The 288,358-nt window shown below is 42.1% G+C and overlaps 7 protein-coding genes across 12 annotated transcripts; 3 read left to right on the forward strand and 4 right to left on the reverse strand.

Moving 5' to 3' along the window:
- Positions 1 to 28,357: 28,357 nt before the first annotated feature.
- Positions 28,358 to 81,034, reverse strand: cnbd1 (cyclic nucleotide binding domain containing 1). Of its 2 annotated transcripts, none has more exons than XM_029626656.2 (13): positions 80,901 to 81,034; positions 80,484 to 80,562; positions 80,093 to 80,209; positions 76,566 to 76,685; positions 50,817 to 50,962; positions 48,331 to 48,428; positions 46,595 to 46,732; positions 46,231 to 46,363; positions 35,326 to 35,432; positions 34,900 to 35,050; positions 34,703 to 34,770; positions 34,465 to 34,524; positions 28,358 to 29,571 (listed from the first exon to the last, which is right to left on the reverse strand). In XM_029626656.2, the coding sequence occupies exons 1-13, from the start codon at positions 80,932 to 80,934 to the stop codon at positions 29,350 to 29,352; spliced, it is 1,473 nt and encodes a 490-aa protein (XP_029482516.2). In that variant the 5' UTR covers positions 80,935 to 81,034; the 3' UTR covers positions 28,358 to 29,349. The 2 variants fall into 2 exon arrangements, with proteins under 2 accessions (XP_029482516.2, XP_029482515.2); XM_029626655.2 differs by having other exon boundaries at positions 35,314 to 35,432.
- A 6,168-nt stretch (positions 81,035 to 87,202) lies between these two features.
- Positions 87,203 to 118,456, forward strand: LOC115105080 (cyclic nucleotide-gated cation channel beta-3-like). The gene is made up of 18 exons (XM_029626657.2): positions 87,203 to 87,554; positions 88,200 to 88,257; positions 88,961 to 89,132; positions 96,893 to 97,053; positions 97,316 to 97,618; positions 97,866 to 98,074; positions 98,590 to 98,640; positions 98,812 to 98,898; positions 99,167 to 99,231; positions 101,166 to 101,288; positions 102,062 to 102,203; positions 109,378 to 109,537; positions 109,965 to 110,062; positions 112,546 to 112,629; positions 116,718 to 116,836; positions 117,143 to 117,295; positions 117,593 to 117,737; positions 117,907 to 118,456. Exons 1-18 carry the CDS (start codon positions 87,366 to 87,368, stop codon positions 117,931 to 117,933), a joined length of 2,346 nt encoding a protein of 781 aa, XP_029482517.2. The 5' UTR covers positions 87,203 to 87,365; the 3' UTR covers positions 117,934 to 118,456.
- Positions 118,457 to 119,032: 576 nt separating this feature from the next.
- Positions 119,033 to 152,468, forward strand: LOC115104517 (cyclic nucleotide-gated cation channel beta-3-like). Its single transcript, XM_065007115.1, has 18 exons — positions 119,033 to 119,444; positions 121,149 to 121,227; positions 122,870 to 123,017; positions 133,065 to 133,225; positions 133,512 to 133,823; positions 138,951 to 139,159; positions 139,550 to 139,600; positions 139,850 to 139,936; positions 140,211 to 140,275; positions 142,285 to 142,407; positions 142,731 to 142,872; positions 143,132 to 143,291; positions 143,476 to 143,573; positions 143,688 to 143,771; positions 149,714 to 149,832; positions 150,209 to 150,361; positions 150,530 to 150,680; positions 152,101 to 152,468. Exons 1-18 carry the CDS (start codon positions 119,316 to 119,318, stop codon positions 152,134 to 152,136), a joined length of 2,307 nt encoding a protein of 768 aa, XP_064863187.1. The 5' UTR covers positions 119,033 to 119,315; the 3' UTR covers positions 152,137 to 152,468.
- Positions 152,469 to 152,644: 176 nt separating this feature from the next.
- cpne3 (copine III) lies at positions 152,645 to 182,555 on the reverse strand. 3 transcript variants are annotated; one of them, XM_029626660.2, is made up of 16 exons: positions 181,706 to 181,814; positions 179,590 to 179,730; positions 179,100 to 179,279; positions 175,429 to 175,503; positions 175,271 to 175,342; positions 174,993 to 175,073; positions 173,714 to 173,803; positions 166,500 to 166,598; positions 166,273 to 166,419; positions 165,924 to 166,057; positions 165,338 to 165,392; positions 156,435 to 156,486; positions 156,211 to 156,344; positions 155,788 to 156,024; positions 155,229 to 155,398; positions 154,728 to 154,818 (listed from the first exon to the last, which is right to left on the reverse strand). In XM_029626660.2, the coding sequence occupies exons 2-15, from the start codon at positions 179,719 to 179,721 to the stop codon at positions 155,261 to 155,263; spliced, it is 1,626 nt and encodes a 541-aa protein (XP_029482520.1). In that variant the 5' UTR covers positions 179,722 to 179,730; positions 181,706 to 181,814; the 3' UTR covers positions 154,728 to 154,818; positions 155,229 to 155,260. The 3 variants fall into 3 exon arrangements, with proteins under 3 accessions (XP_029482519.1, XP_029482518.1, XP_029482520.1); XM_029626659.2 differs by lacking the exons at positions 155,229 to 155,398; positions 181,706 to 181,814 and adding an exon at positions 182,464 to 182,555 and having other exon boundaries at positions 152,645 to 154,818; XM_029626658.2 differs by lacking the exon at positions 155,229 to 155,398 and having other exon boundaries at positions 152,645 to 154,818; positions 181,706 to 181,813.
- On the forward strand, positions 182,535 to 190,527 carry rmdn1 (regulator of microtubule dynamics 1). Its single transcript, XM_029626661.2, has 10 exons — positions 182,535 to 182,666; positions 183,616 to 183,721; positions 183,921 to 184,008; positions 184,423 to 184,582; positions 185,358 to 185,447; positions 185,543 to 185,598; positions 187,500 to 187,587; positions 188,929 to 188,959; positions 189,559 to 189,692; positions 190,266 to 190,527. Exons 1-10 carry the CDS (start codon positions 182,535 to 182,537, stop codon positions 190,308 to 190,310), a joined length of 930 nt encoding a protein of 309 aa, XP_029482521.1. The 3' UTR covers positions 190,311 to 190,527.
- An 8,966-nt stretch (positions 190,528 to 199,493) lies between these two features.
- On the reverse strand, positions 199,494 to 256,059 carry LOC115105084 (NEDD4-like E3 ubiquitin-protein ligase WWP1). 3 transcript variants are annotated; one of them, XM_029626663.2, is made up of 24 exons: positions 255,751 to 256,059; positions 241,502 to 241,666; positions 241,219 to 241,278; positions 236,498 to 236,727; positions 227,820 to 227,944; positions 227,362 to 227,502; positions 227,157 to 227,220; positions 222,952 to 223,151; positions 218,442 to 218,808; positions 218,233 to 218,328; positions 217,847 to 218,021; positions 213,422 to 213,476; positions 209,237 to 209,321; positions 208,852 to 208,980; positions 208,457 to 208,529; positions 208,265 to 208,336; positions 207,872 to 207,960; positions 207,497 to 207,656; positions 207,260 to 207,393; positions 204,931 to 205,071; positions 204,319 to 204,544; positions 203,259 to 203,355; positions 202,973 to 203,045; positions 199,494 to 202,804 (listed from the first exon to the last, which is right to left on the reverse strand). In XM_029626663.2, the coding sequence occupies exons 4-24, from the start codon at positions 236,704 to 236,706 to the stop codon at positions 202,705 to 202,707; spliced, it is 2,811 nt and encodes a 936-aa protein (XP_029482523.1). In that variant the 5' UTR covers positions 236,707 to 236,727; positions 241,219 to 241,278; positions 241,502 to 241,666; positions 255,751 to 256,059; the 3' UTR covers positions 199,494 to 202,704. The 3 variants fall into 3 exon arrangements, with proteins under 3 accessions (XP_029482523.1, XP_029482524.1, XP_029482522.1); XM_029626664.2 differs by lacking the exon at positions 255,751 to 256,059 and adding an exon at positions 242,268 to 244,888; XM_029626662.2 differs by lacking the exon at positions 241,502 to 241,666.
- Positions 256,060 to 273,992: 17,933 nt separating this feature from the next.
- LOC115104596 (agouti-signaling protein-like) lies at positions 273,993 to 287,948 on the reverse strand. The gene is made up of 3 exons (XM_029625955.2): positions 287,659 to 287,948; positions 281,395 to 281,471; positions 273,993 to 276,299 (listed from the first exon to the last, which is right to left on the reverse strand). Exons 1-3 carry the CDS (start codon positions 287,801 to 287,803, stop codon positions 276,141 to 276,143), a joined length of 381 nt encoding a protein of 126 aa, XP_029481815.1. The 5' UTR covers positions 287,804 to 287,948; the 3' UTR covers positions 273,993 to 276,140.
- Between the last annotated feature and the right edge of the window lie 410 nt (positions 287,949 to 288,358).

The raw sequence follows: 288,358 nt of genomic DNA on the forward strand, positions 1-288,358 counted from the left end.
ATGTAAATGAGGTATTTCATTTTTTTAAACATTTCTAAATGTTTTCGCTTCGTCATTATGGGGTATTGTGTGTAGATTGATGAGGAAAAAATAAATTTAATCAATTTTAGAATAAGGCTGTAACGTAAAAACATGGAAAAAGTCAAGGAGTCTGAATCATTTCAGAATGCACAGTATCTAGGAGGTAGGGGGTGACATTCAGACACAGCAGGAGAATGTCTAGTAGTCATTTCTGATGTTGTTTCTCTCATTCAGGGAAAATGGAAGGATACCAAATCTCAGTTGCTGCTGGCTATTTGCTGTTGCTGCCTCTTTGGTCCATGCAGGAATACAGGTCATAACCATAACATTAGCGCTTAAGTGTTATGATGTTCTGAGAAGGGCTAATGGTTAATGGGTAGTTAATGACTATGGGTGTGAGAGGGGTTGTGAGGTGTGGAGGAGTGTGGGGTTCTGGAATGCTAAGCAGTTCCATTCGAGAACATGTGACAGTACATGACTATGATATAATGGGGGGCAAGATGGGATTGTACTGGGGGCTGAGGGTGCTGTGTGTGCCCCTCGCTTTGGCTATGATGGAACTGACATATCTAACCTCTCTAGGGAGAGTTCCATAATTACTTATTCATCATAGAGCTCCTTCCTCTGCTTAAGAGGCCGGATCAGGTTACCTCTCCAACAGGTGCAAGCAACGATATTCCCCAACTCTTCTGAGAGAGACAGACTGTTGACGGTTTCAAAGAGAAAGATACAGAGCAATACTGGGTCTGGGAGACTAATAGAAAAGATAGGGAAAATCCAAACTGAAGACTTAAATGCAAAAATATAAATGAGTTATTAGGGCATACATATTAGGCTGGGACATCACACTTTACAATCAGTGGAGGATGCTGAGGGGAGGATAGTTTATAATGATGAGTGAATGCAATGGTATCAAAAACATCTGCTGGATACCATTCCAGTCATTCCACTCCAGCCATTATTATGAACCGTTCTAACATGTATAAGTGTAACATGTATAAGTGTAACTAGCGTGAATAGAGAAAATAATTTTATGTTTCCCTCTGTCTGCCTGTCCCTCCCTCCCTCCCTCTTAATCTGTAAATTAAACTGTCAGTAGCAGTCAGTCTTTAGCGTCAGCAGTGTCGTGCGGCACTGCTGTGTCCTTGCGGAAATCAACGCTAAGATAATCAAGCTGTGCAGGTCAGGGGGAGCGGTAGGAGCAGAGGCAGGAAGTTGTGTTTATAGGCCGCTTAGGAGCCCAAATCTGATTGGCTCTTGTCTCCATGGACTCTTCCGCTCATCAGCCAGACTTTATGCACACACACACACACACACACACACACACACACACACACACACACACACACACACAGGGGCGGATAGTCCATCTGGCAATTCTGACAAATGCCAGATGTGCTTGACCATTTTTTGTTGTTGTGTGAGCTGGTCGAAATTGACACACACACGTTTTCTATACGGTGAGGGGAAAAAGTATTTGATCCCCTGCTGATTTCGTACGTTTGCCCACTGACAAAGAAATTATCAGTCTATAATTTTATTGGTAGGTTTATTTGAACAGTGAGAGACAGAATAACAACAAAAAATCCGGAAAAACACATGTCAAAAATGCAATTGCGGGACAAACACAGCTTTGGAAACTTCTTCCTTTGTCCCTGTAGAAAAGAGGTGGGTCTCAAATTTCTGTAGATATACGTTTCATTTGTCAACTGTCAATATTCAGCTCAATAGCAATTATTTTACAATCAAGATATTTTAAATGGCTCTGACATACAGATCTAGGATCTTAATTTGACCAGTTATTCACAGCAGGAAAATAATCCTGCAGCAACAGGAAACTGTATTACAGTGTGGATTATAATTCATGGAAATGTTTGTAGGGGTTGATACATTTTCAGTTAGGACAGATCAAGTATGAGCATTTTAAGTGGAAATTGCAAGCTTTAGAAGTATTTTTACACCTTGAAAATACTACACGTTTGCATTTCCTGCTGTGCATGTAATGTCCCGCAACAATAGGGTGATCAAGCAACTATAGTCTAATTGTCAACGCAAAATATATATATATATATACCCTGCTCATAAAAATAAAGGGAACACTTAAACAACACAATGTAACTCCAAGTCAATCACACTTCTGTGAAATCAAACTGTCCACTTAGAAAGCAACACTGATTGACAATAAATTTCACATGCTGTTGTGCAAATGGAATAGACAACTGGTGGAAATTATAGGCAATTAGCAAGACACCCCCAACAAAGGAGTGGTTCTGCAGGTGGTGACCACAGACCATTTCTCAGTTCCTATGCTTCCTGGCTGATGTTTTGGTCACGTTTGAATGCTGGCAGTGCTTTCACTCTAGTGGTAGCATGAGACGGAGTCAACAACCCACACAAGTGGCTCAGGTAGTGCAGCTCATCCAGGATGGCACATCAATGCGAGCTGTGGCAAGAAGGTTTGCTGTGTCTGTCAGCGTAGTGTCCAGAGCATGGAGGTGCTACCAGGAGACAGGCCAGTACATCAGGAGATGTGGAGGAGGCCGTAGGAGGGCAACAACCCAGCAGCAGGACCGCTACCTCCGCCTTTGTGCAAGGAGTAACAGGAGGAGCACTGCCAGAGCCCTGCAAAATGACCTCCAGCAGGCCACAAATGTGCATGTGTCTGCTCAAACGGTCAGAAACAGACTCCATGAGGGTGGTATGAGGGCCCGACGTCCACAGGTGGGGGTTGTGCTTACAGCCCAACACCGTGCAGGACGTTTGGCATTTGCCAGAGAACACCAAGATTGGCAAATTCGCCACTGGCGCCCTGTGCTCTTCACAGATGAAAGCAGGTTCACACTGAGCATATGTGACAGACGTGACAGTCTGGAGACACCGTGGAGAATGTTCTGCTGCCTGCAACATCCTCCAGCATGACCGGTTTGGTGGGGGGGGGTCAGTCATGATGTGGGGTGGCATTTCTTTTGGGGGCCGCACAGTCCTCCATGTGCTCGCCAGAGGTAGCCTGACTGCCATTAGGTACCTAGATGAGATCCTCAGACCCCTAGTGAGACCATATGATGGTGCGGTTGGCCCTGGGTTCCTCCTAATGCAAGACAATGCTAGACAGATGGTGCTGTACTGCAGCACCAGCTGTGCCACCAGAGACCCTGGGTTCGCGCCCAGGCTCTGTTGTAACCGGCCGCGACCGGGAGGTCCGTGGGGCAAAGCGACAATTGGCCTAGCGTCGTCCGGGTTAGGGTTTGGCCGGTAGGGATATCCTTGTCTCATCGCGCACCAGCGACTCCTGTGGCGGGCCGGGCACAGTGCACGTAACAGACACACAGTGCACGCTAACCAAGGTTGCCAGGTGCACAGTGTTTCCTCCGACACATTGGTGCGGCTGGCTTCCGGGTTGGATGCACGCTGTGTTAAGAAGCAGTGCGGCTTGGTTGGGTTGTGTATCGGAGGACGCATGACTTTCGACCTTCATCTCTCCCAAGCCCGTACAGGAGTTGTAGCGATGACAAAAGATAGTAGCTACTAACAATTGGATACCACGAAATTGAAGAGAAAAAGGGTCTAACATTTAAAAAAATAAAATTTAAAAAAAGAAGTAACCTAAAAAGTGTAAACACCGATTCTTCAAATGATGACAGCTTTGCACACTCTTGGCATTCTCTCAACCAGCTTCATGAGGTAGTCACCTGAAATGAATTTCAATTAACAGGTGCTCCTTGTTAATTTATGGAATTTCTTTCCTTCATAGAAACGACAGTCCATCATTACTTTAAGACATAAAGGTCAGTCAATCCGGTAAATTAAGAACTTTAAACCTTTCTTCCCAGAAACCATCAAGCTCTATGATGAAACTGGCTCGCATGAGGACTGCCACAGGAAATGAAGACACAGAGTTACCTCTGCTGCAGAGGATAAGTTCATTAGAGTTAACTGCACCTCAGATTGCAGCCGAAATAAATGCTTCACAGAGTTCAAGTAACAGACACATCTCACCATCAACTGTTCAGAGGAAACTATGTAAATCAGGCCTTCATGGTTGAATTACTGCAAATTAACCAGTATTAAAGGACCAATAAGAAGAAGAGTCTTGCTTGGGCCAAGAAACACGAGCAATGGACATTAGGTGGGAATCTGTCCTTTGGTCTGAAGAGTCCAAATTTGGGATGTTTGGTTCCACCCTCTTTGTTGTTGTGAGATGCAGAGTAGGTGAACGGATGATCTCTGCATGTGTGGTTCCCACCGTGAAGCATGGAGGATGAGGTGTGATGGTGTGGGGGTGCTTTGCTCATGACACTGTCTGTGGTTTATTTTGAATTCAAGGCACACTTAATTAACCAGCATGGCTACACAGCATTCTGCAGCGATACGCAATCTCATCTGGTTTGCACTTAGTGGGACTATCATTTGTTTTCAACAGGAAAATGACCCAAAACACACATCCAGGCTGTGTAAGGGCTATTTGACCATGAAGGAGAGTGATGGTGCTGCATCAGATGACCTGCACTCTACAACCATCAATTGAGAAGGTTTAGGATGAGTTGGACTGCAGAGTGAAGGAAAAACAGTCTAGTGCTCAGCATATGTGGGAACTCCTTCAAGACTGTTGCAAAAGCATTCCAGGTGAAGCCGGTTGAGAGAATGTGTGCAAAGCTGTCATCAAGGCTACTTTGAAGAATCTCAAATATAAAATATATTTTGATTTGTTTATTGGTTTATTGGTTACTACATGATTCCATGTTTTATTTCATAGTTTTGATGTTTTCACTATTATTCTACAATGTAGAAAATAGTAAAAATAAAGAAAAATCCTTGCATGAGTACATGTGTCCAAACTTTTGTCTGGTACTGTACAGTATATATAATTTGTTGCCCTACGTTATATCTATGTCCTCAGTTTGATTTTGCTAATGCACTGTTATGGCAGCTTCCTTAGTTTGTGGCTATATGTTAAGTCCATTCCCCTGAAGCTTTATGTTGTGTGCCTAATGTTTCCTTTTTGTATTTCCCTTCCAGACCAGCACATCCTAAAACACATCCTTCCTAAAAACCACCACATTCTATCTCCATGGCCTTACAAGCCACAACTCGTAACCATCCTTCCTCACCTTCCTCTGTTCCTTCCTGTGTGTGTGTGTGAAACTGGATTCCTTCTCCATATCCTCATTTGCATTCTGATCGAAGCTCAGGGGTTGGGTTAAATGCGGAAGACACATTTCAGCTGAATACATTCAGCTGGACAACTGACTAGGTATTCCCCTTTCTATTTCCCTTTCCATGGTGGCAGCAACAGTCCTGAACCTAGCTTGCAGTCCGTCCTTTCTTCAAGTCTATTTATTATACTTAATAAAGCACTGACTTTATAAGATGAATACTCAAAGTCATGGGCTGGTGCTACCAACTAAAAGTCAGTGACAGTGGAATGTTAGTCTGTCAGTCCAGTAATGGTAATTAACACCTAGGATAGGTTTTGATTCTGGGGAACACATATGACAGGGCAGGCACATATTCAACAGTGTTGTAGCCTAAGTTTTATAACATGAGGCTTAAAGGGTAGGTAGCATAAACGTAACATATGGATTTGCATTAGTATATGCATAAAAAGTCCCAATGCAAAGTTACACCTCACTTTTATATTTAGAGTTATTTTATAAAACTGATCAGAACCCCGAAGTAATGTCGGGAAAACCACATGGGGTGTAATGTAATATGGAGGACCCGGCAAGCCAGCCTACTCTCTATGATTTCAACTCCAACAAATCAAAAGAAATCAGCCAAGACCTCAGAAGTGTTTTTTTAAACCACCACGAATCTGGTTCATCCTTGGGTGCAATTTCCAAACGCCTGAAGGTACCACAATCACCTGTACAAACAATAGTATGCAGGTATAAATACCATGGGACCACACAGCCGCCATACCGCTCAGGAAGGAGACGCGTTCTGTCTCCTAGAGATGAACGTACTTTGGTGTGAAAACGGTAAATCAATCCCAGAACAGGTACAAAAGTATCTATATCTACAGTAAAATGAGTCCTCTATCGACATAACCTGAACGGCCGCTCAGCAAGGAAGAAGCCACTTCTCCAAAACCGCCATAAAAGATCATACTTTTTGAAGAAATTACCTCTGGTCTGATGAAACAAAAATAGAACTGTTTGGCCATAATGGCCAACTTTATGTTTGGAGGAAAAAGTGGGAGCCTTGCAAGCCAAATAATACCATCCCAACCATGAAGCACAGGGGTGGCAGCATCATGTTGTGGGGGTGCTTTGCTGCAGGAGTGACTGGTGCACTTCACAAAATAGATGGCATCATGAGGGAGGGAAATTATGTGGATATATTGAAGCAACATCTCAAGACATCAGTCAGGAAGTTAAAGCTTGGTTGGGTCTTCCAAATGGACAATGACCCCAAGAATGATTCCAAAGTTGGCAAGATGGCTTAAGGACCACACAGTCAGGGTATCAAAAAAGAAGCTCACCAGCCAGCTAATGTTAGCTATTTAGCCAACAAACATTAGCTCTTAGCCTAGCAAGCCTAGCAAACCAGCATGGCTATGGTCGGCACGCTAAAGCCCAACTACTGGAGTCCAGTTAGAACACAACTAACAAATAACCACAAATGAAAAGAGCAAAGACTTACAGATTGTCGGCTGGAGGCTAATCCAATTGCTATAGCGGAAAATCCAAAGTAGATTGCAGATGTCAGTCAGTTAGCATGCTAGCACTACGACAAGTTGCTTTTTGAGTTTTTCTGATGTAGGCTGAAAAGTTGACAAAACAAAACGGAGAACAGACAAGGTACCGCCGTTAGAGAAAGCAGGTATGATTTTTTTCCGTTTTGAGCCCATGGCAAGAAGGCACCAGAGCCTGCAGTGCTCTTTGACCACACTGCTGTTACTTTGGTGATTCAAAATCATGCTTCCTACCCTTTAAGCAGACAGACAGACAGACAGACAGACAGACAGACAGACAGACAGACAGACGTGGGCTGGTGTGGATCAAATTTCAGAGACAAATTCTTGTCCCAGTCCACACCTGCCTACACACACACAGCCAGATTTTTATGTAGAAATCACTCTTGCCTCACCTCGTTAATAGGACTGGGGCTAATTGCTAATTACCGATTCCTAACGAAGGAACGGAGTGCGTACAGCAGGAAGGAGCTGATGAATCAGAGGTGTGTCAAACGAACGCCCCTGAACGCACCCCTGAATCACCCGAATAATTTCTAAATTAGCCAAGACTAAAGAGAGATACACTCACTCAAAGGCATGCTGTGCACCATGAAAATGGGAAGATTATATGGGAAAATAGAGAAAGAAATACCTGTCGAAAAAATGATATAATGTAGACGCTAACCTTTCAAGAACTATTACCTTTTCAGTTTGACTGTTCATTATCTTTTGGAAGTTAATCTGAATAGGTTAGCGCCCTATATGTTTTTTATTTAACAGTGTTGCTTTAAACCAAGGAAACCAACTATGGTTGGTGAGGTGCATAGAGTTGCATAGAAAGAGGGCACATCTTTCTAATAAACTCTATGGCTATGTCTCATTTATCTCTCCTTCCTCCCAATGTGTGCTTTTGTTTATTTCCCTTCACTGATATGAAAGTAATTGACATAAATATGGTGGAAACCCACACTAGCTCAGACCTCCACCAAGCCAATTCTTTCAGATTTGTGGGAAGTGGTGAATGAGTGCACACTTCAGGAGAAAGGAGACATTATTGGGATGAACCCCTTGATTTAAACCAAAGATGGTTGATAAATGAAGAGTTCACTCAGGCTTTTTACTATAGCAAAAAAATGGTCAGTTCCTTTCTGCTTAACGGGGTGGCACTCCTATAAAGATCAATGCGATAGCATCTGGGTCTGGTATATTTAGTTCATTGACTTTAATTGAAACACAAATAACCAGAAAAAAACTGCGAGGGGGGTGTCTCGCTTCCTCTACCGTCTCTGTTTCAAATGCTATCTTCCATCCATTGGCACTTCCTGTTACTGACACTTGTTGCCTCAATGAAGGAAGGACTAAATTACTAACCTTGAGAAGCAAAATGCAAATGAAGGAAATCACTCTTCCTGTTGTTAATTCCTGTTTATTTAACATTCAAGCTTTCTCCTGTTGGCTTGCAGCTAGGTAATTTCCTGTAAGTCACAGCGATATGGATTTACATTGCAAATCACATAGCTTTCCTTTGTTCTACCCCACAACAGGCACTCAAAAGATGGGCAGATCATAAAACAGCATGCGCTCTCCAAGTATGATGTGAGAGTCATCGATTCTTACAGTACATTCCGGAAAATATATATATTTTTCTCTCATAATAAATTTGTCATGATAATGAAAGCCCTGAGTGGGCTATACCAAAAGAGCATACCCTGATCTCTGGAATGCAAGGCAGTTAGCCATACAAGTACACTGTTCAGTACACCTCTCCTCTTTCAATCAACTATACGCTCACACAGCGCACACACACACACACACACACACACACACACACACACACACACACACACACACACACACTAACACAGACTAACACCCACCCAAATGGGGACATCAGTTCTTAGTGGGGCCATTGCACAGCAGCCTCATCAGGCAGAGTGCCACACAGTGCAGATGAATACGTCTCCATGGACATTCACAGGAGCCCAGGGGCTGTTAGGGGATTTATTGGCAATGACAGTAATGAACTGACTCAGCATTCAACTCATGTCTTGCCCGAGACGTCCTCAGAGTGTTTGTAACACTCACGCGCATGCGCACACACACACTGAACGTTTGATGACAAACAATGTCCGAACAAGCAAACATTGAATGTGAAAAGCATACTGTTCTCTATCACCAGCAAATCACACATTCCATAGGTAAACCTATATTCATTCCACTAATTATTTCACAAGCTTCTCTTTCCTTTCCCCTATCCCAATTCCACTTACATGGTGTGCATCCCAAATGGCACCATATTCCCTTTTTACTGCACTTTAGGGCTCTGGAAACAAAGTAGTGCACTGTCGAGTAGACAGAATATGTTGCCATTTGGGAGACACCCACCTTTCCTTTACCTCTCCTGATTCCATTCAAATAGCCAGCCTACTCTGGTGAAATAACTGTCTTCATCATGTAGAAATATGGTCCCAGACAATAGAGTAGAGCTGCAGCTTAGAGAGACTCTGGGGGGACCAGGGTGAGAGTACTGCAGCTGTCGTCTAAACAATGATAAATGGAGGAATGACAGGTTTAGATTGTTTTTCTTTGTTTTCCTAGGCCCTGCCACATCAACATCAATTGTCCCCCTGAGCAACGTGATCATAATCCCTTTAATGCCTCAATCTCCATCAACTTCAGTAGGAAAAGAAGGGAGGAGGGACGAGAAACGAGGAGGAATTCCCCTGCCGACCAGCTCCTCCTTCTCCTCCATATGGCTCCTCTCCTCGCCACAACTCCCTGGGTCTCCCCCATCCCATCCTGATGTCATCCCTCCCTCTCCCTTCCTCTCATCTTTGTATTATTTGTTCCACCACGCGCTCAATTGATGTTCTAACCCGCCTAAACGATGAAAATCATGAGCCAACATCTCTCTCTCTCTCTTCCCATCTTAAACCTTTCTAGTTTCCAAAAGCACCACGGTGGAAGAAAAGATGTCATCGATTCGTAACTCAGTGAACGGTGGGTCACAGGAGACAGGAAATGGTCCCGATTGACCTCTCAGAGGGAGCCAGAGAGACAGTAAAAGTCATCTGTGTTTGTATACACGGCAGAAGGCAGACCTTGTGTACACAGCCGTGGAGTGCACCAATAATGTTTTCCAAAGGAGATGATACTGTTTTTCTTTTTGCGGTGTCCCTCAGAGACTTCGTTTTGCTGAATTAACAGAAACCAGAGCGGATATGTATTGTTACTGCCAGCGTTAAAGGTCAACGCCATTTTGGAAAGTGTGACAATTGAGACTGTCAGACAGAGGGACCGACGGAAGCTTGGACAGTCATGTAAAATGACGAGTGAAACTTTCCATTAGGCCAGCCCACAACCCATTGTGTTTCAGCTCAGATTGTTGCCCTGGATACGTTTATTTACCCTTTACTGCGTCATTGGTCTGTGTGGTTCGTGTGGAACAAGAAAACTGGGGAAACGTGATTGAAAGTCAATACATAGAATGAGAGCCATTGATCAATGTAGATGGTGACAGTGGGAATCCAGACGGAGCCTGACAACACAAGCCCATTTAATTGTAATGTGTAAAGCCAAGGTATTGAATCTCCTTCTACAGACATCAATACTGGATGGTCCCTACAGGATCAAATGGCCTGCACTGACAATCAGCTTACTCCTGCAATAGACTAATACCACTGAAACAGACTAATACCACTGAAATGAAGGTTTACAATCTCACAGCTGACTGTTACCATTTAATAGGAAGGTTCAATTGCAGGGGACTGTCTACACAAACATGTCAGCTGGACATTAACAGATCCTTCATCTCAATAGAATGTTTGTAATTGTTTATGGAAGTAGGTCTTGGGCGCATGCAATGTGTATCCGGGACAAAGTTACACAAATAAAAGTACGCTCAACAGGAAATGGCAGGAGGTCAAACCGATTTCCAACGTGAAGGAAATGGGATAAACCAATTGAGTAGTGTCCATCTTCCATTTCACCCACCATCTGCTTGTGTTTCGTAGAAGTCATGTGATGATCTACCGTGAGGACCTACAGAATGGTGGAGGTAGAGCTCATATACGTGATTACCTGTTGGTGTCTTGGGCTCAAAGATAAAGCAACAACTAACTGGAAAGTTTGGGAAATTCCCTGATGTGACAGCGTGTGCCGAGGAAGGACACAAGGTTGACTGTTGTTTCAGGCCTACAGTATCACCATAGAAACATTATAACATTGGTCAAGGAGACGCAGTAGATATCAGCTATAACAACATGGTTAACACACAAAGGGGAGGATGGCTTTGGATCCCAAGCAAGCAGTGAGTCTGAACCACCCACGGTGATTCGTCAAGCCTGTCAGTGGGTCCTTGTGAATGTCTTCAATGACAGATCCATCCACCCAAAGACAATCTCCCCCACTGTCTGTCCTGTCTGTGGAGCCGGTTCATATTTCCAGGAGCCCTCAATTCCCCTAAACTGACATCAAAGAAGAGGAGAGAGGCTAGGTCTGGAGGCCACATTTCATTACAGATGGGAGTAAAGGGAGCTGGTGAGAACTAAGAGCTGATTCTCCTCACTGAATATGCATCGCAAATAGCATCCTATTCCACATATAGTACACTACTTTTGACCAGGGCCCATATGACTCTGATCAAAAGTAGTGCACTAAAGAAGGAATAGGGTGCCATTTGGTACGTAAGAGCAGAGCGGTTGGCTGGTTGGCTGAGTTACAACGTTCCTTCCTGCATCTCCCTGAATGGGCCTCCCTTATTGGTCTAATAGTCTTAAAATGAGCAGGTGCTGAAGGATCCCGGTGATTAATAGATCATTCTGAGGAGAGATGAATAAGGGGGCGACCATGAAAACAAGACATCTTATTCAGTGAACTTGCCTTTGTCAAAGCCATTACATTATATGGCCATTTTACAACCCAAGGCAAAGGTGAGGGGTAATGGTCAAACTACTATGACTTTAGATTTGGTCTGAGAATAAGATTCCCAAGTTAGGTCTAATACTCACACATACAGTGATACTTTGTCCCATAAAACACAACGCAACACAACACACTTCACCTCGAATTGAGCATGCCCCCACCCCCGTCCCCCCCGCCTCCTCTGGTCCATCTGGTGTGGGAGCGCCAGCTCCTGTCACTAGTGGCCGTCTGAAGCCTCCTCAGAAAGCCCGGCCAGATGTATCCCATTATATGGACATGGTTCCACAAAAATTGTCTTTCATGGCGGCAGACATCACGGTGAAGTCGAGCTGCCTGGTCTGCGCTGAGACGGCGCAGCACAACCGCCCACCCCACACACACAAACACCAGCTGGTGCACATTTAACAGTCCATTGGGTCCTGATGCGCACCATGAACCCCAACGCTGTCGAAACACTATGATGGAACATTGGGTATCAAAGAGACAGACAGAGAAGGACACTCATCTCCTTCTCCTCTTCTTCCTCCGTCTCCTCTTCGGTGTCTGCCCCCTGTACGGGGACAGGAAATGAAAGGGGAGGGGGAACACTTTGACATTTGGCAACTGGAAAATAGGATGAAGAGAGTTTGTATCGACTAACCTTGGAGCCATTTCAACATTTTTGCAGCGCCTATATGTCTTCATGACTGCTGCCTTGGAAAATAACCTAATTTACAAACAAATAAACACATTTGAATAGCAGAGGCGTAGACCAAGACTTTGTATGTTGTAAGATATAAATCCCTGCTTAGCTTTATGGAGAGCCAACAACACATTAAAACACTCATTAACTGTTCAGATGCAATATGGCAGTGAACTGAACATGGGCTCTATTTCAATGGGAACACAGGCTCTATGTCCATGCTACCATTCTACTTACACTGCACTACTGTATTTGTCACACATTGTATGCTAGTATGGATGTTGAAAGTACAGGGAATAAAAAATACCCTGTATGCATCCTAAATGACACTCTATTCCCTATATGGGCCCCTATGGGCCCTGGTCAAAAGTAGTGCACTATAAAGAGAAAATGGTGTCATTTGGGATGCAAACCCTGTCCATTTTGTTATATTTCTCTTTTTATCTTCTCCGAGAATTAATGTTCACCTCTTCCACAGACGTCCTATAAAAAGCAGCGGTGTAATGTTGTGGAACCAACAAAGCTTTCCCATGCTACTTGTGCATCACACAGTATTGTCTGGTCAATCTACCATTGCTTCAGACTGGCAGGAGAATTTATCACACAGATAAAGTTAGCCAGCGGCTGAAAGTAAACAGGGGGACAACAAAGCATTTCTCCTTTCTCTCTCTCTGCGCTCTTTCTTTCCCTCTCCCTTTCATAAAGTAGTAGGTAAACTACAAACTACAAAACCTGGCTGCATTTAACACCAACAACCTGGTGGGAGATCTCTCACTTCCTTTCTTTTAGAGGAAGGCTACAAAACCTGGCTGCATTTAGCACTTAGTAACCTGCTGGCTATATACCACCCAATTTAGCTGAAGATGTGTTACTGATGCATAAAAAAGTGAGAAATCCACAGCGCTAAGGAGATGGTGAAAGATGCAGCGCCATGTGGGCCAGGAAATAGCATAGCTGGCAATAAAAAAAGTTGAAAATACAAAAAAAACACAACTTTTTACGGCATCACATTAAAATGATAGGACATCTTATAAAATACAATTTGTATCCCATTGAGGGTGATTTTTATTTCTTGCCAGATGTGTAAGGAGTTAGGACTGTTACTATTAGCTGCAGGGGTATCGCCCATGCAGCTCTCTACTAAGGCCAAACATGAGCTCAGCTATAGAGGTTCTGGATGCATCCCAAATTGCACCCTACTCCATATGTAGTGCATTACTGTTGACTAGGGCCTGGGTCTCTGGTCAAATTAGTGCACTAAATAGGGAAAAGGGTGCCATTTGGGACGCAACCTCTGAGGAGAATTAGGGTGGAGGGGAGAAGGATGTTCTGGCTGGCTGCTGTGACCCAGAGGGAGAACAATCTGGAACAGTAACAGGTGTTTAATGTTGTTTTACCAACAAGGCCTCCCAACACCACTCCTTCCTTCCGCCAAGCTGCCAACTCCCCTCCACCTCCCTGATAGATAATGTCCCTTTCTTCCATCTGTAATACAATGAGAAAATTGACTAGCTGTATCCTGTTCCAATCCCCTTATTCCCTCCTCTCATTATTCAACTAATTACAGTCACATAATTCACTGGTTCTTCCTTTTCTAACACGTTTGACTAAGCATTAAACTATCAGCAGAAGGGAGGTTTTACACTGACAGAATGATGAACATTTGTTTGGAGTAAAAAGACATTTGGATAGATTTGATGGATAAGAGCAGTAGCGCAGTTCTCCCATCAAAGTTAAGGAAAAAGCTTTGTCTAAATAGCCTAAGACTGAGATTAGCGCTTGAAGTAATTGTGTGTGTGTGTGTGTACGTATGTGCATGAGTGTGTATGTGTTGAAGTATGCAACTGTAACCGCCGAGTATATACAGGTATATACAATGCATTCGGAAAGTATTCAGACCCCCTGACTTTTTCCATATTTTGTTATTTTACAGCCTTATTCAAAAAAAAGGATTAAGTAGTGTTTTCCTCTCATTAATCTACACACAATACCGCATAATGACAAAGCAAAAACTGTTTTTTAGCAATGTTTGCACATTTATATACATTTAAGTCCAGCCAGAGGCCGGATTTAAACCTAATCGAACATCTCTTCAGAAACCTGAAAATAGCTGTGCAGCAATGCTCCCTATCCAACCTGACAGAGCTTGAGAGGATCTACAGAGAAGAATGGGAGAAACTCCCAAATACAGGTCTGCCAAGCTTGTAGCATCATACCCAAGAAGACTCAAGGCTGTAATTGCTGCCAAAATGTGGAAAAAGTCAAGGGGTCATAATACCTGCCAAATGCACTGTGAATGAAACCTACAACTATTACCACTACCCTTTTCAAATCATGTCTATCTTTATTTCCCAAACACAATTCAACACAATCACAATCGCTTTTGGTCTTTTAATAATGTTAAGCATCTTTTAGCACAGGCTTAACCACTAACAAACACTTTTAACATAAGCCGGGCCCTGTTGTTACTTTATATCCCAATCCCAGTGATAATGCCTTGCATTACGCCTGGGAAGAAAACACTTCAATTTGCTCATCTTGCCATTGGCTCAACTTTTTTAAATTTTTTTAAATTTTATTTCATTTATTTCACCTTTATTTAACCAGGTAGGCTAGTTGAGAACAGGTTCTCATTTGCAACTGCGACCTGGCCAAGATAAAGCATAGCAGAGTGAACAGACAACACAGAGTTACACATGGAGTAAACAATTAACAAGTCAATAACACAGTAGAGAAAAAAAAAAAAAAAAAAAAAAACTTACTCCTTAGCCCACACAGCTACAATGATGCACTTTCATGCTAGGTTGAGGGACCTCATATTGAAGCTTATAGAGACCCCAACTGATGTATAGAACAATCTTAAACATATCTACTTATACAAGAATCATGAAACGTATAACACAATAAATGCATTTGACTTGGTGAAAATCTGTTTTTTTGGACCTAACTTGCTTACCAGCATCAACCCTACACTAGGGTTTCTACTGGGTTGTGTGCCAGCATCAGAGTGTGCAGCTGAACACTTGGTGTGTTGCTTTTGAGGAAAACATAATCAATCTTCATTAAATATAAATACTGAACATGTTTTTGCATGGATTCCGCGACGCGGTTAGCTTTAACCAGCCAGGACCGCTATTTCTTATCCCGTAATCCAATTTAACAAACAGGTTGAAGCCTGCTTGACAGAGCCACTAACCTTAGCTAGCTAACTAGCTAAGCTGTTAGCCATCAAGCTAACGAAGTTAGTCCCCGATGAGTTTTGCAATGGAACCCTCTTTGTCTGGAGAAGAAAATGAACAGTTCCAGCGCTGTAGGAGCTGTATCTACTACACTTTGTTTCGGGACAATCTGGATTACTTAGAGTTCCAATGCGGCAATTGTTTGCTTGCCGAGGATAATATAATTGAAGTTGCTTCCTTGATCAAGCATGTCGCCAGCCTAAGTAAGAAACTGGGGAAAACGCAGAGTTGAATGTTTACCTTTTCCACGCCAGTTGCTGGAGGGCGTTCGTTCTTGTTGGATTGTCGTTTGTCTTTGTCCGACTGATTGGTGTTGACTGGAGTTTGTTCGCCAGAGGAGCCATCTCCTGCCTCTCCTCCCCATCTGATTGTGGAGTCGAAGGAGCACAGCAAGAGGAGTATGCAACTCAACGATGGTTGCATGTCACGAGCCGTGGAAGCCGAAGATAGCGGCCTTCCGCAAAGTAGGCTATACTCCCAACGAGAGGCCTGGAGCTGATACAAACAACAAATAGTTTCGACGCCCAGGAGCCTGATCTTCCGAGACCTTTGTCCTTGCGGGTACCTGTATCTGCGGCCGGTGTGTCTATACCTTCCCCTACGATTCCGAAGTCGACGTTGGCAACCTTCTGTCCCTGTTTTGGATCGAGCTGTTCTTTTCCATCTGTCAAAGGCCTGCACTTGACGCCGGCAGCTACAGGTTCAAGTTATCCTGCCTCTCGCCCGTCCTTAAAGGATTCTCCGGATCTTGTGAAGTGGGGAGTGGGCAGATTTTCCTCGTTCTTCTTGTCAGCCATGATTTTGGGCAGCTCCATGGTAAGAAATGTGACTGTTCCTGGTGCAAAAACAATGTCCTATCCCGGAGCTTGAGTAAATTACATTACTAAACTGCTCCTGAATGTTTTACGCCAGGACATGGAAAGCGATTCTATCATAGTCCATGTGGATTTTATTGAAATTATGAAGGGCAGCTCTGAACAGTTGAAACTGGATGTTAACCTCTTCAACCTATGGGGGCGCTATGTCATTATTGGATAAAAAGACGTGCCCGTTTTAAGCTCAATATTTTGTCACAAAAAGATGCTCGACTATGCATATAATTGGCAGCTTTGGAAAGAAAACACTCTGACGTTTTCAAAACTGCAAAGATATTATCTGTGAGTGCCACGGAACTCATGCTACAGGCGAAACCAAGAGGAAACTCAAACAGGAAATGAGCAGAATTTTTGAAGCTCTGTTTTTCTATCGTCTCCTTATATGGCTGTGAATGTGCCGTGAATGAGCTCATGCTCTCTGCCGTTTTTCCAAGATAGCATTGTGACGTATTTGTAGGCATATCATTGGAAGATTGACCATAAGAGACTACATTTACCAGGGGTCCGCCCGGTGTCCTGTGTCGAAATTATTGCGTAATCTCTAGGTCCATGTGCGTTCCATTTCTTCAGAAGAGAAAGTCACCTGCCACGAAGGATTTATCATCGATAGATATGTGAAAAACACCTTGGGGATTGATTCTAAACATCGTTTGCCATGTTTCTGTCGATATTATGGAGTTAATTTGGAAAAAAGTTAGCGTTTTAATGACTTAACATTTTATTTTTATTTTTTTATTTTTTTTGTTCTTACCCAAACGTGATGAAGAAAACTGAGCGATTTGTCAACACAAATAATATTTTTGTAAAAACGGAACATTTGCTATCTAACTGAGAGTCTCCTCATTGAAAACATCTGAAGTTCTTCAAAGGTAAATGATTTTATTTGAATGTTTTTCTGGTTTTTGTGAAAATGTTGCTTGCTGAATGTCAGGCATAATACTATGCTAGGCTATCAATAGTGTTACACAAATGCTTGTTTTGCAATGGTTGAGAAGCATATTTTTGAAAATCTGAGATGACAGTGTTGTTAACAAAAGGCTAAGCTTGAGAGCAAATAGATTTATTTCATTTCATTTGCGATTTTCATGAATGTTAACGTTGCGTTATGCTAATGAGCTTGCGGATAGATTTACACAATCCTGGATACAGGTTTCTTTCGTAGCTAAATGTGACGCAGAAAACGGAGCGATTTGTCCTAAACAAATAATCTTTTTGTAAAAACTGAACATTTGCTATCTAACTGAGAGTCTCATTGAAAACATCTGAAGTTCTTCAAAGGTAAATTATTTTATTTGAATGTTTTTCTGTTTTTTGTGAAAATGTTGCTTGCTGAATGTCAGGCATAATACTATGCTAGGCTATCAATAGTGTTACACAAATGCTTGTTTTGCAATGGTTGAGAAGCATATTTTGAAAATCTGAGATAACAGTGTTGTTAACAAAAATCTAAGCTTGAGAGCTAGCATATTTATTTCATTTCATTTGCGATTTTCATGAATAGTTAACGTTGCGTTATGCTAATGAGCTTGCGGATAGATTTACACAATCCTGGATCCGGGATGGCTCGTCGCAACAGGTTAAAGAGCTGATTCTCTTCGAGACACTAATAAAAGACCCATCATATCTGTCCCTGTGGCCTCTCTGAATCATGGCATTGAACACTTTAGCAGGATTCTTTCTCTTCACAATTGGCTACATGATTTTTGCAGCTCAATGTGTGTAACTTTTGTTGACAATTTTGAAACCTTTTGAAGACAATGCACGTTTTATAAAGAGGATGTTCCTGGATCCATTCATAGCATTATAAGGCTGCATTGAGACAATAACTTATCAATGACCCAAGCCCAGATCAGTTAATCCTTACCATTGTGTCGATGAGTTGTCGTAAATATACATTATAACAGAGGCGTTGGTGGACACAATGTAAGTAACCTAATTTATGTCCCTCTAACTGCCCTGAATGCCGCTGCTGATCCAACATTTATTGTATGCAGTAATCATGTGCCTATGAACCAGAGTTATTCTGTTAGCAATGAGGCATTGTGCCCTAGTAGGAAGTCTACTGTGTGCAGCTAACCCTGCACTAACATAAATAACATGAGCATGTCTACTTCTGCCAAGCTTCCCAGTAAAGCAACGAAACAATCAAGCATCCCAGAAAAGTGCAAAAATAGCCCACGTTAACATATGTAGCTTAAGAAGCAAGGTTCATGGAATTAATAACTTGCTAGTAACAGATGACATTCACATAGTATCTCTGAAATGTACTTAGATAATAGCTTTGATGATACAGTGGTAGCAATACATGGTTATAACATTTACAGAAGAACAGAAATGCCAATAGCGGAGATGTTGCTGTTTATATTCAGAACCGCATTCCTGTAAAGCTTAGAGAGGATCTCATGTTAAATACTGTTGAAGTAATATGGCTACAGGTTCATCTGCTTCACCTAAAGCCCATTCTTGTGGGAAGCTGCTATAGACCAGCAAGTGCTGACAGTCAGTATCTGGATAATGTGTGAAATGCTTATCAACAGTGAGGTATATTTTATGGGTGATTTAAATATTGACTGGCTTTCATTAAGCTATCCACTCAAGAAAAAGCTTCAAACTGTAACCAGTGCCTGCAACCCGGTTCAGGTTATCAGTCAGCCTACCAGGGTAGTTACAAACAGCACAGCAATTAAATGATGAACATGTATTAATCAGATCTTTATGAATGCTGGAGAAATTAGCTTGAAAGCAGTATTCAGATCCATCCGATGTAGTGATCACAATATATATTAGCCATATCTATGAAAACCAAAGTTCCAAAGGCTGGGCCTAATATAGTGTATAGGTCATACAATAAGTTTTATTGTGATATTTGTTGGTATGTGGTGTGTAATGAGGAGCAACCAGACAGTGCATTTGAGACATTTATGAAATTGCTTATTCCTGTTACTAATAAGAATGCACCCATTAAGAAAATGACTGTAAAAACTGTTAAATCCCTGTGGATTGATGAGGAATTGAAAAATGGAATGGTTGAGAGGGATGAGGATAAAGGAATGGCAAATAAGTCTGGCTGCACAACCGATTGGAAAACTTACTGCAAATTGAGAAATTGTGACTAAACTGAGTAAAAAGAAGAAACTATACCATGAAACAAAGATAAATTATATAAAGAATGATAGCAAAAAGCTTTGAGGAACCTTAAATTAAATGTTGGGCAAAAAGGCAAACTCAGCTCCATCATCCATTCAATCAGATGGCTCATTCATCACAAAACACACTGATATTGTCAATTACCTTAATGATTTCTTCATTGGCAAGATTAGCACACTTAGGCATGACATACCAGCAACAAACACTGACACTACACATCCAAGTATAACTGATCAAATGATGAAATACCAATATTGTAATTTCGAATTCCGTAAAGTGAGTGTGGAAGAGTTGACATTTTTTGTTGTTGTCTATCAACAATGACAAGCCACCGGGGTCTGACAACTTACTGTGGATAATAGCAGACGATATTGCCACTCCTATTTGCCATATCTTCAATTTAAGCCTACTAAAAAGTGTGTGCCCTCAGGCCTGGAGGGAAGCAAAAGTAAATCCGCTACCTAAGAATAGTAAAGCCCCCTCTTCTGGCTCAAGTAGCTGACCAATCAGCCTGTTACCAACCCTTAGTAAGCTTTTGGAAAGAATTGTGTTTGACCAAATACAATGCTATTTTACAGTAAACTAATTGACAACAGACTTTCAGGACACTTATAGGGAAGGACATTCAACAAGCACAGTACTTACACAAATGACTGATGATCGGCTGAGAGAAAATGATGATAAAAAGATTGTGGGGGCTGTTTAGTTTGACTTCAGTGCAGCTTTTTACATTATCGATCATAGTCTGCTGCTGGAAAAACATATATGTTATGGCTTTACACCCTCTGCTAAATTGTGGATAAAGAGTTACCTGTCTAACAGAACACAACGGGTGTTCTTTAATGGAAGCCTCTCCAAAATAATCCAGGTAGAATCAGGAATTCCTCAGGGCAGCTGTCTAGGCTAATGGGGATTCCTACTAAATACAAAATACAAATACCACTTTTTCCATGTGGTTTCTTTCTTCACAGACTCCATGAAATGATGACCTCTTCCTAAATATTTTGGTCAAATTATTAATTTTGTGTATGGTTTCCTAGAAACAAGGGCAGCTCAACTTATCCCTTTTGTTCAACTTACCCCATTCTCCCCTACTTAGAATCTCCCACCTTAACTGAGGCAATATAAAACAATCATATTCACATAATTCACCTTTATGATGCCTGGCAACAAGAATGCATTCAATTTGTTGCGATTATTTTCCTACTTCCGGCCCATTCAAAAATAAGCAAAACATTGCTAAATATGAATTACATTTGTAAAAACTCTGAAATAATGTTAAGAAAAATTACTGAAAAAAAATATTACAAACAGCTAGCTAGCTAACCCATCCAGTGAAATTGTATGAGAATGCTAATACTATAAAAGGTCGGCATTCCGAGTGTTTATACTTCATGAAAATAATATACCTCGTGAAAACAAACGTTTCAATTTTTTCTTTTAAATTCTATCCAACTTATTTAATTCTTAATAGTCTAAGCTGACATATGCAATTGTTTTAAGAAGGTCATACCATGGATCATTTAGAAATTTGATTTTAAATTTTAGGACCCCTTTAGGTATCCCAATTTTTAAAATAAAATATTGAATTTGGCTTTTTACTACTATAGCCATAGAAACATGTTGAATAATACATTCATAAATGCAGAGGCGCAACATTAGTTTTAGAAGTGGGGGAGGGCAATACTTGTGTTTTTCTTTTGTTTCTTGACAGATAAACACACCAAAACCGCCTAACTGACCACTCGGAGACGTCCACATGGTCGGAATGCACACCTTTGCCTCATTTTGTATCACGTTCCAATGATAAAACTAGTGGGGACAAAATTTCTGTTTGTGTGTGTGGGGGGGGGGGGGGTGGGGGGGGGCGTGCCAACTATTCTAAAGTGGGGTCATATTGTCAAATTAGTTTGTTGGGCGCTACAGGCCAAAGTTGGCACATCAGCGTTACCGACGTCAGACGAGTCCTGTCGGGCTTGTGTGGGTCGTAGAGCAAAACGGAGAACACCATCATGTCCGTGAGACTCTTCCCCTTTCTATAGAGTGATCATGTTCGTTTTTGTGAGAAGACTGATTTTCGTGAAGTTTCCTGGTTTGACAAACAGCCACTTTTTTTTACCCCTTTTTCTCCCCAATTTCGTGGTATCCAATTGTTTGTAGCTACTATCTTGTCTCATCGCTACAACTCCCATACGGGCTCGGGAGAGACGAAGGTTGAAAGTCATGCGTCCTCCGATACCCAACCAAGCCGCACTGCTTCTTAACACAGCGCGCATCCAACCCGGTAGCCAGCCGCACCAATGTGTCTGAGGAAACACCGTGCACTGCGCCCGGCCCGCCACAGGAGTCGCTGGTGCGCGATGAGACAAGGATATCCCTACTGGCCAAACCCTCCCTAACCCGGGTGACGCTAGGCCAATTGTGCGTCGCCCCACAGACCTCCCGGTCGCGGCCGGTTATGACAGAGCCTGGGCGCGAACCAAGAGTCATCTGCAGTACAGCGCCCTTAACCACCGCGCCACCCGGGAGGCCAGCTCTGCCACTTTCAACAGCAGATGCGGAAGGACTACATAGGCGGATGCGGTGCCCATGCAAAATGTATTTTATTTTATTATGTTACTTAGATTGATGCACCGGTGCATCAATAGACAATTAATAGTTTTGACAAACGTAATTCATATTAACAATGTTTTGCTTGTTTGTGAATGGGAGAAAGGAGGAAAGCAATCATGTTCGATCAGGAAATGGCTCAAGTGGGCGGGGCATCATGAAGTGAATAAGTAAAGTTGTACCTGGTTGACATTGGGATACAGAATCCACTTGAAGAAAACTCTGAATTAGGTCAGAGATATCAAAACACCTCCCCCTCCTCTGATGGAGTGTTTAACGTTCCCTGAGGTCTAACTTAAGATCCCTCAATGTCATTTCCCCATATGGCTAATGACATCATAAATAATGAGTAACCAGACCACTACATATATATATGAGAGAGAGAGAGATGCATCTTCATGACGGTAGACTGCATGGAGATGACAGTATAACCAATGTGGTGTCCAGGCCAGAGGGGGCCAGAGAAATGAACCACGCTCGCCCTTTATATTGTAGATAATGATAAGAAACGACAATGCAGACAGTCATAAAATCAGTGAGTAAATGAATCCCTGTTCTGAGTATTAATATGGTAGTTTGTAGCTGGCAACAGTTAGATAGAGTAAATATTGGTTTATAAAAGACAAGATTGGATATTGGTTTATAAAAGACAAGATTGGATAGTAGTGTATGTGTCAAAGGATGACATAAGCTTCTTTAATCGATTCTTTAAAAAAAAAGAGTGAAACACCTAAGAACTGTCGAGGCAAGGTGTGAGATGTGTCACTGTACGCTGCGGCACCATAGGCTCCCGTTTGGTTTTGACAACGCGCCTGACAGAATGCAATTTGGTTTATTGTAGTTTTCTTGCCACCTAATCAAGCCACAATACAAATGGGTTTTCTTTTACCTGACACGTAATCTGCTTGAAATGCTTCTTCTTGACAATGAAGTAATGTCCTGAGCTGTGCAGTGTAGTATAAATTAATAAGGTACCTTCTATAAGACAGAGGACACAGCGGGAGACAGAATCATTCCACTGACCACTGCTCTGAGGCTAGTATGGCTTCCACCTCTTAAGAATTCAATGAAAAGTGTTGTTTTTTCATTATATTTTAGGATTAGTGCTTAGGGCTGTAATCAGTGGTATGACGATATCTGTCTGCCTGCATAATGTCCAACTCGGCAACGCTAAATTATTGTTGAATATGAATCATCATAACTCCAAAAACAATAGTGAAGCAAGTAGCCTATTTTAGGCATATAGGAATATTTAGGCCAGTTTAAATGCCAAATGTGATGCCATGCAATCCATCATTTGGATCACTGTCTATAATCTAAAACTACTGGAGCTGACGACAGAGGGCCTCTCTCTCTGACCTTTCTGCTCTGGGATCCAAATGGAGATAGATGTACTGTAGGAGAAGGAATGATGCAGATCAAGCTTTTCTCAGACTCAATTTCACACACGTCTCATTTGCTTAAGCCCCCAGAAGCTCTCCACCATCCATCAACAATTGAGATGAAAACAGGTTTCAATGATATGACATCCATTTACTTATTCTATTGTGAAGTCAGAGGAAGGGGGTGCACATGTTGAGAACTCTCTTTCAGCAAAGTGGTGCAGTTTACAGGGGTGTATTAACTGTGCCAAAACCAACAGACTCTTCAGAGAAGCTTTAACCTCAGACAGTGTGACTGGGAGGACTGGAACCCAATGTGGTTGCAAAATGACACCCTATTCTCTATGTAGTGCACTACTTTTGTCCAGAGCCCTATGGGAGCTGGTCAAAAGTAGTGCACTATATTTAAGACACAACCAGTGACTCCTGGGCATGGATACAGACTACAAACTCACCACTACCGGAGGAGGATCAAACTGGAGCGTGGTCTGAAGATACCACAGTGTGACCACAAAACATTACAGTATTAGGCTACACCAACTAATAGGCACTTTTTCTAAAAATAACTCTTTACTTTGATGATGTCATCGCAATTAGGGCTGCCCAATTCTGGTAACTCCTAAAATTCCCAGGTTACCAGAAATCCTGGTTAGAAGATTCCTGGAGTAAGGAGGGAATAAACTGGGAATCCAGGGATTCTCCAACAGGGATTTCTGTAAAAGTTATCCCAATTTTCCAGCCTTAATCTCTGATGTCTAATGACAACCATCTTTGTTATATGTCAGATGACTCTCACCAAGTTGAATGAGTGATTACCATAGAAGTTGTGAGGAAAATGTTTTAATAGTATTCCATTCACTGTTAAGAGCGATCCATACTGCATTACACGGGCAACAGACAATAGTGGCTCCTTTGAATAATTTCTGCTTAGACTATGAATTTGTATGCAATCATTCATCTTTTACATCATCAGAACCAAATTGAAATGTAAATAAAACACATTAAGCACAGCCAAAAATCATATCCATCTCTTTCCTTGAAAGTGCTCTAAACCAGAAATACACTAAAGCATTTGACTCCCGTCTGGAAGGAGTCACCACACCAAACGGCTGTATTTGTTGGTTTGGACGACTGAACAGGCGACGCTGCTTCCTACCATATGGTTCCACTTTCCAACAGAGCCAATGCCCTAAAGGCTACCCACTTTTTTTGTTTTGGACTTTCTTCCTTTCTCAACTGTACATTCTCGATTTAGAAACAGATTTAATAGAACCCAGTGTGAGTCTCAACTGGCACCATATTCCCTACATAGTGCACTACTTTTAGCCCAGATCCCTATGGGCTATAGGGAATAGGGGGCCATTTAGGATGCCACCCCAGACTCACTTGACCTCCCCCATCTGGTACAGGCAACAGTTAAGTGTGTGTTCTAACCGCCATTGTTTGTATGTCTACACTTCTTTTATATAATAGGTGTAATATGCAGGAGTATCTCTGTTCACAAATTAAAGCTCTAATGCAGGTGTTTTAATGTCAATATCAAATCATTTATGGATAACAATAATTATGTATCTTACTTTGATTGTTTTCAATTAACATTGTCAAAAAGAAACAAAAACAAGTTGTTAGCTAAATGCCATTTCTCAAGCAAGATTTTTGCTAGGACTGTCTGGGAGTGGTCTGAAAGAGGGGTCTAATTGGAGGAGCCTAATGGGAGGGACCCCTCCTGTCTCAGCCTCCAGTATTTATGCTGCAGTAGTTTGTGTCGGGGGGCTAGGGTCAGTTTGTTATATCTGGAGTACTTCTCCTGTCCTATTCGGTGTCTTGTGTGAATTTAAGTGTGCTTTCTCTAATTCTCTCTTTCTTTCTCCCTCTCGGAGGACCTGAGCCCTAGGACCATGCCCCAGGACTACCTGACATGATGACTCCTTGCTGTCCCCAGTCCATCTGGCCGTGCTGCTGCTCCAGTTTCAACTGTTCTGCCTTATTATTTTTCGACCATGCTGGTCATTTATGAACATTTGAACATCTTGGCCATGTTCTGTTATAATCTCCACCCGGCACAGCCAGAAGAGGACTGGCCACCCCACATAGCCTGGTTCCTCTCTAGGTTTCTTCCTAGGTTTTGGCCTTTCTAGGGAGTTTTACCTAGCCACCGTGCTTCTACACCTGCATTGTTTGCTGTTTGGGGTTTTAGGCTGGGTTTCTGTACAGCACTTTGAGATATCAGCTGATGTACGAAGGGCTATATAAATAAATTTGATTTGAGGGATGTGTAACCTGAAAACTAGCTGTTATTAGCAGAGAGTTGAGAAAACTCTGTTATTTGTGTATTAACTTATACTGCCTGGCTGTTCTGAGGGCAAAAGGGGGGACTAGTGGTGCAACTCAATATTAGGAAGGTGTTCCTGATGTTTGATATACTCAGTGTATATAAAACATAGGGAAATCATGTTTTTGACTGCACTGCCCTTTTAACAAAAGAATATACTTATTCTGAAAAACTCAAACTGAATCAAGTTTGTTCTGACGAAATGTACTCTTTTGTACATCAACCTGACTCAAACCTGCCTTTGCCTTTAATGCCACAGCGTTGAGGTACACAAAATAGATGCATCACATTAAAAAGACTGTTCAAGACATGCATTAACCAACATCACAACATTGTCTTACACCAGATAGCGCATTGACTTTGCGTCGTGTTGGAGTGACGCCACCTGTCAGAAGACAATAACATCACCGATACCAATCTAATCTATGATAGGAAATGAATTTGAGGTGCCTGCTTCTGAGGGGATGTGGAGCATGTCCCATATGGTTTAACTAGCTACCTCTCAGCCTGTGTCCCAAATGGCAACATATTCCCTATGCACTATCCCATGGACCCTGGTCAAAAGTAGTGCACCGTATAGGAAATAGGGTGCAACTTGGGACGCAGCCTCTGTCTGCCGATGTAGGAAACAATGAGAAGGGCATCCTTATTTCCCCTGGGGTTGGTCCTCTGTGACACTGCATTGACAACAGACAGAGACATAGTAGAGCTAAATGGAAACCACGAGATATGGAAGAGAGATCCCATTGAGATGTGAGATGTAGGTTACAGAGACACAGACAACACAACACTACATAGCAGACATCAGGCCTGAACATGAGTCATGACCCAGTTCGCTTAGTGTAACCTTGTGTTATGAAAGTGTGTGTGTGTGGGTGGAAGAGAATTAATGTCCACATACAGTACGGAAGATTTGCCTTCAACTAAACAATATCTGACATTCTCCCATGCACTTAGGGTATATCTGGAACCATGACAAGTCTTGACACTACTTTATATAAAACAGGAATGGAAAATTATCAAAATACTTGAAGATCCGATAGCTAGACAAACAATTTGCCATCTAACAACCAGGAAACATGGATTTCGAATTCCCAGCCAAAGAGCACAAATAAGCCCCCTGCATTTTATGGGGGGGGACAAATCAGTTGCTATTTGTTTCGTTTTGCTATAGAACAACTTGAGTGCTTTTTCCTACTCGGGGACACACAGCAGAGAGAGCCATGATAGATTATGCCCCCAACTTCAGGGGTTAGAGTTCATTATGAAGAAGACAAAACTCTGTGCCAAGATAATTGGCTGTGTTTATCTATTACGGTTTCCTTTCTCAGAGTAGAGAAACAATGGTTGATGTCAATAGGTGCAGATCCACTGACACGTCCAGGCAGACAACTCCCATACAGTATGTGTGATGTGTATATCCTTGGGAAGAGCTCCAGCCTCTCTACTGCTTAATAAACAAGAAATTAACAGGTCAGCAGCAGCTATGATGGATCACCTTGACAGGCCCAAGACAGTGGGTGTCTCCCAAATGGCACCCTATTCCCTAGTACAATACGTTTGAACAGGGCCATAAGGGTTCTATTTAAAAGTAGTGCACTATATAAGGAATAGGGTGCCATTTAGGTCTATCCCATGTTCCATATAGCCTGCACTGTGTTTATTATAACATGTTGTATGAAATCCCAGGGGAAATAAATGCCAGGAGAATTAAATTCCCAAAGACAGGTAAATAAATGCAGAGTGTAATTGAACAAGATATGCACCAGTCATTTTTGGAATAATCATCTGATCTGAGCAATCAATTATCTGACCAGTATTCTGTTATTTTACAGATAAGAGGAGGCTTAATGAAAACTCCACAATGTGTGGCTATTACCATTTTTTATATACACTTGTGGTGAAATGTCCTGGAGTCCAGTAAAGTGTTGTGTGGGATAGCATGTCCTGTTGTGAGGTCATGGGAAGTGAATGGGATATTTCAGGCTTCATCACCTCGTTTCCTAGTAACACCCCCTACCGTGACTGTGTCACACCACACCTAGGTGACACCTCTCCTCTCGCCTTGGAGATACATGCAACACCTCTCCTCTAGCCTTGGACTACGTTCTCACGGGGCCTTGTCCAAACAAAGGAAACAGCTTTGTCATTTCCCCCTGCACCTTGAGGGAAAACATCTCACCTCACCAACCTAACCTGCCAAACATTGTATTGAAAGCAGCTCTTGGACTGTGTGAAATGACCGTGCGTGTGTGGACAAAACCACGTGAAAGCATAATTAATCTTACTTGTGTCAATGTTAAGGGTTAAGAGCTTCACTCATCTTGGGAATTAGCTATTTGTTTGAGTTTCTGAAATCTCTGCTAACATGAAGGAACACTTTTGGCGGGGATAAAAGGTGAAGATTAACCAATGAATAGAGCACAAATTGCTAAATGTATCTCTATGCAAGTAAAATTTCCATAACACACACGCACAAAAACATTTAATCAAATTAGGCTTATGCAGACGAGGAGATGCTACAATATTTGCTACAATAAAACCATACCATTTACCACAGCTCGTTTCAAGCCCATTCTCATCTCAAATCATTCTCCAGACTGAGGGACAATTTCAGTAGGTCATTTCAGTACAGAACTGTCATCTGAGGAGAAAACAAAAATATATACAAAGAAGCAATAAAGAGGTATTTTCCTTAGGGAATGTGGAACAAACAGTCTCGGTCAAGGTCAGTTGCGGTCTGTCAAATCTAAACAAACACCGTGTATTTTAAGGTCTGTGTTTCTGTTTCCATACAGATCCCAGCAATCTAAAAAGTCTGTGTCTCGACCCAAATATTTAGACATAAAACTAATTATACGGTCAAGTGTCATTTCAGTTTCTCTATGATACGGTTCAGCATTGTCTCTTTCATAAAGAATTGTTTTCCGTTCTCTACAGTATTCACAGTATCTGCGCAACAAGATGTTTTGTTGGGCTCTATATGTCATTGCGGACTTGTTGCCTGTCTTGCCCAACACGGTTTCACACAAGTATAAGATCCAATGTGTTGGGGGTGTATGCTTATGGTGGGTTGTTTTGGGCTGGGTCAGGCTCTGTATTTGCCCACGTAGGACATGTCTGGTTACGTTATACTAAGTGGGTGAAAGACAACATGATGTGTCACTGTCCTCAAGAGTTCCTCTGGCCCTGGCAGGGATATAGGAAGCACTGCAGTGAAAGCTGCTAGCTGATTGACAATAACTGCCTCTTATTGCAAAGGCTTTGAGTGAGAGTGAAAGCTGGGGAGAATAACAGTTTATTTTCTTTGACGCTATATTAGTGTACATCTGGAGTGGCCACTGTACGTTGAGTCCAAAGATACAGGCAGAGAACGAAAGTGTATGTGGCGGGATATTGGAGGGTGTGGTGTCAGAAGTTGGATTGGAGCATGGGACTGGAGTTATACTTTTAAACAGCAAATTAGGGTTTGGCAATGTCAGTTCCTGTGTTTTCTTGCGTTGTTGTTGTAACATCTGGAGTCAAAGCAGGCAGTATACGCTGGGGTGTTTGTGTGTGTGCTGTGTTTATTGGATGGGGGTTGCTCTTGTCCACAGATCTTCTTCCACCTCCCCTAGTGAAGGTCCACTTCCCGTCCCCCTGCTGGATCCCGTTGTAGAGCAGGGCATCAGACAACACTCTCTTCTGTGGAGGAAATAAGAGACAAAACATGACATTAAAATACACACTTATGGTGAGCATTACAGGATGTCACACTGCATTGCAGTACAGAGGCGGCATGCCCATAAGGGGCACAGGGGTACGTGCTCCCTCAGAATTGTCCAGTAAAAAAACGATATTATAATATTAGAAATTGTAATTACACATTTGTTTTCCTTTTGTAATACTACTAGCGACTTTAGCAATTTTAGGAAGTTGGCATTAGCTAGCCCAGATGGTTTCCCAATTTCCCAACCTTATAAATAGCTACCAAGAAGCCATTTCAGGCAATCAATCTAGTTAGAGTAGCTAGCTTGTCTATCTTAGCTGACATGCCTGCTGGCAAGGTTGTAGACAATCAATAACTAAATGTACAAATAACACTCAAATTCCTTTGAACCTTTAACCCAGATTTTTAGCAGAGAAGCATATTTTGATTCTTTAAGAAAATAACCACCAGTCAGAAGGAGAGAGCTCAAGAGGTATGCTTTAATATGCAGAAAAATCGACAGAAAAACTTTTTTATTTATTTTATTTTTTACAAAGAATTAAGCATAATGAATATGGCTGTAGATAGCAGGAAAAGACTATTTCACGTGTTTGAAAAATGCTAAATTCTCCAACTTCCGGATGGGGAGCCTAGCGCCACTACGGACCACCCTTCAACCATCCTCACATACTTTGTGCCTCCTCAGATTTATTAGGTGCATGATGCCCCTGCCAGTATATCACACTGTATGCCCAGTGCTAAAGATCAGAAGCACCAATCAATGGAGCGTTATTACATTGGTCTTTGGCACCCCACACTACCTGGGTCTGATTATAGGAAACAGATAACCAATTATACAGTACCAGTCAAAAGTTTGGACACACCGATTCATTCAAGAGTTTTTCTTTATTTTTTACTATTTTCTACCTTGTAGAATAATAGTGAGGACATCAAAACTATGAAATAACACATATGGAATCATGTAGTAACCAAAACAAGTGTTAAACAAATCACCATATATTTTATATCAGAGATTCTTCAAAGGAGCCACACTTTGCCTTGATGACAGCTTTGCATGCTCTCAACCAGCTTCACCTGGAATGCTTTTCCAACAGTCTTGAAGGAGTTCCCACATATGCTGAGCACTTGTTGGCTGCTTTTCCTTCACTCTGTGATTCAACTCATCCCAAACCATTTCAGTTGGGTTGAGGTCGGGTGATTGTGGTGGCCAGGTCATCTGATGCAGCACTCCATCACTCTCCTTCTTGGTCAAATAGCCCTTACACAGCCTGGAGGTGTGTTGGGTCATTGTCCTGTTGAAAAACAAATGATAGTCCCACTAAGCGCAAACCAGATGGGATGGCGTATCGCTGCAAAATGCTGTGATAGCCATGCTGGTTAAGTGTGCATTGAATTTTAAATAAATCTCCCCCCCCACACACACACACCTCCTCCTCCATGCTTCATTGGAGATCATCCGTTCACCTACCCTGCGTCTCACAAAGACACAGAGGTTGGAACCAAAAATCTTGAATTTGGACTCAGACCACAGGACAGATTTCCACCGGACTAATGTCCATTGCTCGTGTTTCTTGGCCCAAGCAGGTCTCTTCATCTCGTCCTTTCGTTGTGGTTTCTTTGCAGCAATTCGACCTTGAAGGCCTGATTCACGCAGTCTCCTCTGAACAGTTGATGCTGAGATGTGGCTGTTACTTGAACTCTGTGAAGCTTTTATTTGGGCTGCAGTCTAAACAGATGTGTGTGAGCACACAAATCACAGATCAATATCCATTTGTTTATGAACACACATTTTCAAAGGGCAATCATGTTTAAAGTTTGCAATGATTAAAGTGAATGCATTCGGTCTGTGGATGAATTTTGTCTTTCCGACGCGTTTTCTCTTGCTCGACACACGCCACACACACACACACACGCTCTCCCACTATATAGCACTGGTTATAAGTGAAGCATACAACACAATCAGCATCATCCTTCATATCAGTGTGGCTAAGATGTAACATCAGGACCATTTTAATATTCCTATGTAGAATTTTATCTTGCCCAAACACTCTCTTGCAAACTGGTGCTCTGTATTCAGTCTGGTCAGATATTGATTGGTTCAATTCAGATGGTTCTGTCTGAGAAATTAATTCATGCAGTTCCTCAGTATGAAACAATCACATAACGGTTAGGACTTGTTATTTTGGTGAATGTAAAGAATTTCTTGAACAAAAGGCTTTGCTCATTATTATTTTCCTATTAGACAATCATGTATTTGTTAGGATTTTTTCTTTTGTGTGGATTGAGTGATATTTTGAGGGACTCAAAACCTTTAATAAGAAAATGTAAATCGGGCACATTCTGAAAGGAAAAGCTGATGAACATTTTGTCGTTGTCTGGTGAAATTTCTAAGTCATTTATTTTTTGAGTGATCCGTCCATATTCTCAAGGGCATGACACTTGCAAACATGGTAGTGTACCACAAGACTGTTTAGCGATCTGAGCCAAAAACTGGGCATTAGCTCCGGGGACTAATAGAAGTCTTCAGGTCTCAAGCAAGGTTACTCATCAAGTGAGCATTGTTCACTATCTTTGTTACGTAGGAGTACAGCGTTTCAAACGCTGTCTGTTTGTGACTCGGGGAGCTAATTCAAGTCATTAGGTCTCAGACAAGGTTACACAAGTAAGGAATAATAGTCACTGTCTGTCTGTTTGCGGTTTTTTTCCCCACCACACCCACATTCATGGAGATGTCTGTCGTAACAGTGACCAGAGACTAAAAAAACCAGGAAGACACAGAACCTCTTCTCCAACCCATATTTAGAACCTACCGTCTGACGTAAAACTCCACCGCCCAAAATTACACACACTCAGCCTAGATTACTGAGCATAACATAGGAATAACACATCATTTATAGGTGATTCACCCTTGTCCCAATACTTTGGAAACTCTTAACTCCTAAATCTATTTAAAAGGCAAAAAGGAGTTCCGATGTTTGGCTAAAAAAGGGCTGTTGCGTCAGAAACGTGAACACTCGCAGTCCTATCAATCATAGCCACTCTGGGTTCTCCATGTGAGAGCATAAACAAACAAATCTGTCCTTATTCTGGAGCTGAAAAATAAAGCCTGACAGCAAACAAACGCTGTGACTGTTGTCATTCGTCAGCTCAACAGTAAGATTAGCAATCAAACAGGCATAATAACTGCCCGTCTCCATCAAAGAGAGACTAGACATGTAAACAGTCGTTTTTCCAGCTCTGTGCTCCTGCTACAGATCGTAAATGATCTAACACCATTTAGCGATGGCAGATGGAAAATGCCATCAGCTGTAGCAAGAACGAAAGGTTTCAATAGACACATATCCTTTGTTTCTGTTTAGGTTCATCAGTGTCCATTTGTCAGACTGTGTAATTGCGATAAACAAGCATGACATACAAGCAAGCACTGACACTGGAGCTTTAAATGTCTTTTAAATGTTAAATGGCATGAACCACAGTTCAAAAGGCACTTAACATGAGAAGGAGACGTATCTGGCTCCATGCAGAGAGAGGCTGCATTAACCTGATGGATTGTATAGATAACTCCCATGATCTTGGAAATACAGCAGAAGCAGATCTGGGATCAGGAAAAGGCTGCATATAAGAGAGAAGCTACAGTGGTGCTACAGAGGCCTCCCTGTAGAACAACGGGCCGATTCATACCAGTGCAGAACAGCTGACCATATACTGTACAACAACATGCTGTTTGAAACAACTAGCTACAGCTGTCTGTTTTAGTCTCTATGTGTTAGCTAGGATGACAACACCCAACAACCTGCCCCCACTGAGCTCTATGTCACTATCAGAACACTGTTCATGACAATTGATTGTTACGGTAACGGTTTGCTTTGTGAGGCTTTCATCGGTCAAGATCCTCCTCTCTCATTGGCCGTGGGACACTGCATGTCGGTTCCCACCACACCCCAACAGGCCGGGACTCCCGAACTCCAACGCCTCCTGTCTGTTCAGCCGAGAAAGCTTGGCAGTGAGACCCAGATCCAGACCACACACTAAACCAAACCAAACCATGACAGAGGCAGACAGCTGGGGCTGATGATCACTTTAGCCTCCTGACAGACAAACTGTATAGTGTTCCTGACAAAATGCACAAAGAGACCCTTTCTATTGGCCTACAACCCAGAGCTACATGGGAAGGGTCTGAAAGGTTATATTCCTGTGAAACAAGCAGCCAGAGAAAGGGAGGTTGGCCGGCCTGTCCGTCTGTCTTTATTACGTGGGAGATACACAAGCTGTAGCTGTAGAAAGGTACCTCAGAGAGGACTGCACTGGACCAGTTAGCCAGCGTCCATAATGAATTTCCTTCCAAGTAAGGATTTTGCCATGGCAATAACAGAGCAGAGCTACACAGTGGTGTAATCATCTATGGGAAACTGGCACGCATACCCGCATACACAAGCGAACATGCGCAAATACACACACACACACACACACACACACAGTTGGTTGAGAACAAAGGCAGACATTGGCACTCAGGCCTGGGAATTAGTTAGGGCTGGCTGCATGGCTGCTGATTCTCAGAAGAAACGTTGTGTTTGTGTTCTGGGTTTGGACAAGGCACAGGGATTATAACGTACTGTGCTGGGTATTCCATAAGAGCCTAAAACAGAGAGAGACCCTTTTCACACTACTGAGCCGACCCGTACTGTGCTGGCTTGTTATTTTCTATTCACATTGTCCTTCACTGCACAGGTCCAGAAACTATGGCGGATGCATAATCAGGCCAGTGTTGTACAGCTCTGTAATGTGAAAAGGCTTAGTAGAATTTAAAGGCTCATTAGTGAGAAAAGGAAAGACAGTAACAATATGCTTTACTGACGTATACACTACACCTTTATGTGGTCCCACTCCTTGTGCCGCTCTTGTCTGATGTATTCCTTGTTAATCTCTTCCTGGAATAAGACAGGGACAAGTCATACAGAACCAAGCGGTCAACAGTATTCTAGGTGAATGCAACAGAATATTATTCACTATTCGAACCAGTGCTTTTCCACTTGTTCCATAACATCAGGGTAAAGGGAAAGGGTGAATAATGTAAGGTTAATATGTTGGACAAATTGACTGCAGTACCTGACTCAACTTCCCGTAAGTCGGCTGTGCTGTTTGTAACATCAGTGCCGATGTCACTGAATCAAGTCCTAAGCAAAATATGAACATAAATCAAATTAACGCACAGTAATGAACTCAGTTTTTATTTCCTTTCAAACATCCAACAGTTTAAGAGATTGTATAGGCTACCAGATATGATATAAGAGCATGTGACTAACCTTTCAGAGCATCTGGTTGGATGATCCCTACTTGCACCTCTGTCGCCGTGACGATGCTGCAGGGGGAGGGCTGATCAAGCAGGATGCTCACCTCACCGAACGATTCCATTGGTCCGAGCTTCCCCACGACAACAAACTTTATCCTGCTGCCCTGGAAACCAACAACCAATGAAGGAAAAATAGCCAAGGCCCAATCATTATCACAAATGACATGTTCCTGGAATTGATATTCCCATTTCCCGGTATAAAATGTAACACAATTATGATAATCAGTCTTAACCATGTAATTAATATTCAAATCAAGTCCTGCTCTTTCACTCCTTGATTTAGATGAAGTGGTTTTTAATCAAACAGGGAACATGCAGCAGCCTGGAGGAAGGCCTACTGTTACAGTGTGTGTGTGTGTGTACGCACGCAGACCGACACCTTCTCCTGTGGGGTCCTCATCAGCGAGTTAATGTCCTGGAGGATGTTACACTCCCCCTCTCGGATGTAGGCCACAAAGGGACACACCTTACCTTCCTTCGCCAGTACTACAGAAAGAAGAGAGAAGGAAAATGAGGAGGAAATAGGGAAATAAGTTCTCTACCTGCATGCCTACTCATTTCAGGTCAAGTAATGTTCTTCTGCTTCTTCGGGTCAGAGTGTGGGCTCCTTTATCATAGGATGGATGAGGTTATCAACCAGCATACAGTACGTGAGAAGTGTGGGTCGGTGTGTGGAACATCGACCTTGTAAGTATGTTCTGTACTCAAATCAAAATGTTATTCATCACATGCTTTCAAAACAGGTGTAGACTAACAGTGGAATTTTACTTACGGCCCTTCCCAACAATGCAGAGAGAAAAATTGAAGAATTATAACATGGGGAATAAATACACACTGAGTGATGATAACTTGGCTATATGCACGGGGTATGTACCGAGTTGATGTGCAGTGGTATAAGGTAATTAAGGTAGATAAACACATATAGGTAGGGATAAAGTGACTAGGCAACAGGATAGATAATAAACAATAGCAGCAGCGTATGTGAGGAGTCAAAAGAGTTGGTGCAAAAAGGGTCAATGCAGATAGTTAAATAGTTAACCAACTAGCTACCCAGACAAACTAATTAGCATCATTACGGTTTGGGAGTATAAGCTGTCCAGAGTCCTGTTGGTTCCAGACTTGGTGCATCAGACGAAGGCCCTAAAAATAAATCAGACTCCAGCCAACCATCATAGACTGTTCTCTCTGCTACCGCACTGCAATTAGTAGCAGAGAGAGCAGTCTTTTAGGGCCTTCTTCTGACACCGCCTGGTATAGAGGTCCTGGATTGCAGGGAGCTCGGCCCCAGTTAGATACTGGGCTGTACTCACTACCCTCTGTGGTGCCGTGCAGTCAGATGCCAAGCAGTTGCCATACCAAGAAGTAATGCAGCCAGTCAAGATTCTCTCAATGGTGCACACTAACACAGTCAAGATGCTCTCCCAGCCTCCTGAGGGAGAAGAGGTATTGTTGTACCTTTTCACGACTGTGTTAGTGTGTGTGAACCGTGATAATTCCTTAGTGATGTGGACACCAAGGAATTTGAAGCTCTCAACCCTCTCAACTACAGCCCTGTTGATGTGGATGGGGGCGTGCTCTGCCTTTCATTTCCTGTAGTCCACGATCAGCTCCTTTGTCTTGCTGATGTTGAGGGAGAGGTTGTTGTCCTGGCACCAGGTCACTGACCACCTATAGGGAGGCGGTCTCATCATCGTCGGTGATCAGGCCAACCACCGTTGTGTCGTTAGCAAACTTAATGATGCTGCTGGAGTCGTTTGTGGCCATGCAGTCTTGGGTGAACAGGAAGTACAGGAGGGGTCTAAGCACGCATCCCTGAGGGGCCCCTGTGTTGAGGGTAAGTGTGGCAGATGTGTTGTTGCTTACCCTCATTACCTGGGGGAGGCCCGTCAGTAAATTCAGGATCCAGTTGCAGAGGGAGGTGTTTAGTCCCGGGGTCCAGAGCTTAGTGATGAGCTTGGAAGACACTATGATGTTGAACGCTGAGCTGTAGTCAATGAACAGCTTTCTCAAAAAGGTGTTCCTTTTGTCCAGGTGTGAATGGGTAGTGTGGAGTGCAAGAGAGATTGCATCATCTGTGGATCTGTTGGGGCGGTATGCGAATTTGGGTGGGTCCAGGGTGTCTGGGATGATGGTGTTGATGTAAGCCATGACCAGCCTTTCAAAGCAGTGCTACGGGGCGATATTCATCCCCCTCCTCTCCTTTGTAACTATTCCCCAGGTTGCTGCTGTAAAGGAGAATGTGTTCTCAGTCAACTTACCTCCTAAAATAATGGTTAAATAAAAAATGTAGACAGGTTACCTTGGCATTCTTGGGCACAAGGACTGTTGCGGTCTGCTAGAAACATGTAGGTATTGCAGACAATCAGGCAGAGGTTGAAAATGTCATTGAAGACACTTGCCAGCTGGTCCTGGTAACCTGCCTTGCCTTGCGGCCTTGTAAATGTTAACCTGTTTAAAGGTCTTACCCACATTGGCTACGGAGATCTCACAGTCGTCTGGAACAGCTAGTGCTCTCATGCATGGTTCAGTGTTGCTTGCCTCAAAGCAAGAATAGAAGGCATTTAGCCCGTCTGTCAGGCTCGTGCCACTGGGAAGCAACTGGGTTTCTCTTTGTAATCAATGATAGTTTGCAAGCCTGCCACATCCAACGAGTGTCAGAACCAATTTAGTAGGATTCGATCTTAGTTCTGTATTGACTGTTTGATGGCTTGTCGGTGTTCGTAGCGGGATTTCTTATACAGTTGAAGTCAGAAGTTTACATACACTTAGGTTGGAGTCATTAAAACTCGTTATTAACCACTCCACAAACTATAGTTTTGGCAAGTCAGTTAGGACATCTACTTTGTGCACGACACAAGTAATTTTACCATCAATTATTTTCAGACCGATTATTTAACTTATAATTCACTGTATCACAATAACAGTGGGTCAGAAGTTTACACTAAGTTGACTGTGCCTTTAAACAGCTTGGAAAATTCCAGAAAATTATGTCATGGCTACAGAAGCTTCTGAGTGGCTAATTGATATAATTTGAGCCAATTGGAGGTGTACCTGTGGATGTATTTAAAGGCCTACCTTCAAACTCAGTGCCTCTTTGCTTGACATCATGGGAAAATCAAGAGAAATCAGCCAAGACCTCAGAAAAAATGGTATACTTACACAAGTGTGGTTCATTCTTGAGAGCAATTTCCAAACGCCTAAACGTACCACGTTCATCTGTACAAACAATAGTCTGCAAGTATAAACACCATGGGACCACACAGCCGCTCAGGAAGGAGAGGCGTTCTGTCTCCTAGAGCTGAACGTACTTTGGTGCGAGAAGTGCAAATCAATCCCAGAACAACAGCAAAAGACCTTGTGAAGATACTGGAGAAAACAGGTACTAAAGTATCTATATCCACAGTGAAAAGAGTCCTCTATCGACATAACCTGAAAGGCCGCTCAGCAAGGAAGAAGCCACTGCTCCAAAACCACCATAAAAAATCCAGACTACGGTTTGCAACTGCACATGAAGACAAATATCGTACTTTTTGGAGAAATTACCTCTGGTCTGATGAAACAAAAATAGAAATGTTTGGCCATAATGGCCATTGTTATGTATGGAGGAAAAAGGGGGAGGCTTGCAAGCAGAAGAACACTGTCCCAACCGTGAAGCACGGGGGGTGGCAGCATCATGTTGTGGGGTTGCTTTGCTGCAGGAGGGACTGGTGCACTTCACAAAATAGATGGCACCATGAGGGAGGGAAATTATGTGGATGTATTGAAGCAACATCTCAAGACATCAGTCAGGAAGTTAAAGCTTGGACACAAATGGGTCTTCCAAATGTACAATGACCCCAAGCATACTTCCAAAGTTGTGGCAAAATGGCTTAAGGACAACAAAGTCAAGGTATTGGAGTGGCCATCACAAAGCCCTGACCTCAATCCTATAGAACATTTGTGGGCAGAACTGAAAAAGCTCGTGCAAGCAAGGAGGCCTACAAACCTGACTCAGTTACACCAGATCTGTCAGGAGGAATGGGCCAAAATTCACCCAACTTATATTGGGAAGCTTGTGGGAGGCTACCTGAAATATTTGACCCAAGTTAAACAATTTAAAGGCAATGCTACCAAATACTAATTGAGTGTATGTAAACTTCTGACCCACTGGGAATGTGATGAAATAAATAAAAAGCTGAAATAAATAATTCTCTCTACATTTCACATTCTTAAAATAAGGTGGTGATCCTAACTGACCTAAGACAGGGCATTTGTAATAGGATTAAATGTCAGGAGTTGTGAAAAACTGAGTTTAAATGTATTTGGCTGAGGTGTATGTAAACTTCCGACTTCAAATGTAAGTGTCCGGATTAGTGACCTGCTCCTTGAAAGCGGAAGCTCTAGCTTTTAGCTCAGTGAGGATGTTGCCTGTAATCCATGGATTCTGGTTAGGATATGTACATACGGTAACTGTGGGGACGATGCACTTATTAATGAGGCCGGTGACTAATGTGGTTAAACTCTTCAACGTTATCGGATGAATCCTGGACATGTTTCCAGTCTGTGCTAGCGAAACGGTTCTGTAGCTTAGCTTCCGCTTCATCAGACCACTTCCGTAATTAGGGTGTCACTGGTACTTCCTGTTTAAGTTTTTGCTTGTAAGCAGGAATCAGGAGGATAGAGGATCAGATTTGCCAAACAGAGAGTGAGGGAGAGCTTTGTATGTGTTTTTGTGTGTGGAGTAGAGGTAATCTAGAGCTTTGTATGTGTCTCTCTGTGTGGAGTAAAGGTGATCTAGATTTTTGTATGAGTTTCTGTGTGTGGAGTAGAGGTGATCTAGAGTTGTGTATGTGTCTCTGTGTGTGGAGTAGAGGTGATCTAGAGTTGTGTATGTGTCTCTGTGTGTGGAGTAGAGGTGATCTAGAGTTGTCTATGTGTCTCTGTGTGTGGAATAGAGGTGATCTAGAGTTGTGTATGTGTCTCTGTGTGTGGAGTAGAGGTGATCTAGAGTTGTGTATGAGTCTCTGTGTGTGGAGTAGAGGTGATTTAGAGTTGTGTATGTGTCTCTGTGTGTGGAGTAGAGGTGATCTAGAGTCGTGTATGTGTCTCTGTGTGTGGAGTAGAGGTGGTCTAGAGTCGTGTATGTGTCTCTGTGTGTGGAGTAGAGGTGATCTATAGTTGTGTATGTGTCTCTGTGTGTGAAGTAGAGGTGATCTAGAGTTGTGTCGTCTCTGGTTTCACCGGCCACAAGGAGCGCCACCTCTGGATGGGCATTTTATTTGTTTGTTTATGGCCCTTTTCAGCTCGTTGAGTGCGGCCTTAGCTCCCTCAAGTAAACAGACATCTACGTAAGGTCTGCAGCTTATCATGAGGTATTCTAACTCAGGCGAGTAAAACCTTGAGACTTCCTTAGCATTAGAGATTGCTCACCAGCTGTAGTTAACAAAGAGACACACACCTCCCTCTTAACCTTACTTGAAGCTGTACTCCATGTGTCTATTCATCGCCTCGAACACTCTTGGGTTACTGCGCACGCACACACAAACACACACACTGTCATTGACACTGACCCAACTCCAGCCACTTTAATAATGGGAATTGATGGGAAACTATGTAAATATATCACTAGCCACTTTAAACAATGCTACCTTATATAATGTTACTTACCCTACATTATTCATCTCATATGCATACGTATATACTGTACTCTACATCATCGACTGCATCCTTATGTAATACATGTATCACTAGCCACTTTAACTATGCCACTTTGTTTACTTTGTCTACATACTCATCTCATATGTATATACTGTACTCGATACCATCTACTGTATGCTGCTCTGTACCATCACTCATTCATATATCCTTATGTACATATTCTTTATCCCCTTACACTGTGTATAAGACAGTAGTTTTGGAATTGTTAGTTAGATTACTTGTTGGTTATCACTGCATTGTCGGAACTAGAAGCACAAGCATTTCGCTACTCTCGCATTAACATCTGCTAACCATGTGTATGTGACAAATACATTTGATTTGATTTGACATCCTACTAACCCCCACAGCAACACCCAATCCACGGCTTCTTTGACTAATGCATCACAACCGACAAAATATACCAAAAGTATTGTGAAAAAAAAGTAGGCTACACTGTAAATAACAGAAGAAGTCATCTTGTTTTAGCAAGAGGCCCCAAAGTCTGGGCTGGAGGATTATTTTGTCATGTGACAAATCGTTGGTTTGTGTGCATTGGGAGGTGAGCATTATATTGATTCACGGCCCTCTAGCCTTTAACGGCTAGGAGAAACACGGTATATTAGTGCTGACAGGTGTTTTTAAACGCTATCTCTATGTAGGGGAAAGTTGGACAAACGGGGCCCATTTGTTATGTGTGCTGACAGTACGGGAGGGCCCAGCCTCACATACAGTGGTAGACATCACTGGGGGAGCCATGGTGTGTGTGTGTGTGTCATTCTCGGGCCTAATTTCATCCCGGCCTATTCCAATGAAACGCTTGGCAGCTTTTATTTAAGACCTCAGAACCTCAAGATCCCCTTTGACCTTTCTCACTCACTCAGGCCCCAGAATAATCAAACCGTTAACAGGGCCTCACCTGGGAAATTACCCAGTAGGATCCCCTGGACTGTGTCTGTCTGTTCCAACTCTCTGTCAAAGACTGCGTTCCAAATATCACACTATACCCTAGTGCACTACTTTTGACCAGGACACATAGGGCTCTGGTCAAAAATAGTACACTTTATAGGGAACAGGGTGTAATTTCTAACACAGTCATAGTCAATGTTCCCTCCAGAACAGGCTGGGGCCAAGGTTCACTCAAACTGCCGTCACATATTAAGTGAGAGGGCTGTTTTCCCCTGGCGATCAGGTTAATTTAGTGGCCATGTCTGTATTGTTATCCTTTTTCACATAGAAAATGAAAAATGGGCAATGTGCAGGGTATTTAGGATAAACTGCTAGATGGCAGGGTTAGTGTGAGGTTGTCTTTGGTATGATTTCCCCATACATCAGAGTGCATTGGTTGTGCTTACTATATCTCCAAGCATACAGCATCTACCGTGAAATGAAAACATCAAGCGTGCAGTCCATTATCTTTCCTGGAGCTGATAGTACCTCTTGACTGACAAGCCATATCGTCTCTAGCCTCCCCGTCCTCTCCCCTTAACGTTTAAGTTGCTGCCTGACAGACTTTTGATTGTCACAGAACTAATGGGTAGTTAATGCCAGTGTTTTTACTGGTGTGATGGGAGACAGCCAAACCCTCTCTCCTCTCCTCTGTGTGTGCATGTGCATTCATGCGCCAGACAGAGAAAGATTCGGAAGGGAGTTTTGTCCAAACACTGTGGTAGACCTCATTCACTGTATATAGGGACGGAGGGAGGAAATCCAAATAGGGGTTGAATTAGCCACTCTAATAGGGCCCTAATAGTCAGTTATTAGTCTGTTTGAGGCCCTCGTCTACAGTAATGAGCTCTCTGAAACAATAATCAGCCAATGATGGATAGTAGAGCCTTGCCACAGTTTGGAGAAGGGGAGGAGGGTGAGGTGGTTGAAGAAGGGGTGAGAAGGGCACAAAGATGACAGCTGAGAATTATTAAGAAGAGGAAATGCCTACAACCGAAGGAAAGGGACATTTTCTAAATGAACCGTTTTATTTTCTATTACCAGTATATGTTGAAATTGTCTTGGCTTCACCAGATTCCAGGAAGGGGAAAAGCATACTTATCTGCTTGTGATCAACCACTACTCTACCTGTCGGCCTCGGAGGCATTCGACGTACGTCATAAGGCAGAGCGGTCATATTCAATTAAGTGTAACAGGATACCTCGCTGAAGATGTATGCGAGTCTGTAAGACTAAGGCATGGTGAATCACTCAACTCTTTACAATAACCCGAAAACATGTGTTTCATTCATGCCATGCACCACTATGAAAATATCCATCAGGAACTTAACACACAAAGCGTAATGTAATCCATCTCTTGCTTGGATTAAGATACCGGCTGGATGTTTGATCCCCGTGAACAATCAATGTAAAACAGTCTGCCAGACTATGTGCAGTGTGTGTGTGTGAGTGTGTGTGTGTGTTTGTACGCGCCCGCGTGTGTTAGAGGACTACATTCCAGAGGAGAGCTCTTGGACAAGCATGACCGTCTGGGATGGGGACACAGTATTCCCATACAGACAGCCTTGTCTATTGGACGTTCTGAAAAAGCCTTGCGTGGGAAAACGCCTTGGTCTCCAGCCAGACTGCTGTTTCTGTTGTGTTGGAGCCAGAAGGGAAACGAATGTACCCTTTTTACACTACCGAGCCAAGCCAGGTTACGCAACTACAGTTCCTTAGTTGCTTGAACCATGTTGGAAAGGACAATGTGAAACGCATAGTAATGTAAAAAGGGTACTGGATGGACCAGAGCCAGCCTGGAGAGCTGTTGGCGCTGTTAAAGCAACCAGCCAGCCAGTCGGCCAATCAGTCAGCCGGCCAGCCAGCCTGTCCAACACATTCACTGTGACTGAGGTCATCTCATATAGACAAAGGATCCGTATGTGGAAACTTGAAGCAGCTACTGTAGGACAGTGGTGACATGAAGTGTTAACACCAGAGTTAGACACACACCCCTCTGAGATGAAGAGTCACCCTGCAGTGGTGAGGTCATAGCCTTCTGTAACACTGCCTTTCTCCACTGACTTGTACATCTCACCTATAGTAATTGAGGTGGCCCCAAATGTCATGGCCCGGCCTAAGCTCCAGAGTTATTGTCTGTTCCGACAGTAGTTGAATGTCTCTATGGTGGCATCAGCAGATAACAGTCTTCATTCTGCTCTCACAAACCTTTACATGAAACACTATCCCTCTCAAAGCCACTGAAGCATCAACATGGAGCCAATCAAGGTGATCAAGTAGCCTGTTGGGGATTGAGAGACAGGCTTAGGCGTCCGTATAGGTTAACATGGCAGGCAGGTAAGCCAGATGGTTATGGTATCCTCGCCATGTCACAGGCCAAAGTACAGAGAGACAAATGGGGATATTGTTATAGGGTTGAATTACAAATGACACCCTATTCCCTATATAGTGCACTACCTTTGACCAAAGCCCTATGGGTAGTAGTTCACTAAATAGGTAATAAGGTGCCATTTGGGAGGCAGACTAGGCCTCTGATGATAGGCAGCAGCATGTAAACAAGTCATTCATCTGTACAAACCTCAGGACAGGAGTCCTGCCCTCTAGGCAGACCGTTCATCTATCCAGGATACATAAACCCAGATACAGCCGGCTGGCTAGCTTCAGCTTCCCCACTGGGCAAATAGAGCTAGAGATCGTCCCTATAGCAATCAACAAACGGCACACACAGCACACACCACTCGCTCGACTTATTCCAGCCTGCGATGAGATCCTATCGTTTGACAGTATGATACTATCCTATACCCTACCCTTACCCCCCAACCAACATATCCAATCACTAGCGGATGCACGTATGCACACCCACCATTTCTTCAGTCTTTCACTTTCCCTCTGATATAGGTAATGTATCATTGCATTCGGATGAAGGGGATGAAGAGGAAAATGGGGATGGAGAGAGTATGGTCTCCTGTTGGAGGGAGCTATAGGAAGGCCCTGGCTCGCTCTCTCCTTAAAAGACAAGAAGGTGAGAGAAGAGGGAGGGGATCAGTGATGATGACATGCGCTAAAAGTAGTGGAAAAGACAAGGTTCTGAGTTAAGTGTTTGATATAAAACATTTTGTACGGTGCCTTTAGCCTCACTGCGTAACGTCTCCATTCAACGTTCACCATATGCTCTCCTGTCGCCTCGACTACATCTAAAGATGGAATAGGGATAGGTAGAGGCTCGAGAGAAGGAAGAGAGAGAGACAGAGAGAGAGAGAGAGGAAGAAGTAGAGGATGGATCTAATTTGTTGGGGGACTGTGCATCTGTCTCTGTCCGTTAGTCACGCAATATCTCAGACAACATTTTGACTAAACTTGGGTGAATGATGCGTCTTGTCATGGAGATCTGGCATTTACTGATTGGCCAGATGGTGGAGCTATAACAGGAGATTGAAAACGCAAACTTTAAAAGGTCACGCCCCTCACCCCATTTGACCTAGTCATGAAATGTGGTACATAGGTCCCTGTTCTCACAAAGAACACATTTCCCTCAAGGACCCATAAGGTCCACCATGATTGATTTTCTTCCATTTAAAATGTTTGGCAAAACGCTACTTTTCTGGCCCCGAATGACCAATCTGTACGAAACTTCATATGTGACATCTATGGACAAAGGTCTCTCAATGCAATTTTTTCCAGACTACTACGCTAAACAATTTCGCCGACATTGACGAATACATATTCAAGCAGGCGTGCTCTAGCACATTAATAAATAGAAATTAGTCAAGGATATTCGTATTGTAACAAAATGTGGCACACATGTTGCAAACACTATCATCTCTCAACATGTGCAAGAATATTAATATTGACCACCCGGTGGCGCTATAACGGGCAATTGTTTATATCTCTTGATCTGTTTGACTCAGAGTGATGAAATTGGTGAATGATGCGTTTGCCATAGTGATCCGACATTGACAAAATGACATTGACTGGCCCAAGAGGGCGCTACAGGAATCAACTGTTGGTACACGATATCTCAGACGCCACTGGCCCATTTTTGACGAAATCATTCGTGGGGGACGACATGTTTACTGTCGCCTTGCTTGTGTTTGTTTGCTTGGCAGACGGCACAAACTAGGGCGGGGAAGTTAATGCATAAGCCCGTTCATGTCGCTTTGATGATGTATTGAAGTTGTTAAGATCTAGTGGTATACTACAGTAACCTCGGTTTCATATGCAACCATCTGCGTCTAGATCTAAGTCTGTCTTGTTTTCAATGAAGCATACGGTGTCTGTACCTAATTACTGACAAAATAAAGATGTAATAAAAAAAACTGCCACACATTACAAAGACTTATTTCATACATGATGTATCATATTTTCCCAGATAAAAACAAACAAAAAAGGGATTTAATTGAACTCATACAGAGATGAATGTGTGGAAAAGAGAACAAATATGATTCATTACAGGAACACACAGCCTAACTCCCATTGCACTACGGAATTACCATGTACTACCATGATTCGAATAAGGTAGTAGTACAGTATTACCATGATCGGCTGACTGTGAGGCGAGTATTAGCGTGATTGGCTCACTGAGGGTATTACTGTACCATGATTGGGTGACAGAAACGGGTTTACAGTAATTGGCTGACTCAGGGGAGGTTATTACTGAACTGTACCGTGTTTGGCTGGTAAGTTCTTCATCTGGATGAGGTTGGCAAGCCTATCGATGGAGAGCTTGGGCCACTGCAGGTAGAAGTGACAACCCTGGATCAGAGATTCCTTCAGAGCATAGTTCTGGGCCAAGATCTCCTACAACAAGAGACACACAGCACAATACAGATTCAAGACAGTGGGCAAGGACACATGTCTTAGTGTAAAAATAAAGTTGAAAACATTGAGGGCATGTCTAAAGACATTGAAACATGTGGAAGTATAAGTAACTTGTATTTGTGGTTGATTAATACAGTCGCATATGCTGGTATGCATATAAATCAGGTACGTAAGCATATTCATTTTGGATAGTAAATGTAGCTCCTTCACCTTCTTCAGCTTGGCGTAGCCTGAGTGGGAGATTTTCAGGATCTCGCAGGGTTCCTGTGTTAATGTACACTGGATGGTGATGCCTGCCTCAGTACCTGCACGAGATTCAAACGATCCAAAGCTGCCACCCACACCTATCTGAAACACGCAATCAATCACTCAATCAACCAACAAATCAATCAACTAACCAAAACTGTGAAAAGACCTTAAAGCTTAACCCTTGTGTTGTCTTAAGAGTAAAAAATGACCCGCCACTATGTTTAATAGCAGAGAAAAACACCTTAAATTATATTTTTTCAACTTGACATTTGATGAGTGACCCCAACATTACAAAAAGTGAAACATCGCCTTTGTTCACATTTCCATGAAAGCTGTACACCACCAGGGCACAAAGATTGTCTTAGGGTCATTTTTGGCAGTTATAAAATAACTTACACACCATAAAAATCACAAAGATACACACACACACACAATGAGAGATTGAACTCAGCTTGGCCCCTGGTCATCTTCCATAACATTATTGATGTGTCCTCATACAATGCCTTCATGATATGGAACAAGATCAACCCTACCTGGATGCCTGATAAGCAGAACAAGAGGAGGGTGTTCCTGGAGCAGCTGTAAAAGGCACTTGTAACCCCACACATTCAAAGAAGGGAGTGCCTCCCCCACACAGCAGCCTCTGCAGCGCTTGTGAAAGCTGTTTAGGGGGCTGAATCTTGTCCTGATCCACCTGAGGCTGCAGCTGGGGCAGGCAAGAGGAGGAGATTCCAATTCTGCCCCCCAAAGAAGGACTGTAAAACAAATACTATGTGCTGCACATGTGAGAAATACATCAGCAAAGTCCATGCACACACACTTGCATACTGTCCTACATGTGCTAATTATAGTTGATTGATTTGTGTTCTTCACGTTTTTGTTTTGTATCTATTATCTTATTTTATTCTTATTTATTGTTGTTGTTTATACACCTTGTGGGTGGGGGCAATGGTTAAAAAAATGGGAAGAGACTAGTATTTTGTAGTTGAATTCCTCATTGTACAGTATATAAAAATATATCACTATGTACCCAAAAAAGTTCAAGACCGTTAATATTTCCCTTCAATAAAATGCATTCAAAACTACTTGCTTCACATTTCTGCTACTTTCTTTGGCTATATAAGTGCTATCTCTTGCTAAAAAAACATATGTTTACACCTATGTAGTACCTTTAGCAATAATAATAATAATAATAAGTGATAAAACCATTATGACAGGTGTTGTAATAAAACGAGTGGTGTCCACTGATTAAATGCAGTCTTTCTGCATCGTGAAGAGGGAAAACACAGATATTCACAAAGTTTGTGATGAACGACAGGTTGTTTCTTCATGCAAAATAGATTTGGGGTTTAAAATTCAATTAAGCTGCTTTATTTTAGGGGTTTAGTGAAGGTGGGTAATTTTTTACCCTTAGGACAAGGAAGGAGTATACCGAATGTTAAGACTACACAAGGGTTAAAGAATCCTTAATGGTGAAACAGCCACATTCCATTGCGAGATTACAACAGAGAAGTCACTGCAAACGACGAACACGGTTCTTTCCGCTTTTACCATGCTGCACGATGCTCCTCAGCTCGGCAACAAAAACAATAACAATGGTGGTTTGGGTGGCCAGTGTCGCCGTTTCCCCCTACAGCAGATACCATCTTTAACACTCCGGAGTAACATTGTGGCAGTGCCATGGTGTGGTTGCTTACCACTGAGCCCTTTGGATCAACAGCCTCCTTGGATCTTTCTTGAGTGTACGGAGCTACTGAACCTTTCAGGATGAGGTAGAATCCATTGTGTCCAAATACTGCAGGAGGAAAGGGATGTTAAAGTGTTCAAATGAAATACAAACTTTAAAAAGTAAAGAAATGCCTCTGTCCATCACAGAAGAACATCACAGAATCTGCCTGCATCCCAAATAGCACCGTATTCTCTATATAGTGCACTACTTTAGACCAGTACACTATAGTAGACAGAAAAAACTCTCTCACAGCAAAACAATTATCCCAAATGCACCGGTCTCATCTTTTCAGAACGTTTCAAATAGCTTATCACATCACAAGTCTCAGACATTAAACCATGCCATCATATTTTATATTTGAGATTCTTCACAGTAGCCACCCTTTGCCTTGGTGACAGCTTTGCAAACTCTTGGCATTCTCTCAACCAGCTTCATGAGGTAGTCACCTGGAATGCATTTCAATTAACCGGTGTGCCTTGTTAAACGTTTATTGGTGGAATTTCTTTCCTTCTTAATGCGTTTGAGTCAATCAGTTGTGTTCTGACAAAGTAGGGGTGGTATACAAAAGATAGCCCTATTTGGTAAAAGACCTGGTCCATATTATGGTAAGAACAGCTCAAATCAGCCAAGAGAAACAACAGTCCATCATTACTTTAAGACATGAAGGTCAGTCAATCCGGAAAATGTCAAGAACTTTGAAAGTTTCTTCAAGTGCAGTCGCAAAAACCATCAAGCGCTGTGATGAAACTGTCTCTCATGAGGACCGCCACAGGAAAGGAAGACCCAGAGTTACCTCTGCTGCAGAGGATAGGTTCATTAGAGTTACCAGCCTCAGAAATTGCAGTCCAAATAATTGCTTCACAGAGTTCAAGTAACAGACATCTCTACATCAACTGTTCAGAGGACAGTTGATGTGTGAATCAGGCCTTTGTGGTCAAAATGCTGCAAAGAATCCACTACTAAAGAACACCAATAAGAAGATAATATATTTAGAATTCAAGGCACATTTAACCACTCTTAACCAGCATGGCTACCAAAGCATTCTGCAGTGATAAACCATCCCATCTTGTTTGCGCTTAAAAATAAAGAAAAACCCTGGAATGAGTAGGTGTGTCCAAACTTTTGACTGGTACTGTATATATATATATATATATTGATCTCTGCTTATGTACACACTATATATATATATATATATATATATATATATATATATATATATATATATATAGTGTGTATAGTGTGTACATAGTGTGTACATAAACAGAGATCAATTTATTTAAAGTATTCATTTCCCTCTCTAGAATATAGAGTACTTCTCTCCCCTCATCAAAATCTACAAAAATATCAGCCTCCCGACTCAAGCTCCTGGGAAAGGTAACAGAAAAGCAATATCCAACCACCAAATCAAACATAACAGGAGAGGGGATTGAGTCTAAGCATTCCGTTGATAGTGCTGCCTGCCTCTATGGATGACAGTCATTTCAGAAGCCAAACCAGCTCGCAGAGTTTCATATACAAGCAGCTTCTATATTTCCCTGTGGTGCTCTGCTGCATATCTCACCACCACTTGTAGATGTTCTATCTCAGTGAGTAGCTAGAGGGGTTTCAATCTGCCCAAATCGGTGCACGCACACACGGTGTACGCGCACAGATGAGGGATGAATGATGAAAAGAAACGGACACAGATAAAACTGCTCGTGAAACCAGTCAGGCCTCACAGAAGGGAAGCAAAAAGACTCCATTTCAGTACTGTATGTTCACAGTCAGATGCACTGTGGGCAGGGGTGTGAAGGGAGCGATGTACTTCTTGGGGTGAAGGGGTGTGTTTTGGGGTGAGGCTGAAGGGTGTTTGTATGCGTGTGTGCGCATGCACATGATGCATAATGTATAACCGTGTGTGTGTGTATCAGCTTAGGCATGCGTGATGAGAGTTTATTGTTTGTCTATCCCCACCAGCCTCCGCCAGTGAAATGTGATAGATAGAACAGCCTAGAAGCACGTGTGATGTACTCAGATTACTGTTGAATAGCATGAATAATAGATGGTGAATTTGGGATGATTGAGGTCTACAGCGCTGGAATAGTGCTGTCTCAATCAATAACATCACCGCATGCACAGCCCTCTAGTACTTCTTAAGACAAACAGTAGCTATAACATTGACTGTGAACACTCTGACAGACAGCATCTCCTGTTAAAGACCATGGGAATGGACTAGAATGAATACCTGAGAACAAAATCAAGGCCTTATAAAAACCTGTATGAGTATTTCTCTGTGTTTGTGTGAGAAAACGCTCTAAATAAGGCTGTGTTCTTATGCATTTATGTGCCAACGCAGTATTCAGGAAAATGCAGGGAGTTTTCCAAAGACAAAATGATATATTGCCAATGCTATGCTAGAGCATGTTTAAGTTTACAATGCAAGAAGAATATGGTGTGTGTGTGTGTGGGACTCACTGATCTGTGCCCTATCCCAGGTCTCTATGATGGCGATGGTGCTGATCTGCTGTAACTCATGTCTGGAGAGGTGGGCTGTCAGACACGGGAACACCTTCAGCATCTTATGGATAGAATGGTGCTCCAACTGGGACCGCTCTATAGGGCTGACAGACAGACAGACAGACAGACAGACAGACAGACAGACAGACAGACAGACAGACAGACAGACAGACAGACAGACAGACAGACAAAGAAAACAACATTTTTCAAAACTCCCCCAAAAAATGATTTTGCACGTGCATGGGAGCACGGACGTGCACACGTGCGCATTAATTGATGATGATCGCTGGGTATTTCTCTATTAATTTGGAGAGATGATGATGACCGGGCAATTAGGATACAGACGTGTCAGATTGGAATTGGATTAAGGTCTGGGCTTTGACTAGGCCATTTCAAGACATTTAAATGTTTCCCCTTAAACCACTTGAGTGTTGCTTTAGCAGTATGCTTAGAGTCATTGTCCTGCTGGAAGGTGAACCTCTGTCCCAGTCTCAAATCTCTGGAAGACAAACAGGTTTCCCTCAAGAATTTTCCTGTATTTAGCACCATCCATCATTCCTTCAATTCTGACCAGTTTCCCAGTTCCTGCCGATGAAAAACATCCCCACAGCATGATGCTGCCACCACCATTCTTCACTATGGGGATGGGGTTTTCGGGGTGATGAGAGGTGTTGGGTTTGCGCCAGACATAGCGTTTTCCTTGATGGCCAAAAAGCTACATTTTAGTTTCATCTGACCAGAGGACCTTCTTCCAAATGTTTGGGGAGTCTGCCACATGCCTTTTGGCGAACACCAAACCTGTTTGGCTTTTTTTCTGGCCACTCTTCTATAAAGCCCAGCTCTGTGGAGTGTACAGCTTTAAGTGGTCCTATGGACAGATAACCCTGAAAAGCTCCACAGCGGAGATTGGAGTATCTTTGGTCTCTTTGTTGCCTCTCTGATTAATGCCCTCCTTGCCTGGTCAATGAGTTTTGGTGGTCGGCCTCTCTGGTCAGGTTTGTTGTGTTGCCATATTCTTTCCCTTTTTCAATAATGGATTTAATGGAGCTCCGTGGGATGTTCAAAGTTTCGGATATTTTTTTATAACCTAACCCTGATCTGTTCTTCTCCACAACTTTGTCCCTGACCTGTTTGGAGAGCTCCTTGATCTTCATGGTGTCGCTTGCTGGTGGTGCCCCTTGGTGTTGCAGACTCTATATACTGAGATCACGTGACAGATCATGTGACACTTAAATTGCACATAGGTGGACTTTATTTAGCAAATTATGTGACTTATGAAGGTAATTGGTTGCACCAGATCTAGATTTAGGGGCTTCACAGCAAAAGGGGGTGAATACATATGCACGCACCACTTTTCAGTTTAAAAAAAAAAATGTTTTTTTTTTGAAATAAGTAATTTTTTTCTAGTAGAAAGAAGAGGAAGGGAAGCACTACTAAGGTACATAATAGTCAATTTTGGTAGACAGAAGGTGCTCTTTGGTAAAAGGGGTGAATTGGTAATCTAAAAGAAAGGAGGACCAAGGCACTCTATATAATTCATTAAAATTATTTTATTTGTATGGCGTGTTCAATAGAAACAAAGTTTTAGGGCTATTAGGGCTAAATGGAAAAGCTGTTCAAAAGAGGACATGTATTATTTCTTTGTACTCCCTGACGAAGGCCATGCAGCCGAAACGAGTCAGATTTGTAACACTTTGTTTCTATTGAACATGCCATACAAATAAAGGCATTTTAATGAATTATATGAAGTGTGCCTTGGTCCTCCTTTCTTTTTGAATATTTCTTTTTCATTTCACTTCACCAATTTGGACTATTTTGTGTATGTCCATTACATGAAATCCAAATAAAAATACATTTAAATTACAGATTGTAATTCAACAAAATAGGAAAAACGGCAAGTGGGATGAATACTTTTGCAAGGCACTGTATATGGGGCGGCAGGTAGCCTAGTGGTTAGAGTGTTGGGCCTGTAACAGAAAGGTTGCTGCATCGAATCCCCGAGCTGACAAGGTAAAAATCTGTCATTCTGCCCCCTGGTAGGCCGTCATTGTAAATAAGAATTTGTTCTTAACTGACTTGTCTACTTAATTAAATACAGGTTAAATCATTTTTATTTTTAATTTTTACGTTTAAATATTGTGGTCAGAGAGAGACGGCATGAGTGTGCATAGGAGAGCAGCAGGTAAAATAAAAAAAGAAACTGTTCCCTCATCTCAGATTCAAGGCAGTCACAACTGAGACGGCCCGCTTTGAGAGAGGAGGCCCGGGAAGGAAGCGACTTCACCCTCACTCTCCAGAAGGCAATGTTAAGATGGGTGCTATTGTGGTGTCTCCCTACCATGGTTCACATATACTATGAGTCAGACTGTCTGAACTATGGAGAAACACACAACCTATTGAACGGCCAATGCACAAAAGTATCAAAACATTCAGACGGAGACTTCTGACACCAGTCACTCATCTCTAGCCATACCTGAACTAGAACAATGTGAGATTCTTATTGTTATCAGTTAAGTTCTTAAAACACTCATCTTCACGACAGTTATAGAACACGTCTAAGATCTGAATTAGGTCCCTTTAGTGCTTAAAAAAGACAAACGTGACAAGCCAGCCAGTCACCTGCTTGCATGTAAAATGGGACTAGACAATCATTCGCGCCATATCCGTCCTAACGGGTCAGAGGTCATCTCCTTATCCATCCATTAAAATGGGGCAATCTGCGATTGACACATGATATATACCCTTTGATTCTTGAAGAATATAACTTTTATACATGCTTCATGAGCTCACGTCAACTGTCGTTCTCTATCAGAACCCAAAATATAAACTTGTTTTATTCCAATGCAAACAATCTACATCTAAACGAACACTGTATATAGCCTCAAAACATAGTTAAAACTATCATTTTAAAATCATGGATGGCAAGTCCTTGTATCCATAGCGGTCTATGCATTTGAGAGTGGTTACAATTTTCCAGCCCCGTTCCTCAGCTTTTTACTAAAACAGAGGCGGGTGATGGCTTTCTTATTGTTTGAAACTGCATGCAGATTGCTGCTTTAAGTTTTCAAACTGTATAGAAATTGTTCTAAATTTGTCACTGGGAATTCATTGTTCTTGACCTTTTAAAACGCCTTTTAAATGTGTACATGATACTGCGACGACTTTTCCCATAAAGTCAGTGGTGTAACCCACCCAGCATCCCGAGGGAGTATCCTCTTTGATAGTAACGCGTGACTTATGCTGAGCTCTGGTTAATATCGCAGCAGGCTATTTCAAGGTTCAGCAGGGACGAGCTAATAATTCTAAACACATCACATCTAAATCAATGCATATGCACAAACTGTACAGCGTACACTCAGTATACACTAAGCCCATGGGAAATATCAAGGAACTATGGGCATCTGTATTCCATTTCCTTACCATATAATGATTGCTATAGCAGCTGTGTAGGGGGAAAATATAAATTAATATGGGCGGGGTAGTGGTACTATCTATTCTGTCATTGGGAGAAAGGGGAGAGACTTGCAAGCAAATTACGCTTTGCATGTCGAAGCGGTGCAGCGCTACATTCAACCTCTGACTGTCTTTACAACATCCCTATAGATGGGATGACCTAGTGTCTGTGTAGGTGGAAGTGGTTCAGTGATCTACACTTGTGTGATGCCTTGTCTGAGACTTGAAAACTACTGGCATACAGATGTGGTCAAATATATTGGCACCCTTGTAAGATTCACTTTTTCTTCTAAAATAAGTTGAAATTGAAAACACTGAAATTGAGAAATGTCAAAGCAAAACAATGGCCTTGACTAAATTATTACAAATTATTATTATTAAAAATAATTTAGTTGTTGGCAATGATTCTCATTTACTGTGCAATTTGACCTCTGGTAAGTTGCAGGTGCCTACAGGGTAAAAAATAGCCATTCAACCAGTTTTGAAAAGAAAAAACAGAACATTCTGCTCCATTGCAAGAGTTCCAATATATTTGACATCTGTAAAAATCTTACCCTCTCTTCCACATCAGCCTTTGAGAGTACATACAGCACCCCTCCACCCTGCCTTCTCACTTCCTGGTACCCTTTCCGTGCCCCCAACATGACCTTTGACCCAGAGTTATGCACTTCCTGCTTGCTTGACGCTGCATCATCAGACACATCTGAGGTTGGACGTTGGAATGCTTTGGTGTCTGAAATGTGTATACCACTGCCTTCCTTCCACATAATTATCCAGATAAGTCCTTCTAGAGCATCCCACAGCATTTGATTACATATCTTAATTGTTAGCTCGTAGTGATGTCCTTGGAAATTCTAGGGCCACATTTACTACATGTTTACAGTATAGACATTACATCAGTCATTTTTCCCTTTCAACTTAATCCCTTCTAAAAAAAACATCAGTCCCTTAAATTGCAATGGTCCTCAGTCATATTCAGGAAAAATAGATTAATTAAACAGTTAACTTGATTTACAACGTAATAGCTTATAAGATATATAATGTATAATCAAAAGGTTGAACTATGAGGGTCACTTTGGTAATGTAAACATTTTTACACCACCAATTCCAAGACTTCCAGTTGACATTTCCATACGCTGGTATTAATCATAAATTCCCCAATGATAATAGTAATTGCTATCGCTAATCCCTTTCCATAAGTTTCTAATTAACTGGATGAAGGTTTATCATTGGAAGGACAGGGAAAGACTCATTTGTGTGAATAAGTCATTTCTGCAAACGTGAAGGATTTGTAGCCTCTAACACATACACAAGGTTCTTTCTCCCACTCTCTCTCACAAACACACAGTGAGGAGCTGAGCAGACAGAAAGTGGTGGTTGTGTAAACAGAGTGGCAGATTAATTTGCAGGGTGCGGGGCTGAGGCAGTGTGTGTGTGTGTGTGTGTGCGCCGAAGGGGGCTGCTGGCTACGCTGTACTAACCGTGGTGCTTAGAGGAGCTGAGAGAAGAGATCCTGTAGAGGACACACCAGAGGGTTTGTGGCTCAGAGAACAGCATGGGGGATTGAGAGGGAGAGAGATGCTCAGCTCAGTTTAGTTCAGGCCTGGAGGGATGCTGACACAGTCCATCCGCTTGCTCCACTCCTGACTCGCATTCTCTTTTTTCAATCTATCTAGCATTTGCGTCAAGCATTGGATCAAGCCGAATCAATAATGATGCAATAATTTCCATGATGATGTAGAATTTCCATTCAAATTATGTTAACTGATGTGGCTCATTCAATGGAATGTATTTCTTGTAATGTCAGTTGAGTTCAATCAACAAATCACAGCACATTTTTAGCTCATATTTTACTTCCTGCTTTGCTATGGGTACACTCGCAATGGCCGCCTGTCTGCTCATTATGCCATCATTGACTTGAATCGGAATGACGTTTCTAGTCACAATATTTATATTGCAGCACGTGGAAAAGAGGAGAAAATATGTGTAAAAAAACAAAAACATTGGAACGGTTATTACGGTGACCGCAGTCCTTTCACTGGCCAATTACTGTCATCCAAAATTCCATGACCGTCACAGCCCTACTAAGCAGCACATTTCAAATTTCTCACGCTTTATACTAAATTAAAATAGAAAAACACAAATCGCCTACAACAGAGGTACTCAACTACTTTGAGAATGTACGGTCACACAAATTTCCTAAGTGGCAAAGGTCCGGATGGATATTGTCAGTGACTCACCAAAATCAAATGAGGGACCCCTGGTGGTCGAGTGCCTGGGCACGTAAATCTAGACATATTAACTACACGAATTAGATAGGTAAATTGAACTAACCAGCAATATGGCTAACATGGGCTAGTAATTGATCAACTGGACATGTCTGACAGGTTATAAATAGCTTGAGGGTCTGTCAGTGAATGACATGAGAGGAAAACTGCCCATGCACTTCCAAATGGTGAAATTGCACCTTGTGCATGTGCATTCTTGTGCATTCTGCTACTACAACCATCAACAGCAGCAAGTTGAAAGCCCAACGGAGCATTGAACTTGCGGTCCGCCAGTTGAGTATGGCTGGTCTACAAGGTCTTATCAGGACAAACGTTATTACCAAAGTTCAGGAAGCTCAGGAGAGAAGAGACCCTGGCCTGCACTCTCCTTGGCTTACAGGCTTTTAAAGTGTCATCACCATCGAGAGCTTTTAGACAAGACAAAAGTCCTATCAGATCGGTTTCAACACTGGACCCTTGCTTTTAGGAGAGGAGAGGCAGCAAACGCTATTTTTCTTCTCACAAATAACTGTAATCAGCCTTATCTACAGCCTCCTACAGCCTGCTCCGGCCGCTCCATCACCATCTTATCGCCCCACCAAATGCCTTCCTTTCCTCTCACCTATCACCAAAGGACGCTGGGGGAAAATTGCCCCTAAAGCGGACCCAGCCAGTGACATAAATCACAGGGAGAGAAGAGCTTGATAAGAGCTATCTGTCTGGAAGTTAGAGCCACAAGGCACTTTTCTTCAGATGGCCGGCCAGGGCAAAAAAAGAAAAAAATGCTGGTTAGGCTAGCCAACTTTTAATTCAAATTCAAAGTCCACTTTGAAGATAACAGGGGGGGGGACCTTCGAGGTAATCAATTTAAATCAGGAAGACTCAAATCACAGCTCCAATGGCCTCTGTCTCTGTTTCTTTTTTTCTTTTAATCTTTTCAACTGCACTTTTTCTGAAAATGGGAAAGAAAATTATAGATGGGGGGGGGAATTGGGCGCCCTTGTCTTTGACTGAGCATTCACTTCCCATAGGAGAGGGGACGTAGAAAGGCAATGTCTTGGGGACCACAGTGATAAGATTTGTGTTATACAGCAGTTTAGACCTTTATCAGAGATGGCTGATGCCTGCGGCCTGTGCAGAGCAAGGAAACCAATCAATCTTTGGTTGGAGGGGAGAAGACAAGAGAGCCTTGAACCTTTCTGCCACTGTCTAATTCATTCTGAGGGGGAAACAAAGAGCCTTTGTGAACACATATAGATCACATATACTCTATTAATGTTCACACACATATGTAGCAGATAGGGATCTGTCCAACTCACTCCTCAGCCTGAAGTGTCGCCCCTTGCACAATTATCCTTTACAATGGTGCTGTGACCCGGATCTGCACTTGCGCTCAGCTCAACCGCTGGGGTCGCCTTGGAGTGAATTTGGGGTGTGAATGTAGAAGACGGGGATCTCTGAAACTCACTCAGTGAGTGTCGACCCTTACGCAATTATAAATGGCCTTTTCCAATATCCTGATGGGTTGGAAAACTTCACGAGGGTGGTCACGTGTGTTTGCGAGGCAAAGGTCCTGAGTCTCTGTATGAGCCAAATCAGGGGGAAGCGGTACTCGCTAAGCAAGCAGCATGACATCCTTTACACATCGTAGGGGTGTAACGGTACATGTATTCATACCGGGGACCACTCTTTGGTTCACACTGTGAACCCGAATGACTACAGAGATATATAAAAAATGAAAACAATAGGCTGGTGGAGGATTTGGACACCCTTGTCGAGTAAATTTGAGGTGAAAAAACATTTTGGGCTATTTCCGTTAAAACAACTAGAGCCTATGCCCACGTTGTAATATAAATTCAAATCTTAATTGCCGCATTTCAAACTGCCCTTTTGTGAGGCGCAGCCAGGAACTAGTTCTGTACGATGGCGAGTGGTGGGGTCGATAAATCAGGAGAATTCTCCATCGTTTAAATCTTCAGTTTGGCTACATTTAGTCTTTCCAGTAGATGACAATGGCAAATGGACAGAGAGAGCATGTCGCCACTGCTCAACGAGAATACCCTACGTACCCGACGTCGACCCAGTATTCCTACCACCGGAGCAAGACCGAAAGGCAAAAAAACAACACAACTTCGTCTCCTCTCTGCATTCAAGCAACCCATCAAAGTTGATTCTGACAGGGCCAAAGAAATTACAAGAGCGTAATCGCTCCTCTTTCACCAAAGCTGCCAAACTAACCCTGATTCAGAGGACCATCTTACCCATGCTAGATTACGGAGACGTAATCAAAGATCGTACTTTTTGGAGAAATTTCCTCTGGTCTGATAGAACTGTTTGGCCACAATGCCCATCGTTATGCTTGGAGGAAAAAGGGGGAGGATTGCAAGCCGAAGAACACCATCCCAACCGTGAAGCACAGGGGTGGCAGCATCATGTTGTGGGGGTGCTTTGCTGCAGGAGGGTACATGTGCACTCCACAAAATAGATGGCATCATGAGGCAGGAAAATTATGTGGATATATTGGAGCAACATCTCAAGACATCAGTCAGGAAGTTAACCTTTCTAGCGCAGGGGTTCCGCCTCGACAACATGTCGCTGAAAAGGCAGTGGGCGAAATTCAAAAATATTTTTCTAGAAATATGTAACTTTCACACATTAACAAGTCCAATACAGCAAATGTATTGTTAATCTACCCATCGTGTCCGATTTCAAAAGTGCTTTACAGCGAAAGCACCACATATGATTATGTTAGGTCATAGCCAAGTCGAAGAAACACACAGCCATTTTTCCAGAAAAAGATAGGAGTCACAAAAAGCAGAACTGTAGATCAAATTAATCACTAACCCTTGATGATCTTCATCAGATGACACTCATAGGACATCATGTTACACAATACATGTATGTTTTGTTCGATAATGTGTATATTTATATCCAAAAATATAAGTTTACATTGGCGCCTTACGTGCAGTAATGTTTTGATTCCAATACATCCAGTGATTTTGCAGAAATACTCATAATAAACATTGATAAAAGATACAAGTGTTATTCACAGAATTAAAGATAGACTTCTCCTTCATGCCCACCGCTGTATCATTAAAAAAAAAAACTTTACGGAAAAAGCATAATCTGAGAACGGTGCTCAGATCCCAAAACAGACAGAGGAATATCCGCCATTTTGGAGTCAACAAAGTTAGAAACAACACCATAAATATTCACTTACCTTGATGATCTTCATCAGAAGGCACTCCCAGGAATCCCAGGTCGACAATAAATGACTGACTTGTTCCATAAAATTCCATGAAGTCCATCATTTATGTCCAAATAGCCACTTGTTGTTAGCGTGTTCAGCCCAGTAATCCATCTTCATGAAGCGCAGCAGGTACTTCATCCAGACAAAAACTCGGAAAGTTCCGAAACATGTCAAACGATGTATGGAATCAATCTTTAGGATGTTTTAAACATAAAACATAAAACATCAATAATGTTCCAACCGGAGAATTCCTTTGTCTTCAGAAAAGCACTGGAACGAGAGGTAACTCTGTCGGGAGCGTGCGTCATGAGACCAAGGCACTCTGCCGGACCACTGACTCAAAGAGGTCTCATGAGCCCCTCCTTTATAGTAGAATCCTCATTCAAGTTTCTAAAGACGGTTGACATCTAGTGGAAGCCGTAGGAAGTGCAACTTTATCCATATCTCAATGTGTATTCGGTTGGCCAAGCTTTGAAAAACTACAAACCTCAGATGTCCCACTTCCTGGTTGGATTTTTCTCAGGTTTTCGCCTGCCATATGAGTTCTGTTATACTCCCAGACCTCATTCAAACAGTTTTAGAAAGTTCAGAGTGTTTTCTATCCAATACTAATAATACTATGCATATATTAGCATCTGGGACAGAGTAGGAGGCAGTTCACTCTGGGCATGTTATTCATCCAAAAGTGAAAATGCTGCCACCTATCCCAAAAAGGTTCAAACTTGCTGGGTCTTCCAAATGGACAATGACCCCAAGCATACTTCCAAAGTTGTGGCAAAATGGCTTAAGGACAACAAAGTCAAGGTATTGGAGTAGCTATCACAAAGCCCTGACCTCAATCCTATAGAGAATTTGTGGGCAGAAATGGAAATACGTGTACGAGCAAGAAATAAAAGCTGAAATAAATCACTCTCTCTACTATTATTCTGACATTTCAGTCTTAAAATAAAGTGGTGATCCTAACTGACATAAGACAGGGAATTTTTACTAGGATTAATTAACTGAGTTTAAATGTATTTGGCTAAGGTGTATGTAAACTTCCGACTTCAACTGTACATATTGATATCACGCGCATATTGCACTTTATTTTAGTGTTGAGTAATCGTGTGTTTTCATTTGTTATAGTAAATACAAAGTGTTAGGATTCCTGATTGTGCTCTCAACAGGTATTATAGGACTCGTGATCATATATGGAATTAGGAACACCAACGCTTTGTATTTTCTTAACAAACATTAACTACAGTAACTGTCGGAATGTAACTGTCCTGCTGTACCGAAATATGACCCCAAAAGCGCAAAACCGTGGGTTTGGTGAAGCGTCACAGCTCTAACACATAGACTCTAAAATGAGCCAGACACAGAAATCGTAATAGTCACAAGTGAACCATTTTCATCAAGGTAATATCATATCATTAAGAAATGTTCTGTATTGCATCAGCCACTGATAGTCCTGCTAAAGCTCAGCAGTATGGCTGGAACCACAGACACCAGCTAGCTAGGCCTTGGCAGGGTAGACGTGGCAGTGGAGATAGAGGTTAATTGTCCACCATCACCCAGTTTGGAGAGCATCCCGCCAGCCAAGCCATCTAACACTGGACGTGATTAAATACCCTGTCTCCTGTTATTGTTTACACTCCTGGGGGAAAGAAGGGGGGGGGGCATTCAGAAGAGGAAGAAGTCATCCTTTTTTGTGGGTTTCCCCCCAAACCCAACCCAACAGCAGCTGTCATAGAGAGACAGCTGTCAGAGAGAGAGAGAGATGGAACTGACTGGAGGCCAGGGCAGACAGCTGGATCTGAGGTCATGTCCCTCTGTGTGCCAGAAAGAGTCTTGACAACGACAAAAAAAACACAGATTAGAAAACTATTATAACTCAGTTTAAATCAGATTCCCAGGCCAATATGTGTGTCATCAAATCTGGGGGACGGTTTTCTGGACCGCAGTCAGCTGGGAGAGAGGGAGTAGAAGTAAAACTGGGCACCTTGCAACAACGAATGCAGAAATAGAGATATTTTGCAATACGTGACAGACCGAAAAAGACAGATTGTATATTCTCCAAAAATATTGCTTAATCCCCCCTCTACTGAAAACGCCAATCAGATACGTGTCCTGCTGATTTGAGTGGACTGCAATAACACAGCTTCAACAAAGCACTAGAGAGTTCCATGGCAGAGCCCAATAGGTGAGGCAAGAGTGGCTGTTGCTCAGTTTTGTTTACATTTCAGCAATATCCATAACTGATCTTAATCTTGATCATACAGTAATCGACACTCACACCGACGAGACGTAACATGAGAGTTCTTCTGTTTAGCTTGGGGACAGGAGCGACTGAGACCTCTAGCTGTTTGAGTTATCTGCTGACTGGGGTAAAAACCTCTAAAAGTCTAAGCCTTTGGGGGGTTGAGGGTTCTACTAAGCTGACATATGAAATTGTTTAAAGATGGTCATACCATGGATCATTTAGCTATTTCATTTAGAATTTTAGGACCCCTGTTATAAAAAGTACACTTTATATTCAAAAGTATGTGGACACCCTTTCAAATTTGTGGATTCGGCTATTTCAGTTACACCCATTGCTGACAGATGTATAAATCACTGGAGTGATGAATCACACTTGACCATCTGGCAGTCCAACAGACGGATCTAGGTTTGGCAGATGCCAGGAGAACACTACCTGCCCCAATGCATAGTGCCAACTGTAAAGACTGGTGGAGGAGGAATAATGGTCTGGGACAGTTTTTCATGGTTCAGGCTAGGCCCAATTAGTTCCACTGAAGGGAAATCTTAACGCTACAGCACACAATGACATTCTAGACAATTCTGTGCTTCCAACTTTGTGGCAACAGTTTGGGGAAGGCCCATTCCTGTTTCGGTATGACAATGCCCCCGTACACAAAGCGAGATCCGTACAGAAATGGTTTGTCAAGATAGGTGTGGAAGAACTTGACTGGTCTGCACACAGGCCTGACCTCAACCGCATCAAGCACCTTTGGGATGAATTGGAACGCCGACTGCGAGCCAGGCCTAATCGCCCAACATCATTGCCCGACCTCACTAATGCTCTTGTGGCTGAATGGAAGCAAGTCCCCCCAGCAATGTTCCAACATCTAGCGGAAAGCCTTCCCAGAAGATTGGACGTTGTTATAGTAGCAAAGGGGCACCAACTCCATATTAATAACCATGATTTTGGAATGATATGTTTTGACGAGCAGGTGTCCACATACTTTTGGTCATGTAGTGTATTTGATAAAATACTGAATTTGGCCTTTACTAAAATATCCCATAGAAACACATTGAATAATACATTATTAAATGGTTAAAAAAAAGACAGTCAAAACATAAATCATAAGGAATAAGGTTTTGAAGTGTCTGTCCTAAATCTGGGAGATATACGAAAGCTCATATTAGTTTGTAGCCTAAACGGGTCGGACGCTACAGACAGAAGTTCGCACATCAGCGGTACCAACTTCAGACAAGTCCTGTAGCTCAGCCGCCTTCCAGCGCAGATGCGGAAGGCCGACATAGGCGGATGCAGCCCATGCAAAAAACAGATATCTCTAGCATAAACTGACTGATTCTGATTTCTTTATTATGTTACATTGATTGGCGCACGGGTGCATCAATAGACTTAAGGATTATGAATTAAATGGAAACTCAGAGAGACAGGACCAACAAACCATCTCAACGTGGCCAGTCATCCCAGACCTGTCTGTCTCCAGTTTGACTTCTCCCCCTACTTTTTTTCCACAACCTAATGTACTCCCTTCTCTTCTCACATAGTTGGATGGTGTAGTGACTAGTCTCTCCATAGACAGACAGCTGGTGAAGAGTTCCCGCACTTGCAATCTGAAATGACGCTCTACCTCCTTTGACCTTCCACTGTGTCAGGAAAATACATTTACCATAGGGTGACTCACTCACACCACAGACCAGACAGGAACTTTCCCGTTTCTCTCCAACGACTCCCCTCCCCTCGCCTGTGTTGATGTTTCCACAACAAGATGGACGCCTGTTTGATATTTATGTTCCTAAGTCTTTTTTCGTGGCCGGCGGATTGTCAGACAGATTGGATGGAAAAAAGAGCAGAGAGTAATCTACAGGGACAGGGTATTTCAAGTCTTTCCTACACTGTAGTTATAGATGGGAGATGGTTTTATCACCAGTGGTGGTGGGAGTGTGGTCCAGGCACCTGTCTAATACCAGAGAGTGATGAACAGAGCCAGTAGAGGTAATCACTTAATAATTCATGCAGAGGCAAGCATAGTGTTGGCATGCTGGCACACATGCACACCCGTGAGTACACCCCTATATACAATAATAGAATATATGCCATTTCAATGCCACTTTTATAGTGTACACATTTTACATATGGATGGTCCAGGGAATCGAACTCACTACCCTGGCGTTACAAGTGCCATGCTCTACCAACTGAGCTATAAATGACCACTTCTCACTCTGTTACTCTAAACACATGTGGTGAATCCTTATGACTACTGCATATAACAGCCTGGTCATCCATAACACCACACATGGCAAACTACTGTTCTGTAGCCATGCTAGATCTCACATGGAGTGAAACATCGACATGGGGTCTGCTGCATGAGATGACGCATCGTTAGACTGCTGGCGTCAAACCTTCCGACTACATCCAATCCATCTGCTCAGTATTTGCAATGTAAATGACACTTCTGCATCCCAAATGGAACACTATTGCCTATATAATGCACTACTTTTGACCAGAGCCATAGTCAAAACACGTGCAATAAATAAGGAAAAGGGTAGTATTTGGTACACACACACTGGCTGTACTGTATAAAACATGTTGCAGCCGTCAGCTTTGATTAATTTTGCGTACAAACCACATTAAGATCTGGATATTAAACAGACATAATGGTTAAGCCATTTACTCATGAGGCATAGACATCATGCGGTCCCACCCAGAAACACAAGCCTGCTGCCTACAGTTCTTGGGCCACATTCAATCTTTGAAATATTCTTTGCAATGATATTCTCAATATATACAGTGCATTCGGAAAGTATTCAGACCCTTGACTTGTTCACATTTTGTTACATTACAACCTTATTCTAAAATGTATTTTTTCCCCCTCATCAATCTACACACAATACCCCATAATGACAAAGCAAAAACAGGTTTTAAGACATTTTTACAAATGTATTCAAGATATATAACTGAAATATCACATATACATAGTTTGGGATCTGGCTAGGCCACTCAAGGACATTCAGAAACTTGTCCCGAAGCCACTCCTGCGTTATCTTGGCTGTGTGCTTAGGGTTGTTGTCCTGATGGAACCGTTCTGGAGCAGGTTCTCATCAAGGACCTCTCTGTACTTTGCTCCGTTCATCTTTCCCTCGATCCTGACTAATCTCCCAGTGACTGCCGCTGAAGAACATTCCCACAGCATGATGCTGCCACCACCATGCTGTTGCCACCACCACGCTTCACCGTAGGGATCGTGCCAGGTTTACTCCAGACGTGATGCTTGGCATTCAGGCCAAAAAGTTAAATCTTGGTTTCATCAGGCCTGATTGGTGGAGTGCTGCAAAGATGGTTGTCCTTCTGGAAGGTTCTCCCATCTCAACAGAGGAACTCTGGAGCTCTGTCAGAGTGACCATCAGGTTCTTGGTCACCTCCCTGACCAAGGCCCTTCTCCCCCGATTACTCAGTTTGGCCGGGAGGCCAGCTCTAGGGAGAGCTGGTGGTTCCAAACTTCTTCCATTTAAGAATGATGGAAGCCACTGTGTTCTAGGGGACCTTCAATGCTGCATACATTTTTGTTGTACCTTTACCCAGATCTGTGCCTCAACACAATCCTGTCTTGGAGCTCTACGGACAATTCCTTCAACCTCATGGCTTGGTTTTTGCCATGACATGCACTGTGGGACATTATATAGGCAGGTGTGTATGGTAAATTGAATTTACCATAGGTGGATTCCAATCAAGTTGTAGAAATATCTCAATGGAAACAGGATGCACTTGAGCTCAATTTCAAGTCTCATAGCAAAGGATCGGAAATACTTATGTAGTAAGGCATTTCAGTTTTCGCTTTGTCATTATGATGTATTGTGTGTAGATTGATGAGGATTTTTTGTTGTATTTAATACAAATTTAGAATAAGACTAACGTAACAAAATGTGGAAAAGGGGGTTAATTAGTGGAATTTCTTTCCTTTTTAATGTGTTTGTGACAAGGTTGGGGTGATATACAGAAGATAGTCCTATCTGGTAAAAGACCAAGTCCATATTATGGTAAGAACAGCTCAAATAAGCAGAGAAATGACAGTCCATCATTAATTTAAGACAAAGGTCAGTCAAGCCGTACAATTTCAAGACCCAACTTCATGAGGTAGTCACCTGGAATGGTTTTCCAACAGTCTTGAAGGAATTCCCACATATGCTGAGCACTGGCTGCTGAGCATTGGCTCCTTTTCCTTCACTCTGCGGTCCAACTCATCCCAAACCATCTCATTGGGTTGAGGACGGGGGATTCTCCTTCTTGGTCAAATAGCCCTTACACAGCCTGGAGGTGTGTTTTGTGTCACTGTCCTGTTGAAAAACAAATGATAGTCCCACTAAGGGCAAACCAGATGAGATTTGATTAGGATATTTTTTAGTCCTGATTTGGACTAATCTTCCAAGAGTCCTTAAACATTAAAATACAATTTATAATACGATCACATTTTCACATATAACACTTACAAAGAGACATAATACACTGACATATTCACCAGATAAATACTATAACAGTCTAAAAAGATAGATTGATTCTTCATCGACCATAGTCCAGCACAACTTTCCTATGTATTATATTTAAATGGTTTTAAAGTATTGTTTGAATTTATATATTGAGAGGTTTCTGGTTTGCGCAGATAAATTATTCTATTTCTTTATTGCTCCAAATCGAAATGTTCTTTGACAATTTCTCTTTTTTGTATGGACAATCTATTCCAAGTATTTACTGAATGTCTGTCTCTTACCAACTGAATACTGTTGTGAATAGAGTTAGGCCATTTTAAATGGTGTATATTATGAAATAAAATAAGCATGTGTTTTTCAATTATCTTGTCGATTGATGACCAACCAAGAGCATTGAGCATGACTACAACAGAAGAACCATATCTCCACCTTGAAACATTCCTTGCTGCTTTGTTCTGTTCAATATGCAGCCTCCAAATTTCACTAGCTGATGCATTTCCCCAGACTATGAAATAACACAGAACAGGAGTTCACCTGACTCTCAATAAATGCTTGGGTTATTTGCTTAAGAAATTTTTTTCCGGTAAATATTTAGCTATCCTTCTGATCATGGCATGCAGTTGTAATACTTTTATTTACATAGATGATTTATTTGATACGACCATGATAATCAGTTGTCTAGCTGCACTCCCTGTAGTTTGGTTTCTGCCACTTCCTGAATTTGTACTCCCCCCATACTTGTATCCATTGCTGTGTTGGCCTTTTCCTGGTGGAACAGACCAACATAACTTTGGTTTTCTTGGTGTTTAAAACAAGTTTGTTCCGACAAACACACTCACTGATATTTTCCAAATCTACTTGTAGAGCTTGCTGTACCTGTTGAACTGATTGTCTTGCTGTATAAATTGTAGTATGGCGTATCGCTGCAGAATGCTGTGGTAGCCATGCTGGTTAAGTGTGCCTTGAATTCTAAATAAATCACAGACAGTGTCACCAGCAAAGCACCCCCATATCATCACACCTCCTCCTCCATGCTTCACGGTGGGAACCACACATGCAGAGATCGATCATCCGTTCACCTACTCTGCGTCTCACAAAGACACGGTGGTTGTAATTTGGACTCATCAAATCAAAGGGCAGATTTCCACCGATCCAATGTCCTTTGCTCGTGTTTCTTGGCCCAAGCAAGTCTCTTCTTCTTATTGGTGTTCTTTAGTAGTGGTTTCTTTGCAGCAATTTGGCCATGAAGGCCTGAGTCGCACAGTCTCTTCTAAACAGTTGATGTTGAGATGTGTCTGTTACTTGAACTCTGTGAGGTGCAATCGGAGGTGCAGTTGATTGCCGATATCTGAGGCTGGTAACTCTGAATGAACTTACCCTCTGTCTTCCTTTCCTGTGGCAATCCTCATGAGAGCCAGTTTCATCATAGCGCTTAATGGTTTTTGCGACTGCACAAAGTTCTTGACATTTTCCGGTTTGACCTTCATATCTTAAAGTAATGATGGACTGTCGTTTGTCTTTGCATATTTAAGCGGTTCTTGCCGTAATATGGACTTGGTATTTTACCAAATAGAGCTTTCTTCTGTATACCATCCCTACCTTGTGACAAACACAACTGATTGGCTCAAACACTTTAAAAGGGAAAGAAATTCCACAAATGAACTTTTAATAAGGCACACCTGTTAATTGAGATGCATTCCAGGTGACGACCACATGAAGCTGGTTGAAAGAATGCCAAGAGTGTGTAAAGCTGTCATCAAGACAAAGGGTGGCTCTCAAATATAAAATATGTTTTGATTTGATGAACACTTTTTTGTTACACATGATTCCATAATGTGTTATTTCATAGTTTGGATGTCTTCACTATTATACTACAATGTAGATAACAGTAAAAAATAAAGAAAAACCCTGGAATGAAAAATGAAGAGACCACTGCAAAATGATCCGTTTCTCTGGTTTTACTATTTATTGGTATGTGTTTGGGTAAAATGAACATATTTGTTTTATTCTATAAACTACTGACCACATTTCTCCCAAATTACAAATAGAAATATTGTCATTTAGAGCATTTATTTGCAAAAAATTACAACTGGTCAAAATAACAAAAAAGGTGCAGTGTTGTCAGACCGAGAATAACGCAAAGAAAACAAGTTCATTTTAAAACAACATAATACTAAATGTTTGAACTTAGGAAGAGTTCAGAAATGAATATTTGGTGGAATAGCCCTGATTTTCAATCCCAGATTTCATGCGTCTTGTCCTGCTCTCCACCAGTCTTTCACATTGATGTTGGGTGACTTTATGCCACTCCTGGCACATCATTTCAAGCAACTCGGTTTTGTTTGATGGCTTGAGACCATCCATCTCCCCTTTGATCACATTCCAGAGGTTTTCAATGGGGTTCAGGTCTAGAAAAACCAGTCTCAATGTCAACAGTGAAGAGTCTAAAGATGTCCAGTTTTATTGCTTCTTTACAACAGTTTTCAGCTGTGCTAACATAATTACAAACAGGTTTTCTAATGATCAATTCATTTTATGTTATTTTAATGGACAAAAAATAGCTTTTTTCAAAAACATGGACATTTCTAAGTGACCACAAACGTTTGAACGGTAGTGTGTGTGTATACACACACACACACACATATATATATATACATATATATATATATATATATGGTGGTTGTTTTGCCTACTTTAGTTGAATACACTTCAAATGAAGTCACTCTAGATAAGAGCCCCAAAAATGTAATGTCGATCTTAGTTCTCTAGTAAAACCCTGAGAAGACTTGATTTGTCTGGGCTGCATGTGATGGTTTTACCTGTGGTTTTAGACATTGACATCACGATAGTCGTCACAGACACATTGTCTGATAAATACCTCTGAAGCATTCAGCCATACAAGTTTGCATCCTTGAAACAGATCCCCACAGCATTGTATATCCACTTTAGCTTGGAGTAAGACACCCTGTTATCACCCTCCATAAAGATGAAGAAATATATATATATATATAATATTTTTTTGATATATACACACACACATACACACAGATTTACTGTAAGAGGTAATATTGGATAATGGTGTCTGCCAAATAGATGGATAATGATAATAGATGGGTTTCAGAGCACCAGCCCATCAGTGGAGGAGGATGAATCAGGCAAATTAATAGCTGAAGGCATACAGCAACATTGATTTGCTGTGTTCTGAGAGTATATCACATAGAGGTAGATTCTAGGTCTGTCTGGCTCTTCTCCCTCTCTCTGTGTCTATTGTATTTGACTCATCTTTTGAAATAGATTGAAAAAGCCTAAATGTGCAGACAGACCGTATACTGAATGGTCTGATTATCTTGCAGTCTCTCTCCCATCACTACCTCATAATGAGATGCTTATATCTGGGCTCCAGTGTTACAAGATTTTCTTGGATTTCTGGTTTGTGTTGTCATTGTGCTATTGATATAAATCCTTCAAGGTACAATAATCTAGTCACAACGCACACACACCATTCTAGAGTTGCAAAGAGAGGGTATATTACTGGTACCTTTTGAAGTTTAGAGGTAAACTACCAGGTTTTGGGGGAAATATTATCGCATGACATCTAGTGGCCTTTTGGGTACGTCTGTAATAATCTCTGGGCCTCTGTGTTGCCTTATCACAGGTAAAATATAAAATAATCAAATAAGACACTGGGAAAGCTGTAAAACATTATGCTAAATGTAAACCATCAACTTAGTGAATACTATTGTGTTTAATATGAGGGTTTCAGCATGAAATCTCCTTTATATTTTTTTTTACACACTTATTTATTTTACTGTGTCAATTTCTTTGTTTTAAAAGTGTTGGTGCTAAACTGGTGGCAGTTGTGAAAAAAGTTGATAGTTTGGAGAATTGTAGAGCTTTTTGAAAATAATGCCAAATCTCTCTTGAACCATATGGTCTATCCACTAGAAACTCATGGACAATATGGACACAAAAAAATAATACTATACTTAAATACATGACCAAAGACACAATAGATTGCCTGTTAATTACCGAAAGTTCCTGTAACTTTGGTAAATTACCAGTAGGTTTTGCAACCCTACACCAGTCACAACACACGTGTAAATAAAGACATACACACAGCACAATAAATCTTTGCCCACAACCTGGTTGGATTGGACTACAGACAAGACAGACAGACAAAAGAAAAGTAGGTAGGTTACACCATTTTCCCCAAACCAACCCATAGCGGCATCCCGTAGCTGAGGAAGCTCCCAACACTAGAACGGTTGGAAAGAGGAAATCCTTTCGGAATGGAAAGCATAGAGGAGTGGAGTGGGACAGGACAGAGCAGAGCAGGGCGCTGATTCATAAAGAAAAATAAATACATGAAATAAAACAAAAACAGAGTGAAAGTGCAGACAAAGCAGGTTGTGCGGGCCAGTTTCCTTCATAAAACAAGCCTATTTCTTCCTGCTGGCCAGAGCATCAGAGGCCCCCTTCTCCCTCGGACCATTACCCAGAAGCACCGGCGCTGAGGCCGTCGGCCTGGGTTGTCCATCGAGGCACGGGTGGGAAGGGGCAGGGTGGTTGCAAGGTACACACACACACTTCCTGCTCCCAGTGCTAGCACACAGACTTTGAAGAGACGTGTGTGTGTGTGTGTGTGTGTGTGTGTGTGTGTGTGTGTGTGTGTGTGTGTGTGTGTGTGTGTGTGTGTGTGTGGTCTTGTTCTTCTATCCTCGTGAGGACCTGAAATCCCCAAGTGTCCCCACAAGGTTAGGAAAACAAGGAAAAGTCTCCCTCGTGGGGACATTTTCCACATCCCCATGAGGACAAAGGCTATTTTAGGCAAAACAGGATTTTGAATTGAAAGACATTTTAGGTCCCCACGAGGATAAAAGAACGAGTATGTGTGTCAGCACAGAATGTAGAAATCACACTGTGTGTGCAATACACATTCAGTGCCTTTAACTCCCATTTATCTGTTCATGACATGTTCAAAACAAAAGTGTGAATCTATTTTCAAAAGATCAATAGGAAGCACAACATGCACCCTTTCACTGATGCCAATTTTCTTTTGCTATTTCAACAAGACTGTTTAGTTATTTCTCTCTGAAGAGACTTGTGTAATACCGTAACTGGACTACAGACAGATTATTCCCTTAACTCTATTTTGAGTATAAATATTTCACTGGCAGAGAACTACAATAACTGCACTTGTTAGAATAGATTAAAACTAGGCCTGACCCTCAACACAGGGGCCCCTCAGGGGTGCGTGCTTAGTACCCTCCTGTACTCCCTGTTCACCCAGGACTGCATGGCTATGCACATCTCCAACGCCATTATTAAGTTTGCTGACGACACAACGGTGGTAGGCCTGACCACCAATGACAATAAGACAGCTTATAGGAAGGAGGTCAGTGACCTGGCAGTGTGGTTCCCTCAACATCAGCAAGACAATGGAGCTGATGGTGGACAAAAGGAAATGGAGGCCCCCATCCACATCAACAGGGCTGTAGTGGAGCGTGTGAGGAGCTTCAAGTTCCTCGGTGTCCCCATCACTAAAGAATTAACATGGTCCACACACACCAGCACAGTTGTGAAGAAGGCACGACAACACCTCTTCCCCTTCTGGGGGCTGAAAAGATTTGGCCTGGGACCGGGCTCCCTGCCATCCAGGACCTCTATACCAAGTGGTGTCAGAGGAAGGCCCTAAAAATTGTCAAAGACTCCAGCCACCCAAGTCATAGACTGTTCTCCCTGCTACCGCACGGCAAGCAGTACCGATGCACCAAATCTGGAACCAACAGGACCCTGAATAGGACCCTGAACAGTTAAATAGTTAACCAAATAGATACCCGGACTATCTTCATTGACCCCCCTTGGCACTAACTCTTGACTCGTCACATACTGTTTATTATCTATCCTGTTGTCTAGTCACTACCTATGATACATATTTACCTCGTACCCTTGTCATTATCGTTATTCATTGTATATTTATTCCTCGTGTTATTACCTCTTATTTAAAAAAAAAAAATCTGCGTTGTTGGGAAGGGCCCTTAAGTAAGCACTTCACAGTTAGTCTACACCTGTTGTTTTACCAAGCACATGACATCCACAGCCTAGATATGAAGATACCCCAGCCTAGTGCAAACAGTTTAAAGAGAGGAAGTGAAAAACTAGGGAAGCAGCGAGGAAAGCAGGGCAGGAGCCTAGGGCCAAAACAGTGCAGGCAGGGCTGCATAGTCAGTCAGACCAGGCATATGGATGGGAGGGAAAGAATGGTGCTATCTGTAGTTCCATCTGTGTAGGCCAGGTGGAAGAGAGGAGAGAGAGATACCTTTCATTAACCTTGACCTTCCTCCTGTTGTTGCTGATGCTGACACAATGACCTCAGATCAGAAGATAAGCCGATGGTAAAACAACACACTGACAGAGCTTTAAAGTAGGAATAATACAGTAGCTTAATACTGCACAAAGGTTGGTGCAGTTAGTTTTGTCTCTGATTGCTTCAGACAATGGATATTTTGAGGCAGGTGGGTAACATGGGTTTTGTACAAAACCCTGCCAAACCTGTGTGGCGCTTTTTCGGATTCAGAGCAATTCTGGGAGCCTTACTGCAGTAATATAAAATGCTTTCTCTAAATCCTTTGTCTTTATATAACAGAGCACTGTGTCAGGAACATAGAGAAGACATGAGTTGGGGTCAATTCCATTTCAATTAGTCAATTCAGAAAGAAAACCAAATTCAAATTTCAAATGTTCCTAATTGAAAGCATTCAATGGAATTGGAATTTCAGTGTACTTTCTGAATTGACTCATTTAAATGGTATTGACCCCAACGCTGATGTAATGTTTGAATATCGAGTCGGTGATGACACTGAGGGGCTTCGTTCTAATAGTACTTCACACACCTACTGTACAACACATTATATCCCAATGATCCCCTCAATGAAATACTACAGCACTCTGAGGCCTCTCTCTCTCTGCACAGGTCCTGTCCTGTCCAACACTACCAGAGAAAGAGAAGCTAAAAACACCACATAATAATGCAACTTTGTAAAAACCCACTGCCTCGATGAAAAGGAAAAAACACTAGGAATGTCAATGAATCCATTCTACACAGGCAGGCTGGAAACAGACACCCCAAATAGAAACATGTCGGCCAGGAGGATGTTGCTACCTTATCTCACCAGAGGGACGTCCATCTCGGCATCTGAAATTGCACCGTATTCGCTATAGGAAGAAAGTACTGCACTACAGAGTCCTCAGAAAGTATTCACACCCCCTTGACTTTTTACCACATTTTGTTGTGTTACAAAGTGAGACTAAAATTAATTTCTTTGCCATTTTTTGTCTACAATCTATACAAAATACTCTGTAATGTCAAAGTGGAAGAAAAAATGCTAACATTTGTAATTTTTAAAATATATATTAAATATAAAACACTAATATATCTTGTAGAAAGAGGAGGGAGGGAAGCGCTACTAAGGTACACAATAGTACATTTTGGTAGATAGAAGGTGCTCTTTGGTAAAAGGGGTAAATTGGTCATCAAAAAGAAAGGAGGACCAAGGCACTCTTCATATAATTAATTCAAATGCCTTCACTCTTATATGAAGAGTGCCTTGGTCCTCCTTTCTTTTTGATGACTAATATATCTTGATTAGATAAGTATTCATCCCCTAGTCCTGGGTTAATACATGTTAGAAATACTTTTGGCAGTGATTAAAGAGTTTTTCTGGAGAAGTCTCTAAGAGCTTTTTCACACTTGGATTGAGCAACATTTTCCCATTATTCTTTTCAAAATTCTTCAAGCTCTGTCAAATTGATCACCCAAACATTTTCAGGTCTTGCCATATATTTTCAAGCAGATTTAGTGTCAAAACTGTAATTCAGCCACTCAGGAACATTCACTGTTTTCTTGGTAAGCAACTCCAGTGTAGATTTGGACTTGCGTTTTAGGTTATTGTCCTGCTGACAGGTGAATTCATCTCCCATTGTCTGGTGAAAATAACCAGGTTTTCCTCTAGGATATTGCCTGTGCTTAGCTCCACTCTTTTTTAAAATCATGAGTACAAGCATACCCATAACATGATGCAGCCACATCAATACTTCAAAATATGAAGAGTGGTACTCAGTAATGTGTTATATTGAATTTGCCCCAAATATACTATTTTGTATTCAGGATAAAAACGTAATTGCTTTGCCAATTTTTTTGTGCAGTTTTACTTTAGTGCCTTGTTGCAAACAGGATGCATGTTTTGGAATATTTTTATTCTGTACAGGCTTCCTTTTTTCTCTGTCAATTAGGTTAGAATTGTGGAGTAATTACAATGTTATTGATCCATCCTCAGTTTTCTCCTATCACAACCATTAAACTCTGTTTTAAAGTCACCATTGGCCTCATGGTGACTGAGTTAGGAAGGACAAATGTATTTTTGTAGAGACTGGGTGTATTGACACACCATCCAAAGTGTAATTAATAACTTCACCATGCTCAAAGGGATATTCAAGGTATGTTTTATTTTATTTTTACCCATCTACCAACAGGTGTTTGAAATTCACTGCTCAACTGAGAGACCTTATGTGTGGGGTAAAGAGATGAGGTAGTCGTACAAAAAATACTATTGTTATACATAGTAAATTGCCTGGACTCAGTCTATATGACTTGTTAAGCAAATATTACTCCTGAACTTATTTAGGCTTGCCATAACAAATGGGCTGATTACTTAGAGTAGACTCAAGACATTTCAGCTTTTCATTGTTTATTTATTTATAAATATTTCTAAAAACATTTCCACTTTGACATTATGGATTATTATGTGTAGATAAGTGACACAAAATCTCAATTTAATCCATTTTAAACTCAGGCTGTAACACAACAAAATGTGGGGAAAGTAAAGGGGTGTGAATACTTTCTGAAAGCACTGCATGTTGGGATTAGGGTGCCATTTCAGACACAGCCTTTGTCACGATATGGCCAGGGAGGGCCAAATAAACTCACTTACTGAACATGCTGGTCTGGGATAATCTCACAGTGATTAACCATGATAGCAGGGAAATCAAAACATGAAGGCAAAAGGGCATACATAAACTGTCTGTCCCATCCAAATGAATCAAGGCTACAAGGAGCTTTGATGATTACAAGGAGGTCTGGGGCTGGTATAGTGATTTGGTTCGTTTACTTTGAGACAGTTCCATGTGTAGTAGAGGCACCAAATGCTATTGATTTGACATTCTTAATATGTCATGCTGCTGAAGTTGTTGTTGTAGAACTCAGGGCTCTGACCCAAATGGCACCCTATTCCCTACAATGTGCACTACTTTTGACCAGAGCCATATGGACCCCAGTCAAAAAGTGCACTGTATAGGGAAAAGGAATATGGTGCCATTTGGGACGCAGCCAGAATGATCCTCGACTGCATCTGGCTAATTCTAATGAAAACAGTACTTCATCATCCGTTGGCCAGCCAAGGGGGGAAATGTGAAGAAGGAGCGCAGCGCAGCACATGTTCAGAAAATTTGATGATGAGACAGTTACAAAGGGAATACACTGCCCCCTTCTGGTTTTGGAGAGAAGTGCAATATTCACAGCATTGTTTGTCTATGACTCAACCAGAGATACTGTACTGTACAGTACAAACCTGAATTCATTTAAGCTACAGAAGTTATGTGCAGGGATATTATACAGTAATATCTACTACTTCAAGGTAATACCACGTTTTTTTAAAGATGCAACGAACGCATGCAATAATATATCGTGGACAGGAGTTCTGTTCTTGCACTTAAATGTGCATACATCACAGTATATACTCTTTACTTCAATATAACTAGAGTTGCGTTCAACAAGGGAAATAATTTGCTGACGTTGGCTAACATATTCAAATCGTTCCAACTGAAATTGTCACTCTGGCAACATGGTCGCTGCAAACAATCCTTTATTGAACTCACCTCAGTATTAGATCATGATTTATCTCGCCCACCAGCTGGTAGATCAGGACATGGCTTTATCACCATGACAGACAATTCTCTACTCACAACTTTTTGAGAGCTTTGATCATTTGGTTGATGAGTGTCTCTTGAGTCTGTCTCCCGTGACCTTGGTTCCTGTTCACTTCCTGGCTCTCACTGGCCTTCAGCTTCTCAGGGCCGGGAGCGCTGGTGGGAACAATGACAACAATTATTTTTTACCCCCCTTTTCTCCCCAAATTGCGATCTTCTCTCATCGCTGCAACTCCTCCTTATTTTACCTTTATTTAACTAGGCAAGACAGTTAAGAACTTAAGAACAAATTCTTATTTTCAATGACGGCCCAGGTTAACTGCCTTGTTCAGGGTCAGATCGACAGATTTTTACCTTGTCAGCTCAGGGATTCGATCTTGCAACCTGTCGGTTACTAGTCCTACGCTCTAACCACTAGGCTACCTGAGTCATGCGATGAAGGTCGATGTGTTCTCCGAAACATGACCCGCCAAACCACGATCCTTAACACCCACCCACTTAACCTGGACGCCAGCAGCACCAATGTGTAGGAGGAAACACATTTCAACTGACGACACTTAAGTCCTCTCAGGGGAAAACGTCACATTGAGCAGGTTTACTTTCTGTCAACCAGAGAAAGAGACCCCACTGACAAACTCACTTCATTGAACTAGGTTAAGTTAATCATAGTGGCATGTCCTATGTAGACTAATCCTATTAACAGTGCTTGACTTGGGCAGGAGCTCACCGGAGCTGAGTACCAGCACCTACCATGTTTTGCTGCTTGAGCTCCTGTTCCTCTTCTATAATATTAGATAAAAGTATTGTGCAGCTCCTGCACCTACAAACCGTTCAAAAGTTTGGGGTCACTTAGAAATGTCCTTGTTTTCCTTGAAAACATACATGAAATGAGTTGCAAAATGAATAGGAAATATAGTCAAGACGTTGACAAGGTTATAAATAATGATTTTTAATTTAATTAAGTGTCCTTCAAACGTTGCTTTCGTCAAAGAATCCTCCATTTGCAGCAATTACAGCCTTGCAGACCTTTGACATTCTAGTTGTCAATTTGTTGAGGTAATCTGAAGAGATTTAACCCCATGCTTCCTGAAGCACCTCCCACAACTTGGATTGGCTTGATGTGCACTTCTTACGTACCATACGGTCAAGCTGCTCCCACAACAGCTCAATAGGGTTGAGATCCGGTGACTGTGCTGGCTCTCCCTTACTGCTTCGGTGACTGCTTCTTCCCGAAATAGTTCTTGCATAGTCAGGAGCTGTACTTTGGGTCATTGTCCTGTTGTAGGAGGAAATTGGCTCCAATTAAGCGCCGTCCACAGGGTATGGCATGGCGTTGAAAAATGGAATGATAGCCTTCCTTCTTCAAGATCCATTTTACCCTGTACAAATCTCCCACTTTTACCACCAAAGCACCCCCAGACCATCACATTGCCTCCACCATACTTGACAGATGGCATCAAGCACTCCTTCAGCATCTTTTCTGCGTCTCACGAAAGTTCTTCTTTGTGATCGGAACACCTAAAAACTTAGAATAGTCTGTCCATAACACTTTTCAACAATCGTCCTCTGTCCCGTGTCTGTGTTCTTTTGCCTATCTTTTCTTTTTATTGGCCAGTCTGAGATATGGCTTTTTGTGGCAACTCTGCCTAGAAGGCCAGCATCCCGGAGTCGCTGAGACTGGTGTTTTGTGGGTACTATTTAATGAAGCTGCCAGTTGAGGACTTGTGAGGTGTCTGTTTCTCAAACTAGACACTCTAATGTACTTGTCCTCTTGCTCAGTTGTGCACTGAGGCCTCCCACTCCTCTTTCTATTCTGGTTAGAACCCGTTTGCGCTGTTCTGTGAAGGGATCTTCAGTTTCTTGACAATTTCTCATAGCCTTCATTTCTCAGAACAAGAATAGACTGACGGGTTTCAAAGGAAAGTTCTTTGTTTCTGGCCATTTTGAGCCTGTAATCGAACCCACAAATGCTGATGCTCCAGATACTCAACTAGTCTAAAGAAGGCCAGTTTTATTGCTTCTTTAACAGTTTTAAGCTGTGCTAACATAATTGCAAAAGCATTTTCTAATGATCAATTAGTCTTTTAAAATGATAAACTTGGATTAGCTAACACAACGTACCATTGGAACACAGGAGTGATGGTTGCTGATAATGGGCCTCTGTACGCCTATGTAGATATTCCATTAGAAATCAGCCATTTCCAGCTACAATAGTCATTTACAACATTAACAATGTCTACACTGTATTTCTGATCAATTTGATGTTATTTTAATGCACAAGAAATGTGCTTTTCTTTCAAAAACAAGGACATTTTGAAGTGACCCCAAACTTTTGAACGGTAGTGTAAATATAAAGAATATTGGCACCCAAAATGAGTACCGGCACCGGCATTCTCATGGCAAGGCCTTTTCAAGCGGCCTAACCCCGACTGAGAGCGGATCTATATTCACGGCAATTAAAGCTGTGACTCATATGTCACTGCCCACCAGAACAGTAATTTCTACAGTAGCTGAAAGTAGTGCTTCCTTTCTTTCCATTGTAACACATGATGTATTACTCAATGCATCTGTCTCTCTGTGAGTGGGTTTGTTGTTGTGTTGTCAAACCCTGTTTGATTGACAGGTTTCACTATTGTGCGTCACTCCACTCCAGGGCACTTAGTAAAAACAGCCCACGCTGCTTTTCACTTGTTTACCTTTTTTTTCTTGCTTAAACGTTTGTCAAAGTTAAAGTAAAATGTTATGAATATATATTTTTTTATATTGTTCTTCTTCCACTATGGAGAGGTCTATTTCTTAAACGTTCTGTGAATTCATTACAGTGCAAAGCAAGATCTACATGCACTTAGCTTTCTGGCTTAGGGAGTGAGTGAGAGCTTTGGTGAAAAGGTCCGCAGCTCGAACTCTGAGCTTAATCAGTTTAATGGATGAGATGGAGAGATCTAATGACCGCCCTCCTTGCATCAGTAAACATTGGAAAGGTATAAAATAGTGGTGCGTCTGCACTCTTCACCCCCTCGCCTCTCTCTCTCCATTTGGTTATTTACTAGATGGAGAAACAATTTCTTTTTTTAACTGGATGCTACTGAAAGCATCCCCCTCTACTTAGGTTCATAAACATGTAGCCTCATAAGACGTGGAAAACCTCAATCATTTCTTGCGACACTAGTCTGGCTTTGAAAACAATTAGCTACGAACATCTGCTGGTATCTAGAAAAAGCACAGTGCACAGAAAGGCAGTCATCCCATTTTCTTCCACACAAACTTCTATGGGCGGTTTTCCAGACACGGATTAAGCCTAGTCTTGGACTAAAAACTATTTCCGATGAAGATTTCCCATTGAATTTGTCTTTTAGTCCAGGACTAGGCTTAATCTGTGTCCGGGAAACCACTCCTACTGTTAAATTGACCAATTTCTTATGTTAACTCTTTATTTAAAATAATGATCCGTGAGAACTGTATGCTGCTATCTGGCTGTCCGTGATTCATTTATAAAAGTAGTCTACCCAGAAGAGGACATCGGTTTTGCATAGGGTGTTGTTGTCTAGCTGTAAGATACTTACACTTTGCTATCTGTCTGGAAAGGGTTCCGGGCAACCATTTTCTTTGGCAGGAGAAATATATTTCGATAGGAGGTCATGAAATCGTTATGGGCCTCTTCAGTTGATCGGTATCTGTTGCTGTAAAAACAAGTTTATTAAAGGAGTAAAACACCCAACTGATTAAATGTGATGATGTGATTTAGAGTGCAAGAGCTATTCTGAATCATGATGAATTTTTTTTAAAGTGCCCATGGTAGCCTACGATATTGATATTGTAGGCATCTGTTGGTATTTTAGAAACCACCACATTAAATACAGGTCTCCGATGTACACTGTCACTGACTGATATGAATAAACTGAAACTGAAAGAAGCTTAACTCATAAAAGGTGGAGTAGAGAGTCATATGCCTACCTGTCTCTGAGTCTAAGCCCGTGGATTCTGCACAAAGCCTTCAAATTAGTGTAATCTATCCCCAGGATTTTCTGATCATCTGATGAGAGACATGAATAGAGGTTGGCGTAATAAATGTGACACTCAATAAATCAACAGCAACTTCACTTGGCAGGCAGTTGATCCATTTTTTTGTAGTTAGCTCCGAAAATATTTCTTAGAAGGTCAAACTTTTTTTTTCAAGGTCACCACCACATTGTTGTAGGAATCACGTGATGCTACACCTACAGTAAGTAGCTAACTAGCTACAAAGTGTAATTTTTGTGCGCACAATGTATCAACATGATACCTCTATGAAGTTAGCTGCCGATGCTAGCATGATAGCTAACTACTGCAACATTTTTTCTCTTTTGACCACCTGAAAGAAGCAAAACATACCCTTGCGCTGCAAACTAGAGGGATGAAGCTGCATTTCACTCGGGATAAAATAATATAATTGGGGTAAAGAAAAGAAAGAAAACAAAATAACAAAATACCCCTGACAACCCACAGCCCAGTGTCCCCCAAGCTTTGAAAAGATACTACTGACATTTGTTTGGCTAGTTTCCTCTCGCCATGGTAACACCCTCACAGGTTGGAACAGCCTGGTCTAAGACTAGACGTAACATAGTAAACGGAAATTGGGTATTATTATGATATGTAACGTTTGGTATGGTTACATAAGACAGATGGTTACTTAAGGCAACCCAAAGGTTGCAAGTTGGAATATCATCACGGACAACTTTAGCATTTTAGGTAATTAGCTACTTTGCAACTACGTAGCATGTTAGCTAACTCTTCCCCTAAACCTAACCTTAACTCTTTTAGATAATCCTTCCCCAAGCCATAACCATTTCAGCTAACCCTTCTCATAACCATTTAACATAACTCCTAAACTTAACCCTAATCATTGACCCTAACCTCCTAGCTAACGTTAGCTACGTAGCTAGAATTTGTAACATGTCATACATTTTGAATATTAAAATAAAATAAAATTGTATTTGTCACATGCGCCGAATACAATAGGTGTAGACCTTACAGTGAAATGCTAACTTACAAACCCTTAACCAACAATGCTTTGAAAAAGTGTTCACTAAAAAATTTAAAATAAAAGTAACAAATAATTAAACAGCAGCAGTAAAATAACAATAGCAAGGCTATATACAGGGGTACCGGTACAGAATCAATGTGCGGGGGCACCGGTTAGTCAAGGTCAAGGTAATTGAGGTAATATGTACATGTTGTACATGTAGGTAGAGTCAAAGTGACTATGCGTAGATAATAAACAGAGAATAGCAGCAGCGTAAAAGAGGGGTCTGGGTAGCCCTTTGATTAGCTGTTCAGGAGTCTTATAGCTTTGGGGTAGAAGCTGTTAAGAAGTATTTTGGACCTAGACTTGGCACTCCGGTACCGCTTGCCGTGCGGTAGCAGAGAGAATAGTCTATGACTAGGGTGGCTGGAGTCTTTGAACATTTTTAGGACCTTCCTTTGGCACCGCCTGGTATAGAGTTCCTGGATGGCAGGAAGCTTAGCCCCAGTGAAGTACTGGGCCGTACACACTACCCTCTGTAGTGCCTTGCGGTCAGAGGCCGAGCAGTTTCAATACCAGGCAGTGATGCAACCAGTCAGCTCTCGGTGGTGCAGCTGTAGAACCTTTTGAAGTCTCCTGAGGGGGAATAGGCTTTGTTGTGCCCTCTTCACGACTGTCTTAATATGTTTGGACCATGATAGTTTGTTGGTGATGTGGACACCAAGGAACTTGAAGCTCTCAAAGTGCCCCACTGCAGCCCTGCCGATGAGAATTAGGGTGTGCTCGGTCCTCCTTTTCCTGTAGTCCACAATTATCTCCTTTGTCTTGGTCACATTGAGGGAGAGGTTGTTCTCCTGGCACCACACGGCCAGGTCTCTCACCTCTTCCCTATATGCTGTCTCATCATTGTTGGTGACCCTGTTATGTCATCAGAAAAATGTATGATGGTGTTGGAGTCGTACCTGGCCATGCAGTCATGAGTGAACAGGGAGTACAGGAAGGGACTGAGCACACACCCATGAGGGGCCCCCATGTTGAGGATGTGTTGTCACCTACCCTTACCACCTGGGGGGCGGCCCATCAGGAGGTCCAGGATCCAGTTACAGAGGGAGGTGTTTAGTCCCAGGTTCCTTAGCTTAGTGATGAGCTTTGAGGGCACTATGGTGTTGAATGCTGAACTGTAGTCAATAAATAGCATTCTCACATAGGTGTTCATTTTGTCCCGGTGGGAAAGGGCAGTGTTGAGTGCAATAGAGATTGCATCATCTGTGGTTCTGTTGGTGCGGTATGCAAATTAGAGTGGGTCTAGGGTTCTGGGAAAATGGTGTTGATGTGAGCCATGACCAGCCTTTCAAAGCACTTCATGGCTACATGAAGACTACGGGTCAGTAGTCATTTAGGCAGGTTACCTTAGTGTTCTTTGGCATAGGGACTATGGTGGTCGGCATGAAACATGTTGGTATTACAGACTCAGTCAGGGACAGGTTGAAAATGTCAGTGAAGACACTTGCCAGTTGGTCAGTGCATGCTCGGAGTACACGTCCTGGTAATCTGTCTGACCCTACGGCCCTGTGAATGTTGACCTGTTTAAAGGTTTTACTTACATCGGCTACGGAGTGCGTGATCCCAAAGTCGCCCGGAACAGCTGATACTCGCATGCATGCTTCGGTATTACTTGCCTTGAAGCGAGCATAGAGGTAATTTGGCTCGTCTGGTAGTTTCATGTCACTGGGCAGCTCGCGGCTGTGCTTCCCTTTGTCGTCTGTAAAAGTTTGCAAGCCCTGCCAGATCCGACGAGCATCGGAGCCGGTGTAGTACGATGATTCAATCTTAGTCCTGTATTGCCGCTTTGTCTGTTTGATGGTTCGTCGGAGGGCATAGCGGGATTTCTAATACGCTTCCGGGTTAGAGTCCCGCTCCTTTAGCTAAGTGCAGATATTGCCTGTGATCCATAGCTTCTGGTTGGGGTACGTACGGTCACTGTGTGGACGATGTCATCGATGCACTTATTGATGAAGCCATTGAGGAGTGGTGTACTCCTCAATGGCATCGGAAGTGCCCCGGAACATATTCCAGTCTGTGCTAGCAAAACAGTCCTGTAGCTTAGCATCTGCTTCATCTGACCACTTTCTTATTGACCGAGTCACTGGTGCTTCCTGCTAGTTAGTTTTTGCTTGTAAGCAGGAATCAGGAGGATATAATTATGGTTAGATTTGTCAAATGGAGGGTGAGGGAGAGCTTTGTACAAGTCTCTGTGTGTGGAGTATTTGTATTTATTATGGATCCCTATGGATCCCTAATTAAGTCAGTTATACAATTTTAAAAATATTACAATACATTCATTACAGATTTCAGAACACACTAAGTGTGTGCCCTCAGGCCCATACTCCACTACCACATATCTACAATGCAAAATCCATGTGTACATGTGTGTGTATAGTGTGCATGTGTCTGTGCCTATGTTTGTATTACTTCACAGTTCCCGTTGTTCCATAAGGTGTATTTTTACCTGCTTTTAAAATCTGATTCTACTGCTTGCATCAGTTTCCTGATGTGGAATAGAGTTCCATGTATTCATGGCTCTATGTAGCACTGTGCGCCTCCCATAGTGTGTTCTGGACTTGGGGACTTTGAAGAGACCTCTGGTGGCATGTCTTGTGGGGTATGCATGGGTGTCCGAGCTGTGTGCTAGTATTTTAAACAGACAGCTCGGTAACTACAACTTGTCAACATCTATTATAAAAACAATTAATGAGGAAGTCAATCTGTTCCACTTTGAGCCATGAGAGATTGACGTGCATGTCATTAATGTTAGCTCTCTGTGTACTTTTGAGGGCCAGCCGTGCTGCCCTGTTCTGAGCCAACTGCAGTTTTACAAGTTCCTCTTTGTGGCACCTGACCACACAACTGAACAGTAGTCTAGGTGCGACAAAACCAGGGCCTGTAGGACCTGGCTTGTTGATAGTGTTGCTAAGAAGGCAAAGCAGCGCTTTATTGTGGACAAACTTCTCCCCATCTTAGCTACTGTTGTATCAATATGTTTTGACCATGACAGTTTACAATCCAGGATAACTCCAAGCAGTTTAGTCACCTCAACTTGCTCAATTTCCACATTATTCATTAGAAAATGTAGTTGAGGTTTAGGGTTTAGTGAATGATTTGTCCCAAATACAATGCTTATAGTTTTGGAAATATTTAGGACTACTTCCTTGCTACCCATTCCGAAACTAACTGCAGCTATTTGTAAGTGTTACAGTCATTTCAGTTGCTGTAGTAGCTGATGTGTATAGTGTTGAATCATCCGCGTACATAGACACACTCACTGTCTTACCCAAAGCCAGTGGCATGTCGTTAGTAAAGATAGGCCCCTTGCTTTTTTCTAAACAGCTACCCTGGGGAATTCCTGCTTCTACCTGGATTATGTTTAAGAGGCTTTCATTAAAGAACACACACTGTGTTCTGTTAGACAAGTAACTCTTCATCCACATTATAGCAGGGGGTGTAAAGCCATAACATATACGTTTTTCCAGCAGGACAGTATGATCGATAATGTCAAAAGCTGCACTGAAGTCTAACAAGACAGCTCCCACAATAATTTTGTTTGTTTTTCCCTCTGGTTGCACATTTAACATGCTGGTAGAAATAAGGTAAAACGGATTTGAGTTTCCCTGCATTAAAGTCCCTGGCCACTAGGAGCACCGCCTCTGGATGAGTGTTTTCCTGTTTGCTTATGGCCGTATACAGCTCATTGAGTGCGGTCTTAGTGTCAGCATCAGTTTGTGGTGGTATATAGACAGCTTAAAAAAATACAGATGTAAACTCTCTTGGTAAATAGTGTGGTCTACAGCTTATGATGAGATACTCTACCTCAGGTGAGCAAAACCTAGAGACTTCCTTAAATTTTGTGCAGCAGCTGCTGTTTATAAATATACATAGACCGCCACCCCTTGTCTTACCAGAGGCCGCTGTTCTATCCTGCCGAAAAAGCATAAACCCGCCAGCTGTATGTTATTCATGTCGTTGTTCAGCCACGACTTGGTGAAACATAAGATAACACAGTTTTTAATGTCCCGTTGGTAGGATATATACATGATCGTAGTTTGTCTATTTTATTTTAGATTGATTGTACATTTGCTAATAGGACCGAAGGTAAAGGTAGATTACCCTCTCGGTGACGGATCCTTACAAGGTACCCGGACCTTCGTTTACAATAAGTCCGTCTCTTTCTCCTGAGAATGACTTGGATGAGGGCCTTTGTCGGGCGCCTGAAGTAAATCTTTCCCGTCTGTCTCGTTGAAGAAAAAGTATTCCTCCAGTATGGGGTGAGTAATCACTGTCCTGTTATCTAGAAGCTCTTTTTCGGTCATAAGACACGGTGGCGGAAACATTATGTACAAAATAAGTTACAAATATCTCGAAAAAACATACACAATAGCACAATTGGTTACAGGATAGTAAAACGGCATCCATCTCCATCAGCGCCACTATTCCTATGTTGGATGTCAACAAATTAATACATACCATACGAAACGTACCCTATCATACTAAAAGTAGTCTCTCGGATTTACATACAGAATAATATGAAATGCTCTGAGACCAAGTTGCAGCGAACCTTAGGTATTTTTCTTAAAACTGCATTGTTGGTTAAGGGCTTGTAAGTAAGCATTTCACTGTAAGGTCTACAGCTGTTGTATTTGGTGCACAAATACAGTTTGATTTGATTTGACCTCAGCAGTATTTTATGGCAGGTTCTTAGTTCTGGAACCAAACAGTGCATCACAATTCAGTTGAGATGCTTGAACATGGAAGAAAACCCCGCATCCCTTCTAAAACTAAATGCAAAACAATGGCACATTTTATAATAGGCCTACTAAAGTAGCTTACACTACACTACATTACACAATTGGGGGCATACTGTTGGCAGTAACTTGGTTTGAACTTTAAAAGATTTCTTCACTGTAGCATGTTGTATTTGTTTACCTGCGTCACATTCACCTAGGAGACACTAAAGTAATCCCCCAATTGGCAAGTATAGCTTGTGGCTTGTGTGGTTTAATTAAGTAAGTGATATCTAAGTTTATGGGCCAATTGACGCACCGAGCTCCAGTATGCCTGTCTGCCAGTTCTTTATTTACTCTACTGAATGCCTGCCTGGCTGTGGACTATGTAATTGATGGTTCACAAGAAGAATGGACATTATCATAGCTGTGGGAAGTAGGGGTGCTGAGGGTGCTGCAGCACGCCCTGAAAAAAATCAGAATTATTAAAAAATACAAAAATTCACTAAAAGTATTGCACTGGGCGTTTACTAGTCATTTATTAGTGGGTCAATATAGCAGTTCGTAGCGTGGTCGCAAAACAAATTCTGCATATATCATATCGTAGCCAATAGATGTAGGCATAATAACTTAACCTCTGATGAAATACTCTGGGACAACTTCTTGAGTCTGGCAGATAGTCTGTATTGTACTTTCAGTGTTCAGAGATTATCCTGATTCCCACCCCCACCTCGGTGGTGACTTACAAAGCCAATTTGTTCTCATTATGATAGCTAGCAATGGACTTACACACCCTGCCAGGCCGGCCCCTAAAGTGGGGGCTGCTTGCCTCAGAGGAGGTTATTAGTGTTCTGTATTAGTGGGTCTAACAGCATCAGAGGCCTAATTCTATCAGAGGTCCGCAGGTTATGGGGACAGCAACCTAGAGGACTGTATAGCTGAGCATGACATAGAGAGACAGAGAGAGAAGAGAACAGAAGGGAAAGGCTTGGAGGGGAACTCACTACCACCACCTCTGTCCACAGCTGAGTCTGTTAGCTACCCAGCTATACAGCCATGTTTGGCAAATTGAAGAGGATGTTTATCCCCCAACCCCCAGCAGCCCCGGTCTCTGCTCCAGCCCCGGCCTCTGCCTCAGCCGCGGCCTCTGCCCCAGCCGCGGTCTCTTCCCCAACCGCGGCCCCTGCCCCAGCCGCGGCCCCTATTCCAGCCCCGGCCACAGACCCAGCTCCTGCACCTGCTAAGGTAAGATACCACTGGTTCATCCCAATACTGTAGCAGCATTAGGCTAATACACTGTGTTATGTGCAGCATACTAACAACATATTGTAGGCTAGTGTAGCTGAATGATTATCCCTGTCCAATGATGTTTGGACAAAGTAATGCTTATGTTAATAATGGTTATCACAAAAGACATTTGTGCACTATTTTTTTTATCCTGTCTTTTTCATTTCTGTTTTCTCGTCACATTTTGTAAGGACCAACAATGTCTAACATTCAGAAACATCAAGCAACTTCATTTTGCATTATCACGTTTTTGCTATGAGATTTGCACTCTGGATTCCAACGCTTTACTTGTAGCAATCAATTCTTCTCCATTCTCCATGTGTTTCTATTCTTCAGGCAAAATAACTATTGAATCATGATTGTTGTTTTTTTTCTTTCATTTGTCCCATATCAGTTGTTCATTACTTAAAGGCACATTCAAATTCATTGCATTATGATTAGACCTTCATTTGAAACTGTCTATCACGAGTAGTGTTTTGTTGCTGAATGGTAGATCTACTCCCTCTGTTGGAAAGTGTCTCCGAAATTAAAATGTCCTCTAATCACAATGACTTGAATAATGAAGATGAGAGTTTGACTTTGAGGCAATGTTACTCATCTCAGCAGGAACATAAGCCTGCAGATAAAGAAAATGGGGCCAAGAAAGAGGATAAACCAGCAGGTAAAGAGTCTTGACTGTTGGCTCATTCCTGCTGCTTCTCATTGCTTAGAGCTAGCTCCTGAATGTTTTGGATCGTGTTTATGCTTGATTAAATATAGTTTGAGCTTTTCTACTGTCCCTGTAAGGCAAGCTGTTACTGACAAGGTACAAGTAAACAAAAACACAACTTATTTCAAAATGTTGGCTGTTGTCCTGTATGTTTTACTTTACTGTGAGGCTGAGGTGCGGGCATGTCTTGGCTGGTTAGCTATTGTAGTTGGATATAGACAGCTCAACTGTCTGCTTATACTTTAAGTGGAGCAGCGAGGTGAGCAAGAAGTTAAAGCTATGCAGGTCAATGGTCACATTGGTTCATCTGCATTAATGCATTAGCGTCCAGTCTGTTACTGTAGCAGATGGCCAAGATTCACAAGACTGGTTACAGAGAAGCTCCCCCCCTCCCCCCTCCCCCATGTCCCCCATCTCCTTTCTGTTGTGACCATGCAGGAAACTACTTAGGAAGCTCCTCACAAAGGCTCATACACCCCAACATTTCATGTCTAGATGTTTCTGTGGCAGATTAAATAGTTGATAGTTATTTTATGGATTTCTCTTATTAAATAAAGACAACAGAATGCCTCTTAGACCTGGTATATATTGTTTGTTTCTCTGGTTTTTCCTTGTACACCTTGATTGAAACTGCCATCCCCGCCGGTCTTCGCAGAGCCTGCACATAACCCAGCCCCGGCCTCAGCCACTTCCCCAGCATCAGCTGCGGCTCCAGCTGCAGCCCCAGCCACTACCCCAGCCCCGGCCACTGCCCCAGCATCTGCTGCGGCTCCAGCTGCAGCCCCAGCCGCTACCCCAGCCAACCCTGGCCAGGAGGAAGCAGAGGGGTAAGTGCAGTACCTTGTGTTCATTCTACATTAGTCTCTCCCGACACTTATAGCTGGAGATTTGGTTATGGCTTTGGTAACTCTCCATAGAAGGCTCTCTTCAACTTCCAACACTGGCACTTACAGGACGTATAGTAAATATTGAAAACACCCTTAAGGAGAAGAGTGTGAGTGAAAGTAACCTACTCACCTTTTCTTGAACCACACAATGGGAGGTTGACCGAATTTGAACCCCTTCCAAAGTGGCCACCTCCCAAGAGATCTTAACACCAAATCAGTATCAAATTAATAATCTAATCAAGGCTGACACAGAGAGTGGAGAAGATCTCTCAGTCCGTGTGAGACAAACACAGGCGTGATCTACAGGATCTATATCCCACAGCAAAGAAACATGCAGATTAAAGGAGAGAGAGAGGAGCTGAAACGAGATAAGAAGATTAGCTGATCGAAGCTCACTGGAGCTGCTTACGGTTAGCGAGGCTATGAAACAAAAAAAATGAAAACAAATCCAGTATTAACGTCATGGTGATCCCTTTAGCCAAGGGGATTCCTTTAGTCATGGTGATCCCTTTAGTCATGTTGATGCAACTGCAGTTTGACAGTTCGTCAGTAGCTGAACAAGTTCATTTGTAGTTCTAGCCTACACTGTGTGATGACTGAGTGTGTTTTTGCAGAAAATTAAGGCCTATATAAAAATAGATATGGAACACTTGGCTACAGGGGCAGTAGAAAAGTATGAATAGAGTTAAGGTAAAAATAAATAATAATAATACCATGGCTTTGCACACCAATATTGCTTGTTAAAGGGTAATCCACTCAAAAACTATTTTTTGGTATTTCTTTCATTATACCACTGTTCAGTCCTAAAATGTTTTGCATGTCAGCAGTCAAGTTTTCAAGAAATTGGACTTTCAATAAGCATGTGGCGGTGACATTTGGTTCTTGAAAGTCCAATATCTTGAAAACTTGACTGCTGACACACAAAACATGTTGGGACTGTATCAACAGTGGACAAAGGAAAAATAACCAAATATCAGTTTTGGGTGTCATTTCACTTTAAAGCCAAACCCAAAATGTTGCATTTTATACTGATCAAAAATATAAAAACACAACAAGAGATCGCTATGTGCACAGGTAAGTTCAGGGATATTGTCTCTGCGTATTGAAACAGGTCAGATCAGGGATATTGCCTCTGCGTATTGAAACAGGTCAGATCAGGGAAATTGTCTCTGTGAATTGAAACAGGTCAAATCAGGGATATTGTCTCTGCGTAATGAAACAGGTTGGTATTGTGGTGAAATGGAAGAGGAAAGACTATATAATTATTGTGACCTCGAAGAAATAGAGAATGAAATACATTTTTATCCTCTATTGCCCTTTCTACCATGATATACACTTGCTCTTATTCCAGAAAGCACACAAGATAAACCCTGGCATTATGTGGCGTCTACCATATGAATCTTCTCTTTGTGTCAGACTGGGTTCAAGTGACTTCTGTTTCTTTTTTCTGTATTTATTGGTCTGTATATGGTATGTATGTATATACAGTGGGGAGAACAATTATGTGATACACTGCCAATTTTGCAGGTTTTCCTACTTACAAAGCATGTAGAGGTCTGTAATTTTTATCATAGGTACACTTCAACTGTGAGAGACGGAATCTAAAAGAAAAATCCAGAAAATCACATTGTATGATTTTTAAGTAATTAATTAGCATTTTATTGCATGACATAAGTATTTGATCACCTACCAACCAGTAAGAATTCCGGCTCTCACAGACCTGTTAGTTTTTCTTTAAGAAGCCCTCCTGTTCTCCACTCATTACCTGTATTAACTGCACCTGTTTGAACTCGTTACCTGTATAAAAGACAATTGTCCACACACTGAATCAAACAGACTACAACCTCTCCACAATGGCCAAGACCAGAGAGCTGTGTAAGGACATCAGGGTTAAAATTGTAGACCTGCACAAGGCTGGGATGGGCTACAGGACAATAGGCAAGCAGCTTGGTGAGAAAGCAACAACTGTTGGCGCAATTATTAGAAAATGGAAGAAGTTCAAGATGACGGTCAATCACCCTCGGTCTGGGGCTCCATGCAAGATCTCACCTCGTGGGGCATCAATGATCATGAGGAAGGTGAGGGATCAGCCCAGAACTACACGGCAGGACCTGGTCAATGACCTGAAGAGAGCTGGGACCACAGTCTCAAAGAAAACCATTAGTAACACACTACGCCGTCATGGATTAAAATCCTGCAGCGCATGCAAGGTCCCCCTGCTCAAGCCAGCGCATGTCCAGGCCCGTCTGAAGTTTGCCAATGACCATCTGGATGATCCAGAGGAGGAATGGGAGAAGGTCATGTGGTCTGATGAGACAAAAATAGAGCTTTTTGGTCTAAACTCCACTCGCCGTGTTTGGAGGAAGAAGAAGGATGAGTACAACCCCAAGAACATCATCCCTACCGTGAAGCATGGAGGTGGAAACATCATTCTTTGGGGATGCTTTCCTGCAAAGGGGACAGGACGACTGCACCGTATTGAGGGGAGGATGGATGGGGCCATGTATCGCAAGATCTTGGCCAACAACCTCCTTCCCTCAGTAAGAGCATTGAAGATGGGTCGTGGCTGGGTCTTACAGCATGACAACAACCCGAAACACACAGCCAGGGCAACTAAGGAGTGGCTCCGTAAGAAGCATCTCAAGGTCCTGGAGTGGCCTAGCCAGTCTCCAGACCTGAACCCAATATAACATCTTTGGAGGGAGAAAAAGAAAGTCTATATTGCCCAGCGACAGCCCCGAAACCTGAAGGATCTGGAGAAGGTCTGTATGGAGGAGTGGGCCAAAATCCCTGCTGCAGTGTGTGCAAACCTGGTCAAGAACTACAGGAAACGTATGATCTCTGTAATTGCAAACAAAGGTTTCTGTACCAATTATTAAGTTCTGCTTTTCTGATGTATCAAATACTTATGTCATGCAATATAATGCAAATGAATTACTTAAAAATCATACATGTGATTTTCTGGATTTTTGATTTAGATTCCGTCTCTCATAGTTGAAGTGTACCTATGATAAAAATTACAGACCTCTACATGCTTTGTAAGTAGGAAAACCTGCAAATATTGGCAGTGTATCAAATACTTGTTCTCCCCTAAAAAAATATTTAGTCAGACACCAAATGTGCAATTTCTCCCACTTAAAAATATGAGAGAGGCCTGTAATTTTCATCATAGGTACACTTCAACTAAAAAATCCAGAAAATCACATTGTAGCATTTTTTATGAATTTATTTGCAAATTATGGTGGAAAATAAGTATTTGGTCAATAACAAAAGTTTATCTCAATACTTTGTTATATACCCTTTGTTGGCAATGACAGAGGTCAAACGTTTTCTGTAAGTCTTCACAAGGTTTTCACACACTGTTGCTGGTATTTTGGCCCATTCCTCCATGCAGATCTCATCTAGAGCAGTGATGTTTTGGGGCTGTTGCTGGGCAACACAGACTTTCAACTCCTTCCAAAGATTTTCTATGGGGTTGAGATCTGGAGACTGACTAGGCCACTCCAGGACCTTGAAATGCTTCTTACAAAGCCACTCCTTCGGTGTGTTTGGGATCATTGTCATGCTGAAAGACCCAACCACGTTTCATCTTCAATGCCCTTGCTGATGGAAGGAGGTTTTCACTCAAAATCTCACGATACATGGCCCCATTCATTATTTCCTTTACACGGATCAGTTGTCCTGGTCCCTTTGCAGAAAAACAGCCCCAAAGCATGATGTTTCCACCCCCATGCTTCACAGTAGGTATGGATGCAACTCAGCATTCTTTGTCCTCCAAACACGACGAGTTGAGTTTTTACCAAAAAGTTATATTTTGGTTTCATCTGAACATATGGCATTCTCCCAATATTCTTCTGGATCATCCAAATGCTCTCTAGCAAACTTCAGACGGGCCTGGACATGTACTGGCTTAAGCAGGGGGACACATCTGACACTGCAGGATTTGAGTCCCTGGCAGCGTAGTGTGTTACTGATGGTAGGCTTTGTTACTTTGGTCCCAGCTATCTGCAGGTCATTCACTAGGTCCCCCCGTGTGGTTCTGGGATTTTTGCTCACCGTTCTTGTGATCATTTTGACCCCACGGGGTGAGATCTTGCGTGGAGCCCCCAGATCGAGGGAGATTATCAGTGTTCTTGTATGTCTTCCATTTCCTAATAATTGCTCCCACAGTTGATTTCTTCAAACCAAGCTGCTTACCTATTGCAGATTCAGTCTTCCCAGCCTGGTGCAGGTCTACAATTTTGTTTCTGGTGTCCTTTGACAGCTCTTTGGACTTGGCCATAGTGGAGTTTGGAGTGTGACTGTTTGAGGTTGTGGACAGGTGTCTTTTATAACAAGTTCAAACAGGTGCCATTAATACAGGTAACGAGTGGAGGACAGAGGAGCCTCTTAAAGAAGAAGTTACAGGTCTGTGAGAGCCAGAAATCTTGCTTGTTTGTAGGTGACCAAATACTTATTTTCCACCATAAATTGCAAATAAATTCATTAAAAATCCTACAATGTGATATTCTGGATTTTTTCCCCCTCATTTTGTCTGTCATAGTTGAAGTGTACCTATGATGAAAATTACAGGCCTCTCTCATCTTTTTAAGTGGGAGAACTTGCACAATTGGTGGCTGACTAAATACTTTTTTGCCCCACTGTATGTATGTATGTATGTATGTACTGTATGTATATTATTGTACTGCTCTAGGGATGTAGTTATTGTTTGGATAACCTTATTTACTATTATGTATTGATGTATTGTATTTTTCTGTAATGCAGCGAATGCCAGGAGGAAATATTATCATTTAATTCCCATAGTGAATCATTGTAATGTTTGTTCATGTGTCAATTAATCCCTTAAGGGATGGGTTGCCAATTGTTGATTTGACACGAAAATAAAATGTCCTTCATTTATTCATTCATGCAACAATTCCAGCCGCACCAATGTGTCGGAGGAAACACCTTACACCTGGCGACCGTGTCAGCGTGCACTGTGCCCGGCCCGCCACAGGAGTTGCTAGTGCGCGATGAGACAAGGATATCCCTGCCGGCTAAACCCTTCCTAACCCGGACGACGCTGGGCCAATTGTGTGCCGCCCCATAGGCCTCCCGGTCGCGGCCGGCTGCTACAGAGCCTGGGCTCGAACCCAGAATCTCTAGTGGCACAGTTAGCACTGCGATGCAGTGCCTTAGACCACTGTGCCACTCGGGAGGCCCAGAACTGGCACATTTTCAACTTCTAGGAATTATGTACAGATCCTTGTGACATGGGGCTGTGCATTATCATGTTGAAACATGAGGTGATGGTTGCAGATGAATGGCATGATAATGGGCCTCGGCATCTCATCACGATATCTCTGTACATTCAAATTGCCATCAATATAATGCCATTGTGTTTGTTGTCCGTAGCTTATACCTGCCCATACCCTAACCCAGGGGTGGGCAACCTTTTGGCTCAATGGCTACATTGAGTTTTTGAAACCAAGTGAAGGGAGACGTACTATATGCGTGACAAAACATGTGAAGCCTTTATTCATTTGCAAATTGACACAGAACTACTAGTGTACTGTAGGTGTACAAATGCTTGCAGAACAATTATACCCTTGCACCATCACTACCCTTGTTTTTAGTGAACAGATTTCACAACATTTATATAATTTATAACTACAAAGACACAGTCAAAAACACATACAGATCCTGCATCTCTACCCTTGTAAAGTACAATCTTAGTCACAATATGCAAACTTAAAAATGGATATACTGTACATTTCATGACTGGAGACATGCAACATGTAATAGCAGATGTGTAAAAAAAAAAAACGAATTTCAAATTTGAGTGAAACATTTGGTAAGGACATCCGTTTCATTTGGAATGGTCTGTTTTTTAAAGCATATTAAGGCACAATTCTTATCTCCACCGTGAGCCATATTTACAGTTATCCAATCACCTCAGCCCAAATCTGACTGATTAGTTATTACCTGTATCCAAGTGCATTGCTGGATCATTCTCACTGCATAACCATCACCATGAAAAAGCGTAATCCTTGCCTACCCCGGTCACGGTTATTCAAGTCTTAAGTATGAACAATGGGTCTGGTCACCTCTCTTGGCATTGGCATCAAAGTCTGGTGTCATCATTGATGTCGAGATTCTCAGAACAGCTGACAAGTGGTCATTTGTTCAATTTGACCTGTGACGGGATTTGTTGAAATTCATGACCGAGAACATTTGTTCACACACATATGTGGACCTGAATGAAACAAGCCTCCTTAGGGCGTGTTTCATATTGTTGCCGTTTTGTAGCCCTACCTCCAAAACACTGTCACGTTGGATGTCGATGAGCTCCAATTGTGTGTCTGGTGGTGCTTTCTCACTGTCGAAAGACAGGGGGCATGAAACATGCTTCAGCTCAGTCTCAGTCTTGGTGAAGTCTGAGAAGCGGTGGAGAAACTCAGCATGCAGGTCGATCAAAGTGCTACTGTATGTCTCAGTGCGGCCCTGCGATGTGGGCTGTTCAGTACGGCCAGTGTCGGAAAATGAGCAAGAGACCGGCTGCTCATTTGTCCGGAGTACAACATAAGCATTGAATGCTTTCACGTCGGAATACAGTTCATGCACAAAAACACAATTTGCCTGCAGTTCCACATTTAGATTGTTCAGGTGCCCAAATATGTCCACGCCGAAAGCAAAGTCGCCCAGCCAGTCTGTGTCTTTCAACTCGGACAAGTTGTCAGGAATATACCCATCTCCTCTGTTGAATCTTGTTATGTTCATACAAATATTTACACATTTTAAGTTTGCTGAAAATAAATGCAGTTGACAGTGAGAGGACGTTTCTTTTTTTTTGCTGAGTTTTATATATATATATATATATATTCTTTAGAATATTTCTTCCACTTTGACAGAGTATTTTGTGTAAATCATTGACAAAAAAAACGACTTAAATCCATTTTAATCCCACTTTGTAACACAACAAAATGTGGAAAATGTCAAGGGGTGTGAATACTTCCTGAAGTCGCTGTCATTTAGAATGTTTACAAAAATAAAGCAATGTCATTGTTCTCATATTACTCTGTAGGCTACTGAACTATTCAAAGCTTCATCCGACATATCACCATACTGTACATCTGCCTGTAGTTATTGAAATCAACCTGCAGGGGGGGTTTGTTTGTTGTTATATAGTGGCGGAGACAACTGCAGGCAAGGTTCTGACAGATTGGTGGCAAGGACACGCACAGGAAACACCCACATCAAACCACACCCCCAAGCCAACTCATGGTAGGCACAGGTTGAACAATGAGATCAGTTAATAACATCTTTTGCTTCTGTCATGGCCATCAGCATTTCTTGAGGAGCAAGCCAAAAAAGGCCAAATCAGCAGGTGCAGTTCCCTTTTAAAGCATGGGTGTAATGTGGTATTTTTTCCAGCAGAGGGGACACTTTATTCGTTTATAGTGTTTCACCAACATATACAGTTGAAATTGAGCAAAACTGAGATAATGTCTGAGGTCCCAGATCTGTTTGTGCTCTGGCATGAGTTGGCACAAAATGACTGCCACTCAAAACAAAAACTTGAGACAGTGTTGACACAGTTAACTCCCTGAAAGAGCTGTATTTTTAAATAATTCTGCAATAAGGGCAATGTAATCGGGGTCTTATTCTGTGAATCAGTAATGGTGAAACTCACTGTCAAGTGATTTTATTTTCCTTTCCAGAGAAGAAGTTCCCCCTCCTCCACCACCTCCTATAGTGGTAAATAGGTACTCTGATGATCAGCTCCGGGTCATAGTGAAGAGGATGAGAGAGAGAACAGAAATATACAGAGAGAAGCTCATGGACCCACACGCATCCTCACCTGAATTCAGCCCTCCAGTCAGTAAGTTTCCACACTCAAGGTAGTCATAAGAAATAAAGTGGATTCATTGGGAGTCATAAGGGATTCATAAGAGTCATAAGGGATTCAAATACACAGAGGATACACATATTTAGTTTGTTCTTTATTTAGTTGTACCCTGATAACCTGTTAGATATTTGACACAAAACGGTGCTGAAGCTATCTGACTCCTTAGCTATATTTGTGACTATGGGTTATCATAGGATGTAACTTTGTAATGTTTGAATCCTTTATTCTACTCAAGCTCCCATTTATCGAAAAAAGGATTATGAAATATTAATGAACGAGAGGCTAATAAAAGAAGAGCAAGATAGGATAAAGAAAGAAGGGGAAGACTTACAAAAGAAAGAGGCGGCAGAGAAGAAAAAGCAGGAGATGGCGGAGAAGAAAGCGGCAGAGCAAAAAGCGAAAGATGAAGCAAAAGCATTGGAGCCTGTGGTCAAACCAACTGTCGGCCAGGAAGTTGCTGCCTTCCTTGACAGGAGGCTAAAACCCATCGAGGATGCGATGGACTCAGTGCTGCCATCCACCATAGATCCATTCTCAGGTATGCCAACTCTGCTGCTGCTCTGGTAAACTGCTAAGCAACATCTACTGAAATTGTTTTGTAAATAATTGGCCATGCAATACGATGATGTATTGCATGTATGTTACTTTTCAGTGTTTAATGCAGTCATTTTTACATTGATTCATTATGTATCTCACTCTGTCCCCCTCTCTTGTTCTCTCTCTCTCTCCCCCTCCCTCCTCTCTCTCTCTCCTCATACGTTCTCCCTTTCCTCCTCTCTCTGTAGATCGCGCGTACATCGCGTGGCTCACTCTGGTGACTCTGGCCTTCAACTACAACACCTGGTTCATGACGGCTCGTCTGTGTTTCCCCTACCACACCCCAGAGTGGATCCCTTACTGGATAACCATGGACCTTGTGGCTGATTTCATCTATCTCATTGACTCAATCTTCTTCCAGGCCCGCAAGCAGTTCGTCAAAGGAGGGGACGTCGTTGTAAGTCCCTCAGCTCTCCCTCTTTCTCCAGAGGAAGTAGGGCTCCTACTGTCCTTAAACTATGAGGGCATTTTGTGAGTGTTACAGTTTGAACACTTGTGAACAATTAAATATGAAAAATAAAATGGCCAAGATGACAATTCCAGCTCAATTTAAGCATACCTGCATTGCATACGTTTTGCAGTGGGGTATAAATGTCAGTCTTCTCCCGTAGTCCAATGACATCTCATAATTATATGTTAATAAGGTGTTTAGAAAGACCAGATAGACTTCCCCTTCACAGGTAGACCCTTTCAGTCTTCTCCCGTAGTCCAATGACATCTCATAATTATATGTTAATAAGGTGTTTAGAAAGACCAGATAGACTTCCCCTTCACAGGTAGACCCTTTCAGTGTTCCGGTATTCAAAATGAGACTTGTGTGCAGTGGACTGGCAGTAGTTGTGTAAACAGGTATTCTACATTAACATTGCTAAGGTAGATGTGATTTCATCTTTTTAATGTTCTGTCTTTCAGAAAGACAGGATTATAACCAAAGCGTACTACAGAAACTCTGAGAGATTTAAGGTACTTCAAAGATGTAATTGTTTGTTATATAAACTGCAGATAATTTTTCATGGCTTTAACACAAACATCTAACATTTATGTATTTGATTAAAAAACGTTTTTTTCTGTATGTCTTCAAGGCAGGGGCTTCAGAGTTACCACCTACTGTAAATTATTTGTCTCTTTTCTCAGATGGACATGATAGCAATGGCACCCATAGACTTGCTATGCTTCCATTTCGGGTACAAATCCATCTTCAGATTCAATCGAATGATAAAGGTAAAGCATTGTCTGTTATGGTCAACTTATGCAAACTCATCTTATGCTGAAACAAGCATGACTCAACTGTTAACACTGATTCTACTGTTTTATGTTTGCTACTTTTTGATTTTATTTGACAATTTAACTATTTAAAATGCTTAAAATGTACAACAGATACATATACCAAATCCATTCGAGGATAAAACACAATAACGTAAAAAGACTTTCATTGCGGTCCTCTTTTTTTATGCTACTTTTGGGGTGTTGATTTTGAGGTCTTCTTTAGGTGGACACATTCTTTGAGTTCAGTGATCGTCTGGAGAGCCTCATGTCCAAGGCCTACATTTGGAGGTGTGTCACTAACTTTACAACTTACGTATGCCTATGTTTTGCCTAGAATCAATCCTTTATACTGTACCAACTCCAAATATAATGAAATCCGACATGACTGTCAATCAAACAACCAATCAATCAAATACAGTACATTTCTATATTCATTTTTACAGCAACATTTACAGTACCAGTCAAAAGTTTGGACACAACTACTCATTCAAGGGTTTATCTTTGTCTTTACTATTTTCTACATTGTAGAATAATAGTGAAGACATCAAAACTATTAAATAGTTTATATAAAATAGTGTTATATAAAATATATTTTGATTTGTTTTTTGAGGTTCTTCAAAGTAGACAACCTTTGCCTTGATGGCAGCTCTGCACACTCTTGGAATTCTCTCAACCAGCGTCATGAGGTAGTCACCTGGAATGCATTTCAATTAACATGTGTGGCTCTTCAAGTGCAATCGCAAAACCATCAAGCGCTATGATGAAACTGGCTCTCATGAGAACCGCCATAGGAAAGGAAGACCCAGAGTTACCTCTACTACAGAGGATAAGTTCATTAGAGTTAACTGCACCTCAGATTGCAGCCCAAATAAATGCTTCAGAGTTCAAGTAACAGACACATCTCAACATCCACTGTTCAGAGGAGACTGCGTGAATCAGGCCTTCCTGGTTGCCAAGAAACACAAGCAATGGACATTAGACTGGTGGAAATCTGTCCCTTGGTCTGATGAGTCCAAATTTTTGGTTCCAACTGCCTTGTATTTTTGAGACGCAGAGTTGGTGAATGGATGATCTCTGCATGTGTGGTTCTCACCGTGAAGCATGGAGGAGAAGGTGTGATGGTGTGGGAGTGCTTTGCTAGTGACACTGTCAGTGATTTATTTAGAATTCAAAGCACACTTAACCAGCATGGCTTCCACAGCATTCTGCAGTGATACACCATCGCATCTGGTTTGCGCTTAGTGGGATTATCATTTGTTTTTCAACAGGACAAGGACCCAACACACTTCTAAGCTATGTAAGGGCTATTTTTCCAAGAAGGAGAGTGATGGAGTGCTGCATCAGCTGACCTGGCCTCCACAATCACCCAACCTCGACCCAATTGAGATGGTTTGGGATGAGTTGGACCGCGGAGTGAAGGAAAAGCAGTCAACAACTGCTCAGCATATGTGGGTACTCCTTCAAGACCGTTGGAAAAACATTCCTCATGAAGCCGGTTGAGAGAATGCCTAGAGTGTGCAAAGCTGTCATCAAGGCAAAGGGAAAAACTAAAATATAACATACACTACCGTTCAAAAGTTTGGGGTCACTTAGAAATGTCCTTGTTTTTGAAAGAAAAGCATTTTTTTGTCATTCAAAATTGATCAGAAATACAGTGTAGACATTGTTAAAGTTGTAATCAGCACAACATTTTTCAGCTGTGCTAACATAATTTATTTATTAATGATCAATAAGCCTTTTAAAATGATCAACTTGGATTAGCTAACAACATGCCGTTGGAACAAAGGAGTGATGGTTGCTGATAATGGGCCTCTACACCTATATAGATATTTAATTAAAAATCAGCCGCTTCCAGCTACAGTACAGTACAATAGTCATTTACAACATTAACAATGTCTACACTGTATTTCTGATCAATTTGATGTTATTTAAAATGGACAGAAAATGTTATTTTCTTTCAAAAACAAGAAAATAACATATTTTCTTTCAAAAACATTTCTAAGTGACCTCAAACTATTGAATGGTGGTGTATATTTTCATTTGTTTAACCCTATTTTGGTTACTACATGATACCACACGTGTTCATAGTTGAAGTCTTCACTGTTATTCTACAATGTAAAAATAGTACAAATAAAGAAAAACCCTTGAATGAGTAGGTGTGTTCTAACTTTTGACTAGTACTGTATCTTGAAGTGCTATACCCTTGCTTGCTGTGTTACAAGAGTGGTCCGCACCATTGGCTACCTGCTCTTCATGCTCCACCTCAATGCCTGCGCCTACTACGTGGCCTCGGCCTACCAGGGCATCGGCAAGACCACATGGGTCTACACTGGCAAAGGCAGCGCGTATGTACATTACACCAACTCAATTGTATATCTCCCGTTGTCAGTGCACACCTATGCAGAGCTCAAGTTATTGTTCAATTTTAGTTACTGCATGACCGTATCTCCTGTATAACATTAGTCATTTGCGGCTTGTTCATTTGTCATGTACTTATGCACTGTATATCCATGTCAATATTGTAAGGAAGTACTGTTCTAAAGCCATGCATGTTACATGTAGTTGATTATATATATACATAATTTAGACATACAGGACTATGTATACATTTTTTCTCTATTTGGACTGCCTTATGTGTTTTTTTTTTTTTTAGTTACCTGAGCAGTTTCTTCTATGCGGAGAAATCCCTGCTGATGATAGCAGAGTTGCCATTTCCCGACACCTTATTCGGACAGTTGTTTCAGATGGCCAACTATTTTTTCGGCGCCTTCTTTTTGTCCATCTTTCTTGGCCAGGTAGTCCTCTAAGTGTGCTTGATTTTTGTCACATTTTTGTCTTTTATTTTGTTTTGGTGTTTGACAATTTCCTTTTTTCTACAATTCTTGATTTTCTTTGGTGCAGTTTTTCTCTTAAAAAAAAATTTCCCCCCCAAAACATTTTGAACACTTTTCCCATCTCAGGTCATAACCTTTGATCCAGTGCCAGGGAGGTCAAAAACACACAACCAAATGACCTAGCTACTGCGGAGCAGAGAGACTAGCACCCCTCCTAACGCCACCCCCTCTCCACACACAGATACCTGTCTAATACCTGTCTAATACCCCACTCCTCTCTACAGGTACTTGCGTTGTTACTATTACGCAGTCCGCAGTCTGATCAACATCGGTGGTCTTCCAGAGCCCCACACAGTCTTTGAGATTACCTTTCAGTTGACAAACTTTTTCGTGGGTGTCTTCGTGTTCTCCAGTTTGATTGGACAGGTAACAGGAAGAGACATAGTCAGATAGATCTCCCATTGGCTTTCCCATCTAGGCTCTAGAGCTCCTATTGACATAATCAAAGCCCCCCATTACCCCGATTCATCTGGAAACCTTAACCTTAGCAGTGTTTCTTACATCACAACCTAGTCTCTGTCTTTGTCATAGCATAGATGTCATAGAGAATAACTGGGTGGGCGGTTCTCTTTCAATTATTAGTTTCAGCAGGTTTTTCAGTTCTCATCTTCTGTGTTGGGTGACTTTACCGAAAGGAATGTTTTCACTTCGGGTAAGAACAAGCTACTGAGACTTGGCTAGCTTAGCTGCAAGGCTTAGCTAACCTGGCAAGCTCGCTGCAAGTCTAGCTATCTTTTTTTAGGTCGAGAGACATGCTTTTGTTCGTCGCAAGTCCAACAAAGCACTAGCTTCCTTTGGCTAACATTGTGCTTACTAGCTAAGTTGCTAGCACATGAGGCGAATGGAATTGTAGCTACGTTCACATTGTTAAATGATTAGCTTTCTCCGGCTAGTACTGTGCTAACTAGCCAGGCTATTAGCCCACGTGGTGAACGCTAGTTTAGTTTCACTTTATTCTCGGATTAGCTATTTTTTTGGCACCATGGAGCCTGCCAGGCCCGGCCACTGCCCCAGCACATCTATGTCCATGCAGTTTAACCATATCATGCTGTCTGCCTGGGTCCTGAACCCATGGGGGTGGCAGTGCAGAGAGGGACTGGAACGACGGGAGGAAACTCCCCTCTCGAACTGTTCCAGGCAAGCAACTCCTCTCATCCATCCCAGCTGGTGTGACGGAAGCCAAACGTAACTAGGACAAACCCTTGACCGACAAGTTCCAAACCTGACTTTTTTCCAACCGGTGGTCGAGCCCTCACTGGTCAACCACCTCAACCCCAGTGCCTCGTCACTGAAAGGCACATGGTAAGATGGACACATTTTTTGCATTTATCTGCCAAAAGTTTACGAGTTCTGTACAAGCATTGAATGCTTGCCTACCAATCCGATATGATGCTGGAGATGCATCATCTTTTAGCAAGTCTAACCCAGACTTTTGGGATGAGATCTGTGTCGTCACAGACCTCTACCTCAGATCCTCCAGAGGCACCATTCAAGGCTGTGGCTGTGCCATGAGCCTTGCAGTGGTGGGGTGGAGAGCCTTGTGGCTCAACTTGTCCAGCCTGTTGGACAAAGCGAAAGCACATTTCCTTGACCCTCCTGTCAAGCCAGCCCACAGACCTGGGAACTGTGGCTACCCGGCCTACCCTCCCCGAGCCAAGGCTTCACGGCAGGGAGAGGGCAATTAGCTGAATCCCCCAGCAACGCAGCAGAGACCGAACCCACAATTCTGGTCCCCGAACAGGGGTTGACAGTGGGGAAAATCAAGGACCCACCCAGCTGATTTTTTTCCCTATATGGGGGAAGGGGTACACCCCCTGCAGCAGAGAGGGGCAGCCAGCAGTTCACCTCTGTGCTCCTGGAACCCATGTCCTTGCATTCGCTCTCAAGGAAGACGAGGGGAATCCACTCTACCTCTGAATGCCCTCTCTGACACGACTCCCCCGACTCTCGTTCAAGCAGCTGGGGCAGGACAACAAATTGGCAGTCGCGACCAACCACTGTCCCTATGTTCCATTGTGTCAACACTGCCCTTGTCAATAAAAAAGTATCTGCTGTATCCAGGTGTCATACCAAGGACATAGAGCAAAAATTGTGAGAGTCTACTGACCTGTGGCCTACTCGCCACAAGAGCAGGGAACTGGCGCGCATGCGCAGTCCAGCCCTGGGTCTGGTCCATGGTGACAAAGGGGTACAGACTGCAGTGTCATGTCTTTGGCATCATTAAACTAAAGACTTATTTATCAAATAACTCTGTACTTATTATTACGCGATTAAACTGATTAATCATGTAACTGTAATTAACTAGGAAGTCGGGGCACCAAGGAAAATATTCAGATTATAAAGTTATAATTTTCCTACTATAACTTTCAGATATTAATATCTGATCACTTAGTCTTCTGATTAATGAATTCTTCTTTACCTCACGTTAGTCTCATTCCAAACGTCGTAAATGGTTGGTTATCTGCACAAACCCTGTCTTCACTATGTCATCCATACATCAATTGTCTTAAATCATTTATTTACTAACTAAGTAATTCACAGAAATGCATAACCAAACAGTAGATAGTTACAAGGAAATGATAACGGAGTTTCCCTAGTGGGCTAAACCGGCATCGCGGCTTGGTGTACAAAAGGGGAAGTGGGGGTCAACTGAGATGAGACACTGGAAAGTTGATCATTATAACAATTGAAATGCTAATCCTTTGCACATGAACGCTCACTGATTCGGAAACAATTGCAATCAATATATATATATATATTTACATTCAGTGTGTCGTCGGGATCTCTGTTGAAAAGTTTGTTTCTGTTGGAGAGTTTGTCCACTCTCTCTCTCTCTGTCGTGGTTAGAATGGATAGTTCAGAGTGACATTCATTCATGTTGTTATAGAATAGATGTTTCGGCGGTTGTCGGTCTTCGCGTTCAATGATACCGAATTCCTAGCTGCAGACTAGTAATTAATATCAAATACTTGTTCGTATACTGTCGGTATCGATAGTCTAAGAGTTTAACCACGTGGTATAGTTAAAAGATTCAGCCATCTACTCAAACCTTATGTTTATGGTCTCCTCTCAAACCTTGGCCCTCTCGTTATCGAGGTAAGCTGGTCTGCAACCTTTGGTCTGTTGAGAAATTCTCACGGTGGGGGTTTTATTCGGAAGAGCAGTAAGGGGCCTGTCCCAGGACGCCAGACCATAACTGTGCTCATGGGCGGTCCTCTGATTTAGTTAAACTCCAAAGGGAATTTGAGTTTCCTTCATTAAACAGTCCAAAATCATATTACACAATTTCACAAACAGTATCATCCTCACTCATTCATCTTATACAACAATTAGATGTAAGCCTCATATCTGAGGCTATTGTATAAACAGCGTTATGGTAATGTGGCCTTATTGTCTCCCATGAGTTTCACAAAATTGTACCAAACGGACCAGTTCGTAGCTGGATTCTTCGCCGATCTTTTATACCTTCTCCAGAACATAAATGTTGTTCGGACCTCAAGTTCTGTGAGGTGGAAGAAATTATTTTGTTCCCTCTATGAAAACTCTCTCTCTATACTGTGGCCATGAGGAGATAATCTCCTCCAGGAATTTACAACCTGAGGTCGCAGCAGCCTGAATGTAGGAGACAGAGAGAGGGGGATTGTGCTCGCTGTACCCAAAGAGGGCAACGCCATGACAGCAGTTTGCTATGAGACCACCCGTTTTCAACTGCATTTTGGAATCAGTGGTGATTGGCGACTCCTGTCTATTAAGCAAAGAGGCTATCAGGGCAATATCTGCAGCAGAGAGCCACCTCGGCTTCTACTCCCAGTACTTCCTGCTTCCCAAAAAAGGTGGAGGGGTAAACCACATTCTGGACCTACGGGGCCTCAACAGCTATCTGAAAATGTTCACGTTCCCATATGTTTACATTCAACATTCTGTCTTGGTTCACATTTTCACATAAGCATCCTGCCAGCACACAGGAGGTTTCTAAGGTTTAGGAGCCACTTATTTTCAGCATAAGCTCAGTCAGAGTGAGGAAAGAAGGCTCATCCCTCATCTTGGTAGCCCCTCGATGGCCAGGCAAGCTTCGGGTAGCGGAGATCATTCTCCTGCTGTACGACGAGCCCTGGCAACTCCCGTTATGCAGGGATCTTTTGACCCAAGCGAACTGAGAGATTTTCCACCCTCACCTAGAAACCATGGCCCGCTGCGCCTGGCCCGTGACAGGTTAAATTTGGATGTGACAGGCCTGCAGCTTGGAGTCATTGAGACTATTCAGAGTGCCAGGGCCCCTTCTACATGACAAGTGGTGCCTTTTTGAGAAGTGGTGTGACCAAAAACAGATCATTCCTTAAAAAATTATCTGTATCCAAGGTTTTATGCTTTTTTTGCAGTACCTTATTGACAGTGGGTAGGCATTCCCCACTGTTAATGTCTATCTAGCTGCTATCTCGGCCTGTCATATAGGTTTTAACAATAACAGTGGGAAAACACCCCTCGTTACTGTTTCATGAAGGAGCAGTCCACTTACCTCCAGTATCAAAGCCTTTGCTCCATCTTTTGGCTATTTCACGGCAGCCTTTTGAGCCGCTGGAAAGCGTTGACTGGTTTACTGGTCGCCTTTATGTCCGCAAAGTGAGTGAGTGAGCTGCATGCACTATCAGCTCACTATTCGTGTCTACAGTTTGCCCCGGGCTTTTCCAAGGTTTCTTTGTTGCCCAACCTCGTCTTTTGCCTAAGGTCAGCGACCTTGGCTTTCCACCCGCCACCCTTCACTTCTACGGAAGAAGAGCATATCCATCATTTGTGTCCAGTACGTACATTACGTGTATACTTGGATAGAACAAGAGCTTTGCACAAAAGCGACCAACTCTTTGTGTTCTGGGCACCTCCTTGCAAGGAGGCCCCTCTCTTGTCAACGGTTATCACATTGGATTGTGGAAGCTATTATATTGGCCTAAAATAGCAAGGGCTTACAGCCTGCAGAGAGTCTGAGGGCTCACTCCAGAGGTATGTTTACCTCTTGGGAACTGTTCAAGGCATCTCCTTACAGGAGATTTGCGATGTGGCTTGTTGGGTAACCCCTCATACTTTTATGAGGTTCTACCAGTTAGACATCATTGTACCTTCTTTGGCACATATTGTCCTCAGTGTCGTGGCCTTTGAGGGTTGATATGTTGAGACTACCTGGCTTTGGAGAGCATGCTTGCGATACGGGCGTTGGCCAAAATCCTACATGTGAGATATGTGGGATTTTTGAAAGAGAACTCAAGGTTACTTTCGTAACCCCGGTTCTCTAATATTATGAGTGAGATATCTCACCGCATTCCCCTACTCGCAAGAGTGTGAGGAAGTTCGGAATGCTTGAAAATGACTAGAGGGCGGGCGAGTTGCTCCTTATTGTGAGGGGAGGGGCTCACCTCAATTGCCACTCGACCTGTCTGTCTCCAACAAATGTGTGCAATTGGTTCTTTGAGCTTCTGAGATTCAGGTCAATCCCATATGTGAGATATCTCACTCATTATATCAGAGAACTGGGGTTACGAAAGTAACTCAGTTTCCTGGATACAGATTAAGCCTAGTCCTTGACTAAAAAGCATCTCACTGGAGAATCGCTGTTGAAGGTGCCGTTTAGTCCACGATTAGACTCAAACTGTTTAAGTGAACAAAAGAAGATGTTTGATGATAGCGTTATTTCCCTGGCCCATAGCCACCTCAGTCTCCGGACTCTGATCTATCCAGACGGATATAGATATAAACTCAGCAAAAAAAGAAATGTCCTCTCACTGTCAATTACTTTAATTTTCAGCAAACTTAACATGTGTAAATATTTGTATGAACATAACAAGATTCAACAACTGAGACATAAACTGAACAAGTTCCACAGACATGTGACTAACATAAATGGTATAATGTGTCCCTGAACAAAGGGGGAGTCAAAATCAAAAGTAACGGTCAGCATCTGGTGTGGCCACCAGCTACATTTAGTACTGCAGTGCATCTCCTCCTCATGGACTGCACCAGATTTGCCAGTTCTTGTTACCCCACTTTTCCACCAAGGCACCTGCAAGTTCCCAGACATTTCTGGGGGGAATGGCCCTAGCCCTCACTCTCCGATCCAACAGGTCCCAGACGTGCTCAATGGGATTGAGATCCGGGCTCGTCGCTGGCCATGGCAGAACACTGATATTCTTATCCTGCAGGAAATCACACACAGAACGAGCAGTATCGCTGGTGGCATTGTCATGCTGGAGGGTCATGTCAGGATGAGCCTGCAGTTAGGATACCACATGAGGGAGGAGGATGTCTTCCCTGTAACGCACAGCGTTGAGATTGCCTGCATTGACAACAAGCTCAGTCCGATGATGCTATGACACACCGCCCCAGACCATGACAGACCCTCCACCTCCAAATCGATCCCGCTCCAGAGTACAGGCCTCGGTGTAACGCTCATTCCTTTGACGATGAATGCGAATCCTGACCATCACCCCTGGTGAAACAAAATCATGACTCGTCAGTGAAGGGCACTTTTTGCCAGTCCTGTTTGGTCCAGCGATGGTGGGTTTGTGACCATAGGTAACGTCGTTGCCGGTGATGTCTGGTGAGGACCTGCCTTTACAACAGGCCTACAAGCCCTCAGTCCAGCCTCTCTCAGCCTATTGAGGACAGTCTGAGCACTGATGGAGGGATTGTGCATTGCTGGTGTAGCTCGTGCAGTTGTTATTGCCATCCTGTAAATGTCCGGCAGGTGTGATGTTCGGATGTACCGATCCTGTGCAGGTGTTGTTACACGTGGTCTGCCACTGCAAGGACGATCAGCTGTCCGTCCTGTCTCCCTGTAGTGCTGTCTTAGGCATCTCACAGTACGGACATTGCAATTTATTGCCCTGGCCACTGCAGTCCTCATGCCTCCTTGCAGCATGCCTAAGGCACGTTCACGCAGATGATAGGGACCCTGGGCATTTTTCTTTTGGTGTTTTTCAGTCAGTAGAAAGGCCTCTTTAGTGTCCTAAGTTCTCATAACTGTGACCTTAATTGCCTACTGTCTGTAAGCTGTTGTGTCTTAACAACAGTTCCACAGGTGCATGTTCATTAATTGTTTAAGGTTCATTGGACAAGCATGAGAAACAGTGTTAAACCTTTACAATGAAGATCTGTGAAGTTATTTGGATTTTTACAAATTATCTTTGAAAAACAGGGTCCTGAAAAAGGGACGTTTCTTTTTTTGCTGAGTTTAGTAGATTATAAACCTGTAGAAATGCAGGTAAGTAGTCAGGTGGTGGATTGGTAATGAATCAAATATGATTTTATCCTACTGACCAGCCTCACTGACCTATATTTAGCTTGGAATTCCTGTGACATGTTTATTTGATATATTGTAAATGTCACTTATTACATTTGTTTCAAGTTGGTGTGCGCGCGGGGGTGGGGGGTTTGTAAAAAAAAAAAGATTTACGTGTAATTTTGCTGACAACCAACTTGTAACAAATGGATCTATGAATATAAGTTGAACTTGAGCTCAGTTGACTTATGTGTCTAATATGATCCATTCCAGATGAGAGATGTCATTGGGGCAGCCACCACAGGCCAGACCTACTTTCGTTCCTCCATGGACAACACTGTGTATTATATGGTGTCAAATAACATCCCCAAACTGTGCCAGAACAGAATACGCACCTGGTACAACTACACCTGGGACGCACAGGGCATGCTGGGTAAGGAAACTCTCAGGTGCGTCTCAAGTGGCACTCTATTCCCTATTTGAGACGCAACCTCAATATTTTACTTCAAGCATTAAAGGTAGACTCTACAAAATGACGTTGCCAGGAGCAGCACCAGAAACAGTGAGATGAGGGAGATGCAACACTTCGCTCTCCCACAGTCACACACAGTATCTGTGCATGTGCACGGGTTTGCTTCACACGGTGTACAGCGTGGTATAACAGTGGAGAAGTTGAGCCTCGCGCTTCAACACTCTTGGTTGTCCCAGAAATTGACCCACTATGCTGTTTACTTTCTGCATCTACATCATATCGCCGAGTCTACCTTTAACAGAGGCTCAGGTCTAAGTGAATACGAGTTCTGTTCGATAAGACATCCGTAATTACCTGTGTATGTATGGTTCTTCTTGCCTGCCTTTAGATGAGTCTGAGCTGCTGGAGCAGATGCCTCTCGTCATGAGGACAGCCATTGCTGTTGACATCAACCTGGCTACCTTCCAGAAAATTGATCTATTTAAGGTACACACGAAAGCATGTATGCAAGCACACTAGTGGTGCGTGAGTCGGCTATGCGATAAAGTGAAAATCTGAGGCCCTAACCCGACCCTAACCTGCTAATATAGAACATGCGCTATAGGCTACAGTCAGAGACTGCAGAATGATTTTTTAAAAGGGGGTGCAGGATTGTTTTGGTCCTGATTTAGATATGTTTCGGTTTATAATTTCCAATATTTTTTTGTAGGCTATTTGTTAGTCAACTTGTCTATAGTTAGATACATGTAGCTTTTCTTTTGACCTTATATGTTGCCCTAGAAGACTAAATAAACCCTTGCTCACCAGAATAATATCAATAATCGATACAATGAATGATTCAGTGTCTATTGTAGTGTTAGTGTAGTGTTGACATCGATAAAGTTATCTCTGTCATCTCTGCTTCTTTCGCGGAGCAAATACGTTTAGGGACCTGTGATAAAATGCAATACATTTTTTGACTGGAAATATGTTCTGTGCAAAATTTCCAAATGACAAATATTTGACCAGTTGTAAGGACATAGAAAGCTGTAAAAACGACCCAACATGTTTCTGGTAATATTTCAGGTTTGATTGGATGCATATTTTATGTGGTTGAAATACTATCAGCTTTTATGATGCTGATAAAGATCGCACCTCTACAGACAGTATCTAACTGCGAGTTCACATTCTCTCAAGATGGTGAAAGAAAGAAATCACTCCACTCCTGTTCCCAAGTCAACATTTACCCTACATTTGGTGTATAATTTTAATACAAGACATACTTAATTCTTCAGTAGTTAATATTAAGGCTGTGTGAGAGGTTATAGACCTACAGTCAGTGTGCAGATTTCAGTTTCCATTTAGACCATCTGAACAGTAGGCTACGGTTCCCTTGATGTGCCATAGGCCTATTTGAAGCTACCAGCTCTCACAGTCTCACTTCAGAATTAGACGTTCATCCATGTTTCTCTCAACTGTCACATTTCAAAGTTGTTCCAAACATCAAATTTCCAAGTGTTTAAGGTTAAGTTTAGACATTAACTCTGAATGTTTAAGGTTAGGGTTAAGTTCAGGCATTAACTCCAAATTCTTAAGGTTAGGCATTAACTTTGAATGGTTAAGGTTTGGGATAGGCTTAAAACTCAAGTGTAAAAATCAACTTTCTATCGCTGGATTCAAACGTGCAACATTTGGAATCCGAGGCAAATACTTACGCCCATCTGCCATCCCCATCTGCCACCACCTACTTGAACGTAACAGCTCTCGCTGTTGCCCCTAGTGGCCGGTATCCACGTCATCTCCTGACATACTCCGAAATGGATGTACGTAGAATACTGACTTGTATCACTGGTGACCAGGCTGATTTTAAGTCCCCATCTTGTTATTGTCGATTTTATATATAGCACCTCACAATCATCACAAATAACACTTCTATCATCCTCTTTTACCACTTCACCAAATCTTTCCCAAACATTACTTTTTTGGCCCTCTCTTCTCTTTGTTTTCAACACTCCATTTTGCAGCTTTTCACTTATTGAATTAAACTATGACATTTTCGTTTTTGCCTCTGTGGATTGATATGTATTTGTTCTGCCTGTTCCCAAAAGCATTGGGCGTGTAGTGTATTTGGCTCATGTACAGTACAGTTAGGCCTTAGAATGAGCGCCTCATGTCCACCAGATACATCATACACTTTGCATTCAGTTGGAAGTCATTCATTGTCAATGGAGCAGACTGCAACACTATGTTAGGGGTGCCGCGGTGCTATGTTAGGGGTGCCGTGGTGCGTTCTGTGTACCACGTGTTCAATATTTTCAGCTCATTCGTTGCTTTACCATGCGGTGGTACAAACAGAAGTGCAAACACAGACTCCAAACAGCTAGCTTTTAGCAAGATGAAAAGCAAAGCACATAGGTCAAGTACTGAAAATGCGGGCTAGCAAAACAAACAAAATGCATCTGGTGGACATCAAGCATTAGGCTTACACACTAATGCCAGATAGCCTATATTAATTAAAGGAAAACCTAAATATAGCCTATAGACATAAATTGCACAAGAATTATACATTTATGGGTTTTTTAAGGTATTGTTTTCTCTTTATTCAAACCGCCCGGCTGCAACCCACCCGCCCTTCATCCATACAATATTTCATGACCCTAAACCCGCCAGGATATGAGTCAACCCGCGCATCACTAACACGCACACACACACTTACAAAAAGCACAGACAAACATTACTTAAAGGAAAACTCCACCCAAAAACTATATTTCGGTATTTGTTTCATTAGGCCATTGTTGATATAGGCCCCAAATATTTTGCATGTCAGCGATCAAATTTTCAAGATATATAACTTTCAAAGTACAGAAATACAGCCAGTATGATGCATTTTGCATCATATCTTGAATGTTCCTTTAATCAACCTCACAGAAATGTGTACATGTAATACCTTGTGATGCTTTAGTCTATGATGTTGAATTGTATTTCCTCAGGGTTGTGATAACCAGATGTTGGTAGACATGTTGCTGAGGCTTAAGTCTATTATATATCTACCTGGGGACTTTGTGGTGCAGAAGGTGAGTTTGTGTGTGAGTGTGTTTTATTGACTACCTTCTCTATCTGCTGCTGCCGAAGCACTTCCTTGACCATGTCAAACATAATCCTGTCATCGCTGGAGGTGAAATTACATAGAGGGAGAGAGATAAACAAAAAAGGGGTGATAGAGAGAGACGCAGTCATGGAATTAGCTGTTTCATGTAGTCTATAAAGGAACTGTTAAATGCGGTCGTCCGCATAGGGTAATATTGGTAAAGACATGCAGTATACTCAGCTTTTTAAAATCATCTATATGTGTGTATATTTGGTTCCCCATAGGGAGATAATGTTAAAAGAGATGTACAGTGCCTTCGGAAAGTATTCATACCCCTTGATTTATTCCACTATTATTGCACACAGAGTGAATCCATGCAACTTACTATGTGACAATTGTCATAACTCTCCTGTGACGATCTGAAGGATCGGGTTACAGGGGGGTCCGCTCTACAGCATGCTCTCTCTCAAAGAGGGGGAGAGCGGAAAGTAGACTGTTTTATGGTCGGTCATAAAATACGCTGTCCCTATGCTCTGTAGTGTTCGAGGTTGGAATGTAAACTATGGAACACAGAGAGACCCTTGGCCATCAAAAGATTGAATAATGATGTTTCTATTTTTGAGAATGTGGGAATGGTCCGTGGACACTTAAGGGACAGTCATGTCGAGTGTGTTTCATTTGGTGATCTCATGAAGGACAGGAAACACACATAACTGTATCTCTTAAAGTGTACAGTCCCCACGTTGGAATGGCTACACTTCTACAGGCCACGTAGACGATGCAGCTGTAGATTTGGCTACACGGCTGGAAATGGTTCAACTCTGAGACTATCGATCACTACAGAATTTCCTAGACGTGTATAATTACTAGTCTGAAGCGAGAAATTACAGTTGAAGTCGGACGTTTACATACACTTAGGTTGGAGTCATTATAACTCGTTTTTCAACCACTCCACAAATTTCTTGTTAACAAACTATAGTTTTGGCAAGTCGGTTAGGACAGCTACTTTGTGCATGACACAAGTAATTTTTCCAACAATTGTTTACAGACAGACTATTTCACTTATAATTCACTGTATCACAATTCCAGTGGGTCAGAAGTTTACATACACTAAGTTGACTGTGCCTTGAAACAGCTTGGAACATTCCAGAAAATGATATCATGGCTTTAGAAGCTTCTGATAGGCTAATTGACATCATTTGAGTCAATTGGAGGTGTACCTGTGGATGTATTTCAAGGCCTACCTTCAAACTCAGTGCCTCTTTGAATGACATAATGGGAAAATCTAAAGAAATCAGCCAAGACCTCAGAAAAAAAATTGTAGACCTACCTTCAAGCAATTTCCAAATGCCTGAAGGTACCACGTTCATCTGTACAAACAATAGTACACAAGTATAAACACCATGGGACCACGCAGCCGTCATACCGCTCAGGAAGGAGACTCGTTCTGTCTCCTAGAGATGAACGTACTTTGGTGCGAAAAGTGCTTATCAATTCCAGAACAACAGCAAAGGACCTTGTGAAGATACTGGAGGAAACAGGTATAAAAGTATCTATATTCACAGTAAAACGAGTCCTGAAAGGGCACTCAGCAAGGAAGAAGCCACATCTCCAAAACTGCCATAAAAAAGCCAGACTACGGTTTGCAACTGCACATGGGGACAAAGATCGTACTTTTTGGAGAAATGTCCTCTGGTCTGATGAAACAAAAATAGAACTGTTTGGCCATAATGACCATCGTTATGTTTGTAGGAGAAAGGGGGATGCTTGCAAGCCGAAGAACACCATCCCAACTGTGAAGCACAGGGGTGGCAGCATCATGTTGTGGGGGTGCTTTGCTGCAGGAGGGACTGGTGCACTTCACAAAATAGATGGCATCATGAGGGACTAAAATTATGTGGATATATTGAAGTCTTCCCTAGCATACTTCCAAAGTTGTGGCAAAATGGCTTAAGGACAACACAGTCAAGGTTTTGGAGTGGCCATCACAAAGCCCTGACCTCAATCCTATAGAAAATGTGTGGGCAGAACTGAAAAAGCGTGTGCGAGCAAAGAGGCCTACAAACCTGACTCAGTTACACCAGCTCTGTCAGGAGGAATGGGCCAAAATTCATCCAACTTATTGTGGGAAGCTTGTGGGAGGCTACCTGAAAAGTTTGACCCAAGTTAAGCAATTTAAAGGCAATGCTACCAAATACTAATTCACTGTATGTAAACTTCTGACCACTGGGAATGTGATGAAAGAAAGAAATGCTCAAATAAATCATTCTCTTTACTATTATTCTGAGATTTGACATTCTTAAAATAAAGTGGTGACCTACTGACCTAAGACTAAAACTTGGATTAGAAGTCAGGAATTGTGAAAAACGGAGTTGAAATGTATTTGGCTAAGGTGTATGTAAACTTCCGACTTCAACTGTACGTAAGTCTAGTACGAGAATACTGACAACCGCGAAACTATATATTCTATGCAACGACCAACGGTAGGCCTGACGTATCCATTATAACAGACACTATCCAGAGCTGCGGAGAAAGCTACAACCACAAAGAACATTGTGACTTCTGGGGAAGTTAACCAGAGACTCTCTGATGAACTGACTCTCCAGCAGACGGACCGGTGATTCCAACAGAGAAGACAGCAACGGCATACGGGCGTAAATATATACATTGCAATTATTCTCGAAAAAGGTGCAAAGGATTATCATTTCAATTAATATAATTATAGACTGTGTATAGTGAATCCATTTTTCCTTGCCTTTCTCAGTCCCCACCCCTTTCCTTTGTCTACCAAGCCGTCATATCGGCTTCGTCCGCTAGAGACTTTGTCTTTGTATCATGTAGTAACCCAAATATCAACTGTTTGTTTGTTATCTAATTCTGTGTGATTATTTAGTTAGTTAGTGAATAAATAAATATGCCAATTTGTATATCGCTGATTCATGATTTAGGCTAGGGTTCGTGCAGGTCTCCAAGGGTTTGCGACGTTCAGTAATGAGTACTGATGAGGTAATAATAATTCATTAACAGAAGACTGTAATTGATCAGATTTTAAAATATCTTAAGAGTTATATTGTGTAAATTATAACTCTGTAAATCACCATTTTCCATGGTGCCCCGCCTTCCTAGTTAATTAATGTTTGCATGATTATTTCAGTCACGTAATAATTAAACCTAGAGAACTGATTTGATATAAATAAGTCTTCACATTTAATGATTGCCCAGACACAACACAATTTTACTCCTGGACTTATTTAGGCTTGTCATAACGAAGAGGTTGAATGCTTATTGACTCAAAACCATTCAGCTTTTCATTTTTTATTCATTTGTTAAAAATTCCACTTTGACATTATGGGGGTATTGCCAGGGACACAAAATCTAAATGTAATCTATTTTAAATTCAGCCTGTAACTGTTAGAGGAATTCTAAATTCCTATATGTTTTGTAGCCAAAACCAAATTCACACTCTATGTATTTCATAATAAGTTGTAAATTTATCATTTTGCATGAAGTTCAGCATTTATTCTTGATGAGTACTGACCCAAAATACAAAGAACATTACATTTTAAAGAGAGAACATAAAATGACGTCATCAGTTTCTCACACTCTCTCCGATCCACACAATAGCGCAGTGTCTTCAGGTCTGGAGATTGTCTTCTACTCCCCTCATAAAACAAACATTCCAATCTGTCTAAAAGATATACTCTTCTCCACTAATGGAACATCAAACAAACATTTTTATCTGTCTAAAGAGATATGCCATCCCTCTCCCTTAAACCCGCAAGGTACAGACAATTCATTCGTTTTAACTACATTTTCAGTCCTAGTTTAACCAAAAACCCATACATTTCATACCACAACATAATAGTATTAAAATGAATGGTTCTAATTGAAATGTATACATAATTAATCATTTCAACTATAATTTCCTCCAACAGTAACACAACAAAATGTGGAAAAAGTCAAGGGGTGTGAATCATTTCTGAAGGCACTGTACATAATGGGGTGTGAATACTTTCTGAAGGCACTGTACATCTATAGCATGACAGTTTTCTATCTAACTATCTTATCCCGTAGGGAGATATTGGTAAAGAGATGTACATAATCAAGTCTGGAGCAGTACAGGTGGTTGGTGGACCAGATAACTCCATCGTGTTCGTTACACTGAAGGCCGGCTGTGTGTTTGGAGAAATCAGGTACAGAACAGAGCTCTACTGTGAACATGAAACAATGGGCTGCATCTGAAATGGCACACTATTTCCTACAGTGCACTATTTGACCAGGGCCCATATAATAAGGCTCTGTTAAGTAATCCTCTATGCACTCTAATCAAAAGTAGTGCACTATCGGCCTCCCGGGTGGCAGTGGTTAAGGGCGCTGTACTGCAAGTTGTGCACTATGTAGGAAATAGGCTGCCATTTCGGAAGCAGACATGGTGTAGCCTACACCAAGACGCTTGTTGTGAGTTTATATTATACAATTGGAGTGTTTTTCTTCAACAGTCTGTTGCAATCGTCTAAAGATGGCGGGAACAGGAGGACAGCTAATGTCAAAGCTCACGGCTTTGCTAACCTGTCCGTCCTGGAAAAGAAGGATCTCTTTGAAATTCTGGTCCACTACCCAATGGCTCAGAAGGTTCTAGCCAGGAAAGGAAAGTAAGAGAGGAGACTGGCTGTATTATTGGTACTGCATTGGATTAGTTCCTAGTTTTAATCTAAGATAATTAGTTAGTAGTAGTAGTCTCTTGTAGGGGAAACATTTAAAATACTAAAGAATACTGCTTCCCTGCTAACCTTTATCAATACAAATATGTATTTGGATAATCCATCTATACGGTAATAGCTCATCAAACTCTATTTATAGTTTATTGAGCTATAGATGGACTATTCAAATAAAATGTTGTCATGTAATGGAGATATACCTGACTCCTTTTTGACTCATTATTTTCCAAGGAAACTGATGAAGGCTAAGGGTCCAGCTGCTGCTAAGGCTGTTGAAGATAAAAAGAAAGGACTGGCGCTGTTCGGACCCAAACCCCCCACTCCTAAAATGCTGCGTGTCTTTGGGGGCAGCAAAGGCTTTTTGGAGAAACTCAAGGTAAGAAACATCCCTTACTCTCACTTTGACCCGTTGTTAACAACAGGCATGTACCGTATATGTTCAGTTTACAGTTGATAATGTACAAGGCAACTATTATAAATACTGTTAGTGGCTCGAGCTGGTTTGTAATCTACTGTACTGTGTTGTGGTTTTCTTTCTCTTGTAGCATGCCACTCAAAACCATAAAGATTGAGAATATCATCGTATCGTCTGCATCGTTTCTCATATGTATTACTTTTGTGGTGAATTTACAGTGCATTATTGTTCAATCCCCTCTTTACTCACAGCTAAATGAACAGTATGTGAGTGTGTGTACAGAACACTATTTTGAGGGATTTGTGTAAGAGGGATACAACTACCCTCTCGCATACTATCCTTTAGAATTGTTTAATCTTTCAAAAACTTTATTAAGATGTGCAATAATTAAAGAAAAGACAAAGTGATCATTTTTCATTTCATATCAATTATAAATTATATTTCAGGTTTAGAAACTGTTATTTTTGTGACCAATCACGATTTGTATTTGCCAATACACAACTCATGTAGTTTGTGGTGACAGTTATGGATGCAGTGCCAATCAAAGGATTTATTTTTCCGTGTAACGGGTGAGTAACAGTTTAGCTACGAAACAAGCTACTTAAGTGACATTTAATACGATCTGTCTGCTTTGTAAGATACACATTTACCTAAATAAATAAATTCTCATTTACTAACAACTGCATCAGTTCCATAGTATCATATTCTTCTTCATGATCTATTGTGTGTTGTGTTGAATAGTAGTTGAATGTGAAAGCAAGCCAACCATGGAGATCTCAGTCCAATAATCCCCTTATCCAGGGTGGGACATTGTGAAGTCTTAGCTAGGAAAGGGGCGGGACATTGTGATGTTTAATTAAGTAAGTGGGCTCCTCTCTGTATCTGTCCCCAGCTTTAACACACAGTAGCCAGTGAAGCTAAGAATAACCCAAATACTATATTCACTTTAACATAGCTGAGTTTAGCCCCTACCTAAGAGTCACAGTGCAATTCTTCTGTTGCTACGTTACTATTGTGTATTAAGAAATGTACCTGAATCTGGTGTTAAACTTATTTGAAGTTTGTTGATCAACTCTTGGACTTCTCTGATTGATCAATTCATTGATTTGAATTCATTGTCAATTATCCAAACCTACTGTCATGATTGCTGCAGCCATGGACAAGAAACAAAATGGCCTCCTACGGTAGAGTTGCTGCTCATTCAACACCTTTGAGTAGAGTACTTTTACCAAACAGTCCAACGTCACAGGAAGAGTGTTGGAGACGTGAAGCAGCCATAGGTGGCAGTGATAGCTGCTCTTTGTTGACCCATCCCATAGGAAGAGTGGAGAAGTGTGAAGAGCAGAGGGGGAGTTCCTATGAAGGAATTCATGGAACTGGAGATTAATTACCTGAGGCAGGCTGTCGCTCCGATTGTCAGGCATTCAGGGTTAGACAGTTAGTTAGATAGAGGAGAGAGTCTAAGGATCAGATCTGTTACCCTGGATAGGCTCGCCGGGTTCTCTGTTGCTCACACTGCCCACTAGCCAAACAACCACCATGTTTGGCAAGCTCAAAGCACTGTTCTCGGTGCCCGAGCCACCTCCGAAGTCGGATGCCACTGCTGCTCCTGCCACGGATCCTGCCCCCGCACCAGCTCCTGCTCCTGCCCCAGCACCTCCAGCAAAGGTAAGGCATCGCCTCTCTTTCCTAAACACTACAGCGGGATATATCATTGAAAGTGTTTTCCGGCAGGATGAATACTTAGACATAGGGGTAGAAATGTATTCATTTTTAGAGCGGTTGAATAAACACTGCCTATATTATTACCACTGATTATATAGATATTGTGGGACTTTAGTATACTGACTGGCTGTTATTGATGTATGTAAATGTTGTTTAGGATTGTTTCTGAATGTCTTAAACTGTACACAGGATTAAATGGCCCTAAAGATGTAATATAATATGGTTGGCATATATACAGTCAACATACGGTTTGACTAATTAACCTTATCCCATGACAAATTGCTCGAAACAGTATTTTGTCTTTATATTTTATAATGCTTGCTGTTTACCAAGAAAGTGGTGGGGCATCCAGTCTGCTGTTGTTTGAATCCCAGATGGCCCCTTTAAAGTGGACAAAATGTCATGTTCTAAATTAATATTAGATTCAACAGTATCTCTCAGTGATTCTGACACTGGCCAGTGACTCATGAGATGGTGAGATGGACTGGACAGCAAACCATGTCAGCTGAGTCAGTCGGATTAGGGAAAGCCTCAGGTTGAAACAGGCTGGACTCTGAAGCATTGAAACCAAGCTATCTCAAATACCTCCTATCAACAGTATAGCATAGCACTAGGGTTGAGAAGCACTTATAGCCTGGGTTTCAGGCTGAGTAATTGGCCTTTGTAGAGGAGAAGAAGTTGTCAACCAACATGAGATGAGGTGTAACCAAACATCATAATGGCGTTTAGAAGGAATATGTGTGACTCTTGCTCACAATTAAATTATTGATTATTTATCGAGTTAAAGTTCAAATTGTAACGTTTCGGCCGTCAGTGGCCTGAGTAATTGGCCTCAGTCTGGAAAGACTCTTATAGAAAGTGTTTGTTATTGAAGAGGAGGAGGGAATTCATGTATGAAAGACACCGAGAGGATTTTCACTGATTTAATTATTGGATCATCCTTTTCTTAGGATATGATTAAAGATGTTTGTTAATAAGACAAAAACCATTAATCTATCATAGACTCCAAAGTAAGAAAATGCTCACTTTGGAGTTAGACAGATGTACTGTCTACAAGCCATGAGTTTTCATACACTTTATTTCCAACATGGATTCTGCCCCCGTCCCTCCAAGTGCATCCTGGGCATTGAATGAAGAACCCAAGCCCTCCGAAAAATAATAGTTTGATTTTGTGAGATGGGATACACTTAATTGTTTCCACAGCATCATACTTATGAGTACTGGCATACCGGACACCCCCGCACACCTCGCAAGGTGGGAGGGCCCACAAGCTCTGGGGGCCCATGCGCCTGTCATCGATGACTATTTTTTTTGTTGTAATAAATCATTTTGACAGTAACCCACCAAAAAGTAATTCATGAACCTTTTTAATTTCCATATGTACTAGAAAGGTAAGTGTTTCTTTCTTGAGCTTCAAGAATATGACTGGTCAAAAAGCCTCAGACCTTAAAAAATAAAAATTGAACTGTGTCACTTCGGTGCTATTGGGCACCTGTCTTCATGTCTCATTGGACCATATCTAAGAGTAGGAGTGCTGATCTAGGATCAGTTTAGCCTTTTCAGGTAATAATGAATAAAAGGGGAAATCTGATCCTAGATCAGCATTACTCTAAGTCTGTTGGTGAATATGGGCTGTTGTTTTCCCAGGAAGAGGAGAAGCCTGCAGAGAAAAAGGATGAGGAGAAGAAAGAGGAAGAACCTAAGAAGGAGGAGGCTAAACCAGCAGGTAAGTTTGTTTGTTTTCATCTAGCATTTTCTCTTGCTTCTATATGCTATTGAACTTGCTCAGTTTGTGTCATATAATACTCAAACACAAGGGGACAGAATTAAGACTTTTCATTGTTGGCGTTTTGGCTGTGGCATACCCTCTGGCACACACCCAGAAATGTTGCAGCCACAACATTAACGAAGTCTCATTCTACCCTCTTGTCTATGGATTTCCTGGAACTCCAGGAGATGTATGTTAACTGTGATCTCTGCTTTATTTTACCCAACAGTACTATATATAACAATGGGCTGGGTTTCAAGTAAAGAACAAAAACAAAGCAGAAGTTGAAGGTTTCTGGCAAAAAAAACGTATGTTTGATTTGGGATCCAGTTGAGTTTATTTTTGCGTAACTAACAGAGTATATTGCAAACAAAACATTTTTTGTTGATTACATTATTCCAAAAATACTTTTTCTTACATTGGGAATCTGGCAGACCTCTACATTTGATTTAACAAGGCCCAAACTCCCAAAGTGATTGTGACATGTGAAGCTTTGGCTCCCTGATTCTTCAATATCCTCCCTTTCTCTCAGGCTCTCATTCAAAGATAGTAACTTACTACTTACTACATTTTACTCCATCATATCATTCAATTATTTTATTTAGTAACAACTAAATTTGATTCCATTATATAATTAAATTGGTTTGTTTATCATATCATTCCAGTTAACTATTTCAATGCTGAGGTGAAAGATAAGCTAATGTTTGATCTACCTGTGTTGTTGAGACATGAGTGCTGGTTTGGGAAGTAGGACACACATGACAGCCTGCTCCCTAGTCCATCTGTCTGTTCCTATACACCAGCAGCAGAAACAACACATGTCCACTCCCTCGGCACCTTTTCTCTTTCACTAATCCACATCTCAGAGACACACACTGACACTCAGTGCATTCTAGAACAACAAATGCTTCATTTATGATAGCTTTTTGTGTGTAATGGCAGTAAGCAATTCCATTACTTTCAGATGTTGTCATGTTGTTTTTCCCCTAAGTAATATATATTGAATATACAAACCATGCTCTTTCCATGACATAGACTGCCCAGGTGAAAGCTACGATCCCATATTGATGTCACTTGTTAAATCCACTTCAATCAGTGTAGATGAAGAGGAGGGGCAGGTTAAAGAAGGATATTTAACCTGAGACAATTGAGACATGGATTGTGTATGTGTGCCATTCAGAGGGTGAATGGGACAGACAAAATATTTACATTCCTTTGAACGGGGTATGATAGTAGGTGCCAGGCGCACTTGTTTGAGTGTGTCAAGAACTGCAACCCTGCTGGGTTTTTCACGCTCAACAGTTTCCCGTGTGTATCAAGAATGGTCCACCACCCGATAGGACATCCAGCCAACTTGACACAACTTTGGGATGCATTGGAGTCAACATGGGCCAGCATCCCTGTGGAACGCTTTGGACACCTTGTAGAGTCCATGCCCCAAAGCATTAAGGCTGTTCTGAGGGCAAAAAGGGATGCAACTCAATAATAGGAAGGTGTTCCTAATGTTTGGTATACTCAGTGTATGGTCTTAAGTTTCAGTCTCTACTCACGTTCTACACTGATCCACTTGCTCATATTATCTTTTGTACACTACCCATAGATCCTGCCCCAGCTCCAACCCCTGCCCCAGCCCCAGCCCCTGCCCCAGCCCCTGCCCCAGCCCCGGCCGCTGCCCCAGCCCCTGCCCCGGCCGCTGCCCCAGCACCTGTACCTGCAGAAGGGGACAAACCCGCTGATGGGGCTGAAGGGTAAGAACATGAATAACACCTGGCTGTGAAACTGTCTATGGGCTATTAGTTCAGCCAGTACACCCCACAGGAACTGCCAAATAGGGGTAGTAGGACATAACAAAGTTGTTAAAGAGATAGGGGAGAACATGGGGAGTGAGAGAGAGTTCATACTGGGGCTGTTCATCTACTGAGATAAGATGTGTTAATAATAATCTCGTTTTATTTGACACGTGCCGAATACAACGTGTAAAAAGCTTATACATGTGTTGTCCGTACACAGCACAGTAACATGTAGACTAGTCTCTTCCCACAACTGCAGTGACTGTGGCTTGTGGGAAGACAATAGTCTACATGTTTACAGTACTAAGGACAACATAAGCAAGATTACAAATAGACTGTTAGTGTGGTGTAGGCCTATATTGTGTCTGCAGGCAGCTGCTTAGCGATGGCTTGATGTTTTCCCTCCTCACTACAGAATGACTTGCAGCTTGTGACTCCCAAAGTAGCTGAATAAGATTATGGGATTATAGGTATTTGTGACTTAAGGAGGTCAGGGGATGGGTGGCGGTAGTTCACGTGTAAGTTTTATTTTAAAAGGGTTTCTTTGCTTTCTCTCTGTACTCTAGCTAATTTCTGACTTCAAGGAAGTAGGCTAACTTTTACAGTGGAATAGTCGCTGGTCTTGATTGAGAGAACTTCTATTCTGTATTTGGCTTCTGTAAAGACTGATTTCACATACAGTGTGTGTGACTTGTGCTGAAATCCTATTTCCTTGTTGAGGTACAGCCAAGTAAAAACAGAACGGAAATCCCACCTGCTTCTATTTCTGGCTATACAGAGTAGTAAGCTCCATACCTCTTAATGTGTGTGTGTGTGTTTTCTTAAATGCTTCATCTGGTATAGAATTCGTATAAGATGCTAGTGGGAAATATCTTTAAGCACAGTGCAGAGAAACGAGAACCATTCCTGCAGTGGAATTATTTATTTGATTTGATTTGACTGACCAAAGTGCCCTCTAGTGGCCTCATGGGTGGAATGTCAATAATATTTTTCATAATTTCATAATTAATAAACAGTATTTCAAAGAATATGCTGAAAATCAGCTGTTTCTATGTCAAACGGTTTTGTTATTTTTCAGTCTTCTGTGATGAATATAAAAGTGTAATATTGGGATGCAAACTCAACATAGAATACATTACAATTCTATATCTGACATGGTACAACCATGTATGTGATGTGTATACTTTTATTTTAAAGTAGAATAAATATGATGTGTGAACCTGATTTAGCCCACTGCAGTAAATTAAAAAAGAGACAGATAAAATATGAATACCAGTCCAATACAGCATCTTCTCAGAGTATATTAGGGATATACAGTACAGATGGAAAGTATTCTTAGTTTCCTGGCACACCTGGCAATTACTTTGTAACCAACTAATCACTAGCACCAGGATTACCTCCAGTGCGCCTGGAGAGAGCACGAGAGAGAGAGAGACGGCGATTATATTTGTTCCTAGTACTAAGATGGCAGGTGGGTGGTATGCTGCTGTGCTGAGTATGACTCAATAGGTCCCCATGGACAACACAGACATGGTGGTCCCACTGTGTTTACACAGGCAGCTCAATTCTGATCTTTTGCCGAATTATTGGCGATCTGATTGGTCAAAAGACCAATTAGTTGCAAAAGATCAGAATTGGGCAGACTTTGTAAACACAACCATAATGATTGCGAGGAGTTCTGTGAATGTAGCGAATGCAGCTCTGTACACCCAGGATCAAATCTAGGCCCTATCTAATACCATACTGGCGGGCCGGGTTTCCCGACTTAATTTGGCCCAGGGGTGGTTTTATTTGGCCCCCCAAGTTTTCTGTGGGAAAAAAAATCATATATTCTGTACCAGTCAAAAGTTTGGACACACCTACTCATTCCAGGGTTCTTCTTTATTTTTTTTACTATTTTCTACATTGTAGAATAATAGTGAAGACATCAAAACTATTAAATAAAACATATGGAATCATGTAGTAACCAAAAAAGTGTTAAACAAATCAAAATATATTTTATATTTGAGATTCTTCAAAGTATCCACCCTTTGTCTTGATGACAGCTCAAAGCAAATCAAATCAAATTGTATTGGTCACATACACGTGGTTAGCAGATAATGCGAGTGTAGTGAAATGCTTGTGCTTCTAGTTCCGACAGTGCAGTAGTATCTAACAAGTAATCAAACAAATGCACAACAACTACCATTATACACACAAATCTAAATGAATAAGAATATGTACATATAAATACAGTTGAAGTCAAAAGTTTACATACACTTAGGTTGGAGTCATTAAAACTTGTTTTTCAACCACTCCACAAATGTCTTGCTAACAAACTATAGTTTTGGCAAGTCAGTTTGGACATCTACGTTGTGCATGATACAAGTAATTTTTGTTTACAGACAGATTATTGTTTACAGACAGATTATTTCACTTATAATTCACTGTATCACAATTCCAGTGGGTCATAAGTTTGCATACACTAAGTTGACTGTGCCTTTAAACAGCTTGGGAAAATTATGTCATGGCTATAGAAGCTTCTGATTGGCTAATTGACATAATTTAAGTCAATTGGAGGTGTACCTGTGGATGTATTTCAAGGCCAACCTTCAAACTCAGTGCCTCTTTGCTTAACATCATGGGAAAAAATATATATATATCAGTCAAAAAATTGTAGACCTCCACATGACCATCCTTGGGAGCAATTTCCAATCGCCTGATGGTACCACGTTCAGCTGTACAAACAATAGTACGCAAGCATAAACACCATGGGACCACGCAGCCGTCATACCTTTCAGGAAGGAGACGCGTTCTGTCTCCTAGAGATGAACGTACTTTGGTGCGAAAAGTGCAAATCAATCCCAGAACAACAGCAAAGGACCTTGTGAAGATGCTGGAGGAAACCGGTACAGTATCTCTATATCCACAGTAAAACGAATCCTATATCAACATAACCTGAAAGGCCGCTCAGCAAGGAAGAAGCCATTGCTCCAAAACCGTCATAAAAAAGCCAGACTACGGTTTGCAACTGTACATGGGGACAAAGATCATACTTTTGGAGAAATGTCCTCTGGTCTGATGAAACAAAAATAGAACTGTTTGGCCATAATGAGCATCTTTATGTTTGGAGGAAAAAGGGGGAGGCTTGCAAGCCGAGGAACACCATCCCAACCATGAAGCACGGGGGTGGCAGCATCATGTTGTGGGGGTGCTTTGCTGCAGGAGGGACTGGTGCACTTCACAAAATAGATGGCTTCATGAGATAGGAAAATTATGTGGATATATTGAAGCAACATCTCAAGACATCAGTTAAAACTTGGACGCAAATGGGTCTTCCAAATGGAAAATGGCCCCAAGCATATTTCCAAAGTTGTGGCAAAATGGCTTAAGGACAATAAAGTCATGGTATTGGAGTGGCCATCACAAAGCCCTGACCTCAATCCTATAGAGCATATGTGGGCAGAACTGAAAAAGCGTGTGCGAGCAAGGAGGCCTACAAACCTGACTCAGTTACACCAGCTCTGTCAGGAGGAATGGGCCAAAATTCACCCAACGTTTTGTGGGAAGCTTGTAGAAAGCTACCCGAAATGTTTGACCCAAGTTAAACAATTTAAAGGCAATGCTAACAAATACTAATTGAGTGTATGTAAACTTCTGACCCACTGGGAATGTGATGTAAGAATTCAAAGCTGAAATAAATCATTCTCTCTACTATTATTCTGACATTTCACATTCTTCAATAAAAGTGGTGATCCTAACTGACCTAAGACGGGGAATTTTTACTCGGATTAAATGTCAGAAATTGTGAAAAACTGAGTTTAAATGTATTTGGCTAAGGTGTATGTAAACTTCTGACTTCAACTGTATATTGATGGCTGTTTGGCATAGGCAAGATGCAATAGATGGTATAAAATACAGTTTATACCTATGGGATGCGTAATGTAGGATATGTAGACATTATTAAAGTGGCATTATTTAAAGTGACTAGTGATACCTATATTAAATCCATTTATTAAATCTATTAAAGTGGCCAGATATTTGAGTCTCTATGTTAGCAGCGGCCACTCTGTTAGTGATGGCTGTTTAACTGTCTGATGGCCTTGAGAGCTGTTTTCAGTCTCTCGGTACCAGCTTTGATGCACCTGTACTGACCTCGCCTTCTGGATGATAACGGAGTGAACAGGCAGTAGCTGGTTGTTGTCCTTGATGATCTTTTTGGCCTTCCTGTGACATCGGGTGCTGTAGGTGCCCTGGAGGGCAGGTAGTTTGCCCCCGGGGATGCGTTGTGCATCTGGAGAGCCTTGCGGGTCTGGGCAGAGCAGTTGCCATACCAGGCGGTGATACAGCCCGACATCTGTAACATTTGTGAGGGTTTTATGTGACAAGACTAATTTCTTCAGCCTCTTAAGAGGCACTGTTGCGCCTTCTTCTCCACGCTGTCTGTGTGGGTGTTTGTTCAGTTTGTCCGTGATGTGTACGCCAAGGAACTTAAAACTTTCCACCTTCTGCACTACTGTCCCGTCGATGTGGATGGGGGGACGCTCCCTCTGCTGTTACCTGCAGTCCACGATCATCTCCTTTGTTTTGTTGCTGTTGAGTGAGAGGTTATTCTCCTGACACCACACTCCGAAGGCCCTCACCTCCTTCTTGTAGGCCATATCGTCGTTGTTGGTAATCAAGCCTACCACTGTGGTGTCATCTGCAAACTTGACGATTGAGTTGGAGGCAGGGTCGAAAGCCCAGGACCCAGTTGCACAGGGCGGGGTCGAGTTAGAGTTAGAGTAGTAATGGTCCAGAATGCTACCAACTTGTCACGCATTCGATATGTAGATAGAATTTAGGAAGCCTTGTTCTCAGATTAGGTTTGTTAAAATCCGCAGCTACAATAAATGCAGCCTCAGGGTATATGTTTCCAATTTAAATATAGTCCAGGGAAGTACTTTCAGGGCCGTAAAGGTATCTGCTTGGAGGGGGGTATACACGGCTGTGACTATAATCGAAGAGAATTCTCTTGGTATACAATGCAGTCGGCATTTGATTGTAAGGAATTCTGGGGTCAGGTGAACAATAGGACTTGAGTTCCTGTATGTTGTTATGATTGCACCATGAGTCGCTAATCATAAGGCATACACCCCTGCCCTTCTTCTTACCAGAGAGGTGTTGTTTCTGTCGGCGCAATGCGTGAAGAAACCGGGTGGCAGAACCGACTCACAACATATCCCAAGTGAGCCATGTTTCTGTGAAACAGAGAATGTTACAATCTCTGATGTCCCTCTGGAAGGCAACTCGTGCCCTAATTTCGTCCACCTTATTGTCTAGAGATTGGACATTGGCGAGTAATATGCTCGGAAGCGGTGGATGGTGTGCTCGCCTTCTAAGTCTGACCAGTAGGCCGCTCATTCTGCTTCTCCTGCGGCGACAGCGTTGTTTTGGGTCGGCCTTTGGGATAAGATCCCATGTCCATGGTGGAGGTCCAAACAAAGTATCTGCTTCGGGAAAGTCGTATTCCTGGTCATAATGTTGGTCAAATGACATCGCTTTTGTATCCAGTAGTTCTTCCCAGCTGTATGTAATGACACGTGAGATTTTCTGGGCTAACAATGTAAGAAATAAGGACCTGAAGTGAGGCAACCATCTCTGTCGGCACCATCTAGCTTTTCACACTCTTGGCATTCTCTCAACCAGCTTCATGAGGTAGTCACCTGGAATGCATTTCAATTAACAGGTGTGCCTTGTTCATAGTTAATTTGTGGAATTTCTTTCCTTCTTAATGCGTCTGAGCCAATCAATTATGTTGTGGCTAGGAATGGGTGGTATACAGAGGATAGCCCTATTTGGTAAAAGTACAAGTCAATATTATGGCAAGAACAGCTGAAATAAGCAAAGAGAAACGACAGTCCATTATTACTTTAAAACATGAAGGTCAGTCAATCAGAAAAATGCCAGGAACTTTAAAAGTTTCTTCAACTGCAGTCACAAAAACCATCAAGCGCTATGATGAAACTGGCTCTCATGAGGACCACCACAGGAAGGAAAGACCCAGAGTTACCTCTGCTGCAGAAGATAAATTCATTAGAGTCAACTGCACGTCAGATTGCAGCCCAAATAAATGCTTCACAGAGTTCAAGTAACAGACACATCTCAACATAAACTGTTCAGAGGATACTGGGGGTGAATAGGAGGGTGAATAGTTATGCATGCTCAAGTTTTCAGTTCTATTGTCTTATTTCTTGTTTGTTTCACACCCAAAAATATTTTGCATCTTCAAAGTGGTAGGCATGTTGTGTAAATCAAATGATACAAACTCCCCAATATCATTTACATTTACATTTAAGTCATTTAGCAGACGCTCTTATCCAGAGCAACTTACAAATTGGTGCGTTCACCTTAAGACATCCAGTGGAACAGCCACTTTACAATAGTGCATCTAAATCTTTTAAGGGGGGGGGGTGAGAAGGATTACTTTATCCTATCCTAGGTATTCCTGAAAGAGGTGGGGTTTCAGGTGTCTCCGGAAGGTGGTGATTGACTCCGCTGTCCTGGCGTCGTGAGGGAGTTTGTTCCACCATTGGGGGGCCAGAGCAGCGAACAGTTTTGACTGGGCTGCGCGGGAACTGTAAATCCTCAGTGGTAGGGAGGCGAGCAGGCCAGAGGTGGATGAACGCAGTGCCCTTGTTTGGGTGTAGGGCCTGATCAGAGCCTGGAGGTACTGAGGTGCCGTTCCCCTCACAGCTCCGTAGGCAAGCACCATGGTCTTGTAGCGGATGCGAGCTTCAACTGGAAGCCAGTGGAGAGAGCGGAGGAGCGGGGTGACGTGAGAGAACTTGGGAAGGTTGAACACCAGACGGGCTGCGGCGTTCTGGATGAGTTGTAGGGGTTTAATGGCACAGGCAGGGAGCCCAGCCAACAGCGAGTTGCAGTAATCCAGATGGGAGATGACAAGTGCCTGGATTAGGACCTGCGCTGCTTCCTGTGTGAGGCAGGGTCGTACTCTGCGGATGTTGTAGAGCATGAACCTACAGGAACGGGCCACCGCCTTGATGTTAGTTGAGAACGACAGGGTGTTGTCCAGGATCACGCCAAGGTTCTTAGCGCTCTGGGAGGAGGACACAATGGAGTTGTCAACCGTAATGGCGAGATCATGGAACGGGCAGTCCTTCCCCGGGAGGAAGAGCAGCTCCGTCTTGCCGAGGTTCAGCTTGAGGTGGTGATCCGTCATCCACACTGATATGTCTGCCAGACATGCAGAGATGCGATTCGCCACCTGGTCATCAGAAGGGGAAAGGAGAAGATTAATTGTGTGTCGTCTGCATAGCAATGATAGGAGAGACCATGTGAGGTTATGACAGAGCCAAGTGACTTGGTGTATAGCGAGAATAGGAGAGGGCCTAGAACAGAGCCCTGGGGGACACCAGTGGTGAGAGCGCGTGGTGAGGAGACAGATTCTCGCCACGCCACCTGGTAGGAGCGACCTGTCAGGTAGGACGCAATCCAGCGTGGGCCGCGCCGGAGATGCCCAACTCGGAGAGGGTGGAGAGGGAGAATCTGATGGTTCACAGTATCGAAGGCAGCCGATAGGTCTAGAAGGATGAGAGCAGAGGAGAGAGAGTTAGCTTTAGCAGTGCGGAGCGCCTCCGTGATACAGAGAAGAGCAGTCTCAGTTGAATGACTAGTCTTGAAACCTGACTGATTTGGTTCAAGAAGGTCATTCTGAGAGAGATAGCGGGAGAGCTGGCCAAGGACGGCACGTTCAAGAGTTTTGGAGAGAAAAGAAAGAAGGGATACTGGTCTGTAGTTGTTGACATCGGAGGGATCGAGTGTAGGTTTTTTCAGAAGGGGTGCAACTCTCGCTCTCTTGAAGACGGAAGGGACGTAGCCAGCGGTCAGGGATGAGTTGATTATATCCATTTTAATTCCAGGTTGTACGGCAACAAAATAGGAAAAATGCCAAGGAATGAATACTTTCGCAAGCCACTGTATATATACACTACCGTTAAAATGTTTGGGGTCACTTAGAAATGTCAGTGACTCCGGGATGCTGGCCTTCTAGGCAGAGTTGCAAAGAAAAGGTAATATCTGACTGGCCAATAAAAGAAAAGATTAAAATGGGCAAAAGGACAGACACTGGACAGAGGAACTCTGCCTAGAAGGCCAGCATCCCGGAGTCGCCTCTTCACTGTTGACGTTGAGACTGGTGTTTTGCGGGTACCATTTAATGAAGCTGCCAGTTGAGGACTTGTGAGGCGTCTGTTTCTCAAACTAGACACTCAAATGTACTTGTCCTCTTGCTCAGTTTGGCACCGGGGCCTCCCACTCCTCTTTCTATTCTGTTTAGAGCCCGTTTGCGCTGTTCTGTGAAGGGAGTTGTACACAGTGTCGTATGAGATCTTCAGTTTCTTGGCAATTTCTCACATGGAATAGCCTTCATTTCTCAGAACAAGAATAGACTGACGATTTTGAGCCTGTAATCGAACCCACAAATGCTGATGCTCCAGATACTCAACTCGTCTAAAGAAGGCCAGTTTTATTGCTTCTTTAATCAAAACAACAGTTTTCAGCTGTGCTAACATAATTGCAAAAGGGTTTTCTAATGATCAATTAGCCTTCTAAAATCATAAACTTGGATTAGCTAACACAACGTGCCATTGTAACACAGGAGTGATGGTTGCTGATAATGGGCTTCTGTACACCTATGTAGATTTTGCATAAAAATGAGTCATTTCCAGCTACTATAGTTGTTTACAACATTAACCATGTCTACACTGTAAAACAAGGTTGTCCACTATCGACATATTATTTTGGCCATCAAAATGTTAGCTATTAAACTCAGATCCAACAATAATATCAAGGGGTTAGAAATCCAGGGCTTAAAAACAAAGGTGTCATTGTACACTGATGATTCATGTTTTCTTTTAAATCCACAACTTGGATCCCTACACAGTCTCATAGAGGTATAGAGATCGAGATACTTTTTCTAACCTCTCTGGATTACAACCAAATTAATTATTAAGTGTACTATATTACGTATTGGATCGCAAACAAATACAACTTTTACATTACAGTGTAGTTTACCAATAAAATGGTCTAATGGTGATGTGGACATGATTAAATATTAATGCTTTAGACCTCTCACTAAAGCCTTCAGTTATACAAAAGTTATACTTCAATCCAAACTGGTTCTCTAGCAAATTAATAAGAATGTCTCATCCCGTGTACAAGAATGGCCTTTTTCCCTTTATTCGGATTACAACCTCTCACTTTCAGTTATTTGAAAAGGAAATAATCTCCCAAATATCACTGTTTTTAAAACAAGCCATAGAAAGTTGGTTGCAATTTCAATTTAATTTACCAGAAAAAAACTGAACAAATAATGCAACTCAAACATACTAATAGATATTAAAACTTTTTTTTTTTTAATTAAAAAGTATAATCTTTGTAAATTATATCATAAATACTGTAAGACTGATTGATTTATGTCACACATGCAGCTAACAAAAATATATGGAAATGTGTGCTCTACCCAAAATTACAACCAACTAATTGCAGCATTACTGCAAAAAAATTAGGGGAGGGGTGGTAGGGTTAGAAAGTAATAAAGGAAAATATATATATCTTTTAAGACGTGTGTGTGTGTGTGTACGTATATATATGGATTCTTGGATTTGATGCCTTCTTGGATTGCACTTCTAATGTAACTCATTTAAGTTAATATATATATATTTTTTTACATTGTTTGCAAACTGATATGTGACACGCATTAATGCAAAAATAACATGTAGAACAGGCAACAAAAAATATATATATATTTTTTTTGACCGGTCACCACTGTACTGATGTAATCAGTAGCCCGCCAAAAAAATCTCAGCACCTGGTCCGGACTGCCCTTACGTGCAATATCTATTTAAGGAACATGCCATAACATTCATCCTCCTTTTATTTGAACACAAATCATGTTCTTCTTCTGATTATTTGAATTAATTTAGAACCCTGTTAAGCAATTTGTCCTCTTGTCTCTTGATGCAGTGAAGAGCAGCCCCCTCCTCCACCTCCGCCGGTTGTGTACAGCAGGTATGCAGATGACACACTCCGGGAAGTTGTCAAACGGCTAAGAGACCGGACAAATACCTACAAAGAGATTGCCATTGACCCCTATGCTACCACACCTGAAATCACCCCCCCTATCAGTAAGTGGACCTACTGTAAACAGATGTTGTTGTGTCAATCAGTCAGTCAGTCAATCAATCAATCACTTTCGTTTTTGATTAGTTAGAGTTGTCTAATAAGGAACCGTATATGTATCATACTGTATGTATAATATATTATACTTCAATACATATCGACCATGTTAAAATTTAGAAGGCCTGATATTCTCAATGATGAAGCCCAAATGTTAGACTATATAATTATAAACTCCTCTGCTATTCCATACCACTCATATCATTCATAATGGTTTCTGCCTGTTTTCTACAGCCCCGGTCTTGAGGAAACCAGACTACCTGAGGAAGAAGGAGGCAGAGAGGATAAAAGCAGAGGACGATGCAATAAAAAAAGCAGAAGCAGACGCGATAAAGGCAGTAGAGATGGCAAAGAAAAAGGAGGAGAAAGCGAAGGCAGATGCGGAGAAGAAGGAGGCAGAGCGGCTAAAGAAACAGGAGGAGGAGCAGGCAGCTAGAGATGCATCCATTTGTCCCATGATCAGCTTTTCCTTCATTGACACTATGCTCCAACCAGTTGAAGACGCCATGGACGCCGTGCTTGGTAACACCATAGATCCATTCACAGGTAGTGCTCAGTTACATACTAAAGTACACCTACACACTACACTACAGCTACACACTAGGTAGGCAGCTAGCGGTGAAGAGTGCTGGGCCAGTAACCGAAAGGTTGCTGGTTTGAATCTTCGAGCCGACTAGGTGAAAAATCTTTCGATATGCCTTTGATCAAGGCACTTATCCCTAATTGCTCTGGATAAGTGCATTTGCTAAATGACAAAAAATGAACAGCTTCATAATACAGTTACAGTGCATTCACAAGGTATTCAGACCCCTTGACTTTTTACACATTTTGTTACGTGCCTGGTCTCCAGACGTGACACTTGGCATTCAGGCCAAAGAGTTTAATCTTGTTTCTCATGGTCTGAGAGTCCTTTAGGTGCCTTTTGGCAAACTCCAAGCGGATGCTCATCTGCCTTTTAACTTCTTATGGCTGTAGAGGCAGTATTGAGTAGCTTGGATGAAAGGTGTCCAGAGGTGCCCAGAGTAAATGGTCTGCTCCTCATTCCCAGTTGCTAATATATGCATATTATTATTAGTATTGGATAAAAAACACTAAAACTGTTTGAATGATGTCTGTGAGTATAACAGAACTCATTCCAAAAATATTCCACATGATATCGACCTGCGTTCCATTGCTCCTCTACACACAAAGGAATTCTCAGTTTGGAACTTTAAGATTTATGATAAAATCATCCTGAAGATTGATTCTATACTTAGTTTGAAATGTTTCTAAGACCTGTAATATAACTTTTTGAAGTTTTTGTCCGAAGTTATGGGGGACCTGCACAAGCGTTTGGATTTGTATACCTAAGCCCTAACAAAAGTAGCTACTTGGACATAAATAATGGTCATTATTGAACAAATCAAGCATTTATTGTGGAACTGCGATTCCTGGGAGTGCATTCTGATGAAGATCATCAAAGGTAAGGGAATATTTATAGTGTAATTTCTGATGACTCCAAGATGGCGGAAAATTTTATTTGTTTTCTGAGCGCCGTAATTTTTTTTTTAAATCTGACACTGCGGTTGCATTAAGTAGAGGTATATCTATATTTCCATGTCTAACACTTGAATTTATCAACATTTATAATGAGTATTTATGTAATGATGTGGCTCTCTGCAATATCACCGGGTGTTTTTGGAACTAGTGAACGTAACGCGCCAATGTAAACTCAGATTTTTTTTATATAAATATGAACTTTATCAAACAAAACATACATGTATTGTGTAACATGAAGTCCTATGAGTGTCATCTGATGAACATCATCAAAGGTTAGTGATTAATTTGATCTCTATTTGTGGTTTTTGTGACTCCTCTCTTTGGCTGGAAAAATGGCTGTGTTTTTCTGTGGCTTGGTGGTGACCTAACATAATCGTTTGTGGTGCTTTCGCTGTAAAGCCTATTTGAAATCGGACACTGTGGTGGGATTAACAACAAGATTATCTTTAAAACGGTATAAGATACATGTATGTTTGAGGAATTTTAATGATGAGATTTCTGTTTTGAATTTGGCGCTCTGCACTTTCACTGGCTGTTGTCATATCGATCCCGTTAACGGCAACCCTACCATAAAGGCCTGATTGGTGGAGTGCTGCAGAGATGGTTGTCTTTCTGAAATGTTCTGCCAATCTCTGTCAGAGTGACCATCGGGTTCTTGGTCACCTCCCTGACAAAGGCCCTTCTTCATCGATTGCTCAGTTTGGCCGGGAGCCAGCTCAAGGAAGAGTCTCGGTGGTTCCAAACTTCTTCCCTTTAAGAATGAGAGAGGGCACTGTGTTCTTGGGGACCTTCAATGCTGCAAAAATGTTTTGGTACCCTTCCCCAGATCTGTGCCTCGACACAATCTTGTCCCGGAGCTCTACGGACAATTCCTTCAACCTCATGGCTTGGTTTTTGCTCTGACATGCACTGTCAACTGTGGGACCTTATATAGACAGGGGTGTGCCTTTCCAAATCATGTCCAATCAAGTGAATTTACCACAGGTGGACTCCAATCAAGTTGTAGGAACATCTCAAGGATGATCAGTGGCAAAGGGTCTCATAGCAAAGGGTCTGAATACTTATGTAAATAAGGTATTTCAGTTTATTTTATTCTATATATTTGCAAACATTTTGAAAAACCTGTTTTCGCTTTGTCATTATGGGGTATTGTGTGTAGATTATGAAGAAAACAATTAATTTAATCCATTTTAGAACAAGGCTGTAACGTAACAACATTTGAAAAAAGTGATGGGGTCAGAATACTTTACGAATGCACTGTAGAGTTCACATGTTAGCATCACCTTTTCACCATTGCAGATTCAGATGTAACATTTGCAGTTTCACATGGGAAAAACATTTACATGTGAAAGCCTTTCAGATGTGAAAATCAAACTCTGACATGTGGAATTGCATTTTCACATGCAAAAACTTTCAATGTGGAAATCAAACTCTCCCTTTGTTGAAATTTTGCATCCCATGGAGTCACATTTATTTCACAAGATTATGTTTTCCCATGTGTAGTTTCATGGTTTCACATGTTGATTTCACATGTTATCATGGAAATGAATGTGTTTTTTCTGTAAGGTTAGCTACACACTACACTACAGCTACAACTGCACACTACACTACAGCTACACACTACAGCTGCACACTACACTACAGCTACACACTACAATACAGCTGTAGACTACACTACAGTTACACACTACACTACAGCTACACTACACTACAGCTACACTACAGCTATACACTACACTCAGGGTTGGGTAGGTTACTTTCTATATGTAATCTGTTACAGTAAAATTGTAATCAGTAATGTAGCTTTTGGATTGCCCAAACTCAGTCATGTAATCTGATTACATTCCATTACTTTTAGATTACTTTCCCCTTAAGAGGCATTAGAAGAAAAACAAAATGTATGTTATCAATTGAACGACATCTATTGCAGGATAAATCAATGTTAAAGTTTACATAGCTGGACATACATGAATGTTACATTTTACTTTATGGGTTTGTTATGTAGACTTCTTCTAACCCATTGCTTTCTACTACATATAATAATACGATTACATTATATCACACTACAGCTAAATACCACTAAACTCTACAGCTGTACACTACAGCTACATACTACACTACAGCTACATACCACACAACTCTACAGCTGCACACTTCACTACAGCTACACACTACACTACAGCCACATACTACATCTCAGCTACACACTTCATTAGAGCTACACACCACATTAGAGCTACACACCACATTAGAGCTACACACTACATCTCAGATACACACTACACTACAGCTATACACTTCAAAACAGCTGCACACAACACTACAGCTACACACAACACTACAGCTACACACTTCACTACAGCTGCACACAACACTTCAGCTACACACAACACTACAGCTACACACAACACTACAGCAGTACACTACAGTTACGCACTACAGCTGCACACTTCACTACAGCTACACACTACACTACAGTTACACACTACAGTTGCACACTACAGCTGCACACTTCACAACAGCTATACACTACAGTTACACACTACAGCTGCACACTTCACAACAGCTATACACTACAGTTACACACTACAGCTACACAATTCACTACAGCTACACACTGCACTACAGTTACACACTGCACTACAGTTACACACTAAAGTTACACACTACAGCTACACACTACAGCTAAAGTTACACACTACACTACAGTTACACACTACAGCTATACACTACAGCTACACACTACAGCTAAAGTTACACACTACACTACAGCTGCACACTACACTACAGCTACACACTACAGTTACACCCTTCACTACAGCTACACACTACAGCTAAAGTTACACACTACAGTTGCACACTGCACTAAAACTACACACTACACTACAGCTACACACTACACTACAGCTACACATAACACTACAGCTACACACAACACAACAGCTGCGCACAACAGCTGCACACTACAGCTGCACACTACACAACAGCTACACACCACACTACAGTTACACACTACAGCTAAAGTTACACACTACAGTTGCACACTGCACTAAAGCTACACACTACAGCTACACACAACACAACAGCTGCACACTACAGCTGCACACTACACAACAGCTACACACTACACTACAGCTACACACTACACTGCACTACAGCTACACACTACACTTCACCGCAGCTACACACTACAGCTATACACTGCACTACAGCTACACACTGCACTACAGTTACACTACAGCGACACATTACACCTACATGCTACACTAAAGTTACACACTACACTTACACACTACAGTTACACACTGCACTACAGCTACACACAACACTTACACACTACAGCTACACACTGCACTACAGCTACACATTACACCTACACACTACACTAAAGTTACACACTACACTTATACACTACACTTACACTACACTAATGTTACACACTACAGCTTCACACTACACTGCAGTTACACACTACACTTACACTACACTAATGTTACACACTACATTACAGTTACACACAACACTTACACACTACAGCTACACATTACACACTACACTAAAGTTACACACTACACTTACACTACACTAATGTTACACACTACAGCTTCACACTACACTGCAGTTACACACTACAGCTACACACTACACTAGCTACACACTACAAAACACCACAGCTGTGCACTGCAGCTACACACTAAAGCCTCACAATGCACTACAGCTACACACTACATTACAGCTACACTACAGCTACACACTGCACTACAGCAACACACTGCACTACAGTTACACACTACACTACAGCTACACACTACACTACAGCTACACACAACACTACAGTAGTACACTACAGCTGCACATTACGCTACAGCTACACACTACACTACACTACAGCTACACACAACACTACAGTAGTACACTACAGCTGCACATTACGCTACAGCTACACACTACACTACAGCTACACACTACACTACAGTAGTACACTACAGCTGCACATTACGCTACAGCTACACACTACACTACAGCTACACACTACACTACAGGAGGAGGTATGGACTACACAGTGTATTTCGGCTTCTTTAACATTTGTTCATTCATTTTCTTTCTCTGTATCTGTTTTTCTCTCTCCTCTAGATCGCAAGTATATTGCTTGGATAACAATTGTAAGTTTGGCATTCAACTACAACGCTTGGTTTACACCGGTTCGTTTGGTCTTTCCCATCCACACTCCAGTGTCCGTTCCTTTCTGGATATTTGCTGACATTCTTGCAGACAGTGTCAATGTCATAGATATCGTCCTCTGGCAACCCCGACTGCAGTTTGTGAAAGGAGGAGACATTATTGTAAGTCATTCTAAATATCACTAGAGAGATGAAGGTCTTGATATTGCGTGTGTGTGTGTGTGTGTGAGAGAGAGTGGAGGCCGCTGAGGAGAGAACGGCTCATAATAATGGCTGGAATGCAGTACGATGGAACGGTATCAAACTCATGAAAACCATGTTTTTTTTTTATACCATTCAATTTATTCCATTCCAGCCATTATTATGAGCCGTTCTCCAATCAGCAGCATCCGCTGGTGTGTTTGTGTGTGTTTCTGCATCTGTGTTCATACACACAAGTTTGTGTGTGTGCAAGTGCGCATGTACTTCTAACATATGTTCTATTATTAGGCAACAATTCCACCGTAATGTAGAGAAACATGCAGGTAGATAAGACTTCATGTTATATTTCAGAAAGACCGGACTGTGACGAAGCTACATTATCGAGAGATTTCGAGGTTTAACGTGAGCTCTTATTTAATCATTTCTCACTTTCACCTTGTTGGTGGTGTTCACTCTGCGTATATTATACTATACAGAGATACACACAGTGCAACATTGTTCATTCCACTTCGAGGCATGATTCAAGTAACATATCACACATGTTGATGTAGAAATATCCAGACCATGTACTGTACTGTAGATACGTTGTACTTGTTTCAAGTTGAGTGTATTATTTCCACCTAATATTATATTTTCTTTCTGTTGGGGCAGTTGGATATGATTAGCATCATCCCATTCGAACTGCTCGGTATCCCGTTTGGATTCTCTGCTTTATACAGACTCAACCGTCTACTGAGGGTAGAGACTGCAGTCATCTTTATCACCAAACATGATATGTTTCATTCTTCATCTTTTATTACATTTGATTAAATTGCTATATATTACATTAGACTAGAGGGTGACATTAGATAGTGTTTGGGGAACAACGTGCATGCACATCTATGAAGCTTTGACGTACGCTGACTCTGTTTACAAATATAATGATGCATATCTGATGATAGATGCAATTTGTTTCCTTTTGTTCTCTCATGACATTTACTGTACCAATGTTTTTCTGGCTTTCGTTCCACAGATAGACATGTTTTTCGAGTTCAGCGATCGGCTTGAGAGTATCATGGCCAAGGCTTACATCTGGAGGTATTCTCATCAAACATACACCGTCACATCCAAAATTACTGGCACTCTCAATAAAGAATACTGTATAAAATATTTTATGAATATTGTATGCAAAAAAAGGGAAATATATATTTTATTCTAATACAATTGCTCAGGGGAAAATATAAGATGGGTGTCAAAATTATTGAAACTTTGCAAGGATAACGGCACTTAGCTTTTTCCTATAATGTTTTATGATATTGAAGAACACACAATTTTGTACCATTGTTTTTGTACCTGCAACCTCTCTCTGAAAAATAAAATGACAAAGCTGAGTAAAAAGTTGGTCACAAACAAAAAAAGATTGGCACCCCTAATGATTGTCCCCATTGTCCCCATGCTTCCCACCCCGCCTACCTGATTAAGGGGACACAGTGGACAGTCAGGAGTTGCGGTCAATTTCATCATAAAATGTTTAGTTGGTTGTAAATACAGTCTGTGAACAAACTTAAAATGTATAAATTGTCTGTATAAAATGTATAAAGTCATATTTTTCCATATTCTGTTCCAGTTAAAGCGTGGTTCAGATTGAATTAGATCTGTGGCTAGCTCAGAATATGAGCTTTCCAAAAGTTGTTTATATATTATAGAGTTCAGTCCTTTCAGGAGCACAGATAATTTATTTATAAATCCCATCTTTGGAGATTCCTCGTAGTTGCGTTTCCAAGGGACTCCATAGGCCAATATAGCTGACATAACTTGTAAATATATACTGATCAAATATAAAGTGTTGAGCCTATGTTTCATGAGCTGAAATAAAATATCCCAGAAATGTTCCATACACGCAAAAAGCTTATTTCTCAAAAGTGTTGTGTACACATTTGTTTACACTGTTAGTGAGCATTTCTCCTTTGCCAAGATAATCCATCCACCTGACAGGTGTGGCATATCAAGAAGCTGACTAAACAGCATGATGATTACACAGGTGCACCTTCTGCTGGGGGCAGTAAAAGGACACTAAAATGTGCAGTTTTGTAAAACACAATGCCACAGATGTCTAAAATAGGAGGGAGCATGCAATTGGCATGCTGACTGCAGGAGTGTCCACCAGAGCGGTTGCCGGAGAATTTAATATTCATTTCCATAAGCCTCCTCCAACGTTGTTTTAGAGATTTTGGCAGTACGTCAAACTGGCCTCACAACTGCAGACCACTTGTAACCACGCCAGCCCAGGACTTCCACATCCGGCAGCTTCACCTGCGGGATCATCTGAGACCAGCTACACGGACAGCTGATGAAACTGAGTAGTATTTCTGTTTGTAATAAAGCCCTTTTGTGGGGGAAAAACTAATTGTGATTGGCTGGGCCTGGTTTCCCAGTGGGTGGGCCTGGCTCTCAACTGGCAGGCCTATATAAAAAGGAGTTACCCAGTAATGTGTATGTATCTTTCAAATCTTGGAATGTTCTCAAACCATCACTGTCCATGATATTGGTAAGGGTATGGACTCCACATTTGGAACAATGGGGGGGAATGCAAAAGACCACCCTCCAGATTGCAAGCCAATATTGGAGTATGGGCATGCCATTTTGAAGTCCAGTTACATTGCTTTAAAATGTGGCACCAAATGGAAATTGTGTGAGCAGTAATAGGACCAAAGTGTAGTTTACACTCTTAATGGATATATCAGTGAAGACCACCTGTTCCAGGGCAATAGGAGACACCAGGGGGCAGTATAATCATTTCTAAACCAATTCAGGATGGGGTAAAATGCTAGCGCCTGGAAATACATTTTAAAGTTTGGTACGGATATTCCTCCTCCTTGACATCTTCATCAAGGGTGCGAATAATTTCAGATGTGACTTTTTTAAAAATCTATAGAATGGAGGTGTCTGCTATGTGGCATGGTCTAGTTAGATGTGTGATGAATGATGGTAATACATGATGAAAATGATGATACAGGATGAATGGAGGATGCTAGAATACTGTAGCTTTAGCAGAGCCGCAACAGAAACCCGTTATCTAAGACTTCTTCTTCCCTGCGTTTATTCAGAGTTGGTCGCACTACTGGGTACTTGCTGTACATGCTCCATCTCAATGCCTGTTTCTACTATGTGGCGTCAGTGTACCTTGGCATCGGCACCTCCAAATGGGTCTACGATGGAGATGGAACCGCGTACGTATTTTATTGTGTAGAGTATATAGGGTTTCAGATTTGCCAGGTTTTCCAGAAATCCTGGTAAGAGGACTCCAGCTGTCCTGCTTATTCTCTCCTGATTTGGGGAATATTCCAACTGGGACTTCTGGTAAAACCTGGGGATTTTGAGGAAATTAACAGAATTTTGCATCCTGAGGAGTAAAATGTTCCATACTTCTAATATAGTCTCTTGTCTCCGAGACTTCTGTTACAGCTTATCAATATGTAGTTTTCCCTAAACCAGTGTCTCCATTGCCTTCACTGTGGATTAGGGGTTTGAGTAACCGTCTTCCTTCCCACAGGTACCTGCGTTGTTATTACTTCGCTGTTCGTAGTCTGATCAACATTGGGGGTCTTCCTGAGCCTGGCACTGTGTTTGAGATCTGTTTCCAGATGACCAACTTCTTTACTGGTGTCTTTGTGTTCTCCAGTTTGATTGGACAGGTACAGTATCACTATTCTAAAGACACGCAGAATGCAATCCAGGCAAGAGGCAGCCATCCTCTTGTAACAATTATGATTGTGGTAAATTCCATTTCAATTCAGGAAGTCAACTGACATTGCAAATCAAATTTCTTTTAAATGAGGAAATGGACTAAAATGTCATTCTGGAATTGACTAGATTGAAATGGAATTGACCCCAACACTGGTTTGTTGTGTGGTCCTGGCTTGAAAGTATTTTTATTGGTTTCTTCTGGTACAGATGAGAGATGTCATCGGGGCTGCCACGCAGGGCCAGACATATTTCCGGGCCTCCATGGACGGCTGTGTGGAATACATGAACACTTTCACCATCCCCGACTTGGTGCAGAACAGAGTACGCACCTGGTACAACTACACCTGGGACGCCCAGGGAATGCTGGGTAAGCAATAAATAATAGTGGGGAATAAATTCATCTAGACTCCATGCTGTCATAATTGTGCTGTAAATAATGTTAAAATGTCATTTTATGGCAAATCATCAATTAACATGGTGTACATTTACTCTGTAGTAATGTCTTGAAAAAATGTTTCTTCCTCTTACATCTCTCCCTACTCTCTCTCCAGACGAGTCTGTACTGCTGGAGCAGATGCCTCTTGTAATGAGAACAGCCATTGGTGTGGATGTAAACTTTGCCACCTTTGATAAAATTGCTCTTTTTCAGGTAAATATAGGTGGAAATGAACATGTCATTATGCCAACGGGCAACTAACAGCCCACCTGCATCACCCTCTGAACGTTGGCTAAATGTTATCTGACTGTTTTCTCCATTCCCAAGGGCTGTGATAAGCAGATGTTGGTAGACATGTTGCTGAGGCTCAAGTCTATTATATATCTACCTGGGGACTTTGTGGTGAAGAAGGTGAGTGTATGGGATTGTCACTGTTGCATAATATACTCAATATGTATTTTCTTCATACACTTGGAGGTTGGTGGCATGTTAATTGGGGAGGATGGGCTCATGGTAATGGCTGGAGCGGAATGGGTGGAACGGTATGAAATACATCAAACGCATGGTTTCCATGTGTTTGATGTCATTCCATTCGCTCCATTCCAGCCATTATTATGAGCCGTTCTCCACTCAGCAGCCTCCACTGACTTGGATTTGAGTCTTTTTCAAAACAATACAGCGAAAAAAGCAACAGAAACAATGAAACTGAAGAATAAATAAAAGCAAACAGAAGATGCCATCCAATACATACCGAATAATATATAAAGTATAGAGAGTTGTATTGTTAACAAGATATTAGTTAATCAGGTCTTCCTGATTTGTGAATATCCATTTGTCCCAGTTACTTTCAAATAGAGGTTTTTGGAGTCTTAAAGCATATGTCAAGCTTTCCATATTAAAGATTTCTTTGATTATACTTTGCCATTCTTAACATTTTGGGCTTCTACTTTATACCAGTTCCTGGTAATGGCTTTTCTAATTGCAGCAAGGATAACTTTTATCAGGTATCTGTCACTGCCCATCACATTCTCTGGAACATTACAGTTCTAGGGACTTCATATACTAGGACATCTTTTAACACCGAACACACATAATCCCAAAAACAATGACATCTTCTGACATTCCCCAAAACAATGGGTGTGGTTAGCATCCACATGGTCCCACAGCCGCCAGCATGGCTGTTGTATGCCTAGCTGTTGACTTTTCATTCTAGGAGTGATTTTTAAAAAAGGCACATTTTTTTTCCAACAAAACTCTCTCCATGTTCTTGAGTTTGTAGAAGTACATTGAGTACTACATCTATTGTCCCAGTCTTCCTCTGAGATGTCTATATTCAGTTCCTTTTCTCAATTTTACTTTAATATAAAGAGTTGAGTCTTTTCTAGAGGCTATCTGGCCATGACAAAGTAAATAGATTATCTTCGACATTGCCTGATTTGTATGCATTTCAAATCACATGGTTAGCCATATTTGGTTTGGTATTGAAGAATACATTTCTCTCTTTTTAGAAATAGTCCCTTAACTGTAAGTTTCTGAAGAAATCTTGGTTTTCCATGCTATATTTCTCTTTTTAAATTCTGAAAACCTAAGAATTCTCCATCTTCTACAATGTTACAAAGTTCTGTAATGCCTCTCAGGCCATTCCTTATTTTTTTTAAAATCATAGATACCTGGTTTAAATTTTGGATCAAAACGCAAACCATTTCAACATTCCTGTTAATGTCCCAAATGTGTCTTTATCCCCAGCTACAGACTGGATTGGGCGACCTTGAACGGAAGCCTCAATATCTTTCCATATAGCACTGTATTGTGTCACACCAACACACTATTGTTTGCAAGCTCATCAGCAATTGGGCAACAATTACTAGCATAGGTCTACTGATATTTTGGTATGTAACAATTGCTTGGAATTGATAATTTACTTATGAAGCTTGCATTTGGATTTAAAAAAAATAATTACACAACATGACCAAAAGTATGTGGACACCTGCTCGTCTCATTACAAAATTAATATGGAGTTGGTCCCCCCTTTGCTGCTATAACTGCCTCCACTCTTCTGGGATGGTTTTCCACTAGATGTTGGAACAGTGCTGCGGGGACTTTCTTCCATTCAGCCACTAGAGCATTAGTGAGGTCAGGCACAGATGTTGGGCGATTAGGCAGTCAGCGTTCCAATTCATCCCAAAGGTGTTCGATGGGGTTGAGGTCAAGGCTCTGTGCATGCCAGTTAAGTTCTTCCACACTGACCTCGACAATCCATTTCTGTATGGACCTCACTTTGTGCATAGGGGCATTGTAATGATGAAACAGGAAAGGGCCTTCCCCAAACTGTTGCCACAAAGTTGGAAGCACAAAATTGTCTAGAATGTCATTGTAAGCTGTAGTGTTAAAATTTACCCCATGCCAGAACCATGAAAAATAGCCCCAGACTATTATTCCTCTTCCACCAAACTTTACAGTTGGCATTATGCATTTGTTTTCCTGGCATCTGCCAAACACATTAGTCAGTCAGACTGCCAGATGGTGAAGTGTGATTCATCACCCCAGAGACCACGTTTCCACTGCTCCAGAGTCTAATGGTGGCACGCTTTACACCACTCCAGCCTATGCTTGGCATTGCGCATGCTGATCTTAGGCTTGCGTACGGCTGCTCGGCCATGGAAACCAATTTCATGAAGCTCCTGAAAAACAGTTCATGTGCTGATGTTGCTTCCAGAGGCAGTTTAGAACTTGGTGGTGAATATTGCAACCGATTTTTACGCGCTATGCGCTTCAACACTCGGCTGTCCCGTTCTATGAGTTTGTGTGGCCTACCACTTTAAGGCTGAGACATTGTTGCTCCCAGACTTTCCACTTCACAATAACAGCACTTCCAGTTTACCGGGGCAGCTCTAGCAGGGCAGAAATTTGACAAACTGACTTGTTGGAAAGGTGGCATCCTATGACAGTGCCACACTGAAAGTCACTGAGCTCTTCAGTAAGGCCATTCTACTTCCAATGTTTGTCTATGGAGACTGCATGGCTTTGTGCTCGATTTTATGCAACGGGTGTGGCTGAAATAGCTCAATCCACTAATTTGAATGGGTGTCCACATACTTTTGTATATATAGTGTATTACTGTGGCGAAGACGTACCATAGGCTCTTAACTTGCGCTCTCCAAACTACCGCCAGTGGAGAGTGCTTTTTTTCTTGTTGAAATGCTTGCTCTCACACATTTAAAATGCATAGGCCGGCCCCATGTGGTAAATCTATATTCCATCTCATACTACAATAACTGCTGGCGTTTCATCATTCCATCCCGTACAGTTTATTGCAACACAGACATTTCTGTTTGATAGGCCTACGATACATTGTTATGTAGCCAACCATTTCTTACCCTCAGTGGGCACAATGTTTATTCTGCACATGAATGTTCACAAGACTCATGGAGGTAGAAGTTCTGTTTATTAAATTCCATGTTTTAGTTTTCTTTGTTCATATTTCCCGGGTTATGTCAGAGTTCTGTGTCCTATGTCTCTGTCATTCTGGTTGTGCGTAATAAGAGCGTGTAATAGGCTATGTGGACTGCACTCCACACGTTGGAGTCGTTGAATAAGATCAAATGATTGTTTCGTATATGCATGATGTTGGAATATCATTAATAATCAGTGCTCGACTTGGGCAGTCCCTCTTCAGAGCGGAGTACGGCGACCTCAAATGTTCTACTGCTTGAACTCCTGTTCCTCTTATAGAATATTAGCTCAAAAGAATTGTGGAGCTCCTGAACCTAAATATAAACAGTACTGGCACCCAACATAAGTACCTGCACCTATTTCAGCCCTGATAATAATAATTTAGTCTGATTAAGACTTAATATACCAATGTAACAATGGATGTGGAAATGGCCTTTTACATTGCAGAACCAGTTTATTGGTTGTAATTGCCAATTGGATAATTGAATGGTCCTGGGGTCCCTATTTTACAATTACATAATTAAAATGTGTGTTAGACAAAGTAATGAAAAGGGCTGTCTGGCAGACTCAAATTGACAAAACGTTGTAGTTGAACAAGTCCTTGCATGTATAGATTTTTTTTTAGAGGCTTGCTCTTAGAATGCACAACTTGGACTTGACTTGAGTCTAAACCCATTCTACTTGGGACTCGATTTTAGACTCAGACCTTGTGACTTGTTTGTGACTTGGCGTCAACATGGGCATCCCTGTGGAACGCTTTCGACACCTTGTCCATGCCCTGATGGCATATTCTTCCAGAATGTTCATTAGTTTTGGGAAGCAAGTGTTAGGGTCAGTCAATTTTATGCTCTTTTCCTCTGATGCTAATAGCTTGAAAATCATAATTTTGCTTTATCACTCTGCGCAATGTACAAGGCTCAGGTGAGGTGCAACATCCCTGACGTGTGCCACGTTGTAAAGTTATTTTATTTGTCAGATGGCCATTCCCTTTAATGACAAATGTTTTTAAAACATTGGATTGCGTCCTTTTTAAAGCCAAATCTCTCTAAAACTTGATATAAGTAAAATTAACGCTAAATGCCTTTTCTGCATCTAAATGGACCAATAAGTGCATTCTCTTAATCTTATTTATGATATGTAGTTATCTTTGGTTTGACGGCCTCTAATAGACCCAGTTTGGCCCAACTCAATTTGATCCGATAAAGGTTTCAAGTCTCTTGGTAATAACCGAGGTGTATAGCTTATAGTCATAATTCAAAATCGAGATTGGCCTATAATTACTGATATGTTCTTTGTCTTTACCCTCTTTTGGTAAGACAGTTATGATGGCTTCCTTCCATGAGGGAGGGGCTTTTCCTTTTTAAAGGTCCAATGCAATGAGGATAAAAGTCAATATGTAATTTCAGAGCATCCACAACGTCACCCTGTGATTTTAAACTAAACTCAGCAAAAAAAGAAACATCTCTTTTTCAGGACCCTGTCTTTCAAAGATGATTCATAAAAATCCAAATAACTTCCCAAACCTTAATTATAAAGGGTTAAAAACACATTTTTCCCATGCTTGTTCAATGAACCATAAACAATTAATGAACATGCACCTGTGGAACATTCGTTAAGACACTAACAGCTTACAGACAGTAGGCAATTAAGGTCACAGTTATGAAAACATAGGACACTAAAGAGGCCTTTCTACTGACTCTGAAAAACACATAAAAGAAAGATTCCCAGGGTCCCTGCTCATCTGCGTGAATGTGCCTTAGGCATGCTGCAAGGAGGCATGAGGACTGCAGATGTGGCCAGGGCAATAAATTGCAATGGAAGTACTGTGAGACACCTAAGACAGCACTACATGGAGACAGGATGGACAGCTGATCGTCCTCGCAGTGGCAGACCACGTGTAACAACACGTGGGACAGGTACAGGTACACAGCTGCGGGACAGGTACAGGATGGCAACATCCACTGCCCGAGTTACACCAGGAACGGACAATCCCTCCATCAGTGCTCAGACTGTCCGTAATAGGCTGAGAAAGGCTGGACTGAGGGCTTGTAGGCCTGTTGTAAGGCAGGTCCTCACCAGACACCTCCGGCAACAACGTCGCCTATGGGCACAAACCCACCGTTGCTGGAACAGACAGGATTGGCAAAAAATGCTCTTCACTGACGAGTTGCGGTTTTGTCTCACCAGGGGTGATGGTCGGATTTTGAGGTGGAGAGTCCGTCATGGTCTGGGGCAGTGTGTCACAGCATCATCAGACTGAGCTTGTTGTCATTGCAGGAAATCTCAAAGCTGTGCGTTACAGGGAAGACATCCTCCTCCCTCATGTGGTACCCTTCCTGCAGGCTCATCCTGACATGACCCTCCAGCATGACAATGCCACCAGCCATACTGCTCGTTCTGTGTGTGATTTCCTGCAAGACAGGAATGTCAGTGTTCCTCCATGGCCAGCGGAGAGCCCGGATCTCAATCCCATTGAGTACGTCTGGGACCTGTTGGATCGGAGGGTGAGGGCTAGGGCCATTCCCCCCAGAAATGTCCGGGAACTTGCAGATGCCTTGGTGAAAGAGTGGGGTAACATATCACAGCAAGAACTGGAAAATCTGGTGCAGTCCATGAGGAGGAGATCCACTGCAGTACTTAATGCAGCTGGTGGCCACACCAGATACTGACTGTTACTTTGGATTTTGATCCCCCCTATGTTCAGGGACACATTATTCCATTTATGTTAGGCATGTCTGTGAAACTTGTTCAGTTTATGTCTCAGTTGTGAATCTTATGTTCAGACAAATATTTACACAAGTTTGCTGAAAATAAACGCAGTTGACAGTGAGAGGACGCTTCTTTTTTTGGTGAGTTTACATTTTCCAATCTGTGTTCTGTTTGATTGTTTTCTTCTGTAGGGTGACATTGGTAAAGAGATGTACATCATAAAGGGTGGAGAGGTGCAGGTTGTTGGTGGACCAGATAACTCCATTGTGTTTGTGACGCTGAAGGCCGGCTGTGTGTTTGGAGAAATCAGGTATTATCATTATCATTACACTACAAATATTCCAATGTAAAAATATTAACCTCCAGTAGAAGAGCTTCCCACTGGGCAAAAACTGGTTGAATCAAAGTTAGTTTCCAAGTCATTTCAACCCAAAGAATCTGTGATTGACCTTGAATAGAAGAAAACTGATAAAAAAAAAAAACTGATTATATTTTAAAAAAATAGTCAATGTAAGGGAATATATATTTTTTTTCTTCGACAAATTCACATTAGTTGACAAGACAAACAAATCAAAATCAGATGTTGAACTGTTGTCTGTGCCCAGTGGGTTACTATTACAGATGAATTTCTAAGTGTGAGTGTTGGTCGAGGATCTTCAGAGCTCTGAATCGGTGCTCTTCCTCAGTCTGCTACAGTCTGCCAAAGATGGCGGGAACAGAAGGACTGCTAACGTAAAAGCTCATGGCTTTGTCAACCTTTTTGTCCTGGATAAGAAAGACCTGGTTGACATCTTGGTCCACTACCCAAATTCCCAGAGAGTGCTGGCCAAGAAAGGAAGGTAAGTTCTTTGCGTGAGCTAGTTAATGTATGAGACCTATACTAAGAATGAGCAAAGTTAGACTTACCAGAATTAAATCAAGTTCTGTGTGTTTTTAATCAACCGCTCTGCAAGATTGTGATCGTTGTGTCTCTAAGATTGTTGACTGTTGTGAGTCTGCTCTGAAAGGAAACTGATGAAGGCGAAGGGTCCAGCTGGTGCTAAGGGTGAGGTTGACAAGACGAAAGGAATGGCGCTGTTTGGACCCAAACCCCCCACTCCTAAAATGGCGCGCATCTTTGGAGGCTTTGGCAAAGGAGGCTTCTTGGAGAAACTCAAGGTACAGTTCAGCTACAGCTCCCTTTACATTAGTATTACGCACTACGACAGAGCACCCACATTACACATGGCATAGCACCCACTGACAAGCTATAGCTCGACATTGCAGCATGCCCATGTTGTCGACCAGACTGTGTTCAATATTGAGGGCATGCACCCCAAGTTGAGCACTGTTACCGGGATACAGTGCTGTGAAAAAGTATTAGCCCCCTTTCTAATTTAGCATATTTTTGATATTGAATGTTATCAGATCTTCAACTAAAACATAACATTAGATAAAGGGAACCTGAGTGAACAAATAACACACTTATTTCATAAACAAAGTTATGCTACACTTAATTCCCCTGTGTGAAAAAAGTCATCCTTACACTCACTAACTGGCTGGGCCACCTTTACCGGCAATGACTCCAACCAAATGCTTCCTGTAGTTGTTGATCAGTCTCTCACGTTGTTGTGGAGGAATTCTGACACTCTTCCATGTAGAATTGCTTTAATTCAGCAACGTGGGTTTAGGCATGAACTGCTCGTTTCAAGTCCACCACAACATCTCAATTGGGATTAGGTTTGGACTTTGACTAGGCCATTCCAAAACATCAAATTTGTTGCTTTTTAACCATTTTCATGTAGACTTTTTTTGTTTTACGGCCTGACATTCTCCTGTAGAATTCTCGGATATAGAAGGAACCATGAATTCTGCTCTGTTAGGCAAGTCGTCCAGGTCCTGAGGCAACGAAGCATCACACAACACCAGCATGCCTGACCGTTGGTATAAAAGGTTCTTCCTGTGGAATGCAGTGTTTGGTTTTCGCCAGGCATAATGGGACCAATCCGTCTGTGAGCCGAAGCGCAGCTGGATCATGCAGCAAGACAATGATCCAAAACACACAATCAAGTCTACATGAAAATGTCTAAAAAACAACAAATGTGAAGTTTTGGAATGGCCTAGTCAAAGTCCAAACCTAATCCCAATTGAGATGTTGTGACAGGACTTGAAAACCACATGTTGCTGAGGTACAGCATTTCTGCATGCAAGATTGGGCCAAAATCCCTCCACAGGAAGCATTTGGTTGCAGTGATTGCAGTTAAAGGTGGCACAACCAGTTAAGTGTAAGGGTGCAATTACTTTTTCAGACAGGGGAATTGGGTGATGCCTAACTTTGTTAATAAAATAGGTATCCATTTTCTTGTTATTTGTAAACTCCGGTTCCCTTTAATATTAGGTTTTTGTTGAAGATCTGATAACATCCAGTATAAAGAAATAGAGAAAATCAGAAAGGGGACAAATACCTTTTCACGGCACTGTAGATGCGATCTGGCTTAGGTGATCAACTCTTAGATCTCATACAGTATTTGATTTATAAGGATAAAGGCTACCTACAGTAGAAATATCTGACTGAGGTTCATGTTTTCTTTCTTTCCAGGCTGCACAAGCAAAGGAGCAGCAGCAGGGGAAGTAAAAGAGTGGAGGGTGAGACATCTGATCCTTTACTTGGATCTGCCATCTTTGTTTATATTCCTCTACTACACTGGAGTGTATTCATTAGTACACACCGCAGCAAAACGTTTAGCAATGTGTTAGAAATATTTTTGTTTGGATTGATCTCAGAACCCAGAACCAAATTTTGCGTGCGTTGTTGACAATTTATTATGCTTGGATTAGTCAGTGAGTTCTGATCTCTGTGCTTTTAGCCAATATGATGGAGAATACCAGCATGTTAAACTTTGTACACTGTAAATAGTACTTTTCATAAAACTATTAAAATGTTTACTACAACTACAGTGTCTTATCTTTTTCATTTCAGTTAACATCAGATATTTTTTTGAGCTGATCTGACTGGTCAAAAGACCAATTAATGAAATTAAGAATTGAGCTGCCTGTGTAAACGCAACCGTAGAATCCTATGGAATCAATGTAACATTAAAAAAACAAACTTTTTTTCCCACTGAAGAAAGATGAGACACACATTGTGGTAGATAAACAACGTTTACTTGTGATCATCATACAATATTAGAAATATGCTAGATTCCTTTGGGGGAAAAACAGCTATAAATGGCACAAGGCACACGTAAGGCCAGAGAGGGTGTGGTATATGGCTACGGGCTGCTCTTATGCACGACGCAACTAATCAGAACAGTAAAAAGTACTTTTTTTGTCATACCCATGGTATGGAACCATTTGATTCTGTTACTTACTATACTGTAGTAGTATCTATAATATAAGGCCCTCAATTTATAGGAACCCATAAACAAATTATGAATGACAAAATAACTAATACAGTTGAAGTTCCAGTTTAAACCTGATCAATTATCAGTGGGGAAGGAGAAGTTAAAGTAAATTGTTTATCAATATTAACACAAAATGTATGCTAAAGCTGACATTTACATAATGAATATGGTCATAATTCAATTATTTATGCTCAAATGGAATAGGAACTCTGCAAGCTAGTCCATAAAGTGTCTCTGCAAGCATAATTGGCACAAGAGGAAGAAAAACGAGCGCTCTATAGCGACTCAATAAACAAACATCAAGAAATCAGCATTATTCTGGAGTGGAACGATTAATACACTATGAATGTCATTCACTCAAAAGCTGCATTCACAACACAATATCCAATTTGCTAAGCTGTCAGTTTAAAAACCATCACTTAAAAAGAAGCATGAATTTAGCCTGTTTGAATAAACTAAATTTACCTCAAAATTATTTTGAGGACTGAAATTACTGTAGATACAATGCTACTCACAGCTGGAAAACTAATCTATACTGAGCATTAAACTTAGTAAAAATATACAAATGTGCCAAACTATAAAAAAAACATCTGATGAAGCAAGGTTTATAGTGAAATAGGGTGGCAGATAGCCTAACGGTTAAGCGCGTTGGGCCAGTAACTGTAAGGTTACTGGTTCGAATCCCAAGCTGACTAAGTGAAAAATATGTTGTTGAGCAAGGCACTTATCCAGAGCAACTTACAGGAGCAATTATGGTTAAGTGTCTACTAAAAAAGGCAAAACAGTATAAAATAGGAGAAACTAAGAAGCATTAGGCTACTTAAAAAAGATTGCCATTGCCTAGTGAGTCTACACGACCCTTCCACAGTTGTCACATTTGACATCTTTAAAAGGGATTTCATTAGATGTTTTTTCATACTGATCTAAACAGCCTGCTCCACATTTTCAAATTGAATGAAGTAAAGAAAATTGTCAAAATGAATTACAAAAATGTATGTCTTTTTACACCCCAGAGTTAATATTTGGTGGAAGCACCTTTGGCAGCAATTAAAGTAGTGATGGGGCAGTAATTGATAGTTACATGTCATGATATTATATCGATACTTTGACAAGTATTGATTTGTAAAAAAAAAAAAAAAAAATAGTTTGGCTCGTCGGCTGTTCCTGCGCAAAAATGCCAGTATTTTTCATCCTATAGCGTGTTCTCCATCTTTTTAAATAGTAAGCCAACACTTTCCTTTCCATGACTGATAAAAAAAAAGAATTATCATGCGTTCAGCAGACATATAGTGAGCAATATGTTTGGAACATCAAATCGCAATATATATCGGAGGAAGAAATACAATTTAATCCCTTTTTAGATTTAGTTTTAAGGCAGCAAAATGTGACAAGTGTGCAAGGGATGTGTAGACTTTCACTAGACACTGTGCATATGGGTATATGTACACATGCTTCTGGGACTGGCCTACTGACGGAGATTGGGAACAAGCCAGACTGGACCAATGTTGGTTGCTGTAAGTACACATGCAGTGTTTTGTAGAATTTCCTCCTAAAAAACTTCCATCCTGCTCAATTCAACCTGACACATGCTAGTTAGTAATGGCTAGAGCTTTGTATACCTGTCATGATCCCTTTGACACAATGATATATAGCAGAGAGTGCTTATGGTAGCTACTGAGATGAGCGACTGTCTACTCGTCTTCGATCAGGTGGGGATGGGTTGGTACTGGGGTTTGTTCCTCTCCTGGGCACTAGGAGGTCAGGGTGGGCATGTCTGCGGTAGCTGGCGGTGTAGGGACGGGGGCAGGGGGAGTGTCAGTGTTTGGAGGACTCAGCTTGTTCATGTTGAAGTAGGTGACCACCTGACCAGGGACTTCAGCCAACACAGACTGGGCCAGAGCTTCTTTAGGAGACTGGAGATGGAAAGAAAAGAGGGGGGAATGGAGAAAATAAAGAGACAATTAAGGAAAATGCAGAGAGAGGCAAAAAACATTTGAGAAAATGAGTATCTATTTGTGACAACTGATCATATAGGGCAGGCATTTTCACAATGATTAAATACCAGGCTGACAATACAGGCGTGAGCAGAACAATGCATTGAATAGGACTACTTTCATTCAAGTCCCTTGTACTTTCATTTTCATACAAAATAACCAATGACAACAATAGGGCTGGGTGAGCCCTGCAAGCAGCCATGCTCTACAATTATTCTAAGCTAGCTAGTAGCTAGGACAGGCGTACCATGGAAGCAAGCACACAGGCAGGGGTTGGGTTGAAGAAGCCAATGGGGAGTAGCTGAAGCATTTGGGGGATGTATCCCTACATTTCTACGAAGTACTGGGCTGAGGCTGGGACTCATAGGGCTGAGGCTGATGGGGCTGAGGGCTGGGACTCAGGGTCATGGGGAGGCTTCAGTTTGTGTATACTGAAGTAGGACACCACTTGTCCAGGCAACTCTGCCAGTACGCTTTGAGCAAGAGCTTCCCTGGGTGCCTGAAACAAGATGAGAAGGTACAGTAACAATGCTGGGTGGGAGAGGCTCTAAGGGTTGGGGGGGGAATAGTTGAAGTGATGCAGATTTCAGCAATTGAGGATCCATGATGATTGGAAAGGAGATGTTTTTGATAATTTGAGGTGGTTAATCATATGCTGGGTGGCCTTAAAGCAGGCAGTTAGTCAGTACACAGGAGACTACACCCACAGACCTAGAATGAGCAGAACAGGATTCACACTCAAGTCAATGATGCCATAATTGTGGTTATTTTTCTATGGTATCAACACCTCAGTCATCCTATAAACAACGTTGTAGAAACATATGGATACCATCATCCAAGCTTTTCCAGAGAGCAGAGCAGCTTTAAGCAGCATGACGATCTACTCACGTTCTGGAACTGTCTGAAGGGGACAAACTGGACTATGTCCCGTGCAGCAGTCTCTCCCGTTGGCGCTCTGAGCCGCCCGTCGTCACCGTCCAGGAACTCCATGGCGGTGAAGTCGGCCCCGCCCACACCGATGATGATAATGGACATGGGCAGACGGGAGGCATTAACGATGGCGGAGCGTGTCTGGTCCAGATCCGTGATCACGCCGTCCGTTATGATCAGGAGGACAAAGTATTGCTATAAGGAGGGAGGAGAAGAGGATGAGGAGTATGAATTAGGCTATTTGAGGTTGGAATCAACAATACATGTTGTTTGAAGTACAGTAGACCAACATAGCTACTGTAGTAGGTCAAAGCTGTGTGCTGGAAAACCTTACAGTACAGACAGAGGCAGTACAGTATGTAGCATACTGTAGCTACTCACAGAGGCAGTTTTCTGCTGGGTAGCCTGCATAGCGAAGCGGGCAACATGGTTGATGATGGGAGAGAAGTTAGTGGGACCGTAGAGCTTCACCTGGGGAAGACACACTCTGTAGGCCTCAACTACACCCTCGATACCTGTAGACGCACACACAAACTGTGAAAAACTCCCAAACCCTATATTACCATATTATAACTGTTTCCTTCAAAAACTGTCTGCACACATACCTGCACAGAATGGATTTGCAGGGTTGAAATTGAGAGGGAACTCATGAGAAACCTGTAAAACACAATACATCCAGAACAATTTAATGAGAATTTCTGATAGAAATAATACTTGTAGACCCAAATGGGTCCCGATTGAAATGTTCAGCTTATAAAGGCTCCATAAAGCCTTTATAAAATACCACATAAGTGTTAATCTATAACTGTATGTCATGCATTATAAAAGGTTTAAGAAATGTGGCACAACCACTGTCAAATATGACAAACCTATGCTTTATAAAAAGGTGGCATAAGCACCACTTAAAAAAGGCCTTATATATACAGTTGAAGTCAGAAGTTAACAAACACCTTAGCCAAATACATTTAAACTCAGTTTTTCACAATTCCTGACATTTAATCCTAGTAATAATTCCCTGTCTTAGGTCAGTTAGGATCACCACCTTATTTTAAGTAGAGAATAATAGTAGATCATTATTTATTTCAGATTTTATTTATTTCATCACATTCCCAGTGGGTCAGAAGTATACATACAGTCAATTAGTATTTGTTAGCATTGCCTTTAAATGATTTAACTTGGGTCAAACATTTTGGGTAGCGTTCTACAAGCTTCCCACAATAAGGTCAGGTGAATTTTGGCCCATTCCTCCTAACAGAGCTGGTGTAGGCCTCCATGCTCGCACACACCTTTTCAGTTCTGCCCACATATTTTCTATAGGATTGAGGTCAGGGCTTTGTGATGGCCACTCCAACACCTAGACTTTGTTGTCTTTAAGCCATTTTGCCACAAATTGGAAGTATGCTTGTGGTCATTGTCCATTTGGAAGACACATTTGCGACCAAGCTTTAACTTCCTGCCTGACTGATGTCTTGAGATGTTGCTTCAGTATATCCACATCATTTTCCTGCCTCATGATGCCATCTACAGTGGGGCAAAAAAGTATTGAGTCAGCCACCAATTGTGCAAGTTCTCCCACTTAAAAAGATGAGGCCTGTAATTTTCATCATAGGTACACTTCAACTATGACAGACAAAATGAGAAAGAAAATCCAGAAAATCACATTGTAGGAATTTTTATGAATTTATTTGCAAATTATGGTGGAAAATAAGTATTTGGTCACCTACAAACAAGCAAGATTTCTGGCTCTCACAGACCTGTAACTTCTTCTTTAAGAGGCTCCTCTGTCCTCCACTCGTTAACTTGTTATCAGTTTAAAAGACACCTGTCCACAACCTTAAACAGTCACACTCCAAACTCCACTATGGCCAAGACCAAAGAGCTGTCAAAGGACACCAGAAACAAAATTGTAGACCTGCACCAGGCTGGGAAGACTGAATCTGCAATAGGTAAGCAGCTTGGTTTGAAGAAATCAACTGTGGGAGCAATTATTAGGAAATGGAAGACATACAATAATCTCCCTCGATCTGGGGCTCCAAGCAAAATCTCACCCCGTGGGGTCAAAATGATCACAAGTACGGTGAGCTAAAATCACAGAACCACACTGGGGGACCTAGTGAATGACCTGCAGAGAGATGGGACCAAAGTAACAACACACTACGCCGCCAGGGACTCAAATCCTGCAGTGCCAGACGTGTCCCCCTGCTTAAGCCAGTACATGTCCAGGCCCGTCTGAAGTTTGCTAGAGAGCATTTGGATGATCCAGAAGAAGATTGGGAGAATGCCATATGGTCAGATGAAACCAAAATATAACTTTTTGGTAAAAACTCAACTCGTCGTGTTGAGGACAAAGAATGCCGAGTTGCATCCAAAGAACACCATACCTACTGTGAAGCATGGGGGTGGAAACATCATGCTTTGGGGCTGTTTTTCTGCAAAGGGACCAGGACGACTGATCCGTGTAAAGGAAAGAATGAATGGGGCCATGTATCGTGAGATTTTGAGTGAAAACCTCCTTCCATCAGCAAGGACATTGAAGATGAAACGTGGCTGGGTCTTTCAGCATGACAATGATCCCAAACACACCGCCCGGGCAACGAAGGAGTGGCTTTGTAAGAAGCATTTCAAGGTCCTGGAGTGGCCTAGCCAGTCTCCAGATCTCAACCCCATAGAAAATCTTTGGAGGGAGTTGAAAGTCCGTGTTGCCCAGCAACAGCCCCAAAACATCACTGCTCTAGAGGAGATCTGCATGGAGGAATGGGCCAAAATACCAGCAACAGTGTGTGAAAACCTTGTGAAGACTTACAGAAAACGTTTGACCTCTGTCATTGCCAACAAAGGGTATATAACAAAGTATTGAGATCATCTTTTTTTATTGACCAAATACTTATTTATTTTCCACCATAATTTGCAAATAAATTCATAAAAAAATCCTACAATGTGATTTTCTGGATTTTTTTCTCCTCATTGTGTCTGTCATAGTTGAAGTGTACCTATGATGAAAATTACAGGCCTCATCTTTTTAAGTGGGAGAACATGCACAATTGGTAGCTGACTAAATACTTTTTTGCCCCACTATTTTGTGAAGTGCACCAGTCCCTCCTGCAGAAAAGCACCCCCACAACATGATGTTGCCACCCCTGTGCTTCACGGTTGGGATGGTGTTCTTCGGCTTGCAACCTCCCTCTTTTTCCGCCAAACAGTTCTATTTCTTCCCCCCATCAGACCAGAGGACATTTCTCCAAAAAGTATGATCTTTGTCCCCATGTGCAGTTGCAAACCGTAGTCTGGCTTTTTTATGGAGGTTTTGGAGCAGTGGCTTCTTCCTTGCTGAGCGGCCTTTCAGGTTATGTCGATAAAGGACTCGTTTTACTGTGGATATAGATACTTTTGTACCCGTTTCCTCCAGCATCTTCACAAGGTCCTTTGCTGTTGTTCTAGGATTGATTTGCACTTTTCCCACCAAAGTACGTTCATCTCTAGGAGACAGAATGCGTCTCCTTCCTGAGCGGTATGACGGCTGTGTGGTCCCATGGTGTTTATATTATTGTTTGTACAGATGAACGTACAGATGAACGTGGTACCTTCAGGCATTTGGAAATTGATCCCAAGGATGAACCAGACTTGTGGAGGTCTACAATTTATTTTCTAAGGTCTTGGCTGATGTCTTTTGAAATTTCCCATGATGTCAAGCAAAGAGGCACTGAGTTTGAAGGTAGGCCTTTAAATACATCCACAGGAACACCTCCAATTGACTCAAACGATGTCAATTAGCCTATCAGAAGCTTCTAAAGCCATGACATAAATTCCTGGAACTTTCCAAGCTGTTTCAAGGCAGTCAACTTAGTGTAGTGTATGTAAACTTCTGACCAACTGGAATTGTAATACAGTGAATTATAAGTGAAATAATCTGTCTCTAAACAATTGTTGGAAAATTACTTGTGTCATGCACAAAGTAGCTGTCCTAACCGACTTGCCAAAACTATAGTTTGTTAACAAGAAATTTGTGGAGTGGTTGAAAAACAAGTTTTAATGACTCCAATCTAAGTGTAAGTAAACTTCCGACTTCAACTGTATGTGATTCGGCCACCAATGGAAATGGGTGGAGTAAAAGACCAGCAACACTCCGTATTATTCAGAGCCCCATGAAATCACATCATATATGCATTCTACAGACCCTACTGAGCATTCCCTAAAATACCTATACTGCTGCACCGAGAATGGTTCTTGCTCTAAGCAAATATGTATTCCATATACAGTGATTCGCATTGTGTGCATTTACTTGACCATGGAACAGGTTTTAAAAGCCAGATTGAATTCAAATGTCACTTAAATATGAACAAATATGAATCATTGTTCATTTGTAGACATATATCATGAATGGTGGGGACATTTATTTGGAACATTTCTGAAAATCCATGATCAGGCAGTACTTTTTTAGTGTTGCTGACGAGACGCTGATCGGGTGATGAGTTCGCAAAACAAATGCCACTGGACAGCGAAAAACAAGTTAAGCTTTATTTTTTTAACATTTAAATTAGTTTGTACTGAGGTAGTTAAGTGTCGAGTTAAATTACATACTGTAGCTAGCTCAGTCGTTGTTTCAAATAATGTCGGTGACATCACAGCAGTTAGATTAAATTTAGCTAGCTAGCAGGCTCAGATAAATACAAATCCCCTTGATAGAGACATGTCACATCATGAGATTTGTAAATTAAAGAAGTATAATATACTTCTTATAGTATAACATAATAATATGAATTGGAGTTTCCCAATCTTCCCCTTATCCAGATGCTGTGACAAAGGCATTTCCTAACAGACCTACTAACTTTCTATGATGTTACTTTAAGGTAGGAACCAACATGCAGTACCTCCAGCAGGAAGAGCGGCAAGAACCATTCGTCCGCCAGCTCAGGGACAAGCTACACTATTCACAGCCCCGTGTAATATTTAATGTAATTGCATTGCTGAACTTTTTGAAACTTAATGTATTTGTATTGTTTCAAAAATGTACAAATAAAATGTATGGTTTAAATATGTCTAGTGATTTTTGTTTCAGCTGTTAGTGATAATTCCCTAAGTGTTAATACATTTGTGTATAAATCATTAAGCCTTTATGTATGTGTTATGAATGACCATAGGTGTCTGACCTTAATAGTTAATGACTTGTTTCAGGAAACTAGGCGTATGTCGCACATCACTACTAAACAGGAACATGGAACTTTCATGTGCCTTAATAACAAATGTGTATGCCATCTGTAAATAGAAATAAAATTGTTATAATACAAGCCTAGTTGGTTTAGCCACAGAAAGAGTCAGGAACCTTCCCAATAGCCATTATTGGCTGGACATGATGAGTTCAGATTGGTCTGCCATGTGGCACACTTCTCTGTAACATGAGCTGCTCAGGTAATCCTTTCTAAGGTGGCTTTTATGAAAGAAGAACTGCAAAAGTGTTGCTAATGCTCTCCACTTTCTGGAAGACAGAGTTTTGAAATCAGTGGCCAGTGGAAGCAGAGTATGATAGCTAAGGAGATGGAAAAAATTCAGCCGTTTGATTGCAAATATGCGGAGGGAGTCGAAATGAGAACACACAGAAGGCTGTTGTATAAAACACGTGTCTCTGGACTATATCTTCAAACTAAGGGCAACCATGGCATCTGTGACAGAGAGGGAGAAGCATTCATCAATGTATACTGGTAAGAGTCTCACAAGCAACATTTTCTGATATAAGTTTCTAATTTTGTCAAAGTAATTTTCATTGCAAGGTAAAGCATACTGTTAGCTAGCTAGCTAACATTAAACCTAGTTGGTTCGCTTTAGCTACCTGCAGATTCATGCATGGTAGTAACGTTATGAGTTGGGATTAAACAAAAGACTCCATTATGCAAGTAACCATTTCACTGTACCGTTTACACCTTCTGTATCCTGTGCATGTGACAAATACACTTTGATTTTACTTGATATGTGTGTTTACCAGAGACGGTAATGTGAAGAACAACATGACCTGCACCAAAGTCGAATTAGGATATAACGTTAGGCAAACAAGACAGTGTCCAAGTTCAAAAATGATCCAGTAGAATGCCCTGCTTTTATTTCATCGCACTCACAACTATAAGCTATTATCGGTAATTAGCTCGCCATTAACTTGTAAATAATGATCTTATTGTGAGTTTATTTTCTGTAATAATGAATACAAATTAGCTAAAGTTAAGACATTGTAAGCTATGATATGGTCATTATTTGAATTGGCTAGCCAGCGAACTTAATTTTAGCTAGCTAACAAGCAAGAAACAAACCAAAACATTGGTTAGAAAGTTGCATGGTTTGCTAGATTGACATATACTAAATACATTTTTAAACAGATGGATTTGTTGTTAAAATACACTACGCTATTTTGGACTAACAGGCTGCTGATGTCATGCAGCCTGTCGTTTTTGTGTTTATACTTTTTCATAATGAAAATAGAATGTTCATGATGTCACTGTGACAACTGTCGATAGACGTAGTATAAACCAGCCTTTAGTCTTGAAATCTTTGGTTGCTTAGTACCGTACTCACTCTGTTTCGCACATGGCCTCACATGTGAATCCTTTAAAGAGATGGGTGGGGCTAAAGCTTAAGAGGGTGTGAACAATGCTGAATGGGTGTAGACAAAATCTCTCCAGCAGGTGTACCAAAACATTCAAGGGCTATTTTCTCAAAAGTGGGTTTACAAGTTTTTCAATTTTCAAAGTAGAATTAATTTCCCATTGTTCCTCAACTGTAGTGTATGATATACCATTTTCTAGCTCTGAGTTTCTACTTTTATCCCATGTAAAAAAAACACGAGGGTCATGATACAAGAAATGTATGTATGTGTTATAAAATTACCAAATGGATCTGACTTTAAATTAAGTATAGTGTCATGCGATAGTCTTTATGGATGTCTTATGAATGACCGAAGGTGTCTCACTTCAAACTAAGTATTACAGGACACTACATAAAGTGTCATTAAATAAGTTATTAACATTCTGCTGATTTATGAAGGTTCTCACGATCCACAGGTTACTGTAGGGAAAAGCTTGTGTGTGTATGTGTCAGAACCAAGATGATTTGGAATAGTCCAACCTGAGACTAACGCACCAAGTATTCCTCTTATGTTCCCATGTTGGGAGTCCAGGCCTCGATTACAACCTGTTACAATGGTGCCAACATTTTGTGGCTCATCTTTCAGCAAGGGGAAATGGGTGAATGTGTCAAAGACTTGACTGGGCACAGCACCACGCGGTATGGCTTGTTTTTGTTGTGTGCGTGTTCGTTTACTGAGGAACATGTAACTTGGTTCCAGAAAAAATACATTTTCAATTTCTTTAGGTTGGGGGGCTTTCATCAAGGTAAGAGTTTCTTGGTGTAACGTCCTCCCCAGACGATTGCACACACAGCACATATAAGCCTGGGACATCAACCATTCAAAGTTGGCCTTAGTGGGAGTGACCATAGAATTCTAAGGGAGTGACCTTACTGAGTAAAGTATTTGTCATTGTCACTATTTAACGCAGTCAAAAAGTCATAATTATTGCTAATCCCTGCCCATCCATCTTCTTAAAATGTGATTTTAAACCTAACCCTAACTAATGAAGGCCAAGTTTGGTGCGTTGGGCCACCAGACCTTCCAGGCATTTGGGCAGAAGTGTCTGGGAATGAGATTAGGTGTAATGTGACAGGACATCACTTCAGAGCGTATGCCATCCTTCATCACAACATGCAACCTTTTATAAAACATGTGCTTACATCATATTTGACAGTGGGTTATGTCACATTCGACATGGGTATTTACGCCACATGACAGATGCTTTCTAACACATGTAGTGCTTATAAAGGCATTAGGGCTTTATGAAGCCTTTAAAAACTGAACGTCATTTAATGCAGGATCGCGATGTTCACAATCTCAGAAACCCATAACTAAAATCTTGCCTAATAGATTGGTGAGAAGGTAGAGCTCCACGGACCCTTTGTGTCTGGAATTAATTTAGCCTTTCATTTTAGTCATTGAGTGCTGTAGAGTTTTTTCTTGTGTCAATAAACTTGTGACATTCCTGGATTACTCATTGCATTAATAAAGTCTGATTTAAATAAACAAATACAATTGTTTAAACAAAATTAAGGGTTAAAGATTGTGAATATCTGGCTGTGTTGGCAAAATCACTAAATAGTCAAGCGGGGAGAGGCTGACAGTTGTCACAGTTCTAAGACCAATCAGAAATGTCCAGCTAACCCTACGCTAATGACAACATTGGATATCAAAACTGAACTTGGATCTGCGTTAAGTAGCAATGATATCCTTCTCCACTGTCATTTTACGACGGCTATCTCAAACCAGTCATGACTATTCAACAAAAAAAAATCACTTTCTTTCCAGCAAATTTCTTAGTTACATGGTAGGGTTGGACGATATTCCGTATATGCCATATACCAGGGTATTTGGGAAAAGCCATGGGATGGTTTTTCAACAAAATGTAATATTTGTGGCTACTTTTTAAAGTTAATCCCTGCTGTCAACTTGTGCAATACGTTAGGAGATAAAGCAGACTGCGTTCTTCATTTCAATGGTTACATCTTACATTATGAAGCTTACCATAGTTCCCTAGAACAGCTGAGCCAGTCAGGTGTTTGTAAATATCACAATGGGAGAAAGTGGGAGCTGGTGAGTCCATAGAGTTCTATATCTACCGGCGAGTCCCTGTTATGCAGTGCAGGAGGTGACGAAGTTATACTTGCATGCAATTCACTACTAAATGTTTGCCATCAGATATCGTATAATGTCTTTCTGCCAGAAGTCAGAGCTCTGGATGCCATTTTTTCCCTGAGCTTCCTACTAGTGGTTTTTACTCCTTCGTCCTCTTCTCTGCTCTGTGTACACATGCTACTCTTCCTTAAAAAAGCATGCATCACAACTTTGTTAATTTGCACAATTTCGCTCATAAAATGTCCACACTCACCAAAAATGACATTCGTTAGCAACTAGCTTGTTTGACTTTGTGGATTTGCAATTAGTTTGTTCGTTTTCGCTCATTAGCATTTAGCTAACAGTGGCGGCCAAATGTGATTTTGCTATTAGTTTGTGATAGGGTTTTCTTGCATTATCCTGTTACATGCATCTGTCCACAAGAGATGATGAAATGATGTTCACCATATTCATTCTACTTTTCACATTCTTCCACTGCAAATCTACCATTCCAGTGTTTTACTTGCTATTTTGTATTTACTTTGCCACCATGGCCTTTTTTTTGCCTTTACCTCCCTTATCTCACCTCATTTGCTCACATCGTATATAGACTTGTTTATACTGTATTATTGACTGTATGTTTGTTTTACTCCATGTGTAACTCTGTGTTGTTGTATGTGTCGAACTGCTTTGCTTTGTCTTGGCCAGGTCGCAATTGTAAATGAGAACTTGTTCTCAACTTGCCTACCTGGTTAAATAAAGGTGAAATAAAATAAATAAATAAATATGAAAATCCATATTTACCTGCCAGGTAGGTGGGATCTGTGCTCCAAAGCCAAAGGCAGGGAACATTTTGTCACTGCAGGGAACATTTCAGTCAGACACTTCCCTATCATTCAAAGTCGCTCTGGATAAGAGCGTCTGCTAAATGACTTAAATGTAAATGTAATGTAAATGTAAAACAATGATACAACCACAATGGAAACTAAGAGGCAGGATCGTATCCTCACACCTCGTCTATGGAAACCACCTCAGTCTAACTAAAGAGCTAACTTGCATCAGCACATTCCATCATTAAACATGAAAATCACACACACACACACACACACACACACACACACACACACACACACACACACACTATCCTAATCATTAACATTCACACAAACAACTATTGCCTAAGGTTAACAGAATGCAAAGCCAGATAAAGGGCAAGAATGGTATTTTTGCATCCAACAGTTCTAGGGGCAGGCAGTTCAAGCAAAAGCATACAGCACCATTGCATTTACATGGGGAAAAATAAATAATTCAGCATATTATGGGTGTGAGTTTCCCCAGACACTGCACCATATATAATGTAGCATATGGGGAGTAGTACAGGTCAGATTACCTGTCGTAGTCTTGGATCACCATGCCAACGGACCAGATGGCAGACAGGTATTCATTGACCCCTTGTGGACTGATGTAGTGGAGAGACTGGGGAGACTTGGGGTCACCGTTTGACCCTGTGAAGTCAATACCCACCTACAGATGAGAGGGAGACAGTGAGACAAGGCTTATTGTGGTGGCAGTTTAAATTCAATGAACTTTATTCAATACATTTTTGCTGGCAGGCATAGGACACAAATTGAAAGACAATGAATAATAAAAACAGACAGTGTGATGTACAACACAGAAAAACTCTGCATGAAAGGGCCATTTCTCTGCTAGAGGTCATTTAGAGAGAAATCTTTACTCACAGTGAAGTTGATCTGGCAACCTCCCATGATGTAGTCCAGGAAGGTATACTCCTTCACCACCTGACACAGCTTCACACTCACCACACCAGAGTTTTTGTATCCCTTCTTCTTCTGTTGCTTTTTACTGTTGATACACTCAAACTCAGCCTGGGGAGGGACAGAGGAGCAAGGATGAGAAGAACCATACAGGCTGACACACGCAGAGTAACCCTTGCACTCCATCTCACCGGTGAGGAGCGCGATGCCTCTTGCAGACGTGTCATGGTGGTCTCAAAGATTCCAATGAGGTCATGAGATCCATCATTGTCATAGTCGTAGCACTCCACCTTAGGACGAGCATAGAGTCGGAGTTAACAGGTTAGCAACAAGCCACAAAATGACCCCTCAAAAAGGTGTGTAACATGAACACACAAACGGTTTCAAACCCCAAACAAACATCATTCACGTCATACTCAGTAAGAATCAGACCACGGGTGAACAAGATCATGCAATGGAAAACACCAAACCAAGACGGCAAACCAAACTCAGAGCAAAGGTAACACACACTAAGTTAACTAACACTAATGCACAACAAAAAGATGCCATGATGACAGAGGCTTCATCAACTTCCGCCATTTGTCCAACAAAGACAATATGGATGTCTATGGAAGGGCTGGAACCGTGGCTATCAGTACAGGATGGATACAGCCTACTACAGGGTAAGTGTTCCCCACCCATTCCAGTCTTCCACTACTGACTGGTCACTTCACCCTTCTACTGAAGGCACATGAGGTTGGAGTTGGACACACACACCGTGCTGATGACGGTAGATGACCTGGGTTTAAATAAGATTTGTTTCCTGCTCGATTGAGCTTGTCTGTGACATTGAAACCAATGAAAGAGTCCTTAAAGTTTAGGCACAGGCAGGCTCAATCAAACCTCCAAAAATTTGAACCCAGGTCCGAGGGTAACTCACATGTCCTCCAGTGTGGGTATCAGTTGTTCCTTAAAAGACTGCATTAGGGGTATTTACAGCTGAAAAATCACCAATTGTCAACATCAATCAATGCCCTCAAATTCTGTACAGATTATGTACAGTAGTAGTCCACTTAGCTAATAGTAGAGAACGATAACCATTTAAAATCTACTATAAAACGTGAGAGTTAATGCAGTTATTTTCCCCCCGCTCTGTTTAAAACTGTTAACAAGTACAGTCACCTCCAACATTATTGGCACCCTTGATAAAGATAAGCAACAAAAAGATTATAATATAAATAATACAAATACTAAGCTATAAAATACTATTTTACACTAATACAATTGCTCAGAGAAAGAGATTGTTAAACTAGTACAAAAAAATCTGAAAAAGATAGGTGTCAAAATGATTGGCACCCCTGAAGAGTCTTATAAAATCTGCATTAACATTCTACTTTTTTCAAGTTAATCTCAGTTTAAGGAACTTTATTGTGGCCAACCATGGCTTCCTGTTTCACTGGGGTATAAAAATGAGGCAACCCACACGTAAAAAAAAAAAAAAACTTAAAAAAAAAAAAAAAATTTTTTTTTTTTTTTTAAAAACATGTCAACCATCACCATGGGGAAAGGCAAAGAACTCAACAATTAAGAGACGGGGTAATGATTTTTGCCCTTCATACATTGTCTTCAGAAAGTATTCATACCCCTTGACTTATTCCACATTGTGTTACATCCTGAATTCAAAATGGATTAGATTTTTTTCTACATACAATAACACAATATAAAAGTGAGAACATAAGTGAGAAGTTTTAGCAAATTTACTGAAAATGAAATACAGAAATACCTAATTTACATAAGAATTCACAGCCCTCAGTCAATACTTTGTAGAAGAACCTTTGGCGGCGATCACAGCTGAGTAGTTTTTTGGTAAGTCTCTACTGAAAGTCAACAAAGAAACATACCCCTGGAGCCTGCGAGAGCTGGGGCGCAAGATGGCTCAACGACTGATCACACGGTTATGGACCCAGGAACGGAAACGACTACGAGTAGGAACACAGCACGAGACAACCATAACAGCAGCAGGACACACAATTCAGGTGTGCAGCTGTGGTTGGGAGAGAGTAACATCGGCAAGGGGGTTAAGGATCCATCAAGGGAGGAAAAGGTGCTTGGGAGAGCAGAGACAGGGACCTCGCATTGACCAGTACTTCTTACGAAGCAGCCAGTCAAATCAGTCGAATGAAGCACAGCGACCGGACGCAAACCAAAGTTCGCAGAGCATCAGCACCCCTGTAACCGAGGAGGATAACACAAGCACAGAAATGCCGGTGGGTGAACTCACCCAACCACAGAGACCTCTAAAAGAGGAAAAGATCAAAGGGCACAAACCGAGTGAGAAGTGGCCCAAAGCTGTTGAAAAGAGAGAGTGGGAAACAATCAACAACGACCTGACAAAAATCTTGGAACAACAGGTAGGAACAGCAGAGAAAAAGCTTGAAAGGATGGGAGACATTATCTACCACTACGGAGAAGAGCGCTTTGGAGTAAACGAAATGAGAAGTGGCAAGACACCACCCGCGCCAGCCAAATCTAGGAGGCAGATCGAGATACTTGTCAGAGAGAGAAGGCAGCTGAGGAAGCAGTGGAAGAATGCCTCTGATGCAGAGAGAGGTCTCATGCTACTCCAAGCAGACATTAAATGTCGGCTGGCAACCTTGCGAAGAGCGGAAAACTTAAAGAAACTTCGTAGGAAGAAGGAACACTCAAGAACACAGTTCTATAAAAAACCTTTAAGTTTGTCAAAGATCTCTTCGCAAAGGAAAAGTGCGGGATCCTAAAAACTCCAAAGCCTGAACTGGAAGAACATCTGGAAAAGGTCCACCAGGACATGAAAAGGCATGAGCAGATAATCATCCCACATGACATCCCACCTATTCAACCACCAGAATTCAATCTGGACACTGACCCTCCAAAATGGAGGGAAGTAGAGAACGTTGTCCGAAGAGCAAGAGCGGCCTCAGCTCCTGGGCCTAATGGAGTACCATACAAGCTCTACAAGAACGCCCCGGATGTTCTACGCTTTCTTTGGAGGCTCATGAGGATAGTGTGGCAGAAGGAAATAATACCAAAGGCATGGCGAAGGGCTGGTGGTGTGCTAATCCCGAAAGAGAAGGATGCGACAGACATCAGTCAATTCCGACCAATCTCCCTTCTCAACGTCGAAGGGAAGATCTTTTTCAGTATAATAGCACAGAGGCTGTCCACTTATCTGGAAAGGAACAAGTACATTGATACATCTGTACAGAAAGCAGGCATTCCTGGAACATACTAGTATGATTTGGCACCAGATCCAAACAGCTAAGAAGGACAAGAGAGACCTCTATGTCATCTTCCTCGACCTGGCCAATGCCTTTGGCTCAGTTCCCCATGAACTCCTATGGGAATTTTTCAACATTTTCCATGTACCAGAACCCATCACTACACTGGTAAAGGCCTATTTCCAAGACCTGCAATTGTGTTTCACAACACCTGACTTCACAACAACATGGCAGCGCTTGGAAGTAGGCATAATGGCAGGCTGTACAATTTCTCCCCTGGCCTTCACTATGGCCATGGAAGTCATCATCAGGGCATCGAGATGGGTGGTCGGCGGTGAGAGAACTAAGGAAGGGCTCCGTGTCTCCCACCTATCCGAGCATACATGGATGACATGACTACACTGACCACCACTGCAGCATGCACCAGGCGGTTACTTGCAAAACTGCAGGATAACATCAAGTGGGCCCGGATGAAAATCAAGCCAAGCAAATCTCGAAGCATCTCCATAGTCAAGGGACAGCTTAAAGATGTGAGGTTCTGCATTGGAGATGACCCGATACCAACGGTGTCTGAGCAACCCATCAAGAGCCTGGGTAGATGGTACAACGAAAGCCTCCGGGATAAAGATCAAGTTCAGCAAGTAAGGCAGGACATCGCCAACGGTCTTGAGAACATCAACAAGACCCTACTGCCTGGGAGGCTCAAGCTTTGGTGCCTACAGTTTGGACTTCTCCCCCGGGTAATGTGGCCACTCACCGTCTATGAGGTCCCAATAACAACAGTGGACAAGATGGAGTGAACCATTACCTCATACATGAAGAAATGGCTGGGTGTCCCATGATGCCTGAGTAACATCGGCCTCTATGGCAAAGGGGTCCTTGAACTACCTCTTACAAGTCTAACGGAGGAGTACAAGTGCTCTAAAGTAAGACTTCAGATGACATTGAAGGACTCCAAAGACCAGACCATTAGCAAGGCTGCACCTCCCCTACAAACTGGACGGAAATGGACATCATCCAAGGCTGTGCAGCAAGCAACATCAGCCCTGAGACACCAAGACATTGTGGGGAATATCCAGCATGGAAGAGGAGGCTTTGGCCTGGCAGCAAGCAAACCAACGTTCCATAAGGCAACAACATCTGAATGCAGGAAGCTGGTGGTCAAGGAGGTGCGCAGACAGGAGGAGACTGCAAGAAGTGCAAAGGCTGTCTCTCTTGCTAAACAAGGGCAATGGACGCGGTGGGAAGGCCTGGAGAGGAGAAAGATCAACTGGAGTGAGCTTTGGCAAATGGAGGCAAGCAACATCAGCTTCATCATAAGAGCTGTTTATGATGTGCTTCCATCACCAAAAAATCTACATCAATGGTATGGCGAGGACTCGACCTGCCCTCTCTGCCCAGCTCCAGCGACTCTCAGGCATATAATGACAGGTTGCAAGACCAGCCTCTCACAAGGCCGCTACACCTGGAGGCACAATCAGGTCCTCAAGAGCCTGGCTGCAGCACTTGAGACCAAGAGGAGTGCAACCAATTCATTACCTCCAAAAACAAGTAATCCCGTCAAAACAACAACATTCATCCGGGAGGGCCAGAAAAGGCCCAAGTATCCTCCTACGAAGCCAGAAACTGGACACCTAGCCATGGCCCGGGACTGGAAGATGCTTGTCGATATTGGCCAGCAACTAATTTTTCCACCTGAGATTGCTTCTACCAACCTTAGGCCAGACATGGTACTCTGGTCCCCTTCACGAAAGGCTGTGTACATCATAGAGCTCACAGTCCCGTGGGAAAACTCTGTTGAAGAGGCCTACGAGCGTAAGAAACTGCGTTACACAGAGTTGGCAGCAGACGCAACTCAGCGTGGCTGGAATGCAAAAGCCTGGCCAGTTGAAGTGGGATGCAGAGGATTCATGGCTTCTTCCACCATCAGGTTGCTGAAAGAACTTGGAATCCATGGACAGGCTCTGCGGCAGACCGTCAGAGCAGTTTCTCAAGCAGCTGAAAGAGGCAGCCAGCCAGTGGATCTGGATCAAACGGAAGTACCCTTGCTGGGCTATAACTTCATGACCCCCCACCCCCACCTGAGAACCCAATTCAGATCCCTCCAACTTGAGGGCATATGAGGTATGCGGTCAGCTGTAGGGCTGGCTCAGGGAAGAGGACGCCCCTGCCTTGCATAGTCCCGTGGGACATCTTAATTGGGCATGGAACACAAGCTAAGGCTTGATCACCCTTTAGCTGGCCACCTTTGATGAGGGTGTTTAGTGATTAAAGGCTGAAACACCCACTAATTCGAAAGCACACTACTGAGGATGTGTCCCAAAATTGACATCTTAACCCAGTCTAAGAAATAAACCTCCCATGCCACTGTCAACATCACGGCAAATCTCATGCGAGTGCATTCCATCTATTGGCACAATGGACAGTTTTTAACATCTCCTGCCGTGTTTTATGATTCTAAGAGCTTTGCACACATGGATTGTACAATATCTGCCCATTATTCAAGCTCTGTCAAGTTGATTGTTGACCATTGCTAGACAGCCATGATCAGGTCTTGCCATAGATTTTCAAGCAAATTTAAGTCAAAACTGCCTGTGTTTAGCTGTATTCCTTTTCTTATCCCCCCCCCAAAAAACATCTTAGTCATTCCACGGAGGGCCGAGTGTCTGCAGGTTTTCGCTCCTCCCTTGTGCTTGATTGATGAATTTAGATCACTAATTAACTCCCTTCACCTGGTTGTCTAGGTCTTAATTGAAAGGAAAACCTAAAAACCAGCAGACACTAGGACCTCTATGGAATGAGTTTGACACCCCTGCCATAGCTAGTCTTTGCCGATGATAGGTATACCCATAACATAATGCAGCCACCACCATGCTTGAAAATGTGAAGAGTAGTACTCAGTGATGTGTTGGATTTGCCCCAAACATAACTTTTTGTCTAGAATAGAAAGTGTTAATTTCTTTACGCCCATCCCCCCCCCAGTATTACTTAAGTGCCTTGTTGCAAACAGGATACATATTTGGGAATATTTTTATTCTGTACAGGCTTCCTTTTCTCTCTGTCATGTAGGTTAGTATTGCGGAGTAACTAAAATGTTGATCCATCCTCAGTTTCCTCATATCACAACCATTAAACTGTTTTAAATTGCCATTGTCGCCAATGCATCATGGTGAAATACCTGAGCAGTTTCCTTCCTCTCTTGCAACCGAGTTAGGAAGGACGCCTGTATCTTTGTAGTGACTGGGTGTATTGATACACCATCCAAAGTGTAATTAACTTAATTAAGAGATATTCATTCAGCATCTGCTTTTTTGCTGTTGTTGACATCTACCAAATCGGTGCCTGCCCTTCTAAGCGAGGCATTGATAAACATCCCTGGTCTTTGTGGTTGAATCTGTGCTTGAAATTCACAACTCGATTGAGGAACCTTACAATTATCTGTATGTGTGGGGTACAGAGATAGGGTAGTCATTAAAAAATCATGTTAACCACTATTACTCAACAACTTATTATGCAATTTTCTTAGCACATTTTTACTCCTGAACTTATTTAGGCTTGCAATAACAAATGGGTTGAATTCTTATTGACTCAAGACATTTTAGCTACACATTTTTTAAAATTAATTTCAAAACATTTCTACAAACACAATCCACTTTGACATTATGGGGTATTGTGTGTAGATCAGTGACACAACATTTAAACTTTTAATCCATTTTAAATTCTCCAATCTCAAAACATTATAGAAAAAGGTTCCATGCCGTTATCCTTACAAGGGGAAGAGGCACAAAGTAGATGCCAATAATTGACACCTATCTTTCTGATGCAAAAAACAACAACTTGTTAAACAGAATCTTTCTCTGAGCAACTGTATTCGTATAAAATAATAATTTCCTGCATACAATATAGCTCAGTATTTGTATTATTTATACAATTTTTTTGCTTATCTTTTTATCAAATGGTGCCAATAATTGTGGAGGTGAATGTATCTTAAGGTTATTACCTGTGTTATTATCATGCAAACCACACACAATTCCAGAAAAGGTCTTACACCAAAACATTCCCCAAATCAAATACAAAAGATATGGAATAGTTCAGTGTCTGTGCGGTAAGAGTTGCTGATGTGTAAGGTAGGTTAGTACTGGTACAGGTGTGGTTGTGAGTCTACATACCTTTATATGTTTGTCCATGTCTCCTCCACACAGGGACTGCAGGGGGATCCTGAAGGGTTTCCATGTTGGGTTCAGGTTGTTCTTCACCACCTTATTTATGCAGGGCACAGGGACAAATATGGTAACTGTTATCTGTATCGCATTACCACTAACCACAATCTGTATCACAACACCAGTGTCTGGACACAGTACAAGAGCAGACACTCATTAGCTACATAGCATTTGGTTCAATCACATTAGAGGCATCTGGACAGAGAATAGGAGGAGAGTAATGAGTTTCTAGACAAAAGGAGGAAACCATGCAAATGTTATACTGTTTCCAGTGTCAGTCAGTGAACACAGTGCACAATACTGATTGATGGGCATTTGAAATTATTTCACGATTTGAATAATAACGAAGTAAATAAAATAAATGACCTACTCTCTTGACCAATCAGAATGATGCAAAATGCCACAACAGCGCGCAGTTGTTTTCAGGGTGCTAGCTCGGGAGGTTTTGGGCTAAGGGTAGCCTCGGCTAACAGCAAAGGTGAAATAAGTCCGATGTTCACTATCAAAGAACTGATTGTTTAAAAAATGATATCTGGTGAGTATTTTGCATTGATCCGTTGGCGCGCATGTAGGCGAATCCCTGAAGTGAGGAAAATAGCAAAACGTTGGAGGGCTAAATGCGCTATGATAGTAAAATGCCTTTTCGTGTAAAACGTAATTAGCTTGAAAATAAAACTACTTTTTGCGTCCTCAGAACTGTAGGCTACATTTACAATGCACAACTGTAAACAACGTACTGTCAAAGCCACATGTCTGAAGCAGCAGTGGCTCAATGCGGTGTACATAAACACTACATTCTTACGTTTGTTGTTTTATTAAATTAAGCATTTCAAATGTCATATCCTTGTGTGCAACAATGTCACATGGACAATTTCATTTAGACAACGCTTTTTCATTGTTAAAATAGGCCTCTTTTTCATTGTTGACAAAATTGAACTCACAAGGGTCCTGATGTCTGTTAGGATATCCGGATATTCGATTAACCGTGCCATCTCTAGTGTGCAACAGGATATTACGTAGTCTCTGGTTATTGCCGTCACATTTCACACAGACAATAAAACTGCCTTTAACATTCACAATATGCAAAAGAAGACCAGGAGTACAGTATGTGCTGCATAACTGAATGGAAGTCGTATGTAGTTGTAAAACCAGTTAAGAGGTCTCCTTTGAAATGGGCCGTATGAGAGTCTGTGTTGTACTCCATAGAAATGTCTATGGTGTATTGTACCTCCGTTCTGTGAGCCAGCTGCCACCCCGTCTCTGTCTGCTTGTAGAACTCCAGGTAAGGATCAGACTTCCCAAAGAAATCCTGAAAACAGCCTTATATGTCAAAACATTGTAAGTCATAAAATGTCACACAACAGACACAAGCAACTCAGCTAACTATTGTGATGTTTTATTTCCCTCAATTATTGGCTTTACAGAGCAGCAAGTATCACTTCAACAGATTCGTCACTCATGGGATGACCCATGCTTGGTGCACATTCTTCAATATTGTATCAATACCTTGTTGTCCAGTTTTCTTGCTTCAGCCTCAAAATTCACCACCCTGTTGTCTTTTATTTCTTCAGCAATTATCTACAAAGAAAATAAAACAGTAAATAAAAAAATAAAAAGACAACGACAAACATGATAAACAACAAACATCTCTGTAAATGACTCACTGTAATGGTTCCTCTTCCTGCAGGCCTGTTGTTCTTCAACACCAGTGGTCTAGTATGCTTTCTACTAGACACCACCTGGAAAAGACAATTTGATGCGTAAGAAACACTTGTAATGTAAATGACCACTTAAGCAATAATGCCAGAGGGGTGTTGTACATTGGCCATATACCACGGCTAAGGGCTGTTCGTATGTGCGACTCTAAGCGGAGTGCCTGGATACAGCCCTTAGCAATGCTATATTGGCAATATACCACAAACCCCTGAAGTGTCTTACCTCTATTATAAACTGGTACCCGGTTTATAAAATGTATTACAAACCAGGTAGTTTGAATTCTGGATGCTGATTGGTTGAAACAGCATTCAGCTGTGTGTATATAAGACAATGTACCAGATTTATGATGAAGAAATACTTGTTTACAGTTCTATTTATGTTGGGTTTGTGGCCAATGTACCATGGCTGAAGGCTGTATCCAGGCGCTCCGCCTTGCATCGTGTACTGTGACTATCATAAGTATTCACCCTCCTTCAATTTCTTCAAATTTCATTGTTACAAAGTGGGATTAATCACTTAAATGTAACTAAATATAATCAAACATTATATCTACGCAATCCATAAAAGTAATTATTTATCACAAGGGCCATAAACTATAACTATTAATGCTGCATACTCGAAAGGTCAAAATATCACCTTCCTGGTAAAACTAGTTATAAATTGCTAAGGTGTAATCACTTTTGAGGAGAAGCTCAAGTACATATTCATATTTTAAAATTTGTACTATTTTATGATTATTTCCCATTCAACAATAACTATGAATAAGGCTTGAAATTACATATGCTTTCTAAATATAGCATAATCAAATTATAAAATGACTAAGATTTCACCTTCCTTATAACTGTAAAATACATTTTTGTATGTTTAGCATTAGAGAAAGCATTTGCATATTTTCTAAAGCTATCTCCTGATCAAAACGTATTGCTGTGAATGCCTCACAAAACTCTATCTTAGCTTCCTGAACTCGCTAGGAACTCACCTTTCATCTCGTGTCAACATTGTCCGTCTACGACAAACAGAAAGTGTTTGTTCAAAATCAATTAATTATTTTCGATCTCTGAATGGCCTACGGCGGTGAAACCACTATCTCTTGCTGCGCTACGATGTAACGATTGCAGGCATGTCAGTGGCAGTGATGTAGGGTTCAGACAGTTTATGTACAGTCAGAAGAGCGAATTAAATGGTAGGAGGGACATCCCAGTTTCAAGTGGTTTCAGATTTCACATCATACATCACACATGCTCAGACAAAAATACTAGTTTGTCTGCGGGAACCAGGGCTCAAAGCAAGCCATTTTGATCTACGGTATCTATAGATCGATTTATAAGCGGAAATGTCAATCGGAACCGGTACCAGAACCACGCAGGTTCCTGTTACATCTAAGAGGTTTTAAAATGATTTGTCAGCGATCAACACAAAAAACATAACTTTTTTTTTTGAAGATTAATGAAAAATAAAACACTACCATATCTTAATAAAATAAGCATTCACCCATGAGTCAATACATATTAGAAACATGTTGGGTAAGTCTCTTAAGAGCTTTGCACACCTGGATTGTGCAATATTTGTCCATTATCTGTCAAGGTGTTGGGGATCTTTTCAAGCAGATTTAAGTCCAAACTAACAAGGCCCCTCACAAACATTCACCGTCTTCTTGGTAAGCAACTCCAATGTAGATTTGGCATTGTGTTGTAGTTTATTGACCGACCTAAAGGTGAATTCCTCTCCCAGTGTCTGGTGTAAAGCAGACTGAAGCAGGTATTCGTCTAGGATTTTGCCTGTGCTTAGCTCTATCCAGATAATTTTTAGGCCATGGCTGCAGATCTGACTTTTTCGGGTTGGGGGATCTTTAGTCAGCTGACTAAAAGATCCAGAGCTTCCCGAAGATTCTGCAGATGTGTATTCTCTACTTTATGCGCAGAGAACAGGCTACTCAGGCGAATGGTGGTTGTTTTATTAATAACGTGAACTCAAGCTGAATCAATGTCTGCAAGATCTCACATAATGATCACAGTATTCTACAGAACAGAACCAAATATAATAGCATAGTATAACATTACTGTAAGACACAAACACCACCGCATTCAATCGCGAATGAGTTTTACCCATAGTAAATCAGCCATTTGATCTCAAATCAGTTTCATGGGGATATGCACTTTGATCTTGAGTTAGTGTTGTCGTAGTAGCCTACAGTGTTGTTTTGAATGATGTACAGTGAGCTAATTTTAGTGCAGATGGTGTTAAACTGTAGCATTAGCATAGCCTACCTGTGCATTTTGCCTAGTGGCACGCGATGTTGAGAAGAATGTGGTGGTGTTTTCGTCTTATAGTAACGTTATACTACTACGCTATTATATTCGGTTCTGTTATGTAGAATACTGTGATCATTACGTGATCATGCAGACATCGATTCAGCTTTATCTCATGTTGATCTAACCTCACCTGTAGCCAGTTATCTGCACGTAAAGTAGAGAATATACAGGATACAAGTTTTGAAATATGTTTTACTCTGGAAAAAAAAGGGGGGTGAATACCACACCGCCTCAGGCCTTATTGCCTACATTGACACCGGTGCTCTTGAGACAGACAAAGTCCATACAGACTGTTTGTTCAGCCGCCTGAACAAACAGTTAAAAGAAACCTTTAGTGTCAAGTCACAGATTGCACAGCCACTGCACATCTACATAGGGGTTTGTATGCACTGTGCATGATGCTAACTCTCTACGTGAGTGACAGTGGGACACTGACCGGAATCACCAAAACAGACTACTGCAACGTCTTTCAATATTTATACAATGGGTCGGTCTAATCCTGGACGCTGATTGGTTAAAACCGCAATCCAGCCGGTGTCTATTCCACAAGTTACCACCGGCTAAAGCTATGATGTTGAAATGCCTATTTACCCTGTTCCATCTCACTGCGCAATTCACTGTCTCATTAGCCCAGCCAGACAATTTATTAACTTGATTTCCACTGTAAAAAGCATCTAGACATTATCTGCCATTTCTTTTAGACTAGCAATTGATTATCAATAGCGGAGATTTATATAAAACTTGTGGGAGTCAGGACGAGACAGACAGGCAGCTTCTCAGCCAGTCAAAATCATGAATCAGCATCATTTCTACAGACTTACAAATAAATGTCTGTAGAAAACAGCTTAAACAAATGCAAATACTTTGCTGTTATTCTAGCTGCACTGTTTTACGTGACTAAGTTAGCCGTAGTTGGCTAGCTAGCAAGCAAGGGATATTGCCAGCCAGTATGGCAATATAACATCTAGAACGAACAACTGGGTGGTTCCATAGATGCAGAACTAAAAAAGACTTAATGACTGGGTCACGTCTCGGGCAACCGAACCGATAGAACAAAAGACCAGCCAGCTTGGGTAGCAACCCTAGATTTGTGTCAGGACTTATCTTGTGGAAGGATGAAATAGTATGAATAAATTAATCAAAATAAAGTTTAACTAAAATATATCAATCAATATTTGAATATGTTGGTAACCCGTTATATAAAAAGTGATGCCCTCGAAGTCGGTGTTTGGCCTAACAACACCCGTGCCAATATATCCGGCTTCTCGGGCTTTATTAAGTGAGGAGGGGAAAGAAAAAGACCTCACCTGGCCCAAGGTACACTCCAGCTCTCCCAGGAAATCATCATCACTTAGGTCAACAGTTTTATTGTCGATGTCGTAAATTCCAAACTTCAGCTTTTGCACTATTTCAAAGTAGTAATCGATGATGAACTTCTTGGCAAACTTTGGCGCAAGGCAATTCTGTACCTTCTCTGTGCGGCCCACCTACGAACACAAAAAATTCAGCCAGTTAGTAATCAAAACATACACATTCTCACACCCTCATGAAACTAATCAACAACATCAAGTGATACTGAATTGGACCAACATTTCAGATTCTTCCTGGAAATAGTTAATGCTCGCTTTAGCCATTCTACAATGCTGAGATGCTTTTCTAAACAGTCAAGCGGAATACTGATTCAAGCTAATCAATTATGCATGATGATGGCTTTGGGGAGAATTTTTTAGTTGTTGCCTAGTTAACATTTTAACAATGTCACAGTGTTTCTTGGGCAAACAAGAATCTGTGACTGACCTCGTACCACTGTGACCCAGTAGTGTTCATGAGAAGAACACACAGTGGGTCAGACTTGGAGCCAATGTCCTTGTCCAGAAGATTCTCACAGGAGACAGTCAGCTCCACCTTTGTCAAACACTGTGTCGCCATTGGACCTGCCTGTAACAGAGGAGAGACAGATAATGTCCCAAGGCAAAATTAAACAATCTGTGAGCTACTGTACGTACAAGCATCCAAATGTGTTTTTTCTAACTAGGTTTGATGTAAGTTTGCTTTTATTACAGATACTTTACCAACATTAACTGTGAGGCTAGGCAATAAACCTGAGTAGCAAGGGTGTGGAAAGCTAAGCTAAATGTCTAACGTCACTATTGTTTTGACTGTTGACGCACTACAGTAGGAAACATTAGTTATTATTATTTTAAAAATTACAAATATTATATAAATACAGCTGAGTTAAAGCTGCAATATGTAACTTTTTGAGTCAAATGTGAGTTATAGATCTGTCTATCTCATTGAAAGCAAGTTGAAGAAGCGGTAGAGCTGTTCTGTGTCTGCTATTTCTATGCTTCCCATTAAATTTCGTTCGTCTTTAACTTTCGTACACCAGATTCAAACAGCTGAAAATAAAATATTTTTGGTCATTGAAAATATATTTCACAGCAGTTTAGATGGTACAGTGATTCTCTACACTATGCATTGCTTGTTTTGTCATAAACTGAAATTAGGCAAACTGTTAGAATTTTAGCAACCTGGAAATGGTGGAGCGATTTCCCCACAAAATGGCTTCATTAGACAGAAATACCCCATCAGACTATCCCGCAGGTGAAGAAGCTGGATATGGAGGTCCTAGGTTAGCGTGGTCTGCAGGTGTGAGGCCAGTTGGATATACTGCCAAATTCTCTAAAATAATGTTGGAGGCAGCTTATGGTAGAGAAATTAACATTCAATTCTCTGGCAACAGCGCCGGTGGACATTCCTGCAGTCAGCTTGCCAATTGCACACTCCCTCAAAACTTGAGATATCTGTGGCATTGTGTTGTGTGACAAAACTGCACATTTTAGAGTGGCCTTTTATCATCCCCAGCACAAGGTGCACCGGTTTTATTTTATTTCACTAGGCAAGTCAGTTAAGAACAAATTTTGATTTACAATGATGGCCTACCCCGGACAATGCTGGGCCAATTGTAGGCCGCCCCATGGCACTTCCAATCATGGCCGGCTGTGATGCAGCCTGGATTCGAGCCTGGGACTGCAGTGCCTTAGACAACTGTGCCATTAGGGAGTCAAATAATGATCATGCCATTTAATCAGGTTCTTGATATACCACCTGTCTGGTGGATCGATTCTTGGCAAAGGAGAAATGCTCACGAACAGGGATGTAAACATATTTCTGCACAACATTTGAGAGAAATATTTTTTTTGTGCGTATGGAACATTTCTGGGATATTTTATTTCAGCTCGTGAAATCAACACTTTACATGTTGCGTTTATATTTTTGTTCAGTGTAGAAGGAAAATCGTTTATCGTCCCTGAGCTCTGACTTCTCCCACATGCTGACCGCTGGCATCAGCGACTTAAAAAATGACCACAATTACAGCATTTTCTTTCAGGAGTTAAAATATAACAGAACATAATTTATGAAAATAAATACTCATAATTTTTTTAACCCTAATTTTACAAGCATGATAGCTGTACCTTTAGTTTATGAATGACCATTAGCTAATTAGCGTTTCTCAACGCATTCGAAGCACATCTAACTAGTATTTACGACTTAACTAATAGTAATTATCACCTTCCCACTTGGTTATGAACGTAGCACAAATTAATCATACTGTAGATGGGGCGTGGGAGCAGAGTTAGGCTACTTGTTAGCTAGCTAATTTATTAACATAACTAGCTATATATCAGTATTAACTATGACATAATATCAAAAACAGTTGTGGCGGTCTTTCTATCCTGGTTTTGGTTTGACATGTAACGTTAACTGACAGCTGGCTAGCTTGCTGTTTCTCTAGCTAGCTAACGTTAGCGGTTTCTATTAGCTCCTGAAACACAACGCGTTAAACAATTTTACATCAATAGCTAAACATAAACAAGCCATGCACGGTATTATTTATTAACTATATTCTTACCTAAATTAGTTTACTTTACAATACTCTGAGTCCCTGAAGTAATCTGTGTGCTACTCGGATCAAGAGCTGTTCCACAACTGTTCAGTGTCGAATGGACCCTCCGGCCCAAACCCCGCCTTGGGTGTGTCCCAGATACATACTTTGCGTAGTGTCGAAACCAAACGGACCAAACTGGAGAGGGACCACTGAATGTGTCCAATTAGAACCCTTGTTTTTTTTGTCGCAAAGCCTTTACGGTTTGCAACGGTGAGAAACTGGTCTCATATAATTATATATTCTGTTGATTTCCGTTCTGACTACGGAACCTATGAAGTAGCTTCTTGTTTCTAGTCGACACCATAACCAGAGGACGTATTTTTCCAGGATACATTTAAGATAGCCATTAAAAAACAGTTTTGAAAAGCATTTTATTTTACCTTTATTTAACTAGGCAAGTCAGTTAAGAACAAATTCTTATTTTCAATGACAGCCTCGGAACTGCCTTGTTCAGGGGCAGAACGACAGATTTCTACCTTGTCAGCTTGGGATTCGATCTTGCAACCTTATGGTTACTAGTCCAACGCTCTAACCACAAAGCACCAATGCAATGGTTTCGAAGTTGAACACTTGATACCAGAAAAAATACTGTGGGAAAAACAAGTTAAATTGTAAAAATGCCCGACCAATCTTTACAACAACCTGATTTGAAGTTCGTGTTGTTTCTCAACGTTTTCGCTAATTGCGATCTTGAATGACCCGCGTTTGTATCGTATTCTTACCTTTCAAAGTCCAGGCTGTTCGGCTCAGACTTAAAGTGATCATTCAGGTCCTGACTTGATTAGGGAGAAGGATGGCAGGAGCAACTTTCATGCGATTTGCTGCCCGGACTGTGCTATCGGCACCTGCTTGTAAAGCCGTCAAGAACAGAGGATATCATCGACAATACTTGACTACTTTCAGGAGCAATACCTCAACTATTAACGTAAATAAACCTCCATTTACTTCATCCGCCTAGTTTCTCCTATTGCTGGTGTGAAAGTGTTACATGCGCCTGGTAGAATAGAACCAGAGTGGTAGGCTATTTGTTGAAAGTATCTATGTAAAACATACAGTAACTAGATACACTATCCTGATCTGAATGGATGTAGGTGAAAGGTCAGTAGGGCTACACAGTACAGTAGGTAGGGTATTCTTATGTGATGTGATTGCCTCTGCACATTGTTTAACATTTGTTCAGTATCACTATTGAAAGGACAATAGGATGCACATGATAGAGAATGAACACGACAATATAAATTACATTTGACAATATTGATATTTTGTTATCGTCATTATTGTTGTGTTCATTTGATATTACTAGAATACAATACATTTTCTCCCCTGCAAAGCCTGGGCAGGTTCCAAGACAAACAACAACAGTGTGTCTTGAATAAATAGGCCAAGGGGCCTACTGCCTTGATTAGGGAGAATCTCAGTTAATATCATCCCCGTGTCCTCTCTCCTCACCTCCTTTTCAAAACTCATTGGATGAGAAAGCCAGAGGTCCTGCACCTCTAACCTTCTCCAATGGGTTTTGAGAAGGAGGCGAGGAGTATGCAATTGAAATTCTCCCTCAGAATTGTCGCTCTGCATTTGTTGTGACTCGGGTACTTTCGGTAGGGCTACTTTCTGTCAGAGGGACCTGAGCCAGTATGAAAAACATAATGTGGATTCCTCACAAGTAGTGAAAGGGGGGGCGGGCAGGGGGTCTAATATAGACTAGCCAGAGAGGTAACTGTGGTGGAATTTTTGATATAGGCTTGGTCTATCTACTGAGCATATAACGTCTTGTGAAGCAGTCTTTAGTCATATCTGGTTTTATCAGGCTGTGACTGACAAGTGTTTTATGTCTTCAACTCAACTACCTCTGTCTGTTCCGTTCTCTGGTGCAGGGTGGAAGAACTGCATTCTTGCTCACCTTACCAGTACTATCTTATCTAGGCGTGGAAGCCTACAGGAGGGTGCAGAGTGCAACTGTGGTCCATGCTCTGGAAAAAGGTACACACCACAGGGAAATTAGTAATTCAGAATGGTTTTAATTATATGTAATATCAAAATAATTTGAAAGGGATACAGCTATTGAATCAGACAGAAAAATTCCTGATTAAACATGCAAATGTATGATTTGGGGCTTTTTCCTATCCAGATTCTCTATCTAATGGCACATCTATTTTGCATTCTCTATTTTGTATTCTAGCTGAAGAGGCTGTGGAACAAGCAGACTACCTGTACAGCTGTGGGGAGACAGAGAAACTCTACCAGCTTCTGCTACAGTATAAGGACAGGTAGACCTACTGTATTTCATAAACATGTTACGGCATGTGTTGTCCATTGCATGTGTATAAGACAGACAGACAGACAGACAGACAGACAGACAGACAGACAGACAGTGACCATTGCAAAAACAGAATGGTAGTATGTATTGATTGGGTTTGGCTGGGATCCAGAACGATTTTGCAAGTCAGGTTGTCTCACTGTTTAGGCATCAGTTTGAGGTCTTTGTACTAACGAGTAAAAATCTGTGACAAAGCTACAGTACCGTGCAGGAACTCAGCAATCAAGGTCAGATGACTTAAGCCTTAAAACAACACTGAATGCCCTCCAAATACTGTTAAAATGTTCTTTCTCTTTCTGTCCCACTATATTCTACTGACCATTCAGCAATGACATTTTTGGAAATAAAATATTTGTGTGTCCAGTGATGATGCAGAGTTCCTGTGGAGGCTGGCGCGGGCATCTCGTGACCTCTCCCTCCTCGCTCACATTGCTGCTGACGAGAAGAAGAGGCTGACCTTTGAGGCATTTGAATACGCCAAGAAGGCCCTGGAGAAAAATGAGGCCTGCTTCGCAGCACACAAAGTAATAAAGCCTATGGTTTCTTCTCATTGAATCTCTGAAGAGAACCTACTACACTATTACTGCTGTGAAACTAAGCTAAATCATGGTTTTGATCAGGTTCATTTGCCTGTATAATGTTGGGGCTACTGTAATAAGATTAATCCGTTAACGCCTGGTTTGCTGCTATCGACCAAGTGGACAAGTTGCTACAAGTCCGGTTGAGGTAAACATTCTAATAGAGCTTTGGTGAAAGGACAATTGACAATTCAATCCCTAATAGCACAGAGGCTAAAAAATCCAAGGCCAATAGCACAGTGAAAAGATCATGGCTAAATGTCTTCATGGGCTGCTGGCAAAAAAATCTTAATTATTCTTCTGTGTCTCAAGATTATATAGTAATTCTGAATTATGTATACATGCATCAGTACAGACGTTGATTCATAGGAAACTGATACAACTTTCAATTGAACAGTGAAACATTTGCTACTTTGTCATGTTTACTGGCACAAAGAGGAAAATTCAGCATTTAACCAAGTGCAAGGTAGGATTCTCTGTTTTTGAGACCTAGAATCCTCTGATAATGGAATACAATTGGAGATCTATAAAATACTTGGGACCATTTAAGTTGTACAAGCAATTAAGTAGGCTAATCATATTAATGCTAATGCAAATCATAAGCAAAAATATGTGAGAATATGGATGACGATCTTGGTCATGGTTTAGGCATCCTGGTCGGCCCCTGCAGTATTTAGGTGGGAATTCTAATTTCTATATCCCTCTTCTCTCTCTTGGTTAGTGGTATGCAGTGTGCCTCAGTGACATAGGCGATTACGAGGGGGTCAAAGTAAAAATAGGAAATTCTTACATCATTAAAGAACATTTACAGGTAAGTGTTTTTTAAAATAATTTACAGTATGTCATATCATATGATTATTCATTTAAATATTGTCAGCATTCTAAAACAAAATGTATCTTCCATAGAGGGCTATCGAGCTAAATCCTAAAGATGCCACATCTATCCATATCTTGGGTTATTGGTGAGTTATACACTTTCCATGACAGACTGACCAGGTGAATCCAGGTGGAAGCTATGATCCCTTAATGATGTCACTTGTTAAATCCACTTCAATCTGTGTAGATGAGGAGGAGGAGACAGGTTAAAGAAGGATTTTTAAGCCTTGAGACATGGATTGTGTGTGTGTGCCATTCAGAGGGTGAATGGGCAAGACAAAGAATGTAAGTGCCTTTGAACGGTTATGGTAGTAAGTGCCGGTTTGTGTCAAGAATTGGGTTCACGCTCAACAGTTTCCCGTGTGTATCAAGAATGATCCAGCCAACTTGACACAACTGTGGGAAGCATTGGAGTCAGCATTGGCCAGCATCCCTGTGGAACACTTCTGACACCTTGTAGAGTCCATGCCCCAATGAATTGAAGTTGGTATGAGGGCAAAAGGGGATCTATATTAGGAAAGTGTTCCTAATGTTTGGTATACTCAGTGTAGGTTATTTATTATGGAAATGATGTACACTACCGATCAAAAGTTTGGGGTCACTTAGAAATGTGCTTGTTTTGTAATTGACTATTGTAGCTGGAAACGGCTGATTTTTTGTTAATGGAATATCTACATAGGTGTACAGAGGCCCTTTATCAGCAACCATCACTCCTGTGTTACAGTGGCACGTTGTGTCAGCTAATCCAAGTTTATGATTTTAAAAGGCTAGTTCATCATTAGAAAACCCTTTTACAATTATGTTAGCACAGCAGGAAACTGTTGTACTGATTTAAAGAAGCAATAAAACTGTCCTCCTTTAGACTAGTTGAGTATCTAGAGCATCAGCATTTGTGGGTTCGATTACAGGCTCAAAATGGCCGGAAACAAAGACCTTTCTTCTAAAACTCGTCAGTCTATTCTTGTTCTGAGAAATGAAGGCTATTCCATGTGAGAAATTGCCAAGAAACTGAAGATCTCGTACAACGCTGTGTACTACTTCCTTCACAGAACAGCGCAAACTGGCCCTAACCAGAATAGAAAGAGGAGTGGGAGGCCCCGGTGCCAAACTGAGCAAGAGGACAAATACATTAGAGTGTCTAGTTTGAGAAACAGACGCCTCACAAGTCCTCAAATGACAGCTTCATTAAATAGTACCCGCAAAACACAAGTCTCAATCTCAACAGGGAAGTGGCGACTCCGGGATGTTGGCCTTCTACGCAGAGTCCTCTGTCCAGTGTCTATGTTCTTTTGCCCATCTTAATCTTTTATTTTTATTGGCCAGTCTGAGATATGGCTTTTTCTTTGCAACTCTGCCTAGATGGCCAGCATCCCGTTGTCACCTCTTCACTGTTGAGGTTGAGGCTGGTGTTTCCAGCTGTGTTAACATAATTGCAAAAAGTTTTTCTAATGATCAATTAGCCTTTTAAAATGATAAACTTGGATTAGCTAACACAACGTGCCATTGGAACACAGGAGTGATGGTTGCTGATAATGGGCCTCTGTACGCCTATGTAGATATTCCATTAAAAAATTTCAGTTTTCAGCTACAACATTAACAATGTCTACACTTTATTTCTGATCAATTTTATGTTATTTTAATGGACAAAAAAAATTGTCTTTCAAAAACAGACATTTCTAAGTGACCTCAAACTTTTGAATGATAGTGTATATAAAATAGAACTGTTAATTCTTAGGCAAGTTTTTGTTCCGTGTCTAAAGATACACAGCCTGTTTTGCCGGAGTCTGGGGTAGTGGTCTAAGCTCCCGATTCCAGACCACACATGGCAACAAGGTTTTCAGGGGTTCGAGGCCCAGCTTGGTAAACAATCTGTGCTGTACCTTCAGTACCCCTCTCGATGTCAGTCTCCCAATCTTTAATTACACGTTTCCTGTCTAAAACAATCTCAAAATGATGGGTTAGTGACACAGCCTGTTTTCTCATTTAGGTGTTTTGCCTTCGCTGAGTTGGCGTGGTATCAACGTAAAGTGGCAGCCATGATCTTCGCCTCTCCTCCCACTGCTACATACGAAGAGGTGTTTTACATCCTAAATGGCACCCTATCCCCTATATACAGTGAGCTCCAAAAGTATTGGCACAGTGACAAGTCATTGCTGAAAATGTGTCACTGTCAATGAGTGCAAACTTGAGCAGTATGACAATTCTGTGCGACTTTCAGCGCGGGTTTACTGTGAACACTGAGGCTGTACCCACTTTAAGTTTGTTTTAACAGTGGCCAAGTAGGCTACTGTGGCTATTTGATCATAATGTAGGCCTAGCAGTTGCCTACCATCAAAAACAATGGAGAAAAACACATCCCATAACATTTTGACATGGAAATAACTGTTTTATCATTCAGCCTACAGAAGCAGCCAATGTGTAGTGTTCAATGCCTACATCCTATCAGACTTCTGAAGAAGAAGAAAAAACATGCATTAACCTGTTTATTCACTTGTCCTTCAGACGAGTTGACTGAAATGTTGTATTTGATGCAAGAAACCACTTTACAAAATACAATTCTTTATTATTCTCATACCATTATTACAGAGAATCAAACAAATTATGTTACGCTCTGCCTATTGGCTACTTAGTTTATTCAAGACGTCTCAAAATACAACACTTTCAGACATAGAAAAGCCCGACTCGCTTTTCTGAGTCGCTTTTGAAAGATGGCTAGAAATGCACACATTTTATGCTCTTGTTGGCAGCAACAACGCCCCCATTGTTGACTAGAACTTGGCTAATAACTCACTAACTAGCTAAGAATATGCAGTTCTCAGTTTGATCTCAAAACAAGCGCATCTACACACGACGAATGGCACAGAGCCATACATGGCAATGGCTATTTACATATAGGCCTACTGCAGCTCTGATTGGTTATGCAGCAGGTCGTGCCTGTCAATGCAATAGAATCCTACTCCAATGCGCTCTGCTTACAGTAAAATCTCTTGCATAGTTTGTTTTGCATAATAAATCCTGAATAGTTGTTTCGGTATATTATATTGAAAGTGGCTGATATTGTGTTGATTCGATCACAATTGCCACAGTAGTGAAACGTTGAGAAAGTTGAGTGAAATTCAATCTCGAGCTTCTCTGTGCTGGCTCATATTTCTTCTGTGCGGCAGTCTGAGGTGAGCTGCGCAGTAGATGGAACATTGGACTGTTCCAATACCTTTGGAGCTCACTGTATGCACTACTTTTGACCAGGCCCTATGGGTACTAGTCAAAATAAGTGCACTATATAGGTGATAGGGGGCAATTTGGGACAGATCCGTGATGTCATACTTATTTTTTACCCACAGTTCTTTGTATATGAACAGTACAAGATCATTGAAAAATGTAAGGCATGTTTGACTATCATTTTTGTTTCACCTCAGGCTTTGGCGTTCTTCCTGAAAGCTGAAGAAGGTTCGTTGTTCTAAATGCTACATATTAACATGCTAAATTTTAACACAATACAATGTAAAGATTAACCACAGCCTGTCGTTTCCAATAGGAACAAATGAGTCATAGTGGGCAGAACAAGCAAGGAGGGGGGGGGGCAGAGCAAAGCATGAGCTAGCGAGATCCTATTGGCACGTTCTAGCATGTATTTGCATATTTCCGTTAGGGAACGCCTACACTGACGTGCAATCACCCAATTTACCCTTGAACTCCTTCTAATCAACGCAATTTTTAAAGCTTTGTCAAAGGGTAAAATCTAACAAACTTATTCCACTCTGTTCGTAAGAGATTTTAGTTTTGGGAACAGAAAACTGTATTGAAATCAAATCTTTAATTGATGAGAAAATTAGCATAATATCTGCAAAAATCTCTCGCTTTTCCCAATGCCGGCCACTGGGCTTCCTCTCATCACCATATTTGTTAGTGAGTGGAAACGCCAACCGGATGCTTCACACTTATACATTCTATGAAATATCTGTCTCATTGTTCCGTCTGTGTTTCTAAAGCCAAATTTTATGCAATACAAGTCAACGTTTATCTCTCATTTGATCATCTTTCCATAGTGGACCCAAACTTCTACAGTAAGAATCTACTTATGCTGGGGAAGTCCTACATGTCATTGAAGGACCAGGGGAGTGCTGTGCTCTGGCTGAGAAAGGCACGGGACTACCCCCCTCACACAGAGGAAGACAAGGAGGTAAAATGCAATACTGTGTGGGCCGGTTTCCTGGACACATATTTAACCTGGTCCAGGAGATTCTCCATTGAAAGGGTGTTTTAGTCCAGGACTATGCTTAACCTGTGTCCAGAAACCGGCCCTATAACTGTTACCTGTATTTTAATTGGACATTTACGTGCTCGCCGGAAGTGGGAATCTTCCCAATAAAAAAGTCGCAAGTCTGACATTTATATTCAAGTCGGAAAAATGATTCAACAAATAACATTTTAGCTAGATAGATAAGCTAAGTTTGCTAATAATCAAGTTAGCCAGAATTCATTTACATTGACAATATGGTCATGCTAGTTACATTATCCACATTGACAAGTTTGTAATAGCCAAACTGAGTTGTTGTCATCTTTTGATTGAAAAATCAGTGGTGAAATGTCACAACATGTTCGGAGTTTCCCACAACAACTTCGAGGGTGTGAATTCAAATTTCCCAGTCGGAACTCAGAACTTCAGATAACTCCCACAGCACGTGAACGCACCATTATCACAGTATACTCTGATTGTATAGGAGCTCATTTGTTTATTTCCTGTTCTTCATAGGTCCATAAAGAAGCCCTTGACCTTCTGAAGAAGCTCAGTGCATAAGATGACCTAGTCACATGGAGGCAAGAGTGCACTGTGTTGATAATAGGTGTAATCTATGTCTATCTACTATATGTATATTTTTGTTCCTAACGCAAGAGTGTACATAGGCTATACTGTACGGCCTTAACAGGAAATGATACATGCTTTTCCACTATCCTGTGTATAGTGATTTACAGATGCTGTGATTTAACTTTAATTAAACGTCATTTTAATTTAATATGCGTGTCAAGTCTGTTGTGATAGCTTGGGATTGTAACATTCAGGCAGGCATTTTATTGTCTTTGTAAATAGAAAGTTGAATGGGTGTCTGATTTTAAAATCCCAATATGCGGTCAATGAATGGGATTCAATGTGTTCCATGCAAATATTACAGTTTTTCCCAATTGTTTACATACTAAAATTGGAACTTGAAACACAATCACCGAAACCTGAAACTCATGTACCAAATCCCTAAACCAAGTCTGCAAAATTGCAAGCACAATTCCTGCTTTACACTCAGTTTTCAATTCTACATCACACTTTTTGCGAAACACTACACACAGTTCTCTACATTAGGCACAACATTCAAAATAAAAATGTCTTTAGTCCCTTTGGAAAGCATCGCCAATCACAATGCCAAGCTCTATACACCAATTGGCAACACCCACTCCTCACAGGTATAAACACTAGTTGCTGAATTGTTCACTGAGAAATCCGAGCTTTAGCACTATAAAAAGGCCACAGATGAGCTCTCCTGTTTTGGAGGAAAATGGAAGTCAGTGGTGAAGCAAGAGCTAGAGGTGAAGGAGTGAGAGTTAAGAGGAGAATGAGGATGAGGAAGGACAGTTGTCTCAGATGAGATCAGGGCCACATTGGTTGCCCATGTGCTCAACCATATTAGCCAGCAGCATACCACTGCTGGCTTGCTTCTGAAGCTAAGCAGGATTGGTCCTGGTCAGTCCTTGGATGGGAGACCAGATGCTGCTGGAAGTGGTGTTGAATGGCCAGTAGGAGGCACTCTTTCCTCTGGTCTAAAAAATATCCCAATGCCTCAGGCCAGTGATTAGGGTGCTGTCTTTTGGATGGGATGTTAAATGGGTGTCCTGACTCTATGCGGTCATTAAAGATCCCATGGCACTTATCGTAAGAGTAGGGGTGTTAACCCCAGTGTCCTGGCTAAATTCCCAATCTGACCATCACGGTCACCTAATAATCCCCAGTTTACAATTGGCTCATTCATCCCCCTCTCCCCTGTAACTATTCCCCAGGTCATTGCTGAGAATGTGTTCTCAGTCAACTTACCTGGTAAAATAATAAATAAAATAAATAACCGTTAATTGAGTATGAGGGAGGCTGGGCAGAGAGTTCAGGCCAACCTGAGCCGCTACACAGTTGCATCTATCATCAATACATTCAGAAATGACAACCGGTAAGTCGGCTACCATCTACACTATGCTCTGTATGTATACTGCAGTCCAACATATCACTAGGCCTATGTTACTCAGTGATTGTTGGCCAATGTTACAGTAATGTCATTTCATATTGAAAGAAAATAGATTATTTTAGCTTACTGTAACCAATAATATCATATTTATGGATCTTCTGCAGAACTGAGAGACAGCCAGGCCATGGTTGAAGACACCGGCTGTTCACACCAACACAGGAGACCGCTATTGTGAACATGGTGGTGGCAAACAATACCATTAGACTAGGAGAAATCTTGAACCACATAATTGCAGACAACACAATATTCAATAACATTCACCATGTGGGCTTGTCTACATTGGACCGTGTATTACAGCGCAACCGAATCTGGATGAAACAGGTCTACAGGGAGCCATTTGAGCGATAGTAGTCTAGAGCGTTAAAGAACAGTGCTATGAATATGTGCAAGTAAATAAACTCAGCAAAGAAAGAAACGTCCTTTTTTCAGGAAACTGTCATTCAAAGGTAATTCTAATAACTTCACAGATCTTCATTGTAAAGCGTTTAAACACCGCTTCCCATCCTTGTTCAATGAACCATAAACAATTAATGAACATGCACCTGTGGAACGGTCGTTAAGACAATAACAGTTGCCTACCATCTGAAAGCTAAGGTCACAGTTATGAAAATGTAGGACACTAAAGAGGCCTAAGGACTCTGAAAAACACCAAAAGAAAGATGCCCAGGGTCCCTGCTCATTTGCGTGAACGTGCCTTAGGCATGCTTCAAGGAGGCATGAGGACTGCAGATGTGGCCTGGGCAATAGATTGCAATGTCCGTACTGTGAGACGCCTAAGACAGCCCTACAGGGAGACAGGACGAACAGCTGATCATCCTCGCAATGGCAGACCACGTGTAACAAACCCTGCACAGAATTGGTACATCCGCACATCACACCTGCGGGACAGGTACAGGATTGGCAACAACTGCCTGAGTTACACCAGGATCACACAATCCCTCCATCAGTGCACAGGCTGTCTGCAATAGGCTGAGAGAGGCTGGACTGAGAGCTTGTAGGCCTGTTGTAAGGCAGGTCCTCACCAGACATCACCGGCAACAACGTCGGCTATGGGCACAAACCCACCGTCGCTGGACCAGACAGGATTGGCAAAAAGAATAGAACTTTCGCACTCAACAACCCGGTCGCATTCCGCTTCGCTCCACAGGTAGTATCACATTTTCATTTCATTTAATTTCATTACAGTACAACGGTTTGATTTGTTTGATCGTAGCTAGCTACATAGCTAGCTACATAGCCGTCTTTGTATCAAAGATAATTGTGTAGTCTAGAGCGATTTTCTAGGTTAGCTAGCCAGCTATTGTCGTTCTTTTAACGCAACGTAACGTAATCAACACTGCTAGCTAGCCAGCTAGCCCCCGAATAGCAGCACTGTAGCCACTGCCAGCTAGCCTACAAAGTCAACAACGCAGCCACTGCCAGCTAGCCTACTTCAGCAGTACTGTATCATTTTAATCATTTTAGTCAATAAGATTCGTTCTTTTAACGCAACGTAACGTAATCAACACTGCTAGCTAGCCAGCTAGCCCCCGAATAGCAGCACTGTAGCCACTGCCAGCTAGCCTACAAAGTCAACAACGCAGCCACTGCCAGCTAGCCTACTTCAGCAGTACTGTATCATTTTAATCATTTTAGTCAATAAGATTCTTGCTACGTAAGCTTAACTTTCTGAACATTCGAGACGTGTAGTCCACTTGTCATTCCAATCTCCTTTGCATTAGCGTAGCCTCTTCTGTAGCCTGTCAACTATGTGTCTGTCTATCCCTGTTCTCTCCTCTCTGCACAGACCATACAAACGCTCCACACCGCGTGGCCGCGGCCACCCTAATCTGGTGGTCCCAGCGCATGACCCACGTGGAGTTCCAGGTCTCCGGTAGCCTCTGGAACTGCCGATCTGCGGCCAACAAGGCAGAGTTCATCTCAGCCTATGCCTCCCTCCAGTCCTCGACTTCTTGGCACTGACGGAAACATGGATCACCACAGATAACACTGCTACTCCTACTGCTCTCTCTTCGTCCGCCCACGTGTTCTCGCACACCCCGAGAGCTTCTGGTCAGCGGGGTGGTGGCACCGGATCCTCATCTCTCCCAAGTGGTCATTCTCTCTTTCTCCCCTTACCCATCTGTCTATCGCCTCCTTTGAATTCCATGCTGTCACAGTTACCAGCCCTTTCAAGCTTAACATCCTTATCATTTATCGCCCTCCAGGTTCCCTCGGAGAGTTCATCAATGAGCTTGATGCCTTGATAAGCTCCTTTCCTGAGGACGGCTCACCTCTCACAGTTCTGGGCGACTTTAACCTCCCCACGTCTACCTTTGACTCATTCCTCTCTGCCTCCTTCTTTCCACTCCTCTCTCTTTTGACCTCACCCTCTCACCTTCCCCCTACTCACAAGGCAGGCAATACGCTCGACCTCATCTTTACTAGATGCTGTTCTTCCACTAACCTCATTGCAACTCCCCTCCAAGTCTCCGACCACTACCTTGTATCCTTTTCCCTCTCGCTCTCATCCAACACTTCCCACACTGCCCCTACTCGGATGGTATCGCGCCGTCCCAACCTTCGCTCTCTCTCCCCTTCCATCCTATCATCTCTTCCCTCTGCTCAAACCTTCTCCAACCTATCTCCTGATTCTGCCTCCTCAACCCTCCTCTCCTCCCTTTCTGCATCCTTTGACTCTCTATGTCCCCTATCCTCCAGGCCGGCTCGGTCCTCCCCTCCCGCTCTGTGGCTCGACGACTCATTGCGAGCTCACAGAACAGGGCTCCGGGCAGCCAAGCGGAAATGGAGGAAAACTCGCCTCCCTGCGGACCTGGCATCCTTTCACTCCCTCCTCTCTACATTTTCCTCTTCTGTCTCTGCTGCTAAAGCCACTTTCTACCACTCTAAATTCCAAGCATCTGCCTCTAACCCTAGGAAGCTCTTTGCCACCTTCTCCTCCCTCCTGAATCCCCCCTCCTCCCTCTCTGCAGATGACTTCGTCAACCATTTTGAAAAGAAGGTCGACGACATCCGATCCTCGTTTGCTAAGTCAAACGACACCGCTGGTTCTGCTCACACTGCCCTACCCTGTGCTCTGACCTCTTTCTCCCTCTCTCTCCAGATGAAATCTCGCGTCTTGTGACGGCCGGCCGCCCAACAACCTGCCCGCTTGACCCTATCCCCTCCTCTCTTCTCCAGACCATTTCCGGAGACCTTCTCCCTTACCTCACCTCGCTCATCAACTCATCCCTGACCGCTGGCTACGTCCCTTCCGTCTTCAAGAGAGCGAGAGTTGCACCCCTTCTGAAAAAACCTACACTCGATCCCTCCGATGTCAACAACTACAGACCAGTATCCCTTCTTTCTTTTCTCTCCAAAACTCTTGAATGTGCCGTCCTTGGCCAGCTCTCCCGCTATCTCTCTCAGAATGACCTTCTTGATCCAAATCAGTCAGGTTTCAAGACTAGTCATTCAACTGAGACTGCTCTTCTCTGTATCACGGAGGCGCTCCGCACTGCTAAAGCTAACTCTCTCTCCTCTGCTCTCATCCTTCTAGACCTATCGGCTGCCTTCGATACTGTGAACCATCAGATCCTCCTCTCCACCCTCTCCGAGTTGGGTATCTCCGGCGCGGCCCACGCTTGGATTGCGTCCTACCTGACAGATCGCTCCTACCAGGTGGCGTGGCGAGAATCTGTCTCCTCACCACGTGCTCTCACCACTGGTGTCCCCCAGGGCTCTGTTCTAGGCCCTCTCCTATTCTCGCTATACACCAAGTCACTTGGCTCTGTCATAACCTCACATGGTCTCTCCTATCATTGCTATGCAGACGACACACAATTAATCTTCTCCTTTCCCCCTTCTGATGACCAGGTGGTGAATCGCATCTCTGCATGTCTGGCAGACATATCAGTGTGGATGACGGATCACCACCTCAAGCTGAACCTCGGCAAGACGGAGCTGCTCTTCCTCCCGGGAAGGACTGCCCGTTCCATGATCTCGCCATCACGGTTGACAACTCCATTGTGTCCTCCTCCCAGAGCGCTAAGAACCTTGGCGTGATCCTGGACAACACCCTGTCGTTCTCAAATAACATCAAGGCGGTGGCCCGTTCCTGTAGGTTCATGCTCTACAACATCCGCAGAGTACGACCCTGCCTCACACAGGAAGCGGCGCAGGTCCTAATCCAGGCACTTGTCATCTCCCGTCTGGATTACTGCAACTCGCTGTTGGCTGGGCTCCCTGCCTGTGCCATTAAACCCCTACAACTCATCCAGAACGCCGCAGCCCGTCTGGTGTTCAACCTTCCCAAGTTCTCTCACGTCACCCCGCTCCTCCGCTCTCTCCACTGGCTTCCAGTTGAAGCTCGCATCCGCTACAAGACCATGGTGCTTGCCTACGGAGCTGTGAGGGGAACGGCACCTCAGTACCTCCAGGCTCTGATCAGGCCCTACACCCAAACAAGGGCACTGCGTTCATCCACCTCTGGCCTGCTCGCCTCCCTACCACTGAGGAAGTACAGTTCCCGCTCAGCCCAGTCAAAACTGTTCGCTGCTCTGGCCCCCAATGGTGGAACAAACTCCCTCACGACGCCAGGACAGCGGAGTCAATCACCACCTTCCGGAGACACCTGCAACCCCACCTCTAAGGAATACCTAGGATAGGATAAAGTAATCCTTCTCACCCCCCCCCCCCCTTAAAAGATTTAGATGCACTATTGTAAAGTGGCTGTTCCACTGGATGTCATAAGGTGAATGCACCAATTTGTAAGTCGCTCTGGATAAGAGTGTCTGCTAAATGACTTAAATGTAATGTAAATGTAAAAAGTGCTCTTCACTGACAAGTTGCGGTTTTGTCTCAACAGGGGTGATGGTCTGATCCGCGCTTATCGTCGAAGGAATGAGCGTTACACTGAGGCCTGTACTCTGGAGCGGGATTGATTTGGAGGTGGAGGGTCCGTCATGGTCTGGGGGCGGTGTGTCACAGCATCGTCGGACTGAGCTTGTTGTCATTGCATGCAATCTCAATACTGTGCGTTAAAGGGAAGACATCCTTCTCCCTCATGCAGTACCCTTCCTGCAGGCTCATCCTGACATGACCCTCCAGCATGACAATGCCATCAGCCATACTGCTCGTTCTGTGCATGATTTCCTGCAAGACAGAAACTGTAGTGTTCTGCCATGGCCAGCGAAGAGCCCGGATCTCGATCCAACAGGAGGGTGAGGACTAGGGCCATTCCCCCCAGAAATGTCCGGGAACCTGCAGGTGCTTTAGTGGAAGAGTGGGGTAACAGCTCACAGCAAGAACTGGCAAATCTGGTGCAGTCCATGAGGAGATGCATTGCAGTACTTAATGCAGCTGGTGGCCACACCAGATACTGACTGCTACTTGTGACCCCCCTCCCCTCCCCTTTGTTCAGGGACACATTCCATTTATGTTAGTCACATGTCTGTGGAACTTGTTCAGTTTATGTCTAAGCTGTTGAGTCTTATGTTCATACAAATATTTACACGTGAAGTTTGCTGAAAATAAACACAGTTGAAAGTGAGTGGACATTTATTTTTTTGCTGAGGCAATGGAGGACGCATATGGTGAAGTTGATGTGGGGGCTTTCGGCGGCTTGATCCGTCACTCCAGAAGATTCTTTCCCAGCTGTTTAGCCAGGGAGAACATCGCTAGTGATCTAGATGAGGTGCTGTGGCCAGACCAAAATTGGAGGCAGCCTGTCTTTTTTCTTACATTTTGCAAGTGTTTTTGTCTTTCAAGTTTGAAAGAATGAACCACTCATTTATTTTTGTACAGAAAACCCTTTCTGACTGAATGTTTTTCCGCTGTTGGGTATGGAAAGTGCTATAAACAAAACAAGTGTTCAAAAATACTGCATTTTGGAAATGAGTGTGTCTCACTGTATTGCTTTAGTTTTATCTACATTTCAGTAACAATATTTTTCAACCGGCTACAGTGCAACACTGAAAAGGCATAAACATACTGATGGGCTATTCATAGTAGTGTTTTGTGTGGAGCACATCAGTATGTTGTTGGTTGGCAGACAGATCTTCAGTTGAAGTCGGAAGTTTACATACACCATAGCCAAATACATTTCAACTCAGTTTTTCAAAATCCCTGACATTTAATCCTAGTAAAAATTCCATGTCTTAGGTCAGTCAGATCACCACTTTATTTTAAGAATGTGAAATGTCAGAATAATAGGAGAGAATTATTTATTTCAGCTTTTATTTCTTTCATCACATTCACAGTGTGTCAGAAGTTTACATACACTCAAGTAGTATTTGTTAGCATTGCCTTTAAATTGTTTAACTTGGGTCAAACATTTTGGGTAGCCTTCCACAAGCTTCCCACAATAAGTTGGGTGAATTTTGGCCTATTCCTCCTGAGAGCCGGTGTAACTGAGTCAGGTTTGTAGGCATCCTTGCTCGCACACGCTTTTTCAGTTCTGTCCACAAATAGGATTGAGGTCAGGGGTTTGTGATGACCACTCCAATACCTTGACTTTGTTGTCCTTAAGCCATTTTGCCATAACTTTGGAAGTATGCTTAGGGTCATTGTCCATTTGGAAGACCCATGCAACCAAGCTTTAACTTCCTGACTGGATGTCTTGAGATGTTTCTTCAATATATCCACATAATTTTCCTCCTCATGATGCCATCTATTTTGTGAAGTGCACCAGTCCCTCCCGCAGCAAAGCACCCCCACAACATGATGGTGCCACCCCCGTGCTTCACGGTTGTGATGGTGTTCTTCGGCTTGCAAGACACCCCCTTTTTCCCCCAGACATAATGGCTTTCAGGTTATGTCAATATAGGACTCATTTTACTGTGGATAAAGATACTTTTGTACCAGTTTCCGCCAGCATCTTCACAAGGTCCTTTGCTCGTTCTGGAATTGATTTGCACTTTTCACACCAAAGTACGTTCATCTCCTTCCTGAGCGGTATGACGGCTGCATGGTCCAATGGGGTTTATACTGGCGTACTATTGTTTGTACAGATGAACGTGGTACCGTCAGGCATTTGGAAATTGCTCCCAAGGATGAACCAGACTTGTGGTGTACATTTTTTTTTCTGAAGTCTTGGCTGATTTCTTTTGATTTTCCCATGATGTCAAGCACAGAGGCACTGAGTTTTAAGGTAGGCCTTGAGATACATCCACAGGTACACCTCCAGTTGACTCAAATGTCAAATAGCCAATCAGAAGCTTCTAAAGCCGTGACATTTCCTGGAATTTCCCAAGCTGTTTAAAAAGGCAGTCAATTTAGTGTATGTAGAATTGTGAGACAGTGAATGATAAGTGAAATAATATGTCTAAACAATTGTTGGACAAAGTACTTGTGTCATGCACAAAGTAGATGTCCTAACAGACTTCCCAAAACTATAGTTAACAAGAAATTTGTGAAGGTTGAAAAAAAAAAAAAAAATAGTTTAATGACACTACCCTAAGTGTATGTAAACTTCCGACTTCAACTGTATTCAAATGACCTGTCATTGTTTGCTTTTGCTAGAGATTTGTAGAGAGTTTTGCATTTTGTGTTTGTGGTTTTGGGAAAATAGCCTCAAGATTCAGCAAACGTGTAAATAATTTTGGAAAACTAAGTCAGTTGTGGTCAATTCATTGTTGAAATGGTATTCAGTCCCAACCATGGCCTTAAATCTATGCAGTTTCACTCACAATAATTTGAATGAACTCAAACCCAGTTGTAAAGATGGTCAGATATATTTATTAAATATGGTTCTTTCCACAGGCAAGACCCAACCAAAAAAAAAAAAACATGTTTTTAAGAACAAAAATAGGTGACAGGTTTGAATCCTGAGCAGAAGGCCTCAGACACCCCCACGTCTCTCAAAACAGAAAAGCATGAGGGGTATGGGTTTATTTCTTTGTCTCATAAATCCATCTTCTAGTCATTCATTGACTAGGGTTAAAGCAGACAAATGCATTTTCTATAGTCTCCGGTAGAGGGGGGCTCTGTACAGTGTAGTATTAGGTGTTTTACAGTGTGCATCTACGTTGATATGTTACAGTTCATCTCTGATATGAGTGAGGCTTCACAGAGCCCGTCTGTCGATGTTGGTGAGGCTCTGAAGAATAATTATTAAGTACTTTACTTTTTTTACATTGTTCATTTACAATTGATTTCTTTGATTCGTTCAAAAGGAAGCATGTCATTAGGTGGCGGGTTGATTTCCGTCTGTCATTCAGACAAGGGTAGTTACACAAATGCTCCTTTTCCTCTGCCATCCCTCCTCCTCTCACCAATAGGGAAGTGAATAGATGTTATATACACACACACACACATGACATAGGTTCATGGTGAAGTTCTAACTAATCTAAATGATGGTTTGCAGTGGTCAGGACAGATTTCAACGCAGACTGCTTTGTCACAGCTGATGGGCTAGGGCTTGTCCCTCCCTCACCAGACAATCAAAACAAAAGAAGCACCAGAGGTGTTGGTAGAGATTTCACATTTCAAGAGAGAAAAATGTCAACAAAAAAAATAAACATCTGCCAAATAAGAAAAGGACAGCCTAAAGCATCAAGGTTGGCATGGCAGGTAATGTGTTGCTGACATACTAATAGAACTTGGACTGGCATGGTGTGGGGTTTACTACCTATAGGAGAATGTGGACTGGCATGGTGTGGGGTTTACTACCTATAGGAGAATGTGGACTGGCATGGTGTGGGGTTTGCTATCAATGGAAGAACTTGCACTGGGGTGGGGTTTAGGGGGTTTGCACTGCAGAAGGTTATCGCAGGTTATTCTATTTGACCGTCAATGGCACAATACCACACTATAGCTCAAGGGAGCTGGAACACCTATGCATCCTTGCACAGAGATGATGCATATGACCTTGTAGGGTTTCAAGGTGGGATATCCACTGCGTAACACTAACAATCATTGTCCCTTCAGAAGGCTGCTCAGTTACTTAGCTACTAAGTCTATGAGTAAGAAAAAAGTTCATGGCAAGGAAACATTGTGATTTTGCAGCATTTTTGGACATCTTTTACTGAATACATGAGCATTCATTTAGTGGGTAGCAACTAGCACGAGGAAGCACTTCTGGTACTGACATTTCTGTTGTATGCATGTGACATACAGATCAACATTCTTAGCAGGGAAAGTCAAGTAACTAATCAATTTACTATCCCAGAAAGGGAGTTCGTGCACCACACACACTTGCAAAAAAATGAAATAAAAAATGGCTACAGGAGATAGATACATCCATAACTACATGTCTTCTTTTCATTTTGTGTTTATTTCTCTCCATTAGTAGCAACTGCTTTGCTTCGGGTGAACATACAGCATTTGAGACAAAGGCTATATAATCTCTCTCTCAAAAAAGAACATGACTTAATAAATTAAATAGGCAGGTAAATGATATAAGAGTAGCAAGGTGCAGTGCCAACGCAAAGCAAAACTATGAGTGCCAGTGATAAACCTGCCACTGCAGCAGAGACCTAGAAGCCCCCAACCCCAAACCACTGCCACCAGTCACAACATGTCTCTCAGAGCTGGTGTACACAAACTGACAGTAACAAACACCCATCGGGGTCCTAGAATTCAAAGCTTTAGGATCTCTATGCAAGTACCATTCTATCAGGCAACTACTACTACACAGAAAAAAGGGGGGGGGGGGTCCCATTAACTCATTCATAAAATGGAACCACTTATTTGATCCATGTCCTCTTCTGAAGCAACAAACCCGTGTAGGCTACACACAACCACGGAGTAAAAACTGATGACCGTCCTCTCCTTGAGTCATGTTCTCACAAATCTCGACAGTAAAGGCTGTTGGTTCTTGACTCGAGCCCAGAAAAAAAGTAAGCGTTTCCTTTTAGTCGACAGCGCCAAGTTTACACATAATCCAAGGTACAACACGACTGGATAATCTCACGTGAAGGTACCGTGCAGTCAAAAATGTGATTCTTGTTTTTATGAATATACATCTCCACACTAGGAGGTTGGAATAATATTGTGAAAATCATAATGCCCTTTTAGTGTAAGGGCTGTTTGAAAAGAACGGCCTGAAATTTCGGCCTGTTTTGGTGGGAGGGTTTTGGCATTCCATGGTGACGTCACCCTGCTGTAAATGGGTTAATAGACCACTAAGTTCCAAACCCCTCTGCCAATAACAGCCATTTACAGTTTCCCCCACCCATCTCGAACCACGCCAAGACATTCCTAGTGAAATTCTTCCTTGCGAAATTGCTCTTTGCTAAGAAGCTATTAGTTTTGTTTTAAATTTAAAATGATTAAAACAATATCACAGTAAGGTACTTAATTGTTACCCAGAAATGATTTGATATAGAGATAAAAACAGCTGCATTGGACCTTTAATCACCATACGCTTATCTTGGTGCAGAGTTGGAGGGGACTCGAGTCAGGGCTACTGAATACTGGTTTTTATTCAACGACAATACTGACAGGCTGATGGGTAGCTGGCTTAAGTTGATAGGAGTGGATGTGCAGTTGGGGTTGGAGGCAGTCTTCCTCTTTTCTGGAGGCAGCCATGCAAGCGCAGCACAATCACAACTACAGGTCCAAAAAAAACCAGGCACCGGACCAAACACTACAATCACCCTTAAAAGCTCTATAAAACTAGAGCCATAAGTTATGGTTCAACTATAAAATCCTCTCCACGTTTTCAGTCTCCTTTTAAAAACCAGCCAAAAAGGGGAGAAAAAAATAATAATCATACATAGATTTTTCAGTTTTTAAAAGCGGAGGAAAAGCTGAAATTCTTGCATATTTTATGGGGTATAGTGTAAGGGGGATTGCTAAAATGAGGTTGTGAATCAAGATTTGGTTTTTAAAATGACAAAATAGCTTATGTACATTGGTAGTTGTGTGCAATGTTTCATTTGTTGTTTTACATGGCTGGATACACTGTGGTAGAGAGCGAGACATCTTTCTCTACTCTTGGCCAAATCCTTCGGTTTCCTCGATAGCAAAGAGCAGCTTCTCCTTCAGCTGTTCAAAGCTTTTGTACGGGGGCAAGTCCAGCCTGTTAAAGCTAAAGAAAATAAGCAAAAATCCAGTAATTGAGTTTGAAAGCAAAACAAGAAACAGTCAGTGTATTCAAGTATGACATGATTTACACCGAACACATTATTTGACATTGAAACATCATTCATTGATTTGATTTACAAGCAGGATGTTGCCGTGGAGCTGGACCACTCACCAAGTGTGACTCCGAGGGAGCCAAGTGTCTTTTCCGACCTTCTCAATGCAGAACTTCTGGGGCCCGTTACTACCTACAGAGACAGAGAAAGATGGTGAACAAAATAAATCACTGCAAATACTTGAACTAAATAGCCCTTTCCCCCAGTACTACCTACGTTCTCCACAGAAGAGGGTAATTAACAAGCAAGCCTTCTCCGAGCCAGAACGGCACATAGATAAATCCTGACTAATTGTTCAACCCCATATCGGTGGACATGAAGGTTAGTCGTGGATGTGTCACTAACCCATGAGCTCAGCGAAGCCCCCTAGAGGCAGTCTGCAGGTCCCCGTAACAAATTGCATGAGTCTCAGACGCACCTCGTTGTCCACCTCCTTCACCAGCTGTACACACACAGACACACGCCACACAGACAGACGATTAACACTGCGACAACATACAACATAACACATCCTTACCAACATACCTGTACAGAAACATATGGGAATTCAGGGCAGGTAGTGTCCAAATCACTAAGGACTTAAAATGCTCCACACACACAGTCGTGAAGGCGGCGTGACAGCACCTTTTCCCCTTCAGCAGGTTGGAAAAGTTTGGCAAAAGGTCCTACAGCTGCACCATTGAGAACATCTTGACTGGCTGCGTTACTGCCTGGTATGGAAACAGCACCACCCTTGATTGCATGGCACTACAGAGGGTGGCGCGGACAGCCCAGTACATCACTGGGGCCGAGCTCCCTGCCATTCAGGACCTCTATATCAGGCGGTGTGAAAAGAAGGCCCAAGCTAAGACTGTTCACTCTGCTTCTGCACAGCAAGTGGTACCGGTGCATCAAGTCTGACACCAACAGGCTCCTGAACAGCTTCTATCCCCAAGCCATAATAGCTATAGCTAACAAAATGGCTACACGGATTATGAGAGTTGACGATTATATTTTATTTTTAGACTGTAAACACACCCACAGGGCCCTACACTAAGACACTCCAGCACACACACAATCCATAATTTGCTTAAAAACACACATTTATACTGACTCTACACACAATCATATATGCTGCTGCGACTCTGTTTATCATATATCCTGATGCCTGGTCACCTTACCTCAACACACATCTACCTCTGGCACTCCAGTATCCCTGCTCATTGTAAATAGTATGCTTGCCTACGTTCTCATGTTGTTATTTTTATTCATCTTGTGTTTTTGTTTTACCTTGTTATTTTCTTGCATGACATTGTTATTGATTACTGCATTGTTGGGTTTAGAGCTGGCAAGAAAGACATTTCACTGAAAGGAAAGGCTGTCGCGGAGATTGAACCCATGACCTTGGGGGATTGGATGTACCTACCTGCCAGAACCAGATGATCTGCTTACTGTTCCTGGTGTAGTGGCGATACACAGTGTTTCTCTGCCAATCCTGTAGGTCCACCTCCTGCATGCCACACAGCATCACCTCAAGCTCCTTCTCATCAAAGTACTGGAGCCACTGCAGAGGCACCACCTCGTTGAAGCCGTCCAGAAAAGCTTTGGTCTGGCCCTCCACGCCGCGAGAGAACCGCCACTCTGCCATCAACCTGTAGGAAACATGATGTAGTGACAGTTAGGGTCTCATCCTTATAATCATAAGCAGCCTCAGGTTTGAGCAATGTAAGGAATGCAAAGATGATAAATATTTAGCTAGTTGATATCAGGCCAGTTTAGGACACAGATTTAGCACAGTCCTGGATTCAAAAGCTTGTTCAATGGAGAATATCTATTGCAAGTACCTTGAAGCAAAAACATTCATTATAACAGCAGTAAGATTAGCAAAATGAGGATGTACGTCACTAAGCGGCAGCACTATTATCACCATGTTAACATCATACTAAAATACATGGGCACAATTGCTCATCGCATATCATTGGATGCCTCTGCGTCGCGGTGAACAAGCTGCTCTGTGATCGGTCCGTCACTTCCTTACCCGATGTACTCCTCTTTGTTCTCCTCCGTCACCAGGAGGTCGCTGCCGTCAGGCTTCAGGTCATGTGACGTGAGCTTCCCCAGGATCTCCATGTCCACAGAGAAGTACATCTCTAGGCTACACTCCTCAATGTTGTTATCCCTGTCATGAAGGACAAGCACCATTATATATAGCACATCTCTAGACCACACTGCAGGAAGTTATTATCCTGAAGTGAAGGACCACAGACTCGAGGCTCTCAGGTCCAATGTTAAGAGAGAAATAAATCTCTAGTCCCACACTTGTCTATATTGTTATCCCTGGAGATGAGAGAGCACCACAGTGTACGCTGGCTAGCACAGGACCAATGTTGATTTCCTCGATGTTGTTATCCTTGGAGAGACAGGGAGAACGTTATGGACTAACAATGTAGTAAGCAGGCGTAAAATAAAACGCCTGACCTGGGCCCCCACATCCGGTTTTCAGGGAAAAATAATATCAAGGTGTTGCTGTATCCCTGAAAACTGGATGTTTTACGGTTTCTTCTGACCCGCTAAGGGTGGCTCAGGAATAAACTAAGTACATCTCTAGACCACACGGTTGTTACCCCTACACAGGAGAGAATTGCTTAGGGGTTTGGTAGTCAATGATTAAAATGGGTAATCACCTTCCTCATATTGAGTTGCACCCCCTTTTGCCCTCAGAACAGCCTCAATTTGTCGGGGCATGGACTACAAGGTGTCGAAAGCTTTCCAAACGGATGCTGACCCATGTTGACTCCAATGCTTCCAACAGTTATGTCAAGTTGGCTGGCTGCGCTATGGATGATGGACCATTCTTGACACACAAAGGAAACTGTTGAGCATGACAAACCCACCGGTGTTGCAGTTCTTGACACACTTGAACCGGTGCGCCTGGCACCTACTACCATAACCGGTTCAAAGGCACTTAAATATTTTGTCTGGTCTGTTCACCCCCTGAAGGGCACACATACACAACCCATGCCTCGGCTTAAATTCTTCTTTAACCAGTCTCATCCCCTTCATCTACACCGGTTGAAATGGATTTAACAAGTGGGATCATAGCTTTCACCTGGATTCACCTGTTCAATCCATGTCACAGACAGAGCAGAGTCTTATGTTTTGTACACTCAGTGTACAGTGCATTCAGAAAGTATTCCGACATTTTGTTACGCTCCAGTCTTATTCTAAAATGTATTAAATAAAAACATTTCTCAGCATTCTACACACAATGCCCCATAATGACAAAGTGAAACCAGGTTTAAAAAATAAAAACTGAAATGCCTTACTTGCATAAGTATTCAGACCCTTTGCCATGAGACTCAAAATTGAGCTCAGGTGCATCCGCTTTCCATTTATCATCCTTAAGATGTTTCTACAACTTGATTGGAATCCACCTGTGGTACATTCAATTGATTGGACATGATTTGGAAAGGCACACACCTGTCTATATAAGGTCCCACAGTTGACAGTGCATGTCATAGCAAAAATCAAGCCATGAGGTTGAAAGAATTGTCTGTCGAGCTCCAAAACAGGACTGTGTCGAGGCACATATCTGGGGAAAGTTATTAAAACATTACTGCAGCATTTAAATAACCAAGAACAGTGGCCTCCATCATTCTTAAATGGAAGAAGTTTGGAACTACCAAAACTCATCCTAGAGCTGGCCACCGGCCAAACTGAACATTCGGGTGAGAAGGGCCTTGGTCAGGGAGATGACCAAGAACCCGATAGAGGAACTCTAGAGCTCTGTCAGTGACTGAGGAGATGGGAGAACCTTCCAGAAGGACAACCATCTCTGCAGCACTCCACCAATCAGGCCTTTATGGTAGAGTGGCCAGGCGGAAGCTACTCCTCAGTAAAAGGCACATGGCAGCCCACTTGGAGTTTGCCAAAAGGAACCTAAAGACTCTCAGAACATGAGAAACAAGATTCTTTGGTCTTTTGAAATCAAGATATAAGTCTTTGGCCTGAATGCCAAGCGTCACATCTGGAGGAAACCTGGCACCATCCCTACGGTGAAGCATGGTGGTGGCAGCATCATGCAGTAGGGATGTAATCGCTGCCAAAGGTGCTTCAACAAAGTACTGTATAAAGGGTCTGAATAATTATGTAAATGTGATATTTTAGTTTTTTCTTTGTCATTATGGGGTATCAATTTTAGAATAAGGCTGTAACGTAACAAAATGTGTAAAAGGTCAAGGGGTCTGAATACTTTACGAATGCACTGTATATGCCAGTTAGCAGATGCTTTTATCCCTGTGCGAATGGAACCCACAACCTTGTGGTTCCTGGCCAGGACGGGTGACGAGAGCGGTAGGTCTGCCTACCTGATCCAGATCAGAGAGTTGTAGAACTCAGGGTCGATGGACTCCAGGTCTTTGATGATGAGCTTCTTGTTCAACATGCGTTTATAGAACGGCAGAGAGAAGCCTGTGTCGATGAACTTCCCGTGGAAGAGGGCCTGTGGACAGGAGAGAGAGACCAGGAATGTTCACATGATTCTGCTGAAGGAGTGTTTGTGTATGCAAGACTATGTACATGATCTCAGTGTGTGTGTGTTGTACCATGGCTATGAATCGTCCTATAAAGCAGAAGTAGGAGAGGTGGTCAGGGTTGATGGTGGAGGCTGGGTTTATCTGCAGACAGTAGTTACTCTTGCCAGCGTACTCAAAGAGGCAGTACATGGGGTTGAGCACCTCGTGGGATAACAGGAAGAACCACTCTCTGTGGGAACAACGCGAGAGAGTGAGGGAGTCAGAAGTGAAGACTGGCAATGGAGAAAAAAAAGATCTGGGACGTATAATTTTACTATGCATGTTTCTTTCAAACAACAAGTCTGGAATAATCTTACTGACAGGGATATGGTTACAGAAATGGCCTAAAAGACTAAAGGGTGATTATCAGTGTGTGCAACTGCGATGTGAGTGGTTGTGACAGACCTGGCTAGGCCACCGTAGTCCAGTCCCTCTTCTCCTCTGAAGATGACGTACAGTCTCCTCCTCAAATCGTAAGGCTTCAGGGCCATAATCTGGAAACACAAATACTAGCATTAGCCTACAGAGAACCGGCCACTGTAAAAACATTTTACCCAGAGTGAAAAGTGGTTTGCAGGCAGGGGTAACATAGTCCATAATATTAAAACACCATCATCCTGCAACTTAACACATGTCATAATACAATTGTCTTACTTTGAGTTGCACAAATGATATAGTCAGTGAGGAACAATGTGACATGCCATAAGGAACTGTACGTGTGTTTGTGTGTTGCTGTCTGTGTCTCCTGTATATTATGTTCTTACAACCAGTTCCACACAGACAAAGACCAACTCTTACTTGTTGGAAAGAGTCTTCGAACAACGTCTGCCTAGACACGGTGATCTTAACATGGCTGGGGAGTGCGTTGGACTGGAGAAAGAAAGAAAAAGTGGCTGTGAAATCAAAACGTGACTGGAATGTGCAAAACAACCGTCCTTTAATCCAAACTAAAACAAGCCAAACAGAAGAACATAGGGAGCATAATAATACCTGACAGAGGTAGCGGAAGTGTGCTAGTTTCCACCTGAAGCTGCGCTCGTACGCTATCTGTGGGCCTTTGGTGCTGAGGAGGGAGTGGCAGAGGTCAGAGGTCAGGGACACAGTAACAGGATATAACTGATCATCGTCATGTGGCCAGAAGAATTGTTTGATGAAGCCATAATGAACTGGAAAAATATCCAAAAAGATCTTAGTGATTCAGAGATGGTGGTTTTCTTGAATATGTAAATGAAACAATAACAAGCAGAGGTTTGCTGCTCATTGCATCACAAGACACCGTAACTAATGACCGTTTTATGAGCAGCTGCTCTTAAAAACAGGCCCAGTCTGTCATAAGTACAGCCCCCCCCAAAAAAAAAAAATCAAGAGTTCAGTCCACTACTTACACAGAGGACTTCCCTGTGCGCGGATCACTGAAGGTGGTGGTCCGAGTGTTGTGATCTACGAAGTAGCGGACGCCCTCCCGCGTGTACCGGATCTCCCAACCCTGAGGAAGAGGGTCCTCATTCTGGAGCCTGGCGAGAGGGGTTGAGACAGAGCGAGAATATTAAAGGAGAGAGAGAGAGAGAGAGAGAGAGAGAGAGAGACAGAGAGAGACACAGAGAGACAGAGAGACAGAGAGACAGAGAGACAGAGACAGAGAGAGACAGAGAGACAGAGAGACAGAGAGACAGAGAGACAGAGAGACAGACTACTAAATTCTGTTTTTGTTAGATACTATCAGATCAATATGGCAGGACATGGTGTTGCCACAGAGCTAGCTGTGCTCACCCTTGTGTGCGGGGATCTTCCCACTGTGTTGTCTTGGTGCTGTGGTTGACAAAGTACACCCGGTCGTTGGAGTCCACACGTCGCTCTGGAGGGGGGGGACAGAACGGGTTTAGCTCACACATCAACATGCAAGTAGAGGGAGAAAGACAGCTGGTAGTCCCATCCACCAAACTACCAGGTGTGTAAACGGAAAGAGACTCTGGGGGTATGCTCATTTGGTATAGAGCAGACCTAACCCACTATTAAATTAGTCAAAACATTAACATTTTACATCTGGCAAATTAAAAAAGGAAATGATCTCAGAGAAAAATGTCCTCATGTGTGCTACCTATATCCCCCCAACAGAATCTCCATACTTTAACAATGACAGCTTCTCCATCCTAGAGGGGAAAATCAACCATTTCCAGGCCCAAGGACATGTACTAGTCCGTGGCGACCTAAAACACAGAACCCGATACCCTCAGCACACGGGGGGACAAACACCTACCTGGAGGTGACAGCATTCCCACCCACATATGCCCCCTAGACGCAACATAACCAACTAAACGTGTCATAACTCCTGCAGCTCTGTTGGACGCTGGGAATGTAAGTAGTCAATGGTAGGCGTCGAGGGGACTCCTATGGTAGGTACACATATAGCTCATCTCTTGGCAGTAGTATTGTAGACTACTTTATCACTGATCTCAACCCAGAGTCTCTCAGAGCCTTTGGCCTGGTTTGCTAACTACCCCTCTCAAAGAGTGCAGTGTATAAAGTCAGAACATCTGCGGTCTCAGCCACTGCCCGTCACCAAGGGTGTACCCCAAGGCGCTTCTCAATTTACATCAACATAGCTCAGGCAGTAGGAAGCTCTCACATCAATTTATATGCGGATGATAGTCTCATACGCTACTGACCCCCCACCCCGGACTTTATGTTAAACGCTCTACAACAATAGCTTTCTTAGTGTCCAACAAGCTTTCTCTGCCCTTAACCTTGTTTTGAACACCTCCAAAACAAAAGGTAATGTGGTTTGGCAAGAAGAACACCCCTCTCCCCACAGGTGTGTTTACTACCTCAGAGGGTTATACCTTGAGGTAGTCACCTCATACAAGTACTTGGGAGTAAGGCTAGACAGTACACTGTCCTTCTCTCAGTACATATCAAAGCTGCAGGCTAAAGTTAAAGCTAGACTTGGTTTCCTCTATTGTAATCGCTCCTCTTTCACACCAGCTGCCAAACTAACCCCGATTCAGATCTTACCCATGCTAGATTACGAAGACATCATTCATAGATCAGCGGGTAAGGATGCTCTTGAGCGGCTAGATGTTCTTTACCATTCGGCCATCTGATTTACCACCAGTGCTCCTTATAGGACACATCACTGCACTCTACACTCCTCTGTAAACTGGTCATCTCTGTATACCTGTCGCAAGACCCACTGGTTGTTGCTTATTTATGAACCCCTCCCCCATCCTCCACTCAGCACTCATCCTCCACATTCAACACCCGTTCTGCCAGTCACATTCTGTTAAAGGTCCCCAAAGCACACACATCCCTGGGTCGCTCCTCGTTTCAGTTCGCTGCATCTAGCGACTGGAACGAGCTGCAACAAACACTCAAACTGGAGAGTTCTCAATCTCGTCATTCAAATCATGGATACTCTTACTGACAGTTGTGGCTGCTTTGCGTGATATATTGTTGTCACTACCTTCTTGCTCTTTATGCTGTTGTCTGTGCCCAATAATGTTTGTACCATGTTTTGTGCTGCTACCATGTTGTTGTCATGAGTTGCTGTCTTGCTATGTTGTCGTCTTAGGTCTCTTTAAATCAAACTTTGATTTGTCACGTGCGCCAAATATAACAGGTGTAGAACTTAGTGAAATGCTTACTTACAAGCCCTAACCAAGAGTGTTGTCTCGCCTGTCGTGATGTGTGTTTTGTCCTATATTTATTTTTAATCCCAGCCCCTGTCCCCGCAGGAGGCCATTTGGTAGGCCGTAATTTTAAACAAGAATGTTCTAAACTGACTTGACTAGTTAAATAAAAAAGAGCATTCAGTCAGTCCACTGACACCCCCATCAGATCAGAGCAAAATCACACTAAACATGAGGCATCAAAGCCAAAGGAGCTAAATAATACACTGCTCAAAAAAATAAAAGGGAACACTAAAATAACACATCCTAGAGCTGAATGAATGAAATATTCATATTAAATACTTTTTTTCCTTTACATAGTTTAATGTGCTGAAAACAAAATCACACAAAAATTATCAATGGAAATCAAATTTATCAACCCATGGAGGTCTGGATTTGGAGTCACACTCAAAATTAAAGTGGAAAACCACACTACAGGCTGATCCAACTTTGATGTAATGTCCTTAAAACAAGTCAAAATGAGGCTCAGTAGTGTGTGTGGCCTCCACGTGCCTGTATGACCTCCCTACAATGCTTGGGCATGCTCCTGATGAGGTGGCGGATGGTGTCCTGAGGGATCTCCTCCCAGACCTGGACTAAAGCATCCGCCAACTCCTGGACAGTCTGTGGTGCAACGTGGCATTGGTGGATGGAGCAAGACATGATGTCCCAGATGTGCTCAATTGGATTCAGGTCTGGGGAACGGGTGGGCCAGTCCATAGCATCAATGCCTTCCTCTTGCAGGAACTGCTGACACACTCCAGCCACATGAGGTCTAGCATTGTCTTGCATTAGGAGGAACCCAGGGCCAACCGCACCAGCATATGGTCTCACAAGGGGTCCGAGGAGCTCATCTCGGTACAGAGATGGTGGCGAATTTGCCAATCTTGGTGTTCTCTGGCAAATGCCAAACGTCCTGCACGGTGTTGGGCTTTAAGCACAACCCCCACCTGTGGACGTCGGGCCCTCATACCACCCTCATGGAGTCTGTTTCTGACCGTTTGAGCAGACACATGCACATTTGTGGCCTGCTGGAGGTCATTTTGCAGGGCTCTGGCAGTGCTCCTCCTTGCACAAAGGCGGAGGTAGCGGTCCTGCTGCTGGGTTGTTGCCCTCCTACGGCCTCCTCCACGTCTCCTGATGTACTGGCCTGTCTCCTGGTAGCGCCTCCATGCTCTGGACACTACGCTGACAGACACAGCAAACCTTCTGGCCACAGCTCGCATTGATGTGCCATCCTGGATGAGCTGCACTACCTGAGCCACTTGTGTGGGTTGTAGACTCAGTCTCATGCTACCACTAGAGTGAAAGCACCGCCAGCATTCAAGTGACCAAAACATCAGCCAGGAAGCATAGGAACTGAGAAGTGGTCTGTGGTCCCCACCTGCAGAACCACTCCATTATTGGGGGTGTCTTGCTAATTGCCACCTGTTGTCTATTCCATTTGCACAACAGCATGTGAAGTTTATTGTCAATCAGTGTTGCATCCTAAGTGGACAGTTTGATTTCACAGAAGTGTGATTAACTTGGAGTTACATTGTGTTTAAGTATTCCCTTTATTTTTTTGAGCAGTGTATAAAAACAATGCTATAGATAGCTTCCTTATCAAATCTAAAAATTTCAAGACAACCTAAGAAAATTAACATCAATGACAAATGGTTTGATGAAGAATGCAAAAACCTAAGGATGTTGAGAAACAGATCCAACCAAAAACAGAGCCACAGAAAACCTGAGCCTACAGCTTCACTATGGCGAATCACTAAAACAATACACCACGGGGAAAAGAACAGCACATCAGAAAATCAGCTCAATGTAATTGAAGAATCCATTTATTTATTTTCCCTTTTGTACTTTAACTATTTGCACATTATTACAACACACAATGACATTTGAAATGTCTATATTCTTTTGGAACTTTTGCAAGTGTAATGTTTATCTATTTCACTTGCTTTGGCAATGTAAACATATGTTCCACATGCCAATAAAGCCCTGAAATTGAATTGTGAGAAACAGACAGAGAGAGAACAGGAGGAACTACAACAGACAAGACTGCAAATAGAGGACAAGAGGTGAATGTACAAAAATAGTCCGAATATGCATGGAGAAAAGATATACAAGATCATTTCAGTATCAATCTTGTACATCTAGCTACAAACCAAGCCAAGATACACCATGATGAAATCCAAAAGGTGATAGACAGTGAGCCAACTATGGAACAACCTCACTACAGATCAAATAGTGAACAGTGAGTCCTAAATTGAGAACATCACGAATTCAGAACTGAACTTACCCCAACCAGGAGGCAGCGGTCCCAGAGGGTCGTTTTCTGCCGACATCATGGAAGCCTGGATGAACCGTGGAATAGAGATCACATACACGTCCATAAAGCACCGATAGGGAAGAGAAGGAACAAAGGGAAAATAGTCCAAATGAGATGATTTCCCAACTAAAGTGAGTAACTGAGCAGTTAGCTAGCCGGCCATCAGCAAAATGCTGACTACATCAGATCCCTCCGTGGTAGTCCGTCAGTGTAGTGTGCTTATCATCGTCAGAGCAGATGAGATTACAGAAGAGTTCAAAGGGTTAGGGGAGCCCAGTGAAACCTCTCAAAGCACTACATCAGAGGTGTCAATGTTGGCTATAGGGACCAGGACTGAGTGATCACTAACAGTGAGTGATGTGAGGACATGGGGTGACTACAGACAGACATGTCTATCGGTAAGATTAAGATTCACTCATGTCTGTGCCTTTACAAACAAGCAATCAATGATAGAATTTATTTTAAAAGGCTGATTAAATGAACACATGGATATGCATACAAAAAGTGAAATATACTAGATTTGTTTGACATAAAAGCCAGGAGTTCTCCTGTAGCTTCAGACCAGAGGCCTTTCTGGTTTGTTTATGCTGCTGAGTAATTGGTTGATGATCATTCTGAGAATAATGTGAAAACGCATTCTATAATTTGATTGGCAGATTAACATTTAGCTGTTGGCAGGGACCCTGGGTTTATTCGATGGGCCAGAAAGGTCCATATGAATATGTTACACTGAGCTGACATTTGCTCTTCACAAAACAGAGGTGTATCGGTTGCCTACAACTGAGAATTTGACTTCCTCTTAAAATACAAAGGTATCTTCAATGTAGCTAACATACAGTACATTAAGTATTCACACTTTTTGGTTGTTTTACAGCCTGAATTTAAAAACGGATTCAATTGAGATTTGTCGTCACTGGCCTACACGCAAGACCCCATAATGTCAAAGGGTAATTATGTTTATTTATTTTTTTAGAAATGTTTACAAATTAATTAATGAAAACTGAAATGTCTTGAGTCAATAAGTACTCAATCTCTTTGTTATGGCAAGACTATAAATGTGCTTAAAAAGTCACATAATAAGTTGCATGGACTCACTGTGTACAATAGACTTTAACATGATTACCTCATCTCTGTAACCCCACAAAGACCAAGGAGGTTTTCCAAAGACTCACAAAGGGCAACCATTGGTAGATGGGTTAAAATAAAATAAAGTAAGAAAACATTGAATAGCTCTTTGAGCATGGTGAAGTTATTACACTTTGGATGGTGTATCACTACAAAGATTGATCAAGGTGTCCTTCCCACCTCAGTTGCCGGAGAGGAAGGAAACCACTCAGGGATTTCACCATGAGGCCAATGGTGACTTAAATACAGTTAAGAGTTTAAATTGCTGTGATAGGAGAAAACAGAGGCTGGATCAACATTGTAGTTACTCCACAATAATAAACTAATTGACAGTAATACAAAGGAACCCCTGTATAGAATAAAAAAATATTCCAAAACATGCATTAATTTTGCAATAAGGCAGTAAATTGCCAAAAAAAAAAAAAAGAAAACGATATAGCCGGAATAAAAAGCATTAAGTTTTGGGCAAATCCAACACAATGAGTATCACTCAGGTTAACTTCATTGGGATAGGGGGCAGCATTTTCACTTTTGGATGAATAGCATGCCCAGAGCAAACTGCCTCCTACTCAGTCCCAGATGCTAATATATGCATATTAGTATTGGATAGAAAACTCTGAAGTTTCTAAAACTGTTTGAATGAGGTCTGTGAGTATAACAGAACTCATATGGCAGGCAAAAACCAGAGAAAAAATCCAAACAGGAAGTGGGAGGTTTGTCGTTTTTGAACTCAGCCCTATCAAATACACAGTGATATATGGGTCAAATTGCACTTCCTACGGCTTCCACTAGATGTCAACCATCTTTAGAACGTTGTTTCAGGCTTCTACTGTGAGGTGGTACCGGATGAGAGCTCTTTGAGTCAGTGGTCTGGCAGAGTGTCACAGGATCATGACGCGCGGTCACGAGAGAGTTAGCTCTCGTTCCATGGCTTTTCTAAAGACAATGGAATTCTCCGGTTGGAACGTTATTGAACATTTATGATAAAAACATCCTAAAGATTGATTCTATACTTAGTTTGTCTAGTTTCTTCGACCTGTAATATAATTTTTTTAACTTTTCGTCCGACTGGACCAGAACGCGCTTTTGGATTTGTTTACCAAACGCCTTAACACAAGAAGCTTTTTGGACATAAATGGACATAATCAAACAAAACAAGCATTTATTGTGGAACTGCGATTCCTGGGAGTGCATTCTGTTGAAGATCAAAGGTAAGTGAATATTTATAATGCTATTTATCACTAATGTTGACTACCCAACATCACGGATATTTCTCTGGCTGGTTTGGGCTCTGAGCACAGTTCTCAGATTATGCTTTTTCTGTAAATTAAAAAAAAAAATCTGACACAGCGGTTGCATTAACCTCTCTGCGCACGGAACCCGCTAGCGGGCTGAAATTCCACAACATACGGTGATCACTACATAAATAGTCATATTAAACATTCATGAAAATACAAGTGTCTCACATGTATGAGACATGGTGCTTGCCTACGGAGCTGTGAGGGGAACGGCACCTCAGTACCTCCAGGCTCTGATCAGGCCCTACACCCAAACAAGGGCACTGTGTTCATCCACCTCTGGCCTGCTCGCCTCCCTACCACTGAGGAAGTACAGTTCCCGCTCAGCCCAGTCAAAACTGTTCGCTGCTCTGGCCCCCCAATGGTGGAACAAACTCCCTCACGACGCCAGGACAGCGGAGTCAATCACCACCTTCCGGAGACACCTGAAACCCCACCTCTTTAAGGAATACCTAGGATAGGATAAAGTAATCCTTCTCACCCCCCTTAAAAGACCTAGATGCACTATTGTAAAGTGGCTGTTCCACTGGATGTCATAAGGTGAAAGCACCAATTTGTAAGTCGCTCTGGATAAGAGCGTCTGCTAAATGACTTAAATGTAAATGTAATGTATCGAAAGCCTAGAATCTTGCTAATCCAACTGCGTTGTCAGATTTAAAAAAGGATTTACTGCGAAAGGTTACGATGCGATTATCAGAGCATAGAGCCCAATAAAAATAAAATAACCAGCACAGGCGTAACATAATCACAAACTGCATTAAAATAAATAGTTTACCTTTGACGATCTTCATCTGTTTGCAATTCCAATGCTCATTGTTACACAATTAATGATCTTTTGTTTGATAAAATCCGTTTTAATAGCCTAACACAAAACATTTTGTGAACCGCTTGTGTCATGAATTCCGTCTCATTCCATTTTCGACGACACATTCCAGGTAAATAACCCACACAGAACGTGACTTTTCCAGTCATGTTTGGTTTCACTGCAATCAACTGGTTTGTTTGTAACACAATCTGGAAAAATGGCAGGGTTTTTCTGTGAGTTGGTGGTGACCTAACAATCGTTTGTGGAGCTTTCACTGGAAAGCATTTTTTAAATCAGACACTGTGGCTGGATTAACGAGAATTTTATCTTTAAAATGGTGCCTAATACTTGTATGTTTGAGAAATTTGATTTATGAGATTTGTTGATTTGTATTTGGCGCCCTGCAATTTCATTGGCTGCTGGTGAGGGGTTCCACTAGCGGAACCCTAACTCAGACATGGATTGTATGTGTGCCATTCAGACTGCGAGCAGGCAAGACAAAATACTTAAGTGCCTTTAAACAGGGTATGGTAGTAGGTGCCAGGCGCACCGGTTTGAGTGCGTCAAGAACTGCCACGCTGCTGGGTTTTTCCACACTCAACCGTTTCCTCTGCGTCTCAAGAATGGTCCACCACCTAAAGAACATCCAGCCAACTTGACATAACTGTGTGAAGCATTGGAGTCAACATAAGCCACTGAGTGTACAACGCGTGCTCTTAATGGTTTTGTACACTTGGTGTACGTGGAAGTTGCTTACGAAGACAACATTGCATGTTCCTGAGTGGCCTAGTTACACTTGACTTAAATGTGGCGCTAAAATCTACAGCAAGACTTTAAAAATGGCTGTCTAGCAATGACCAACAACCAACTGAACAGAGCTTAAAGAACTACCCAGAAAGGCTCATAGCTGTAGCCACATATATTGACTCTGGGGTGTGAATACTTATCTAAATCAAGATCTATTAGGGTTTTATTTTTCATATTTTTTTTTTTACAAATGTTAGAATTGTTCTTCCACCGACATTTAATCCCACTTTGTAACAACAAAATGTGGGAAAAGAATGGGTTTGAATACTTTCTGAAAGCACTAATATTTCCTATCCGCCACGTTCTCTGACATAACCAACGAATTGGTTTCTGAGGGCAGGAGGAAGACGAGGTCCCTACCGAGTAGAGGTATCTCTGGTTGAACTGGTGCATTGCCCCCTGGAGCTGGCTGCGCTGGGACTGCCATGCCTCAAAATTACGCACTGACTCCATGGTGGGCCTCTGCCACGTGGTGGTTCTGGTGTTGTGGTCCACATAGTAGATCCTGCCTCGGTCATCCACACGCCTTTCCCAACTGAGAGAGCGAGAGAAAGTATATTTACTATTATATGCCATTTAGCAGCGGCTTAGTCATGCGTACATACATTTTTCACAGATGGAGACAGAAGACCAATATGCAATGTCCTACTATAAGGGATCGAAAAATAACAGATGGCAGAGAGCAGATCCTGGTAACATGCTGACATTGTGTTAGTCAACACAGCGCAAATAGCCATCTTACTGACCCTGGCGGGAGTGGCTGTGGTCTCTCCCATGTTGTGGTTTTAGTGTTGTGATCCACATAGTAGGTTCTTCCATGGGGATCCTTCCTCTGTTCCCACCTACAGAGCAATACACATGGTCACAAGACCAGATGACAAACACTCACAGATATTAAACACGACTGACACAGGTACAGCACAAACAGTTAAAAATCCAGTGAGACGTCACTTACCCAGGGGGGAGGGGGTCTGAAGTGCCTGCGTTGGGGGCCTGTTGTCTGGGCTTGGCCTCATCTGCTTCTGCCCCACTGGAGCCCCCTGCTGCCTCCACAGTGGAACTGGGGGTGGAGGAGGCTGGGGCTGCCTGGCCCGAGGCTGAAGCGGAGGAGGAGAAGGGGGGAGCAGCAGTACTGTCATGCTCAGTGGAGGGAGCCTCTGTGGTGGGTTGAGGGGGAGAGGGACCAGTTGTGGAAGTGAAGGCTGGGTTGGTGGCTGGGGCAGGGCCAGAAGTGGCTTCGCTGCAGTCCTCAGGGCCGTCTGCAGGGGGCAGGGTCTCGTCTGTGGAGGGGGCAGGAGCAGCGGCCTCACCTCTAACTACAACTATAGAGGGAAAGACAATTGAAAAGGTGTGAAAAAGAGCAAGGGGAAAGGACAACAATCGGTGAAGAAAAGAGATTCGACAGCAGTGTTAAAGGTATCAAAAATAATAAACATTTGTTTTGATGAAACATTGAAAATGGCCTTATGGCTATTAGCCCATAGAAACGCATTGAATCCTATATCTGAGAAATAGAAAAAAGACCAAACCACTAGTTTACGCCAATTGGAGTAAATTAAAAAAATGTTTACACACACACACAGTGTGTATATGTAAAAAAATATTTGGGGGATTAGAAGTGATGCAGACAATTAGATTGTAGCTTCCATCAATCTGCAATATTAAAGCTGATCTACCTCCTGAAATAAAATACCAGGAAACTACTGCAGTTTCCATTTTATTTTTTAGATGTATTTAACCCTTTATTTTAAGCAATAATATACATTTCCATTCATTTTTTAAAAACTGGTACCCGGCTACCTTCAGATTAGTCTTGTGGGCATCCTTGAACAAAACAACCGATATGTACGTCCTCATGAGAGTCTTATAAGTGTGTCAGATCGGCTGTACAGACTTCAGACGAGTCCCGAGATGCTTGTGGGGGTCGTATAGCAAAGCAGAGACCCCCATCATGTTCACGAGTCTCAAAAATATTTAAAAAACACAACATGCAAAAATGTCATTGATTTTACGGAGTTAAAGTTCATGAGGAAATCTGTCAATTTAAATACATTCATTAGGCCCTAATGTATGGATTTCACGACTGGGAATACAGGTATGTGCATCGGTTGGTCACAGATACCTTAAACTAAAAAAAAATGGGCCTCACAAAAAGGGCCTCAGGATCTCTTCACAGTATTTTTGTGCATTCAAATTGCCATCGATAAAATGCAAATTGGGTTTGTAATCTGTGGTCTACGCTTGCCCATACCATTGCCCCGTGGTGGGGTTCTCTGTTCACGTTGACATAAGCAAACTGCCCGCCCACATAACGCCATACATGTGGTCTGCGGTTGTGAGGCAGGTTTGACCTACGGCCAAATTCTCTAAAATGACGTTGAAGGCGGCTTATGGTAGAGAAATTAACATTCAAATATCTGGTAAAAGCTCCGGGGTACATTCCTGCAGTCAACATGCAAATTGCACGCTCCCTCAAAACATCTGTTGCATTGTGTGACAAAACTGCAAATTTCAAAGTGGCCTTTTATTGTCCCCAGCAGAAGGTGCACCTGTGTAATGATCATGCTGTTTAATCAGTTTCTTGAAATGCCACACCTGTCAGGTGGATGGATTATCTTGGCAAAGGGATAAATGCTCACTAACAGGGATGTAAACAAATTTGGCACAAAATGTGGTAGAAAGAAGCTTTTTGTGTATATGGAACCATTTCTGGGATATTTTATTTCAGCTCATGAAACATGGGACCAGCACTTTACATGTTGTGATGATATTTATTTTCAGTGAGGTTTGTAGAACAAACCATTCGGACGCTAAAGACAACTTTCACTGCAGATGTGGAAGGGCGACATTGGCGGATGCAGTGATTGAGACGCAGCCCATGCAAAAAAAACATCTCTAGCTTAAAATGAAGGACATCAGGGCGTGGACATCGACTCTAAGGGGTTAAACAATGATTCCAATGAACTACCTTGCTATGGTTCAAACCTTACTCCAACCATTGTCTGAGAGCCTAGCTAACCATATTCCCCCTCTCCACTGTGGCTTGCCGAAATATGTAAACTTAATCACTGCTCACCTCGGTGTCTGGCTGATCCCTCCTAGGGGCTTTCTTAGAGCCAGAGGTGCTGACAGGACAGCAGCAGAGAGGGATTACAGGCTGATCTAAATGAATCCATTCGGTTCCCTCATATCAACTCAACCATGAACAAGGCTAGAATAAAACAGTAGGGAAATTAGCTCTGCAGCAGGCCAGCTATGTACACTGCAAACGTCAGGATATTTAATATGAATAAAGACTTGCTAAAGGGCGAAAATTCTATATTTTGCCATGTCCCACTGGGCACCCTCTGTGAGTACGTTTTCACCATCATTGTAAAGCCTTAATCACTCCTAGAGATTAATATTTACTTCATGTGATTAATTTTAAAGGTAAAATAAATAAACAGGTCAATTCTGTTACGTGAACTGAAATCTCACTTTAATATGGTTTTGCATTTTTTAAAGAAACATTGAACATCTTATAAGCAGTATTTAAACATTAAAGTGACCAGTGATTCCATGTCTATGGGCTAGTATATAGCTGTTTTTCAGTCTCTCTATCCCAGCTTTGATGCACCTGTACTGACCTCGTCTTCTGGATGGTAGCGGGGTGAACAGGCCGTGGCTCAGGTGGTTGATGTCCTTGATCTTTTTGGCCTTCCTGTGACGTCGGGTGCTTTAGGTGTCCTGAGAAGGCAGGCAGTGTACCCCTGGTGATGCGTTGGGCAGACTGCCTGCCCCACACGAGCCACCCTGTGGTTGCGGGCAGCGCAGTTGCCATACCAGGCAGTGATACAGGCTAACAGGATGCTCTCAATTGTGCGTCTAAAACATTGTGAGGGTCTTGGGGGCCAGGCCCTTCTTCACCACACTCTCTGTTTGGGTAGACCATTTCAGATCGTCAGTGATGTGTACGCCGAGGAACTTGAAGCTTTTCACCTTCCCCCTGAGGTCCCATTGATGTGGATGAGAGTGTGCTCCCTCTGCGGTTTATTGAAGTCCACAATCAGCTACTTCGTTTTGTTGACGTTGAGGGAGATTATTTTCCTGGCATTACTCTGCCAGGGCCCTCACCTTCTCCCTGTAGGCTGTCTCATTGTCAGTGATCAGGCCTACCACTGTTGTGCCGTCAGCAAACTTAATGATGGTGTTGGAGTCGTGCTTGGCCATGTAGTCGTTGCGCATTTTGGAAGCTGTTATTTTCTGGATCAAATGCGCCAAATAAATTGACATTTTGGATATATATGGACGGAATTAAATCAAACAAAAAGACCAATTGTGATGTTTATGGGACATATTGGAGTGCCAACAAAAGAAGCTCGTCAAAGGCAAGGCATGTTTTATATTTTATTTCTGCGTTTTGTGTAGCGCCTGCAGGGTTGAAATATGCTACCCTCTGTGTACTGTTGTGCTATCATCAGATAATAGCTTCTTATGCTTTCGCCGAAAAGCCTTTTTAAAATATGACATGTTGGCTGGATTCACAACGAGTGTAGCTTTAATTGAGTATCTTACATGTGTGATTTAATGAAAGTTAGATTTTTATATCAATTTATTTGAATTTGCCGCGCTGCATTTTCCTTGGTTTTTGGCCAGGTGGGACGCAAGCGTCCCCTATACCATAAGACGTTAATCGCAACCGACGTGGCGGCACCGCAGCCTTGTGAATTTTGACCTGTTTAAAAGGTCTTACTCACATCGGCTACGGAGAGAGTGATCAGTCATCCGGAACAGCTGGTGAACTCATGCGTGCTTCAGCTTATTCCCATGAAAACTGATTGAGATCAAATGGTTGGTATGCATATACCGCATAGACATTTCACCTGTAAAACTTTGTGTTTTTGTCTTACAGTAACCTTATACTATGCCATTATATTAGGTTCTGTAAAGTACAATACAGGAATCATTATGTGAGATCATGAGATCATGCAGCCATTGTAAATGTAGCCTGTTCTCTACGCGTAAATAGAGCATATACACATTTGCAGAAGGTGATATACACATGCGCAGGAGCTTACTAAAAAAGTCAGATCTGCGGACAGACTACTTTATTTGGCACCTAAAAAAAAAAAAAGTATAATAAGTACCTATTAAGTTGAAGATGTGCGCTTTATGACAATGTTAAAATTCTGTGAAATATAGTTCATTTTCACTAAGTTACAGTCCCCAAACAGAACTAAATTTGTGGACCAACCCATATAGAGAAGTTTGGATTTTTTGGATGTCAATATCAATAAGGGACAGTTTCTTAAACTAAAAGTCACTTCAATGGAGAATCTCTATTAAGCAGGCTTTATTTTTAGTCTTACTACAACAGTGACAATGTGTTTTTCTCAGCATGACATGTGGATGAGTGAACATAACCCATTGGTAGAAAAACTATGGAACTCCAGAACTTCAATATTCAAATGAGGTGCTACTCTCACCAGTACTATTGGCTACGTCACTGTCGGTGGGGGCGAGGTTGGGCGTGGGCTTGGCCGTCTGGTGGGTCGGGGAAGATGCTGTGTCGCCGTTGACAACAGGGGCGGGGCAGGGGCTGGAGTCGCTGTGGGCAGAGGAGGTGGAGGGACCCTCACTGTCCACCCCGTTATAGGTGGGAGCACACCCCGTACCATTCACTGAGCTGTAGGATTAGAAGTTTACAATTGTAATCTCTGCATGTGAATAGAATATTTGATATGAAGGTAATGTATTGTATACAGTGCATTCGGAAAGTATTCAGACCCCTCGAGTTTCCACATTTGTCTACGTTACAGCATTCTTTTTAGCCCCTCAATCTAAACACAATACCCCATAATGACAAAGAAAAATCAGATTTAGACATTTTTTGCAAATAAATATTACATAAGTATTCAGATCCTTTACTCGAACATAGTTACATACTTCGGTATGATGCTACTAGCTTGGTACACCTGTATTTGGTGAGTTTCTCCCTTTCTTCTCTGCAGAGCTCCTCAAGCTCTGTCGGGATGGATGGGGAATGTTGCTGCACAGCTATTTTCAGGTCTCTCCAGAGATGTTCGGTTAGGTTCAAGTCCGGGCTCTGGTTGGGTCACTCAAGGACTTGTTCTGAAGCCACTCCTGCGTGGTCTTGTCTGTGTGCTTATGGTCGTTGTCCTGTTGGAAGGTGAACCTTCACCGCAGTCTGAGGTCCTGAGCAGGTTTTCATCAAGGATCGCTATGTACTTCACTTCGTTCATCTTTTCCCTCGATCCTGACTAGTCTCTTAGTCCCTGCCGCTGAAAAACATCCACACAGCATAATGCTGCCACCACCATGCTTCAACGTAGGGATGGTGCCAGGTTTCCTCCAGACGCGATGGTTGGCATTCAGGCCAAAGACTTGGTCTGAGTGTGGTCATGGTCTGAGTGTCCTTTAAGTGCTTTTTGGTCAATTCCAAGCGTGCTGTCATGTGCCTTTTACTGAGGAATGGCTTCCATCTGGCCACTCCACCATAAATGGCCTGATTGGTGGAGTGCTGAGAGATAGTTGTCCTTCTGGAAGGTTCTCCCATCTCAGAGGAACTCTGGAGCTCTGTCAGAGTGACCATTGGGTTCTCGGTCACCTCCCTTCTCCCCCAGATTGCTGAGTTTGGCCTGGCGGCCAGCTCTAGGAAGAGTGTTGGTGGTTCCAAAGTTCTTCCATTTAAGAATGATGGAGGCCACTGTGTTCTAGGGAACCTTCAATGCTGCAGAAACTTTTTGGTACCCTTCCCCAGATCTGCACATCAACACAATCACGTCTCGGAGCTCTACGGACAATTCCTTTGAATTTTGCTCTGACGTGTACTGTCACCTCTGGGACCTTATCCACACGCACGCACACTCCTTTCCAAATCATGTCCAATACATTTTATTTACCACAGGTGGACTCCAATCAAGTTGTAGAAACATCTCAATGATGATCTATGGAAACAGGATGCACCTGAGCTCAATTTCAAGTCTCACAGCAAAGTTTCTAAATACTTGTGTAAAAATAGGGTATTTCTGTTTTATATTTTTTGCAAGTTTTATAAAAACCTTTTTTTGCTTTATCATTATAGGGATTGTGCCTAGATAGATTTTTTTTAAACTATACCATTTTAGAATAAGGCTGTAATGAAATAAAACGGAGAAAGTCAAGGGGCCTGAACACTTTTCGAATGCACAAAGAGACTTCACAAAAACGGAAACTTTTTCAATAAACCGTGAAATAAATATCAAGTAAAATATCAGTACAAATAGATAGGGCTGGGCAGTATACCGTATTTTACTATACTGTATACCAGTATTGATAAATGGACCAGTTTGAGTTTTTACTTAACCTTTAAAATGTCATTTCAATGTTTGGTTTGTTAAATGTGATACACAACTCCGGCATTTAGAGTTTACCCCATTTGATACTGGAGTCCTCTCCCTCTCCTCCTGCATGCCGCTAAACACACCAAGCCGTACCCCGTTACTCAAGGAGAAAGCAGTTGCGTGACCACAGAGCCACGGGCACTGCCATTCACTTAGCATGGTCAGATGAATGCAACTATGTTGGTAACATGCGGCTTTCAACAAGCGTTCAAAAATTACACAAACTAACAGTGTATCCTACGGTCAGCAAACTACTGTCTGCTCGTTGTCTTTTCTGTTAGTTCGTCTTTTCTTAGCAAGGTGCGGCCACTATATTACAATTGGAATCACTATATTTTCAACAGTTCAATTAACTAGGCCTAGATGTTTTGCCCATATCATACTGCGTGGCAGTCTACTTGATAAGTCTACTTGACTATTTTTGTTTAGAGTTGAATTGAACAGTATAAAAAATAAAAAAAATGGAGAAAGCCCCATTGAAAATCAGTTATCACATATGTGTTGCAACCCTAGGATCATGAACTACTCAAAGCATTTTTCCAACGTTTATTTTTGAAACATAAGATACCATTTCAAAAAAATATATGTTTTAATGGTATCTTGTGTTTCAAATATATATATATCCATATCGCCCAGCCCTACAAATAGGACATAGCAAATAAGGATGTAATGCTGAGTTATCATCCACATATGCAGAGACAGATCCTATGACCTATGTGATGGGGGGGTTAAACATGGGGCAGTAGGCTAGACTCCCCATCATGTGTCAGGAGGCCCCTCGTTTAGACAAACCACCTTGAGACATGACGCGTCTTCCCACAACACAATGGGGGTGATGAATCACTGTCTGAAAGCACTACTAATGATGGAGCGTGCCTGACAGCACTCTCTGTAGACTAGTGTGTGTGTGTGTGTGTGGTGTTTTGAGTCTGTTCTAAAAATGTCCATATCTGTTTTCTGGCCAGGATAACAGCACCACCACAGTACCTCAGAGCAGCAAGCAGAAACGTTACCACCTCCACTAACCCTCTTCCTATTTTTCAGGCAGGCCACGCACATGCAGCCAACTCCACTTCCTCTGTAACAATGCTTCTGTGGCACTTCAGAGTACAGAGGGTATGTGAATGCGTCTATGTGAGTGTGCGTGCGTCTGTGTGTGAGGGAAGGACTTGTGATGCCAGTCTTTCAGAGTGGGAGTAAATGGAGCTTGGGCGCTCCACCCTGCGTATGTCCTGTTCTGTACGGGGCACTAGTGACGCAGTCCTTGTTCTGAGAAGAGGCAACGCTTTGTGACATTGAGGCTATTGTCATGCAGGGCAGAGGACGAGGGAGAGAGGGGGCAGGGTGTTATGGTGATGAAACAGGCAAGACTGAAGGAGAGCCTTTGTGTTGGTTCACAAGGTTTCGTCTCTGCACTCATTGCCACAGACAGACAGACCCCAGGGACAGATGTAACTAGCCTACATGAGGCAGGCAGCACATACAGTATATTGCGCCACAATGTGGACAACCCAAACACACCACTAACACAATCAGAGTCTGGGCAGTGTTTTTGCTGGAGGTGGGCACACACACACTATCCATAGTAGGTTGTGTATACTGTGACAGTCAGGCCTAGTGGGACAGTGGATGTGTTTTAACAGCTGGGAGAAGGGGCACAGGGGCTATAGGAAGTGTAGGAGAGAGGGCGAAAGGGGGGAGACGGAGAGAGGGACAAAGCAAGTGCAAAGGCAGCGTATGCAGTCGTCACAGGCTGGACGCAGCAGTAACTGCAATGCAGATGAAGTCTGCCTGCCATCTCCTTCACCTCTGTCTGAATAAATTGCCAACATCCACTTTTTGAGGATTCTAATAAAACACATATTAGCCCTGTTAACTGCACTTCGACAAAGTGAGTGAGATAAAGATCAGGGTTGTGGCAAGGCCTGCATGCAAGCTGTCCTGATTTAGGGACAGAGGGAGACAGAGGGACAGAACATGTGCAGTCGGAGCTCTGATAAATTACAAGGTGAGAGTTCTACTATCCCAGGCTTCTGAGAACGCGCCAAGAGCCGGACAAATATAGTCCCTACCACAATGATGTAAGGCAGGAAAACTGGGGCTCTATCGGTGTGTGTGTGTGAAGACCGCATTGCCTTTCAGCAGTGGTTTATGGTTGCCTCCAATATAAGCGGCACCACATTTTCTGCTGATAAAATTATTTCTGCCGCCATCTAAACCAAATGTCTCTGCTGACTCAGTGCCCATTCATTCACAACATGGTTTTCTGCCAGGAGTTCTTATCTTACCTGCTGGGAGCCGATGGAGTGTCCCCTCCATTTTCATGAATGGCATCACCGTTCTGCTGGACTTCTGAAAGGGAGGCGAAGGCACTGTTATCCTAAACAATATTCTACAACTAAACACGCATACATACTATAAATAAATCCAAAAGGTATGACGACAAGCCACGCGCATACTAAAACAGACAGCCAGACACACAGCGGTACTCACTGGTAGAGGTGGCAGCGTTACCGTTGAGCAGTTGTTCCTGGTTGACGGTCAGACCGTCTAGGAACACGGTCAGCTCTCCCGTAGCAACCACGGCCCCCTTATTGTCCAGCACCAGCTTCAACACCTCCTTCACGTTCTCCACTGAGGAGGGAGGGGACACATGGCAGAGACAGGATGGAAGAGAACACAGCTATTAGTAACTCATTAGCGAGAAAATGTCTGATAAAGTATTTGAGGCCCTACTTGAAAATAACAGCATTCTTTCTAAACCATTTACTGTGGAATACTGTGCCCAACAGCAGAAAGGCATACTGCAGTTCATCCTGAAGAGTAAGAACAAATTATTTCAGGGGAAATAATATCAGAGCTGATATCCTGTTGCCTATTGACATTGTTCTTGTCAAGGTTGGAACATAAAAAGGAGGAATAAGAGATGAGGCGGGTTGCCAACTACGTACATTTCCTGTCGTGCTGCTCCAAGGCCTGGAGGAGGTCCAGAGTGGCTTTCCCCAGCAGAGCATCAGCCTTCAGGGTGTGGTGACTCCACACCTTAAAGTCCACCTGCGTGTGTGGCCTGACATTTCTGCAACACAGCACAGAGGTCACACATCAACTATACCGCATGCACACGCAAGTGCGCACACACACAGAAAGTGACCTGGACACCTGTTAGACTACTCAAGTGTTCATTTCTTATAAAGCAGTAATGTGCATCCAAGCCAATTTCCCCCCTGGGAGCAATGTTTTTCTTATCATATCTTACACCAACTGGTGGTTTCTTTATCAAATTCTTCTGCTATATAAATAAACTATTCATTATTTTTATGTGCACTACGTTAACACACACACTTTATTCCCAATAAATCAGTTTGATGGAAACATGTCTGGTGTGGAAAATGTGCACAGTGTTATCCAGATTTTTGAACATTCGCTTGAAAACGTGTCACCAACTGGATGAAAACCTAGCTACAGACAGCCAGCCAGACAGGAAGGATCTTCTTGTGACTTCTAGCAAGGTGTCACAACCTGGGGTGATATGCAGCATTTGATAATAATTGTAATTAATGTTTTTCAGCAATCCTTAGAAGGGCTCCCTCGTCAATCTGAACATGTCTCCCGTCGTCTGGACACAGCCACTGACAGCGCTCTAATCCAAATCAGCTCAATACACAGGACACGCTTTAACAGGGAGAGGTCTCAGCGGTCTGTCTGTGGCATACACAACATCTGAAGGGAAGGGAGACTCAGGAGTCCGCCTTGTCGTTACCCTGCTAAGACTTCAAAGAGTTGTGTTTAGTCATTGATTTCAAATCGCACCTCCATGATATACTAGGACTATCGCATTGGCCATTTCCCTTGACAATTACAATTTCTTGAGCCTTTCGCAAACGCTTGTTTTTGGTCACACTCCCTCTCCCAGACCTCTTTTCCTCCTCTGCAGATCAGACTGGTTAGTATTCCTCACACGGGCACGGGTCCCCTCCCCCTCAGAGAGCGACCGAGGGCTGCCTCTGACTGCAGAATAAAGAACTACCCTGGTCTATAGAAACACAGGCAACCAAGAAGAGAGAGAGTACAAGAATGAGAGATGAGCGTTAAGAAAACAGAGACGACCAGAAAGCGTGCAGAGGCAGACGGAAGTAAACAAAAAAAAAAAAAAAGACAAAAGGTAGTAAACACATCCAGATTGTGGCATCCCCTGGCCTAGTCGTTTAGGTCAAAAGTAGTGCACTATATAGGGAATAGAGTGCCATTTGGGACACATTTCCAGTAAATCCTTCTAGAAGCAGTTTGATAAATGGAAAAGCTGATAGCTAACCAAGTGTGTTTAACGCCAATGCAAATGGTGGCCCTCTCCCTGCATTCAGAAAATACAGTGCAATATACCAGCAGTGTTTTGCACTAGTGTCGGCTGTCTACAGACTCACTTTCAGCCAGGTACTTTTTCCCCACTTAAAGTACCCATTGATAGAACTGGTGATGAAGAGAAACACTCCTGGTTTAACAGTCTGCCCCGCCTCTTGGTACAGGGGTGTGTGTGTTGTGTGCGCTGGGGTTGGTTGCATCGGAATTTCTTCACATGGAGTGTGGCAACGACAAGTCAAAATCCACTTAGCCCATTGTTCTCTGGCACATTAATTTATTCATTTTCCTGTGCCCGGTCCGACATTAACATCTCGTCAGTCACTGGTACAACAGGGCACATAACTTTCCAGCACATTTTTTTCATTCTAGTTCAACATTTACCTGCTCTGTCGCGGACTATCATTGGAGACCTCGCGTCTACCATTGAGCAATAGGATTGGCCGTTCATTCAAGCACCACCACGTTCTGTCCCACGAGTCATTATCTTCGAGCAGTATATCAGTTGATAATTTTACACATCACATGTGAGCTGTCCTTAGCAAAAAGAAGCACCCAGCAATCTACTCGCTAGGCTTATTTATTTTAGGGAAAGGGATTTGCAAAACCAAACCTTCAATAGTGAACATACTAGCAATATGTATATTTTGACGAGCCATGACGAGACGTAAAAGGAATTAGAATGTTGAAAGAACGTTAGCAGCCGTTAGCTGTGGTATATTGGCCATATACCACACCCCCAACATGCGTGGGGGACCATATACCCCCAACAATGACCTCTGTCATTGCCAACAAAGGGTATATAACAGAGTATTGAGAAACTTTTGTTATTGACCAAATACTTATTTTCCACCATAATTTGCAAATTCATTAAAAATCCTACAATGTGATTTTCTGGATCCCCCCCATTGTGTCTTTCATAGTTGAAGTGTACCCATGATGAAAATTACAGGGCTCTCATCTTTTTAAGTGGGAGAACTTGCACAATTGGTGGCTGACTAAATACCTTTTTGCCCCACTGTATGAGATGAGTAAAGCAGTATGTAAACATTATTAAAGTGACTCGTGTTCCATTAAAGTGGCCAATGAATCCAAGTCTATGTATATGGGGCAGCAGTCTATAAGGTGTAGGGTTGAGTAACCGGGTGGAAGCCGGCTATTTAACAGTCTGATGGCCTTGAGATAGAAGCCGTTTTGTCCCAGCTCTGTTCTGTCCCAGCATTGATGCACCTGTACTGACCTCGCTTTCTGGATGATAGCAGGGTGAACAGGCCGTGGCTCGGGTGGTTGAGGTCCTTGATCTTGATCTTATTTTTGGCCTTCCTGTGACATCAGGTACTGTAGGTGTAATAGAGGGCGTCTTGAGAGCCCTGCGGTTGCGGGCGGTGCAGTTGCCGTATGAGGCGGTGATACATCCTGACAGGATGCGCTCAATTGTGCATCTGTAAAACTGAGGGTTTTAGGGGCTAAGACAAATTTCTTCATCCGCCTGAGGTTGGAGGCGCTGTTGCTCCTTCACCACACGGTCTGTTTGGGTGGACCATTTCAGATCGTCAGTGATGTGTACGCCGAGGAACTTGAAGCTTTTCACCTTCTCCACTGCGGTTCCGTTGATGTGGATAGGGGCGTGCTCCCTCTGCTGTTTCCTGACATTGAGTGAGAGGTTATTTTCCTGGTGCCACTCTCCCAGGGCCCTCACCTCCTCCCTGTAGGCCATCTCGTCATGGTTGGTAATCAGGCCTACTACTGTTGTGTCGTCTGCAAACTTGATAAACTACAGATAAATCCAACAGGAGAATGTGAGTGATGAAAGTTGGACAGAGGATCTCAATCTCTGCAGAATAAATACTTGGACCAGCTTCTTTTTTTTTATTTTTAAGTTGAATAAAAATGTACGCTATTTTCTGGCAATTGTGCCGTTACTATGTGCCAGATATTAAGACGACAAACCATTATAAAATGGCCAATTTGTGAGATTATAGAAATTACAAGTCAGAGCACAACAGTATGAGTACTCCCTCTTAGACGAGGTGACATTAAAACCAATACGTTTGCCTGTATTTACCCCAACAAATGAAATGCTAATTAGCTGCTAATGTGGCTATCATAAAGAAATACAAATGCAATGATGATCTGGACAAGACTACCGAATCAAGGCAAAGGTAAGAATCTTTGGATCGGCCTCCCGAGTGACGCAGTGGTCTAAGGCACTACACCGCTAGTTGTGCCACTCGAAATCCTGGTTTCGAGTCCAGGATCTGTCGCAGCCAGCCGCAACCGGGAGACCTATGGGGCGGAGCACAACTGGCCCAGCGTCGTCCGGGTTAGGGGAGGGTTTGGTCGGCAGGGATTTTCTTGTCCCATCGCGCTCTAGCGACTCCTGTGACGGGCCAGGCCAATGCAAGCTGACACGGTCACCAGGTGTACAGTGTTTCCTCTGACACATTGGTAGCTGGCTTCTGGGTTAAGCGGACATTGTGTCAAGAAGCAGTGCGGCGTGGTTGTGTTGTGGAGGACGCATGGCTCTCGACCGTCGCCTCTCCCGAGTCCGTACGGGAGTTGCAGCGATGGGACAAATTGGGGAGAAAAAGGGGTAAAAGTTTAAGAAAAACATCTCTGGATTAACTATCAAATGTTAGCTAAATGTAGTAATTCATAAATTGCCAACATTTATTTACATGTTAGCAAAGGTGCCAGCTAGAGATGTGCAGGTGCTTGCAGGAAATTGTAGTCTTGCGTGATGTCTACTTTGACAACAATTAGCATTTTCGAATAAAGAGACAAAAATATTGATAAAAGTCAACTTGTCCGAGAGATGTACATAGTTATCAAAACATCCCACCAGGGTAAACCTACACAAAGCAACCCTTATTTGAAGTGTTTCTAAAAATGAATGTAACCATTTCTGTGTTTGACCGCTAGGTTTTATGACATCTCCACTGTGGGGCTCTATAGTCATAGGCTACAGCAGGGTTTCCTAAACTCAGTCCTCAGTACCCAAGGGGTTCACGTTTTGGTTGTCTTAACACTACAAAGCGGATTTCAAATTAAGACAAAAAAACAAAAACGTGCACACCTTGGGGTCCTGATGACAGAGCTTGGGAAATGCTGGAATAGACTAAAATGACTGCAATTCAAATTTGCCATAGTTTTCTTAGCTAGACGCAGGTAGCCTATAGCCCTACATCTAATTTCAGATTGTCTACATGTTGCGTAGGCTAAACGATTTAGCAGCTTGCTTAGTTCAAATTGACAAACTAATTCATTCAACATGAATAGTTAGGCGATTTCTAAGAAAGAAGTGATTGTGATGCCCAATAGCCTGCAGGAAAAGGCTACAGAGGATGGGGTTGTAATTTCAAATCAATGAATCAAATAATATGAACTGAATATGTTTGTCAACAACAGTGTTTCTTCTGTAGCCTATTCTGACTTAACATCAATCTAATTAAACAAGTCCATTAATATGCATAATAGAGTTATAGGCTATTTATTAAATATGTTTACTAGCTCCAGTTAGGCTACACAAGTGGCACAAATTGATTTGCGAGGACTTTAACATATTTATCAAATGGTAGGCTACAATGGCATATCATTTAATAGGATACTTGGATGGCCAACAGATGCAAATGTATTATTGGCCACGTTTAAAATGGAATTTTCCAGAGGAACCCCCCCAAATAAAATGTTCCCTATAATAGGAGCACGCAAAGGAGTTCTGAGCATGTGTAAAACACTTCGCTTGATGAGGCTTTCCATGAGCAAAGTAGACATTAAAATGCCATTTGAACCACCTCCAAGCGACTTTTTCTAATGTGCTCTAGTGCACCCCTAGTAGTTTTCCAGTACAATATCACCGTTATTTCTTGATGCGCATCAGTTCTAGCGGGTTAATATGTTTTATGGAAAATAGGTTAGAAATTAATAGGTAATAGTCTCCATAAATGACAATCTACAACTGGTAAGTCCTGTCTGCTCGGTCTCCTCTCACATGACTCAGCTGCAGCACTCTCAAACACTCCTGCACTCACTACCTGATCGTGAAATATATTGTAAGAGAAATGCCATGGCATTCACCCTGCAACTTCGAAGTAGCTCAAAAACCTGCAACCAATACATTTTCACCCGCAACGTTGTTTTCATAAAGTAGCCTAATTTTGCTGGAAAATCAAGGACATGGCAACCCTGCCTCGCATTCCTCTTGGCTAGCCGACTATAGCCATGTCAATATCTCTTTTTGGAACGTCTGTCTTAAAGGGGAAGCGTCCTATTCTCAAATCACATACCAATTTAGAAACAAAAATTAATGCAATTAATACTACAAAGAACAGAGTAATGACTTGCAATGTTAAAGTATACATACACTACATGACCAAAAGTATGTAGACACCTGCACGTCAAACATATCAATCCAAAATCATGGGCATTAATATGGAGTTGGTCCCCCATTTGCTGCTTTAACAGACTCCACTCTCCTGGGAAGGCTTTCCACTAGATGTTGGAACATTGTGCCTGAATGGAAGCAAGTCCCCCCAGCAATTGCATTAGTGAGGTTGGGCACCAGTCAAGTTCTTCCACACCAATCTCAACAAACCATTTCTGGATGGACCTCGCTTTGTGGATAGGGGAATTGTCATGCTGAAACAGGAAAGGGCCTTCCCCAAACTTACCACAAAGTTGGAAGCACAGAATCGTCTAGAATGTCATAGTATGATGTAGCGTTACAATTTCCCTTCACTGGAATTAAGGGGCCTAGCTCAAACCAGCCCCAGACCATTACACCTCCTCCACCAAACTTTACAGTTGGCACTATGTAGTCGGGCAGGTAGTGTTCTCCTGGCATCTGCCAAACCCATATTCGGCCGTCGGACTGCAAGCTGGTGAAGTGTGATTCATCACTCTAGAGAAGTCCAAAGGCGGCGAGCTTACACCGCTCTGGCCGACACTTGTCATTATGCATGGTGATCTTAGCTTGTGCTGTTATTGTGAAGTGGAAACGTCTAGGAGCAAAATGGCTCAGCCGCAAAGTGGTAGGTCAAGCTCACAGAACAGCACCGACGAGTGCTGAAGCACTTAAAAATAATCTGCCCTCGGTTGCAACACTCATTACCAAGTTTCAAAACTGCCTCTGGAAGAAATGTCAGCAAAATAACTGAAGCTCCCGTCGAACAGTTCTTGTGCTGACGTTTCAACCAGTGGTAGTTTGAAACTTAGTAATGAGAGTTGCAGCTTATTTTTACGCACTACTCGCTTCAGCACTCGGCGGTGCTGCTTTGTGAGCTTGTGTGGCCATTGTTGCTCCTAGACATTTCCACTTCACAATAACAGCACTTACAGTTGACCGGGGTAGCTCTAGCAGAGGAGAAATTTGACAAACTGACTTGTTGGAAAGGTGGGATGCTAAGACTGTGCCATGTTGAAAGTGCCATGTTGAAAGTTACTGAGCTCAGTAAGGCCATTCTACTGCCAATTCTATATAAAATAGCTAAATGATCCATGGTAGGACAATCTTAAAACAATTCCATATGTTAGCAGAGAGAAAGCATACAAACCTATAGGCCCTGCATGACCCCAATGCATTTAAGAACTACACCATGCCAGGCCAAGCAAAAATTCTGTTCGGACCAGTAGATTTTTGGTAAAATGGCTCGACCGGGCCAGAGAGAAAAAAAGTCAACGTTGGACCATGGTGTGTTTCATAGGCAGCCAGAGTGGTGGCACATAGGCTGACTGTGCTTTGATTGACGAACAGCAAGCTGGACTAGTTTAACATTTTTATTTAAAAGGTGTCAAAATGACTGAATAAAGTCCCTCATAAATCCTTACCATTCATAAATCATACAACATAGTTATATCTCCATGGTATCAATTCAGGACAAGTAAACGAAAGATCCCGTTTGTATTGTCAATATGAAGTCCATAAGGACTTGCAAGACATTAAAGTGAGTGACTCGTCAGTAGCCGATCGAATTGCATCGTTAAGAGAGCTTTTCATTTGGCTCCATAATTTGCATACTGGTAGGCTTTTTGCCAATTACCTGCTGTTAAATTAAGTCAGGAGACTATTACAGGATGCTGTAAAGGCCCTTTGCATTCAAAATTATTTTTGTCCTATGTTTCATATCTAACAACAGCTGATGAAACCAACACTGAAACTGTATCAGTGTTATTTCCTGACAGTTGCTGGTTGAAAATACAATCTAGCATTAGAATGTACTAGAGGCCACCATAATAGAGCTTGTTTAAGAACCAGTGGACTTTGACTTGAAGGCCACAGCTGAGCTTCAGACAAGTAGCTAGCTACTCCTATAACATGTAGCATACACAAAAACAAACCAAACAAAACAGTGCCCTGGTGCTTGTCCGAGATAAATTACCCCATCATGGCAATTAGTGGCCTGGTTAATGAGTTTGAGGGCAAGTTTGAAATGGCATCCTTTTGCATTAATAGTGCACTACTTTTGAGCAGGCCCATAGGGCTCTGGTCAAAACTAGTGCACTATTCATACGGGATAAGGTGTCATTTGGAACACAACCTGACATTTGGCTTTGACTCATTAAAGCCAGAGAACCATAAAATCTGCTAGGTTACAGGCAGCTCTGCTGGAGTTGCAACTGAACAGATACAGAAGGATCTTTTCAGCAGAGTTCAAACCTCCGCACCAACAAGGGAAATAAAACAATAAAGCCAACAGGCTCTTTTTGGGAACAGAGTGTTCAGAGGAAAGATACAGTATGTCTGCTTTGGTTTTTCAATCATCGTAATTTCCTTGTGCTGTAGGCCATCTGCCCAGATTGGATGACTAAATATTTGAGATATTCAGACTGCTCAGACTTCTAGTAGTTAGTCAGCTCTCCCACAAGCCCACTAAGTGTTCCAATGAATCCACACTGTTCCCATCTCAGAACCACCCCCAGATAAGTAAGACCTTTGCGAAAATTCATCTTTTGTGTTTAACCACAAATGCTCAGACATCATGTGTAGCCTGGATCTTGCTAAATATAAAAAAAAAACGTCTAGATTCCTTCTCCCTCTCGTCTTCCTATTCCAGTACAGAACCGGTTAGGTTGAAGAAGCACTACAGAAAACGATTCATACCGAATTAACACACCATTGGTCTAACTCTAAAAAGAGTGAGACTTGATTCAGAAAGGAATACAACGTTGCTAGAGCATACCAAACAGACCACAGTAAGTGATTAAGGTGGTGAGCGAATTAAATGGGCTACTCACGACACACATTAACACACACACAGAAGGTAGGGTTCCTTACAGAGTGAGCAGCTCATCCCACTTGGGGTTGGAGGAGCTGTGGGACTTTGCCGTGCGGCGCGACTCCCCTTCCGCTGTCACCTCCACATAGATGGACGTCCCAAACAAGCTCTTCTTCCGCTTGAGTTTGGCACAGGCAACGACGGCATGTAGCTGCGACGTCGGTCCGTGGTTATAGCTACACTCCGTTCTGGAAGAGGCCGTGGCCATGTCATACACCACAGTGGAAGCCTGAAGACACACAAAACAAAGGTGGTCAAAACGAGGACAACCTTAACTTCTTTGGGGTAGGGGGCTGTATTTTCACGTCCGGATGAAAAGCGTGCACAGAGTATACCTGCCTGCTCCTCGGGCCCAGATGCTAGGATATGCATATTAGTAGATTTGGATAGAAAACACTGTTTGAATGTCTGTGAGTATAAACAGAACTCATGGGGCAGGCAAAAACCTGGAAAAAAAATCCAAAACAGGAAGTGGGAAATCTGAGGTTTGTAGGTTAAGTCTTAGCATATCCAATATACAGTGTCTGTGGGATCATATTGGCTTCCACTAGATGTCAACAGTCTTTAGAACCTTGTTTGATGCTTCTACTGTGAGGTGGGGGTGAATAAGAATGGAATGAGTCAGAGGTCTGCCAGAGGCCATGTGCTCAGTCAGGCGCCCTCGTGAGAGTTAGAAATGAAAGGGAACCGAGCTAAAGACAAAGCAATTCTCCGGTTGAAACGTTATTGAAAATTTGATAAAAACATCCTAAAAATTGATTATATACACATCATTTGACATGTTTCTATGAACTGCAATATAACTGACTTTGTCTGGACCTAGTGCCTGCGCATTTGGATTACTGTACTAAATGCGAACGAAAAGGAGGTATTTGGACAAATTATTGACTTTATCGAACAAAACTAACATTTATTGTGGAACTGGGATTCCTGGGAGTGCATTCTGATGGAGATCAAAGGTAAGTGAATATTTATAATGCTATTTCTGACTTTTGTTGACTCCATAACATGGCGGGTATCTGTATTGCTTGTTTTGGTCTCTGAGCAGTGTACTCAGATTATTCCATGGTGTGCTTTTTAAAAAAATATGACACAGCGTTTGCATTAAGGTATATATTTAATTCCACGTATAACAGTTGTATTTTCATCAACATTTATGATGATTATTTCTGTAAATTGACATTGCACTTCCACCGGATGTTTTGGAGGCAAAACACAACTCGCCAATGTAAACGTTGATTTTTGGATATAAATATTAACTTTATCGAACAAAACATACATGTATTGTGTAGCATGAAGTCCTATGAGTGCCATCTTATGAAGAGCAAAGGTTAGTGATGAATTTTTCCTGTTTTTTTGTGACTAGGTACTGACCTAACATAACTCGCAAGGTATGCTTTTGTCGTAAAGCCTTCTTGAAATCGAACACTGTGGTGGGATTAACAACAAGTTTATCTTTAAAATGGTGTATAATACATGTATGGTTGAGGAATTTTAATTATGAGATTTGTTTGAATTTGGCGCCCTGCACTTTCACTGGACGTTGGTCAGGTGGGACGTTAACCTCTAGGGTACGTGGGACACTAAGAAAAGTCACCAGCAATCTGAAACACTGATAGTGTCTTCGGAAAATATTCAGACCCCATGACTTAATCACCTTTGTTACATTACAGGCGTATTCTAAAATTGATTAAATAAAACATTTATCAATATACACACACAATACCCCATAATGACAATGAGAAAATAGGTTAAGACATTTCTGCTAAATTGACCATAACAGAAATACCTCACTTACATAAGTATCCAGATCCTTTACTATGAGGCTCGAAATTGAGCTCAGGTGCATCCTGTTTCCATTGATCATCCTTAAGATGTTTCTACAACTTGATTGGAGTCCACTTGTGGTAAACTCAATTGATTGGACATGATTTGGAAAGGCATACACATCTGGATACGGTGCCACTGTTGACAGTGCATGTCAGAACAAAAACCAAGCCATGAGGTCGAAGGAATTGTCCGTAGAGCTCCGAGGCAGGACTGTGTCGAGGCACAGATCTGGGGAAGGGTACCAACAAAAACAAAAATCAGACGCATTGAAGGTTCGAGGATACAGCGGCCTCCATTCTTAAATGGAAGAAGTTTGGAACCACCAAGACTCTTCTTAGAGCTGGCCACCCGGTCAAACAACGCAATCAGGGGAATAGGGCCTTGTTCAGGGAGGTGACAAAGAACCCGATGGTCACTGACAGAGTTCCAGAGATCCTCTGTGAAAGTGGGAGACCCTTCCAGAAGGACAACCATCTCTGCATCATTCCACCAATCTGGCATTTACAGTAGAGTGGCCAGACGGAAGCCACTTCTCAGTAAAAAGGCACATGACAGCCCACTGAGAGTTTGCCGAAACAAGATTCTCTGGTCTGACGAAACCACGATTTAACTCTTTGGTCTAAATGCCAAGTCTGAAGGAAACCTGGCACCATCCCTACGGGTCACTGCATGGTGGTGGCAGTATCATGCTGTGGGGATGTTTCTCAGCAGCAGGGACTGGGAGACTACTCAAGATCGAGGCAAAGATGAACAGAGAAAAGAGATCCTTGATGAAAACCTGCTCAGGACCTCAGACTGGGGCGAAGGTTCAGCTTCCAACAGGACAACAACCCTAAGCACACAGCCAAGGCAACGCAGGACTGGCTTCGGGACAAGTCTCTTAATATCCTTGAGTGGCCCAGCCAGAGCCCGGACTCTAACATATCTGGAGAGGCCTGAAAACAGATGTGCAGTGACGCTCCCCATCCAACCTGACAGAGCCAAGATTGTAGCATCATACCCAAGAAGACTTGAGGCTGTAATCTCTGCCAAAGGCACGTCAAAGTACTGAGTAAAGGGTCTGAATACTTAAATGTAATAGTGTTTAATATTTAAAATGTGCAAACATAAAAAAAATATTTTTGCCTTGTCATTATGGGTATTGTGTGTAGATGGAAAAAACCATTTAAAATCACTCATCAATTTTAGAATAAGGCTAACATAAAATGTGGAAAATTCAAGGGGTCTGAAGACTTTCCGAATGCATGAATATGGGCTTCCAATTACAATACAATGAACTGTATTCGGACATTGAACTCCTTATCCATTAATGACTTGCCCCTGCAATAACTTTTGACTTTCATACTGGGTATCACAATACCAAGAATGACACCACAGCAACAAAAAAAATGAAGGTATATTAGCCAAATCTTTGGGCAATATAATCACAAGGGGGACATCGGCTGCGCTGATATACAGAGTTGATCCGTGAGACATTTGACAGAAATGGCAACCGGCGGAACAATACAACCTAAAATTTAGGTTGTCGTCACTGGCTTACCACACACAAAAAATACCCAATAATGTCAAAGTGGAATTATGATCTCTAAATTTGTACATATTTATACAAAATTAAAAGTTGAAACGTCTTCAGTCAATAAGTATTCAACCATTTTGTTATGCAAGGCTAAATAAGTTGAGTAAAATTGTGCTTAAGTCACATAATTTGCAATAATAGTGTTTAACATGATTTTTGATTAACTACCTCATCTCTGTACCCCACACACAATTATCTGTAAGGTCCCTCAGTCGAGCAGTGAATTTCAAACAGATTCAACCAAAGACCAGAGAGGTTTTCCAATGCCTCGCAACGAAGTGCACCTATTGGTAGGTGGGTGAGAGAAAAAAAGAAAAAAAACTTTGAGCATGGTGAAGTCACTAATTACACTTTGGATGGTGGGTGGCATAATCTGTCAGATTCTCTGTAATAATGATATGGGAATAATAATAAATTTTTATTTTGTAAAGTAGTTTCTTGCATCAAACACTGTCACCTTGTCTACTGGACAAGTGGATAAAAACAGGTTACTGTCAAGCCCTGCATGTTTTTTAAAATCTCACAGAATGTATTGTAGGCTGAATGATAGAACAGCTATTTTAACATGTTAAAATGTTACAGGACTCATTTTCTTCGTTGTTTTTGACTGGTAGGCCAATCTGCTAGGCCTACATTATGATCAAATAGTTAACCGTGGCCAAGAAGGCTACTGTGGCTAACTTAAAAAGAGGGTACAGCCTCTGTTCACAGTAAACATGCGCTGGAAGCATTGCATCGAATTTTCACAACGTTCAAGCTTGCGCTCAGCAGACCAGAACTGATCTGTCAAAAAATTTGAGGGAACATTGGTTATAGGTATGACTGTCATCGGCAAGGACTAGGGATTTTTTGGGGGGGCAAAGCACAGGCAAAATCAGAGGAAAACCCATGTTTGAAGAATTTTTAAAAGAATGTGCAAATATTGCACAATCCAAGTGTGCAAAGCTCTATTAGCCAGAAAGACTCACAGCTGTTATCGCTGGCAACAGTGATTCTAAAATGTATAGACTCAGGGGGGGCTGAATACTTATCCAATAAAATATATATTTTTCTTTCATATTTATTTATTTTTTATACAAATTTTGGAATGTTTGTTCCACTTTGACAGAGTATTTTGAGTTGCCAAAAAATTGCAATTAAATCCATTTTAATCCCACTTTTGTAACAACAAAATGTGGAAAAAGTCAAGGGGTGTGGGTACATTCTGAAGGCACAGTACCTTTCGTATCCTTGGCTAACATGAGCTCGAGCTCACATCCGGGGAGGGGGGGGGGGGGGGGGGTCATAGAATGGCACATTTACATGCCTACTCACGATTGGTGCGTTTTGCAGAACCCTCCGGATCCTCAGCCGACTCCGTGGCCCATGATTGCCCTGTAACAGGAGACCGGGAGTAGTTAGTCATGCACTGTCAGCTGTTATATTAACACTGATCTTGGTTGTGCAAAGAAGGCTTTAACCTAACAGAACCAGTCACAGGGAAAAGAAAAAAAGGGGGAACTTTCTTTATCTGAACAAAGTGCTGATGTATGGTTTGTTTGGTGAAGAGGAGTGACAACATATGAATGTCCTTAAACTGCCAAGATAAAATGGTTACCACAAGATCCCTTCCCTTCCTGTCCAAACACAGATGGGTTCAGAAGCTGAGAGCCACAGACCCAGGCAACTCCAAACTGATAACGGTGCAGATGGAGACGAGAGATGGAGCGCGGGCTAAGAAAATGATCCGTTGTCAGCATACATACGCCACCACCACTCAATTCTGAGGGAATAACACCACACAGACAAACATAGCCATCTGATATTGCTACAAACAAAAAACACAGGAAAATCATGTTACTCACTGGCAAAGCAAAAGGACATGAAAACAGCCATAAACCATTATTATTAAAGTGCAGATATGCACAACAATTGTCTCAGACTGCCTCAAAGTGTAAAATACTCTCACGAGTAAACAGGGCAAGCAAGGCCATCATCTCAGAGCATTAAAGGCTGAGATGAGTGGCGCCAGAGGACTCCCAGCTGACTATGGGTGAAGTGCTGTTCATCAGGACAGGAGAAAGCCTCCATTGTCTTTAGACCAGGGGGATCAGGTCCCGCTTTTCCATATAATCAATAGGCTATGTATTATGATCTTCAGGCCCAAACTAATCCGAGATCAACACTCAAACTGTGATGCCTGATATAGATGGCCCCGGGGCTTCATCCAAACATCTCATGGAAGTCATTAGAGAGGGAGCAGAATCCAGAAGACCTTGAAGGGCACTTCACCCCATTCCAACACACTGCACTCGTCCCCTTCCCTCACTTCTACACGGCACTTTATCAATCCTCTGCAAAACGCCTCTCAGTCCTTTACTCACCTTTTAACTCCTGTCCTCTCCTTCACACCACTGCTCTCCTGTACCCGTCTGGCTGGCATAGGGGGACGGACGGTATGCGTCTGCCCTGCATTAGCTCCAGCTCAGCCGAGTGGCACAGAGACTACCGGCAGGCAGGCAAGATAAAAACCTTTCCCTGATCCCCTCCAAGCCTCAGTCTTGAGACACAGAGCAGCCCAACCAGAGGAGGATAGGAGACTAGGGGAGGATGTGGGAAGCGAAGTACAGGGGAGAGTGGGGATGTTGGCATCAGAACCAATGACACAGCATTACGGAGTGCATCTGCCATGGAAACCAACCAATGTCTGAGATTAACAACCTCTGACCAGCTGAACGAACAACCAAGAGACTCGCAGCATCATTACGCCTCCAGCTGTAACAGCGACATGACAGGGGAACAGATAGTTGGCATAACCTTAAAAGGTGAACCGGCGTGATATCTAGGGCTGGCACAATTACTGTATAACCGAAGGCTATGGATGAAGACAGTCATGATAACCATTTTTCAAAAATAACACATTTACTTCCCGCTTTGCTCCTATGGGTACACTCGCAATATTCTGTCACGATGTTGGCCTGGGGGTAGGTTTATGACAGTCATAAATACCTCTTTCCCCCTTTTTCCTCTCTCTACCCTACTGATGTTACATTTGCAAACACCTTGGTTAACATAGAGATTCTGGGAATGAACTATATTCTGGTAATCCGACCAATTGAACATATGCGGTGGTACGTAATGAATATGATGTCAGTTCGGTTGTCATCGGAGACATTCTCATCAATGATCAGATGACAAACTCTACAGTGGAAAGTCTACACAGAGTTATTGGATTCACATGGAATTGTTGTTCAATTTAAATGTTTGAATATGAAATTATTCGTGATGGGATGAAATGTGATTTTAGCTTCTAAAATGTGAGATTTGGGCTTTCATAAGATAGGGACGGGCCACTGATTGAGCAGAGCCCTGTGAAGGGACATGGGCTATAAAACTTTTCAAACACGCCCTCCTCTCCCTTCCTATATAAAGCCTTGGCGACAATATAACCTCCTGTTCCGAGGATGTGAGGACGACGGTCCGATGTCAGAATGGTTCAGAGAACTACAGAACGATGCAAACATCAGCATGAGCTTTGGTTGCGAATGGTATGAACTTTGAACTCTTATTCACTACAGAAGTGATACCTCCTAGCCGTTGAGTTAGCAACAGCAGCTGCAAACGCAGGTTAGGAAGGAACAGACAGAGTATCCCGTCTACCACACAACGACATTACTACAACGTATCCTATGGACCACCAGACATTCTTCAAAGGACAAAGGACTTGGTTGGGCAACACGGCCTTCCATCTACCACCAACCTACCGAAGCGCAGCTCAGAGAAAATATGTATTGCATTTTCCAAATTTAGAATGCATAAGAAACCGTATTTACAATAGCACAGCATCGCCCTTTCTTCCTCAGTCTTCCCGCTCTTTCACTCAAACCCAGCCCCTTTTCTTTTGTGTAACAAGCCGTCATATCTGTTCCGCCCGCTAGGGACGTTTTCCTTTATGATGTAATTTGTAATCAAGTTATGATTCATGTGTAATTAGTTAGGCATTTAGTAAATAAATAAACTCAATGTTGTATTGCTGATTCAACTTGTTAGCCAGGGTTCGTGCAGATAACCAAGAATTTACAACTTTCAGATGAGACGGAATTAAGGTGACAATTAATATTGACTGCTATTGATGTAAAATATTACTAGGTCTTTAAGAGTTTATTCGGAAGATAACAGCTCTATAAATATTATTTCATGGTACCCCGACTAGTTAATTACATTTACATGATTAGCTCAATCAGATAATATTAATTACAGAGAAATTATTTTATAGAATAGCATGTCATATCACTTAATCCGGCATAGCCAAAGACACGACAATTCATTATATTTCTATGGCAGCACATGCAGTCAGAAGTAGAGGAGAAAATGTGCGTCAAATATTGCTTTCAAAAACAGTTATTAAGGTGACCGCGGTCATTTGACTGGCCAATTATTGTCAGCAAAAATGTCATGACCATTACAGTGATGTCGTGCCTCAAAGACAGAAGTGCTCAGCCGGTCTGGCGCTGAATGAACAGGCTGCATTAAAAACAATTTTTTTAAAAAGAGCATCATAGCTGTCCATCCTAAATGTGCAGATTGCAAAGGAAATTTCATGTTTTCCTCTGTGGATAAAAAGAGTGATGTTCTGCTTAATCTGACAGCACAGCAGAGACCTATAGCAATATCTCCTCAAGAGTACCCTGGCCTCTCAGACTAGGAGTAGAGAGAGACAGAATAGGAGTAGAGAGACATAGGACTGGGGCAGAGCAGAGACCAACAGTAAACTGCCATCAGTCTCTAATTCAGAAGGCTGACTAATGAAAAATGGATACTGCCAGCCAGACAGGCCAGGGAGCATTTTATAATCCCCTCAGCCCTGGAAGTCTGTCTGGGGTTGGAGGGCAAGAGTACAGGTAATCTCATTCCCAGGCACTTTCCCACCCCAAATGGTGGACTAACGCAAAGAACTTGGCCTTCGTTAGCCTATACAGAAAGACCGGGAGAAACTCCTGGCACATAGGCATTGGTTTGACCGAGAGGTCAGCAAGAATTAAATGACAAATTATTTACTCAGAAATTAACTGATGTTTGATTTATTTTTTATAATTATTCATTAAATAATTATGCCAGGGACCTCACCATACCATATTACCACGCTACCTACGAGCCGATACCATACGTATTGCAATTTGATACTGTGATTTTATTGCGATTTGATGTTTCAAACATTGCTCACCATAAGTCTACTGCAGAGGGACGAGAGCCATCAGAAAACGAGTTTTGATCAGTCATGCAAATAAAAGTCCTGAAATCGAATTGGCTCCCTATATAAAAAGCTGGAGAACAAGCTATGAAGAGAATATACAAACGTTTTGGTGCAGGTACAGCCAAAAGGCAAAAAAATTATATTGCGATATTGACAAAAGTGATACGATATAGTTGGTAATAATATTCCGATATTGAACTATTGATCCCCCCCATCACTATGTCATCACACCCCCTTTCAGCCGCAATAAGTCAGTTTGATGGAAACATCTCTGCAGATTTGAGAATTCTCACATTAAAATCTGTCACCAATTGGCTGGAAACCATATTGCTAGTAATGAAAAAACATCAGCGTACCGGAATAAAGTTCCTCGTTAGTCATCGCATCCCTAAGTCTGTCGACCACTACCATTTATGTTACGTGCGTCTGTCCACAAGAATTTTGCACGCTATCAATGTTTGAGGGTGACAGTCAGTGGCTTGATTATTCCCTTCTTCCTCTTTCTAGTCTACATATCATATTTCAAAGATGGCAACAAACTGGACCTTTGTGCTGGCATTGTAAAGCAGATGGAGCTAATTTGGACAGAACGGGAGACTCATGCAGATAAAATGCAGTATGCCAAAACATTTCCCGGGCCTTCCTTTCACACCGCCTGATATAGTGGTCCTGGATGGCAGGGAGCTCAGCCCCAGTGATGTAATGGACTGTCTGGACCACCCTCTTTAGCACCATGTGATCAAAGGAGGTGCAGGTGCCATATCAAGCAATTATGCAGCCAGTTAAGATGCTCAATGGTGCAGCTGTCATCTGCTAACTTGGTGTTGGAGTCATGTGTAGCCACACAGTCATGGGTGAACAGGGAGTACAGGAGGGGACTAAGTACACAGCCCTGTGGGGCCCCCGTGTTGAGGGTCAGCGTCGCTGTGCTGATATTACCTAACCTCACCACCTGGGATCGACACGTTAGGAAGTCTAGGATCCAGTTGCAAACAGAGGTGTTCAGTCCCAGGGTCCTAAGTTTAGTGATGAGTTTGAAGGGCACTATGGTGTTGAACGCTGGTCTGTAGTCAATTAACAGCATTCTCACATAGGTATTAATTATGTATGCAAATTGGAGTGGGTCTAGAGTGTCTGGGATGATGTATGTGTGCCATAAGCAGCCTTTCAAAGCACTTCATGCTTACAGGTGAGTGCTACAGGGCAGTAGTCATTTAGGTATGTAGCCTTAGAGTTCTTGGGAACAGGACTCATTGGTGGTCAGCTTGGGACATGTGGGATTACAGACCGGGACAAGGAGCGGTTGAAACTTACTGTGAACATGCCTGTTGTCCAGTGCATGCTCTAGGAACATGCCCGGGAATACCGTCCGGCCCAGCGACCTTGCAATTGTTGACCTGATTAAAATAAGCTTACGTCGGCCTCTGAGAGATCAGCCAGTCTTCTTGTTAGTGGGAGCGCTCACGCATGGCGATGTTTTTGTCGAGGTGTCATCAGGCGATAAGCTGTTTTAAAACTCAGTCAACATACTATTGATTAGACCCGTAAAAATGTGTGAACACTTAGTCTAAAGCCCATGTGAAAAACAAAGAAAAGTACCGTGTTAGCCAGAGCATGCCTCTTCAAAACAACCATTACTAGTGCAAGCGCATTAGATTCAAGACAATAATTTATTCAGGACTTTGTGGCTGTGCGCGCCGAGTCCGACATCCCCTTAGAAAAGCTAAGAAAGCTATGAATGTTTCTAGTAAAGCATTGCAAACAGGGAGGAACGTTGCCCGAAAATGAGAGCAGCCTCTCTCAAATTCACCTGCCCCGTGTGTTCGACCAACATGACTGCCGTTCTACAGAAGATCCGTTGGAAGAAGTTTGCGGTGGTTGTTGACGAGACAGATGCAAGGGAATGCAGCATTCTAATCATTGGAGAGTTAACAGCCTATTAATATACCGTTGCAATAGCCTACATTTACATTCCGCAGTGTGAATTGTCCACACGCAAATTGTGATATTCCAAACGACGAGCTATCATATAGCGATGCATAATGTCAGCAGCTGTCTCTCCATCTAGCTAACTATCTCTATATTGTTTTTACACTTGTATTGTGTCACAATATTATTTTAGGTTAAAACATAATTAAAACGTTTCCTCAACTTTCATTGCAGGTATTGAAAACCAGTACTTTCTGGTGGATGTCATTTTCACAGAGATGCAACTACTCAACAACTTCCCAAGTTATACTAGCCTCGCTCCACAGCAACAAACTGAACAGTGCCTGGGCAATGGTCACAGATAATACCCCGTACTGCCTGAAGACGTACAAGGAGGTTCTGAAAGGAGTGATACACAACAGTGTCCATGTAACCCATCTCTGCCATGTCATCAATCTGGTGGGTGAGACCTGGCATTACTACAAACACTTCTCTGAAGTTGCATCACTTGTAACATGGATGAGATCTGTCTTCGTCAAGAAGCCTGCCAGAAAGAGAATGGGGGAGCTTCCTCATTATGAAGGAGTTCGTGCAGGCCAAGGCACCTCCTGAAGCAGTGAGCCCCCGATGGAATAGCTGGTTTGAGGCAGTGAAGTACCATGCAGAGCATGTTCATCAGTAGAGTTTTTGTTGGCAGAAAAGTCACCATCCCAAGCAGTCACAAACATCCTCAGCCAGCTGGAAACAGAGAAGGTGCAGGCCATCACTGTTAGGGTAACCATCTCGGAGGGCTGCGCCAAACTGGTAACAGCTCTGTCAATCCTGAAAGGAACCCGCCGTCCCACAGCAGTGTCTGCATACAATGTCATGGAAGATCTGGGCTCTTACCTAGTGAACGGAACGGCAAAAACATGTGGGTATAGTGCAGAGACAGATGAGCTATTGAGAAAGATGGAGATTGGAGAGAGAGAAGGGAGGTGCTTGACCATCTCCATGATGCATTCCACTTAGACTTCAAAATTGTCAAAGCACTGGGACACACATCCAGCCAGAGGTCTACAGGCTGGCTAGGGTGTTCGATCCCAGGCAGGCTCCAGCCATGGAAAAGCAGATTGAAGCCTACACACACACCTGAAACCCATCAACAGAGCTCAGTGAAGAAAGGATTGCCTACCAGAACTGTGTCCAGGAAGCCCTCAACTGCTTTGGAGCTTGCTGATTACTAGAGGGGCCTGAGTGCGAGATTCCCAAGAGTTGCAGAAGTGGCAGTGCCCAACATCTACTTCCCTGTCGACTGAGAGGAGTTTCAGCAAATACAAGACTCTACTCACAGACAAGCGAGAGGTACTCACCGAGCTCAACAAAGAGGCTGACAATCATGTACTTCAAATGGAGAGGTCTGTGATAGATGAAAAACCTACAATGGACAGACATAGGAGCTCATATGGTAGTTCCACAGGTTGCCTATTGCATGAATCTTTATTTGTGATAAACTTATGTGAAACACTTCATTTCACACAAAAAACAATGAATGCAAAGTTGTTACACAAGAATAACTATGTTTTTCCGATTGCATTGTTGCCTATATTATTGCATTACTTTTTATTATTTATAATGAAACACTTTGTAGAACTGTATTGAAGCACTTGCCTTGGTAAAAAAAATTAAAAAAAACGCAATGTGTTGCACCATTAATGTTTCTTATTAAAATGTTTTATTCATTCACATTAGACACTATGATAAAATTAGCTTAAATCATAAAACAGAGTTCAGAGAAAAAAAAGCTAAAAGGGAATTTTGGAAGAAAAGTAAAATGGATTTCATAGGGCCCTATATTGTTATTTTTCTTGTTAAAAGGCTCTGCGGAGGTCGTAGCAGGACTTCTTGTACTTGTTCCTTTCCTCAGCCTTGGCCTCAGGTTTGTCTGTTGTGTGCGGTAGACATGTCCTTTCGCTTAACACCAACCTCTGTTAATCCAGGGCTTTTGATTGGGGCATCGTCTCTGAATCATTTCCTAACGAAGCCGGTGACGGAGGTGGTTAGCTCATGTTCCAGTCAGCATTAGCAAAGCAGTCCTGTAGCATAATTTCTGAGGACCATTTCTCAACAGAGCAAGTCACGAGTACTTCCTGTTTGAGCTTTTTTGTATACAGGAAGCAGGAGTATGGAGTCATGATCTATTTGCCGAATGGGGGACGAGGGTGGGCCTTGTATGCTTGCTTCTGGGTAGAGTAACAACGGTCTAGGACTCTATCGCCCTTAGTGGTGAGGGAGACGTGTAGATGGAAGTTGGGTATCACGTGTCTTAAAGGAGGCGGAATTAAAAATCACCTGCAATAAGAAAAGCAGCTTCCGGGTGCAAAGTTTCCTGCTAATTTATAGCCTCGTACAGTTGGTTACTTTTTTTGTCCTTAGGTGACAGGGAAACAGAGGGAAAACTAAGGACAGACAGAGAGGGAGGATGAGGTGTGTGTTTAGTCATTTAGGCTGGTTGACAAAGCCTGACTAAGGGCCAGTCAGTCAGGCAAGTGTCATCATTGGTTGTGACAGAGAGACTGAGGCATCTAATCGTACAGTGTTTCAGAGCAGTTGCAACACCAAGACATTTCTCTATTAGAATTCTGAGATACCGTTTTGATTTCTTGGAAGCCATCAAAGATGTGCAACACTGTCTAGAAGCAACAATGTCTCACTTATGGGATTAATAACTCAAAAATATGACTGAATCAAAGTATTGTTATATGTTCCGAGTCACGTCATTGCTTGTAAAGCTGCTAGTTAAACGTGAAGGCTGAGGAACACTGCTCTCCCAGTCAGTTTGCTGAGAGCTGGCCTCTGCGCAGGCACACCATTGGGGACGTCAACAGCCCATGCAGCTAGCATCACTGAATTGGATATCATTATAACTAATGGCTCTCTGACTCAGGAATGGATCAGTGGGGGGGGGGGGTCCGATTTACAGGGTTGTGTGATATTTGGTATTCATAGTGCATGTGAGTAGCTTTCCAGTGCTACCATATAGGCCTAGGCTAGAACTAGGCTACACAGACACAGTAAAAGGAAGACCATGTGCTCAATACTCTTGTAGTGTTGCACGGTATACCAAAACTTTAGTACTTTGCCAATACTAGAACTTTCTGTACTTCTGTCAAATGTATCACACGTCATCGACAGAGAGAATCAAGTCTAGCAGCGCAGCCGATGTCTCCTTTATAGTTTGAGAGCACCGTGCCTGCTCCACTTGCTCCAGTCTAGCCTGTCCTGAGGAACCACTGCACCCCCACTGGGAGTCTGGTTGAGTCACCACTTACGCTGCACAGAAGTTAACACACTCGAATAAAGCAACACGGCATGTAGAAATGTTGATTTATTTACTGTTCGCAACAATGTCCATTAAACGACAATGGTAGCTTCCAACTTTGTAGGCCAACTTTCCTTGCTAGCGTACAGCTGAACCTAACATTAATTAACTACCCTAGTACTTTGCTTGTGATATTCAAACCAAAATGCAAAATATTGCTGATTTCAAAATAGTCACCAAAACTTTATTAATTCACTTCCTCTCCCCATCAATATCATCTTTGCTGGAGCTGACTGTGAATGAGGTCATGGGTCTTAAAGAGACAGCGCACACTTTTATAAAAAGATGTGGTTGCTTCTTCTACGCAAATGTTGATCAGGACAATAAGTCCCAAATGGAAGACTGATTGTTTATCATCTGTAGCCCCATGAAATCAGCCAAAACAAGCTCAGTAACTCAATGAATGTGCACACTCCTATTGAATAGGCAGTCACCTGTACTTGATTTACCCAGTTTATCAATAGACAGATTTACCATTCAAATAAAATGATCGTTATGTAGGTATTCAGTTTACCAAAGTCAAATGAGTTGTATAATGATTCATTAATGCATACATCCAAAAATCAAACATTTCAATAATAAATTATATTGAACTTATGAGAGCCGTCTGGATCAAGTTCCAGTCTGTGACTTTGGCTAATACGCCTTTTTTTTGCAGTTGTATTGTTTTTGAATCGAAGTCAAAATTCTGCTATCGTCACAACACTATCCTTGGTGTAAACAAGTAAAAAGCATGGTTGGATTTGGAACCCAAATTCTAATAATCACAGGAAAAGTATGTGCTGACATTCATTTTATATTTAGACAGACATGCCCAAATCTCTGTACAGCTGCTTGGGAAAACAACACATGGACAAACTGCACACATACAGTGAGTAATAACATGTCCACTATAAATTCTATAGCTGCCATTTAAAGTGGAACTGAGTGTTTTAGCAACATTAAATGTTTTTTTTTAAGTGTTCATATACAGCCTCAGGAAGAACGGCGCATGTTTTTGTTTTTTTTAACATTTTCTGACAAGCGAGCACTAAGTCATTTTCAAGTTTTCATATTTTAATTCTATAGCAATATAGATTGGGAAAGCCGCCGTGCGTTTGGACAACTAATAGACACTTCAGGAAATAAACTTGTCCAGGACCAGACTCTACACAAACTGGTGTTTGTAGGCTCCAGTAGGCCTTCATGCAAATAAGCCATTTGCCACAAAGGCCTGCCATCCTTCATTTTGAACTGGACTGTGTTTTTACAGGAAGTAACATCGTGACTTTCGATCATTAGAAAACATTCACCAAAATGCCACAAAACACACCTGAATGGATTTCTGCAAATATCTAAATCCCAAGGGAGTCCTTTTACATTTGGGAACTTTGCAATCCCATTGACCAAACAACTATGAATAGGTAGGCTCCCTCTCTCGGTTTATGCACATCAACAACTAATGTTAGCCTGAGCAAAATTACCTCAAATCTAACAAGGGAACAGTAGATAAACCCTCTCAAACATTTAGCTTGCTAAAATTGCACTGATAAACGATGGGGAATAGTAGCCTGCTCGCCCTTCTGCAGCTTGCCTTCTTGTCCCAACCCACGTTTTGACAACTGAATGGGAACGTGTCTGTGCACTGATAAACGATGGGGAATAGTAGCCTGCTCGCCCTTCTGCAGCTTGCCTTCTTGTCCCAACCCACGTTTTGACAACTGAATGGGAACGTGTCTGCCCATTTGACTGATGCCAAATATAAATTGACAACTAAGAGATATTCTAAGTGTGGATAACAGTTGCTCAAGTTAAGCATTGCTAGCTAACAAAGTCAGCAACTCATCCAATGACATGAAATCCTCCCAGCAGCTAGCTAGCGGCGTTAGGCTGTTTTTATCTCACTAAATAAGTAGCTACATGAATAAACATGACTGATAAGTTATCCTAACATGGCTAATTTGTGATCATAGCCCCTGCTAGTTTAATTATATTGACATTCCCAGCCGTAGTTACATTAGTCTTTTTTCTTCTTCTGAAACAGTGCATCCTGAATGACTGTCGGCAGCAAACAATGTACACGGCCAGCTGTGATTTACAACCCGATAGCAATATTTGTTAGACTAACAAGAAATGTGTTGGGTGAATTATATTAATCATCCATTGAACAGCATCCATCTATTCTGCCAACAATGCCTTACTGTACAACACGGCATCTGATGCAGCCCTCCATCACTCTCCATCAAATAGCCCTTAGACAGCCTGAAGGTATGTTGGGTCATTGTCTTGTTGAAAAACAAATGATAGTCCCACCAAGCGCAAATCATATGGGATGGCATATCACAGCAGAATGCTGTGGTAGCCATGCTGATTAAATGTGCCTTGAATTCTAAATAAATCACCAACAGTGTCAACAGCAAAGCACCCTCACACCTCCTCCATGCTTCACGGTGGGAACCACACATGTGGAGATCATCCATTCACCTATTCTGTGTCTCACAAAGACAAGATGGTTGGAATTTGGACTCATCAGGCCAAAGGACAGATTTCCACTGGTCTAATGTCCATTGCTCATGGTTCTTGGCCCAAGCAAGCCTTCTTATTATTGGTGTCCTTTAGAAGTGGTTTCTTTTCAGCAATTCGAACATGAAGGCCTGAATCACACAGCCTTCTCTGAACAGTTGATGTTGAGACGTTTCAGAGTTCAAGAGACATTTATTCGGGATGCAATTTCTGATGCTGATAACTCTAATGAACTTATCCTCTGCAGCAGAGGTAACTCTGGTACTTCCTTTCCTGTGGCGGTCATCAAGAGATCCAGTTTCATTATAGCGCTTGATGGTTTTCGCAACTGCACAAAGTTCAAGAAATTTTCCGGATTGATTGACCTTCATGTCTTAAATGATGGACTGTTTCTCTTTGCTTATTTGAGCTGTTCTTGCCATAATATGGAATTGGTCTTTTACCAAATAGGGCAACCTTCTGTATACCACCACTACCTTGTCACAACACAACTGATTGGCTCAAACACATTAAAGATATACCACAAATTAACAAGGCATACCTGTTAATTGAAATGCATGACTACCTCATGAAGCTGGTTGAGAGAATGCCAAGAGTGTGCAAAGCTGTCATCAAGGCAAAGGGTGGCAACTTTGAAGAATCTCAAACATATTTTGATTTGTTTAACACTTTTTGGGGTTTCTACATGGTTATTCAAAAGTTGTCTTCACTATTATTCTACAATGGTAGAAAATAGTAAAACGAAAAGTAAAAACACTGGAATAACTGTATATATTTTATTTTTTGTTTATGAGTTTTCATAGTTGGACATAAGCCTGTAAAAACAGGAAATCAGTTTCAAGTTAATTTAATTTAGGCAATCTGGTCAAGTATTCCAATTAGGTGGCCCCCGACCATCCCACTCAAGAAAAAAAAAAGTTGGCCCCCGGCTGAATATAGATATCTGATCTAGGCCTAGTAGCCTCGCTCCATGCAGGCCCAAACTTCAGCCAACACTAAGGCATTGAAATCTTAGTCATATTTAAAGTGATTGACCTACAAGGAGCGGCAGACTTTATGCATTAGAGGAGTCTTCATTTCAAATAGACAAATTAGGCTAGCTAGACGCCTGCAACCACACCAGCACAAAACACTGACTTCACTCTAAAACAATTAACCGTTTTACCAAAGTTTCCACTGATAGCATTCAGCTTATGCAAAAAAATTTTTATTTAAACACAGGAATGATTGACAAACTGACGTTACAACACCCACCCAGACATATCTACCAAAAACAGGAGCATTGCCTTTTTACACTTGCAACATTTATTTACCTTGGCATGAGCCACTAGCCTCACACAGTTGGGTGCAAGAGACAACTCAAGAATTCCCACACATGGCGGTTTCCTTGTGAAAGGTCAACAACAGAGGAGGAAACAGAGGCAAAATAAGCATTATGGACAGAGCCTGCCAAAGGAGCTGCTCAAGTGACAGCATCATGTAACTAATGCCTTCACACTGTGACAGCCAAAGCATACAATACTACTGTCAATGGGAGGATGCTACCCGCAGGCCTGCAATCACAAAAGCCCAACATGTGTGGAAGAGCAAAAAACTGAAGGCCTTTATTTGTTTCAATCTCTCCCAAGTCACAGGCTTAGTCTCCAAATAGCTTAGGCCTCTATAGGGCTACAGAGGACAAATAATTTCATCTAGGTTCGTCATCAAATCCTCACACACATTTGAGAGAATAATGAAGGCAGCCAAATCTATAGGATCTTTAAAAAAAAAAAATTGACGTATCTGAGGGAAGTGTCTGTTATTAGAAAATCGTCATATTTTCTCAAAATAGTGTCCAAACAGGTTAGTTAGTCTCTGTAAAGTACCATGGCAATTTCTAGGCCACATTGGCAGACCTGCATCATCACGGACACTCGCCAGTTAAACGTAACGTTAGCTAGCTATAACATTACATCAATAGTTCAATTCGTGTGGCAACAAAACAACCGTGGAACTAGCGTTAGATAGCTTTACCTAGGGCAAGAACCATGAAAAGTTACCCAGAGTACACAAAACACCGACAACATTATTAGCTACAAGTCAAGTGTAACTAGTTTTATGAAATGGTAAAGGTGCTAATAAGCTAACGTTAGTTTATCCCCAACATATCTAGCTAACGTTTGCTAATCTTTAGTAAAATTGCAAGGACGTTGGCATTAATGACCATGAGAAATATTGGGTGATTCCGTGTATTTTAGCTAACCAGCTAGCTAAGTTTAGTTAACTAGATGGCTAGCCAGATAGTTAAGTTTACATGTCTCGCAATCATTTGGGAGTGTATTAGACCGGGCACACTGACCACAACGGACGAAAACAAACAATCGGGTGGTTAGACACAGCTAAGTTAGCTAGCTACTTAGCGAGGCCATAGCAGCAGTTGGATAGCTAGCTAGTAGCTTGGTTAGGTGTCCGCCATCTTTTGCTGGCATTACTTACTGATGATAGCACGGTCCATTACCAGTTAACGTTAGCTAAAGTTAGCTAGCATTTTCAAACAAATATATTGTAGCTTGCTAACGTTACCAGCTCGCTAGTAGTAACCAATCACTTGGTATCTAGTTAAACTATTTAATCTGTTATTTCAGTTAATTAGCTAGCTACTATCTAGTTCGCTAAACAAGATCCTATGCTACCTCAAGCAAAGATCAAGTCAGTTGAGTTGGAGGAACGTAGTTAGCCTAGCTAATGTTAGATAGCTGAAATACAAGCAAACTCAGCTTGAAGCAGGAATGTACAATTGTATAGGACAGACATCCAATGTCTCTAAGTTTGGGTGGTTTACCGTGCCTGTAGCTCCAACCCGGTGTTATAAACTCCCTGTAGCTATGTTCTCTCGATAAACAGCCAGGCATTAACCTCTCAGGCCGAGCGTCCAGCTACGATTGCCGTCTCTCGTCACAAACAGGTTCTCGCATACACCGTAGTAGCCTACTAAACTCAACTCCACGATTTATGAAGGAGTTGTGCGACAATTTGCGTGTGCGGACTGAAGCTCCAACGTCACATACACATATTTTATTTTAATAAAAATGACGTTTTTATCCATAACGACTGATTTCCGCAGCCAACGAATAGCCCTCATATAACAATGTAATGTGTAATAAGGGCTATTCCGTGGGCCCGGAAATCAGTCCTTTTGAATAAAAACGTAATTTTATGTATTGTCGGAGCTCCAATCCGTCCACACTGGTCATCGCTCAACTCCACCGGACATGTTTTATTGTTGGACATAAACTGTAAAAAAATATATGTGTATTTTAGAAATCTGTTCCAAAGTATTCCCACGCATAATAGAGTATATATATATATATGATCATATACAAATGTAAGCAAAGTTTGAAGTGATTATGCTTTAGTCAAATATTATATATTTATGTGCTTCTTGTGGTCAATTTCCAGTCTACAAAGTATTAGTAATTTAGGTTCCGGTAACCTGACCATCCGCTCATGAAAAAAAAAATCGGGCATTGGCTGAATCTAGTTGATGAGTCCTGCATTATATTGACAAGATAACAGAGTGACCGCTCTAACAATGGAAAATATGTGTCCTCAATGAGTGAAGGCAGAAGAGAGCAGATGTGACCGTTCTAGCCAATGAGAGGGGCAGATACCCATAAACAACAGGCACAATACGTCGTTTTTCTCAACGTTTACGGAATGCCACCGGAATCCACTTATCACAGTACATTTGTAACAGCTTATACATGACTAAACTATGTTCACTCAAATAAGCCTCAAGTAATTCGACACTTTCTAATAGATCTCCATACAAAAAGGGGCTTATCTCACGTAAACAGATTTTGGGCAGAGTAAATCCTCTCGCTTTTGCCTCTCCCTCTCTGGTGGCAAGACACCCTGCAGCAAAAACAGACGCAGACGGCGACGTCTGACGCCACCCCTATATGTCACTACGTCTACGTCAATTGACAGACAGCCCAATTCTGATATTTTTTACCCACTAATTAGTCTTTTGACCAATCACGTCTTTGTTTCATGTCTTTTCACTTCTGATCTTTTTCAGATCTCATCTGATTGGTCAAAAGACCAATTCGTGAAAAAAATATCAGATTTGGGCTTCCTGTGGAAACGCAGGCTCGTAGCTAGCCTGGACCGAATACTTTGATGGCTACGAAAATAAATGTACATTTCAACCAGTGACCATAATAAGAAGAATCTGTAAAAAATCAAATAATGCGTGCTGGATTATCTCAGTCTGTTGTAGAGATTGCATTGTCATCGTTTTTGGTGCTGTTATGGCTAGATTTGTCAATAGGCTCTCTAAAAGTAATTTTAACACTATTCAAACAAACTTCATATATCACTGAAACACCTGGAAATGAGATTGTTTGTTCCTGAGACAACAAATAGGTACTATGAGTATATAATCTTATTGTTACAGGCACCAAGATTATTGTTGCCTCCCCTTTGGCTCCTCCAGACAGATATAGGCTATGTAGTGGTTATAGTCTTTGCAAAGTCACTGTGCTTCCTCCCTGTATACATCTTATGTCTCTAAGCACTTTTCGGTTTATTGGCAGGTGTATGATGGCCTGCTTGTGGCCACCCCTTTGCCCTTTTGTTGTGTGCAAGTGTGAAGAGCGGCCACAGCAGAATTAACAAAAACAAGCAGCCAGGAGTCATTGGCTCCCTGCACCCAACCCCCCCAGAGATAAATATTGTTGGGCCATTCAGCCACTGTGTTGCTTATTCAAGAGGCCAAGGCCTCATTCTCCAATCAATTAACAATCAATTAAGCTGCTGCTACTCTATGTTGATTATCTATGCATAGTCACTTTACCTCTACCTACATGTGCATATTACCTCAATTACCTCAGCTAACCTGTACCCCTGCACATTGACTCTGTACTTGTATCCCCTGTATATAACCTTGCTACTGTTATTTTATTGTTGCTCTTTAATTATTTTCTATTTTCTATTTTTACATTTTTCTTAACACTTATCTTTCTTTTAACTGCATTGTTGATTAAGGGATTGTAAGTAAGCATTTCACTGTAAGGTGTACCTGTACCACCTGTTGTATTCAGCGCATGTGACAAATAACGATTTGATTTGACATTGCACAAGTATTGAAAGCATTTTGAGACAAAGATCTGAGGTTGTATAATGCAATCAGTGAATAACTGACAATAAGACTGCATGTATACTGTAATTTGAACTGAAACTTCAATAACAATATCATAGTTTTCCTTGAAAGTGTGTGTGTTTGTGTGTGTGTGTGTGTGTGTGCGTGCGCCCGGGCCAGCAGAGGACGCCAAAGTCTTTCTTTTAGTGTTGACTCGAGCCATAATGTTTACAATATTTCCCATGAAAGCTGTGTCTGTGGACTCAACCCGAAAGAGAATTAGAGACAAAGGCAGAGAGAGAGACAAAGGCAGAGAGAGAGAGAAAGAAAGAAAGAAAGAAAGAAAGAAAGAAAGAAAGAAAGAAAGAAAGAAAGAAAGAAAGAAGGGATTCAATCACATCTATGAAATAAAGCTCCATTACTTTACAATACACCAATATTCTCATTAATTACTTAAGAATTACACCGACTATAGATTTGATTAATGAAGGAGACCTAAACTCTGTGTAATTATATCCAGATTGAATTCTCCCAGGAACCTCTAAGTTTCTCACAGTTACTTTATCATTCCAATTAGACCTTGATCTAAATTTAGACAGCAGAAACAAAAATACTGTTTCATCCATACAAAAAAACAAGTTGTTGGGTGTTCCAAAAATGTGCCTTGGTATTCTGCAGTAGATCATTCATGGATGTGTTTCGTAAATTATTTTGTGATAAGTTAAGCTTGGTTCTAAGAGTTGGATGAAGTCTTGGAAGGGGCTTTGGCTACAGTATGTGGGTGCTGCTGCTCTCTCTGATTCTCACCATTTACAGGTGCAGTGCACATGTGAGCTGTTTATCATGTGAGCACTTTATTAAACCTCCTCGTTGAAAGTAAACAAGTTTCAAGTTTTATTAGTCGTACAGGATACACATGGTATACACCGTCCAACAAATGCTTACTTGCAGGTTCCTTCTCAATGCCACAGAAGAGTAATAATAAATAAGAATACGAACATAAAGTAAATGGCTCAGTAGAATAGAATAAATCATAGTACAACTAGTCCAATAACCAACTTCTTTGCGAGTAGATGATGTGTGTATGCATATAAACATGGGCCATTGTTAAAATTATTCAGTGATCTTGCTGAGTGTTGTTTATGTATGAATATAAATCCATGTTTGACTGATGCTGTACACAACAACAAAAATATGCAAATATGAATTTATGGGACAGTGCAATAAAAAAATATACCAGACACATCATTCAGAATGGGATTCTGATGTAACATGATTTGGTTAGGAGTGTTTTGTAACATTCTATAGCATGCTTGAGACACATGAGCATAATGCATTATATTTAGTGACAAGCGATTACTAAAAAAAAAATGTGTTGACCAGTTCTCTGTAATGAAACTAAATGTTTTTAAAAAATGGTTTTGGGGATCAGCTACAGTCATGGCCAAAAGTTTAGAGAATGACACAAATGTTAATTTTCACAAAGTCTGCTGCCTCAGTTTGTATGATGGCAATTTGCATATACTCCAGAATGTTATGAAGAGTGATCAGGTGAAATGCATTTACTTGCAAAGTCCCTCTTTGCCATGCAAATGAACTGAATCCCCCCAAAAACATTTCCGCTGCATTTCAGCCCTGCCACAAAAGGACCGGCTGACATCATGTCAGTGATTCTCTCGTTAACACAGGTGTGAGTGTTGACGAGGACAAGGATGGAGATCGCTCTGTCATGCTGATTGAGTTTGAATAACAGACTGGAAGCTTAAAAAGGAGGGTGGTGCTTGGAATCATTGTTCTTCCTCTGTCAATCATAGTTACCTGCAAGGAAACACGTGCCGTCATCATTGCTTTGCACAAAAAGGGCTTCACAGGCAAGGATATTGCTGCCAGTAAGATTAGATTGCACTTAAATCAACCATTTATCAGAGCGGTTCAATTGTTGTGAAGAAGGCTTCAGAGCACCCAAGAAAGTCCAGCAAGCGCCAGGACCATCTCCTAAAGTTGATTCAGCTGCGGGATTGGGGCACCACCAGTACAGAGCTTGCTCAGGATTGGCAGCAGGCAGGTGTGAGTGCATCTGCACGCACAGTGAGGCGAAGACTTTTGGAGAATGGCCTGGTGTCAAGAAGGGCTGCAAAGAAGCCACTTCTCTCCAGGAAAAACATCAGGGACAGACTGATATTCTACAAAAGGTTCAGGGATTGGACTGCTGAGGACTGAGGTAAAGTAATTTTCTCTGATGAATCCCGTTTCCGATTGTTTGGGGCATCCGGAAAAAAGCTTGTCTGGAGAAGACAAGGTGAGCGCTACCATCAGTCCTGTGCCATGCCAACAGTAAAGCATCCTGAGACCATTCATGTGTGGGGTTGCTTCTCAGCCAAGGGAGTGGGCTCACTCACAATTTTGCCTAAGAACACAGCCATGAATAAAGAATGGTACCAACACATCCTCCGAGAGCATCTTCTCCCAACCACCTAGGAACAGTTTGGTGATTAACAATGCCTTTTCCAGCATGATGGAGCAACTTGCCATAAGGCAAAAGTGATAACTAAGTGGCTCGGGGGACAAAACATCAATATTTTGGGTCCATGGCCAGGAAACTCTCCAGACCATTGAGAACTTGTGGTCAATCCTCAAGAGGCGGGTACACAAACAAAAACCCACAAATTCTGACAAACTCCAAGCATTGATTATGCAAGAATTGCAGATTGCAGAGGTCTTGAAAAAGAAGGGTCAACACTGCAAATATTGACTCTTTGAATCAACTTCATGTAATTGTCAATAAAATCCTTTGACGCTTATGAAATGCTTGTAATTATACTTCAGTATTCCATAGTAACATCTGACAAAAATATCTAAAGACATTGAAGCAGCAGATTTGGTGGAAATGAATGTGTCATTCTCAAAACGTTTGGCCACGACTGTACAATGACAGAAAGATTGAAAATAAAATATTTCAGATATGATCATTTACCACAAAATAGTTTAGATGTAGTGAGTGAACTACTTTTTCAAAGTAACTTGAGTTGAGTAAACTATATTTTTCTTATGGGTAGTTTTACTGTAGCTTAACTTCTTCCAACTTCCTCAGCTGCTTGTTAAGGTGCAGTAAACCAGGATGGGGGGGGGGGGGGGGTAGCTTCTGGTGAGCTTCCCCTCACTGGCACCACACGTAAGGCTCCCTTGGCCAACAGAGACTGCGTCTCATCTCTGAGGACTCGGGCTGCTTCCCCCTGTGCAGTGCATTGAACTATTCCCATTAAAAGCAGTGGGACCCCAAATATTATAGTATGTGTCCCTGGCCTACGATACATAGGACCAACGGGGAGACTACACTTCTGCTCCCTGTGAGGAGCAAGGGATCCTACCTGTTCCCTGGGGGGAATTGAGTTGTTTGTTGGCATGCACAGAATATATACAGTGGCAAGAAAAAGTATGTGAACCTTTTGGAAATACCTGGATTTCTGCATAAATTGGTCATAAAATTCTATCTGATCTTCATCTAGGTCACAACAATAGACAAACACAGTCTGCTTAAACTGACAACACACAAACAATGATATGTTTTCTTGTATTTATTGAACACACTGTGTAAACATTCACAGTGCAGGGTGGAAACAGAATGTGAACCCTTGTATTTAATAACTGGTTGACCCTCTTTTGGCAGCAATAACCTCAACCTTACGTTTTCTGTAGTTGTGGATCAAACCTGCACAACGGTCAGGAGGAATTTTGGACTATTCCTCTTCATTCCTCTATTCCTCTCTTTTTCAGTTCAGCAATATTCTTGGGATGTCTGGTGTGAACTGTTCTCTTGAGGTCATGCCACAGCATCTCAATCGGGTTGAGGTCAGGACTCTGACTGGGCCACTCCAGAAGCCATATTTTCTTCTGTTAATATTATACTTCCATGTTTTGGGTCGTTGTCCTGTTGCATCACCCAACTTCTGTTGAGCTTCAATTGGCAGACAGATAGCCTAACATTCTTCTGCAAAATGTCTTTATAAACTTGGGAATACATTTTTCCCTCAATGATAGCAAACTGTCCAGGCCCTGATGCAGCAAAGCAACGCCAAACCATGATTCTCCCTCCACCATACTTTACAGTTGGGATGAGGTTTTGATGTTGGTGTGCTGTGCCTTTTTTTCTCCACACATAGTGTTGTGTTCCTTCCAAACAACTCAACCATTGTTTCATCTGTCCACAGAATACTTTGCCAGTAGCGCTGTAGAACATCCAGGTGCACTTTCCCAAACTTCAGACGTGCAGCAATGTTCTTTTGACAGCAGTGGCTTCTTCCGTGGTGTGCTCCCATGAACACCATTCTTGTGTAGTGTTTTACGTATCGTAGACTAGTCAACAGAGATGTTAGCATGTTATAGAGATTTCTGTAAGTCTTTAGCTGACACTCTAAGATTCTTCTTAACCTCATTGAGCATTCTGCGCTGTGCTCTTGCAGTCATCTTTGCAGGACGGCCACTCCTAGGGAGAGTAGCAACATTACTGAACTTACTCTATTTATAGACAATTTGTCTTACCGTGGACTGATGAACATCAAGGCTTTTAGAGATACTTATGTAACCCTTTCCAGCTTAATGCAAGTCAACAATTCTTAATCTTAGGTCTTCTGAGATCTCTTTTGTTCGAGGCATGGTTCACATCAGGCAATACTTCTTGTGAATAGCAAACTCAAATTTTGAGAGTGTTTTTTACAGGGCAAGGCAGCTCTAACCAACATCTCCAATCTTGTCTCATTGATTGGACTCCAGGTTAGCTGACTCCTGACTCCAACTAGCTTTTGGAGAAGTCATTAGCCTAGGGGTTCACATACTTTTTCCAACCAACACTGTGAATGTTGAAATTATTTATTCAATATAGGCAAGAAAAATACAATAATGTGTGTGTTATTAGTTTAAGCACACTATGTTTGTCTATTGTTGTGACTTAGATGAAGATTGATCAAATTTGATGAACAATTCATGCAGGTAATTTCAAAGGGTTCACATACTTTTTCTTGCCACTGTACATAACAATTGTAAAAATTAAAAATGAATTAAAAATGAACAAAATATAATATAGTATGGCGCTGATTTATCAATGAAAACATGTACAGTGTATTCAAACACCTTGAATTTTTCCACATTGTTACGTTACAGCCTTATTCTAAAATTGATTTTTTTTTAATAATCCTCATCAATCTATACAAAATACCCCATTATGACAAAGTGAAAACAGATTTTTAGAAATTTAGGCAAATGTATTAAAATAAAAAAACTGATATACCCTATTTACATAAGTATTCATACCCTTTTCTATGAGACTCGAAACTGCATCCTGTTTCCATTACAACTTGATTGAAGTCCACCTGTAGTAAACTTAATTGATAGGACATCATTTGGAAAGGTCTATATTTGGTCTATATTTGGTCCCAGGGTTGACAGTGCATGTCAGAGCAAAAACCAAGCCATGAGGTAGAAGGAATTGTCCGTAGAGCTCCGAGACAGGATTGTGTTGAGGCACAGATCTGGGGAAGAGTGGCACATTTTTTTGCAGCATTGAAGGTCCCCAAGAACACAGTGGCCTCCATCATTCCTTAAGAGCCCAAATTACATTGAATCTTTTCACAAATAGTTTCATATTTAAACATTTAAATTGCACAACAATTCCATGTGAATCTGATAACTATAATGTGTAGACTTTGCAAGATACAGTTTATGTTGTCCTATCATCAGTAATAATGTCTCAGACACCAACTGATCTAGCATCATATTCATTAAGTACCAACGCATATTTTCAGCTGGTTGGATTACCGAAATATGGTTCCTTTCCCCCCACCTTTTGATGTTCCCAGACCCTCTATGTTTAACAAAGACTTTTCAAGAGTCCTTCTGTAGAGTCCTGAGAGAGGTAAGGGAGAAAGGTATTTATGGGGGGGGGGTCATAAACCTCACCCACAGGCCAACGTCATGACAGTGGCCAGATGGAAACCACTCCACAGTACAAGGAGTTTGCCAAAAGGCACCTAAAGGACTCTCCGATCATGAGAAACAAAATGTTCTGGTCTGATGTAACCAAGATTTAACTCTTTGGCCGGAATGCCAAGCTTCACATCTGGAGGAAACCTGGCACCATCCCTACGGTGAAGCATGGTGGTGGCAGCATCATAATGTGGGGATGTTTTTCAGCTGCAGGGACTGGGAGACTAGTCGGGATCAAGGGAAAGATGAACGGAGCAAAATACAGAGAGATCCTTGATGAAAACCTGCTCCAGAGCATTTAGGACTGCAGACTGGGGGCGAAGGTTGACCTTCCATCAGAACAACAACCCTAAGCACACAGCCAATACAACGCAGGACTGGCTTTGGGACACGTCTCTGAATGTCCTCGAGTTGCCCAGCCAGAGCCCGGAATTAAAACTGATCGAACATCGCTGGATAGACCTGGCAATAGCTGTGCAGAAATGCTCTCCATCCAACCTGACAGAGCTTGAGGGGATCTGCAGAGAAGAATGGGTGAAACTCCCCAAATAAAGGTGTGCAAAGCTTGTAGCGTCATACCCAAGAAGACTCTAGGCTGTAATTGCTGCCAAAGGTGCTTCAACAAAGTACTGAATGAAGGGTCTGAATACTTATGTAATTGTGAAATTTCAGCTTTTTATTTTTCATACATTTGCAACAACTTTAATAACGTGTTAACCTCTTGAGATGGGAAAACATGTTCTTTCTGAAGTTGAATGTGTGCTCTTTATGGCAGAATGTTAACATTAGGTCAAATGTAAAGTAATTTTTTATCAAGTAACACTCCCCTAAAGGCACCGAATTGGTGGAACGACCCAATTTCAAAAAGTTAACCTGAGTTAACTGATTAACACTGACAGCCCTAAATTGTTTACATCACTCTTACTGAGCATTTCTCCTTTGTCAAGGTAATCCATCCACCTGACAGGTGTGGCATATCAAGAAGCTGATTAAACATCATGATCATTACACAGGTGCACCTTGTACTGGGGACAATAAAAGGAAACTTTCAAATGTGCAGTTTTTTCACACAACAGAATGCCACAGATGTCTCAAGTTTTGAGGGAGCGTGCAATTGGCATGCTGACTGTAGGAATGTCCACCAGAGGTGTTTGCAGAGAACTGAATATCTCTACCATAAGCCGCATCAAATGTTGTTTTAGAGAATTTGGTAGAGCTTCCAACCGGCCGCAGACCATGTGTAACCACGTCAGTCCAGGACCTCCACATCCAGTTTCTTCCCCTGAGGGATCGTCTGAGACCAGCCACCCGGACAGCTGATGAAACTGTGGGTTTGCACAACCAAAGAATTTCTGAACAAGCTGTCAGAAAACGTCTCAGGGAAGCTCATATGCGTGCTCATCGGCCTCACCAGGGTACTGACCTGACTGCAGTTCGGTGTCGTAACCGACTTCAGTGGGCAAATGCTCACTGTCGAATGCCACTGGCATGCTGGAGAAGTGTGCTCTTCATGGATGAATCCTGGATTCAACTGTACCGGGCAGATGGCAGACAGCATGTTTGGTGTTGTGTGGGTGAGTGGTTTGCTGATGTCAATGTTATGAATCGGGGTGCCCCATGGTGGCATAAGCTACGGACAGGACAACGAACACAATTGCATTTAATTGATGGAAATTTGAATGCACAGAGATACCGTGACAAGATCCTGATGCCCATTGTTGTGCCATTCATCCGCTGCCATCACCCCATGTTTTAGCATGATAATGCACGGCCCCATGTCGCAAGGATCTGTACACAATTCTCTGGAAACTGAAAATGTCCCAGTTCTTGCATTGCATACGCACCAGACATGTCACCATTTGAGCATGTTGGGGATGCTCTGCATCGACGTGTACAACACCGTGTTTCAGTTCGTGCCAGTATCCAGCAACTTCGCACAGCCATTGAATATATTGGCCTCGGCACACAGCTGTGATAGACAAGGGGAATCAGACCTGTTTTCTTTGAACTATGGTTTACAGTATCCAGAAAATTCAGAGGCATGTAGCAGCATTTGGCCTCAGAATTCAACCTGAGCTCTGTGAGGAATGAAGCCCTGGGGATGGGATTGAGAGCCAACATCATAGAGAGGTACAAAATAGGGGAGGGGCTCCAAATGCTTCAATGGTGTGGGAGACTTTTTCCTCCCTTTTTCTGCTTCTGCCTCCCGTTTTCTATCTCAATCAAAGTTACATTCCATGTCAGAAAGGAGTCAATCCTCTACCTCAAATCAATTCAAACCACATGGAATGTTATCAGAAAGCAATTTTTAGGCTTGCTGCGTGTCTGCCTGTCACAAAACATCCCAGTCATCACCTTTCTGGGTTCAGTGTTGGTTTGACAGCATCTTGACTAATGTCCCTAGATGTTAAAGGTGACAGGCAAAGGTTTTCCTGTTTTTGAAAACCTTTCTATAGAAAGATCACAAGCACTGATTTGAGAACATATATTTCACATGGGGAAAGTCCAACGTGCCGTGAGGGAATATGCCTTGCCACCATGAAGACAACATGATAGCATGCCTGGGTTACTGAACAGGCTGTGCTTTTATCCTTCTGCAGTGTGCACTCAAGGCCCCCCAAGATTTTACGACCAGGAGGCTTGAGACGAAAGTCAAGGAATTCAAGCTCACCCTTTGGGTGTTGGGGTCCACTCCCTGATTTGTTAGTCCTGGAACTTAAAAGGTTTTCCCCCCAACTCTTATGTACAGTTGAAGTCGGAGCTTTACATACACTTTGGTCAGAGTCATTCAAACTTGTTTTTCAACCACTCTACAAATGTCTTGTTAACAAAGTATTGTTAAAGCAAGTCGGTTTGGACATTTATTTTGTGCATGACACAAGTAATATTTCCAACAATTGTTTACAGACAGAATATTTCACTGTATCACAATTCCAGTGGGTCAGAATTTCACATACACTAAGTTGACTGTGCCTTTAAACAGCTTGGAATATTCCATAATATTATGTAATGGCTTTAGAAGCTTCTGATAGGCTAATTGACATCATTTGAGTCAATTGGAGGTGTATCTGTGGATGTATGTCACGACTTCCGCCGAAGTCGGTTCCTCTCCTTGTTCGGAATTGTTTTTTGTACGTGCATGTGCACTTTTATCTGGTGTGCGACGGGTTTTGTACCCATTAATTGTTTTTTCTGGATGCCGGTGGTTTTATGTATTAAACTGCTCTGTGGTAAACCCAGTTTTTGCTCTCCTGCCCCTGACTTCACTTCCGCCAGTACGCACCCCTTACAATGTATTTCAAGGCCTACTTTCAAATTCAGTTCTTCCTTGCTTGACATGAGAAAATCAAGACCTCAAAAAAAAAACTGTAGTCCTCCACAAGTCTGGTTCATCCTTGGGAGCAATTGCCAAAAGCCTGAAGGTACCACGTTCATCTGTACAAACAATATTAAGCAAGTATAAAACCATGGGACCACGCAGCCGTCATACCTTTCAGGAAGGAGACTCGTTCCGTCTCCTAGAGGTGAAAGTACTTTGGTGGGAAAAGTGCAAATCAATCCCAGAACAGCAAAGGACCTTGCGAAGATGCTGGAGGAAACAGGTACAAAAGTATCTCTATACCCACAGTAAAATTAGTCCTATATCGACATGACCTGAAAGGCAGCTCAGCAAGGAAGAAGCCACTGTTCCTAAACCGCCATAAAAAAATAAAAAAGATTACGGTTTGTAACTGCACATGGGGAAAAAGATTGTACTTTTTGGAGAAATGTCATTTGGTCTGATGAAACAAAAATAGAAATGTGTGCCAAAATGACCATCGTTGTGTTTGGAGGAAAAAGGGGGAGGCTTGCAAGCCGAAGAACACCATCCCAACTGTGAAGCATGGGGGTGGCATCATGTTGTGGGGGTGCTTTACTACTGGAGGGACTGGTGCACTTCACAAAATAGATGGCATCTTGAGGCAGGAAAATTATGTGGATGTATTGAAGGAACATCTCAAGACATCAGTCAGGAAGTTAAAGCTTGGTCGCAAATGGGTCATCCAAATGGACAATGAAAATGGCTTAAGGAAAATAAAGTCAAGGTATTGGAGTGGCCATCACAAAGCCCTGACCTCAATCCTATAGAACATTTGTGGACAGAACTGAAAAAGCATGTGCGAGCAAGGAGGCCTACAAACCTGACTCAGTTACACCAGCTCTGTCTGGTGGAATGGGCCAAAATTCACCCAATTTATTGTGGGAAGCTTGTGGAAGGCTACCCGAAACGTTTGACCCAAGTTAAACAATTTAAAGGCAATGCTAACAAATACTACTTGAGTAAATGTAAACTTCTGACCCACTGGCTGAAATAAAAGCTTAAATAAATCATTCTCTACTATTATTCTGTCAATTCACATTCTTAAATTAAAGTGGTGATCCTAACTGACCTAAGACAGGGAATTTTTACTAGGATTAAATGTCAGGAATGGTGACAAACGGAGTTTAAATGCATTTGGCTAAGGTGCATGTAAAGTCCATGAAACGGCAGGAATGTAAATGTTGTTTTATTGCATTTAACGCAAGATCTCCCTCTCAGTCAAATGTATTTATAGTCAGCTGATGTCACAAAGTGCTGTACAGAAACCCAGCCTAAAACCACAAACAGCAAGCAATGCAGGTGTAGAAGCACGGTGGCTAGGAAAAACTCCCTAGAAAGGCTGGAACCTAGGAAGAAACCTAGAGAGGAACCAGGCTGAGGCATGGTCAGTCCTCTTCTGGCTGTCCAAGGTGGAGATTATAACAGAACATGTCCAAGATGTTCAAATGTTCATAGATGACCAGCAGGGTCAAATAATACAAATCACAGTGGTTGTTGAGGGTGCAACAGGTCATCACCTCAAGAGTAAATGTCAGTTGGCTTTTCATAGCAAATCATTCAGAGTATCTCTTCCGTTCCATCTGTCTCTAGAGAGTTGAAAACAGCAGGTCTGGGACAAGGTAGCACGTCCGGTGAACAGGTCAGGGTTCCATAGCCACAGGCAGAACAGTTGAAACTGGAGCAGCATGACTTGGTGGACTGGGGACAGCAAGGAGTCATCAGGCCAGGTAGTCCTGAGGCATGGTCCTAGGGCTCAGGTCCTGAGAGAGACAGAGAGAATATTTAAATTCACAGGACACCAGATTAGACAGGAGAAATAATCCAGATATAACAGACTGACCCTAGCCCCCGGACACAAACTATTGCAGCATAAATACTGGAGGCTGAGACAGGAGGGGTCGGGAGACACTGTGGCTCCATCCGACAATACAGGGCCAAACAGGCAGGATATAACCCCACCCACTTTGCCAACGCACAGCCCCCACACCACTAGATTGATATCGTCAACCACCAACTTACTATCCTGAGACAAGGCCGAGTATAACCCACGAAGATCTCCCCCACGGCGCGAACCCAAGGGGGGATGGGGGGGGGGTGAAGATCACGTCAGTGACTCAACCCACTCAAGTGACGCACCCCTCCTATGGACGGCATGGAAGGGCACCAGTAAGCCAGTGACTCAGCCCCCGTAATAGGGTTTGAGGCGGAGAATCCCAGTGGAGAGAGGGGAACTGGCCAGGTAGAGACAGCAAGGGCGGTTCGTTGCTCCAGTGCCTTTCCGTTCACCTTCACACTCCTGGGCCAGACTTCACTCAAAGGACCTACTGGAGAGATGAGTCTTCAATAAAGACTTAAAGATCGAGACAGAGTCTGCGTCTCTCATATGGATAGGCAGACCATTCCATTAAAAAATGGAGAAAGCCCTGCCTCCAGTTGTTTGCTTAGAAATTCTAGGGACAGTAAGGAGGCCTGCGTCTTGTGACCGTAGCGTACGTATGTACGGCAGAACCAAGTCGGAAAGATAGGTAGGAGCAAGCCCATGTAATGCCTTGTAGGTTAGCAGTAAAACCTTGAAATCAGCCCTAGCCTTAACAGGAAGCCAGTGTAGGCTAGCACTGGAGTAAAATAAATCACATTTTTGGGTTCTATTCAAGATTCTAGCAGCCGTGTTTAGCATTAACTGAAGTTTATTTAGTGCTTTATCTGGGTAGCCTAGAAGTGACAAAAGCATGGATACATTTTTCTGCATCATTTTCTGCAGTTTTATTTGAGACGACTGTACAATCATCAAGATTAATTGTCAAATTCAACAGAAAATCTTTGTTTCTTGGGACCAAAAACAAGCATCTCTGTTTTGTCCAAATTTAAAAGTAGAACATTTGCCTCCATCCACTTCCTTAGGTCTGAAACAGGCTTCCAGGGAGGGCAATTTTGGGGCTTCACCATGTTTCATCGAAATGTACAGCTGTGTGTCGTCTGCATAGCAGTGAAAGTTAACATTACATTCCTGAATGACATCACCAAGAGGTAAAATACTGTATATAGTGAAAACAATTGTAGTCCTAAAACGGAGCCTTGAGGAACACCGAAATGTACAGTTGATTTGTCAGAGGACAAACCATTCACAGAGACAAACTGATATCTTTCCGACAGATAAGATCTAAACCAGGCAGGAAGTTGTCCGTATAGACCAATTTGGGTTTCCAATCTCTTCAAAAGAATGTGATCGATGGTATCAAAAGCACTAAGGCTAAGGGGCACGAGGAATGCAGAACCTCGGACTGACGTCATTAAAAAGGTTATTTACCACCTTCACAAGTGCCATCTCAGTGGTATGATGGGGTCTAAAACAGGGCGAACCGTTTCATATACATTGTTTGACTTCAGGAAGGCAGTGAGTTGCTGTGCAACAGCTTTTTTTTTTTAAAGCTCTCCATGGCAGTTATATTACACTGCTCAAAAAAATAAAGGGAACACTAAAATAACACATCCTAGATCTGAATGAATGAAATATTCTTAAAACTTTTTTCTTTACATAGTTGAATGTGCTGACAACAAAATCACACAAAAATGATCAATGGAAATCAAATTTATCAACCCATGGAGGTCAAGATTTGGAGTCACACTCAAAATTAAAGTGGAAAACCACACTACAGGCAGACCCAACTTTGATGTAATGTCCTTAAAACAAGTCAAAATGATGCTCAGTAGTGTGTGTGACCTCCACGTGCCTGTATGACCTCCCTACAACGCCTGGGCATGCTACTGATGAGGTGGCGGATGGTCTCCTGAGGGATATCCTCCCAGACCTGGACTAAAGCATCCGCCAACTGGACAGTCTGTGGTGCAATGTGGCGTTGGTGGATGGAGCGAGACATGATGTCCCAGATGTGCTCAATTGGATTCAGGTCTGGGGAACGGGCGGGCCAGTCCATAGCATCAATGCCTTCCTCTTGCAGGAACTGCTGACACACTCCAGCCACATGAGGTCTAGCATTTTCTTGCATTAGGAGGAACCCAGGGCCAACCGCACCAGCATGGGGTCTGAGGATCTCATCTCGGTACCTAATGGCAGTCAGGCTACCTCTGGCGAGCACATGGAGGGCTGTGCGGCCCCCCAAAGAAATGCCACGCCACACCATGACTGACCCACCGCCAAACCGGTCATGCTGGAGGATGTTGCAGGCACCAGAACATTCTCCACGGCGTTTCCAGACTCTGTCACGTCTGTCACATGTAGTCAGTGTGAACCTGCTTTCATCTGTGAAGAGCACAGGGCGCCAGTGGCAAATTTGCCAATCTTGGTGTTCTCTGGCAAATGCCAAACGTCCTGCACGGTGTTGGGCTGTAAGCACAACCCCCACCTCATGGAGTCTGTTTCTGACCGTTTGAGCAGACACATGCACATTTGTGGCCTGCTGGAGGTCATTTTGCAGGGCTCTGGCAGTGCTCCTCCTGCTCCTCCTTGCACAAAGGCGGAGGTAGCGGTCCTGCTGCTGGGTTGTTGCCCTCCTATGGCCTCCTCCAGGTCTCCTGATATACTGGCCTGTCTCCTGGTAGCGCCTCCATGCTCTGGACACTACGTTGACAGACACAGCCAATCTTCTTGCCACAGCTCGCATTGATGTGCCATCCTGGATGAGCTGCACTACCTGAGCCACTTGTGTGGGTTGTAGACTCCGTCTCATGCTACCACTAGAGTGAAAGCACCGCCAGCATTCAAAAGTGACCAAAACATCAGCCAGGAAGCATAGGAACTGAGAAGTGGTCTGTGGTCACCACCTGCAGAACCACTCCTTTATCGGGGGTGTCTTGCTAATTGCCTATAATTTCCACCTGTTGTCTATTCCATTTGCACAACAGCATGTGACATTTATTGTCAATCAGTGTTGCTTCCTAAGTGGACAGTTTGATTTCACAGAAGTGTGATTGACTTGGAGTTACATTGTGTTGTTTAAGTGTTCCCTTTATTTTTTTGAGCAGTGTACATTCGGAATTGGGGCCAAATTGTAGATAGTGATCCAACTGACAGAGTTCTTGTAATGGTGAAGAGTGGGGGGGACCCACCAACTCACTCCAAACATGTTACATATGACCATATTTCAACTTTTGCATTGATTCATTTCATCATTGTCATCCGTGTACTATAGGAGACATCTATAGCAGGCAGTAGTAGCTTTCTATGGAAAATAACACATTTCGTGGAATTTAGTTTAACACATTTATCTGTGTCGCCCAAAATAATATTTTCTGTCCCGCTGCGTTACAGTATTACCCCTCTGCATGGAACAGATCTAAAACATATGGTCCAGAAAAAAAGAAACCACAATGGGCAAGATTGTCTGAGGCCTCATTGGAGTTGAATGTACTGTTCCACTGGGCACAGACGTAATTCAACGTCTATTCCACGTTGTTTCAATGTCATTTCATTGAAATGACGTGGAAACAACGTCGATTCAACCAGTGTGCGCCCAGTGAGGTATGTTCAAGGGTCACTGTAACCTGCATGCCTTTAGATGTGCCTTTCAGTTATTTCGCATGAATAGGTTCTGTGAAATGCTATATAGAATTGATTTGTGTGGTCCAATTGGTTGTGGGTTCAATTGTGAGTTCAATTCTAGCTGGGTTCACATAATAAAAAACATAATGCAGTCATTGTAAGGAACTCAAACCCATAGCTCTCCAGATTCTTCTTTAAACACAGGTTCATCTTTAAATGTGTAGAGTAAGATAGATCATGTTCTCTCTGAAATGTGCGATTTGTTAATGTTTGTACTGATGTTTTGGTCTTGGTGAAATGCATGCAGTATGGAAATCGTTCACGCTGTTGTGACATACAAAACTGAAAAAATATTTATATAATGTTAAACAGTGCCACACGCCTGGCAAATGTTGTTCAAATATGGTTGCTCGCATGTCTCAGTTTTGATTAAAAACACTTAAGATATTCCTTTTGAATTGATTAGTTCAATTATAGGTATTGTTTTTAAAATACAGCCTAATTCATTTCAGTCTTAGCACAGCCTCCTTCCCACTCTGCATATTTTCCCCTCACATATGTAACTTATGGCAAGTTAACAGCAACATTCTTAAACGGACAATGCACTGTATTTAAAGACTCACTCCATCTGTGTAACGGCTTTCGTCGTCGGATGAGGAAGAGTAGTCGGACCAAAGCGCAGCGTGGTAAGTGTTCATGTTTGTTTGTTTATTTATTTATTTATTGAACTGAACACTGATACATAACAAGAGAATAAATTAAACCGAAACAGTCCCGTAAGGTGCAAACACTAAACAGAAAATACCTACCCACAAAACCCATGTGGGAAAAAGCTACCTAAGTATGGTTCCCAATCAGAGACAAAGATAGACAGCTGTCCCTAATTGAGAACCATACCCGGCCAAAACAAAGAAATACAAATCATAGAAAAAGGACAGAGAATGCCCACCCAAATCACACCCTGACCAAACCAAAATAGAGACATAAAAAGCTCTCTACGGTCAGGGCGTGACAATCTGTTTTTGAACTTTTCTTGTTGAAATCATTTCACACAGTTGTTGAAAATGAACGAAGTACAATGAGTTAATCATGAAGTTTGTTTTATTATAGAGCTTTATTTAGACCAGGCAGCTTGGTTAAAAACATTCATTCAGTGTTTGGTTATCAAAAATAGTAAGATCTCGCTTACTTTTACAACAGTAAGATTCTGTTTTTATAAAAAGTACCTGTTTAACACACCATTCCTTTAATGGCAACGGGACATTGATTATCATCAAGTGGATTGTACGAGTGTGGGGTCAATATGAGCCAAAAGAGTACAGATGTATTCTGCCCTACAAAGGCAAAACGCATTAACTATGGAAACAGTGAAACTGAGAAAAATGGCTTTAAAGTTTTTGGGATAACCAGCCAAATGAAGTCATTTTTATGCATATCAACCATGACCACTGATTTGACCTATGCAGATACTACTCTCTGCCTTTGTATGACTTTAAACAACTATATGGGTAATGCAAAGGCAAAGTGCAGCATCTACAATCTAAACGTTTTCATCCAACTATCTTGTTTTTATGTTTGATGGAAACAGTTTGATAGTTCTGCAGTTCGATAATTCTAACTACATTCCAACTGTATTTAAGGGTGTTATGTAGTTATGTTTTCATCTTTTGAATGTTGTATCGTAGCAACCCTCAAGCATTTTTTCACCATAAGGTTAGGACTACTTCACCACGCAGAATGTTTATACTTAAAAAATGTTTTGACTTCGTGCAGTATATACAATCTAAATGTGTTTATCCAACTTTCTTGTTTGTTTTTCCTGTTTGACGCTGTATGGTAATATATTTGACATAAGGTCCATAGGTTAAATCAGTGGTCATGTTTGATATGCGTAAAAAAATAATACTTCACTTATCTACCCACAACATACTTGTCTGGAAAGAAAATCAACTTTAAAGCCATTTTTCTCAGTTTCACTGTTTTTGTAGTTACTGCTCTTTGGCTTCGTATGGCAGAGCGGGTAACTGTTGTCAAAACACGGTGGTACCAGTTCCTTCCACTTCTCTCTATTGCCAACGATTTTCCGGAACTCAAATATTATTTTCAGATCACCAGGTTTTCCCTTGGTTTTACTTGTATTCTGTCTGCAGTTAATGCAAAATTTCACACACCACTTTCTCTGAAACGGAACATAATTGAACCAGAAAACTTTGTCACAAGATAAAACAGATACTACAAAGCCTGATTTCAGTCTTAACTCAATTTTGATCAAAAGTGTAGTTACTGTGTTTTGCCTTTGTAAGGCAGTATTGGTTTGTATTGGGTAAAGTTTGTGCTGACAAGCAGTCCTTTTATTGAAAAGAAGAGGTAAAATAGTCTGCAACATTGGCGCTACCAGAAGCAAACTACTGTATCACTCTTAACCTAGATATTTTTTAGCTCTCCATCCAACTCTATTGCTGTCCTTGTCAAGCCAAACGCACAGAATGACAAGGAGTTGGCATGATAGCAAAAACAGACTGGCACTCAGGCCATCCTACATTTGCTAGTTTCTCACTAGTAAGGCTAGTGGAGCTTGCCACTAAGTCACCTAACATCAACGTAACACGTGCTATTTTCTGCAAATATTTGCTTGAAGCCTGCAACATAATGCATTATGTCTTTACAGCTACCTCAATAAATGTTGAGTAATTTTGGCATATCATGAATATAAAATGTGTATTGCCATTCATTAGCATACATAATGTAAAACTATGCCACCATTATTCCACTTGTGGGTTTTTGTCTGCTCTCAAACCGACAGTAAAAACCAATTCAAACCAATTACACAATGGAGAGAAAATACATGCAAAGTATATCCTTAGCCCTTGTAAAAAACTACTGCTTATTAAGACATTTGGGCAGTCCAAACAAGCTTAATTGCAGTTTCACAGTCAGGTATATCCTAATTATATTATACCCCACAAATATCTGACTTTACATGTAGATAGTGTTGACATATACAGTAAATACATGTAAACATAATGTAGTCTACAAATATTGTATAATATTGTAGCACACGATGAGTGTATAAGGTGGTACAGGTGTTGAAAGGGAGGTAGGTGGGCTACTTCCAGGCAGCACTAGAGGATAAGTGATTGTGTGTCCCGTGGTGTGTATGTAAACGTATGTCTTCAGATCTTCAGGTATGACAGCCCAGTGTCCAGCAGTACAGTGGAATGTTTTGTGTGTGTGTGTGTGTCAGTATGTTTAAGATTTCTTCTGGCAGTGGCATCCCAGTTTCCAGCAGTAGCAGATGGAATTGAAGAAGCGACAGTGACAGGAGGCACAGGGATCACAGCAGCGAGAGTGGGGAATACAGCTCTCCATCACCTTGGAACAATGAGGGGTTGGGGGGGCAGGCTTCACCTTGGGATTTTATAGCACACACACACACACACACACACACACACACACACACACACACACACACACACACACACACACAAAAAGGAAAAGTGATTAACTGACAAGCCCTTACCCTCTGACTGTTTCAAGATGTATGACCTAACTGAGCACTCATGCAACTGCGTTCGAAATGGCATCCTATTCCCTACATAGAAATAGGGTGCCCTATGGATCCTGGTCAAAAGTCAGTGCACTATATACAGAATATAGTTCCATTTGGGATGCAGACATGCAATCATTATGCCAACACATTATAGCCAATACTATCTTGGACTGTCAACCACTCAGAACTAAGTACACTCCATTTCCCCAGCAGCCTCGCCTCCAGCTGTGCAAAATACATTTTGTTGATGTTCTGTAAGCTAGTAATCATCATACTGTATGAGAAATAGGAATATAATTAGATATGGTTCGAAATTGTTGAGGTCTTACTACCCAATACGGGTTTGTAGACAAATCTAACACATTCATCTTGCATTGATGTCAATGGGATATTTGTGGTCTAATGTCTAGAAAGATAATAATAATAAATGCCATTTAGCAGACGAGTACACATCCCATGCCATCTGTTGTGTGGGACAGATTGGAAAGAAAACGGTGCCCATCACATAGGTTTGAGGCACATATGGATATAGAGAACAGGTTGCGTGAGATGTGGAATCATATCGATATTACACTGTAAAGGTCTGGCCAACATTGATTTTGAAATGAAGTAATTTGTAAGTCGCTCTGGATAAGAGCGTCTGCTAAATGACTTAAATGTAAAATGTAAATGTAAGTACACTACATGACTAAAGGTACACTCAGCAAAAAAAGAAGCGTCCTCTCACTGTCAACTATGTTTATTTCAGCAAACTTAACATGCGTAAATATTTGTATTAACATAAGATTCAACAACTGAGACATAAACAGGACAAGTTCCACAGACATGTGACTAACAGAAATGGAATAATGTGTCCCTGAACAAAGGAGAGGGGGGGTCAAAATCAAAAGTAACAGTCAGTATCTGGTATGGCCACCAGCTACATTAAGTACTGCAGTGTTTCTCCTCCTCATGGACTGCACCAGATTTGCCAGTTCTCGCTGTGAGGTGTTATCTCACTCTTCCACCAAGGCACCTGCAAGTTTCCAGACTTTTCTAGAGGGAATGGCCCTAGCCCTCACCCTCCGATCCAACAGGTCCCAGACGTACTCAATGGGATTGAGATCCGGGCTCGTCGCTGGCCATGAAAGAACACTGACATTCCTGTCTTGCAGGAAATCACACACAGAACGAGCAGTATGGCTGGTGGCATTGTCATGCTGGAGGGTCATGTCAGGATGAGTCTGCAGGAAGGGTACCACATGAGGGAGGAGGATGTCTTCCCTGTAACGCACAGCGTTGAGATTGCCTGCAATGACAACACGCTCAGTCCAATGATGCTGTGAAACACCGCCACAGACCATGACGGACCTTCCACCTCCAAATCAATCCCGCTCCAGAGTACAGGCATCGGTGTAACGCTCATTCCTTCAACGATAAACGCAAATCCGACCATCACCCCTGGTGAGACAAAACCGCAACTCGTCAGTGAAGAGCCCTTTGCCAGTCCTGTCTGGTCCAGCAACGGTGGGTTTGTGCCCATAGGTGACGTTGTTGCCGGTGATGTCTGGTGAGGACCTGCATTACAACAGGCCTACAAGCCCTCAGTCCAGCCTCTCTCAGCCTATTGCGGACAGTCTGAGCACTGATGAAGGGATTGTGCGTTCCTGGTGTAACTTGGGCAGTTGATGTTGCCATCCTGTACCTGTCCCGCAAGGTGTGATGTTCGGATGTACCAATCCTGTGCAGATGTTGTTACACGTGGTCTGCCACTGCGAGGACGATCAACGCTCTGTCCTGTCCCCCTGTAGCGCTGTCTTAGGCGTCTCACAGTACGGACATTGCAATTTATTGCCCTGGCCACATCTGCAGTCCTCATGCCTCCTTGCAGCATGCCTAAGGCACGTTCACACAGATGAGCAGGGAGCCTGGGCATCTTTCTTTTGGTGTTTTTCAGAGTCAGTAGAAAGGCCTCTTTAGTGTCCTAAGTTTTCATAACTGTGACCTTAATTGCCTACTGTCTGTAAGCTGTTAGTGTCTTAACGACCGTTCCACAGGTGCATGTTCATTAATTGTTTATGGTTAATTGAACAAGCATGGGAAACAGTGTTTATAGCCTTCACAATGAAGATCTGTGAAGTTATTTGAATTTGTACTAATTATCTTTTCAAGACAGCGTACTGAAAAAGGGCTGTTTCTTTTTTTCCTGAGCTTATTAAGGACCCCTGCTCATCAAACATCTCATTCCAAAATCATGGGAATTAGTATAGAGTTGGTTCCCCTTTGCTGCCATAACAGCCTCTACTCTTCTGGTAAGGCTTTCCACTAGATGTTGGCACATTCCTGCAGGGATTCCATCCAGCCACAAAAGCATTAGTGAGATCGGGCACTGATGTTGGGCGATTAGGCCTGTCTCGCAGTTGGTGTTCCAATTCATCCCAAAGGTGTTCGATGGGTTTGTGGGCAGGGCTCTGTACAGGCCAGTCAAGTTTTTCCACACCAATCTCGACAAACCATTTATGTATGGACCTCGCTTTGTGCACGGAGGCATTGTCATGCTGGATCAGGAAAGGGCTTTCCCCAAAATGTTGCCTCAAAGTTGGAAGCACCGAATCGTCTAGAAATGTCAATGTATGGTGTAGCGTTAAGATTTCGCTTCACTGGAACTAAGGGGACTATCCCAAATCATGAAAAACAGCCACACATTATTCCTCCTCCACCAAACTTTACAGCTGACACTATGCTTTGTGGCAGGTAGCGTTCTCCTGGCATCCGCCAAACCCAGATTCGTCCATAGGATGTGTTCTCTCTCATCACTCCAGAGAACACATTTCCACTGCTCCAGAGTCCAATGGCGGCAAGCTTTACACCACTCCAGCCGACGCTTGGCATTGCGCATTGGTGATCTTAGGTTTGTCTGCAGCTGCTCGGCCATGTAAATCCATTTCATGAAGCTCCCAACGTTCTTGTGCTGTCGTTGCTTCCTAAGGCAGTTTGGAACTCGGTACTGAGTGTTGCAACTGAGGACAGACAATTTTTACGCACTACACGCTTCAGCGGCCCCATTCTGTGAGCTTGTGTGGCCTACCACTTCACGGCTGAGACGTTGTTGCTCCTAGACGTTTCTACTTCACAATAATGGCACTTACAGTTGACCGGGGCAGCTGTAGTAGGGCAGAAATTGAATCATTACTTTTTGGAAAGGTGGCACCCTATGATGGTGCCACATTTCAAATCCCACCGTACCTTCTCCGCTATGCAATATGGTTTCTGAGCTGGTCATGGGTGCACCTTAGCCACGCTCAAGGTCCTAAACGACATCATAACCGCCATCGATAAGAGACAATACTGTGCAGCTGTATTCATCGGCCTGGCCAAGGCTTTCGACTCTGTCAATCACCACATTCTTATTGGCAGACTCAACAGCCTTGGTTTCTCAAATGACTGCCTCGCCTGGTTCACCAACTACTTACCCACGCCTACCCACCTGTCCAGCATCACTACTCTGGACGGTACTGACTTAGAATATATGGACAACCACAAATACCTAGGTGTCTGGTTAGACTGTAAACTGCTTCCAGACTCACATTAAGCATCTCCAATCCAAAATGAAATCTAGAATCGGCTTCCTATTTTGCAACATAGCATCCTTCACTCATGCAGCCAAACATACCCTCGTAAAATTGACTATCCTACCGATCCTTGACTTCTGCGATGTAATTTACAAAATAGCATCCAACACTCTACTCAGCAAATTGTATGCAGTCTATCACAGTGCCATCCGTTTTGTCACCAAAGCCCCATATACTACCCACCACTGCGACCTGTATGCTCTCGTTGGCTGGCCCTCGCTTCATATCCGTCGCCAAACCCACTGGCTCCAGGTCATCTATAAGTCGTTGCTAGGTAAAGTCCCGCCTTATCTCAGCTCACTGGTCACCATAGCAGCACCCACCCACAGCACTCTCTCCAGCAGGTATATTTCACTGGTCACCCCCAAAGCCAATTCCTACTTTGGCCACCTTTCCTTCCAGTACTCTGCTGCCAATGACTGGAACAAACTGCAAAAATCACTTAAGCTGGAGACTCATATCTCCAGATACTACTAGATTTAAGCACCAGCTGTCAGAGCAGCTCACAGATCACTGCATCTGTACATAGCCAATCTGTAAATAGCCCATCCAACTACTTCATCACCATATTGTTATTTATTTTGCTCCTTTGCACCCCAGTACCGCTACTTGCACACTCATCTTCTGCACATCTATCACCCCAGTGTTTAATTTGACATACTGTAAGAATTTTGCCATTATGGCCTATTTATTGCCTCGCCCCCCTTGTCCTACCTCATTTGCACACACTGTATATAGACTTTCTCTATTGTAATATTGACTGTATGTTTGTTTATTCCATGTGTAACTCTGTGTTGTTGTTTGTGTTGCACTGCTTTGTTTTATCTTGGCCAGGTCGCAGTTGTAAATGAGAACTTGTTCTCAACTAGCCTACCTGGTTAAATAAATGTGAAATAAAAAAAATAAAAAAATGTGAAAGTCACTGAGCTCTTCAGTAAGGCCATTTTACTTCCAGTGTTTGTCTATGGAGATTGCATGGCGGAGTGCTCGATTTTATACACCTGTCAGCAACGGGTGTGGCTGAAATAGCCAACTCCAATAATTTGGGGTGTCCACATACTGATACATTTGTATATATAGTGTATCAGTGTAACACGCTAGGCTAGAAGCTTGCTGCAATCCCCAGGCCACAGACAGTTGTGGCTACAGTATGCCGTCACCACAAAGTGTCTGATTGATTTTGGGGTGAATTACTACTGAAACCTGCTGGGGCAAAAGGCTAAAGGCTAAGGGCTTGCTGCTCTCCACAGGGCAGGTCACAGGTGGGGGGGTATGATGTTATCAAAAAGCAGTAGAGTACTGTAACTCAGAAATGATCCTAACATAATCCCCAGCAGTTTACCGTCACATGCAATCTCTGGTGTTCCTGGATTCCTCTTCTGGCAAACAACCTTCTGGGTTTCGCTTGGTTCCACAGCTCTGTTGGAAAGAAAGAAGGAATAGTCATAAGAAACCTCCTTAAATCCGATTAGAGATTACAACATTCTGGGGTTGAAGTAAATCGAATAACAAGAATTACCGTCCAAAAATATAGTGAAACGCCAAACAGCATAATAGGAAACAGATGTTATTGCTATTATTGATCTGAATATCAAAACCCCATGTTCACTTCACTTACTGTATATAAGTTGTCAGCCATGGCAGCAAGGTTAACAAATGGAAACTGTATGCATTTGTCGTGTGTGTCTATCACCAATAACTAGCAGAACTTTTGTACATCTTCATCACCCCTGTCACAAATCAGGGCTATTTAAATGTAGCAGGGTGTAACCAGAGATTTCTGTTACATGCATTTGAAATACCTATTTCAAAGATTTTTGAGTATTTTGTTTTTCACTGGCCTGACTTATAATAACAAGATATGTTTCAAAAGTAAAAAGTAAAGTAAACTAAATAAACAACTACAGAAAGTAAACTAAATAAACAACTACATACCACAGTCATAAACCCTGTTTCCATTCACAGTTTTTATGCAAGTAAAGTCAAAATAAAAAACAGCTGTGATGGAAATACGATGTTTCGGTGTAATTTCATAAATGCAGACAGATCATTTGTTTGTTCGAAATGGTGGGATCTTTTTGTGTCTGTAAAATGTATTATGCAGGAAATTGTGGTGGAAATGCCTTTATGCGCAGATATTGATACAATAACCATCATATCGAAGTAAATTGAGTTACACAATGATATGATCTGTGGTCCTCCCACTATGACTTCGGAAACCATGCAGTTTATTAGGCTACAGATTAAATAAATTATGAACTTCAAAGAGTGGTGAAAGTGCAAGGTGATGAGCTTGATGCTCCTTTCCAATACATATTGAGGGTCTTATTCTGGTGACATGATCATTGATGATTGGCAGCTGTTTGACAAATAAAAAATATTCTTGCCCTTTTACACATAATAATCTCATCATGTAGGCTATACGTGCACTCTAGCAATCCAGCTGGCTATCTGCTCGCTGTTGGCTAGAGCACAGGTGCCAATACCAAGAGTGGGCACACTTGCTAAATAACACAATTTTTTTGTGAGAAAACCATCAGTCGAGTTGATGTTAATATTCAGAACCACATTCCTGTAAAGATTAGAGTTAAATACTGTTGAAGTAATATGGTTACAGGTTCATCTGCCTCACCTAAAGCCCATTCTTATGGGAAGCTGCTATATACCACAAAGTGCTAACAGTCAGTATCTGAATAGCATGTGTGAAATGCTTGATATAATGCATGTGATATCAACAGAGAGGTATATTTTCTGTGTGATTTAAATATTGACTGACTTTCATCAAGCTGCCCACTCAAGAAAAAGCTTCAAACTGTAACCAGTGCCTGCAACCTGGTTCAGGTTATCAGTCAACCTACCAGTGTAGTTACAAACAGCACAGGAATTTAAATCAACATGTATTGATCACATCTTTACCAATGCTGCAAAAATGTGCTTGAAAGCAGTATCCAGATCCATCAGATGTAGTGATCACAATATAGTAGCCATATCTAGGAAAATCAAAGTTATAAAGGCTGGGCCTATTATAGTGTATAAGAGGTCATACAATACATTTTATAGGAATTCCTATGTTGGGGATTTAAATCATATTTGTTGTTCGAAGGTGTGTAATGACGAGCAAACAGATGTTGCTGTAACGAGTGTGCTGAGAGTCAGGAAGCAAGTTCAGGGAGTGAGTGTTTAAATAAATAAAATAAACAATGAACACGAAATAAACGAACCGACATGAAAACAGAGTCAATAACACCTGAGGAAAGAACCAAGAGGAGTGACAGATATAGGGAAGATAGTCAAGGAGGTGGAGTCCAGGTGATTGTCATGAGGTGCAGGTGTGCGAGACGATGGTGACAGTTGTGCGGGATAATCAGCAGCCTGATGACCCAGAGGCTGGAGAGGGAGTATACATGATAGTTGCACACTTATGAAATTGCTTATTCCAATTACTAATAAGCATGCACCCATTAAGAAAATGACTGTAAAAACGGTTAAATCCCAGTGGATTGATGAGGAATTGAAAAATTGTGTGGTTTAGAGAGATGATGTAAAAGGAATGGCAAATAAGTCTGGCTGCACTTCCGATGGGCAAACTTACTGCAAATTGAGAAATCATGTGACTAAACTGAATGAAAAGAAGAAAAGAAGAAACTACAAAAAGCTTTGGAGCACCTTCAATTACATTTTTGGAAAAAAGGCAAACTCAGCTCCATCATTCATCAGATGGCTCATTCATCACAAAACCGATTGATATTGTCAACTACTTTAATGACTTTTTATTGGCAAGATTAGCAAATTTAGGCATGACATGCCAGCAACAAACGCTGACACTACACATCCAAATATATCTGACGAAATTATGAAAGACAAGAATTGTAATTTTCATAAAGTGAGTGTGGAAGAGGTGAAAAAAATGACTGTTTATCAACAACGACAAGGCAATGGGGTCTGACGACTTGGATAGAAATTTACTGAGGATAATAGCGGACGATATTGCCACTCCTATTTGCCATATCTTCAATTTAAGCCTAGTAGAAAGTGTGTACCCTCAGGCCTGGAGGGAAGCTACAGTCATTCCGTTACCTAAGAATAGTAAAGCCCCCTTTACTGGCTCAAATAGCCGACCTATCAGCATGTTGCCCAACCCTTAGTAAAGTTTTGGAAAAAATTGTGTTTGACCAGATCAATGCTATTTTACAGTAAACAAATTGACAGACTTTCAGCATGATTATAGGGAAGGCCATTCAACAAGCACAGCACTTACACAAATAACTGATGATTGGCTGAGAAAAATTGATGATAAAAGATTGTGGGGCTGTTTTGTTACACTTCAGTGCAGCTTTTGACATTATTGATCATAGTCTGCTGCCAGAAAAACATGTGTTATGGCTTTACACCACCTGCTATGTTGTGGATAAAGAGTTACCGGTCCAACAGCACACAGAGGGTGTTCTCAAATGGAAGTCTCTCCAACACAATCCAGGTAGAATCAGGAATTCCCCAGGGCAGCGGTCTAGGCCCCTTACTTTTTAAAATATTTACGAACGACATGCCATGCTTTGAGTAAAGCCAGTGTGTCTATGTATGCGGATGATTCAACACTATACACATCAGCTACTACAGCAAGTGAAATGACTGCAACACTTAAAGAGCTGCAGTTAGTTTCAGAATGGCTGGCAATGAATACGTTAGGACTAACTATTTCAAAAACTGAAAACATTGTATTTGGGACACATTCACTAAACCTCAACTAAATCTTGTAATAAATAATGTGTAAATTGAGCAAGTTGAGATGACCTCCTTGACTAACTGCTTGGAGTACCCTGGATTGTAAACTGTCATGGTCAAAACATATTGATACAACAGTAGCTAAGATGTTTTATTTCACCTTCATTTAACCAGGTAGGCCAGTTGAGAACAAGTTCTCATTTACAACTGCGACCTGGCCAAGATAAAGCAGTGCGACAAAAACAACACAGACTTACACATGGGACAAAAAAAACATACAGTCAATAACACAATAGAAAATTTGTATACAATGTGTGCAAATTCAGTAAGGAGGTAAGGCAATAAATAGGCCACAGTGGCGAGGTAATTACAATTTAGCAATTAACACTGGAGTAATAGATGAGGATGTGCAAGTAGGAATACAGGTATGCAAAAAAAATATGGGGATGAGGTAGGTAGTTGATTGGATGGGCTATTTACAGATGGGCTGGTTACAGCTGCAGCGATCAGTAAGCTGCTCTGACAGCCGATACTTGAAGTTAGTGAGGGAGATATAAGTTTGGGGAAAAGTTTGACCATAACAAAGGGCTGCTGTACCTTCCTCACAGCACTATCCTACAGGCTCTAGTTTTGTTGCACCTGGACTACTGTTCAGTCATGTGGTCAGGTGCCACAAAGAGGGACTTAGGAAAATTGCAATTGGCTCAGAACAGGGCAGCACGGCTGGCCCTTGTATGTACACGGAGAGCAAACATTAATAATATGCATGTCAATCTCTCCTGGCTCAGTGTAGAGGAGAGATTGACTTAATCACTACTTCTATTTGTGAGAGGTATTGACATGTTGAAACCACCCAGCTGTCTGTTTAAACGACTAGCACAACTCAGACACCCATGCATACACCACAAGGCATGCCACCAGAGGTCTCTTCACAGTCCCCAATTCCAGAACAGACTATGAGGAGGCGCACAGTAGTACATAGAGCCATGACTACATGGAACTCTATTCCACATCAGGTAAATGATGCAAGCAGTAGAATCAGATTTAAAAAACAGATACAAATACACCTTATGGAACAGCGGGGCCTGTGAAGCAACACAAACACATGCACACACACACACACACACACACACACACACACACACACACACACACACACACACGATAACATGACATTACTTTTTGCGGTTAAATTCCCATGTACCAAATTTAAAAAACACGTTAAGTGAGTTTCCATCGCATTTTCAACTCTACATCGTATTTGTATTTATTATGGATCCCCATTAGCTGCTGCCAAGGCACTTAGTGTGTGCCCTCAGTCCCATACTCCACTGCCACATATCTACAACACAAAATCCGTGTGTATAGTGCATGCACTACGTGATCACACAGCATTTTTTTCTGCAACAAGTACATTTGATGGAAACACATCTCTGGTGGGAAAATGCACATATTGTTTTTATGCAGATTTTAGAATATTTGTATTAAAATCTGTCACCAATTGGATGGAAACTTAGCTATAGCAAGTTTTTAGAAAAAATTATACCGTTACTGAGAATGTTGTTGTAGTGTGTACTTTCAAAAAAGTATTGTATTTGATAAAAATAACTATTTAGATTAAATACAATACTTTACAAAAGTATTTGGTATTTATTTTTTTACATTAGTCTTTCAAATATTTCGTAATAGTTACAAGATAGTATCGTTGCTCATCTCTGAATGTAACGGAGTGAGTGAGCAGCAGCAGCGTCTCAGAGAGAAAAGTGCTTGAGAGGGCAACTCTGTGTTGAGGTGGCAAACCTGGGTTCAAATAACATTTAAATATGTTGAGTTTAGCCTACCATGAGTGGCAAATTGGTTTTACAATTTGGGACTATTCTATTGGTCCATTACACCAGGCAAAGTCAAGAAGCTGATTGATTTTTTTAATGTGATTTTGAATAGTATTTGAAGCCAAGTCTGGTGCATTGTGGCTTTGGATGATTAGGCGACCTTCCACTAAGATGGTCATGACATGCTGTGACCTAAGAACCTGCTTAGGTCAAAGCTGATCAGAGCAGGAGGGATATGTGTAGACTCTGGGGGATGTATTGCTATACAAGGGTTTTTATTAGTCACATTTACAATAAACGTGACATTTATTACCCCAGTGCAAAACAGTCTCCATTACAAATACATAAGGTACTGCAATAAATCAAGTCCAGGGCTCTCCAAACCTGTTCCTGGAGAGCTCTCCTCCTGTAGGTTTTCCAGTTATAACTAATCCAATTCAGTTTATCCACCAGCTAATTATTAGAAAGAGGTGTTCTAGATTTGTGTTGGTGTGAAAACCTAGAGTTTGGTAGCGCTCCAGCAACAGCAATATTCATTTTCATAATGAAAATCCCTTGCATGTAAATTATTGACAGGATGATTTGGTAGGCTACTGAACAGTGTACTGAATTAAACATGTTTAGTAATTAATTCAGGTTACAATTTCTAATGTTTTGAATACAATGTAATTTTTTACCAGTTCAGACAAATATGAAGAACAAAATCTTAGCCTAAGTGCCCACATGCATGGTTAATAGCATATTAATGATTATCTTTTCCATTCCTATATATTATCTCCAAAGTGTGATTCCCGACTTCCAGTGGTGGTCGCATTGACAATACATACACACAAAATAAATATATACAGCATGTACACAAGAAGAGTGGCAATGTATGGCAATGACTTGAACCATACATTGTGCAAAGTTCATAGCATGATAACATGCTTTTCTCATCATCAGTCTATATTTATAATTTAGCTAATACAATAAATGTACAACTGAAGAGAAATAAGACAATTGGATTTTTGGATGACGAATTAAGGGGAATGAAACTAGGATGGACTACTCACCTATTTCCTTGACCGTAAAATAATTTGATGACAAATTATTGTCGGTCCTTTTAATTTTAACAAGATGTGTCTTGTCACGCGCTGTAAGCCTACAGTTGACAGCTGCAAATTGAAGAAGGCAAATACATAATATCGCAGGCTTCATTTCGATTCCACTCAAATATTGCTAATGTGGGGAGAAACAAAAATTAGCGTTATTAGATCAATTAAGACTGCAGAAATGTCGACGCCATAAAACAGCAAAATATCGCTCCTCACTCTCGGACATATAGTCTCGTTGTCAACATTATTTGGTCCTTCGAGACAAAAGTAACTCTTTATAAACCGGAATCTTGTTCCCGCACCCGCCCACCTCCTTCGTATTTCCATAAGTGAGAACAAGAGACCATCTGGACACTGAAATCTTGGCTCAATGATCATAGTAAAGTAGCCACCTGAGGATATTCAGAGACAGTTTTATTCTTCTTATTCACTGAACAAAAATATAAACACAACGTGTAAATTGCTGGTCCATGAGCTGAAATAAAAGATTCCAGAAATGTCTCTCAACTTTTCAGCACACATCCTGTAGTGAGCATTTTATCCTTTAGTCAAGATAATCGTGAAACCAGCAAACGTCACAATATCATAGGCCTGCAGTAGCTAAAGCTTAATAATAATAATAACAAATTCTTATTTTCAATGACAACCTAGGAACCTG

Source organism: Oncorhynchus nerka, linkage group LG22 (assembly GCF_034236695.1).
Source record: "Oncorhynchus nerka isolate Pitt River linkage group LG22, Oner_Uvic_2.0, whole genome shotgun sequence".
Lineage (NCBI taxonomy): Eukaryota > Metazoa > Chordata > Actinopteri > Salmoniformes > Salmonidae > Oncorhynchus > Oncorhynchus nerka.

Coding starts and splice junctions, on each gene's coding strand:
- cpne3 (XM_029626659.2), bottom strand. CDS start 179,721: ATGGCGACACAGTGTTTGACAAAGGTGGAGCTGACTGTCTCCTGTGAG. Junction 156,345..156,434: donor TGCAAATCCATTCTGTGCAG/GTATGTGTGCAG, acceptor GTGCGTCTACAG/GTATCGAGGGTGTAGTTGAG. Junction 156,025..156,210: donor CCCAGCAGAAAACTGCCTCT/GTGAGTAGCTAC, acceptor CCCTCCTTATAG/CAATACTTTGTCCTCCTGAT.
- LOC115105084 (XM_029626662.2), bottom strand. CDS start 236,706: ATGGCCACGGCCTCTTCCAGAACGGAGTGTAGCTATAACCACGGACCG. Junction 227,945..236,497: donor TGGGATGAGCTGCTCACTCT/GTAAGGAACCCT, acceptor GCTGTGTTGCAG/AAATGTCAGGCCACACACGC. Junction 207,657..207,871: donor GACTACGGTGGCCTAGCCAG/GTCTGTCACAAC, acceptor TTGTTCCCACAG/AGAGTGGTTCTTCCTGTTAT.
- LOC115104517 (XM_065007115.1), top strand. CDS start 119,316: ATGTTTGGCAAGCTCAAAGCACTGTTCTCGGTGCCCGAGCCACCTCCG. Junction 139,937..140,210: donor GACTCAACCGTCTACTGAGG/GTAGAGACTGCA, acceptor TTCGTTCCACAG/ATAGACATGTTTTTCGAGTT. Junction 142,408..142,730: donor TACGATGGAGATGGAACCGC/GTACGTATTTTA, acceptor TCCTTCCCACAG/GTACCTGCGTTGTTATTACT.
- LOC115105080 (XM_029626657.2), top strand. CDS start 87,366: ATGTTTGGCAAATTGAAGAGGATGTTTATCCCCCAACCCCCAGCAGCC. Junction 87,555..88,199: donor CAGCTCCTGCACCTGCTAAG/GTAAGATACCAC, acceptor TACTCATCTCAG/CAGGAACATAAGCCTGCAGA. Junction 97,619..97,865: donor CACCATAGATCCATTCTCAG/GTATGCCAACTC, acceptor CTCTCTCTGTAG/ATCGCGCGTACATCGCGTGG.
- cnbd1 (XM_029626655.2), bottom strand. CDS start 80,934: ATGCAGCTTCATCCCTCTAGTTTGCAGCGCAAGG. Junction 46,364..46,594: donor GCTACGCCAAGCTGAAGAAG/GTGAAGGAGCTA, acceptor CTCTTGTTGTAG/GAGATCTTGGCCCAGAACTA. Junction 35,433..46,230: donor GAACTTACCAGCCAAACACG/GTACAGTTCAGT, acceptor TTCTTTCTGTAG/TACTGGCGAAGGAAGGTAAG.
- LOC115104596 (XM_029625955.2), bottom strand. CDS start 287,803: ATGAAGCCTGCGATATTATGTATTTGCCTTCTTCAATTTGCAGCTGTC. Junction 281,472..287,658: donor TTTTACGGTCAAGGAAATAG/GTGAGTAGTCCA, acceptor TCTTTCCAACAG/AGCTGTGGAACCAAGCGAAA. Junction 276,300..281,394: donor ACCAGAGATTGCATGTGACG/GTAAACTGCTGG, acceptor TAAAATCCCAAG/GTGAAGCCTGCCCCCCCAAC.
- rmdn1 (XM_029626661.2), top strand. CDS start 182,535: ATGGCAGGAGCAACTTTCATGCGATTTGCTGCCCGGACTGTGCTATCG. Junction 182,667..183,615: donor GCAATACCTCAACTATTAAC/GTAAATAAACCT, acceptor TCTCTGGTGCAG/GGTGGAAGAACTGCATTCTT. Junction 183,722..183,920: donor GGTCCATGCTCTGGAAAAAG/GTACACACCACA, acceptor TTTGTATTCTAG/CTGAAGAGGCTGTGGAACAA.